This window comes from Peromyscus leucopus, chromosome 13, assembly GCF_004664715.2.
Source record: "Peromyscus leucopus breed LL Stock chromosome 13, UCI_PerLeu_2.1, whole genome shotgun sequence".
NCBI classification, from domain to species: domain Eukaryota; kingdom Metazoa; phylum Chordata; class Mammalia; order Rodentia; family Cricetidae; genus Peromyscus; species Peromyscus leucopus.
The window spans coordinates 7,970,215-8,245,516 of NC_051074.1; the positions used below are offsets into that span (position 1 = coordinate 7,970,215).

Here is a 275,302-nt window from a genome sequence, read left to right on the forward strand (position 1 = left end):
CAGAGTGAGTTCCAGGAAAGGTGCAAAGCTACACAGAGAAACCCTGTCAAGAAAGAAAGAAAGAAATTAATTTATTTTAGGGTCTACGGATGTAGCTCAGAGGTAGTGTGTTCTGCATGTGAGATTTTCTGGAATCCATTCCCCAACACCACAAAGAAAATAAATAAAAAACTTGACACTCTTTTTTTCTGCAGCAAATATCCTCTTTCCAAGGCTCCTCTTTAGGAGTCTTGCTTAACTCTCTCCCATAGTATGCTATCTCCAGTCCCACAAATTCGTACCCCACAGGATACAAGTAAGATGCTACACATGGAACCCCGGGGCCTCACATACGCTAAGCAAGTTCCCTACCATTGCCCTACATCCAGAGGCCTGAAGTAGATTTTTGTTTGTCTGAGGTAGGCTCTCTCTACATAGCCCTGGCTGTCCTGGAACTCACTATGTACACAAAGCCTTCCTCTTTCTCTGGAGGGCGGGGATTTAAAGTGTGCGCCACCATGCCCGGCCTGAAGCGTATTTTTAAAGTAACAAATAAGAGAAATTAAAAACCAAGGATCACGAAGAGTGCCTCTCCGCCCAGTAACCACGTGGTGTAATCTGTAATCTACACCAAAGCCCTAGTGCAGGCCGCAGGCAGCTCGGGTCATTTGCAGTCGGCCCCGGTGCCAGGCACAGGAACGCAGCTCCACCCGCAGGTACCGCACCAGCACTCCCAGGACCTCGAGCTGCCAAATGAATGGAAACAAGCCGGAAGGCCGCCTGCCGGACACTAGGACACAGACACGGGCACCGTGACCAATCAGAGAAGGCCTTGGCTCTCCCTTGGCCCGCCCCCAGGTCGTACCCTCCGCCAATGAGCGACGGCCGCCCCGTCGGGCCCACGCGCGCGGCTGTCTGCGCTTGTAGCTGCCAATAAAGTTCTCCGCAGCTTTGAATTTCCTTTTCTTTCTTTTTTTTTTTTTTTTAAAGCGCCCGCTGCGGTCACAGCGCAGTCCCCGCCCCGCCACTTCCGGTCCCGCCGCCGGGAGCCGGTGCGGCCGTGAGGGCTGTGGCGTCTTGCAGCCGTCGCTGGTCGGGCATGGTGTTGGATGCCGGCCCGCCTCGCCTGACTCGCGGTGCTCAGGTGAGCCGGTCGCGCGGGCTGAGGTGGCCCCCACCCCCACCCCGCGGCTCCTCTCGCCGGGCGCCGGGCGCCGGGGCCGCGAGGTCGGCGGCTGACGGGAAGCGCTGGGCGGGCAGCGAGCCCCCGCGGCTCTGAGGGCCGGGCCGAGGCGGACCCCGTGCCGCCGCCGCCGCCGCCAGCAAGGTCACGGTGCCGAGCTCGGGCCCGCCGGGAGACCGAGGCCGCGGCGAGGAGGCCGCTGCCCCCGGAGGGAGGCGGACGCGGCCCGCCACCGCGGCAGCGGGGAGGAGGGGAGGCCGGTCCCGCCTGGTCCGGTTCGGTCCCTGACCCGGTTCCGCGGCGGCGTGGTATCTCGGGTGTGGCCCTCCTCCCCGGCGGGCTCGGTGGCCTCGGTCTCGGGTGGGCATTGGGACCCGCCCCTCGGCGCCGCCGCCGGTGGGTTGGAGTGACCGAGAAGGCTTCGCGGAGGGGAGCTTGGCCTCTAGGTAGAGATCTGCTCTCCCCAAGTCCCTGCTAGGGCTAGATGGCGAAGGGAAGGAGGGCATCCCTGGACCTGGTTGTGAGAGTGGACAGAGGTTCCAGAAGTGAGCGGGATGGTGTGGACCGGTGAGGCTGCTGGTGGCCCTGGTGCAAGAGGCTTCCCGGCTGGTGGGGCAGGGAGCTCGGCTGTGGGAGTTAAGAGGGCTAATAGTGATGGAGGAGCTTCGGGAGCCCTACTTGGGCCGAACTACCTGGCATTCGGTCCCCGGAATCAAAGATGGGCTCCGGAGGTGGTCAGTCCGTAAACCTGGTGGGCGAGAGACCCCTGGGTACTGTCATGCTGTACGGTGCAGAGGTGTAGACGGTTTTCCTGTCCCGATCTGTTTCCTTAGGCTTGGGAGGCTAAGTAAGGGTCTCTAGTGACCTGTAGTTCTCACGTAAATGCTTGGATTCGAACGATCTGTGAGGAGTTAGCCTCACCTTGAGCTGCCTGGTCCCGCACAGGTGACGCGGGCCCCATTTCACCATGGCACAGAGGAATGCTGAGTAAGCAGGACCCGATGAGACTTGGTGGTAAATAACAAGCTGGGATCTTCTTGGGTGGATGGCCTAAAATTCGGTCCCACCCAGAGGAGGAACTAACTGGGCCAATTACAACTTGTGGAATTTAGAGACTGAGCGTGCTGTTCAGAATAGCTGATCTGTTCCCCAAATACTGCCTTAGTCACGGTGTGATTGTCGAGAAACGGGAAGTTTGGGTTAAAGTCCGGTTTTCCAGAGGTGGGCCGTGTTGAGGAGAGGAGGAGAATTCTGAGGCAGCTGCAGGTAGTCTGCTAGCCTTTGGATAGTTTGAGTAATTATTTTTGTTCCCTTTGTGTAGATTTAATTTTCTGATTATGGGAACATTTCCGAATTGGGACTGCTTTGTTCCTCCTGTGGCATGTGGAAGTGATACAGATGATAGAAGAATTAGTGGGTACTCCTTCCTGTCTTACATGCCGTAGAATATTAGAAAGTGCATGTTGTGTTTTCTCTGGAGACAGCACCAGTGTTTTCTACCCTGCAAGGCCTTTGCACAACATGTCTATTTAAAGTCTACAAACTTCCTGAGGATTACAAGCTAGAGTCTATGCCTTGCAGAGCTGAGCATACCCATCCTCTGCCTCGGAGAAGGCCTCGGGAGGGGAGGGGTATGAAAGCATTAAGCACCACAGCAGTGTGCTGGGAAGGCCTGGCTCTTGCCAGGTCCCTGAGCAGGGCAGCTCCTCAGGGTGTGGAGCAGTGTGTGCCCTGGCTTCATTTCCCATAAAGTTCTGTTATGGCCACTAGGGGACTGCCTACTAAACTATTGATCACTGTTTTTCTTTTTCACCTTTTCCTGTTCGCTTCACGGACACCAAAGGTGAATATCTATCTGCTGATCCTCCTGTGGAGCATCCCATATTCCTCCCTAATTCCCCAGTGGTAGATAGTCTTATTATCTACCTCTGCATTGTCAGGCTCCCTGGATGTCCCCAGGTCTGAGCACATAGTGGTGGGCTTGGACTTGGCCAGGGTGGCACACGCTACCTCAGGCTCCTGTTTGAGAAATTCCTGAAAAGATCATTCCAGGTGGGGCCAAGGCAGGAAAGCATTGCTCTGTTCTGTTTTGGTAACTTGTGGGCTGAAGCCTCCCGGGGGAAGTGACTTAGCAGTGGAACCATACTGTGCCTGAAGTGAAAACTGAAGGTCTGTGGTGTCCATAGTGGGCTCATCTCTTCACGTAGATGCCCCTGAGGAGAAGGAGTTGTAGAGTGGGACTGAAGAAACAGGTGCTAGTGTGCTTTCAGATGTTTGCCAACTGCACTGAGGTATGATTGAACTGCCCCATCACTTCATGATTGATCAGTGTAAACCTGACACCATGACCATGCTTACAACACACCTTCCAGAAGAAACTAGGTTTTTGTGGTGAGTGCTTCTTGTAGCCAAGTGTCTTGGACTCTTACCCTCCAGGCGTGTTGTTCCAAGGTCCACATTGAGCATGTGCGTGCGTGTGTGTGTGTGTGTGTGTGTGTGTGTGTGTGTGTGTGTGTGCGCGCGCGTGCACACGCGCGCATGCGTTGAGAATCTTTCCCAGATTTCAGTGCTATGAGTTTATGCATCCTAACATGCCATATAAGAATTGTTGGGGCCGGGCTGCGGCAGCGCACGCCTTTAATCGCAGCACTAGGAGGCAGAGCCAGGAGAATCTGTGTGAGTTCAAGGCCAGCCTGGTCCACAGAGTGAGCTCCAGGACAGGCACCAAAACTTCACAGAGAAACCCTGTCTCAAAAAAAAAAAAAAAAAAAAAAAAAAAAAAAAAAAGAATTGTTTGGTGCATTTAGACAAATATACTTTGTTTTGTTTTGGTATTTTTATTTATTTTGCTTGTTGGTGTATGATCCCCTTTGTAGCCCAGGCTAACCTCCAACTGACAATCTTCCTGCCTTAGCCTCCCAAATACTGATGTTACAAGTATGTGCCACTGTGCTCAGTGTGACCAGTTCTCAGTATGGCAGGGCCATGTACAGTTTGGAAGATCATATCCATTGTCTTGTTTTTGTGATATGTGTTACAAAATGAAATCTGACATCACTAAGGATACATAAAAGATGGCATGAGAAACTAGCGAAAGACCTGGGTTTGAGATGTTTTAAAATACCAGTGAAGAGAGGAATATCCTTGTTTCCAGGGTCTTAGCCTCAAGTTTGACCTCTTGGATAAAGCTTTTCATCTGGAAAATTGTAGATCCTTTTTGACTGAAAAAATTATCAAACCAGTATTGAAAGGAAGTAATTTTAAAACAAGAAAGGAAATTATGCAAATATTGAACTGTTCACTTACTCTTGCTAAAGTCCCTCTCTGGAAGTGTCAAGTATGAGGAGTGTCTGATTGATGGAAGTGTGTAGTAGAAACAGAAGGCAGATTCTGGAGGTAGGAATTGCTGACACCCTAATGTAAATTGTGCTCTGGGTGATAATACCTTCACACAGGTCCATCAGTTAGAACAAATAAAGCCTCTTGGAGGGAATGCTGATCATGGGAATGGAGAGAAGAGTGCATGGAAAGGGCCCGTACCTTCTGCCCAACAATTGTGTTGCTCTAATGCTGCTTTTAAAATAAACAATTGAAGGCTTAAGGAGTGGGTGGCAGTTTTTCATCCTTTATGCAGGCAGTCGGGAGCATTACCTCACCTACCTTTGGGTTTTGCTGTCCTTCCCAGGGAGTTTGCAGCAGGAAATCTGAAACTCATAGGGGCTGGAAGCAGCCAGTGGAGACAGTCCAGTTTGGGGTGTTATCATTTGCTCTCGGTGTTGACATTGCAAATCAGTAAATGCAGCAGTCCTTTGAAGGCTCTGTACACTTCCCTTGAAGGGAGAAGGAAAGCAAAGCATCAGCTGTCTCTTCTGCCCTAGAGACTTCTGCTCCCAGGCCGCACCTGGATCCCAGTGCTGCAGGGACACTTAATTCATTTGAAACCAGTGTGGGTAGCGCCTAAGTGCTGGCTGGGAAGCTTGGGGGTGGGTGGGCTAGATTGTGATTGAACTAGCACCCACTCTGTGCTTGGTGAATATGAAACTTTTGGCTCCCCAAATTTACAAAAAGTCACGTGGCTTCTTCATATCCATTGTGAAGGAATGCAGTTTTGTTAATATGTGTAGGAATTTCCTACACATGTAGAGAAAACCTGGAGGGAAAACACCTCTGTGTGTTTCCTGTCTAGTTGCTGTCTGGAGACGCGCTCCTTACTACTCTTGCCTGTCTTCCAGAAGAAAGGTGGCAGTAATGCTAACGCTGGCAAGCAAGCTGAAGCGGGATGACGGGCTCAAGGGGTCCCGGACATCAACCTCCACATCGGACTCTACTCGGAGGGTTTCTGTGAGAGACAAGCTGCTTGTTAAAGGTAACCGTCCTCCATGGAAGCTGTTTTTACACCCAGTAACAAAATAAAGCTTGCCCAGGGGCTCTTTGGAGATGGATGTCAAAAAGCCTGTTGAATAGAAATACTCCTTTGAAATGATTTGAACGGATGGTTATCAGCCAGGCATGCCTTTAATTCCAGGACTCTGGAGGAAGAGGCTGGTTCAAGGCCAGCCTCGTCTACACAGTGAGTTCCAGGACAGCCAGAGTTACATGTTTCAAAAAATTATACCCTGTTCCAAAAAAATAAAAATAGAATGAAATGTGATTGTCCCTTACAGTGGAATGATTTATACCAGGCAAAGGATGGGATTGTGATAGCAAGGAGATGATGGTGTTAGAACTGTGGTGTCTGACGCCCCAGGAATAGTCTTTGTTGGCTCTGCTATGCTGTGTTGTGGAAAGAATAAGGCAATAGGAGTTGGCAGGCCTGAGGCTCGTGGGTGCTGCTGTTATTCTCCTCTGTTATCCCTTTCCTGTGGGATGCACAGCAGTTTCCAGCCTGGAAAAGGTAATGTCTTAGAATCCTTTCCTGTTTCATGCAGGACACAGCCTAAGGAATCTTGTGATGACCTGGGTGTCTTCAAAGAATTATCATAGTACACAACACACACCATCTCACACAGATACTATATAAACTGTTAATAATGCATATTGTGGTTTTATTATTCGAATTCACAGAGTTATTATTAGAATTGTGTCTTAAGGGCATAGTCACTATTCATGTTTGTAAAAGAAAACTGTGTTTGATAAAGGGTTTCCTTTTGTGTTTGTGGGTGGTATATGTGTGGCTTGCATGTTCCTGTGTGCATGGGAAGGGCAAGGATGCACAGATGTCCACTTATGGAGGCATACACATGTGGAGGTGCAGAGGTTGAAGGCAGGGGGTTTGTACTGGCTTAGCAGAGTCTCTTTGTACTTTCCGGACTCAAATCTTGAATTAGCTTAAATCTTTCTGCCTGTCAAAAGACGAGAACATCCTCTATACACTGAATGATTAATATCTCTGGAAATTTAAACAGCATCGACTCAGCATTCCATGTCTGATCAAATTGTTCTTCACCAGAAGTTGGGCCCATTTAAACTTCCTCTTTTGATTGTCTAATAAATATTTGATTTTCATGATAGATAAACTAAAGGAACAGGATTCACAATTTTAAACTATATATTGAGTATGCTCTTGTTGTTGATCATTTCTGAGAATTTGGCTCTGCTCTTAAATTGCTTTCTAAAATTCTTGGTTAAATTCTATAGAAATGTAACACCTGATGCTGGAGAGTTCAGCCTCGTGTGGCAGGTTTGACTAACCCTAAAGCTGCCTAGGCCGAGAACCAGAGCTATGACTAGGTCCGTCCCAATATCCACTCCATCTATGATCTTATGGAGCATGTGAAGGGCAGGATCTCCACAACACGGGGTAACAACAGGATATCCAAGAGGGGTCCCAGACTGGGCCCAACATCAATAGTGAAACAGAAACTCAGAGGCATGGAACCAGACCAATGACTCTTTGCAATGAACACTTGCAAGTAATATATATGGACAAAGGGATTTCCTTCGTGACTCATTGGGTCACCCTGCAGCTTTTGATGAGATTCCTAGTTTTTTTCTTTTGTTGTTGTTTTTCTCTTAGATTTTTTTTTTTGGGGGGGGGGGGTATTGCAGGGGCAGGGGCAGAAGGCGGAAGTGAAGGAATGGGGGAAATGAATGGGATCAAGATGCATGATGTGAAAGACACATAGAATACATAAAAAGAAAATTAAAATTAAAAAAAAAAAAGAAATGTAACACCTGAAACAGATTGGGTTGTAAGCTTATTAAATAATATGATTGCTAGGGTAAAAACCCATAAAAAATAATCTCTTACTGATAAAGAGGTTGCAAATTATTTTTGTAACTAATTATTTTTCTACTAAATAAAGTACAGGTAAATTGTTTGATCCACATTGTTAATAATTGGTGAGTTGCATTAACATGTTACTTAGGATCTATAAAAAAGGATCCTCTTTTTAGGTTTTATAAAAATACTCCAAAGTATTACCTAAATTACCCCTTCAAATCCTATAGAGATATATTTAATGCTTTTATAGATGGCATATGTAAAAGGACCGTGGGAATAAAAGCTGATGATAAAATTGCTTAGTTAATTATTGCTTCTGTATCTTAAAGGCAAAATGATGCCTATCTGTGGAACTAGAGGCTTTGGGGGGAAAAAAGATGTCATGACAAACAATAATCAATGATGAATGGCCTCAACTAAAAGTAAATTTAAATGAGATTAAGATTAAAGGATTGCCCGGCGGCAGTGGCCCACGCCTTTAGTCCCAGCACTCGGGAGGCAAAGCCAGGCAGATCTACAGATTGAGATCCAGGACAGGCACCAAAACAACACAGAGAAACCTGTCTCAAAAAAACAAACAAAAAGAAAAGAAAAAAGATTAAAGGATTATTGGATTCTGGTGCTAAATGTATCTATAATTTCACAAGAATCCTGGGATCCCAACTGGCCTCTACAAGGCCACTCAATCTGTAGGCATTGGAATCTTTTCTAAAATAAAACAAAATATAATATGGATTAAATGTATAGAGCCTTAAAAAACAGATGAAAATGTTAAAGCCTCATATGGCTAATATAGCCATAAATTTATGGGCGAGAAATTTATTATAACAGTGGTGAGCTCAAATTAATATTCTTACAATTTCAGAAACAGCTCGTAAATTGATGTTTAAATTAGGTTATATTCCTGAAGTTGTAAGAATAGGTCACAGGCTATACAGGTTGTACAAAGACAAGATAAGACAGGAATTGGCTATCCAAATTTAAAGTAGGGGTCACTGTTGGTAGCCCAACTTTATGTCAATATTTTATAAATCAGCCACTGGAAATGACTCATAAACAATTTCCTTAGGTTGTTATTTATCATTATATGGATGATACTTTATTGGCTACTCTGATACAGATACCTTAGAAAAAATGTAATACAAAAAAATTTACTCTATTGGGGATTACAAATTTCTCCTTTAAAAAATATGCAAAGAGGAGATTCTCTTAACTATTTAGTCTATACATTAAATAAACTAAAAGTTCAGCCATAGAAGGTACAGATTAGAAAAGATCGACGGTATTCTCTTAATGATTTTCAAAAATTATTGGATGATATTGACTGGTTGCAGGCTACAATTAGATTGTCGACTCAAGAATTAACTAATTTGTTTCAAATTCTGCAAGATGACTCAGATTTAAACAGTCCTAGATAGTTAACAGCTGAGGCCAAAAAAAGAATTAGCCCTGATGAAACAAAAATTACAAAATACTTATGGATAGATTAGACCTTATAAAGAGATGCTTGTTAAACAGAAGGGGGATATGAGGGGCCCTAGAGATAGACTGCATAGTACCCTACTAAAAAAAAAATTATTTGTTTTGTTTTGTTTTTTGAGACAGGGTTTCTCTGTGTAGCTTTGCGCCTTTCCTGGAACTCACTCTGTAGCTCAGGTTGGCCTAGAGATCCACCTGCCTTTGCCTTCCAAATGCTGGGATTAAAGGTGTGTACCACCACCACCTGGTTGAAAATTTTTTTTAAATGCTAATGAAACAGGAGCAAAATTGATTTATGGAAAGGATTGCTGAATTGAGTCAGCCCATGTATTATAAATATTTTAACAGCAAATAATTCAGGGAAAGTGTTAAGTTAGGGCCGAGGTTATACTTATGTTTTCACAGGAGATAATAAATTGTGGATTCCATTGAAATTAATAAAAATTCACCAGGAGCAAAAGACATCTTGCAGATGCTTCAGATGCAGGGATGCCTCTGCCAAAGTCAATACACAGGAGACCTTTGCAACAACTAATCCTCCCACCTGGGGACAGCCTAAGAGTGTATATGACTCACAAGCCTCTGAATGCTACACCATGCTCTCTGTGGTAATGATGCAGGTAAAAGGAATGGATCATAATAAGTTTTATATACTTCATGCATCTGGTTTTAAAGGACAAGAGATTAATGCTACTAGTTGCATAAATCTACTGTTCTGTAAGATGAGGGTTACCAACAAGGAACCTGACTGGGTACATTGGCAACAATGTAAGAGTGAGAAACTCTTACATTGTTGCTGATTAATATCTCCAAAGGAGACATCATTGATTGGAGCCCTTATGGCTCCCCTCAAGGGAAATATCTCACTCAGAGTTGAGATGGAAACGGTATAATATAAATGAAACTATGGAAATCAGTGCTTCTGTTAATAAACCTATTCGGTGGCATGGAGTTGGAATGGCAAGTCCTCTCCTGCAATTTAGCAATTCAATTCAGACTAACTTGTGGAAATTGGCAAGTGCCTTCCACCCTCTTAAGGTGTAGGAAGGAAAATTAAACATTAAGGATGATAAGTACACTCTGTCTTTAGACTAAATCAAAGCCCTCCTTTTATGGCATATGTACCATTACCTTACCTGCTATTAAAGGGGCCTGTACATTGGCACTTGTGAATGGTGTACCCTTCATACTTATGTTAATTCTAGTATGTTTTAAAATTTGACCTTTGAAAGTTTATATATTCTTAGAGCAAGACCAGCAATCTGGATACCAGTAAAGTTGTTGAGGCCATGGTAAAACTCTCCTATGATGGTCCTGGTACAGAAGCCACCTACAAGAATATTTAGAGGAACACGTGGTATGGTTGGACTGATGGTTGCAGTTATTATGGGAGTCATTGTATTGACAGCTATGGGAACAACCGCTGGAGTGGCCCTTCATAAAGAAATCCAAACCGCTAAATTCATTAGAGACTGGCATAGACATTCAAAAATCCTTTGGACTGAACAAATAAAATTGATAATGAGATAGTGAATGAATTAGCTAAATTAAGGCAAGCTATTGTATTATTAGAGGATCAGTTAAAAATTTTGAAGAAGCAGATAAAATTAAAATACAATTGAAATGTTTCTTGTTATTGTATCACACCCTTAAGATTTAATGAAAACAAGTATGTTTGAAAAAAGGTTAAGATGCATTTGTTGGGTCACCCTAATTCTTCTCAAATGGTTTTTGATTTATAAAAAGAAATTTAAAAAACCTTTACAAAACAGTTACCTGATACAACAGGAACAAACATTATGAAAAATCTAGCAGATATCATAGCCTCATTCAATCCTATGAGTCACTTTAATAGATTTCTTATCCTAGCAGGTGTTGCTGTTGTTCTAGAAATAGTATTGGGTTTAAAATGTGTTTTGGTATACTTGTGTAAGATTGTAAGACAAATAGATTTTTTTTTTAAAAAAACAAGGCTATATTTGTTGTAAGCCTGCATAACTTACAAGATAATTGGTTTTTGTTTTTTGTTTAATAAAAAGGGGGATCTGTGGCTGCATTCCTGCTGAGCCACACCTGGCCTGGCTCCAGAAAATAGCACCTAGCCCTAGTCCATCCTTTGTTTAATTGATACCTTTTGTTTCTCTAGCTGCCCTATGTGATTCTTGTCTGAAAGTTTCCTAAGGATACAAAGCCTATGCAAAACTTGGTTCAGGAAACCCAGAAAACCATGGTACCGAATTGCACTTGGCATTGTATTATTGGGAGCTCCTTTCAGGTTGTTTTGAGCATATGGAAATTAACTGGCTAAACTGTAATAGAGAGAAATAAAAATGCCCTAGGTGAAGGGAAAGTGCTTCAATCCTTCAAGGTTGGACCCCCATGCAGCCATGAAAGGCTAGATTCATTCTTCAGATGCCTCGTTCTTAAGTTTCCACAGATCCGCGTGAACCCACACACCCATGTCGCAACAAACAGTGACAGGATCAGGCCCTGACTGTACTGCTGACACAAAATGTTATGTTCCTTGAAAATAGTAGTGTAGCATACAGAACATCCCACAGCACGATAGGAGCATCTTTCTCATGATCTAGAGTCTGGGAGGCTAAGGTTAAGAAAGCAGGATTGGGCTCAGTGATAAAGCCACTTGCCTTACATGTACCAGGCCCTGGGTTCCATCCCCACCATCACAGAAAAAAAACAAAGTGTCTGGTGAGAACTCTACTTTGCTTTCAATATGCAACCAGGTTGCTGAATCCTAGGAGGACACTGGTCCCTTGGGAAGGAAGAGACAAGAGTTTAAATGGCTCTAAATCATTCTTGTGAACAGAGCCCTCACAACTTAATCAGGATACCACTTCTTAATACTACCACATTGGCGATTAGGTTGTAATATGAATTTTGGGCACCTTCAGACCTGAGCAAGTATTGAGGGTCAAACCATAGCAAGCACTTTAGGGGTAATTGCAGGGATGATGCTTCCTTTTCCACCTGAAGAGCTGAGACTTCCTTTTCCACCTGAAGAGGCCTGCAGTAGTTGCAGGAGGATGGTCAGACTCACCTCTCAGGGGTGAGGCAGGCTCTAGGAGCACAGATTTTAAGCATTGCAGTTCAAAGAGCAGAGAGAGATGCAAGTTAACAGAAAAAAAAAAAAAGATTTGACAGAGTCTGCCCACCCTGTGCCTAGGGACTCATCTGGGAGTTTTCAGATAGCTCCAGGGTGTTCATGGTGAAAAATCTTTCTAGACAAAAATCCCTTTAGGGACTTTGAAGAGTCTGAGTTAGCAAGATTGCTTTAATTGAGATTATTGTCCTAGGTCATAAAGTGGGCTCCTGTGAAGATGTCTTTCATTGAGTATAGACAGGTTCTAGGACACTGATTATGTTTAGAACTTAATACTGCAGACTGCATTCCTAAAGGGGGAGGCAGGAACTTGTCATGCAGGGCAGCTAAAAAATATCTTGAGACTGTACAGTAGAGGAAGGTGAAGAAAGCAGGCTGAGGGATGATCACACTTGGAGGAGAATGTCCCATTATAGCTTTTGCTCAGTTCTTAAAGCTGTCACCAACCTGGCAAAAGGCTCAGGCCTTCCTGCTTTGCTTTTAGTCAGGTGGGGGCTGTCTTAGAAGGTGTCTAGCCTATGGTAGTAGTCCTAGAACAAAGGCCATGTGTCCCCAGCCCCAGTGAGAGGGCATCTGGACAGTGTACCACAGAAGACTGTCCTCTACACTGGCATCCCAAAGAGCCAAGGGAAAGACTGTAGACATTAACGGGCCCAAAATAGGTGCTTTTATATATAGGTAGGGGATGGGCTCATGGGGCCCTGCCACTTACTGGTGAACTCGCTGCTGGCTGGTGTCCACTCCTGTCCTTGAGCCCAGCCAGGCACCTTAGAGTGAGGAATAATGTGTCCATGTGTGCTTGGGCCCTCACAATCTACCAGAGCTGTGGTATCTACCATGCCCCTGTGCTAACGTGGCTCCTGAAGGTGAGAGAGGTCCCCAAGTCTGTTCCCAGTGCTAGACTCCCACACTACTCTCTGGGAGTGGGTCAGGGTACAGCTTTCCACATTGCCAAGGTTGTCACAGCATTTGACAGCATATGAATATGAGGGGTAGCTAACAGTCCAAGGAGTCCTGCTAACAGTCAAGTAGGAGGGCAGCCATCTGAGCACATACAGCCTTGTGTTCTGTTGAAGGTTAAACACCAGTGAGGCTGTTCAGGGAACCTGGATAGCCGCCATCAGTACATCAAACAGCATAAGGGGCAGGAGGGCCATGGAAGCCATAGGTGGGCAGCCAACTTGTTATTTTCTGCGCTCATGTCAAAAGTAGGTGGTATGCAGTCCAGGGCTACATTCGTAGCAATACTAGGCCTTTGTTAGAGGAAACTGCTTTCTCGGGGTTGCGATTTGCATTTTAGAGTGGCATTAGAACACTTTTGGTGAGTGAGTTTGCTCTATCAGTGCTGAGGCCAGTGTCCTGGGAATGAAGGGCTCAGCTCCTATACTGACGTCTGAAGTTGGAACTCAGTTCTGCTAAGCCCATGTGCATCTCTGACTGGACTGGCCATTTATCTTAGCTTACTCTGCTACAACAAACCTCTACAGATTGGGTAACATAAGCCACACATTTCTCATAGTTCCAGAAGCTGATTTGATGTTCCAGATCAAGTCCTAGTGAGGTCTTCTTGGTTTATAACAAATGGCTGTCTGCATGTGTCCTCAGCAAACAGAAGAAAGGAGGTCTTGAAAGGGAGGGTGGTTTTCTGCTGAGGACACAGAGCTTCAGTATGTGAAGGGAGAAGGGACACAAATTTAGGCCACATGAGGAGAGAAGGTCTCAATGTCTCCATATATTCACAGCAGGGGCCCTGCCACCTTGTAAGGCAAAAGTGTTTACGTGCCCCGCATTTGCCAAACATTTGTGCCCAACCTAGAGTAGGGCTGGGGCAGGCTGTGTGGCTCCCACCATGAAGGGTATGCAGATGGGTAGCAGATCTGGAGGACACAGCTAGAGCCCAGTGTTAGGAGCTGCCCAAAGCAAGAAGAGGTGAGTGCGGGAGGTGTGGGAGCCATTGTGAGAACTGCATGAACTTTGTAGTCTGGTTATACTCACACTCCAGTGGATTCTGGGGTGATTCTTACATAGAAAGGAAAATAATTTAATTTCTTAGAAGGAAGTTATGCAGCCACTGAGTTATGCAAGGTGTCAGGTGCCTCCCAGAAATGCTAAGCCACCTAGCAAAAGAGGTGTTAACTTGTGAAAGTACCGTGCAGATTTGACGAGGTGTTTTGTAGTCTGCACTGGGCTAGACAAAGTGCCAGGCATCTTTATTGAAATCCCATGTCCCAAGGATTCTATTCCCAGGCCTGCTCTGACAGGTGGAACAGAGGATTCCTGGTGTGGTCAGCAGGCTGTGTTTGGGCCTCCCCTCAGCACCCTCCTTTCCTTGGGTGAGTTACACTGAACATGATGAATACAGGCAAAACCTTAAATTTATTGATATCATGTAGAATTAGAACTTTTTATTAAGTTTATGTGTATAATGGCATTAGATCATCTTTTCACAGGTAGTGGTCTGAAGCAGTCTGAATGACATGTCCTCCAGATTTGTACATTCAAATCTTAACACTTGGGTGGTATTAATTAGGAGGTAATTCATGAGGGTGGAATTGCTATGAGTGGAATCAGTACTAATAAATCAATACTAGACAGTTTCCTTGCCTTTCCTACCATGTGAACACACAACAAGAATTTGCTATATATGAGGGCCCTGGGCCCTCACCAGATTCAGAATCTGCTGGTGCCTTGGTCTTGGCTAGCCATCCTTCAGAATTATAAAAAATAAGTGTCTGTTTGCAAACCACCTACATGTACGATATTTTTGTTGTAACAGGCCACACAGACCAAGAGTTAGAGAACAACACTAATTTAGGTGCCTGGGCCTACTTAGGATTTTTAATGATACTGGAGTGATTGAGGACTGGGGCATCCAGGGTTTTAGAATCCTTGTAGCTACTAGATTGTGGGGGATAATATACAGAACTCAAATTACTAAAAAATCAGTAAATCCTTTACACAATGTGGCTATATATACATGATAACTTTTTAAAATAAAGTTATTGAGTAGAATCACATTAGCAAAATACTCCCTAAGTACTGATGTGATGAAGGTCTTTATTTTTTTAATGATTTGTTAATTTTTTATTTTATGTGTACTGTTGTTGGCTGCATGTATGTCTATGTAGGGGTGTTGGAGGCCCTGGAGCTAGAGTTAACACAGACAGTTGTGAGCTGTCATGTGGGTGCTGAAAAGTGAAGCTAGATCCTCTGGAAAAACAGCCAGTACTCTTAACTGTTGAGCCGTTTCTCCCCCGCTGCCCCTTTTTCTTTTTGGTTTTTGAAAGGGTTTCTGTGTGTAGCCCTGGCTGTCCTGGAACTTACTCTGTAGACCAGGCTGACATTGAACTTGCTTGCCTCTGTTTCCTGAGTGTTAGGATAAAAGGTGTACACCACCACACCTGCCTTTAATGAGGGTCTTTAATCTCCATACATCCACACCATTTCCAGAAGAGAAGTGGAACATTGGTCAAGATATCTGCCCAGTTCCTTCCAATCCTCCCACCCATATTCTACCCTATAACCTTGCCTGTGCATGTGCCCAGATTTCACTTCTTCATCCTGTGGCACTGGACTAGCCTATTGAGCCTTTTGCTTCTACTGGTCATTATCTGTTTGATATGAAATTCATACCCAGTGGGCAGGGTTCCAGTTGTCACTAGGTGAATCTGGATGACAGAATAAAATATGCTAGTATTTGCTTCAAAAACAGTTTAGTTTCATGGATAGTACTTAAAAATGATGATTGTAAATGACTCATCTGTGGTCTTAGCTCTCTGCCAGTCTTCCCCAGGAAGGGCAAGAGCAGCATTTGACAAACACAACTCCAAGGTCACTGCAGTCAAACATAGTGGCAGTGCACCTTTCACAGATTTATTTTTGTTTGAGAAAGGGTCTCCCTGTATAACTCAGACTGATTTCAAGTTCAGGGTCCTTCTGCCTTAGCATCCTGAGTGCTGGTTTGTAGGCATGAGCCACCAACCCCAGTCTTTAAGTATTTTTTAAAAGTACCTGTGACTACCAAAAGGGTGGACTCAAGGCTTTTGGTCAGTGATGGAATTTATTGCCTTTCCAGCCCCAGCAGGAGGATTGATCTGCCGGTCCTCCTCTTCACCCCCTGACCTGTGGATTTTATATTTCCTTTTTCTCAACATGAGAATATCACTGTAGGAGCACATTGACTCTGGCACCCTGGAACGTGAAGGGATGTGGGCCCTTCCCTTGCCCTAGTTCTTCGTGCCCAATCACCTTTGCTGGCTAATTGTCTGATCTGGATTGCTGAACACTAAAGCAGAGGCTACCAGTCTCCAGCAAAAGGCTCTGCCTTCTCATTCACACTGCTAATACCTGTAAGCCTAAGGGTCTCCATACCTTGTGCCTCAGCTTGAATTCCCATTCATGTCGCAACATTCAGCATGCCTTCCCCACTTCTCCTGAAGGGCTCGTCTTGATGCTGGGCCTTTTGGCCAGTCACCTGTCTTCCCTTTCCTGCTCTATTTTGCATTTTTTCTCCTGAATTTCTGCCATTTACTTGACAGCAGGCAGGTCTGACCCTTGGTGACCACTGGCTGCTTCCCTGCTTTCACCTGGTGCTTGCCGCCCGATGCAGAGGCCACTTGCCCTCTCCTCTGCCCTTCTTGTGCTGTTGTTCCCTTGAGGAGAACTTCAGAACTTGTGTTGAGGGTTCTCCTCAGACTCTTTCGTGTTCCTGTCCCTATTTTTCCACCTCATTCCCCCTGACTTTGCTGTCATGTGGACTGTGCTTTGCCAGCACTTACACTGTCTGCCTTGTACCTGCTTGGAATGTGCTTTTACCCCATCTGTGTGGAACTAAAACTGTACATATTCTTCAAAGCAGCTTGGAGACTTCCTGCCTGTCTCCAGTCTCAGAATTTATTCAGCCATAGATCTAGACCACGCTGCTTTCTGTCCAAGGCATAGACAGCTCTACTGGCCTGTTTATTGCCTGCTGTGGGATGGTCTGTATGTCAAATTGCTCTGATTGGTCAATAAATAAAACACTGATTGGCCAGTGGCTAGGCAGGAAGTATAGGCGGGACTAACAGAGAGGAGAAAAGAAAGAACAGGAAGGCAGAAGGAGACACTGCCAGCTGCTGCCATGACAAGAAGCATGTGAAGACACCGGTAAGCCATGAGCCATATGGCAAGGCATAGATTTATGGAAATGGGTTAATTTAAGATATAAGAATAGTTAGTAAGAAGCCTGCCACGGCCATACAGTTTGTAAGCAATTTAAGTCTCTGTGTTTACTTGGTCTGAGCAGCTGTGGGACTGGCGGGAGATAGAGATCTGTCCTGACTGGGCAAGGCAGGAAAACTCTAGCTACAATTGCCAGGGTGTCATGTCCTGTGCCCCCTCCCAATAATATTTTCCTTGTGGTTGATTATGATTTTACAAACCTACATGGTGTATATGTAGTAAAACAATTACTAATCAAGTGAATTCATATATCCATTTTCTGTGTGGTCACATTAGCATTCTGAACTTACTCCTACCTAACCCTAACTTTGTACCTTTGCTAGTGACCTCCTCCCTTGTCACCATTATTCTGTTTCTCTGTATTCAACAGTTTGTTTCTTCTCTGTTGGCTTGTTTCACTTAGCATGATGGTCTTTGGTCCATCCACATTTTCACAAATGGCAGGATTGTCTTTGCTGATGCTGAGTAGTGTTCCTTACACATCCCATAGTTTCTTCGTTATTCAGTAAATTCTTGGGCTGATTCTGTATCTTGGCTACCATGAAAAATAACTGCAGTGAGCATGGTAGTGTTTGTCCCTCTAAAAGAGTGGTCTCAACCTTCCTAATGCTGTGACCCTTTAGTACAATTTCTCATGTTTTGGTGACCCCCAACCATAACATTATTTCCATTGCTACTTCATAACTAATTTTGCTAGTTATGAATGGTAATGTAAATACCTGATATGCACAGGTTGAGAACCACTCTTTTTTTTTTTTTTTTTTTTTTTTTTTGGTTTTTTGAGACAGGGTTTCTCTGTGTAGCTTTGCGCCTGTCCTGGAGCTCACTTGGTAGCCCAGGCTGGCCTCGAACTCACAGAGATCCGCCTGCCTCTGCCTCCCGAGTGCTGGGATTAAAGGTGTGCGCCACCACCGCCCGGCTAAGTGAGATCCAGAGAACCACTCTTAAAAGGTACTGATTCATTTATTTTAAGTATATATTCAGACGGTTGCTAGGTCATGTGGTATTTTTTTCCCTCTATTTTTAGAATGTTGAGGTGCTATGGATATCGTTCTGTATAAATAAAACACTGATTGGCCAGTGGCCAGGCAGGAAGTATAGGCGGGACAAGGAGAGAGGAGAATTCTGGGAAGTGGAAGGTGGAGTCAGGGAGTCACTGCCAGCCACCACCATGACAAGCAGCATGTGAAGACGCCAGTAAGCCACTAGCCACGTGGCAAGGTATAGATTTATAGAAATGGATTAATTTAAGCTGTAAGAACAGTTAGCAAGAAGCCTGCCACAGCCATACAGTTTGTAAGCAATATAAGTCTCTGTGCTTACTTGGTTGGGTCTGAACAGCTGTGGGACTGGCGGGTGACAAAGATTTGTCCTGACTGTGGGCAAGGCAGGAAAACTCTAGCTACATTGAGGGACCTCTGTTTTTTATAACTGTACTGATTCACGTTCCTGTGCAAATTGTGTGTAGGTTCCCTTTTCTTTGTATCCTCAGCAACTTTTTCTTTGTATCCTCAGTTGCTACCTCTTATCTTTCTGGTAGTAGCCAACCAGAAAGATGTGAGATAGCAGTCATGGTCTTGTTTTGATATATAATGACTGCTTGTATATTTTCATAAAACTGGTGGCCATTTTTATCTCTTTGGAGAAATGTCTGTTCAGGTCCTCTGCCTAATTTTTATTTTTTATTTTCTATTGTGTGTACTCCATATTTTTTTACATTAAATCCTTTTCAGCTACATGATTTGCAGACATTTCCTCTCAGCCTATCTATATAGACTACCTTTTCTTTGCTGTGCTGTAGTGTTTTAGCTTAATGTAGTCCCACGGTTTAATTTTTGCTTTTCTTGTTTGAGCTTTACAAAATTACAACAAAAAAGTCATTGCTAAAGCCAGGTTGGGGAACTTCCTCCACCACCACCCCTTATGTTTAAGCCTGTATTCATTTGGATAGTTTGTGTGAGGACACCTAGTTGTCCCCAGAAGAGCCCCTCATTTCCCCCTGTTGTCTTGGTGCTCTGGCATGTTAGTTGACTGTACATGCTTATTAGGTTGGCTCTAGCCTCCCCCTGGTGTTCTGTTGGCCTCTGTGTAACAGAATTTGAAGTCAAAAAGAGCAGTATTAACTTTGTCGTTCATCCTCAAGATTCTTTGGTCTTCATATGGTTCTAGAGGTTCTGGGAAGAATGCCACTGAAACTGATGGGGATTGCACAGTGTCTGTGAACTTGATTGGATGGTGGGTACCATTTGGTTGCTCATTGGTTTCTACTCACAGTATTTTACAGTTTGAGAGTACAGACCTTTCATCTCTAAATTTAGTCCTTGCCGGGCGGTGGTGGCGCACGCCTTTAAACCCAGCACTTGGGAGGCAGAGGCAGGCAGATCTTTCTGAGTTCGAGGCCAGGCTGGGCTACAAAGTGAGTTCCAGGAAAGGCGCAAAGCTACACAGAGAAAGCCTGTCTCAAAAAAAAAAAAAAAAAAAAAAAAAAAAAAAAAAAAAAATTAGTCCGGAATAATTCTGGTAAATGGGATTGCTTTCTCAATTTCTTTCTGTCTTTCTGTCCAGTGTTGGAGATTGAACCTAGGGACCCTCATATACAATATTCTACTCCTGAGTTACCTCCAGTCCTCTCTCCTCTCTCCTCCTTTTCCTCTCCTTCCCTTCTGTGTTCATACACTTTTTAATTTTTATTTTCTAAGGACAGGGTATGGTTCTGGAACTACTGGGTGGCCTTGAACTTCTAGAGAGCTTGTATTACAGGCGCATATCACCACACCTGACATTGTCTTTTTTTTTTTAATAGTTCATTATTAATGTAACAGATTGTTTTTTGGTTTGGTTTTGTGTGAGTGTGTGTGTGTGTTGATCTTGTGTTCTTTGATTTTATTTATTACGGCTTTTAAAAAATATTTATTTTTGGGTTTTTGAGACAGGGCTTCTCTGTGTAACAGCCCTGGCTGACCTCAAACTCAGATGACTTTGAACTCAGATTGCCTGCCTCTGCTGGGATTAAAGGTGTGCACCACCACACCCTGCATTAGTTTTAATGTTTAATGTTTGCTGTTGGAATCTAGGCCTCCTCTGTGTAATATGTCTTCCGTGAACAGCTCTGATGGTTCCATTTCTTTTCTTCTTGTGTTCTGTGGAATAGCGGAGAGAGTAGGCCTATTGTTTTCTGTCAACCAGATGGTAGAGAGTGAGACCTCGGCTCTTTTGATAGCAAGGTAGCTGTAGTTTTGACCTGTGGAAAGATGCTGGGCTTAAACACCAGTAAGTTACTGAAGATGTGAACTGAATAGTCCAAGGTCTCACGGGAGAGGACTGAGGTCAAGAAATGTAAGTTACAAGGAGGTAACTTGAAGAGACATATAATCACAGTTTAAAAAAAGTAGATATGTTGCTTGGGAGGAGTCATTTTTTTTAAAAACACTGTAATCACTGCTTACTTGTAGGCAATTGCTGTGTTTATGTGACATGACTTTTATTCTTATTAAAGTGAATTCTCTATTTTTTTTCTGCATTTATTGGTACTCTGCATGTCACCTTGTAAATGAGAAAACTAAATCGCTTAAAATATTAATTTTAGACCAGGTTTCAGTTCATCTAGCTTACTTCTTTTCTTCTGTAATCCTAGAAGAAATTGCTGATTTAAAGCTGATAATATGAAGATTCCTATTAACCACAGTCTCTTTATTTCTACAGAGGTTGCAGAACTCGAAGCTAATTTACCCTGTAAGTATAGCACGCTGGTCAAATTAGTACTATATAGTAATGACATGACGAAAACTTGCTTTAATAACTGAGTAGCTAAAAGCCTATTGTGTATGTTGCGAATGAATTTTAATTTTGTGCAAGAAGAATTTTTTGCAATATCTAGCTGGCATAGTGACACATGCCTTTAATCATAGCACTTGGGAGACGGAGGCAGGCTGATCTCTGAGTTCGAGGCCAGACAGGTCAACACAGTGAATTTCAGGATGGCTATGTAGAGGGTCCTTGTCTCAAAAAACAACAAAAAGAGGTTCTTTGGTCCTTCTGAATAGCACCTGTACAATACTGTCTCAGTGCTCCAGAGGCATGTTTGGTTAGTTGCCGTCCCTTCCTCCTACTCCCTGAGTGGGCAGGGGTGTAAGTCAGGAGCACACAGCCCTGCTTCCTAGGGAGTGCGCTCCCATTTGGTTCAGCAGGTGTTTACTGGTAATTGTTTTTGTGTTTGAGGAAAGGCAGCTTCCTGGCCATTCACCCCCAGACACATGGGCCTGGCTGTGTAGTTGTTCAGAAATGTACTTGGATAACATGTCAGATTCTATTTTTCTATCACTAATCTTCTCTCAGATCTTTTACATTTCAAATGTCTATGAAAGTTTGAAGGCTTTGATCATTTTACTGTTTTTTTTGTTAAAACTTTTTGTTGTGTTATTTGGTTTAAAAGTGCCGGGCGGTGGTGGCGCACGCCTTTAAACCCAGCACTCGGGAGGCAGAGGCAGGCGGATCTCTGTGAGTTCGAGGCCAGCCTGGGCTACCAAGTGAGTTCCAGGAAATGCGCAAAGCTACACAGAGAAACCCTGTCTCGAAAAACCAAAAAAAAAAAAAAAGAAAAAAAAAAAGTAATTCTAAGGATACCTGCTAATATGGGTAACCTATGTTGCGTGTGAGTTTTTTCTGTTTGTGTGAATATTGCAGAGGGCTTGGATTTTGATGTGGAGTCCCATTTCATATTTCTTGGAGAGGCCTCATTCCCACCGACACCTAAAGTTGGAAAGATAACGGTGGCGTGCAACCCTTGGGTGGTTGTGAAATTAGTTTGTGAGAACACAGATAAGTTGTTTGTTAAAGGGTTTTTGTTTTGTTTTGTGTATCCCTGACTAGCCTGACTTACTATGTAGACCAGGCTGGCCTCAAAAATCGGAGCTCTACTTGTCTCTGCCTCCTGGGATCAAAGGTGTATACCACCTGGCCAGGCTGAACAATTACTTTTGATGTCTAACATTTATGTGGGGAAGAGTAGGTTATCATAGAAAGTATATTTATTCTATGGGCCTCAGTGAAAACATCTTGAAATTTTGTGGATTGACTTCAAAGTTACTTCCATTTAGAACTGAAGGTATTGTCTGTGAATTTTATTGAAAGGTTAATTTTGAAGCTGGGGGATGATTCAGTAGCAGACTATTTGCCTAACATGTAAAATGCCCTGGTTTCAATCCCAGACGTGGGGGAGTGGGGAGAGTAATTCTACCTACTAAGGGAAAAGCAAAAGGGTATGCTTTAATACACCTTTAATCCTAGCACTTGGGAGGCAGAAGCTTGAGGCCAGCCTGATCTACAAGTGAGTTTCAGGACAACTAGTGCAATACAGAAAAAGAAACCCTGTCTGGAAAAACAAAAATAAAACAAACAAAATGCTTAGGAAAGTAAATGTGCATGGGTGTGCTAGACAAGCAGGCAAAGGTCTGGAGCCAGGTGATAAGTTTGTTTGCCTGTCTCCCTGCCTGTGTGTTGAGACACTTTCCTAGAAAAAAGTACCACACAGTGATTGATTTTTTTTTTTTTTTTAATTCTAGTCCAGTTAGTCTTTCCACTGTCTGTGACTCACACATCTATGTTCAAAGTGTCTTTTCGTTAGAGAACACAGAAAGTTTCCACTTAGAACTAGCTTGTGTGTTTGATGTGAGTCTTGCAGGGTTTGGAAAAGATGTGGTCAGTTTCCCATCTTGTGGCCAAGATAGCAGATAGCACACATTTTTTTGACGTTCTGCTTTTTACTCTTTCTTTCTGCTCTTTCCCCATGTTTTCCACAAACCTGCCACTCACCATCCTGAAGAGGCAACAAGCCACCTCAGACTAATTCTTTGCTGTGTTTAAAAACCTTTCTCAGATATTTCCAGAGCCATCAGGATAGCTAGCTAGCTAGTTTGCTTCCTTCCTTCCTTCCTTCCTTCCTTCCTTCCTTCCTTCCTTCCTTCCTTCCTTCCTCTCTTTCTCTTTCTCTCTTTCTCTCTTTCTCTTTCTCTCTTTCTTTCTTTCTTTCTCTCTCTCTCTCTCTCTCTCTCTCTCTCTCTCTCTCTCTCTCTCTCTCCCTCTCTCTCCCTCTCTCTCCCTCTCTCTCCCTCTCTCCCTCTTCTTTCTCTCTTTTTAACATAAAAACAGGTTATAATCCAAAAGTCCAGGGTTATTTGAAACTGGAAAATATTTTCTCTGTAGAAAATAGTAAAAATGATAACATTTCCCAATAAGCCCCTTTAAGCCAAATAATAGATGAATTATACATATAAATGTTGATTAAATTCTGGGATACAGAAGAAACCTATCTTCATCTGTTCAGAGAGCTATGTTTTACTTAAGTTGGGTGAGATTTCTATTCATCTTCCCCTTCACTGTTTGATTTACAACAGACTTTTTCTATAGGCTAATCCATAATCTAAAAAGATTTTAGCCTCCCCTCCTGAAAGTACAGCCAGCATTTTCTGTCATTAGCTTGATACGGTACAAATTCTTATCCTAATAGTGAAATGTTTCACTGAAGCTTGCCCAGTGATTGGATAAAATCAAAACTTATTATAAGCCACAGTCATCCTAGTGTCCTCCCTGCTAGGAAGCCTCCTTGGGTCTGTGGGTTGCAGTCTGATTATCCTTTGCTTTACATCTAGTATCCACTTATGAGTGAGTACATACCATGTTTGTCCTTTTGAGTCGGGATAGCTTTCTTTGCAGCAGTGTGATTAGAACTGCAGAATGACTTCGGAGCTCTATCTGTACAAGTGCATAGAGGCTTCTCTGAAAATGCACATCTTCTTAGATAGGTCCTGTTGTGTATAAAGAAAACTAAGTGTAGAGTTCTAAGCTCTGCTTTATACATATGCATACATTCATACATACATACATCTATAAACTTTTATTTAACTTTTCTTGAGCTTTAAAATTAGTTATTTGGTTTTGGTGGTTTCATTAATTTTTAAAACTCGTTTTACTAGTTTATGTATTCTTGGAAGGCTAATCCATTTCATAGATTCCACATTTAAACCCTCATTAAAAGAAAAAGGGTGCCAAATGGACACCACCAATCTGAAATAATGATTGAAGTGTTTACTAAGCCTTCCTCTTTTCTGACCTGTATTTCAAAGAATGCTGTTTCTATTTTCAAAATAAGCTCAAGATAAAACCCTTCAAGGTAATTGAGGACAGTGAATAAAGGCCCAGTACTTCCTTAACTAACCTAAAAGAAACAATTTTGAAAGATAAGGAAATAAAACCTGTTTTCAGTATACATAGCTCTAAATTGATTTTACTTTTTTTATAAAGATTTATTTTTAGTTTTTGTGTATTGGTGTCTCACCTGTTTGTGTGTCTATTTGAGGGTGTCAGATCCCCTGGAACTGGAGTTAAAGACAGTTGTGAGCTGCCATGTGGTTGCTGGGAATTGAATGTGGGTCTTCTGGAAGAGCAGTCAGTGCTCATAACCTCTGAGCCATCTCTCCAGCCTGAGTCTCCTCATTTCTAAAGTAAAGAATATGGTAATGTATATCTAAAACTGCTTCTTACCCCATAGGCTGAGGGTTTTTTCCCCCACTGTAAAAAAGAAAGTCCATCTTAGTCTTAAATTATTCTGTGTTTTATCTCAGTGTTTTATGTATGACACGCTTATTAAATACCAAAATGAAACAAGACCAATAGTAAACTTGTGAACCCATTACTACTTTGGGTCTAACCTTGCTTTTGTGAATAGCCTGTGATCTCAGACTAGTCACTGGACCCTTCTGAACCTTCTTGTCATCTGTCCAAGTCAACAACATTGGACTAGATGGTCTTTAATGTTATTTCTCACTATATTTGAATCATCCTATTTTTGTGGAAATTTTTATCAATATAGAACTGAACAAGTGGGACTTTTCTAAGCAATAACATTAGTAGGTACAATAAGGAATTTATACTTATATCTTCTGAGTTACATTAATATAGGAAAATTTCCTAAGTATTTTTTACAGATCTGTAAGGCACTTCATAAGCGATAGCTGTCCTTCTGTATCCTTTGTGAAGGAGGCAAACAGTGCAACAGACAACTTCCCTTGACTGTACCCTTGACTATGGTGGCTCTTCTTGCTAGAGAGCTTGTCCTGACTCAGGCCCTTCTTGCTTGGTGAGCAGTAGGCCCAGAACATTGCTACTGGACTTAGCAAAGCATTGTTTGACAGAGGAAGCTGAGTTACCAGTTAGAGTGTGAAGGTTTTGGTTTTTGGTTTCCTGAGACAGTGTCTCGGCTAGGTTGGCCTTGAACTCACAGAATTCTGTTTGCCTTTGCCTCCCAGGTGCTAGGATTAAAGATGAGTGTCCCCTGTACTCAAGAGGCAGAGGCAGGTGGATTTCTGAGATTTTTTTTTCCTCCAATGTTATGGTAAATGCTGGATGGCAGCCAGCTCTAAGACATCTCACTTCTTTCTAACGTCACTTCTGATGGGCATGCATATCTATGAATCTCCTAGGTACAGAGTTAAGTTGGACAGAAGTTTGACCTGGTTCTTTTCCTGGTTTTTCCATGTTTAGTTAGCTTTTACTCTCATATATTGATGTCTTTGAGGGATAGTTTCTTTCAGAGTAAATAGCACAATTCTCTAATTAATAAAAAGAACTCTTTGGTGACCTGTTAAAATTTGAAGTACATACCTTGATTTGGAATTCACTAGTAAGACTAGAATGGCAAAAACACCATCACCACCATTAGAGTGTAGGGACTCACTGGTTGCCTTGTGAATCAGCACCACTGGCTTCTGTGTGTTAAGGTTAGCTTTAGCTCAGCATGTGGACAGCTGCTCACGCCAGACCTTCCTAATGGCTATTTCTTTTGCAGGTACATGTAAAGTACATTTTCCTGATCCAAACAAGCTTCATTGCTTTCAGCTGACTGTAAGCCCAGGTAATAAATGCTCCTGCATACTTCAGTGTTTGTGTAATTTTCAAGTAGCAAGAGTAAAGGTCTACCCACATCTGTCTTTCTCTGGATACATCCTCTAGTATCTAAAAGTTAAGACTTGGTAAGATCCCCTATTCCCTATGACAAGGCCTATGCCTTGCAGCTAGATAAAGCGTAGCAAGTGAGTGTGAGGCACTCTGTCCTGATAACTCCGTAAAGCCAGACAGTGAATGCTGACTGCAGCCTACTGTTGAGTGTGGGCTTTGAGGTCATGAGTGGGCTCGGATAATACTCCAGAGGAGCCTGACCTGGCTGAAGTTGTTTAGCTGCTCAGCTGCGGCCCCCGTCTACAGAGTGGGGGTCAAATAGGACAACATCAGGATTAAATGGATACACCCCATTTGGGCCCAGGTTGTAGCAGACAGATTACCAGCTGTCCTCCGTAGGATTGATAAGTGCCTAGTCTCCATGGCAGCAGCATATCTCCTTGGTCAGACGTTCTAGTGAAGATGCTGGAACAGGAGTTGCCAATCACCAACCCATGTTGGCCTTCAGTAGCCAACCATTGGCAGCCAGTTCATGCTACTTCTGGGTAGGTGGGGTAGGAAGAGTAAGGGAATCAGCTCTTAGAGTTTCTCCATAAATGTTTGTAAAGAGACACTGGAGTGGGAGCTGCATCAGCTGCATCCCTTCTGCACTTGCTGTCCAAAGTGACAGTGTCCAGAGGAGGGTGTTATTCAAACGATGCTGTCAGCACTTCAGACGTGTGAAAACCATTCCAAGGATTCTGATGCAGAGAAAAGGGAAAGGGATGATTTGTCCTCAGGTCATGCTGACAAACTAATGTGACACTTGTTAAGACTGGAGTGGTCTGACCTTTGTGAGTTTGAGAGTAGGTGTCCAGAGCTGTTCTGGAGCAATTAGTCCACAGAGATTTCTGGCATCATTTGGCAACTGTAAAGTTCATATTGTTACTTGAACTGAGATGTACAGAAAAATAAGAAAAGAGGATGGAGAGTTTTGTTGTAGAAATAGAGGATGTTGTCTTATTTGGGAGAGGTGGGAAAAGGAGTGAGGAACTGAGAATAGCGAGTCATGAACTAATTAAAAAGTGAGAGGTACAGAATGTGGATATGTGATAATGAGTCCATGAATAAACCATGGCCTTGTCTCTGCGAGGCGAGTGATTATAATAATAAGGATCCTGTTTCAAAGTGCTCTTAATAATTTGTAATTTCATTTACATCTCACAGCTGTGGTACATGCTTATGATCCTAGCACTCAAGAGGTTGAGGCAGGAAGTTCACAAGTTCAAGGCCAGCTTGGGCTACCAAGCAAAACCCTATCTTAAACCTCTGTGAAGGAGCCAGGTGGTGGTGGTGCACACCTTTAATCCCAGCACTTGGGAAGCAGAGTCAGATGGATCTTTATGAGTTCCAGGCCAGCCTGGTCTACAGAATGAGTTCCTGGACACGCTCCAAAGCTACAGAGACACTGTCTGGAAAAAACAAAACCAGAAAAACCCAGAAACCTATGCGAAGGTTTTCCAGAGTGTAACTTTAGTGTGATGCCAGTAGTTTCCTCCATATTTAGATGTGGGGTGCTTTGCATGCCTGCTATCTTTGAGTGGGTGAGATGGTGAAGGCCCTGCCCATTCTGAAACATCTGTATTCTATGTTAAGGAGCACTGAATACACAGGTGCCTTCTGTCATCCCACGGTCACTGTGAAGGATGTTGTTCACTAGGTACTCCGGCTTTTGTATTGTGGTGAGCTAGGCTCTGTCAGCCAGTGGCTCCTGTAGTCTACTTCTTCAGTCCTTGGCTGCTTACAGACCCTTGTTTTTTCCACACTGATTAGTGTCCCGTGGTTGTGTTTCTGTGCTTTCCTCCGAGTGTTTCTCCTCTCCTCTCCTTGTTTTGCCTCTTCTTTTATTTTTACTAAATCCTATGAATATGATTACTGAGATAACATGACCACACCTTTATCCCCGAGTGTCTCTGACAGGGAAACAACTGTTTTACAGGGTCGGTGTTCACTATTCCAGCAGGAGATAAAAGATTTTTTAGTGCCTAGGAATACATTGAACTATATATTCAGCATGTTCTCTGCTCACTGAATGTAGGCTCTGATTGTGAAAATCAGAATCAAGAGCGGAAAGCTTTGCTTTTAATTGCATATGGCTATGGCAGAAATCTGCCCATTCTAAAAATGTGCCTAGAATTGTGATTTTGGGTGGGGGGGAGTACAGTCATGCTCCTCTTAATGTTGAAAAAAAGTGTAGATGCTGAACAGGGAAGTTGTAGCTCCATGCCTGAGTATGAAGGTGTGGTTCTGAAGCTGGCTTCTTTGCAGGCCATAGCCTTACAATTAGATCTAAAAACTGAATCATGCGTGTGACATAGACCCTAGATGATTATGGTGAAGGACTACACTATTTGCAGCATCTGTCCTCACTTTCCATCATTTTGTGTTGTAATGGTCCTTCATGCTTAGGAATAGATACAGGTTTCAGAGAATAAGAGGGAAAGTAATTGAATGGTGAGACAGAATAGTACTAGTAAGTGAACACAAGTAAAATGAAGCAAGACAGAAACCTAGAAACTGGCCCAGCTCCCAACAGTCGGGCCAGGGAATTTGCTTCAGCCCTTCTGACATGGTGTTGGAGGCTAAAGACTGACCGGGCCATAAACTTAAAAGTAACAGTGATTTGTTTCTCTAGAGACAGAGTTCGCATATAGCCCAGGCTGGCCAGGGGCTTGCTATATAGTTTGGACAGGCTTCAAATCAAGAACTCGCTGCCTCAGCCTCCAGCGTGTTAGGATTGTAGGCACGAGTCACCATTCTTTGTTTGTTTGTTTGTTTGTTTGTTTGTTTGTTTGTTTGTTTGTTTGAGACAGGGTTTCATTCACTGTGTAGCTCTGGCGGTCCTCTGCCTCCTGGTGCTGGGATTAAAGATATGTGCCACTATGAACTGCTTAACTTTTCCTTTTTAAAGCAGTTTTACTGAGGAATAAAATTACAAACAGTCAGATGTGCTGACCTGAGTTGCACAACTTAGAGTTTCAGAATCTTTATGTTGTATCATCTCCACAACCCTGACAAAGATGAGGAGCGTCGCCACCTCCTGGGGTTCCCTTTTGCCTCCTTGCCACCCCACCACTAGTCTTTCTGATTTTCCTACCGTAGTTTACTTGTATTTGTGTGAAAGCTTTTGTTAATGCATAGATCTTTCCCTTTATTTCTGTCTGAGTGGAATTTCTAAGTCATATGAGAGGTGTGCCTTCCACTTGAATTGTAGGTTTTTACTGAGGCAGAAGTTGTTAGGAATGGTTGTTTACCCTGCTGATGTCTAGGACATGTGGTGATCATGCAGAACCTTGCATGTGATTTACCCTTATGTGTCACAGTTTCAGACATGAGACTTAGTCTCATTCATACTTCCATCCCTGTTCTTTCTAGTGATTTCTGATTTTACTATGAGGTTAACCACTGTGAGAAAAGGATACTTTCTAAGAACAGATTTTCCTCCCTTGGTGACTCTTTCAAATAACCCTACAAACAGATGGCAGTTCCCTTCTATGTGTACTTAGGAATGTGGTGTTGAGCTGTCTGCCAGCAGTGTCTTCTGACTTTGAAGAAACACTCATGCTCTCTTCTTTGCTCCTTCCAAGAACTCTGTTGGGGTGATGTTACTTGTGATGGTACTCATCAGGCATGTCATCTGTTTCATGCTGATTTCTCCCCTTCCCTAACACACAGCTTCCAGCCATATTCTCCTGAGAATTCTCAGGCCATTCAGTACCATTGTTATAAATAGCTTCTGAGCTGAGTTGTAGCTCAGAAATAGGAGTGCTTGCCCAGCATTCCTAAGGACATTCTGGTGGTCACCTGTAGAGATAGGCAGTAAGAAGCTCGTTGGGGAAAGGTACCTGTTGACAACCTGAGTTCACTCCCTGGAGTTCATATTGTGGAAGGAGACCCCTCCAGGTTGACCTGACTTCCACATTCACATCTTTATGTGCATATGAGCATACTAACACTAAACACACAACGCACTAAAATAAGTAAAGAAATATAATAAAATTAATGTATTCAAGGCATGTTAAGTGTCCAAAATAGTATGGCATTTAAATGATAAGTTTTGGGGAATTTAAGAAATAACCAGCATTCAGTTTTTCAGTTCCATTCATATCTTTATGTAGCATAGATTTTTCCCCTGCTTTATGTTTCTCTATAATCATGTTTAGCTCTAAACCCTCACTGCTCTCTACCTCATCTCACCTTCTCTTAAGTCTTGCTCTCACCCAGAAACCTCTCTAAAATGCAGCCCCTCCTTGCTGTTGTGTTCATCTTACACTATATAGCTTATTTGTTCTCTTTTCCATCAGAATGTAAGCTTCCCAAAGGCAGACATTGTCCCTTATGTCCCCAGTGCTTAGAGCAGTGTCTGGCATGAGGTAGACACTTACTGAGTCTTGTTGGAGGAACTTATAGTTTAAGCAATATGTTACAGATTTTTATGCTATTAAACATGAGATAACATTTCATGTACAGTGATCTCTGGGAATGAAGATAGCTACTATTAGCATTTTCTCCAGTAGAGTTGATATTTGTGAATGAGTATTTATTTGGGGTTTTCGGGACAGGGTTTCTCTGTGTAACCTTGGTCAATTGGAACTCACTCTCTAGACCAGGCTGGCCTCGAACTCACAGAGATTCACGTGCCTCTTCCTCCCGAGTGCTGGGATTAAAGGCATGTGCTACCACTGCCTGGCCTTGTGAATGAATATTAATTAATTCAAGCCAGAAGCAGAAGTTCATTAATACCAGTCTCTTTCATTTGTCTTTATAGCTATAACTACTTTATTTATATAAATAAGCTGACATGTTATAGTTACATCTTTTTGTCTCTGTACTTCAAAGGTGTCAATCTGTTTTCTATTGCTGTGATAAAACATCATGGCCAAGGCAAATTTGTAAGAGGAAGGGTATCGAGGACTATGGGAGTCCAGCCCCTCGATAGTCCCCTCCCAGGGTCCGGGAAGAATCTACAACCAGCTGATAATTAATCTTTGATGAAAAATGAATCTATGTACACGAAACTCCTTAGTCCATATACTTTATTATTCTGTGACAGTTATAAGCTTATATTCTGCTCTCATATTTAGGTCATCTTTAGCCTGATTTCTCTCTACACTTGTCTATGATCCCCTCTAGATTCTATCTTAATTCCTTCATCTAGTTCTGCCCCTTCTAGGTTCTCATCCATTTTGTTCCTTCCCATATCATCTCCTCTCCCGTCTCCTCTCTCCTCTTCTCGTTCTACTTCATCTTGTTCTTCCCCATCTGGCTCTTTCTCATCTTCCATTTCGTTCCTCTAGTACTCTCCTGTAGCCCTTCAATCTACTTCTTCCCCATCTCAGTTTGTTCCTCTCAAGTTCTTACCCATCTAGTTCTTCCATTCTCTTCTCTCTTCTTTCTGCCTCCTGGAGGTCTCGGTATATAAAGGGAGGGTCCGAGCTAAATTGTGTAAAGCTATTACTTAATGTCCACCTCTCCTAGGTGGTGTCTCCTTGTGGAATTTACTGTAAGTCAGGAGACTTGCATGTGGGCTGTTATCATTGTTAGTCCACCTGGGACTAACAGTGGGCACCCACCTGGGTGGTGTTTCCTGTAGTCCTTGAAAGTGGCCAAGGGAGATAATCTGATTCCAGAGAAAGCCTTTCCTGAGGCTGTTCTCCAAATACCTGGAATGTGTATGTCCAGAGAGTGATCAGTCTACACTGTTAGCCCTTCTTAGGGAAAAGTCAATTGGGAAAACTATGAAGGCACACATGATTTTCATAACAGAAGACAGCTGATATGTAACAAGCCAAGTAACACCAAAAACTCCTTGGGATTTGGCTTCCTCTGGAGGAATTCCATGATCCCTCCAGGTAGTGACTTTGCCATAACCAGCTGAGTTCTTATGATGTATTCCTGCGGCCCGCAGCAGAAGGGGTTATTCGAGCTATGGTTTCAGAGGGAATAACAGTCTCAGGGAATAACACATCAGGGAAGCATGCGGCAGGCTGGCATAGTGGCAGGCATAGCTGAAGCTCACATCTTAACAGCAAGCAGGAAGCAGAGAGTGAACTGGGAATGATGCCAGACTTTGACATCCCAAAGCCCACCCCAGTGATGGACTTCCTCTAGCTAGGCCACACCTCTTAACACCCCCCCCCAACAGTACCACTAACTGGGGAGTGCTGTGGGATGTTCTGTATGTTAAATGTGTTGCTCTGATTGGTTAATAAATAAAATACTGATTGGCCAGTAGCCAGGCAGGAAGTAGAGGCGGGACAAGCAGAGAAGAGAATTCTGGGAAGTGAAAGACTGAGACAGAAAGACATTGCCATGAAAAGCGAGATGTAAGGTACTGGTAAGCCACGAGCCACATGGCAACATATAGACTAATAGAATGGGTTAATTTAAGATATAAGAACTAGATAACAAGAAGCCTGCCATGGCCATACAGTTTGTAAGCAATATAAGTGTGTTTACTTGTTTGGGTCTGAGTGGCTGTGGGACTGGCAGGTGAGAGAGATTTGTCCTGACCGTGGGCAAGGCAGGACTGGATAAAACTTTAGCTACAGGGGAACAAGTATTAAAATGACTGAGACTATGTGGGACATCTCATTCAAACTACCACATTCCACGGCCTCAGGACAAGACTCCCAACCCAATCAAGCTTCCAACTTGTGAAAGGAAAACTAAGCAATTTTCTACTCCTAGAAAAGAACAACCAAGTTGGTAGCCAAACTTGGCAGTGATGTCGATGGGGTGCTGGATTTAGAGTAATGAAGGATACAAGAATATTTAAAGGGGTTGTGGAATCTTCCTCCACGGTTTCAGAGGAGGCCCCTTGCATGAAGCTGTGAGAATGAAGCTTGAGTTGAGCATTGGTGACCCCAAGATGTTGAAGATGCCAGAGTCTTGGGATTTCTGCCAAGGATTGCTGCACACAGAAATTGGAACTAGTTCAGAAAGAGGTAGGCAGCACAGTCCACTGGGCAAACCCATCCACACCATCTAACACCAGCCGTGGAGCTGCAGGATTTGGAGTTTGCCCTGCTGGGTTTCAGTCTTGCTTTGCTCTGGTGTTAACTCACTGTAGCCAGATTCCTCCCTTTTGGAATGGAAATGTATATTCTCTGACATTGTATGTTGGAAGTATGTCATTGGTTTTTTATTTTATAAGGGGCTTACAATGAAGAGACTGCCTTTGAGTCTCAGAAGAGACTCTTGAAGTTGGACTTAATGCATTTTGCATTATAACCATGAGTCTGTGGGACATGGAAGTGGAATGTGGTGATTTTTTTTTTTTTGAAAGATTTATTTATTTATATGTATGTATACAGTGTTCCAACTGCATGCATGCCTGCACGCCAGAAGAGGGCACCAGATCTCATTACGGATGGCTGTGAGCCACCATGTGGTTGCTGGGAACTGAACTCAGGACCTCTGGAAGAGCAGCCAGTGCTCTTAACTGCTGAGCCATCCCTCCAGCCCGGAATGTGGTGATTTGAATGAGTGCCCTGTACAGGCTCAGTCATTTTAATTTGAGTACCCAGGTGCTTGGTACTGTTGGAGAGGCTTAGGAGGTGCAGCCTTGCTGGAAGAAGTACATCACTTGGGGGGGTGGGCTTTGAGGTTTCGTAGCCTCCCACCATTTTTATTTGTTCTCTGCTTCCTGCTTGTGGTTTAAGATGTCTTTTTTTTTTTTTTTTTTTTTTTTTTTTTTTTTTTTTTTTTTTTTTTTTAGGTTTTTTCGAGACAGGGTTTCTCTGTGTAGCTTTGCACCTTTCCTGGGACTCACTTGGTAGCCCAGGCTGGCCTCCAACTCACAGAGATCCGCCTGGCTCTGCCTCCCGAGCGCTGGGATTAAAGGCGTGCGCCACCAACGCCCGGCAGTTTAAGATGTCTTAAGCATGCCTGCTGACATGCTCCCTGCTATAATGGTGATGATCTCTCTTTTTCTTAATTAATTAATTAATTTATTTTTATTGTCAATTTGATACAGTATAAATTCTTATCCTAATAGTGAAATGTTTCACTGAAGCTTGCCCAGTAATTGAGTAAAACCAAAACTTATTATAAGCCACAGTCATCCTCGGGTCCCCCCTGCTATGTAGCCTCCATGGTTCTGTGGGTTGCAGTCTGATTGTCCTTTGCTTTATACCTAGTATCCACCTATGAGTGAGTACATACCATGTTTGTCCTTCTGAGTCTGGGTTACCTCTCTCAGGATGATATTTTCTAGTTCCATCCATTTTTGACTGGTCTCTTAACTTACTATGTAGCCAAGGATGTCGAACTTCTGATCATCCTGCCTATACTTTTTGAGTGGTGGGATTACAGGTTGTCCAGTTTGAGACTGGATTTTCTAAATGAAACTTTAATCATCTCTGCGTAGTTTCTGACCCAAAACAGTATATCCAGTGCCACTCTGCCTTGAAGAAGCACCTTAGATTTGGGGCAACACAACAGGTTCCTGCTGCTACTCCCAAACCTCTGAACCTGTTTAAACATCCGAATGGTGAACTGTGTGTGTGTGTGGCGGGGGTGGGGGTGTAAAGTAGGGAAAGGTGAAATTCGAGGAGCAAAGTGAAGTTGGTGTGACCTCTGGACTTTGAGAGCACATAGTAATTCTGGGGTAGGGCAGATGTGGAAGTTGGTTCTGTCCAAGTGTTAGTGTCCATGAAACCCTAGAAACTTTCTTCCCTGGAGTTACTCATCATCTGTGTGATTCCTTGAAGGCAAGAGGAAGCAGGTTGCAAAGCTTCAGTGGAAGGAAGGGTTAAGTCCTCTAACTGTAGCAGTGGGCAGGGAACCAGGAGCTTTCTCCTACTGTAGTTCAGAATTCAGTCCCAGTTGCCAAGAGTAAAATGTGTTTAGCTTCAGCAACTGTGGCTAGAAGCACGAGTTGGTACACTATGCTGGGCCGGGGTACACTCTACACTGTAGTCTTCTGCTTGTCCGCTCTAGAGGAGAGGAGGCCTCCTTCTCCTTGGGCTATCTGGGCTGTTGAGCCAGGTGTGGGAGGGTTGTCAGGGAGCTCACCAACTGTAGTCAGCCTCTGGAACCAGGGGGGGATGCGGGGGAGGCCACCCAGCTGAGCTCGGGCCTTCTGCAGTGTAACCCACTCCTTGGCTGCACGGTGTGCTGCAAATCCAGGAAAGAGAAGTGGGTCAGGTCTGGTGGCAGCTTTGAATAGGGAAGTGCTGACTGAGAAGCAGATAGCTTTCCTGAGAGGAGAGTTTGTTTAAAAAGAAAACAGGTGGATCTTAGTTACTTAAGACATTCTGATCGTTAAATAAAAACTTTCCTGGGCAGAAGGAGCATGATGGAAGAAGAAGAAGAACACTAGCTTCTTTGTGACGACAAAATCAGAGTAACTGCCATCAATGAACTAGAAGGCCAGCTAGAGAGAAAGGACAGTATGGCAGGAGGGTTGGCTGCAGCACACCTTCTTCTGGATCACTGTGGGTGAATTTAGAGTGGGCTGTGTGGTCTGCAGTAAAGAAGCCTGACACAGATTCTGTACCATGGTGATTGAAGTCAAGAGAATGAGGTCAGCCAAGCCTTGGGATCACATGGATGTGCTGTAGTGTATGTAAAGATGCCACCTACAGGAAAAGTCCTCACATTTGGAGCTAAAAGTACCAACAAGTGTCTTTTCCCAAGACTTGTTACTGTGTCACAAATCTAGGTATATTAACAAAGAGGAAATGACCTTACAGACATCTTAAAAAGAAGAGTGATTCGGTTTGCTCACCATTTTAGGGGTGGCAGTCCATTATGCAGGGATGGCATGGTAGATCTCACATCATGGCAAACAGGAAGAAAAGCAGTATAGGAAAAGGCAAGATGCAGCCCCAAGAGCCTCACACAGGGGCGTCGTCTCTACTGCAGCCAGCTCCCACTTCCATGGTCCTATCCTGAACTGAATGGCTCCTTAGGTCTGAGTCCTCAGGATTTGTTTCTGGAAAGGCCTCACAGACACTCCTAAAGCTGTGCCTTACTGTCTCCTAGGGTATTCTCAACTCAGTCAAACTGATAGCAGATTAATGTATCAAATAGAAAAGAGAATAGTTAAGCAGCCACTTGGGAGGAAAGAAAACAACAACAACAAAAAAAAAAACCATATTTTGTGAAATAAGTGAATTGTTTATTAAGACATTCATCTAATCTTGGTTGTGAAAGACCTTTTAAAAACACGACACCAGAGGCTGAATCCATGAAGTAGAACTGACTTCTTAGAAATGGAAACCTAGCTGGTGTGCTGGCCAAGCTGTGTGGTCTACAGAGTGAGTGCCAGCACAGCCATGGTATTCGGGGAAACCCTCTCTCAATACACATACACACACACACATCCCAAATACGTAAATGAAATGGCAAAGGTCTTCTGAATCAACAATTCAGTGGTAAGTAGTTCTTTCTGTTCTTCCAGATCACAGTACTCACTTAGGGCTCATACTGCATGTAACTTCAGCTGGGGCCGTGGCTCTTAAGACCCTCTGCAGGCGTCTGTGGACGCCCACATAAACATGCACATTAACTAAAATATTAACAAAAGTAAAAGCAAATCGAGGAGCTTTCCACATCATTGGCCCAAAGATGCTCCTCTTGCTAAGAACTGGGCATCAGTTCTTTGGGAAGAAGTGGAAATAACCAGTAATCCAAGCTATTTCAGCAATACTAACATTTAGCAAGGACTGTGAAATAAAGGACAAATAATATTTAATAAGATTTTTTAAGATTGCCAGAGTATGAATGCCAAGATCTGGTAATGCCTGCTTTAACTGTTGGATAACATAGTGTTGGCCTCAAAGTTGGCTTGTTTTTTAATTTAGTTTTGTGTGTCCATGTGCCATGGATCTTGGGTGGAGGTCAGAGGACAGCTCGCGGGAGTTGGTCTCTCCATCTTGTGGGTCCTGGGGATTGAACTCAGGTCTTCAGGTTTGGTAGCAAGCACCTTTGCTTGCTGAGCCATCTCACTAGCCTACAGCCTCAAAGTTCTTGAAGAAGCCTGCTTTTAGTATATTTATGCCACAGTTAGATAGACAGGCTGTGGCACCCTCTGCTGGCAGCAGCCCCTTCAGCCCCTTCTTGAAGCTAGGTTGGGTCCAACCAAATAGGCAAGAGGGACTGTGTGCTGTGGTACCTGTAGACATCCTCCTAGGTTCTTGCCAGTATTTACTTCCTAAGGGCTTGTTCTCTCCTGGAAGCCTCACCAAGTACTCACTGAAACAGTGGTTATAACTCTCCAATTCCTACTGTGCCCGAGTCCTGAGCCCTCTAGCAGGAAGGTGTACTGAGTACACATGTGCTGAGTGATTGGAAGCTGTGCACAGGTGCTGGGCAGACAGCAGTCAGGTCTCATCAGCCTCCCCATGAAAATGGTATCCTCATAAGGGATCTGGGAGCTGGCCAGTAAAGAGTAACTCACCAGGCAGGAGATGGGTTAAAAGGGGTCACACTAACTCTCTTTCTGAGGGATACCCTGCCCTTCTCTGGGGGCACCTTTGCCTGTGGAGCGGGTACTGCTGGTGGCCGTGTGGGGCAAGACAAGGCTGTGCAGTGTGCAGCTTTGCTGAAGGAACCTGGGGACTCTGGGGTCCTGTGTGAACCTCTTCGTTCTCGGTTTGCCATAGCCTAACTTCGTGTTTGCTTTTGTTCCCTTTTTTTTATTTAAAGATTTTTTTGTTTTGTTTTGTGTTTTTAATAGATGAGGGTTACTACCAGGGTGGAAAATTTCAGTTTGAAACTGAAGTTCCTGATGCCTACAACATGGTGGTGAGTATCCTGTACCTAAACTTCACTCCCCCCACACACCAGGGACAAGGCATGGAGACATGGGGGACAGTGAAGGGTTTCAGCACAGGAACTCATTGTCCAACAGGTATTCATCGTGCAGATGTTCTGCCTCTGTAGTTCATGTAAATTTTTAAAATGGGGGGCACATGTATTTAGACTGTGATTTTATTTATGGTATAATGACAAACCTCCAGGGGCCAATAATTTTAGAATTTCAGGTAATTAATAACCTATAGCTACATATTAGTCCCTTGAAGATCATATTATAAGCTGGGCGGTGGTAGCACACACCTTTAATCCCAGCACTCAGGAGGCAGAGACAGGCAGATCTCTGAGCTAGAGGTCAGCCTGGTCTACAGAGTGAGTTCCAGTACTGCCAGGGCTATACAGAAAAACCCTGTCTCAAAAAACTTAAAAAAAAAAAAAAAGGTCTGTTGATGTAACCAACCGTCTTATTAAATAAGAAACACAGAAACGATGTAAAAGAGAAAGTCGAGAGGTCAGAGCTCAGAGCTAAATCTCACCCTTCCTTCTGCTGTCCCAGCTTCGCGAAAAGAGACCTACTTCCTGTCGGTTTGTTTTTTTATAGTATGTCGTTCTGCCTTCTCATTTGTTGTAAACCCAAACACATGACTGCCTCGTCACTGTCTGAATGTACAGCCCCCTAGGTCTTAAAGGTATATGTCTCCAATGCTGACTGTATCCCTGAACACACAGAGATCTTATGGGATTAAAGGCGTGTGCCACCACCGCCACACTCTTGCTATGGCTCTAATAGCTCTGACCCTGAACACACAGAGATCTTATGGGATTAAAGGCGTGTGCCACCACCGCCACACTCTTGCTATGGCTCTAATAGCTCTGACCCCCAGACAACTTTATTTATTAACATACAATCAAAATAATATTTCAGTACAATTAGATTACCACCACATTTCCCCTTTTCTATTTTAATAAAAAGAAAAAAAGCAAAAGGTTATAACTAACAAAAGAAAAACTATATACAAAAGTACAATAACTATATACAATATATACAAGTAATAAATACCTAAACAGGTATTTGACAAATCAGAGAAAATAATTCCATTATCTATCCTATTTTGGTAAATCCAAGATGTATCTAATGCACTTTCTATCCTAATTAATTTTCAACTATAACTAACTAATCTTCAACCATAACTAACTAATCTTCAACTCCTCAGAGACCCAAGAAGGGAATAATATTAGCTAACAAAAATAAAAACAGGAAGTGCATGCAAGCAACTTCCAAAAAATTTTGTGAGTTGACAGAAACAGCCAGCTGCCTGGGCAGTCACCTGAGGTTTCTCCGCAGTGTTGGGGCATCATCTTCAGCCTATAGGCTTAGTGTATCTGACAGACTCATTTGTGAAGTAGGATGTACACAAGGTCAACAGTTCAACCTCACATTGGGTGAGAGCAGTCCACGTACCAGAAACACCTGAATTCCACTAGTGTCCTGTCATGATTCAGGATTTTAAATTCTGGAAATTGTTGACAGTTTTTTAATTCAGCTGTCCATTCTTCTTGGCTGTGTATATATGGCTTCATCTCAGCATCCCCTTCTTCTCCACATCCCTCTATTAAATGCCAGTCTACTTTCGAGAGGCATGAGCTTTCAGCTGCTGTTCCATTGTACAACAGAATCCATTGGCCCTCTGCCTGTTAAGCTGCTTTGAAGAAAAGGGCACAGTACCTTTTCCGGATGCGAAGGCCATTTCAGGGATGGGGCCGTATTGTCCTGGCCTCAGAAGATGCCTTTTGATAAAGCCATAACCACACTTGTTTTGGCAAGAATCAGTAGTCCCTTGTTTCGTGTTCTGTCTGTCCATTTTGTCCTGTTGATTCGAGGATACTTTGTTGTCCAGTGGCTAACTTTTGCCACAAGGAAAGTTGACTCCTTATGCAGTTTCTTCAATGCCCATATTTTCTCTGAAGTAGATTAGTACTGCCAGGAGCTGACATGTCTCAAAAAAGAAAAATTTTCTAAGTTATTAAAACATTTTAAATGCCATATTCTGTAGATCTCTGAAGGGTTTGAAGATGACCTGTCTAAAACATCTCTGCTTAATTTTTAAAACATATCTAATCTGACTACAAGTTCTATGATAATGTCTAACTACTAGCTTTCATTTCTTTATATCCTAATAGTTGATAATAATAACATTCAAGGATCAGAAATTTGCATTACATTGTTAAATGGATGGAATAAATACAATTAGAAATATACATATAGCATTTTCTAGCAATATCAGTTTCAAATTTGTATACAATATAAAACAATCCAATCCAATGTAAAGTATTTAAAATTAGTAATTGTCTTTTTCTTTTCTTTTTCTTTTTTTTTTTTTTTAAACAAGAACCTTAAATCTAATCTCCTTTGCTTAGCCTTTTTACTAACCCTTGACAATAACTTGTAACCAACCCCCCTAAATACTGAAAATTATCCCAGACCCAAAACCCATTAAAAAGACCAAAAAACCACCCGCCCCACACCACCTCTTTGGGAATGTGGGCGTCGTATTCTTAAAATTGCTTCCTGCTGGGTATGGGCGAAGTTTTCTTTATCCTGAAAGAAAAATTTTAGGTTAATTGTCAAATTCTAGGAGAGGTAACTATATCCTTCATTATCCAGTCTGTGTATAATGCCAAAGTTCAGGGTTTATCTCAAGTCCTTATTCAAGTAGTCTTTGAGACTGGATCATCTCAGCTAGTCATCTCAAATTTGCTCTGAGCACCTTGTAGTTCAAAGCTGATCTGTGGATGATGTTTGTCAGCTTAATGATATTATTATTGTCCACGTGGAATTTTGTTGTTGTGGGGCCCCATCTTCTTTCTGGAGACTTCAGTTGATGTTAGGCCTGGCCGTGATTTCCTGCAGAAAACTGATAAGAGACTCGAACACAAAAACATATATATGCAGCTAGCCTTTTTTCTAGAATTAGTTAGTACTCTATGTGACCATTCATATCTTAACAAGTTTAAAATGTATATATATATTAATCTTGTAAATTTTGATATAAAATTTATACTTTGAGAAAAGTTTAAAGAATCAGAATAGAATCAAAGAGTTGAGATTAGTAATAGAATAGTCCCTTAATTAATTTTGCTTTTGTCCTGTACCATAGCAGAAGATGGCTCTTATTCTGGCATGATACAGGGAGTTTGCATTTTCCTTTTAACAACATGCTTGAGTTTAAAGAAGGAGAGAGCCATTCTCCAACTCCAAAGTCAGCTTTAAATTTTAATTGAACTGGGACTATTAGAAAACCAATAGTGTTAAATCTTTAGAGAAAAGCAGAAACAAACATTTAGGAAGACATAAAATTTTTTAGATAATATATACCCATACACCGTTTCATTCTGTTTCTTGGGATAGATGATTTGTCCCTTTTCTTCAGTTGTCTCATTTGTCCAGTGTTCTTCAGATTCCTTAACCTTCATTTTCCTAAAAGACAAAAACAAAAACCTTTCCCCAAGACTAATTTTGGGGATGTTCCTTTTTCGCAAGTTATTATCTGATTAAATGAAAAGGCATGTTTTATTGATACAAGTTAGTTTAAATTGGATGTTCATGCTGGTTGATGAACTATCACCTCCTCAATTAAGAGGTCTCTCTTGTTCAAATCGAACCTTTATCAATTTTGATGGTACCCACAGCTTATCTTCTCCTGTGGAAACAAAAGCAAAACCACGTCCCCAATGTAATACATACCCTGGTTTCCATTCTGAGGTCAGCACATCCTTAAAGTATATAGGCTGATTTAATTCTGTAGTTTTTTCTATTATCCAATGTCTCTCTGCAGCTGTTGTTCCTTTCTCATTGGCATTCAGAAAATTCAAAGTTAGAAGAGCATTATGTAGTCTATTTCTGGGGGTTTTTGTTACCCATTTCTGTTTATTTAGCATATCCTTTAGAGTTCTGTTTGATCTTTCTATAACTGCTTGACCTGTAGGATTATGTGGTATGCCTGTAATATGCTTTATATTGTAATAAGCAAAAAACTGTTTCATTTTAACAGAGACATATGATGGAGCATTGTCAGTTTTGATTTGTGCAGGTATACCCATGATGGCCATAACTTCTAGCAAATGAGTGATTGCAGAATCAGCCTTTTCAGAACTCAAAGCAGTTGCCCATTGAAATCCTGAATAAGTATCGATAGTGTGGTGTACATATTTCAATTTTCCAAATTCTGCAAAGTGAAACACGTCCATCTGCCAGATTTCATTTCTCTGAGTACCCTTTGGGTTACATCCTGCTGGTAATGGCGTTTGATTGTAGACGGAACAAGTAGGACATTTCTTTACTATTTCTTTGGCTTGTTGCCAGGTTATGGAAAAATCCTTTTTTAAACCTTTACTATTGACGTGATGTTTTTTATGAAATTCTGAGGCTTCCAGCACATTTCCTATCAATAATTTATCAATCTCATCATTGCCTTGTGCTAGAGGGCCTGGCAGACCAGTATGGGATCGAATGTGAGTTATATATAAAGGATGATCCCTTTTCCTGATTGTATCTTGTAATTGAATAAATAGTGAAGTTAATTCTGAAGCATCAGGGATAAATTCTGCAGTCTCAATATGTAACACCACTCTTTCAGCATACTGAGAGTCAGTTACTATGTTGAGAGGTTCTGAAAAATCCATTAATACCAACAGAATAGCATACAATTCTGATTTTTGAACTGAATTATACGGACTTTGAACCACTTTACTTAAATTTTCTGATTTGTAACCAGCCTTTCCTTCTTTGTTGGCATCTGTATAAAATGTACGAACTCCAGATATGGGTTTTTGCCGTACAATTTGAGGCAAGATCCATTCAGCTCTCTTTATAAGATCAATTCTATTGCTTTTGGGATATTTGCTGTTAATTTCTTCCAAAAAATTACTGCAAGCTCTTTGCCAAGGTTCACTTTCTGTCCATAATTTTTCAATGTCCTCCTTAGTTAATGGTACGACAATTTCTGCTGGGTCTATGCCTGCTAATTGACGAAGTCTCAATTTTCCTTTGTAAATCAAGTCAGAGATTTTTTCCACATAAGTTTTTAATTTTTTATTTGGTTTATTTGGTAAAAATATCCATTCCAATATAATATCTTCCCTCTGCATTAATATTCCAGTAGGAGAACGCCTAGAAGGTAAGATAACTAAAATGCAATCCAGCGTTGGATCAATACGATTCACGTGTCCTTCATGCACTTTCTTTTCTACCAAGGCTAATTCTTTCTCAGCTTCAGGTGATAATTCTCTTGGACTATTTAAGTCCTTGTCACCTTCTAAGGTTTTGAACAAATTAGTCAGTTCATCATTTTTTACCCCAACAATAGTTCGTAGATGAGAAATGTCTCCAAATAATCTTTGAAAGTCATTAAGAGTCTGTAGTCTATCTCTCCGAATTTGCACCTTTTGGGGTCTAATTTTTTGTAGCTCTATTTTATATCCTAAATAATTAATAGAATCTCCTCTTTGTATCTTTTCAGGAGCAATTTGTAATCCCCAGCAAGGCAAAATTTTCTTTACTTCTTCAAATATTATTTCTAAAGTATCTGCATTTGAGTCAGCTAGTAAAATATCATCCATATAATGATAAATTACAGATTTAGGAAATTTTTTACGTATCACTTCCAATGGCTGTTGTACAAAATATTGGCACAGAGTTGGGCTATTCAACATTCCCTGTGGGAGGACCCTCCATTGAAATCTTTTAACCGGTTGAGAATTATTATAAGTAGGCACTGTAAAAGCAAATCTTTCTTTGTCTTTTTCTTGTAAGGGTATTGAAAAGAAACAGTCTTTTAAATCAATAACTATGAGAGGCCATCCTTTTGGTAACAGAGTAGGCAAAGGCATCCCAGATTGTAGAGAGCCCATTGGCTGAATTACTTTGTTAATTGCTCTAAGGTCTGTTACCATTCTCCATTTACCAGATTTCTTTTTAATAACAAATACAGGAGAATTCCAAGGGCTGGTTGATTCTTCAATATGCTGAGCATTTAACTGTTCTTCTACCAGCTCTTCTAAAGCCTGGAGTTTCTCTGTTGTTAAAGGCCATTGCTGGACCCATACAGGCTTGTCTGTTAACCATTTTAAAGGTAGAGCTGTTGGTGTCTTTGGAAGATCATCAGTTATTGTGCCCTGTTCTTGTATAATATGGATGGCTGGTGACCACTCATTAGAACAATATCTTCTAATATTTCTCTCAGTAATATGTGCTAGTTTATGATTTGTTTCTGAGATTGGAGGGATGTTAATCTGAGTATTCCATTGTTGCAACAAGTCTCGACCCCACAGGTTCATAGTTATGTTAGCCACATATGGTTTTAATTTTCCTCTCTGTCCTTCTGGACCTATACATTCGAGCCATCTTGCACTCTGTTTCACCTGAGATAATGTCCCAATTCCTAACAGTTGAACGTTTACCTCCTGAAGAGGCCAAGTTGGATGCCAAAATTCTGGTGCAATTATGGTAACGTCCGCACCTGTGTCTACCAGACCAGACAACAAAACACCATTTATTTTTATTGTTAATTTTGGTCTTTGTTCATTAATAGAAGTTTGCCAAAAAATTTTCTTTATGTTTTCTCCTGAATTTTCTATTCTCTCTGTTTCATCATCCTGACCAGCATGATTTATTCCAATAGGCATTTGGTTATTTAATTGCTCTCCAGAGCAGGCATTTCCTCTATGGCTGCAGGAAAGGTTTGAACTGGATTTGCACTGGGGCCTGCCTGAGGCCCCTCTGGGAGTTTCCCGAAGACTGAGGCAAAGGATTACCCTGTCTGTCCTTTGTTGATCTACATTCGTTGGTCCAGTGTTTTCCCTTACCACACCTTCTGCATACTCCAGAAGGAAGGGGCCTTCTGTTGCCATTGTTCCTTGAAGAAACATTGTTTCTGGGAATGACCTGTCTACAGTCCCTTTTCAAATGTCCTTGCTTTCCACATCCAAAACATCTAACACTCCTCAAACCTTTTGAAATTACTTCTCCTACCCATGTATCATCATGCTCATCAGCTTCAACATTAATTGTTTCTCTAATCCAATCTTCCATAGGTGCAGATCTTGCCCTTAATGGCCTGATTATTGTTTTGCATGCTGCATTCGCATTCTCAAAGGCCAAAGATTCAATTATTGCCTTACTAGCTTCTGAATCCGAGACCATTCTCTTTACTGCTGAAGCCAGTCTTTGTAAAAAATCTGTAAAAGACTCTTTTGGGCCTTGCTTCACCTTTGTAAATGACTCAGATTTTTTTCCTGGTTCCTCAACTTTGTCCCATGCATTCAAGGCTGCCGTTCGACATAAAATTAGGGTTTGGACATCATATAAACATTGTGTTTGTGCTGAAGCATATTGGCCTTCGCCCATAAGCTGATCCTGGCAAACTTGTATTCCTTTATCCCTCCATTGTTTTTCTATGTTTTTAGCCTCCTCCTTAAACCAAGTCAGAAATTGAAGTCTCTGGCTGGGTTCCAGAACACCTTGTGCGAGGTCCCGCCAGTCCTGTGGTACTATCCTATTATATGTTGACCAAGAGTTTAACATTTGCTTTACATATGGGGAATGCATGCCATAAGATACTATTGCCTCCTTAAACCTTTTTAAATCCAACATTTCAATTGGAGCCCAATTATTTTGTGTAGCCATTTGATCAGGCATCTGCTGTACGGTTACAGGATAAATTAAGGGTGACTGTGTGAAAACAGGCTTTCTTTCTGCAACCTTATGATCCCGACTTGAAACAACTTCACTGTTAATTTCTTCTGTCTGAATTTTTACAGGTTTAGCAAGTTCTTCTAAAGCTGTTATCCTGGCACTTAAATTGACTATCTTTTTAAATATTAAAATGTGGATTATTATAGTGATAAGGTGCATAATTCCACCAATACTAATATTATATAGTTGTTCCATTGCCAGACTGCCTAAAATTTCGAACAAAAACCAATTTTCTTCCAATGTACACATAAAACCCATTTTTTTTTTAAACGTGGAAAAAAATTCTCTTTTAGATAGTTTCCTTTAAAATATCTGATATATTATGACTTACCAAATCTGCGTAGAACAGTAGAAATCCGAGGGGATTTTCAAAACAGCCACCTAGTGTCCCAGGTGTAAATCCAAAGAGAAAGAGAGAGAGAGAGAGAGAGAGAGAGAGAGAGAGAGAGAGAGAGAGAGAGCGCAAGAAAGCGTAGCTGGCTAAAGTTTAAATGCAGCCACGTGTTCCCTCTTGTGCCGAATCAAGGCTTGGGTCTGGCTTCCTTAAGCTCCGACCACGTGCTTTGGCTTTACTGGCAGGGCCCTGTTCGGCAGGGCAACTCTGAGTTGTTTGTAGCACCGGCTTTAAGCAAGCAGGATTTAAGCAAGCAGCTCACCGATAGTCCAGCCTGAGGTCAAGCAGAACTAGACCCAGGCTCGGACTAAGAAGCCGATCGCCGCCGGCCGCCGCGGGCCACTGCCGCCGCGGGCCGCCTGCCGCCCTTGCGGGAAAGCGGACCTGCCGCCAAGCCAAGCAGTTTTTAATGGATTCTTGTCACGTTGGGCGCCAGATGTTGATGTAACCAACCGTCTTATTAAATAAGAAACACAGAAACGATGTAAAAGAGAAAGTCGAGAGGTCAGAGCTCAGAGCTAAATCTCACCCTTCCTTCTGCTGTCCCAGCTTCGCGAAAAGAGACCTACTTCCTGTCGGTTTGTTTTTTTATAGTATGTCGTTCTGCCTTCTCATTTGTTGTAAACCCAAACACATGACTGCCTCGTCACTGTCTGAATGTACAGCCCCCTAGGTCTTAAAGGTATATGTCTCCAATGCTGACTGTATCCCTGAACACACAGAGATCTTATGGGATTAAAGGCGTGTGCCACCACCGCCACACTCTTGCTATGGCTCTAATAGCTCTGACCCTGAACACACAGAGATCTTATGGGATTAAAGGCGTGTGCCACCACCGCCACACTCTTGCTATGGCTCTAATAGCTCTGACCCCCAGACAACTTTATTTATTAACATACAATCAAAATAATATTTCAGTACAATTAGATTACCACCACAAAGGTCATATTACGTACTGATTATACCAAAGACTGTCACATACGGCTTTGCTTTTGAGGGTAGATCAGTAGGGAAGTAAGGTGATATATAGAAAGTTGAAGTGATAAAAATGGTAAGTAGCTAGACAGATGGGTAAATGGTGGAGAGTGGATTTATAGGGATTCCAAAAAGAAGGCGAGAGCACCACCTTTGAGGGTGGGGATGGCAGAGAGGGTGCAGTTAGTCACCCCATTTGGTTCAGAGGCAGGGATTGGGTGCGATGGGCTGTGCAGACTGTGGTCAAAGGTGTGGAATGAGAGCACGTGCACCAGGAGCTCCAGCTCGGAGGGATCCTACACCACACTTGAACACAAATGTGCACATATATTCATATACGCATACAAATGTAAACAAAGAATAAAGTAGACTAACCTTGTCTAGGAAACTGTAGCACTAGTGTCTGCACATACATCTGACTGGAGCAGTAATGGTCAGCTGTGGGTCTGTGACTTAGGCATAGCAATTTGAGACCAAGGGGTGGAGTGGGTGTGCGCTCCTGTGTGTGAGTACACACATGCACATTGCAGGTATGTACTGGGGAGACTTGTGACCTCTCTCTGTGTTGCAGCCTCCCAAGGTAAAATGCTTGACTAAAATCTGGCACCCCAACATCACAGAAACAGGAGAAATATGTCTAAGGTAAGTCCCTTCCTCCCTTCTGCACATGTGTGAGCCTCTTCAAATTCACTCCTGTAAGGGGATCTCGCTTGGCTACAATTCAGAAATGCCTAGGCCAAACCGAAGTAGCTCTTACTGTTGCCAGGGCCCTGCTGGTCCTCACTGTGCAGTGTGGTGCTCTGTTTCCACCTCCTTTAATGAACAACCACAGTCCCAGTTTATGGCTGATGTTAACTAACAAGGAGGAAGGCGTGGGTAAGGAAAACAGCAGGAGCCCGGCTTCAATGACCTCAGACACTTGCACTGAAGATCCATTCCATAATGTCCTTTCTGAGTGGGTAGCTTCCCTGTGTCTCGTCAGCTGTAGACTGTCCTGCTCTCACAGTGGTATAAGGTCAAGGCCTAGCAGTTTCAACCTTCCCTGGGAGGTTCCTGGTCTCTGAAGAAAAGAACTGCAGAAGAGAAAGGGGAGCTTCTTTTCATAGTAGAGCATTTGAGCTTGCCTGTGTAGACCCTTTTCCTAATACTCCAGGGTATTAATGGTGGCTGTCTGGTCTAGACAACTACCGTTGATGCAGATCCTCTCTGACAGGAAGACTTGGGGAGGCTAACAAGGCACTGCCTCATGTTCAGCTACCCTGGGAAGCAGGCTTCTTACCTCCGTTGTAAAGGGTTGGGTCCTGAGGCTGTTCTTAGGGTGCCTCTCTTGTTTCTCCATTCTCCTCAGTAAGCACTGCGTAAGGAAGATAACCTGTGCCTGAATGCCTCTTGTCTGGTCTTTTTTTGTCTGAGAAATGTAGCCTGTGCCATCAACCCATGCAGAAGCTTTAAAAATACTGTCAGGTGTGGTGGTACATGCCTTTTGGATCTCTGAGTTCCAGGCCAGCCAGGGCACCATAATTGAGACCCTGTCTCAAAACGAAAACACGCCATACAACAAATAATAATAAACTATAAACACAAAACTGAAAGAGTATCCCTGAACTACTTGTTATCCTTGTATTTAAGTATTCAATTTGAAAGCATTAACACTGGACAAAGGGCTCAGGCTATAGGAGGACACCATTCATCAGCCTATGAGGTGCTCAGCCTCACTGGCCACCAGGAAACATGCAGGAGCACCATGAGGTTGTGGCTTGCTACTCCCAGACTGGGGAGTGTGGGAGAGAAGAGAGACCAGCCTCAGCATTGGAGGGTGTGGCTACTACACACTTTGGGCAAATGGTTCCTTCTTTCACAGATAAAATAGTTACCCCGTTGGAGGAATTATGTTTTGGGTTATGCCTGACAGATAAATTACAGACTAGTCCTCACTCATTCCCTCTATCATTTTTGTTGCCGTCACTGTTTCTGGGTCTTAAACAACTTTTTTCGTGTGTATGTTGTTCCAATGATGCTTTTTTGATGGGTGTTGTGGCACATGCCTGTAATCCAAGCACTCAGATGGCAGAGACAAGAGAATTGACACAGTTTCAGTTAGCCTGGAGTAATAGCGAGTTCCAGGCAAGCTAGGACTACACCTGAGACCCTTTCTCTAAAAAAAAGCTTTTCCTTTGCTTAGAATTCCATGTAAAGGATGAATAGTCCACACACAGTCAGTAGACAAAATAACAGGAGATACTGTAACTGAAATCCAACTTTGGAGGTGAAGGTTATCCTCAGTAGACTGAAGACTGACCAACCAAGAGGAGACAGGCTGCATGGGTGCAGTTCATTCCTTTATGGTGAATAGCCACGGCTCCTCACTAACATGTGTCTCTGTCTTGCAGTTTACTAAGAGAACATTCAATTGATGGCACTGGCTGGGCGCCCACTAGGACATTAAAGGTGAGAGGTAGCATTTGTTCCTTCTGTAGTCCTCAGGCAGGCAGCCTCCTGGAAGAATTGCACCCTTGTTCCCAACCACACACCTTCTGGGTCTGCTCCACCAAGTATTGCTTAGCCAGTTCTAACTGGATCAGAGTCCTTGTTGACCAGCCCTGTGGTATTCAAGAGTCAAACCACAAGAGAAAGCCTAGTGGTCTTGTTCATTCAATGGGCCTATCTTTAGTCTTTCTGGGTATCTGGAAGAGCTACAAAGTGTGTAGGTTACTTCCTGAGTCAGAAGGATTGTGAAGCGATGGGTAGATTATTACTGGATAGGCTCCACAAGGGAGAAAAGTACAGGGAAAAAATTTGACCCTGATCCCATGTCAGAATGTGTAGACTTAATACAATTATATCCTGTTCCTCCCAAACTGTTGTCTGACACATGGACCACCCAGCCTTTCCCCATGTCCTGTCCTTAGGATTGTCCCATTACCCAGAAAGAAGTCTCCTCCAGCCCTCCTCATGACATCTGTTCCTTCTGCAAGTCTCTGGGATGGCTGCCATTTCCTCTGCAGTGTCTCTGCTGCTTGGGGCAGTGGCCTGCTGTCAGCTCAGATGTCTAGCCCCTTTTTTCAGGCTTAATGCTTATCTTCACCTCCAGTGCCAGTCACTAGCCAACTCACACCAGAAGGTCAGATGTGCCAAAACAGATAGGTGGGAGAAAGCAGGGAACAGTAATATATATATATATTTAGCAGATACTATGGGAATCAATATCTGAGAATCAGCTTAAAAGAACAAGACTTTGGAGTTGAAGAATCAGGTAGAGAAGGAGTCTGTGATCGCCATGGTTCCCATCTGAAGATCAGATCTGTGAACACAGATAATGTTTTTAGTGCTATTGTAGTGGGAATTAGTGATCTCAGAAGTGCAAAGTCTCCCCTAATTCTTGAAGTAACTAGAGAAGATTAAGAAGATGTAGTGGAGTAGTTTATCACTGAACCCCCAGGGGCAGTACTGTTACAAAGCAGCAGGCTTTGTTTTGAAGGGAAATTCCAGAAGTCCAGTCTGTAACAGGAGATGGGACATGGCTCCACATGTGGCCCATGGCTCATGGTCCCTGCATCTGTCTTAACATGGAAGGCAGTTTCAAAGGTGGTCAGAGGTTAGACTCGAAGAAAGGGTTCCTGTTTTCTGTCTTGAGAAAAGCACTATGGTGCATATTTCTTGGTTACATGTTTAAAACACTTAGTGGATAGGAGCCTGATAATTGTTCTTGCTTCTTTCAGGATGTTGTTTGGGGATTAAACTCTTTATTTACTGTAAGTATATTACTCCTCCCTTTTCTTGGTTTTCTGGCTGCTGGTTTGAAACACAAGCTTAAAAAGCACGGGGTCTTAGAAGCCATCCTCCTTTCCATTTGATGACCAGATTTTGCACTGTGGCTGACGCAGGAACTTAGGGGGCCTTAGGGTGACGTATTTGGAGATTTTCTGCCTTATGAGCATATTTGCTCTCCTCCTGTCATCTGTGGTGTAACATGCTTGATTTTAATCATCAACAAAAGGAAAAACAGTAGAACTTCCACTAACCTGTGAGGCCCTGCCCAGGGTTGTGGTGTTTCTGGGCAGCACACACCTCCAGGGAAGCCAGCATTTGCAGACATTTCAGGTTCTCCTTGTCTCTTTGAAACCACAACCTTTGGGTCAGACCTGGATTCCACCACTCGGATGTTTTTTCCAGTGTGCTCAATCATTTTGATGTGGGCCTTGGCTTCTTCGGTGACATAACAGGATTCAACACCCTCTTTTGGCCTCTGTGGACACCAGACACACATGCAGTGCACAGACACAGACGGGCAAAACACCCCAACACATAAAGATAAATAAACCCTTTTAAGACAGTGAAAAACCCCACTGCTAGGGAGATTTTTAATTAGGCCAAGGCTCTGGGGTTACAACCACTTCGTGTGGGGATACATGTGGGGAATAGGTATGTCTAGAGGCCAGGGGTCAACCTCAGGTGTTACTTCTCAGGAGCCTTCCACCTTGCTTTTTTCAGATAGTTTCTCACTGGGACCTGGAACTCAATAATTAGGCTAAGAAAGAACCTGCCTGTGTGTGTTCACACACAAAGAATAGACCCTTCTGTTTGAAGAACCTCATTGTAAGAATGATTGTTCAAGGCTAGAGAGATGATTCATCGGTTAAAAACACTGGCTGCTCTTCCAGAGACCCAGGTTCTATTTCTAGCACCCTCACGGCAGCTCACAACTTTCTATAACTAGTTCCAGGGAATTCAGTGCCTTCCTCTGGCTTCCACAAGTGTATACACACACACACACACACACACACACACACACACATACACACACACACCTTCCTCTGGCTTCCACAAGTGTATACACACACACACACACACACACACACACACACGCACGCACGCACGCACGCATGCACACTTACACACTTCATCTTCATACATGCAGGCAAAATACTCATATACATAAAATTTTTTTAAAAAAAAGGTCTTTTAAAGAGAACAGTGGTCCTTTACCAGTTATCAGATAACATCAAATTAATGGGATTGGTATCTTCTCCAGTTTCCCCAGAGTGGGGATAGTCGTGTATAGGCATACCCTTGACTTTTACTCAGCTGTCATTCACCAGTTTGAAAGGCACCCCCTGCTCAGCACTCTGCAGTGAGGGACTTGGGAGTGCTTGGACGCTCTCTAGGCTGCTGTGCCAGTCACTGACTCCCTGAGGCTCGTTGTAGACTGAAGGGTTGCTACAGTGGGAAAGCAGCTTCTTCCCCACACTCATGAGTTGTTCTCTTCTTCAGGATCTTTTGAATTTTGATGATCCACTGAATATTGAAGCTGCAGAACATCATTTACGAGACAAGGTGAGCTGGCAAACGGGCTGCTTCTAGGTAGACACATAAGATCAAAAGAGTCTCAACTGGGTAAGTGAGAACTGAAGTGGTGGATGTGGGGCAGCCATTTAAAGCAGTTTATTTATGTCACAGTAAATGTGCGCTTTGCTCATAGTGAAAGTGGCTTTTATTGCAGATAAAACTGTAATAAAATATCAGTATGAGTAATAGAACAGGCTCATTACGTCATTAGCAGTAAGGTAGAGCTGGGGTAGAACTTTGTGGTAGAGGACTTGCAAAACAAAACAACAAACCCTGCCACAATGGTGAGGGATACAGAGGAAAGATACAGAAAGGTCACATCAGGCCACCTGCCTCTTGCCACACACGCGTTTGCCTTTACCCAAAATAATGGACTCTTGTCAGTTACACTTAATCTTCCTTATTTTTTTTTTTTCTCTGATCAGATCATAAACTCCTTCCTGGGCTCTTTTCCCCCACAGGATGTTTCCCTGCTGTAAGCAACAAGTCAGTAAACACATCCTGAAATATGCTGGTATTTGGTTCAGTCCTGTAGCCAGATGGCTGGATCAAAGATGCTGTGTGTGTGTGCTTAATTTGAATAGTGGGCTGCTTGTTTATCTTTGAGACTCAACAGGGCACAAGTCCATGCCTGTATAGGTTGGTGTACTTCACTGCACACTGCCTGAGAAGGCCGCTGCTGCCCTCGCCTTTCTAAGCTTCTTGGTAGATCACGGGTGGCAGTGCGCTTGCTTTGGACCTCTTTGAGCCGTTCTCAGATTGTATTTAAAATTTTTTTTCTGATGTGCCTGCTAAGGGCCTGGCTCTGTTGCTAGTTGTTTGCATATGTAAGGACAGAGCTTTGTTTTGTACATCAGACACTGTTTCTGTCTTAACTCCTTCAGATGGGTGTGAGGTGCTTCTAATAAAAAAGCCTGTTAATCAAATACCCGGGCCCCTAAGAAGGAAGGAGCCTGTATATGTGTACCAAGCTGATAGAGTTGCCGTCACCGCACAGTGGGTCGATGTATGGGTTCATGAATGGGAGCATCAAAACCTCAGGAAAGACAAGGGACAGAGCACTGTTAGGGAAAGGTTCCTGGAATGACTGCACAAAGGATTTCTACAGAGGACCAGAAACAGTCCTGTGTATCCTGAGCAGGAATGTACAGAAGCTTCTAGCGTGACCTAGGCTGAGGTAGCTTGAGTTGTCCGTCCTCAAGCAGCCTCTTAAGGCTCCCCCTATTTTTAATTTATTTAATTACTTGAGGTAGGGTCTCACTATGTAGCCCTGGCTGGCCCAGAACTCTCTGTAGACCAAGCTGGCCTCACACTCAAAGATCCACTGCCTCTGCCTCCTGAGTGCTGGGACTAAAGGCGTGTACCACCACACCTGACTGAATTCATTTTGTATTGTTAGGGGCTGAATCTGGGGACTTGTGCATTCTAGCCAAATATTCCTAAATCCCCATCTCCTTTTATTTGAAATGAGGTCTTGCCAGGATGGCCTTAAGTCCTAAACTGAAAATATCCACATTCTTCAACTTCTAAACTAGTTGAGACCATAGACACATGTTGCCATTCCTGGCTAGGAAGGCTATCTGATCCTTTGATGACCAGTGTGGCTATTTATTGTGTATCCTCACTTTATTACCTCCTCCAACTAGTTATACCTACTTTAATTTGTCAGTGGGGCTACAGTCTTAGGCTCCAGCATCCATGGTCTTCATTCTAAAGTCTTGTGTTCTTAAAAATGAAAGAGGAAGTTAGAGGCAGCAGGAACTACAGTAGGAAGCCTCCTGTGGGCCTGGCACTGGATTTGCCCCAAAATGAACAGAACAGAAGGGGCCAAGACGGAGGAAAAGTCTTGTCCTGAGTTAAGGATGGGCATGGTTAGGATGAACTCCCATTTCACATTCTAAGCCTCTGTGATAATTCCTGGTGAGCTCACAGTATTGCTCAGCTCTGGAAACTAGAAGTGATCTTGAAGACATTTTGGAGTTTCTGCACAGCCCTCCCCAAATCTTGAGTGAACGGCCAGTATGGGAACTTCTGCACAGCACAGATGTGGAGAGGCGGCAGCAGAGTCACCTAGAGTCAGATCACCACTTGACTGGAACTAAGTCCCTGACCTTACCAGAGTGTTCCAACTGAGAACATGCCTGGCCTTGAAAGAGTAACTTTGCCAGTCCAGCATTGAGCAGGGGGGCGTGACACAGCTGGTCAGGTGGGGCCCCATTGCAGAGAGGCAGTTGTAGGTAGGCACACATTGAAGAGAGCTCAGCAGCCCCTCAGCGTGTGCAAGCCTTCGCCTTTATCCTGCTCAGTGCTGTGGGGAACAAGCAGGGGAGCCCTCCCTGCCCCAGGACTTACTCGGGAACAAAGCTTATAGCTGTGCGGTGGGGACAGCAGTGGCCTATAGCTGAGTTGTCAGGGGAAGCTGACGGGAGCTTCGGGGCCGTGGGATTTGGCTTCTAACCTTGAGAGAGCAGACTAGTGAAACAGACTAGGTAGTGGCCCAGATCTCAGAAGGCTTTCCCACACAGACTGACCTGGGTGAGTGAGTCCTTGGGTCTTTGCTGTGTTTTGTCATCTGAGGAGCTCCAGGGGCCATGGTTTCTTGACACGAGAGAATGGCAAGCTCTGTGGCCCACTTGCCTTTCCTCCAGGTATGGTGGGTGGAGGGAGGGTGGGACTGTGAAGGTAAACACGTTTAGTGGACAGCAAGGCCCTGGGAAGTTACTCTGGGAAGATGGATCTAGAAGCAAAGGTCTGTCAAAGAGTGGGTCCCCTCCTCCCCCATGGTCCATTGGTCACTGGGCCATGGGGGCAAAGGAGGCAGTGGTGGCCAGCAGAGCCTTGTCCAGCCTGTGAGTACGACAGAGATAGCCCTCTGGAGGTGGCTTCAGTGAATCAGCGCACCTTTATTCCAGAGTGTAGGGCATATATAGGATTGGAGACAGTAGTTGGGAGTCCCCTAATTTGCATTAAACAGCATGCTCCTCTCAGAAGCACGGTCCTAGTGTGATGCTCCTAGCACAATGTCTAATTGACTTATGAGCAGGGAAGGCTTCTGCAGGGAATTGTATCCGTCCGGGGGTCACACTAGAGATAAGTCAGGCATCTGGGCCTAGAGACAGTCTCCAAATAAGGTCAGGTAGAGAACAGGGCGCCTTCTGCCAGTGGGAAGTAGTTGTCCATGGTGCCAGCTCAGAGAGCTGCCAGACCATGTTAGACCCAACCTCTGACCAGCAGGGACTCCCAGCAAGAGTAGCTGTGTAGCTCATACTACTGCAGAAGAGTGTTGGCATTGGGACCACGAACATGCTTTCCCAGACTTGATGGTCCTGTTGGCACAACTGAGGGTGTGGGGTGAGTTGCTCTTAGGATTTCCTCTCACCTGGCCTCTGCTGTGCTCTTCCCCGCCACACCCTCCCCTGCACAGTTTGCACTAGGATCATGGAGAGCTGGCATCATTGGTGACATGAAGCCAGGCTTCTCCACAGGGTCCTTCACTTTGGGGACATTTGCCGTGTTCCTGAAGTGTCCCTTAGCTCTCTTACTGTTCTCTGCTGTAACCTCTCCCCCACAGGAGGATTTTCGGGACAAAGTGGATGAATACATCAAACGCTATGCCAGATGATAAGAGGAGAGATTACAGGTCTGAGGACTCTGTCACAGTTGTCTCTGATGTGAAACAGCTCGAGGTAGCCCACCTCCCCATCCTCATACTCCCTGTCAGCCCCTTGGGATTGTCCCAGTCTTGCGGCCATGTTGTCCTGAAGAAGACCATCATCCTGACTACACAATACAGCAAGAAAGTGTGTCTGGGCCTCAAGAGCGTTGTCTGCTTCCCTTAACATGTTTACTGAAACTCTACTGTCTAGGCTGTGGGATTCCTCCGAAGTTGTAATGAACTCACCACTGAGGATAGCGCTTGCTTCCCCTCCCCCAACAAAACCGGTGTCCTGCACAAGTGATGTAATGGCACGTTCCGTGTGACTGGCAGATTGGCAATAAGAACCCGCTATAAACTGTGATTGGATGCACATTCTCTTAGCTTCTTCCACGAATGTTGGCCCTGCCTAGATGTGAAGCTTCCCAGAATGCATAGTCATTCACTGTAGATCTTACTGAAATGCGTATTTTATTTAATGTAAGTATATTTTGGAACAGATTTGTAATTTGTACAATTTGATGCTTTAATTATTTTTTCTATTCTCATTTAGTTTGTATTTTCATTGTATAGAGCAGACACAAAGATACTGGGTCAAGCAACTCTTGAAGAGAAATACAAAGAGACCATGAAAGGCACATTACTCATTTTCTCCAGATGCAGCAGGAATCAGGCTCCTAGACAGCAGCTCTTCCTGCTGTCCACATGTGGCAGGGATGTTTTGGAGACTTAGAACCTAGACCTGAATGATCAAAACCAAAGGCAGGAAGGCATCTCTCACATGCTACCCAGACACAGCAGGCTGGGCTTCCTAAGCAAGGGTGGTGGCTGATTCCGCAGTTGTCATAGCGTGAGCCGGGGCTTCCTTAACCGAGCTCTATCTTTGCGGTCCAGCAAGAGGAAATGCCTGGGGAATCAGCTCAGTCTCTGGTGCTGCCAAGACTGCACTGTGACTGTCTTCTGACTTGCCAGTGGTTCCAAGCCTGAATAGACTAGGCAGCAGCAGCAGATGCCATGCTCAGTCAGGGTAGAGCACTTCAGAGTCAGGCCTGCAGAGAGACTGGTGGGTTTAGTCCAACTTTAGACATTTAAACCAGTGCAATCTAATGCAAAATAAATGCATGTCTGGTTGCATTCACTGCCTGCCTAGCATCCACACTTAACTGCCAGTCTCCTGCCTGTCATACTCGGGGTTTAGTGTGCTTTGCAAGGTCAGGCTTGCTTCCCACTTGGTAGCAGGAAGTGGACTAGTTAGCCACAAGGGGTGACCTCATCTGAAAGGCCATATACCTGTATGAACAGGGCAGGAAGGATGGGGCCGACAGAGTGAATGGTGGGACCCCAGTAATCCAGGACTTGCCCAAGAGCCTGGAGACTTTATCCTCTGCCACTGTTGGTGTCACTGGGTACTCAGCAGCCAGGCACTCTTGGTGCCCAGCTGATCAAGGTGACTGACGGACAGTGCTAGCATCAAAGATAGGACTTCCTCACAAGATGTTTCAGTGGAAGAGCACATGTGTGCTCAGTGTGGGAAACCAGCCCGCCGGCTCAGGCTGTGCTGACAATGGTGCTACCTCAGGGCATTACACAGTAGCATTTCATTAGAGGCAGGTCCCTGTGACAGGGCCTTTCCTGTCAGATAGCCCATACTGTCTCGTTCTGTTAGTGGAGATCCTTTAGAAATAGTTCTCTCCCCAGCCCACAGACCCTTCGCCTCACCTCTCACAGTGAGCAGCACTGTGCCTGACCTGCCACAGACTGCTAGCTTCTTCATTTCCCCACCCTGGCCAAAGTAACATTCTAACTAGTCCTTGTGACCTCAACCAAGCTGGTAAGTTTAGTTCTGCCGAGAAGTGTAATCCCCAAGCTTGTGAAGAGGCTGGGTCAGCCTGCTATGGAAACTGGTAGGAGTGGTCTGACCTGGGGAAGGGAAGCTCTCGGGCAGCCTGAATACACTGTGGCTGTCAACCTCTTCCTCCTGGGTCTTGGCTCTGCTCTGGAGCCTCCTGCTTAGACTTGGGTGTCACTTATATGTTCTCCAGAGCTTGGAGAAGGAAACACTGTGGGTGGGCCTCTCACCCCACGCCAACAGGTCACTTCCTTTTGCAGTCTTTCTAGGAGCCGGGGCAGGAGCACCATTAGGCGAGTCCAGGTCTTGGTTGTACTCTGCTGTGCTCTTCCTCCCAGTCCTGCTCTTGCCCATTCGCTTGCTCTGCTTTCTGTTTGTTTTGTGTGGTCCAGGCTGGCCTTCTGCCTCGGTCTCCTAAGTTCTGGGATGGGGTGCCACAACACCCAGCTCATCTTGGTTTTTTACCCACTGTTTAGGGAGCGTGTGAGCAGATCCCAAGGTGCAGGGTCTTGAGTGGTGGGTGACCTCCTTTTTCACCATATTCAAGCACTGAGAACCTTACAGACACCGTGCAGTTGCTGCTGAACAGTCAGCAAGGTACACTCTGGCAAGAGCAGTCAGTGCTGTAGAGAAGCTCTGTGGACCTTCTTCCCAGGGTGCACCACCGTTGTACCCTGACTCCTCGCTTCTGTAAATGCACTGCCATGAAAGCTCTCAGAGTGACCTAAAGCCACACCTTGTATCTCCTCCCCTGTGAAATCTGATGGGTTATGTTCTGGTTAACCTTTAGTTGAACTTCAAAATCACTGCGGTTGCTGTGGACAGCAGGGTGGGGTTTGTTGGTATTTGTTTAGATTTATTTATTTATGTATTTTAAGTATTATGAGTGCTCTGTCTGCATAGATTCCTGCTTGCCAGAAGAAGGAATCAGATCCCATTGCAGATGGCTGTGAGCCACCATGAGTTTGCTGGGAATTGAACCCAGGACCTCTGGAAGAGCGGCCGTCTGTGCTTTTAACCCCTGCGCCATCTCTCCAGCCTGACATCAGGGTTTTTGCTGACAACCCAGCGATTTTTTTTTCTTTTTTTGGTTTTTCAAGACTGTTTTCCTGTGTAGTTTTGGTGCCTGTTCTGAATCTTGCTCTGTAGACCAGGCTGACCTCGAACTCACAAAGATCCGCCTGGCTCTGCCTCCTGAGTGCTGGGACTAAAGGTGTGCACCACCACCGCCCAGCCCAGCAGAATTTTTATTGTAAAAATACCACTAATGGGCTGGCAAGACAGTTCAGTGGTAAAGGTGCTTGTGCACAAGCCTGGTGACCTTAGTTTCATCCTCGGAACCCATGCAAAAGTGACTCCACAGAGTTGTCCTCTGATCTCCACATGTCTTGTGGCACATGCTCACACACATTAAGAAAGTTAAGTTTTAAAACAATAGAAGGCTATAAGCCAGCAGCCGCAGTCTCTAGTAGGCCCTTCCTCACTGTCTGTCTCGAGGTGATTGCCCCTTCACCTCCTTACAAATATCCCATTTCAGAGATTCCGGTTGCTACAGTTCCACTATTCTAAATGTGCTTAGTGTGGTAACATGGCTAGGAATACTTTTACCAAAGACGACTTTGCCAAGGAGAGCCTGTGGCCCCTCCTCCCATGCCCTGCATCACACACTGGGCAGCACAGGGGCTGATGCAGGAGGCCACACTGCCTGTCCGTGCTTCTTGAAAGAAGTACGCTTGGAAAGCACATGGTGGAGGCCTCTGTTACGAATATGTTTGTACATGTTGAGTGGCATAAAGACTTGAATCCTCTCAAATCTCAGCTTTGGACTCATTTGCTCTCATTTTCAAATTTCCTGAGCTAGAGTTTTTACAAAAACTCCCCTAGGTTTTTAGCTTGTCGAGACCATTGGGAACAGCAGTGCCTGCCCTGCACTTGCCAGGCAGGTACCTGTTCAGAAAGAGAGGAGGGGAGGTGAGTTGATCTTAAGGATTTGGCCTGTGGCTGACAGCCGATGCTGCATCGCTAAGCAGTGGACTCCGGCAGGCCTAGGCTTGGCCGGGTGCTGCAGTTGCCACTGAGTTTTAATGCCTTCTTTCCATCTTCGTTGTGCTTCCTTGCCACGCCTCACATGCAGCTCATGATGTTGGCAAATGTGGTATCAAGCCAGCCATTTGTGTTTGCAAACATTGCTCTTTAGAGAGAGAACCCCAGTTCTAATAATCCCATGCCCTTCCTTCCCAAACAATGGGAATTGAGGGTCCATGTTGGGCAGAACCGTGGTGAAAAGCCTGTTCCCTTTCCAGAAGCTTTGCCTCACACTAGCCGTGTCCCTGGAAGGACTGGTAAGGTGTGCTAGATGGACCAGGGACATAGGCCAAGGTCCAGTAATTCCATGGGTCCCGTTGCCCTCAGTGTGGGCATGTCAGACTGGTTATGGTGGTGTGTTGGTAGACTGAAAGAACAAGCCTGATGCCCAGGCCATGGCAAAACATTGGGTACTGGAACAGTCTTCCCACATTCTTTTCACCTTCTGTAGGAAAGGTTCTAAAACACCCTTGGCTGCCCCAAAGCTTCTGCTGCGCTGGCCTTCAAAATAAGGCCCCTGTACCTGGCATCCAGAGTCCATTGTAATTGGGCTTCTGTCCACTGTGCCAGCCTTACAGGGAACAGCCACTGAGGACCCTGGCCTCCAAATAGTACCTTCGTGTCCGGAGACGACACCTCCTCTATTAGTCAAGTCTCTGCTTTTCCTCTTGGGGCTCTGTTCAGATTCAGTTCACACGTTCTTAAGTGCTCTTGCTGCTCTCACATGCCACAAAGTTAGATACTTGTGGGGACCTCCATCTTTCCAGGCATCAGGGTGGGAATGCCACTTGACGTTGTGTGTGTTCCTGTCTCTCTAGGAGCAGGTGAGTGCTTGAGCCAACAGATCTTGGCCATTTGCAATAACTTGGGCAGGTTATAGTGTGGCTCTTCACTTTTGAGCAAAGTAGAGAATATGGAGTGTGTACCAGAGCAGTTGCCCCAGGAATTGTCCAGAAGCTGGGTTCCCTGGCTAACCAGGCAGGGAGCTAGTCTGGTCTATGCAGTTTGCTTTGCCTGAGTGAGGAGCCTAGGAAAAGAACAACAGAAAATCTCATCCCAGAGGCTCAGAGTTACCCATCAGTGTGAATAGAAGTGAAGTGTAGGGCTGAAAACATTTAAACCCCCAGCAAATAACATTGACTCAGACCAAAAATGTCAGGGGAAACTAGGCTAAAGTGAAAGACAGTGGAGAAGCAAGCTATAATGACGCCCACAATGTTAAGGGTGGGATCAGTGACGTGGAGACAAATCAGGCCCTCAGGATGGAGGTTGCAGAAAAGACAGGATGCCAGCCCAGTAGCTGGAGGAGAAACCGACTGGATGGACTGGATGGCCAAGCCAAGCACATACCTGACCATGACACACAAATTGCCAGACAGTGTGACAGTACAGTACCCTAAAGTGAGACTCAGTAGGTACTGAGTCTTAGGTTGTGGAACTCAGAGCAGAGCCCACACTATACAGACTTCAGAGGACAAGCCCAGCCCACCCAGAGGGCCATTTGGCCCAAGCTGTTTCTATCTCATCTGTCCCTGAGATCATTGAAGCTGGGAAAGAACTAGCCAGGAAGAGCAGAGAATAAGCCCCTGGAGTTCACACAGGCCCAGGAAAAGGCCATGTTTTCATGAGCTCATGGAGTAGAAAAGCCTTGCCATTGAGCACACTGGGCAGAGGTTAGTGGCCACTAACTTGCTCAGCAATGGGAAAATGAATCTAAATGCTATGCAGGCCTTGCCCAGAAATGTTGACAAGATGGATGAGCACGTGAAGGCACATGCCAAACCCGATGACCTCTTGGGAGGAGGGAATCATCTGGCTGGCAAGTGTGCCATGGTGCACATGCAAGCAAGTGCTCCAACAGCGTAATTTAAAAAACCAACATCCACACCATGCCACAAGCCACCAAGCCTGCTGATACAAGGCACCAGGCTGGCTACAAAACTGTCCTGTAAAAGAAATTTACTACTATGCCGGTGTTGGTGGCGCACGCCTTTAATCCCAGCACTTGGGAGGCAGAGCCAGATCTCTGTGAGTTCAAGGCCAGCCTGGTCTACAGAGCGAGATCCAGGACAGGCACCAAAACTACACAGAGAAACCCTGTCTCAAAAAGAAAAAAGAAAAGAAAAAGAAATTACTACTATCTTAAACAGCAGTCTCAAACAAATTCAGGTACTGCTGGAGAGGGATAGAGAGGAGCCCTCCAGAGTGACTTCCCAGCCAGGCATAGCGCTTTCTGCCCATCATGCAGACCTAAAGTTCCTCTCCCGGGAGAGACAGACCAGGCAGCCAGCCTGAGACTGGCCAGAGCCAACTCCAGCACTACCACGGCACCTGTGCTGCTGAGCTGAAACCCAAGTTTAAGGTCCCAGTCTCCTAAGACAACATATGTCCAAGAACCTCAAAAGCCTTCTGTCATAGTTAAGGTTTTTATTATTGTGGAGAGATACACCATCAGCACAGCAACTCTTAGAAAACATTTAATTGAGGTGGCTTGCTTACAGTTTCAGAGGTTCAGTCCATTATCATGACAGGGAGCATTATGCCATGCAGGCAAACATGCTGGAGTAGCTGAGAGTCCTACATCTTGCAGGTAACAGGAAGTCAACTGACAAACTGTGGTATCCTGAGCATAGGAAACCTAAAGCCCGCCCCCACAGTGACACATTTCCTCCATCAAGGCCATACCTACTCCAACAAAGCCACACCTCCTAATAGTGCCACTCCCTGTGAGCTTATGGGGGCCAGCAACTTCCAAACTGCCACATCCCATTCCCTGACTCCCAAAAGCTTGTAATAATATCATAGAGCCTGAGAGAAAATGGGCATTGCCTATAGGGGACACCAACTTGAGTAACAGCTGGTTTCTTCAGAAACCACACAGGCCAGAAGGAAGATGCATGATATTAAATGCTCAAAGGAACGTATGGCCAAGTGTATATTCAGCTAAATCTTGTTTCTGGAAACAAAATGCAAAGCCAGCTTGATTCTTCAGATGATATAAAACAGAATTAGTCACCTATTTGTAAAGGTTGACTAAAACCTTCAATACAGGTACAGTGGGGCACGCCTTCCATCCTAGCACTCAGGAGACAGGCAGGTGGATCTCTACAAGTCCTTAGACTGCCAGGGCTACATAATGAGCCTCAAGAACTAAGTAAAACCAAAGTTCTTGAAAAACAGGGAGCCTTTAGAAGTCATAGATGGTGGTTAAGTAGAAATTACCCATTTGGTACCCAAGCATAGAGATTCTGAAAGGCCGTGGGTGGGGGAACAGGAGGAGTAGGAGAAGACAAATGTGAATACTTGAGAATTAAAAAAGGGAGGAAGGGATGGGAATGCAGCACTCAACCTAGCATGTGTGAGGCACTAGGATTCATCTCTAGGACTCCCACCTGTGCCCCCCAAAAGGCAAAGGAAAGGAAATTTAGAAATGATTCCTTTACTCTATCAAAAATGGTAAAATGTTGGTGCTAGGGAACTAGAGAGAGTTGGCTCAGCAGCTAAGAACATGAACTGCTTCTGGAAGACCCAAGTTCAGTTCCTAGCACTTGTGGGTGACTCACAAACACCTGTAACTCCAGGGGATGCAAAGCCCTTCTCTGGAATACATCAACAACTGTACTCATGTATCCACACCTATGCACATATACACATAATTTAAAAAATAAATGTTTTTAATGTTGGTACTAGCAGACTTCATTCACATGTGTGTATTATAATACCCATAGCAGCCACATAAGAAGATACACTAAGGGGTTGGGGATTTAGCTCAGTGGTAGAGTGCTTGCCTAGCAAGGCCCTGGGTTCAGTCCTCAGCTGGGGGGCGGGGGAAGATACACTAAGTGACAACCAGAATAGATGTGACTACAACTACAGTTGCTTGCTACCACATCCAGCTAAGTAGGCATTTTAGCAGATAAGGAGATACCAATAAGCACCTGAAAGAATGCTCAACATTATTCATGGGCAAAGACCTTCTGAGACCACTCTCCACGAACATAACAAAACTGGCAAAAGAAAAAAGGAGAGGCAAAGGCTTTGGCAAACCTGAAGATGTCACAGACCTCAGTGAGAACAGAGGTGTGGCATCTCTCATTTAGAACAGCTGAAACGCCACAATATCGTTAGAAACATGCAGCTCACTTTTACAGCCACCAGAGAGGGCAGAACATGATGAATGCTCTTTGAAGCTTTCCTTCCCAAAGCAGTGTGCCGTTCCTTAACAGTTCTGCTCATTCCCTTGGTGAGTACATGTGCAAGACTCTTGTTGGCTTGAATCGGTCCGCTAAGGACAGTGATGCTTTCCCTGTGTTACGAGACGCATGACTGGCCAATATACAAAGCACCAAGCTGTCATGTACACTACACATAAACAAGTGAAATAATGACTATTCCAGAGCAATGTTAAAGAGTAGAACAGAGTAGTAGTCAATTTGATAAACACTAGGGCTTTCTTGGTACGTGCATTGCTAGCAGCACAAAAATAATCAAAAGATGCACAATTCTTGTGTCCTGAGGACTACAAAGCACTGCTGAAAGACAGCTCTAAATAAGTGGAAAGCCATCCTGTGTCCATGGCTCTGGGAATGGAGAGGTAATCCCCCCCATTAGCCATCCTGACTGCTCTGTCCCACCTCCTCAGCCTTTGTGGGGTGCACTTACCTCACCCACACTCTCCTGTAAGATCAGCGAGACAGGGAGAGCCACAGATCCAGGTCAAGCTCATCCTTGTAGGCAAGCACAGTGCTAGCTAGCCTCTGACCCTTCCTGGGGCAAGTCCCAGCTGCTGTGACACCCCGTGTGGCACTGTGCATCCCAGCACTTTCCTCCTACCAACTATAGAACAGGGGAAGCCTTGGCTGAGCAGGGAGTTCTAAAAGTTTGTAGACACTCTTAGGTCTCTAGGTGCTCAACAACAGCCCACCAACAGCTGTGCAGCGTGTGGGACACCACCAAACTGGAGGAGTCTGGAGCCTGAGGGATGGTTACCATATGCAAGCCCTTCGCACATGATGAAAAGGGGCTATGATGTGTGCCCTTGTAATATCTGATGTAACATCAAGACATACAAGAATGTCAAACTGGCACAGAGACTGGGTACAGTGTGAAAACATCAGTGTTGTGTGGTGAGCAATTGAATGTTAAGGATAGGCAGTGAAGGGAAGACCTGCCCAGGATGGTCCAGGTCATCCAGGATGAGGATGAGGATGACCACCTGAGAGGAAGGGAGAGCCGCATCTAGTCTAGTTTTATAGGGACTGCTCTGGGATGCCGTCAGCGCGTGCACCTCCTTAGCACTCAGCTAAGCAGACAGGTGTTCAGTTCTGAGGAGCTGACGCGGATGGATGGGTTTCAGAGTGAGTGTGAGACTTAAAAACAACCTTAGAGCGGGGAGGTAATGGCGCACACCATTAATCCCAGCACAGGAGGCAGAGGCAGGCACATCTCTGAGTTCCAGGCCAGCCTGGTTTACAAAGTGATTTCCAGGACAGCCAGGGCTGTTACACAGATAAACCCTATTTCAAAATCAACAACAACAAAAGAACCATACCTTCGGTTTGGGGCTTGTGTATCTAGCTCTTTGGAGCACTTGTTCCCTTCCTGGGTTTCAAAGATGAGTAACAGTAACTTGCAGATATTCACTGGTGATGTCCTGCTTGTTACTGTCATTCCACTCATTTTTTTAAAAAAAATTTAAATGTGTATGAGTGTTTTGTCTGCATGTATATAAGTGCACCATGTACATGTCCAGTGACTGTAAGGGTCAAAAGAGGCCATCAGATCCCCTGGAATTGGAGTTACAGATGGGAACTGAACCTGGTTCCTCTACCTTCATCTCCTTCCAGAAGTTTAACATTCCTCCACCCCTCGCTTAGCTAATGGCTTTCTAATTTCAATCAAATCACCCGGGAAGGCGGACCTGGGGAATTCGATGTCTCCGGGCACTCAGGTCTACAAGTACTGGCCACCAACTCTTCCGGGCGCACAGTCCCAGCTCCTGCAGCGCCCCTCTTTGCTCCGCGCATCCTAGCGCTTTTTGTTCCACCAACTTTGCGGCGACAGGTGAAGCTACAGGTCCTTCTGTCACCGGCTGACAGATCAGGGGAAGTGGGCTCCCGAGGCACGGTACCAGTAGCAGCAGCACCCGGACCCCACGTCCTGAGCAGCGCGCGCTTTTCGGAGGCCGGTTAGACACAACCCGCTGCTGGGTGTCCCCACCTGAAACTGTCCCCAGCTCCGCCTCACGGCCACCTGACCCTACACAGCCAATCAGCCGGTCAGGGGCGGAGGCCCCGTGCGGCTTGCGGATTGGCTAGAGCGCGGTGCACAGCCAATGCGGATACCCGGGGACTCGAGGCTCCGCCCCCTACGGAGACTTGGGGGCACTCAGGCTTGGGGTGACCGGACCCGCTGGCGATCAGGGGATGGACGCGGTGCGGAGAAGCGCGCGGGGCCGCGCAGAGAGCCCACCCGACAGGTGCGCTCCCTCCAGGGGGCCTTGGGGCCTGGGGACCTCAGTGAGGGGCTGGCGAGGCCGGGGGGCTGGAGTCCTAGGGACACGCAGATGAGTCGGGCCACGCGATCCGGGAGAGGACCGGCCACCGCCGAAGCTAGGAGAGAAGGGGGCCCGCGGGTGACAGCTGTGCCGAAGTGCCAGCCCCTTCCTCCCGGGTTTCGGCCTCCTTCCCACAGCGTGGGGTCTGGAGCGGACAGCGGAATCATGATTACCTACATTTTAAAGGAATCACTGCTGATTACAGAGTAGGCAGCGTGGGTGTGGGATAGGAAAGGACTTTGAGGATGATCTATAAGGGCCCAGATGACCGCCGCGAGGTGAAAAGTGAACCTTGGGGAGTGAGCCCTGGCGGCACCTGGACCGTGCAGGAGACTGTAGGCTCTGGCCGTCCACAGTGCTGTGGGGACCTCCTCCCCTGGCGCACAAGCAGCAGGGGTGCTGTGCAGGCTCTGGTTCAGTCTTCTCTCACTCAGGAATGTGTCGTGCCATAAGCCTCCTCTTTCACTCTCCCCACCTCATCTTTTTCCTCCTCTTCCTTTTCCTTTCCCTACCCCTGGACAAGGGCCTCGCTCTGTAGCCCAGGCTCTCCTGCGGCCTCCCGCTAGGATTACAGGCTTTCCTCTTATTTGTTCTCATCTTCTGTACCAATGCCTAGGATGTAAGACGTCTGTCTCTCCTTCAAAATTTGAGCCTCCTTGGATGTGGTGGAACATGCCTATAATCCCAGTACTGGGGACTGAGACAGGAGGATTGTGATTTGGAGGCCAGCCTGGATTACACAGTGAGAACCAGTCTCATAAAGGCCTAAGGCTGCATTAATTAAGGAGTTTCGCTTTCTCCAGGAAGCAGCCTCCTCCCTGGTGAAATACAAGCCATAAAGTAGTTCAGCCAAGCTACAGACGCGCGCGAAAGCCACAGTCACTCGGCAGACCAGTGGGGGTGCAGCACTTTGGGGTCTTATTTACAGGGAGGGACGGGCAAAGTCCTTGCCGCAGTGGGATGTCACTGATTCCAGCCCCGGGGTCAGTCACCAGTCACACTTCGCGAGGCCCCAAGCCTTGCAGGGTTAGGTGATTCTAGGGGCTTAAGGCAACGAGAGAGAATCAAAACTACCTGTTCTGCTGTCCCCTTTGGCTTAGTGGGCACGGTTAGTTACTGTGTTTGGGTTCATGAGCGCGTTGGCTCCAGCACCGTTTCGATATCTTAAATCATATGAAATAATGACTATTTTCAGGCCTGATAGCTTACCATAGAGATCTCTGAAGAGTTGTGTCTCTGATAAAAACACAAGCAGATAACTCTCCTTAGGGTCCCTGGGGCTTTGCACTCCGTGCCATCCTGTGAATGAAGGCCCCGCCCCCGCCCCCCGCCCGTTCCCCGTCTCTCCCACCCCCACCCCACCCCGGGTGGCAGCCTTACTAGGGCTCAGATGATAAAGCCTGCTTGTTCCTGGAGCTACTCTTCTCTTGGTCCCTAGAGATGACACTAAGCACGTGGCTCCTGAGTCAGATGATGAATGGGGCTTGGGGGAGAGGGGCGGCAGGACGGAGGGCCAAGCCGGGGCCCGCAGCTTCAAATAGAACAGTGGAGTCTCACCCCAGCAGATATGTTGAAGCAAAGACTTTAAAAAGTCTCGATGGGGTGGGGAGCGGGGCAAAGAGAACTAACTGAAAGTGCAAGCCTGCCCCAGGGAGAGGCTGCCTGGTGAAAGCCAGGAAGGAGGGGGGAGCCATAGGACGCGGACACCCAGGAGTAAGGACTGGAGCTGATGGCTAGAAGTCATCCGGAAGCCCCCAGGGGAATGTGTGGCTCCCTAGCCAGGGCCAGTTCCTTCCTGGAGGAGGGCTGCCGATTTGCAGCCTTGTACTGGGGAAATTATGCCCGTCTAGTGTGGGGCAGGTACCCGGTGACTGGAAACCGTGGCATCTCCCGCCAGGAGGGAGGACGTGGAGAACTGAAGCCTGATGCTCCACCTGAGCCTTCAGTCTGGAGGCAGAGGACCCTAGCTGTGAGCCCCCAGAGTGCGGCTGCCCACACCCTGCCTCCCTTCCCTTCACAGGCTGTTCTCTTTTCTTCCAGGAAGGTCTACATGGATTACAACGCCACCACACCTCTGGAGCCCGCAGTCATCCAGGCTGTGACCGAGGCCATGAGGGAAGCCTGGGGCAACCCCAGCAGCTCCTATGTGGCAGGTAATTCTAGAAGAATCCGCGACAATAAAGGGAGCCTGCGCTCTCTCAGACTTTCTTTTTCCTTTCAACTTTAGAGACCATATTTCCCCATATGTGGAGGGACATTATATAAAATCTAGTTGCTACAATGCCGACATTGCCTAACAAAATTCAAAAGAGTTTTGTTAAGGCACACTTTTAAAAAACAAGCAAAAGCCAGGCATGGTAGTACACACCTTTAATCCCAGCACTCGGGAGGCAGAGGCAGGCAGATCTCTGTGAGTTCAAGGCTAGCCTGGGCTACAGAGTGAGTTCCAGGACAGGCAGGGCTGTCCCACAGGAAAACCCTGTCTCAAACAAACAAACAAACAAACAAACAAAAATCTGAAGCAAAATAATTACATTATAATCTTTAAACAGGTCACTAAAGTCTCCATGATATCTTCTGTGTAAACCAGCACCATGTTACAATAATATACCTAATTGGATTATTGTTTGTATATTTGGTTTTATTTATTTATCCATTTATTTGTTTGGTTTTTATTTTATTTTTATTTTAATTTTTCCTTTTTTCTTTCTGAGACAGGGTTTCTCTGTAGACCAGGCTGGCCTTGAACTCACCAAGACCCGCCTGCCTCTGCCTCCCAAGTACTGGGATTAAATGTGTGTACCTCCACTGTCTGACTCTGATCTGATTCTTTTTTCCTGTATAATTCATTTTATTTTATGTTCATTGGTGTTTTGTCTGCATGTATGTCTATGTGAGGGTGTCAGAAGCTCTGGAACTGGAGTTATAGATAAATATAAACTGCCATGTGGGTTCTGGGAAATGAACCAGGGTCCTCTGGAAGAGCAGCCAGTGTTCTTAATAGCTGACATGTTAAGCTGAGATGTTCTTAATCATCTCTCCAGCCCCTCCTATCTGGTTCTGATTCTGATTCTTCTTCTCCTCCTCCTCCTTCTGTTTTTTGAGACAGGGTTTCTCTGTGTAGCCTTGGCTGTCCCGGAACTCACTCTGTAGCCCAGGCTGGTCTTGAACTCAGATCAGAGATCCACCTGCCTCTGCCTCCCGGGTGCTGGGATTAAAGGCGTGTACCACCACCGCCCAGCACCTATCTGATCCTTAAAGTCTGCTGTATAATATTCAGGCACGGAACCACACAACTGACAAGTATTTTACCTTCATTCATTCCTATGCGCATTCCACATTGCACATTCTGATGTCAGAGGACGAGTTGCATGAGTTGGTTCTCTCTTCCCAAGATGGGCCTATCCCGAGCAGGCATTTCTGGAATTTTTTCTGAAAAGTCCCTCATTGTATCTTGAACCCTGCTGTCCCCCAGATGCCGTAACCTCCAGGTTTTAGTGTGTCCCCTGCCACCCTTCCCCACATGAGGATCGCACTGAGATCTGTTTGTAAGCCTGTGCCCATCAAGGGCCTTTCACACAACTAACAGTCTATCCCTGTGCATTTCAGTAATGTGCATTTTAGCCATCTGGCTACGTATGTGTCTTGACCTTTTCCGAAGAGGAAAGCTGCAGCCTCAGGAGAGCTCCATGGATAAAGCACCCGCTGACCCGCCGCTGAACAAGCACGAAGGCCTGATTTTTTTTTTTTTTTTTACACAGAATCTGTGTGAAAACCAGGCAGGTGTGGCAGCATGTCTGTAGTCCCAGCACTCATGAGGCAGAGACAGGACAAGCTGACCAGCCAGATTAGCTGAGTCTGCAGGCTCCAGACCCTGCCTGAGCAGGAGACTCTAAGTCAAACAGAAAGCACCAAGGAAGGTACTTTACTCAACTTCCGGCTTCCACACTCACGTGCACCCATACACATGCACACACAGCACATACACATGCACACGCATGCAAAAGAAAGTAAAATAAATTTGAAAAAAAAGACAAAAAGGGAAAGTTTGAATCTGTTGCTTGGGTTATATAATTATATTTTTCCTTCTTGCTAGTTTGCCTTTGTAGTATAGAGTTTTAAATTTGAATTTTTGGAGGATACTCTGCTTCAAGTCAGTAGTTAGAAGACAGCATTGCACAATTTTTTACAGACTTGGAGACTAATGCCTTGCCGTCCTAGTTAATGTTTATCAGTGGGATGGCAATAACTCCAATAACCCTGCACCCGGCCCTGCCTGTGCTGTGCATTAGGGTGACTAAATGAACCACATTAATGGTGGTTTATTAGGAACTGAAGGCCATCAGGAGACTTAAGATGACCCACGCCACCTGACTCTGTCACACAGGTGGTCCAGCTCCGGGTCTTCCAGCGCTGTGTTCCTCCTAACTGGGGTTTGGTGGGTTCCATACCAATGCTTATTAAAAGCTTGATAGCAACTCAGTGACACAGACTCCCAGGTCAGATGCTAGCCAGTCATTAACTTGACTGTTGGCTCATTTCTGGACTAATGTCTCATGGGGTATAGTCAAACTTCTGATAGGATATGCTAGAGAAGGCCGAGAAGATTAAGGGGGGCTGGGCAAGCAGTTGGGAAAGTTCCTGGCCCGAGTGACATCCCAGCTGCTTTCTGTTGACATTTGAGTAGAAATGCCAAAAAGGGAAAGAAAAGAAAAGTCAAGTTCATGCAGATTTTTGTTTGTTTTCAAGACAGGGTTTCTCTGTGTAACAAACAGTCCTGGACGTCCTGGAACTCACTCTGTAGACCAGGCTGGCCTTAAACTCACAGAGATCAGCCTGCCTCTGCCTCGGAAGTGCTGGGATTAAAGGGATGTACCACCACAACCAGCTCATCACAGGTGTTTCAAAGTATTAGGTTTTACAATCTGGAGCAGCTTTCACTGAGGCTCTGTAGGAAGAGTTTGAGTGTTCTAGATGTGCCGTGAGTGTTCCAGATACACCACGAGTGCTCCAGATGTACCGTGGCCTTGCTTGTAACACCCAACAACAGCTGGAAGTGAGCTGGGGAAGTGGGGGAGTTTTGGCCAAGTGACTCTACAGCATGGGGAAGCTGGCATGGCCCCAGCATCAAATCTGGGGACCACTGGTGTGCCGGCTGAGAGTCCCATAGCGACACCTTTCTCCACACTGTCCAGTGGAGCTGAATGGCCCCTCGGTCACCTCACCGAAGCAGATGCCCTCAGCCTTCCTCTTGTGTCTCCCCAGGCTGGCCTGCGGTGTGAGGGAAGGCACTGACTGGCTTGCTGGGTGACGTCTTGAGTTCAGTTTTTCTTTTCTCTTGTTTTCCATTTCCTCTCCTGGCCCTTGAACGGGAAGGTGGGCAGGGAGCCATAGCCCAGTAAGAAAGCAAAGCTGTGCTGGGAGACCTCATAGCCCCTCACTGCCAGCCAGCCTGTCCCTGGCTCTCCGTGGTGGCCACTGACTCGCTAAGTGTCAGTGTGGCCCCTTTGCTGAGGCCCCGCCAGGTGGTAGGATAGTGTGCTCACTTAGACAGTTGTGTTTCCTTCTAGAATCATCGCAGTTCTCAGCTCTATGTGTGGTTGCCGGTTTCAACGTGTCATTGACAGTAATGAACTTGGGTTTTTTTGTTCTTTGTTTTTGTCTCTCAAGGTAGGAAGGCCAAGGACATTATAAACACAGCTCGGGCAAGCCTGGCCAAGATGATAGGAGGGAAGCCTCAGGACATCGTCTTCACTTCCGGGGGCACCGAGGTAAAGTTGCAGCCCAGTAATGCTGGGGTTTTCTCTCTCATTTGCTCTGGGACTCTTCTGTGATTCCCACTAAATTGTTTGTATTACTGAGTTTGAGGCTTCACCATCCCAAAGGAACTCATTGTTTTTTTGTTTGTTTGTTTTGTTTTTTTCGAGACAGGGTTTCTCTGTGTAACTTTAGTACTTTTCCTGGATCTTGCTCTGTAGACCAGGCTGGCCTCGAACTCACAGAGATCCGCCTGTCTCTGCCTCCCGGGTGCTGGGGCTAAAGACGTGTGCCACCACCGCCCAGCTAGGAGCTCATTTTTAAATGGATAGAACATACTCAATGAAACCTAGAAAGAAGACACTGCGAAGGACAGGGCTGTGGGTCACAATTTGCTTCAGCCTTAGCAGTTTTCAGATTAAAAGTGAATTGGCTTCTTTTGGATGCCAGTAATGGGCTTTTGCCAGGACATTAAAAAAATGTCCACTACTTGGGAAATAGATGGAGTAGACAAGAGCTGGTGAGGCCTCCCAGGGAGGTTAGAGGTGTGACCTGGAGCCTGTAAGACCTTCCGAGTAAAGGGCGGTGGGTCTTGTTTGCAGACTGGAGGACATGGGCTCTTTCCAACTCATCTGTAGACTCGGTACAGCCTCTGTCGAAATTCTGGCTTCCATCAATGGACTCCCCAGCTGTCTTCTGTGGAAGCTGAGTCCAGACTTCTGCAAGACCAAGAAGCCAGTGAGAAGGCTGCATAGTGTGCAAACCAAGTCTGTAAGAGCTCCCGCAACAGGACAGACAGGTGTCAGAAACAGTGTGCCAGTGTGGGCTGGCACTTGCCTTGTGACTAGAAGGCCACACACACTGCCTGCTCAGAACAGGCTCGGACAGCTGTTGTTGGCACGATGGCAGGGCGTAAGGTTGTCACGTGACTGAGTAGGCAGTGGGCAGGGTTAACGAAAGCGTGATCGCGGGGAACTCTGCTGGACTGCTCGGCCTCAGGGACCAGGCGCCGCCTCCTTCTGCTTCTCAGCCTGCAGAGACAGGATTGAGAAGTGACACTAGAGAGCTTCCAGCTGCTGCCTCAGCACCCCGCGGTATCTGACAATGAAGGGTTCCTCAGCGCAAATGTGGATAGCCCTTCCCTTAAAGGAGAACATCTGCTTGGGAAGCCACGGCAGGAGGATCACAAATTTGAGTCAAAACAAAACAGAAAGACACTGAATTCTGTCACAACAAAACTAACACATGAACTTGGAGTCCTCGAAGAACCCCGTGAGGGGAGTGAAAGAGCCGGGGAGGGCAGGTGTTTGTCACACAGCGATGACAAAGGACAAGTGCCCGGGACAGCTGGGGACTCACACGACTGAGTCAGAGACTTGAACACACACAGCACAGGGCTTTCTACTCCGCCAGCCGTCCAGGGCCTCAAGTGACCAGTGCAGAAGTGTGAACAGCAGACCGCTCCGGCAGCCGGCAGCCAGCACGCACCAGGGGCCGCTGTGCCAAGGCTCCAGCCACCGGCAGCCAGCACGCACCAGGGGCCGCTGTGCCAAGGCGTCAGCCACCGGCAGCCAGCACGCACCAGGGGCCGCTGTGCCAAATCCCCAGAGCATGCTGCCATCATGAGTGGAAGCTGGAAATGACTAGGAAAAATTAGCCCACTGAGGTCGATCTACACACTCAGTCAACCCACCATTCCACAAGGAGGTGAACGTCCTGGGAAACTGAGGCAGTGTATGGAGACATGGATTTAGAAAGCAGTCTTGGAAGTGGTGTTTATAATTCGTCCAAATCTGGGGAACCCCAACCTCCTTCAGAGCTACCCCCCCCCCAAATGCTAATCACTGGGACTAATGTACCCCAGGGCTGGGCAGGTGATGGATGAGAAAAGAAAGTCAGAGGGAGGCCGAGTGTGCTGCCAGACCCCTGGATTCCCTGCAGGTCACTGCCACCTCCCCCTGCCCTGCTGCCCAGCGGGGTCTCCTGGCCTTGATCTGGGGCCAGGTACTGTGGAATGACATGAGCTCAGAAGGCAGGGATGTATTTGAATTTTAATTTGGCTTTTGATTTTTAAATTATTTTCTTTCATCTTATTTATATTTGTGCCTGTGTGTCCTCCAGTTTGTATTCCTCTAACCAGGGGTGGAATTCTCCTTCCTGACAGGTTTGTGTAATATGAAAGTCCGCGCTTACTAACAAAACAGTGAGTTCTAGAGTATTCGGAGTCTGGAGGCTCTCCAAACTGCCTGTCGGGAGGTTGGTGCGCTGGCCTGTCCCTTTTGAAGCGTCAGGCACATAACAGGTGAGAGGCTCCTCGTCTCCACTGGGCGCTGTGGTGAAGGCTCTCTCTCCCTCTTGTGTCTCCACAGTCAAATAATCTGGTCATCCACTCCATGGTGAGATACTTCCATGAACAGCAGACCCTGCAGGGGCACGTGATTGACCAGCACAGCCCTGAGGAGGGGGCCAGGCCCCATTTTATCACTTGCACCGTGGAACATGACTCGGTCCGGCTGCCCCTGGAGCACCTGATGGAAGAACAAGCGGCAGGTCCGTGACCCTGGGGACTGGCCAGGACCCCAGTGGGGAGGACAGAGAGGCCACCCAGAGCCTAGCTCACTCGTCTGGTGCAGGAGGCATGTTCTGGTCTGGGCGTGAACCACATTTCATTGGCCCATTCAGAAGCGGATGGCCATTCACACGGTTCCTATTTTCAGCTAATGTGAATGATGGATGCTGCCATGAGCTGCTCCGTGTGAGCGTTTGTGTGGGCAGTTCCTATACTTGGACTTACGCTATACAGAAACCGAGTTTGACAGATTCTTGGGTGGACATGACCAGCCTTAGCCTTTGCTTTTGAGTCCAGTGTCACCGTCTGCCACCGCCATTAGCAGTCTCTCCCTGTCCGAGCTTCTTGCCTGGGTCTCTGCCATAGTCATTGTCGAGGACTGTGCCTCTGTGGTTATTCCGTGCCCGGCATCTTTTCATGTTGTCTGGCTAGCTGTAGATATCTCCTGTGTAGGAAAGTCTATGAGTGTCCTTGCCTTTCTTGGTTTTATTTTTGGTTTCTAGTGGTTACTGGAGATTCATCGCAGGGCCTCAAGTGCACTAGGTCAGTGCTCAGGCACTACCTGGTGCCTTCACCCCCCCTGCCCTAATTTTTATCGGAGTACTTAATCTTTGTATTGACTTACAGGAATTACACATACCTTTGATACAGGCCAACAAAGTTTTGATGAAGTCTAATTTTTTTTTGGGGGGGGGGGTTGGGTTTTTTTGTTTTTTTTGTCTGTTGTGTCATATCTAAGAAGACTTCATCCTGCGCCAGATCATGACGATTCAGTCCCATGTCAGCACCCCAGGAGGTCTTCAGCTTCGGCTCTTACAATTAAGTCTGTGGTGCACAGTGAGCTAGGAAGAAAGAATTCATTTCTTTGTACGAGATTGACTCTTTTTTGTTTTGTGAGACAGAATTTCTCTGTGTAGCCTTGGCTGTCCTGGAACTCACAGATCCACCCACCTCTGCCTCCCAAGCGCTGGGATTAAAGGCATGCATTTTCTTTTCTTTCTCTTTCTTGTTCATTCGTTCATTGGTTCTTTCTTTTTTTCTTTTTTTTTGGGGGGGGGGAGGCGCAGGGTTGGTCTCGTATCTTGCACTCAGCCGTCGCCACAGAGAAATCCATCCCAAGAGGCAGAGGTTATAAAGGGCTTGCTCGGGCTGACTGTCTTTGACAGACAGCTTTTGGACTCCACTGACTGTGGGCAGTCTGGCCGGTCCATTCCGGTTCTCCGTGGGTCTTTTGTCATACCCCTGGAAAGTCCACTCTCTGCTGTCTCTCCCCGGGTGTGGCTACTAATGTGTCACCGAAGGCTTTACCTGTTGCCATGGCACTTCCGGCCTCCTGTAGCCACTCACCACCCAAGCCCTGCAGCTGTGAGAATAGCCTGAGGCCCGAGTTTCTCAATGGACAGTACCTTAGATTCCTCTTCTAATGTTTTCTGAACTTTGATAACACATTCCTTTTTTAAAAAAGTGTAATTATGGAGTTATTTGCATGGTTGACCTTAGTATATATGTTTTGTGTCTCAGAGGTCACTTTTGTCCCGGTGTCCAAGGTGAACGGGCAGGCAGAGGTTGAGGATGTCCTGGCGGCTGTCCGCCCCACCACGTGCCTCGTGACCATCATGCTGGCCAATAACGAGACCGGCGTCATCATGGTGAGTCAGCCTTCCACTTTTCAAGGAGCCCCAGGGAAGAAGGGGCTTGGCATGGCTGTTTCCATGGGTCTCCACTCGGCCTGTTCTGTGTCTGTCCTTGAGCTCTGTGGCTTCGCTCTGCCCTCTGCGGCTCATGCCATTCCACCCCATCACATCAGAACCACACACTCACTCAGCCGCCTCCCTCTTCCCACTTCAGCCTGTCCCCGAGATCAGTCGGCGTATTAAGGCCCTGAACCAGAGCCGGGCTGCCTCCGGCCTGCCCCAGATCCTCGTGCACACAGACGCTGCCCAGGCACTGGGAAAGAGGCGGGTGGATGTAGAGGACCTGGGTGTGGACTTCCTGACCATCGTGGGACACAAGGTATGTGTGTAAGGGCCGCTTTCCCTCCTCCTTGACCTAACAGCCACAGCAGAGGGGGACCCTCAGCTCTGCTGTTCAGTACTGACTGTGACTGTCATCAGCTAGTGAGCTCCAGGTGCCTGTCAAGGACTAGGTCCTGAGATGCCGTGACAGCAAGTCAGGAAGGGCTTTGTCCTCGGGAGCTTTCAGGGCATGTGTGGGACGGGACCAGTCACAGCTAGGATGAGAACTGGTTAGCCATGACAGGGATGGCAGGTCACCCCCACCCCATGGAGCCTGGGGAGCACAGAGCGGGCCCTGGGGAGGACAGAGCGGGCTCTGGGGAGGACAGACGGCAGTAAGGACACAGAGATTGCTGGTTATGGGGAACCTCTGCACAGGCCTCATCTGCCCGTGAGGAGGACCCCATCAGCATAGAAGAGGTCCCAGAAACTGTTGCTTCCTCTAACTTGGTGAAACTGACTTCTCAGCAGGAAGGTTTGGTCTCAGTGATTCTTTAAGGTGCAGTGCAGGGACAGGTCTGGCAGCTGACTAAAACCAAAACATTCTGTGCTGTTTTGCAGCATAGTCCTTAGCTGGTCCCTAAAGGAGCCCCCAGGCTGGCCTGACGCCGTGACACTTAACCCTTTGCCTCCCATCGCCGGGAGGCGTAGAGTAATGTGGAAGAAACCCCTTGGCCACCTCTTGTTCTAGTCCCTTTCCTTCACAATTCTGTTGTACCTTGTGTGGGGCTTTCTCAGCACAGGGCTGGAACATGAGTTCGGTACCTGCCCTTCCTCAGGCTGGGGCTCTGCCCTGCACTCGAGGGTTCTTGAGACTCTCAGACACCAAAGTGGTAGCAGCCCGGGCCACACGGAAGTAGCAGGACGTCACTCCCCCGAACACTTCTGAGCCTCTAGCTCTCAGACACAAGCGGAAGAGGTCACCAGGCAGTTCCCAGCAAGTAAATGACTGGCTTTTCCTTCCAGTTCTACGGCCCCAGGATTGGTGCTCTGTATGTACGAGGGGTCGGTAAACTTACCCCCCTGTACCCCATGCTGTTTGGAGGTGGACAAGAGCGGAATTTCAGGCCAGGGTAAGGTTGAGAGCCTGCAAGCTTCTGCCCGGCTGGCCACACTGCTGTCCCGTTTCTTCTGTCTCTCAGAGGCACAGGCCACATCACCCCAAATCACAATCGCTGCTGATTGATTTCTACAGTGGGTCTCAGTCCTGCAGTCTCTTGGGGTGACTCAGAGCACGTGCCAGGAGTCCCCCTCCCTCATAAATACTCGAGGGTGTTGAGTTCTCTGTGTGTTGCAGTATTTTGCTGTTCGCTTTCGTGGGGGCTCAGCAGGCATAGAGGTGCCCTGTTTCCTTCTGTGAGAGCCCTGGGTCTCCATTGCACACATGGTGTTTGAACCCCAAATCAGTGCCAGCATTACCTTTGTTAGAACGCCAAAGAGGGGGAGACAGAAAGAAGCAAGCAGTGGCAGCTCCTTGGCAAGTGTTCCACACCAGAACCAGCCATCTGGAAACAGCGGTAAGGAAGGCAGGATCTGCCTCCATCTAAAGCCTGAGGCAGCCAGCCAATCAAGAAGAAGAAACACTAGGCAATGCCTGCTCCAGCCCATTCGCACAGGACAGTGTGCTGCCCCACACCAGCAATCACCAAGTGGACACTCAGGCTTCCACCCACATGGGCTGTATGGGGCGTCCACAGTCCCGCTGAGGTGTCAATGGAGACTGTGAAGGGACCTGGAGTCCCCACCCATCAGTATCAGAACACATCCTCTTTGGATATCAAGTGCGCACAGGCCAAGTGAGAGCCGTGGTTTCTGCATCCCACAGGCAGCATTGGGATACACCCCCTTTCCCTGCAGAGCAGAGTCGGAGCAAGCCACGAAGAGAGGAAAAGATAACCACGATGCAAATTCTCACGACATGTGCAAATGGCCAGGTTTCATGCCAAGGACTCGAAAGATCTTAAAGCAGAGGAAAATCGATGGATGCCAATCCCAAGAGAGCGATTTGAGACCGCAGACTCCACGAAATGCCACAGCAATGAGTCTTGGGCACACCTGAAATGCACGAACCTGAAATGCACGAACCAGATGGAAGTCACCCTGTAAGGATCCAAGTGGACATTTAAAAACTCAAAACTGCAGTAACCCGAGTGGATAAGTGGATAGACTCAGCAGCAGGATAGTGAGAAAAATGAAGGAAACATGAACTGAAAGAGAATAATAGAAATGAGACACCGGCATATAGAAAACTGGACAGAGCATCAAGGACCTCTGAGGCCATCAGAAACGGTGTGACACACGTGTCACTCGGCTCCCCGCAGGACAGAAGACAGACGACAGGGCTCACAGGGTCACTTGAGGAAAGAGCCAGCTGTGGTGGCGCATGCCTTTGATCCCAGCACTGGGAGGCAGAGGCATGCAGATCTTTGTGAGTCTGAGGCGAGCCTGGGCTCAGAGTGAGCTCCAGGACAGCCAGGGCTACAGAGTGAGACCCTGTCTCGGGGAAAAAAAAAAAACCCAAAATAATAATAATAGTGGGTGACCAGCCTCTCAAATTTAGAAGAAAACATAAGCACAGATTCAGAAAGTGAGGAGCATAAAACAGACAAACAAAAACCCAACAAAATGTATGCCAAGACCGTTAAAAGTGAAACAGTGGAAGATACAGTCTTGAGAGCAGAGAAAGACAACCTCTGGTGGACGAGAAAACACTTTGAATGGCATGGATTTCACATTGGAAGCCAAGGAGACCAGAGGAGGGCTGTGCCCAGTGCCCAGAGAAACCGGCAAGCTAGAACCCCACACCTGCTGAACAGGTCTTCGTGTCCAAAGAGGAGGTCAAGGTGTTGCCAGATGAGGAGAAACTAAGAGAAGCTGAGACCAAATACAGCAGGCAGCCCTTCTCTTCGTGGGCTTTGCTTGAAGCTTAAATATATATATACATTTGATAGCCTATGATAGATTAGAGCAGTGTCTGAAATGGTTATCAGTGTATATGAAGAAAACATTTAAAATGATTATATAAAGGCAAAGCTATAGAAAAAGAGATTCCTATATTTGTTTGGCATTTTTAGACAGGTCTAATGTAGCTCAGGCTAGCCTCGAACTTCTGACCCTACCTTTCAGGCACTGGTTCTACAGGGCATGTTCACCATGCCTGATGACCTCATTTCAGCTGGTAAAATGATAAAACCAATAGGCTGAAACATTTATTAACACATAGCCATATGTGTGTTTTAGTCAGGGTTACTATTAATGTGATGAAACACCATGACCAAAAGCAAATTGGGGAGAAGAAGGTTTATTTGGTTTACACTTCCACATCGTAGAAGTCAGGACAGGAAGTCAAAACAGGGCAGGAACCTAGAGACAGGAGCTGATGCAGAGGCCATGGAGGGGAGCTGATTACTGACTTGCTCCTCATGGCTTGCTCAGCCTGCTTTCTTATAGAACCCAGAACCACCAGCCCAGGGATGGCACCACCCACAATGGGCTGGGCCCTCCCTCATCGATCACTAATTAAGAAAATGCCCTACAGCTGGATCTTATGGAGGCCTTTTCTCAATTGAGCGTCCCTCCTTTCAGATAACTCTAGTGTATGTGTCAAATTGACATAAGACTAGCCAGCACAATATGATATATACATATAATATGATGTATACATATAATATAATACATATAGTTGATATCCAGAGCCTCTGGGGAAAAACAAATTTACAAAGAGACAAATAGGTATACCCCCAAATTAAAGTTTAAAAAAACATGCAGTACCCCACAAAAGCAGAGTTACAGGAGGGTCTGGAAGTCTAGCTCAATGGTAGAACACTTGTCTAGAATACGCAAGGCTGTGATTTTTGTTGGCACCACAGAAAGGTGGCAGAAAACAGGTTCAAGCCCCGCTGCCTTGGTTTATTTGCATGTGCTGTGATAAAATGCCGACAAAGCTGCTGAGGAAGGAAGGGTTCTGCTGGCTCACAGTCGAGGGTACACGCAGTCATCACGGTGGGAAGTCCAGGCAGCAGGAGCTTGGGGCAGCGCATCCTCCACAGTCAGGAAGCCCAGAGTGATGACCACGTGCTGCTGCTGCTGCTCAGCCCCCTTTCTCCACTTGCATAGTCCAGGATCCAGCCAAGGGAATGGCGCCGCCCACAGTGGGCGGGTCTTCTCACCTCAGTTAACGTAATCAAGATCATCTCTCCAGGTATGCCCAGAGCCCTATCTCCCAGGAGATTCTAGACCCAACCAAGGTGACAATTGACACTAACCATCCCAGTTGTCATTTCAATAATGATGTCAAATGTACACGGTTGAAATACGACACATAAAGGAAATTTCATGAGAGATGGCTCGTCTGTGAAGAGCATTTGCTGTTCTTGCAGGAGACCCAAGTTCTGATGCCAGCATTGCTCACATTGGCTGGATCACAGCCACCTCTAACTCCAGCTCCAGAAGATTGAGTGCTCTCTTCCGGCTTCTGAGGCACCTGTACTCATGTATGCAAACCCCACCCCCAGACACACATATACACAAAACTCAAAATAAATCCCTTTAAAAAGACACTTCAGATCTGTCAAGAGAGACTGGCTGAAAGTGGGGGGAACAGAGGGAAGCAGGGATGGCAATCTAATCCTGACTACAGTGGGCTCCAGAGCACAGACACAGAGAAAGACGATGAAGTGGGGGGAAGAAGGCTAAGTCCATCACGGAGGACGGGCAGGCACTGGGCAGCGCCGCAGCAGAACATGGTAGAAGTGAAAGAAGAAACCAAGAGCTCAGTGGTGGGCTTGCTGAGCATGCACAGAGTCCTGCTTATACTCTCCAGAGAGGAAGCAGGAGGGGGAGAAACCCATCCTAGCCGGAACCCTCGACACCCAGCTCTCAACAGTGATTTGATGGACTAGACAAGATCAAGGAGGTGGAAGTCTCCATAAGCACTTGGCCAGCAGGCTTCACAGCACAGGAGCTCTCCATCCAACTACAGCCCAGGGCGCTGAGGTAGACTGTGCCCCTTAAGCAGACCTCAGGGCAGTTAAGAATGGAAGCTTTACAGTGTTTGCTCACTGGCCACCAGTGCCAGAAGCAAATTCCAGAGAACAGGAAAATTCCCAAACAACTGCAAACAAGAAACAGTCTTCTAAATGACTGTGAGTTCCAGGAGGGAAGAGATTAGACAAGACAGGGAACTGCATGAAAGTGAACACACAATCTAGCTGGCGTGTGGGACCTTGCTGGGCTGGAAGGGCAATTGATATTCTAAAATGAGTGTTAGCAAAGAAGAAAAACATGAAGTCAGGGACCTAAGCTCCTGTGCAAAGAACTAGAGAGCAAAATGAGCCCTGGAAATGAAAGAAATTACAGCCTTGAAAACGGATCAATGAAGCCAAGAGGGTTCTTTAAAAACAAAATCCCTAATCCTAGCGCTTGGGAGGTCGTGGCACTAAAAGCAGGAATTCAAGGATAGCCTCAACTACATGGGCAGCTCAGGCTATCTTGTCCAAAACAAGAAAAACCTCAAATTGACAAACCTCTAGGAAGAGTGACAGAGAAGAAAGGAGAAATGCCCAAGTGAAGAGGTGAAGCCATCACTTCAGACCCCGCAGACATCAGAACCCAGTAAGGGATGCCATGCGCAACCCTGTGGCTGCCAGTCAATCACTAGAATGGCTTCATGACTCTTTGGAATTGGAATCGAGCTTTAAAACTTCCCTGAAAGAAATCTCCAGCCCTAGGTGGTTTTACTAGGAAATCCTTCCGAATGTCTAGGGAATGTCACATCTGCTCATTTTCTTCCAGACAAGAAGAGAGGAAGGGACATTTGGTTTTTCTAAAGCTCATATCGCCTGATGCCAACACCAGGGGGTGAAGCTGGTTCAGTATCAACGCCATCAATGTAATCCACCACATCAACAAGGCTCATGAATAAAGACAATCACACGATTGTTTCATTTGAGGCAGAAAAAGCGTTTGACAGAATCAACTCCAATTCCTGTTTAAAAACTCTCAAATGGTAGGATCAGAGGAAAGTTTCCCAGCTTGGGACTAGCTCCCCTCTCTCAACCCACAGCCACTGTCATGTGATGGAGAACGAGTCTGGAAAGAGGCGGTAACGTCCGTTGTCAACTTGCTGCTTCAGCAGTCAGGAGACAAGAAATGCTGGAAGGCATGAACTGGCCCAGATCAGAGCATGAGGCTGTGTGTAGCGCCTCCAAGGAAAGCAATTATACTGTAGACCAACGGTCACAGTATAAGATGAAGCTTCCAGAATATGTTACATGTGTGTATGCCATTAATGAATAGGTGGATATTTAAAAGGCCATTTATAATGAAAAATACTCAAGCATAAATCCACTAGAATCTTTAGGAATTGTATGCTAGAAGTGGACCCACAGGAAATATAAATAAACGACTTCTTGTGCTCATGAATGAGAAAATCTGATGTGGTAAAGACAGATGTACACAAGCCTCCCTCTGCTCTTGTTAAGCGGTGCCTGGATCGGTGACACCGTAGACATAGACGCACATGCGGTCAGTGGTGACAAGCCAGCTCTTGACAGAGCCATTTTGTTATAAAACATTGCTTCCAGCTCATTTTCTAATGTCAGTCTTAAGCTGGTGCCAAAGCCAAATGAAGTAAATCATAGCAACGTCGCCCATGAGTTTGAGAGAAAATAGTTACAGAAGGTTAGCAAAGAGAATCCTGCAAGACCAAAAAGGACATCATAGGCAAAAATGTGAGCCTTGCACCTGTGATACCAGGTGTTGACTCAAAATGGTTTAAATGTAGAACATAAAATATAAAACCTTTATTAGGGAAGAAAAAAGAAAAGCGGAAAACTGGCAAGGCCCGGGCAAGGCAGCAAGTTCTCAGGCTTCGTATCAAGTCACCTATTAAAGGAAATCTGGCTTAGTCGGGCTCTGTCATAAGCGAAGCCTTGTTGGTACTGAGGAGACAGCTCAGTCTGTCCAGTGCTTGCTACGGGACCCGAGTCCGTTCCCAGCCCGTGTGGAAGATCTGCGCATGGCATCCCATTTCTCTCCCTAGTGCTGGGTTGGGTGGAGATGGGTGGGTCCCCAGAGCTCACTGACTAGCTTGCCCCATCAAATCAGTGAACTCCAGGTTCAGCGAGACCTTGTCAACCACACAGGTGGAGGAGGGTGACTGAGGAAGACACCTGGCCCAACTCCTGGTCTCACGTGTGCGCGCACACACATACAGGCCTACATGCACTCCTGTACATGCATAGGAACACATCACACACGTTAAACTGTTGCTTTGTGATCAGCTTTATTACAAAAAGGCTGGCAGCCCACCGGGAAAATACGTTTAGTGACAGGTCCGGTGACATCTTGTCCTTGTTTCATTTCTAAGACCGTGACAAAAAAAAAAAAAAACAATCCAGGGGAGAAAGGGTTCATTGGAACTCAGGGTTCCAGGTTCCAGTCCAGCGTGGCAGGGAAGTCCAAGCCACAGGAACTTTAAGCAGCTGGTCACGGCACACCCACAGGAGCAGAGAGGATGCGGGCACACTGGGGCTCAGCAAGTTTCCCCACTCCTTTTTGTTATTGTTTTCAAGACAGGGTTTCTCCTGTGTAACAGTCCTGCCTATCCTGGAACTTGCTCTGTAGACCAGGCTGGCCTCGAACTCACAGAGATCCTAGTGCTGGGATCAAAGGTGTGCGCCACCACTGCCTCCACTCTTACACAGCCAGGACCCAAATCCAGGGAATGGCGCCGCCCACAGCGGACTGAGTTTTCCCACATCAACAAGCATGATGAAGACAGTCTCTCCCACAGACGTGCCCATGGGCCAACCTGCTCTGGATAATTCCTCATTAAGATTCTCTACCCAGATCATTTCAGATAATGTCAAGTTGACAATTTAACCATCACCAGAATAAATAAAGAACTCCCCAAACTCAAAAGAAAATGGGCCAGAGACATAATGGACAATCTCCCCAAGAGGTTAGTCAGCTAAGCATGCAACCACGCATTCAGATGCTAGGTTTAGGGAAATGCAGATTAAAAGCCCTTGAGATGCCCCTGTGTCCCTTGTCTGTCAGAATGGCTAGGATAAAAAGTGACATGGAATACTGGTAAGGATGTAACAGAATGTTCTCTGGTGATAAATAGCCACAGACAATGGTTTTAAAACATAATTGTAAAAGTTTAAGGAAATTTTATTCAGCCAAAACTTTAACAAAATTATTAAGTTGACTGGTTTTCCCCCACATACTGAGAAGTTAGACTTTCAGTTTGGCAGATCAGCTAGTGAGAGCATAAGCATTGTTCCCTCATGCCTGTCTATGTGTGTGTCTACACACCCCTTTCTCTGTCGGTCCCTAAGCTCTCTAAGATAAAGGATAATCCCCACCCCACATTATACCTGAAGCCTGGAGAAGGTGGGTTGTGCTCTCTCGGTTGGAAAAGGGTCCAGGTGGAATTGTCACTGTGGACAGCCAGCATGTGGTGCCTACAGTGGACCATGGCTGTCCAGGCTCTGGGTATGTGTGTGTGTGTGCGTGTGTGTGCATTCACTGGGGTCCAAGGCTGCTCCTGAGCACCTAGAGGCACATGTTTAGGAAGAACAATGTGAGACACTTCAGGACAATGACTCATATCCCTCTTAGGACATTCACTTACATATTCTATGCCTTGTCTCCTGCAGGACTGAGAACACGCCCATGATTGCTGGCCTGGGAAAGGTAATGCTTGGACGGGTATCATGACCCCTGGAGTGCACTGATTAATAAAAACCCAGAATTTCTAGAGCCAGGTGTGATGCACCCATGTACTTGGGAAGTCGAGGCAGGAGGATTAGGAGTTCAAGAGACCTTTGTTCTTTGTATTAGGGTAAATTGCTCCTGCTTAGCAGTTAAAAGGGAAAAAGCTAGGCCAGTAAGATGGCTCTGTGGTTAAGGCATCCAGCCTGATGACTTAAGTTTGATCCCTGAAGCCCTTTTGTCCTCGACCTCTACATGCACTGTGCCGTGTGCAAATGCACACGTGTGCCTGCATACACACATACACACACACACACACACACACACACACACACACACACACACACACACACACACACACCATAGAATAGGTTTCTTTTTTTTTGTTGTTGTTGTTGTTTGAGACAAGGTTTCTCTGTGTAGTTTTGGTGCCTGTCCTGGATCTCGCTCTGTAGACCAGGCTGGCCTTGAACTCACAGAGACCCGCCTGCCTCTGTCTCCCGAGTGCTGGGACTAAAGGCGTGTGCCACCGCCACCGCCCGGCCATAGAATAGTTTACAGGAAAAACTCTGAGTCTCTTCTAGAATGAGAGCTGCAGGGCTGCCCTCACTGCTGACAGTCAGGCTGGTGCCTGTTGAAGTGTGGGGTGTGAGGACCCGGGTCAGGTTTGGGACTGTCTCCTCAGGAGCCTGAGCTCTGCTGACTTCAGAAACTGGGCTCTGCAAAGGTGGTCACCTGACATCCACCGGAGGGAAGCAGAGAGATGGACACGGGTGCTCAGGCCACTTTCTTCTTTTCATTCCTCCCCATGGGAGGACGCTGCCCACATTCTGGGTGGGTCTTCCCTCCGAAGTCCTGGAAATCCCCCCGCCGACCACCCACAGTTTGTTGCCATAGTGATTCTAATGCCAGTCTAGTTGACAATGAAAAATAGCCACCGTACTTAGGATCCCAAACTACACAGGCCCCCTGCTTTCTCCGTCATCCTGAGGTGTCTCCCACTTTCCAGGTCCTCGCTCTCAAGGCTGGGAGGCCCCTCGGGGCTCCTGGTCCTCCTTCATGCACCTAAGGCAGCGCCTGTGACTGTTTCCTCCAGCGTGCCGAGGTCTCTCTTGTCCACTTTCATGGCCCACAGCACTGGACGAGGTGGCCCTTGTCCCTTGGGCGTCTGCCGTGGTTTCTGTGGACCTCTTGTACAGCAGTTAGCATGACCCTTCCCTGTCACGGCAGGTCATCTCAGCCCTCACTAGATCCAATGACATTTACACTTACATTCTTGTGCCCAGGACCTGTGGGCGTCACCTTCACCAAGGAAGGCAGCTATCCAAGACAGCGCTGTCTTCTCCCTGCAGGTGGAAACACCCTTCCTATTCCTTGGTGACTGTCTCCTCGGGGGCCTGGGGGCCTGTCGTGGTCCCTTCTTAGGAGTGATCCTGCTGTCCCAGCTTTGACCCTCTGTGGAATGACACTCCTTAGGGCCTGAGAGTCCCTCGGGGCCTACTTGCTGTGTTGTCTGTGACACCTGGAGCCTGCAGCGGGGCACCTGGTGACCCCGCTGAGCACGTGGGGTAGCTTGTCCGCACACCGTGCAGAGGCACAGCAGTGGCCGGGTGAGGATCTTTGCAACCGTCTGATCTCTTGACTCTCGCACGTCTGTGTCCCCAGGCTGCTGAGCTGGTGACTGAAAACTGTGAGGCGTATGAGGCCCACATGAGAGACATCCGAGACTACCTGGAGGAGAGACTGGAGGTGAGAGGGAGGAGAGGCCAGCCCTGCAGGCTCACCTGCCCACGTGGGAGGTGTCCTAGTGTGGGCAGGATAGCTGGGACCGGACACTGTCCCCCTGTGAAGGAAACTCAGTCTGGGGACCTGGGAAACAGTAGGTCCTGGGGAACACAGGGGGCAGAACTGGGTGCTGGAAGTGAGCTGGCATCAGAAATCCCAAAGAGGGACCCTGGACCAAGCAGGAGCGTATCTTTCTCACAGACACACGGTTGTGTGGGAAGGGTGAGTGTGTTTGGTGTGTCCACTGGTCCTAGCTCTGTGGTCCATAGCCTGTCCCCCTGGCTGTTACAACAGATAAACCACATGTTGAGATCTGTTTCCAAAAAAGTCTAGATAGCAAACAGTTGCTGAGAGAGGGTGACTTTGAAGTGATCCCTGACTGTTTCATGGTGTGTGTGTGTGTGTGTGTGTGTGTGTGTGTGTGTGTGTGTGGTTTTTTTTTCAGGCTGAATTTGGGAAGAGAATCCATCTGAACAGCCGGTTTCCAGGGGTGGAGAGACTTCCCAACACCTGCAACTTTTCCATCCAGGGGTCCAAGCTCCAAGGTGACTACCGGTCTTACCCTGGCCCCTGACTGTGTTGGGGTCTGAGCGCTCCAGTCTTACCCTGGCCCCTGGCTGTGTTGGGGTCTGAGCGCTCCAGCGCTCCCGGCACAGTGCGGCTGATGTGGTCGGCAGGGCGTTTCCCAGGGTGACTGGTAGCTCAGCTAGGGCTGAGAGCAGACTGTGCCCGGGCCAGCCTGTCCTAGAAACGAGAGGAAATCAGTCCAGGATAGAGAAGCTCTTCTGCTAAGGATTACAGGAGAAGAGAATGTAGAGACCACTGTGGCAGCTGCCTGCCGGCAAGATGCAGGAGTCCGAGTTCAGGTGCCGTCTTCCCCCAGAGCAGACAGGAGCTCCTCGGTTGGGGTATCCCTCCTCAGTTCCCTGAGAGCCTCAGGCTGGGGCCCCAGACCTCTGTTTCCCTCAGGAGCTCCTGGTGGAGCCACATGCGCAGGAAGCTTTTGACTTCTTTCTTTTTTGGTTTTTTGAGACAGGGTTTCTTTACAGCCCTACCTGTGCCCTGGCTGCCCTGGAACTCACCCTGTAGTCCAGGCTGGCCTCTAAATCAGAGATCCACCTGCCTCTGCTTCTGCCTCTCAAGGATTTGTTTGTTTGTTTGTTTATGTGTATCTGAGGGCTCTGTGTGCATGCTGCCTGCAGGTCAGAAGAGGGCATCTGATCCCATTATATGTGGTTGTGAGACACCATGTGGGTGCTGGGAATTGAACCCGGGTCATCTGGAAGAGCAGCCAGTGCTCTTGTCTGCTGAGCCATCTCTCCGCCCTTGGTTTTTGACTTCTTGGAAGAAGATGTCACTGCTCATCTCCCAGGGTCACAGAGGAGCCTGCTGTCCCGATGGGACACGGTGGCAGCTGGAGCTGGAGCACATCCTTGTGGAGCGGAAGCAGACATGCTTGCCCTCCTCACAGACCCCTTGTGGAGGAAGCTGTCGTCCCCGCCCCCAACTTTTACAGGGGCAGCTGTGCCCACTGATGACCTGTGTTGATTCAAGTGGGACAGAGGGTCTTAGTTTAACCACACTAGCAGCCCTGGAGTTTTAGGGTTTAATCCCAGGCCTGTGAGAAGGGGGTAGTGTGCCCCGAGTGAACACAGCAGTAGGGAGCTGACCTCAATGCACCCGGCACCAAACCTGTGAGCAAGGCAGCCTGGCAGCGTCCCCGTGAGGTGGGTGGTTAGAATGCCGTTTTCAACCCCGGTCTTAGGAGGCAGAAGAGTGTTGGCATTTCTGAAGCTGGAGGAAAAAGGAAGTCGTTTTCCTGGAGTTCTGCCTGCACTGGGATTCAGTGGGTGGTGGCAGGGAATCGGACTCAGAAGGCTGGGAGGGAGGGGAGATGGCCCACGACCTGCATCTAGGGACACATGCTATCTTCACAGGGTACATGGTGCTTGCACAGTGCCAGACATTGCTGGCCAGTGTGGGAGCTTCATGCCACTCAGATCATGAAGACCGGTGAGTACTCTTAGCTACACCCGGCTCTCAAGGGGAGGGGTGGCTGAGCCGCAGACTCACACAGGGGAGAAGGGTCCCGCCCCTAGCTGGGAGCAGGTATGGGTGCCTGTGGCTGGGAGTGGAACGTGGTGAGTGAGCTTGGCTCTGGGACAGCAGCCAGCAATCAATACTGGGTCCAGAGCTGGTGGGATGGCACGTGGACATGTGAAGGAAGAATACAGAGGGGCCCCATGCCCGCCAGCAGAGGAAGACAAAGACCAGGGAATCAGCGCTTCACAGAAGAGAGAAAGGACCTATGGAGGCCGACAATGCCTGGAGTCCAGCATCTGGGGGCCGAGGCTCCGTCAGGAGCAGGGAGACTGGGGCCAGCTGGGGAGCAGGGGCGAGTGGGAGGTACAGATGGGAAGGGCACAGGGGCTGCCCCAGTGAAGCACTAGATGGCATTGTTTAAGGAACATTCACCATGACCCCGGTATAGGAAAGCTCCAGGAGCCAGGGCTCGGGGCAGAGCTGAACACAGGTGGCGGATGCATGGGAGGAAGGTATTAGGGTTAGGAAGCGGCGTCGTTCCCCATCTGGAGCGCAAATGGGTACCAGAGAGAGTGGGAGAATTTGGGGGGCCTTACCTTTGAGTAGGCTTGGAGGAATGTTTGGGGACAGGAGGGCTCTAAGAGGCCAGTGTCAGCAGGTCATGTAGGTAGGCACTGAGAGGACACAGAACACCCTGCGCTTGAGGATCTGGCTGAGAGGTGTGAGCACAAAGCGGGCCAAGTCCTCAGCAGCAGCTGACCCTGTCCCTCCCCCGCAGGCCGTCCCCCGTGCTGCTGAGCTGCGGCATCCCCGTGGACGTGGCCCGGAATGCGCTCCGGCTCAGTGTGGGCCGCGGTACCACCAGGGCCGACGTGGACGTCATCGTGCAGGACCTGAAGCAGGCCGTGGCCCAGCTGGAGGGCTAGGGCTAGCTGGGGCTAGCTGGGGCTAGCTGGGGCTAGCCGCCACTCTTTCTCTCGGTGGCCGGCTGAACTTTGGCCACTCACTGATCCATAGGAAACCCCCTGTGAAAGTACCCGGCCCCTAAGCTGTCCCCGCTGAGACGACTGTCTTACTCTGGGGTACAGAGGGATGAGGGCTGCCTGTCACACAGAATCCCACTCAGCCCCATCCTTACAGGCTCAGGGCACCAGTGCCACATAGGACTTCCCCGGTCACCTTCTGCCAAAGGCTGTGTGGGAATGGGAGTGTTGCAGGTATGGGCCAGCCTGTCAGGAGCACCTGATAAATGAAGACAAAACCCAGTCTTTGTCCCCTGTCACCTAGCTGCTACTGTGAAAATAGGAAACAAGGTTTTGTCTTCACCCCTGGCCTCCCATGTGCCCCTGCAGAGCCTCCCCCCGCCGAATGCAGCCCTGCCTCCCTCTGCTGACCTCAGCGTCCCACTGCCCTCCTGTCCCCCTGGCCCGATGGTCCCTCAGATGAGGCCTCAGGCCTGGCAGGCCCTTCCTTCTTCCTGGAGGTCAGAGTTCACCCTGCCATGTGTCTTCTCCCTCCCTTCTACTCAGGGATTCAACTCCAGTGTGGCTGACGGGAGGCTGCTGTCTGTCCTTAGTCTTTGCCAAAGTGGGAAACCTGATCACTTCTCACACGGCTTTAATTTTAATTTTCTTTGCAAAGGTTTCTGTGATCTTGAGGATGTGTGGCACACGTCCCAATATTTATATAGGCATGCCTTCTTGAAGAATGTGTTCAGTGTCTGGGTCTATGGGCCAAAGGATGACAGGACATGTGGAAACAATTATCAGAAATTAAATGAACTAATAAAAGATTCTGCAGTTGCTGAGATGTCTTGGCTTTTTCTGGTGGTGGTGGGAGATTCTCTGTTTTGCTGCGCACAAGGCTGGTGTATGCCTGTCTGTCTGTCTGTCTGAGCTAAAGGGAAGGAGGTTCCTGGTATATCACTGTGAAATGAAGGAAGGGACTTTGGTGGACTGAGAGAGGCCATGGTTGTCCTCACTTCCCCAACAAGGACCATGGATGGTCCGGATCCCAAGAATGCTGTGGCCAGAGAGAGCAATATGGGGCTGTGAGGACGTCCTCACCTTCAGTGTGGGGCTGTGAGGACGTCCTCACCTACAGTGTGGGGCTGTGAGGACGTCCTCACCTTCAGTGTGGGGCTGTGAGGACATCCTCACCTTCAGTGTGGGGCTGTGAGGACGTCCTCACCTACAGTGTGGGGCTGTGAGGACGTCCTCACCTTCAGTGTGGGGCTGTGAGGACGTCCTCACCTTCAGTGTGGGGCTGTGATGTCACCCTCATCTTAAAGGCCTTACCACCCAGCAGCCATTGGAAGCTCACCTAGTGTCCTTGCTGAGAACAGCCTAGGACCAGAGTTCAAATAAGGAGTCCAGCCAGGCATAGTGGTGCACACCTTTAATTCCAGCCCTCGTGAGGTAGAGGCAGGTGGAACTCTGTTCTGTGTGGATTCCAGACCCCTAGTGAAACCCTGTCTCAGGTAAACACACACACACACACACACACACACACACACACAGAGAGAGAGAGAGAGAGAGAGAGAGAGAGAGAGAGAGAGAGAGAGAGAGAGAGAGACCTAGGGGCCTCCGGTGATGGTATTTAGACCCTAAAGGCTGCCACAGTGGGTCTACTCTTCAAGGAGAATTGAGAAGCCTCCTGGGTGGCCGGCTAGTCTCTCACTGAAATATTTGCTGGCACAGGTATTTCTGAGCTGACTGTAGCTGTGAACACCCTCCGGGCGCTGGAGACCCATGCCAAGCCAAGAGCCTGGCTGAGGCGTCCTCTGGCTTCCCTCTGTAGGTGATAGGGCTCCAGCTGATGAGTGGCACCTGCTGGCCCGACTTGTGTATTCCTTCCTCCAAGGCTGCACTCTCCATGCTCAGAAGCTCCAGGCACTGAGCCCAAGTTGCTTGGGCCAGGCTTTGAGGGCCAGTCCCCCAGGGCCTGCCCCCCTGTTGCTGCCTCCCATCTGCCCAGTGAGCTGCTTATCAGGTAACCAGAGCCCTCAGCAGCGTCCACGCCTGAAACAGGAAGCCCTGCTGGGCCTGTATACAAGCTGCCGCCACTGAGAACGGACTTGAGGATGGAGGAGCAGCAGGCACTGGTGGCCTCCCAGGACGGGGATGTGGCTACCTTGGAGCGGCTGCTAGAGGCGGGTACCCTGAGCCCAGGCATCACTGATGAGTTGGGGGCTGGCCTGGTGCACCATGCCACCCGGGCTGGCCACCTGGAGTGTGTCAAGTTCCTGGTGCAGAGGGCCAAGCTGCCCGGCAACCAGCGGGCACACAACGGGGCCACGCCAGTCCACGATGCAGCAGCCACTGGCAACCTGGCAGAGCTGTGCTGGCTGGTCCGTGACGGGGGCTGCGGCCTGCAGGTAAGCTAGAATAGGGTGGCTCTGTGCCTGTGGTCCAGGAATCTGGCTGGGACAAGTCCAGAAGCTCTGATCCCTGGAGGGTCCTAAGCTCTGTCTCAGTCAGAGATGCATGCCTCTTTCCCCCACTCCACCCCCCACCGGAAAAAAAAAAAAAACCCAGCAGAAACCCTTGAACACCAAGGCCACATCAGTCACCCTCATATGTATCCAGAAAAGTCACCTGGGCTTTTCTACCCCTCCCCCAACAAGGAGAACCTCGGACCACCAATGATAGCCTTGCCTATGTTCAGGATCTCATCTCTGATCAGACCTGATCAATAGAACCTGCTCCCCAAAGGGTCAAGAAGCGGATTTGTAAAGAGGTACCTTGGGCTCTCAGGATTTTGGAGCCCTGGGGACACAGGCTGACAGCCGCCCTAGTGAGAAGGCTCTCGAGTCGGGTGATCATCCTGCTGGAACGTGTCTATAGAGCTACCAGCCTCCTACCCGCTCACATGCCTAGACCTGCTTGGCATGGGACTCGAGGGTTGTCGGCCATGCTGCGTTCTTGCGAGCACAGGAAAGCCGTCAGAGTTGGATGGAGACTGAGACACCAGCACATGGCTGCTCCAGCCTCCATGCCCCTCCTCACAGACTCTTCCAATGACCCCCGAGGGCAGAGGGCAGGTGCTCGCCCATTCCCAGACTCACTTTGGATTATAGCACCCTCAGGGAATGCCCAGGTCTGCCAGATGCTTAACACCTTCAGGAGAAATTCCTTGGGGACCATCCTGGGGAGGAATGAGGGACAGAGGTCTAGAGGGCACTGTCCTGGGACACCTATGGTGAGAATCATTGTGCTGGCTGAAGCCTTTCTGAGCATGTGCAGAATGTGCAGGGACTCAACTGATCAGAAAGGCAGGCAGCTGGGGTGGGGAGGGACCCCAGGGGCCTAGCCCAGCTTCTTCCTCAGTCAAGGTACTTCAGTCTCGGTGGGGGATGGAGGAAGCAGGGAAGGAGCCAGCTTCAGGCGTTATAGGGTCCTCCAAGAGGCCAGCCTCAGGCAGCTGTCTCTGGCCATGCTGGTGCTGCCCAGACAGGCTGCACTGGGGCCTGCAGAGGCTCAGTGTCCTGCTCGTGTCCCCGCAGGACCAAGATGCCACAGGGGTCTCCCCGTTGCACCTGGCTGCCCGGTTTGGACATCCGGCCCTGGTGGAGTGGTTGCTACGCGAGGGCCACGCGGCCACACTGGAGACGCTGGAGGGGGCCTTGCCGCTGCACCACGCTGCTGTCAGTGGTGACCTGACCTGTCTGAAGCTCCTGACGGCTGCCCACGGCAGGTGAGAGCCCAGGGCCTTGCCCGTAGTGGCTGGCCCCCAGGGGAGCCCGCCCAGGGGAGAGGCAAAGAAGACAGGGTGGTGGCCCGCAGAGGCGGGCCCTGTGACTCCAGAGCCAGAGGAGAAGCAGGGGGAGAAGGCATGGATGCAGGCTCTGCATGGGAAGGGAGGGCCTTCACACACAGGTGCAGCATTGCACCGGGGGTGGGGTGGGGTGGGGTGGGGGGGGGCGGGCTGCAAGAACTGCACCCAAATGGTGTTTGGGAAAAGCCTTTAGTCGTTCTCCACACTGGAATCACCTTGACCGGACCAGCCTCAAATCCAAGGCCTTGTGCCCCACCCTCTAGAGTTGGGGGATGAGAGAAGACAGGGCCAGACCCACTGAGGCACGCAGCCTCCAATTTTTTCTCCCCTCCTTCATTATGTTCCGGTCTGAGCCCTATACAAAGCTCACCTGGCTAGAACTAAGGGGGCAGAGGGACTTTGTAAGGAAAGAGACCCAAACCCTTACCTCTTGAGAAAATCATTCAGCTCCCAGCCTCAGTTTCCCCTTCTGCCAGCTGAAGCTTGTAATGGCCTCTCCACGATGGAGTAGAGGCGCCCCTCTGGAGCGGATCCAAAGTCCCTCAGTGAGTTGCAGCGTGTCTGGGAAAGCATGTCGTTACTCCCCTGCCTCCCCTGCCTGAGTGGCCCCCTGGTTCAAGGGTCCCACAGTTCAGAGCCTTAGAAGACAGAGGTGCCTGAGCCCGGAGCAGTGAAGAGCCAAGCCTTACTGCCAAGGGAGGCCACTTTACCCAGCCCCAGTGAGCGCAGCAAAGACTCTGCTAGGTGGCGGCAGCAGAAGCTGCCGGTCACAGTAGCACAGAGGCGGTGGTGGGTGGGGGTGGGGGTTGGGAGTTAGGGGTCAGCTCTGTGTCTAGACTGTGACCCTCCTCCATCTAAAATGACTGATATGAGTAAGCTTGACCCAGGCAAGGGAAGAGGAAAAGAAAACACAGTTTTCTTACAGGGGGGTTGGGGGGTGGGGTACAGAGCCCATGGAGACAGAAGCCGGAAGGAATTAGGGAAACTCGGACTATATGGTCAGGGGTCGGGGATCAAGGACAAGTCTATGTCACCCGAGGATGATGTCAGCTTGGGGTAGGACACTGCCCCCCCCAACCCACCCCGCAACCGGTCACTGGGAACCAAGGATTCACCCGGCCCCGAGAGTGACCTGCCGAAAATCCCCCGAATGCCGAATGCCGCCCCAGCTCAGCCTCCGTGGGGCGGTTCTGACCACAGGCCTCACGAGCCTCCCTCCATCACAGTGGTGTGAACCAGCAGACCCGCAGCGGTGCCTCGCCACTCTACCTGGCCTGCCAAGAGGGCCACCTGCACCTGGCCCAGTTCCTGGTGAAAGACTGTGGGGCCGACGTGCGCCTGCGTGCCCTGGACGGCATGAGCTCACTGCATGCTGCGGCTGCCCGCGGCCACTACTCTCTGGTTGTCTGGCTGGTAAGGGGGCACTGTGGGGAACAGGGCATCCAGGGAGTCCAGGCCCTAGAGCCATCTGGGCCTGGAATGGGGTCTCTGAGGCACTGGGGTCGCACAGGTCACCAGAGTATGAGGTGGAACTCTGCAGTGCCCGAGGAACTATAGGAAACATAGCACCCCCTAGAGTTCTCAGGGCCCCTTCCTAGGGACTGGGTCCCTCTCTGGAGTTCATTTGGTGTTGATGATTGTGCCCAGTCACAGATGCCAGCGCCTGGCCTGAAACACTCAACCACATTCAAGGCCCAGAGCTCTGGGCCAGCCCCTTACCTTTCCCGGGAAGAAAATCCGGAACTCCAGAGTGGCTGGAGTCGGGACAGGGTGGGTCAGGGACTTCTCACCTTCACAACAAAACACCAGCCACCCCCGGAGGAGGTAGGCAACTTCAAGAGTCCACTAGAGATGCCATAGTGTCCAAGAGTTGGGGAGACCCCCACTGGAGGAGGAGGCGGAGGAGGAAGAAGCGCTAGAGATGAGCAGGAAGTAGCCTGAAGTGTATTGTGGTGGGAAACATGACTCAAGGCCATTCCTCAGAAGAGGATGCATCACACTCAAAGGCAGGAAAGCCTGGCCTTTGGGCCTGGGGTGGCAAAGACAGAGGGGGCCCTTGGTGGCTCTATGCCAAAATTTTCCATGTAGGATAGAAAGTCATCCTGGCTGCCAGCGAAGGAGGCAGGGGCGGTCCTTGATTCACTCCATCCAGCCTCCTCTCTGGGCCTCCAAACACGCTGTGCCTTGCGCCTTTCTGAGATCCCTGGGTGTCTCTGGTACTAGTACCTGACCATCAGCACATCTGGCTGGCACCACAGCGGTTGTCTCCTCCCACCATCTGGAGGTTGGGTTCTGCCTGTCATCTGGATTCCCTGAGCCTGGCAGTTAGTGTGAGGAGACACAGGAAGAGCAATGTCCGCCCACCCTTGCTTTGACTCCCAACCTCCCAGAGGTCCCTGAGGTTGTGTCCTTTGCCTTCAGCTTCCTCGGTAGCACCTGCCCAGCCACTGGTGTGTCACCTGTGTGTGCTGCCCCCCCCCACGACCCCAGCTCCCCCAGGAGAAAGCCTGGGCTCCGGGCTGCCCCATTCCCCAATCCCTTCTGTGCCCGAGGCCTTGCCCATGGCCTTGCTTGCAGATCTAACTCAGTCACTTGAGACCGCGACCCTCACCTGGGCGGTGCCCCAGGTCTGGGGCTTGGGCTGGCTCTCCTGTCTCCTGGATGGGAGCCAGCGGAATGAGATTGGAGGAGTAGTAGCCATGGTGATGGCTTGTGCCCAGGCATAGGTGATTTGTCCCCTGAGACCTTTGGATTGTGCTAAGGTGGGCACATGCTAGCCTGACAGACACAGTGGGCTGTGGGTCTTCAGGGACAGGACAGCTCAGTGGTAAGGCTCCTTTCCACAGCAGTGGATCCCCACCTTTGTGGAAGATGCTGGCCCCATTACCGGCAGCAGAGAAAGCAGAAACACCACAGTCCTTAGTCCTTCCTCTAAGGAGGTTCCTGCAGACCCCACAGAACACAGACAAAGGCAATCCTAGAAGTCCACATCTCAGCAGGCAAGCCCACGGGAGAGTGGGCACGGCTTTTGTCTGGACAGCCTAAGGGGACCCCAGCTGGTACTGTGGAGCCGACCCCATGGTGCCTTCACAGGGCAGATGAAGCCAGAGACAAAGGCAGACCTCAAGGCCCCAGCCGACAGAACAGGCCGGAGGCCATGTGGCCAGCTCTGGGCTAGGGCTGTGGGGGAAGGTGCCATAGTGCCCAGGCCTCTAGCAGCACCCTCCCAGATGAGCGGAGACACCCAAGGGCTGCATGTGCCTGTGTCCTCTCTGTCTCTCCTATTGCTGGGTGCCCATGCACTGTTCCTCTCTGGCTGTGGAGTTCGGCTTGTGGGCTTCCAAAGATCAAATCCTGTGCTCATATAACCTGCCCTGGCCTGGGATGCCACGTGGGTCACAGGGCATGTGGGACGAGCCAGCTCTGCCTCAAGGTTTCCCGGGGGTATCTCCACTGCCCACTGAGAATCACAGCTGGGGAGTCCCACCTCTGCTCTGAGCGCCCCTGTCCCTCCTCCCCGGGGATGGCTACCCCAGGTCCTTCCTCCGCTGACAGCTGTCTGCTTCGATTCTCTTACCAGGTCACGTTCACAGACATTGGCCTGACAGCGCAGGATAACGAAGGAGCCACTGCCCTGCACTTTGCAGCTCGGGGTGGCCACACACCTATTCTCGACCGGCTTCTGCTCATGGGTGCCCCCATCATGAGAGACTCCTGGGGAGGGACTCCCCTGCATGATGCAGCCGAGAATGGACACATGGAGGTATATCGCAATGCGGGGCCGGGGGAGGGGGGGACTAGGACTCTGAGCTGGCACTTTGTCAATGTGCCACCGAGTCTTCCCAGATGTCCTTTGAAACAGGTGCCAGCCCTACCCTTCTATTGGGGTAAAATGGGTACAGCAGGCAGAGCACATGCCCTAGGTCACGAGATGACTTGGAAAAAACCCCTGTTCCCTGCTCCAGGCCAGGCACCGTGATGCATGGCTAAAGGCTAACGATGAATGCATAACTTAGACCTGCCTGCCCAGGTAGCCCAGTTTCCAGGAATGAACCTCCAGAACCCACTATACGAGGGTGAAAGTGTCACAGGTCAGGAGGTGCCAAGCTCTGAGGGCTGAGGCAGCTGGTGGCCTGTCTGGGTCTGGTCCCATGCAGGTTCCTTTTCCCCCATCCTTCCTGCCCTGAGAATCTTCAGCTCCCCTGATCCCCTCCCACTTCCTGGATGCCTCAGGAGTTTCTGATTTTTGCCAAGGTTACCCTGCACCTCTCCAGGCAGACTGGACTCCTCTATGGGGGTTGTAATTGGAAACGTGTGTCCAGTGGCCCAGTGGCCCAGCAGCATGGGTCAGATTTTGAGTAGCCCATCCCAGTGGGAACCCAAATGTTCAGGGAGCCACTTCCTCCATGCCAAGCAAGAGAATGCCACACAGCGCAGCCACAGAGTCCCTGAAGGCAACCCAGGCAGCTGGTGACAGATACTCTGAGCTCTGTCACTGGTCATCGGGCCCTGAGCACACCCCAGCTCCTTTTTAGGAAAGGTGATGCAGGGCTGTGGAGGCCAGGGGTCTTCCTGAAGAGCTAGATATTATTTTCCTATGTAAGACCATGCGGAAGCCCATGGATGCCAAGGAGCCCTCAGAGGAGAGCGTCCTCCCTTTAAGTCTTACGGAATCCAGGGCTCATAAGAGTGCATGTCCTCAGCAGCTCACGGCTGGACCCCTGCCTTCCTGCCCCCCCCCCGGGGGTATATGAGAACAAACCAAAGGTTGGGGTGGCACCAGACACACTTGAGGTGCACACACCTGTATGCTGGCAAGGTACTCATACACATATAATAAATGTAATGCATCTGGTCCAGCCTTCCCTCTAATTACCCTGAGCTGGACCCCTGTTTCACAGCTGTTCAAATGAGTACTTCCTGTTTCCGTTTTTAACCGTCTCTGTCCCATGACAGGGGCCACGGGTTGAGGTCAGGCTTCCTAATGCCTGTGTGGCCTGCAGCACTTGACCTGAATGGTGCTTCTTCTGCTTAGCTTCACCTCCAGAGAACTTCAAAATGTGCCAGCAGCCCACTCCACCCCCCCAATTCTGGTTTTAACCGGTCCTGGGTGGGGCCTGAGGAAGACTATTGCAGACTCCCCAGGGGGTGCTCGCCTGTGCCTGATGGGAGGACCATGTATGAACAGTATCAGCAAACCCCATCTACAAAGAGCCACAAAGACAAGGGCACACATGGGAAGGAGCGAGAGGGCTGGGTGAGGTCAGCAGGGCAGGGGGAGGCTGGGAAGAGGGCGGCTGAAGCAAGGCTCGTGAGGAAGAGAACTCATGGGTGGAAGGGCATGTATGTGGTGTAGGAGGCCATCTCAGGCTGTGGAGGAAGACAGGACAGATGTGCATGAGGCTGCCTCAGGCCAGATGTGTGGCTACGACTGACTGTTAGCTCTCTACCCAACTAACTCCAGAAAGAACATTTAGAAAGCCCCGGGGTACCCACTAAAGCCCCATCCTTGGAGGTTCAGCCAACTACTGGGTCTCGTGCCCTGTAGTGGGTGCCCACACCCTCCCTTGGTCACAGTCATTCTCTCAACAGACACAGAACTAGGTATGCTTGTCAGTGCAGGTGGGTTCTGTGGGGGTCATCCCTCTGTGGGTCCCGGAAACTTGGGGCTGGCCTCGGTGGTTATAGTGACTGGGGTGCACTTAGGGGACAGGAATGTTGGCTCTGCCAGAAGGGCCCGCTCAGTGAAGAACACACTTGCACCTGGTGAGCCTCCTCGGGGTTCCGGGCTCAGTATGTAGGCGTGAAAACCCGGTCTGTGATCATCCAAGCCAGGGCTCTCCTTAAATGCCTCACTCCCTCAGTTAGAACTGAGTGTGAATGCACACATCTGACCCGCTCTGACCCGACTGCACTTCAGATTCCTCTCTAGAATTGACTCCACAGTATGCATTGAGGGGACAGACACTTTGTTTCATCCCAGCTTTAAAAATGATGCCACTCACTGACAGCGTTTGCTGGGCCTGATGTTGACACACTTCACTGGTCTGCCTTTTTTTTTTTTAAATTGGTTTTGCCTTTTGGTTTTGGCACTGCTCCTGTTCTCAGCCAAAATGCTAAGAAGGTATGCTGGCTTTGTTTTTTTATTTTTATTATTTATTTATTATTTATTTATTTATAGGCAGGGTTTCTCTGTGGAGCCCTGGCTGTCCTGGAACTCACTTTTTAGACCAGGGTGGCCTCGAACTCACAGAGATCCGCCTGCCTCTGCTGGGATTAAAGGTATGTGCCACCATAGCCAGGCATGCTGTCTTTGTTTTTAAAACAGAGTCTTGTGTGGTCTAAAACTCACTTTGTAGCCGAGGGTGGCCTTGGTCTTCTAATCCTCCTGCCTTTGTCTCCTGGGTGCTGGAACCTTGGGCATGCATTCCCACACCTGGTTTGTGTGCTATTTTGGGGATTGAACCCAGAGCTTCATGCATGCTAGACAAGAACTCTACCAACTGAGCTACATCCCCGGCCACAGCAGCCTGACTTTCTGACTGTTCCATCTGTCACCATTCTGCCTACAGGTAAATCAAACTGTCACCTGCAACCTGGGCGTGGTGGTGCATCCCTACCATCCCAGCACCTGGGGGGCAGAAACAAGGGAATGGCAAGTTTGGGGCCATCCTCACAGGGAGACCCTGTCTCAAAGAAGAAAAACTAAACAAACAAAACAACAACCACAAAACCCGATGACAACATCAACAAAACTTTCGTGTAATCTTGACACAACTATGAAGAGAGCCTGGGGTGAAGATTACTATTTAGCTTATTAATTGATGAGGAATCCGTAATTCCAAGTGACCCCGTGTGCACAGATAAGCGATGTTGAGAGCCTTCACAGCTGGGCAGAGCTGGCCACTAGTCATCTCCACCTGCTCCCTTGCCTTCCCGTGGTCAGGAGTCCTGTGCAGGACAGCAGAGCTGGAGGTCAGAGTCCTGGACATCCTGGACAGAGCAGGGAACCCCGGTACAAAGCCCAACAGGACCTTCATCCCTTTCTCTACCTTTCTTCCGCTGCGTCCGACTCGGCCATCTGGCCCTCCCGGTTTCCAGTGCAGGATTTTAATTATTTAGAAACGACGTGTACAGGTCGATGCTATCGCACAGAGTGTTTGTGTTAGAATAGTGAGTGAGGTATTAAGAAAGGCTGGAACAGACGGCTCAGGGTGTGCTGGGGCCGAGGATTCAGGACAGTTGCCCTCAGTGACCCAGAGCTCCCCTTTGTCCATAGGGCAGCCGTGGAGCAACCCGGGTGGATGGAGGCTATGGGGTCCTCACCATGACCTTGGAAGAACTCTTTAGCTTCCTCATTCCCCTTCTGCAAACCTGGGGAAGCTGAGTCTCGCACAGTGGCTGGGAGACAGGGCTGGAGCCTGATACACCTGGGGCTCATAGGAAGGACTTGTATGCTCTCTGCTCAGCTCAGACTTGGGCCTCCAGCTGGGGACACGGTGGCATCAGCTTTTCAGACAGGGTGTGGAGACCAGTGTGAGAAGCTGGGAGAGTGAGAGAAAGCAGGTCGTGGGGGACATGGGGAGGGCCATCTTCAACAGGTCTGTTTCTTCAGCTCTTAAAACGCCCCAGGCTTTCTCTTTTTAAATAAAAGAAACCCACAAATCTATGTCTTCCCCCCTTGCAGATCAAGCTCCCATGTGGAATCGCAGTCCTGTGGTCTGGTGTGTCTGTTGGGGGCTCCCTTCCTGAGGCTGTGTGGCTGGGAATAATCTGTTCTTTCTGTGTGTTTGCCTCCAGATGTCTTTATGTCCTCGGCAGCAGCGAGGGATGTCTTTGCCAGAAATAAACTGGTGGCTGGGAGACAGCTGTGGTGTGATGTGGTGCAGTGCGGTGCCCACCTGCAATCCCAGGATTTGGGAGGTGGAGGCAGGAAGAGTTCAGGAGTTCAAAGGCAGACTCGGCTACATAACAAAGTTGAAGTCAGCCGGGGCTCTGGGAGACCTTGTGTGGGGGAAGGAGAAAACAAAACAAAACAAAACCAAAAAAAGCTTTTACTTTGTGGTGTCCAACCTTTCTTTTCTGTGTGCTTTTGCATCCCAGTCCCTGTCTGTTAGATGGCCAGGGGCCCGTGTCCTGAAGTCGTCCTGTCCCTCACTTGTACTTTCTGCAGTCTACCTACACCGAGGGGACAGCAGGCAGGTGGGCCTCTGTGGACCCCCCTGGGATTTGCTGGCATTCCTGCATTTGTGCGCTGGCATTTGCCATTGGTTCACAAGAGCCTCAGCCATGCTCTCTCGGACAGCATCTCTGCCCCAGTCGGTCTCTCCTTCTGGGGTCCATAGCACACATACGCTGGCCTTGGCTGTCCTGCGTGAGTCAGCCTTCAGCCGCCTCAAACTTAAGAGTCTCTTGTTTCTGCCCCCCGGGTGCTGGGATGGTAGGGATGCACCACCACGCCCAGGTTGCAGGTGACAGTTTGATTTACCTGTATTCAGGATCGTGACAGATGGAACAGTCAGGAGGTCAGGCTGCACAGCCGATGAGGAGGAAATGTTTGTTTGGCTCACAGCCTCAGGGTTTTCGCCCACGGTCACCCTGTCTTGTGGCTGTGGGCCTGGGACCACACAGAACATCATGGCGGGAACACGGGATGGATAGGGCTCAGCTCTGTGGACCTCACCTCTGTGAGACGGAGAGAGGGAGGGGGTAGGGATTAGGGGCCCAGTATCGCCACTGGCCTAACATTTTTCTGCTAGACCCAATCTCCTCGAGGTCCCACTGTATCTCAATAGCGCCACAGACTGGAGACTAAGACAGTCCTCTAAAGGATGTCTGTCCTAAATATGGCGCACACCTGCTGGGTTTTCTGTTTGCTTTTGGGGTCTGTCTGCAGTATCTCAGGGACGTTTTTTTTAAAGTCACATTTTGAACTTAGCTTACTAACCGGTGGGTTTCCATGAGGCATTTTTGTGCATCTTAGCTTTGACTCCCCCCCCCCCAGTTCTTCCCCACCCTCACTCACTCCTGTAACTCCCAGAATCCCCCTCTTCTTGCATGCCACATGTATTCTGCTGTCCCTGGGATTGCATTTTCACCTGGGTTGTGAGGTGGCTCCGACGTGGCTTTCCACACACTGTCCCTCAGGGTTAGCCTTCCACGGCTTCCCTCCTCCCCCAACAGACCTCCCTGCTGGCCTCTCAACTCCCAGGGTTCCAATGCCCTGCTTTGGTTTTGTCCTAGCCCAGTCCTCTTCCACTAATGTGGCCCTCCCGGGGTGCTTCAAGTTAGACACACACAAGATTTGACGCTGGGTCTGTGTCTAAGAGAGCGTGTGGCATTTGTCTTCCTGGGCCTTGGCGACCTCATTCGGTATAGTTTTTCCCTTGGATTCGTCCTGACCTGTGCTGCAGGTTATCCAGCCTCCATCCTTCGTCTTTTTTTCTGCCTGTCGTTTTCAATCTACTGTATCAGGTTTTTTGGTTTTGGTTCTGGCTTTTTAAATTTTGAGACAAGGTCTCATGTAGCCCAGGCTGGCCTGGTGCTTCCTGTGTAGCTGAGGATGACCTTGAACCTCTGACCTTCCTGCCTCCACCTCCGCGTCTTGGTGTTGCAGGTGTGCACCACCACGCCTGTTTATGAGGTGCCAGAGGTGGAACCCAGGGCTGGGTGCATTCTAGGCAAGTGATCTGCCCACTGAGTCACACCCCACATCACTTTTATTGGCTATGATACCTTGTCTAAATATTCACACTCCGGCTTTGTTTCTCTGAAAGTCATGGCCATGGTGGGCTTTCTGGACCCATTTGTTGGAGTCAATCATTTCTCATCTTTCCCCGAATCCTTCACTTCTGTTGACTGTACTGGACATTTCCATTGGGGAATCGTCTACAGGTGTAATTGGAGTGATTTATCACATTTGCCGGGCAAGAGCGAGCGGTACAAGCCCGGTCCATTTTAATCTTTATTCCATGCTGGAGGTTCCTGGGCCTCCTTGAAGCATGAGGCCGTCAACCGGCTCATAGATGCCCTTAGCCTCCATGGCCCTTCTGCAGCTCCTGTCCCCTTGGTCCCTAGTTCTTTAGGCCACTGGGAGAACAGTCCTGTGTCATCGCACCTTTGTGGGGTGAGGTGGATCTGAGTGTTAGGCTAGCCCCGCCTTAGGCCTCCCTCCTCTCCTGGGCTTGACCTCATCAGCTCCTACTTCTTTGTTCTTTGATGTTTAGGAAGACATGCTGTGTGTGTCACCCTTGGGTTGGGGCACTTGCTTTTCCCCTCCCTGGAGTGGACCCATCTGCTCACCTGCTCCTGCTGTGGCCTCCTGGGATGCCCAGACTTGCACGTTGGCTGTCTCTCACCAGCCACCTTCTGCTCACAAGTACCAGCACCCAGGGCATCCTTTACTCGGGCCAAGTTCTTCCGCCGCCGTTGCTGTCCCGGTCCAGGCCGCACCTGCTCTGTCCAGAACTACCCGGGGGCCAGGCTTGGTGCTCTGTGCCCTCCTGCACTGTCTCTGCTCTGCAGATCCTACGACTCCTCTCCAGGGCACCTCAGCCCCTCTTACCACCCAGGAGTCTCCCACAGCTTAGACAGCTTAGACGGCTTGGGCCTGTGCCTCAGCTTGCCTTGCTCCAGCCCTGAGCTCTGGAGGAGCCGGCTCACTGACCTGAGAAAGATGCCTCACTCACCTCTGGAAGGAGTCTATGAGGGAAAGACAGTCACTGGCAGGTTGCTGAGTGACCAAGCCTGCAGCCAGGGAAGTGGCCTGAACGTTCCCACGGATACCCAGGGAGCCATGTGTGTTATGGAATATTCTGTTCTCCACAGTGCTGCCAGACCCTGCTCTCCCACCGTGCAGACCCCTTCCTGCGGGATGAAGATGGGTACACAGCGATGGATCTGGCCGACTATCACGGACACCAGGATTGTGCCCAGTACCTGCGGGAAATGTCTCGGCCGGTAAAACCTCGGGAGCCCTGTCTGTTCTGGAGGACCGGGGAGGTGGGCTTGGCAGCTGGCTACAATGCTCCTTTCACATACCTCTCTCACCTTAAACACTTGCCAGGGACAAAGGCTTTGAAAGAACCCAGCCAGGGTTGGGGATTTAGCTCAGTGGTAGAGTGCTTGCCTAGCAAGCGCAAGGCCCTGGGTTCGGTCCTTAGCTCCAGAAAAAAGGAAAAAAAAAAAAAAAGGAACCCAGCCAACCACGCAGTAAACCAGAGGAAGCAGAGACCAGGCTGCAACCCTGGCCAGGGCAGGAGCTGTCATGGGAAGGTCCTGTGACTGGGGTCAGGCAGTGATGGGGGCTGAGGCAGGACTGGACAAGCCAGGCCTGTCATGTGGACCACAGAAATTGTGTCTGTGTCTTGGAGATGTTACTTCAGGCTGAGCATGCTCAGGGGTGGAAGCAAGACCCTACCCTGGCTGAGATAACTCTCCCGAAGCCCATCATTCTCCAGAGGTAGGAGGCTCTCTCTTCTCCATGTGTGGCTCTCCATCTCCCCACCCCTTGGAGCCAGGATCCTTTACTATTCCAACGGGTCCCTGTTCCCAGCACAGGACGGAGTCCAACAGTTTGCTGATTGAACAAATAAGGGAATTCACAGAGGAGTGGTTTGATGTGAGCAGACGGCCAGAGGGAGAGGACAGGGAAGTGGAGCATGTCGGAGGGTGTTCCTGTGGGTGTAGTTTGATGACTTGGATCCAACTCTTCCCAGTGCATCCCTCTACCCCAACCCTCTCTCCCCATCCAGCCCAAGGTAGTGACCATGATGAATTCTGTCAGTTCTCAATGGTGCCACCCCTTCAGGAGGGTGACCTGTCCCACCCATGTTCAGGTGAGGGCACTGAGGCCCAGGAGGCGAGGCCCTCTTGGGGCTCACTTGAGGGGATGCCATGTTTCTCCTTTATGGGGATGTCCCCTCAGAATGTCAGGAGCCAGCTGAAGCAGAACTGTCCTTGGTCCCTTGGCCTGTGCTAGGTACTTCACAGGGTCATAGTCAAATTTTACTGCTAGAAACCAGCAGTTCAAGTGGTCCACAAGGACTCAGGGGGGACTCCTCCCGGGGTGGAAATCTCAAAACCTGGGATTCAACTGTTTTGGAAATGGACCAATGACTAAACACCAGGATGCGGCTGTCAGAGCAAGGTCCCTGCTCTGGCTGGGCTGAGCCAAGCGGTGACATGGCCATTTTCTAGAATGTGAGCATGACTGCACATTCTGGACCCAGGGATACCTCAGCCACTGAAATGCCAGGCTCTTTTCCTCCTGAGATCTGCCCTGTCCTGGGTCAGGGGTGGGAAGGGTGGCTGTCCCCGTGTCCCCGTTGCAGGAATACCCACTCCCACGGACCAGGTCCCATCCAGCTTCCAAAAGTCCCTGACTAGCCCTTACCTCAGGTATGATGTGAATTCCAAGGCCAGAATTCTGTCCACGCCAGCTCTCAGCCTTCCATCTCTACAGCCTGGCAAAGCCAGCCTCCTCCCCCCTCCCCCCAACCTTGCCCCACCTCAGGGACAGGGTCTCTGCATGTTCCCTTATTCCCCTGGGCTAAGGGAAACAAACCCACCTTGCCTTCCTGGGGTTGATCTGGTTCTAGCTGTGTCTGTGAAGTTATATAGGACCCAAGGCGACGCCACACCGCTTTGCCTGGCGACTATGGGACCTGGTACTCCTGAGTCTGCATGGAATCCCCATGGGCCTAACATCCACTTCCTGTACCCCAATAGCTTCCTTCTTGCTCATATGTGGGCACCCACCCAGGCCCTGCAAGCCTGCCCCTTGACCTTGTGTGGGCTCAGCGGTATATATCCCAGGAACCATTTAGAACTTCATAGTTAGGGTTAGAGCCTGGTCACCATGGTGTCTTCTTAATGATGCCTGGTGACAGCTAGGGGAGCCTGACTCCACCACTGCTAGAATCGTCCTCTAGGCCTCCCACCTCATACGGCAGGACAGGCTGTCAGCTGCAGGCCGGCAGCAATGGGGGGGGGGGGGAGGCATGCCTGATACAATATTGATGGAAACGCAATATGCAGAGGTCGTCTGCCCTGGCTCTCTCATGTGGGCCTGAGGAGATGTGAAATCCATTCCCCCCGGACACCACTGTCCTGAGCTGCTCCCAGGGGAATTGCGGGCCCAGGAGAGGCAACCCGAGTGCTAGGCCGTCATTATTAAGAGCGGGGGGGCCCCCCCGAAGGGCACACCCTCAATGACCACTTTACATCAGGGGTCTGCGGAACCTTGGCACACCCTCTGCTGAGTGTGGGGCCTGCATGGAGCACTGAGGAAACTCAGGCCTTGCTTCTCCCTGGACCTCGGTGTCCCTCTGCACAGGGAGAGAGAGGTTGGGCCTCCTTTCCTAGGTGGGACAGAGGCCATGTGGCCATTGAGGCAGCAGCCTGCTGCCCACCCCTCTCTCAGTTGGCTGACAGCCTGACTCCCTGATGTGGGAGTCTGGAGGCGGTTTCAGAGGTGTTGGCCATCCACAGCAGTCCTGGGTGATATGTGGACAGATCTCTAAGCCCGAGGAATGCAGCCCTCACCCCTCAGGGTCTGGGTTGCCTTGCTTGCCTACCTCACACACACTCCCACCAGGGTGGTGCTGGATCCTCTTGGGCACGTGACACCAACCTTGACTTCCTCATCCTCAAAGCAGGCCTGAAGACCTCGTTTGGGGGCAGAAGCAATATTCCTCCCCTGCTCTGCCGTGATGGCCTCAGCTCAGTCCCCTCTTCTCACTGCGGAAGGCCCCAGGGCCCCTTCATAGACATGCGGGAAAACTGGGGCTAGAGAGGGCTGGGGACTTCCCCGGGCAGAATCTCTCCCTGGGGCAAAGTGGAGGCGGCTGCCCACGGTAATGGAATCTCAGCTGTGGTGAATGGTGTCCAGCTCCGTCTGAGGTCATGATTTTCTCAGCCCGGGTGGCATTACAGGCCTGTAACCCAGCTCGCCACAGCTGCCCTCCATGATTAATGCATGGCAGGCTCAGCAATGCTCAAATCTCACCAAAAACAAGGAAATAGATGGCAGGCAATGGAGCCGGAGGGACTGCTACCCTCAGAACTGCTGTCTGGGACATGATATGCCCGGCCATTAGGACTCAAGGATGGAGCCTGGCATCTATCCCTCCTCCTACACCAAGGATGCCCTTGGGGGCCATGGCCAAGACTGAGAGGCAAGGATGTGGGGATTCCCGCTGCCTGGAGGGCACCATAGTTGGGCTCCCTCCTGCCCAGGTTCAGAGGGGTCAGTACCAGAGGCTTCCTGTATAGGTCCAACCAGATGCTCCCATGATGCCTCACCTTCAACAGCCCACTTGTAGCCACCACATGGGGCTCACACTGGCTTCCCTTTCTTGTCAGTGGTCCAGGGGCCAGGGCCCAGTCAGTCCCAAGGTCCTCAAGCTGTGGGGCTGCTCTGACGCTGGAGTCTATGCTCCCAGGCCAGGACAACACCCCACCTGTTCTGTCCTCCTAGTCTGAGGAGGCTGCTGCCAGCCTCACTCGGCTCCCCATCTGTCCTGGGTGAGGCGGGCAAGGACGCTTTGTGCCCATCTTCTTGACAGTAGATTGAATGGCGGAGATGGAAGCTGAGGCTCCCGGGTGGGGGTTCCCTTGTCCCCAGGTCCCACCCCAGTTGATAGGCTGAAGGTCTAGATGGCTGCCATGTCCACAGTGGGCTTGTGTTTCAGCCAAGGAAGGCTGAGCCTGAGCAGCTCCATGTCAAAGCGAGCAGCATTCAGATTGCCCCTGTCCCTACGGGGTCACCCCTGCAACGGCCCTCAAGGGTCAAGCTCAGCATCCGTAGAGAGACTTGTCAGGCCCAGAAGCTATCCTCAGAGCATCTGCTAGCCCTCTCCCAAAGGTGTGCTGCAGCTGTGAGCCGTTGGAAAGCTCTGTTTCCCCCACTGCATGCTGGGAGAGGCATTTGCAAGTAGAGCTGCTGTGAGTAATCTCAGGTCCTCCACCTCCCAGAGGTCCACTCCTAGACCTCTGCTGTGGAGCACAGGGTTCCGTGGTAAGGGATCCCACACCTGGCCCCAGCCTGCGGGCCACCTGACACCTGGGCCTTCAAATATTAATGCGATACCTCCTGCTCTGGGGGGTACAGCTTCAACAGCCCCCGACAGCCGGGACTGGGACAACCACAGCGGCTCCCTGTGCTCGGCCACCCGACATTTGCTGCTGAGAACCTCCCAGGCTGAAGCAGGCAGATGTTCCAGCCCTGCAGCCCCACGTGCGGGCTCCCGGGCTTTGCAGATTCCCGGGATAAATGAGGTGCACAAGGGGGTGCATGGGGTTTCGTGTTGCTCTGTTTTCCCTGTGACCTGATGAGCTGAGGGTCTTGGGTGGTGTGGGGCTGAAGGGCAGGGCAGATCCACCTTGCCCATGGGTGAGGAGCGGCTTAAAGAGGCCGAGAGTTTGTTTGTCTGGGCAGTGCAGGCTGCCACACCATGAGGTGTGTGAACAGAAGGGCACCTCTGCAGATAGGGTAGAATTTGAAGGCAGGTAGAACACAGCAGTAGTCCAAGCTACAGCAGGGGTCCCAGGTTCCTGACACAGACCCTGGCTGCAGGCCATATGTTCTGAATCAGGGCTGGTTCAAAGGCAGAGCCCTTGTTCTGCTGGGGGTGGAGGGGTGGGAGGGTGGGGGACAGATCTCACCAGCACCATCTTAAGGGCCCGACAGTTATGTTGGCTTCCTCTGTCCCCTGGAAGGAAGTGCCAGGGCTTAGGTGTGGCTGTGAGGTGGATGCTCAGGGGGATGCTGTGTGTACCCTTTAACTGCAGGCAGGAGCTAGGCATCTGCATGCCAGAGGGGCATGGATGCAATGCCGGCCCACAGAGCTGAGGTACCCGCCTTCGTAGAGACAAGGTCAAGAAGCCTTCCACATCAGCTCTTAGCCAAAAGGCAGCAAGCCAAGCTTGGAGGGCTTGGGAGGACATGGGGGAGGCGGACCGCACTCCGAGGGCCTCACATCTCTTTCCCCGAGCCAGTACCATCAGGAACAAGAACCCCCAGCTTCTCTGGGTCAGATGCTACAGCTGAGACTGAGCAGGGCTGCGCTGGGTAGCACATTCAGGTCAATGGCTCACCCAGCGGTCAGTATCTGAGGACAATTGGCTACCCAACCTAAACGTGGAGGGGCTGGCTCTCCAGTTTTTGATGGTCCTGTTTTGGCGTGATTTGGTCACTGAGTGCAGGTCCTAGCTTGCACCTCTGCCTGAGGTATATGGTTCTAGTCACTCCGACTCCACTTAGGGACTGAGAAAAATTTCACATATCCCATCTTGCCTCTCTGCCCACCCAGCATGTCTGTCCTCTTAGGGCCTGTGCAAGCCAACCAATGGTGCAGTATTTTGGGGAAGGTTGGTCAGCTTGATTCTCCAAAGCCAGGCTCCCTGAGACAGCAGATCAGCCTTGGACACAACTTAGGGGTCAGGCTCCCTGGGTGCTATGTGGCCTAAACTCAAGCACTGACGTCATCACTCAAAAAAGAGCTGATGGGTTTCCAGGGACAGGCCACTGCCCGCCTCCTCCTTGCCAGTTCTCATGGAATCCCCTACCCCAAGTCATCCTCAGGCCCATGCCAAGAGGGAGACAGATGAGTCTCAGGAATCAGATGAGTCTCGGTCACAGGGAGGCATGTGTGCCTACATGTGGACATGCTCCCGTCTGTGTGGGGCTGAGAGAGGTGAGCATGACTAACCTGGCCTCTAGCCCTGGAGTAAGGCTGCTCTAGGGGACTGGAAATGGGGGGGGAGGGGTGCAGATTGTTAGGAAACCCAGGCACCCAGCATGGGTGGGCAAGGAGACACAAGAGGGACAGGTCTTGCATACTCCTTTTCAGGCCGTCTCTGAGCTGCACATACCCCAGGAGGCTCTCCATGCTTACCCAGCAGAGCTGGGAGAGACCCGAGTCCAGACTCACCTGAATCTCCACTGACAGGCCTGTCTCCACCCAGGTGCCACCAGTCTTGATGACACCCCCGCCCCCGCCATTTCCACCCCCTCCACTGCTGGCTGAAAGGCTCTCCATGGAAGATGGGAGAAGGGGGGACTCGGGACGCGGGAGTCCCCCGGGTGAGTGTGGGCCTCAGAACTGGTCTAGGCAAGGTGTGCAGGGCACCAGGACCCAACTGGGGAGACCTTCTCAGAGGAGCTGAGCACATAGGGTCACGCCCTCCCCAGAACTCCCTCTCCCAGGCTTCCTTTGAAGTCTCTGAGGTTGGCATTTTCTATCTCGGGTACCATGGCCACAGTGACCTGAGCAGAAGTGAAAGCAGGTGGTCTCGGTGGGAGTCAGGCCAGAGACCTCAGCAGGCCCGTGAGCATCCTTGGGCATCAGGAGATGGGGAGGGCCTGCCAACTACAGGTCAGCACCCTCAGAGGACTGTGATCAACCCTTGTCAAAATGACAGGGTGCCATGAAAATGTCAGCAGGTGCCACATGCAGTGAGGCTACATGCTCACATGTAGGAGTTTGTGTCTGCCTGTGTGGGCAAGTGTGTCTGTGTTGTCTATGTGTCTGTGTCTGAGTGCATGTCTCTACATGAGTGTGCATGTATGTCTCGGTGTATGTCTATGTATGCACTTGTGTATCTGCACCTGAGCGTCTAAGCATGTCTGTCTGTGTGTGCATGCATGTGCCCATCTGTTTCTCTGTGTGTGAGCATGTATGTGTCTGTGTGTGTCTCTCTGTGAGCATGCATGTGTCTCTGTGTGTATCTATCTGTGTGTTTGTCTCTCTGTTAGCATGCATGTGTCTCTGTCTGTGTGTGTCTACCTGTGAGTGAATGGTTCTGTGTGCCTGCTGGAGTGTGACACAGAGGTTTCTTACTCAGAGTTGTAGCACAGGGTACGTTTATAATGCATCGGGGGCATGGGGTAGTAAAAGGACAGGTTTGGGGATCTGAGAAGGCTGGTCTAGGTCCCTGGACCTTCAGATCTTGTGGGCTCCTAGCTCTGCCCAGGCTGCTGAGAAGCTGGGAGGGGTTGTGGTAGACAGAATCAGGTAACATACAAGCTTTCCAGGAGGCCAGGTTGGGGCAAGCCTTCTTAAGGCCTCTATGAGAATCCTCCTAGTGGTGAGCGTTTCGCTGACCCCAGTGGGATTTGGGGGGCAGGACTGCAGGGTCTTGAGTTCCAAGCCTCGCAGTGTTCTTAGAAGGGCAGGGCTGTCCTGGGTCCAGGAGCTGCAGGCTTGGAATCTGCTCTCCCCTACTCCTGCCCTGCGGAAGCCCCTCTGACTCCAGCTGATGTCTTCAGCAGCTGTGACCCTCAGCCCAGCCTGGCCTGCTCAGCCTGTCCCAAGGGAGCCAATGGCCTGTGCAGCCCCTCTGAGGGTCACCACCAGCATCCCGGCTACCCTTAAGGTGAGTGTCTGCCCTTCACTCCCTATCTCTCTACCTCAAGGCGAACACACCCCCACGTTCTTTCCGCCCACACAGCTCCGAACACCCCAAGTTTTGGAGAGTTGAGAATCTTAGGGCAGCAGCAGCCAGGCCCTAGGACAAGAAACACAGAGCCATTCTCTGTCATCCCAGAGTCCCAACCTCTGGACTCAGGGTTGGAAGCTACAGTCACAGGAGGCAACCAGTGGCATGCAGGAAGGTTCTGGAGTCTGCTCCTTCTGGCTAGTCCTCCCCACCCACCCCAATTTCTCCCTGGGTCCCAGAGGACTCTGAAAACTGCCAGGTGGTGCTGGTCCTCTCAGAGCACACAGTTCAGGAAAGGCTCTGATAAGTTTTGCACTACAGAACTGGTGGCCAGGTCTTGTCAGCACAGATTTTTGTTTGTTTGTTTTTTAAGCACTGTTGTTTTTACCCTTCCGAATGATGTGCCTTGGTAACCTCATCTAGGCCTTGTAAGACCACGCCTGCTCCCTGCCCCCCCCCAACCTCCAGGGAGGGAGGTGGGGAGAATATCCTCACCCTCAGGGCCTCACTTTTCTTTTCTTTTTTCTTTTCTTTTTTTTTTAATTTTATTTATTTTATTTTACAATACCATTCAGTTCTACATAACAGCCACGGGTTCCCCTATTCTCCCCCTCCCACCCCTCCCTTACCCCAGCCCACTCCACATTCCACCTCCTCCAGGGCAAATCCTCCCCCAGGACTGCGATCAACCTGGTAGACTCAGTCCAGGCAGGTCCAGTCCCCTCCTCCCAGACTGAGCCAAGTGTACCTGCATAAGCTCCAGGTTTCAAACAGAGGGCCTCACTTTTATTAGGCTAGAGACTGGAGGGTTTGGGGGAATCTCAGGACGTGACCTACTTGTCTCTAGGGGCCTGAGATGGAAGCCCGGGACTCCCATGATGGCCTGGCCACTCTGCAGCTGGACGGGCTGCCTTCAGGAGACCTTGACGTGCTGGTACCCACACAGGACGAGCGTGGCCGGCCCATCCCCGAGTGGAAGCGGCAGGTGATGGTTCGGAAGCTGCAGGCACGCCTGGGTGCAGACCACCTTCCAGAAGATCAGGTGGGGCAAGAAGAGGAAGGGGCGGAGCCAGAGGAGGAGCGCCAGGCCAAAAGGAGGGGCGGAGCCTTAAGGAGGAGGGGGCGCGGCTCCAGGAAGAGGGTGGGGCGCACCAGAGGGAGGTAGGGAGTTGAGCTGGGGATTAGGGGGTAGGGTGGGGGATAGAGTAGAGTGGGGTAGAGGTATGGTGTGGGAGGGGGAGGGGAGAGAGATGGGGGTGAGGAGTAGGGTGAGGAGGTTGGGACATGGCCACTGAGTAAGTTCCAAGCAGGAGTGGAAGTTGCCTGTGGAAGGCTGGGATGCTCCAGCCAGACCTGAAATCCCAAACAGATGTCCTCCTCCTGATACTGTACGGTCCCAGCTTCCTCTTCGACCATACTGTGGTGCGAAGCTGGATCGCAGGGCTCCCAACAATTTATGGCTTCAGAGGGGTAGTCCCCATGGGTTCTGTCACCTATTAGAAGGGGCCAGCCTTACCTTCCTGGCACTTAGATTGTTGCAGAGATTCCAATGGGAAAGTCCAGTCAGTGAGGGCGGGGTGGGGGTAAACCCTCAGGGAAGAGCACAGCAGTGTGAAGTGGGAGCTGTAGGGGATGCTCAAGCCAGGTCCTGCTTGAACCGGGGTTAGCAGGGAATGAGGAGGAGCCCTTGCATTCTAGGCAGAGGGGGAAACAGAGTGCAGAGGTCCTGAGGTGTGGTGGGCAGGCACCTGGGCCGAACCCAGAGAGTGGAGTGAGTGGGTGCTGTGAGGGGAGGGGGCCCTGAGGAGATTGCAGTTGTCTAGAAAGCATCTGGGAGTGAGCGGAGAAGGGGCTGTGATTTGGCCTGGACTTTCATAGGCTCCTGGATACCGACTGGACAAGCAGAAATAGAATCTCATCCTAAAGGCGTGTGGATTGCACTGTGTCCCGGATTAGAGCTGAACTGTCCGCACAGCCAGCAGGGACAACTGGGCGGAGGTTTAAAGTCAGTCGAAGCAGGAACACTCCGCTGCACCAATCAGATCTCTTCCAGCCACAGGGGCTAAGGATTCCCGCCTGCTGCAGCCTGTCTCCAACAAATGTGTCTACCTCCTGCCCATCTTCAGGGATTGGAGGACACAGCAGGGCAGTGGTGGGAGGGGCTTCGGGCCAGGAAATCCCTTGGCATCCAAGGGTGGGATCAAGGTTCTGCAGAGACAGAGACAAGAGGCTCTGAGATATGGAGAAGGGTTGCTAAGGGGTTTGGGGTGATATCTTTCACAAGGCAGAGGCCTCTGTGCTGGCCTCTTGCAAACTAGACATGCTTAGAACAATGGTGTCCATCCCGAGGCTTGTGAGGAGGCAGGCAGGGCTGCTCAGGGTTAAGTGGAGGGCCTGGGCATCCTGACAGCCAGCCCTAGGAGGTGTTAGGAGGCCACAGGAGCAGGGCTGCTCAGGGTTAAGTGGAGGGCCTGGGCATCCTGACAGCCAGCCCTAGGGGGTGTTAGGAGGCCATGGGAGCAGGCTGTTCTCCATCCACTCTGGGGTAATCTTCCCCTAGGCTCCCATTCTGGATTGGGCTGGCCAGACACTGGATTCACTTTGTAAAGCCAGGGGAGGGCCAGCTGGTGTCCAAGGGGTAGGCTGTGGGGGAAGCAGGCAAAGCACTAATGAATGTGAGCTGGGGTGACTTCTGACCCAGCCTTCCTATGCCCAGGACCAGAGTCAGAGCCGAAACTCAGGCCCCACCCCGACAGAACAGGCGACTTGGAGGTATTCGCAGACACACCAGGCCATCCTGGGCCCTTTTGGGGAGCTGCTAACGGAAGACGACCTGGTCTACCTGGAGAAGCAGATCAACGACCTGCAGCTTCGGCGCCGCTGCCAGGAGTACGAGAGCGAGCTGGGCCGCCTGGCAGCCCAGCTGCAGGCCCTCCTGCCTGAGCCCCTGGTCAGCATCACTGTCAACAGTCACTTTCTACCCCGGACTCCAGGCCTGGAAGACGAGGAAGCCAAGGTCCTGGCACCTGAACTCGAAGCCTCGGCGGAGCCCGGGAAGACCGAGCCCAGCGGGCTGCCCTTCTGGTGCAGCCACATCGGTCGCCTGGTGCGCAGCATGTCCCTGCTGCTGAAGGGCATGAACGGGCTAGCGCAGGGAGAGGAGAAGCCGCCGGCCCCGGGCCCGCAGGACCCGGGCAAGGAGCCCGTGGCCAGCCCACCTCGAAGCGAGGCTCAGCGCGAGATCCAGGAGTGCGGGGTGTCGGTGCGGACGCTGCGGGGGAACTTCGAGTCTGCCCCGGATCTGCCCTGTGCCTCGAACTCCGGTCCCTGTGAGATGGGGGCGCGGCCCGGCCAGTGTCTGCGTGGCTGCTGGTCGGCACCGCCACAGCCCCGAGGCGACCCGATGGGTGGGGAGCCCCGGCCGGGCGACACGGAGGAAGCCAGCGATTCCGGCATCAGCTGCGAGGAGGCCCCGTCCGAGGCTGGCGCGGGGCCGGGGCTGGACCTGGCTAGCCTGCGCAAGGAGCGCATCGTCATGCTGTTCCTCGGCCACTGGAAGAAGTCCGCCTACACGCCCGCGCTCAGGACGGCCGCCTGCAGGACCTTGGAGGCCCAGCGTGCTCGATCCAGGGGTGCCGAGGCCAGCGGTAGCCCCCGGCCGCCCTCCCCGCCGCCCAGCGACGGTCCCCGGCTCGGCCACCTGTGGCAGCAGCGAGGCATCATCACCCATCTGCTGGGTACCTGGAAGGCCATCATGGCACACGTGCCGGCCCGGCAACTGCGGAGGCTGAGCCGCAGGGCGCGCGGGCCCCTGTCCCCCGAGCAGTTCTTGCCGCACGTCGACGGGGCCCCGGTGCCCTACAACAGCCTCTCGCTGGACCTCTTCATGCTCGGCTACTTCCAGCTCCTGGAATGCGACCTGCCCGCCGAGGAGCGCAAGATGCGCCACCTGCTGTGCTTCGAGGTCTTCGAGAACCTGGGCGCGCATGGTTGGGAGGCGGTGCGCGCCTTCCACAAGGCGGTGACCGATGAGGTGGCCGCGGGTCGTCGTGCCTGGACTGACGGCTTCGAGGACATCAAAGCCCGCTTCTTCGGCTCCAGCCAGGGTCCCGCCTGGGATATGGAGCCTGGCCGCAAGCTGGGCCTGACACCACTGGGGTCCTTGCCTCACGCTGCCCTCCCTGGCAGCGGCCCCGAACCTGCGGCTTCTAGGCTAGGGTCCGACTCCCAGAGGGGCAGCTTCAACAACGGGGACATCTGTGGCTACATCGACCGCAGCTTTGCCTTCTGGAAGGAAAAAGAGGCTGAAATGTTTAACTTTGGAGAATGACAGTTCTCCTGGTGAATGGGACTGTCGGGGTGGGGGTGGGGGAGGACAGAAGTTGGAGTTCCTCTTTTTCATTATCTGCGCACCCTGAGGGTCAGGTGAAGTGGGCATGGTGTTGGCTGACTCCAGTCTGTCTTCACGGAGATCAGACATCTCTTAAGCCATGGGTGTCCATCTCTTCTGAGCAGTGACTTCTGGTCAAAGTCCTTGACATTTGTGAGCAGAGGCTTCAGGCCCCCAGGTGATCATGTGAGTCCCACGGTCTTGCAGCCAAGGAGCTGGCATCCCAGCACAATGCCCCCCCCCCCCGCCGGTCTTGTTTCCAGCAGTCTCCTGGATGTCCCTTGCTTGTTTCCGTAGTGCTGGTGGTCTCAGCCACAGCAACAGCCTCTATACACCGCCCTCTGGGCCTCAGCCCTGGGCCTGCCTCTGCTTCTGCCTTTTTTTAAAAATGGCAACCCTCATCTGTAAAACCGGAGGGGAGCTGGGTCTAGAGTGAACAGTCTTCCTGGCAGGAGGGAGGAGGGCAGGAAGAATTATGGAGGAGACCCCAAAGCCCCAAGGCAGACAAGTGGCCTTGCCCTGATTCTCCTGCTGGTCAGTCATGGCTGCTGGTACTGCCTGATCCCTGAGGGAAGGCTCCCCTTAGCCCTTTGTCTTCCAGCTGACCAGCCCCTCCCAGACCCATAGCTGGAGGCAGTGGCAGGGCCACTTAGGGCCACAGGAGGGCCCTAAGAGGAGGGACACCAAGAATATCCACCAAGAGGTGAGGAGTCCTCTGAGCAGAAAGGTTGGCACCCTCTGAAGGTGAACCGAGTTTCTGGGAATAGCATACAGCAAGGGTGGGCATACCAGGGGTGTTCATGTGGGCATTTGGGTGTCTCCCACATAATAGCCCTTCCCGCTCAGATACAGAGGAAGGAGCCAAACACCCTTGGGGATTCCAGGTACTGTAGAGAGCCACAGCAGCCAGTTGCTGGAGAGGGAGCCTCCACACCACTGTAGGAATGGTTTGTCTTCAGCTTCTGGGGACATGAAGAAGGATGAGCCACCACCCAGCTCGTGGGGCCCAGGAGAACTGGGCTGGAGCCCATGGGGACTTTGGGATAGGAGTTTTGGGAGGAGACTACAGTAGGCCACGGGAAGAGGATCTGCACCCAAGCCCCTCAAACCAAGACGTGCACAATGAGGACACACCATCTCCAAGAGTCTCCTGCAGTGTCCCCACATCACCACTGGGGGGAGCAGGGAACCCTAACCTTTGGGCTGTCAGATGACAGTAGATAGGCTGTTGGGGGGAGCAGAGCCTGCGCAGACTCAAGACTAGGTAGGGGTCCCACAGAAAGAAACCTCCAGGGAGATAACGTTGGCATGGGTAATGGGCGTTGGTGCTGGAAGAGCCGCAAAGGCCAGTAGCACAGATCCTGGCTACAAGTTGCCTCCAGCCCTGGGACCTGCTCTGGGGGTGACTGGGTGAACCCCACCACCCTGCCCTTGGCTTCCTCTGCTTCTAGAGCCTCACAGGGAGCTGAATCTGGACGTGTGTTTGCTAAATAAAGTTCCTGTTCCTGGCTGGTACACACTTGCTCATCACTCCAGCCCCTGGCAAAGCTACCTGTGTCCACAGAGCCTGGCCACTGAGTGGGCACTCAGACCCCAGCTCGCTCACTGCAGCTACAGCATCAGGTCAAGATGTCAGCCCCCAGAGGATCCAGACTCCTCCCTACATCATAGGATCAGGGATGTGGTGCTGATGCTGGCTTGCCCATCCCTGGTCCCGGTGGGATTGAAGGGTGAGGGATCCTGCCCAGAGGTTCCCCACAAGCTCAGATGCTCACTAGCCTGTGGTACTTCCACAAGCAGACACTAGTGGGTGTGACACCTGTAGGTAGTTACTGTCATTTCTTTTAGAGAGCAACAGTGAAGGAGGCTGGGTTGTGGCTTGGGAGGGCATCAGCCTTGCATCTCCTAGTCAAGAAGTGGGCACACCCGGTCCTCACAGCCTTTGGATTTCAGTTTCTCAGCTGAAAGGCCAGACTCAGACTCTCAGGGACACCCAAGAAGACCCAAGGGACCTGGGGCTAGATGGGATGCCAGGCATGGGAGGCAGTGGGGACTCAAACCTAGGCTTGTAGCCCAAATGGAAGGCAACTTCTTCTGCAGACACATCGCTTCTACAGGAAGCTACCTAGAGATTCTGTTTCTCTGGCCTGGGTGAGGACAGGTAGCTGATTTTCAAAGACATTCTGGATAGTTCTGATGACCTATCCAGCAGGCTAGGAGACCCTGGCCCTCTAACAGCTCACCTGTGGGGAGCAGATGCCCACATAGGCAGAGGTTGGCCCCTCAAGGCCACACTCACAGTTGGACACATAAGTCTGTTGTCCTGCTGGCAAAACTCCACTGAGGACCCAGAATCCCTTCATATACGCCCTGGAGGTTGAGGCCACAGAACAAGGCTTTCAGGTGAGTCAGGACTCTTTTGTCAGTATGTAAATGTGTGCAGAATGAATATACAGAAATAGAAACCATGCCAAGTTGAATAAAGGAATGGTACCCTCCTTGGTGACCAGAGCAAGCATAGTAAGATGTCAGTTCTCCAGATCAATGAGGGCTTAATGCAAAGTTGAGCTTTTTTTTTTTTTTTTTTTTTTTTTTTTTTTTAGACAGGGTTTCTCTGTGTAACAGTCCTAGCTGTCCTGGAACTCACTTTGTAGACCAGGCTGGCCTTGAACTCACTGATATCTGCCTGCCTCTGCCTCTTGAGTGCTGGGATTAAAGGCGTGCACTCCCACCACCCAACACAAGGTTGAGCTTTTAAAATACAACTGCAAAGTTCATTTCAAAGAAGCAGAGACAAAGTCTTGCACATAAGCTCATGTGTTTGAACTCTTGGTCCCCAGTTGATGGTCCTGTTTTGGTAGAATGTGGAACCATTGGAGGTAGACCAGTTGGTGATCCTGTTTTGGTAGAATGTGGAACCATTGGAGGTAGACCAGTTGGTGATCCTGTTTTGGTAGAATGTGGAACCATTGGAGGTAGACCAGTTGGTGATCCTGTTTTGGTAGAATGTGGAACCATTGGAGGTAGACCAGTTGGTGATCCTGTTTTGGTAGGATATGGAACCCATTGGAAGTAGGTCAGTTAGTGGTCCTGTTTTGGTATGATGTGGAACCCACTGAAGGTAGAAACTGACCAGAGGAAATAGATCACTGGGGAAGGACCTTGAGGTTTCAAAGCCCAGGGCGAGTGTCTGTCTGCTTTCTGTTTCCTGATTCTGACACAGTATGACCACTGTCTGATGCTCCAGCTGCCATGCTTACCCTGCCTTGATGGGCTGTGTCCCCTCAAACTGTGAGCCAAAGTAAGCTCTTATCCTTTAAGTTGCTTCACCACAACATGAGAAGCAACTGATACTGAAGCTGTGAGGCCTCTAAGAAGGTTCTAAGTGACCTTGTCCCCTGATAGTCACAGCTCTTACCCCCAGAATATGGCAGATACTGGGGGCGTCGTTTCTGATTAGACTATGGAAGACACTGTGACTCCAATTCTGTGGCTACTTCTCTCTACACCTCAGGGAAGCCAGTAGCCAGGTGAGGAAAGACCCTAGGGAGACCCGGGAGGTATGTGTAGGGAGGGATCCAGTCTTCCTCCACATAGCCCAGCAGGTCCCCACCCCAAAACAGCCTTTAGGTGACCAAAGCTTGAAGACCCCTTACTGAAGCCTGATGGGACATTCTGAAAGGACCACCCCCGGATGGCACTTGTGGGGCATTGCTCTTTTGAGACACTAGATTCGGGGACAAATTGTTCCACAGCAATAGCTGACAGATGTAACAGGAGAGCATAGAGAAGGAGCTTGATTCTGACCTGGGGTGTCATTATTATAGAGCAGTGTCAATTCAGCAAGGTGGTTCTGACCCAAGAACAGAGAAGCCTGACTGTTCACACATGGAAAGCATGGCCTGAGGTAAAACAAAACAACCAGTACTGCAGCCACACCACAGGGACTGAAGAAGAGTCAGTAACGGTGTGGAGAGCAGTGGCTAACTGCTGGAAGAGAATGTGTTTACAGCAAGCCCCTCCCCAAATCAATCTCACATGCACCCAGAGACTCTGCGCACCAGCCGGAACATAAAACCTGAACTGTGCGAGGCAGTCTAACCTGTGGGCCCCATCCTGGGTTGGCCTCATGGCCACAGGAACATCCACGCACCAGCAAAAGCAGGTGTGCCTCCTCCAGGCCTGGTCCCTCTGGTGTGAGCCGAACCTTTAAAAGATTTTAGTTGCACATTTTAGTTTGGTGAATTCACACTGGGAGTCTGTTCCGGGGAAGTAACTGTATAGCTGATACTCTTCATCATAGTGTCCAAAACGGAAAATGAGCCGAAAGCCGGTGAATAGGAGCTGTGCCTGGAGTCACATTCAGCCTTGGGGAGGAAGACATCTTCCTGTCAAGATGACACTTAAAGTCATATTTTCAAACCAGTCTCCTCAAAACTCATGATTCAGCATCAAGTGATCAAGGCAGTGACATGCACGTGTCCAGCCGGCCAGCCAGCCACCCAGCCATGTGTACATGTCCAGACTCAGAGTTGACAGTCTCGGAGAGGGGTACTGTCATTTACTATAGGAGAGCTCTGCTACATATCTTTATATTTCAAAAACATGTCTGACTTTTATCATCACGGGCCTACTTTAAAGTCCCAGCTCTTGGAAGCAACCTGTCATGTTGAGTCCCTGGTGTTGTGTGTCCTAGCAGGTCTCTCATCCAATAATACACCGGGCCTCTAATGTCCCCACGGTCTGCTGGGTTACAGTCCCTGTCCTTCATTCCCCCCCTCCCCCAACAGCAGAAGCACTGGCCCTGCGAACGGGGCAGTAAGCAAAACCTTTACCTTGCCCCTTCCTCGGATCGCCTCCTCTGGTCCCTGACCCAACCTGACCTTGGCTGACATAAGCATCCTAGAGTCTGTCTGCGAAGTGTGTCCCCACGAACCAAGCACTTCATGGAAGGTTGCAAACCTTGGCCACTTTCTTTTTGGATGACCCCCATTTCTCAGCTGCCTGAGCATTCCGGATGGAGGGGAACACCGGGGCAGCCCAAGGCCAAGGCTTTGTTTCTTGTGTGGGGACAAGCCCAGTCTCTCCCACCGTGCACGCAGGAGTCAGGGAGTCTCCCCATCACTACCCATCACTACCCTGAGAACTACCTTTACTGTTGAAGCCTCCCCCACCGCCACTGTGGACCTCAAGCTTGTCCAGCCTGTGCTTATTCATGACGCGACCGTCCCACCCCACAGAGGGGCTGTGGCTACCTGAGTCCTCATCAGCACAGTGGCGAAGCGGTACCAGAAGGTTCTTAGTGTCGGCCCTGAGCAGTGTTCTATGGGCCCCACAGGCCCCAGCACAGGCTCCTGCTGTCTCCACCCTGCTGTGTCTCCATGTCACATTCTCAGCTCCCCCAGCTCAGCCTGACGGCCTGGGATATGAATCAAAACACCGGCTTGCCCAAGAAACTCCCCACTGTCCATTCTAGTACTCTGGGTACCCAGAAGTCTCCTGTGTGACTTTAGACAGTGTGGGCTTTCAAAGGAGACAGTCTTCGAAGAGCTGGGACCTTCCTCCCTCCCCCTCCACTCCCCCCCCTCCCATACAGAGTCTAAAAATACCCCTAAGTTCCCACGTGGCCTGCCCAGCCCAGCCCAGCCCAGTTCAGCCCAGCAGGCCTCCTTTGTGGCCCACACTTCAGCCTAGTCTTGCCCTTTGGTCTATGGTCTCAGCAAGGGGCCCTAAGGAGGCCTACTAACAGGTAAGATCAAGGGATCTACGAGGAGGTGAGTGCCAGCTAGTCCTCTACAGGCAAGGGGCTCCTGGGGGCCATATGGGTTCAGAGAGGGGAGCTGGGCCAGAGGAATGCAGCCACATTAGCCAGGTTGAAGCCAATGCCATCCTGCTAAGACTCTAAAGACCCATGAGCACCTTGCTAAGACCCCAAACTCCCCCTTTGCCCTCCGGCCTCTGTGGCACTGCAGCAGCAGGGGTCAGCAGGTATCTCTGAGGCCCCTTGGAGAGGCGCTGAGCACACAGGCCTGGTTGTACCACTGCAGCTACAGTCCATAGCCAAAGAGCCCAGCGATGATTGGAATGCAAGGACTGTGGGCGCTGGCTTGGGCACAGCCCTTCCTACACCGGCCCCAGCTAACACGTCATAATCCCAGTCAGAGGCCTCCCCAAGAGGGTAGGCAGGAGAGATTCCTGGTGGGTATGAGGGCCTTGAAGTCAACGGTCTCCTGAGCTTCCCTTTGCGGGCCTGAGCCAAGGCTGTCCCTTGAAAATCTTCCTGATAGGTCCTCAGGTAGGTCCCCATGTGTAGGAAGGAGATTGCATCAGGGATTGGGGCATGGGGTTCAAGCTCCCAGCCCACCCCAGCCCCAGGCCCTGTGGTTTGCCAGCTCCCTGGCTAGGACTCGTCCTCTGATTTCCTCATTTTCCAGGCGTCCACCAGACTTACTAATCCCCCAGCACTGTGGTGGCTGTGTGAGGTAACCCCCACTCCCAGGAGGGGGCAATATACTACTACCATTGTGCAGCTTTTAGCTGTGAGGGACTCAGGATGGGTGCCTCCACATAGATGCTCCCCTCTTTCCTTTGCCCCCCTTTCTCCTCCCTCCCTCCCTTTTCTTCCCCCCACTTCTTTCTTTCTAAAAGAATTTTTTTGGCAAGGTCTCACTATGTAACCCAAGCAGGCCTTGAAACCTCGGGCCTCAGCTTTCTGAGTGTCGGGGTCGCAGGTGTGCCCCACTGTGACCAGTGACTGTTTCTCTGGTGGTTTCCTTGGGGTAAAATACCAGACACACATGTAGTTAAGTCTAGAAGTGGGTCTGCTGACAGGCCACGCACGCTACGCCATGGGAAAGCCGCTGTAGTTAAAACTGAGTTCCCAGTTGCGAGCCTGACCCTGAATTCAATTGCTGGCTCCCCCCACTTCCTAGCCCTGTGGTCTTGGGTAGATGACTCAAACCCTCTGTGTCAGTTTCTCTGGAAAATAACAGCACTTACCTGGCAGTGTGATCTCGGGGCCACAGGAAGTGGCTGGGAAGTGGCTGTGCATATGAACTGCCTGGGACGGTGACTCCAAGCCTTAGTCTCTCCATCCGAAGCTGAGGAAACAGGACCAGCAATGGCGTGGCTCAACCAAGTCACCCAGCAAGGTCATGCAGACAGGCGGTGAAAACCAGTAGTGCAGAGCAAAACCTAAAACACCTCCAGTGGACTGCCTGCCCAGCAGCGTGGAGCTTGAGAGAGGAAGCCTCTTGGGTGCTTGGAGCAGGGAGGTTCCCTAACCTTGGAGGTCTATGATGTGGAAGATAGGAGGACCCGGGCTTGTGTTCTCTAGGTGATCCAATATTATCCTAACTAGTTGGCCATAAGTAGTAGATCTAGCCCTCAGTTTCCTCTCTATAACGTAGAAGCAACTGTTGGCTTGCCCACAGGGCTGAGAACCTGGGATAGAGCAGGATATGGGATGCCCAAAGTGGCCCCCACACTGGCAACATGCAGTAGGTGGGTGCTTGCCAGGGGTGGCAATGGCGGATGCCCAGACAGTCATACTGAATCATAGGTGGATGAGGCCGTAGCTCTCACGGCTGACCCTGTTTTCCTACTCAGGTGCTCAGGCGAGCCCCGGGTACTACTTCCGGGAAAGAGGGTGGACCAGAAGGGTCTCTGGTGGGCATACCATCATGGTGAGGAATCTAGACAATCTGGACTTCCATCTGCCTTCACATGCCCAAGACATGCTGGATGGCCTGCAGCGTCTGCGCTCCCTGCCCAAGCTGGCCGATGTCACCCTGCTGGTTGGTGACCAGGAGCTGCCCTGTCACCGCAGCCTCCTGGCTCTGAGCAGCCCCTACTTCCACGCCATGTTTGCCGGAGACTTTGCTGAGAGCTTTTCGGCCCGTGTGGAGCTTCGAGATGTAGATCCGGCTGCGGTGGGTCAGCTGGTGGACTTTGTGTACACTGGCCGCCTGACCATCACTCAGACCAACGTGGAGGCGCTGACCCGCACCGCATCGCGCCTCCACTTCCCCACTGTGCAGAAGGTCTGTGGCCGATACCTCCAGCAGCAGCTGGACGCCACCAACTGCTTGGGCATCTGTGAATTTGGGGAGCAGCAGGGACTCTTGGGCGTGGCTGCCAAAGCCTGGGCCTTCCTGCGGGAGAACTTCGAGGCCGTGGCCCAAGAGGATGAGTTCTTGCAGCTGCCTAGAGACCGACTGGCCACCTGTCTGGCCAGTGACCTGCTGCAGGTGCAACCGGAGCAGAGTCGGCTCGAAGCCCTGCTGCGCTGGGTGCGCCATGACCCCCAGGAGCGGTCTGCCCACCTGCCCGAGCTCCTCAGCCTGGTGCACCTGGATGCGGTGCCACGGCCCTGTGTGCAGCAGTTGCTGGCCACAGAGCCGCTGATCCAGGAGTCAGAGGCATGCCAGGAGGCCCTGTCCCAGGGCCACAGTGCGGTGAGTGAGGGGCAGGGGACTTGCACCTAAGGCGTGGAGGAGGATCCCCGGAGTTCCCACCGCAGGGAGAGAAAAGAGTGGGCACCCTCAAAGTGCCCAATCGAGTATGGCTCCCTGCTGCAGGCTGGTCCCCTGAGAGAGCATCACCATTGACCTTTCAAGTGTGCCATGCTCTGAATACCAAGGGAAGAAACTAGAAGTGTCTCTGTCTTTAAGAAGCCTACCGCTGGGTGAGGATGAGTCTGAATACAGAGTTAAAGCGTAGTGGAAAGGCCAGCACTGGGAGTGTACTAGGGGCATCTTGGCAAGGGCTGGCAGTCAAGAAGGACTCCCTGGAGGAGGCAGCACTGGAGCAAGACCTGAGAGGAGGCATAGGAGTGGGACGGGAGGAAGATTTGGGCAAAGCATCCAGGACAGTGGTACAGCTGCACTGTGGGACCTGGAAACCGTCACCAGGGGCTCCTGAGGGGGCCCCGACTGAACCTGTGTGGAGTTCCGGCCCTGTTCATGCTGGCAGCGGGCAGGTCCTGACAAGTGACAGGCCTTGCTGTGGCTGTCCCAAGGGTAATCACCCCAAGGGTAATCACCCCAAGGGTAATCACCCCAAGGGTAATCCGCAGCACCTGGGAAAGCCCTTTGTGACCAGTGAGAGACACAGCTCTTCACCGTGTGAGAGTGTGCATGGGGCGCGGGTGTTCATGGGGTGGTGGCATTCACAGGGCGGGGGTGTGCACCACCATGTCCAGCCCATGCACACATGCATGCACAGGTGCTCACAGATGCATACACACGTGCATGTGTGCACACATACCAGGGCCCACCTAACCTCAAGCCCAGGCACTAACGGAACAGCACCCATGGAGCCCTGTGCTGGGCAGACAGTGGCTGGCCACTCTGACCTGGCTCCCCTTCCCCCCCACAGGAGCTTCCTGGCCTCCCACAGACGATGCAGGAGGTGCTGGTGGTCGTGGGGGGGCGGGCCCTGGAGGAAGACGAGGAGGGTGGTGAAGAGCCCAGCCCCCACACTGGGAACTTCGCCTTCTACAACACCAAGGCCAGTAAGTACCTGCCATGCTTGTCCTGGGCATGAACCATGCACCACCTTGGGGTAGAGCCAGTGAGGTGTCCAGAGAATGGGGAACCTGCCCAGGCTCTGCCTCCAGAAGGTTGAGTGTCAGGCTGTTCCAGGCTTGTAGAGGAGCCTGGTGGCCATGGGGAGGGGGTGTCAGAGAAGAACTGGATAATGCTTCCAGTCCATTCTCCCTCCGGTAGAAGCCTTACCTCTGGTTTTTATTAGGCCCTGGTGGTTGGGATTAAAGGCCCCACAACCCAAACAGTGCTACTCAGGGTGGATGTGCCAGCCCATCAATTGCTCTAGGCTCCCCTGTCCTGAGCACCCAGTGTGGGAACCAAGGCTCTGGGGGCGGGGCAGAAATGGGAGCTAACAGCCCAGGAGTTAAAGTTCACTTCTGGGTCAGCCCAAACTGGGATCCAATCTGACCCTAGAACAGCTCATTTTTACCTCCCTGGATGTGTCTTGATTTTTCTCATCTGTGAAATGGGTTCCCAGTGTCTTCTCCTATAGTTGTAAAAAAAAGAGTCTTGGGAGAGGGTAGTAAGGGCACCCCACAGGCTGTCTGCCCAGGAGAGCTCTTGGGAAAGTGCTGATGTGGGCTAGTTGGCTCCAGGACTGAGGCAGGTTGCCAGTGCCCACTGCATCAGCTCTGGCGGGCTGGAGGAAGTCCACAGCCAGCCGTCCAGGTCAGAGGCTGACGAGTGGGGATTTGGGGTTGACGTCAGGAGACAGCAGCTGGCTGGCAGCAACCGTCTGCGATTGCTGGGCCATCCTCACCCTGGGGTGACACAGACATGAATCAGGGGACACTCCGTTCCTGTCCAGGGTCCAGGCTCGGCTCACCATGAGTTCTAGAATTCTACATGTTCCCAAACTGTCATAAACAGTCAACAGTATTCCAGGGGACTTCCCCAAGGCCTGGTCTCCCACAAACACTTGCAACAAGCCCATTCATAGGATTCGACTTTCCCACGCCTATGATCTCATTCATGATGGCTTCTTTCAAAGTACTACTCATCACTTTGTCCCTCACAACAGGGACAACAGCCTATCAACCTCCATGTGTCTCACATCTCATACCACATCTTTTTAAATTTATTTATTTATTTATTTATTTATTTATTTATTTATTTATTTATGTGTGTGTGTGTGTCTCTCTCTCTCTGTGTGTGTGTGTGTGTCCCCTCCTTCATGTCAGCACCACGGTTAACAGGTGGAAGCAGCTTGTGGGAGTTAGTTACCTCCTTCTGTCATGTGGCATCTAGGGATCAAATTCAAATCATCAGTCTTGATGACAAGAGCCTTCGCTGGCTGGGCCATCTCTCAGGCCCAGTTCACCCCCATTCTATAGACAGGGAAGCTGAGGCTGGGCCTTGTCTAAGTCCACACAACTGGTGCATGCAAGTCGGGGTTTGGACTTCACTCTACCTGCTGCAAGACTGGTATCTCATTCTCTGCTTATCTTGTCTGCCTCGTAAATGGAGAGTGGCTTGGGATGGATGGATAAATAGATGAGTAACTGAATGAGCGATGCCCACACACAGCTGATAGCCTCTATGACTGAGGTAGACTAGGTCCATTTAGGAGGGTCAGCTTCAGGCCAGGGTGCCAACAGCGGGCAGATCTTGGGCTGTCTTTTATACCCTTGTGCCATACTTGTCCAGTCTGGGCCCAGGCTCTAAGGGGTGCTGTGGGGAATGTGATGAGCTGAGACACCCCAGACTCTCTGACCCCATTTTCTTCATCACTAGTGTGTGTGTGTGGGGCATTTCTGCAGTCACTTTCTATAAAAGGAACCAGGGCAGGTGCAGTAGCAGCGGCGGGGTGGGGAAGTGGGGGGGGGAGAGGGGGGGTGCGGCCAGAGGGCCTGCAGGAGCTCTACCACTCTGACCCTCTGTCTCTCTCCCCACCAGGGCAGTGGATGGCACTCCCGGACTTCCCGGACTATCACAAGTGGGGCTTCTCTCTGGCAGCACTCAACAGTGATGTCTATGTCACAGGTGGGTGACTCAGAGCTCCTCGGGACACCCTGATCAACTTGGCACAGCACCGGCCTCTCAAACCAACTCTCCTACCCAACAGGACCCTGGAAGGTGAAGACCTTCCAGACCTTTCTATACATCTGGAAGGGAGGAATTTCCAGAGGTAGAGATGGGGAGGGCCAGAAACTCAAGGTCATCCTTGGCTATACAGCAAGCTTGAGGCCAGTCTGACCCAAACAAGCAAAACCCAAAATGATTGTAAAGCAAATGAATACAAATTCAGAGTCCACTGACAGGTGCTAGGAGACATCACTGGGTATACTGAACCTCTCTCTCTCTCTCTGGCAGGTGGCTCACGGGGCACCAAAACAGACACCTGGTCGACCACCCAAGCCTGGTGCTTCCCGCTGAAGGAAGCTGTCTGGAAGCCTGTGGCGCCCATGCTGAAGGCTCGCACAAACCACGCCAGCACAGCGCTGAACGGAGAGATCTACGCCATTGGTGGTGAGGCCTCCCGCCCCATCACCAGGCCCCTCATTCCTAGAGCCCCAGGTCCCCACCCCACACCCCTCTGGGGATGCTGCTGGGGAGAGCTCTTCGCCTTCTGGGGTCAGTGAGCCCCATGCAGACAGTCCCCAGAACCCCTGTCTGGGGCATCTTGGGTACCCAGGAACCAGCCAGCCCCTGTTTTCCTATCCTGGAGGACTCAGCGCCCCAGGGCCAGCAGGATGATCACACACACCCCGGAAACAGGGACTCAGACCTCAGCCGGGTCACTGGGAAGTGAATGACTCCCAGTGACCCCCGTGTTATATCAGCCTGACATGGGGACCACCTTATCACCCAGACCCCCCAGTGCCATAGCAAAGAGCTTCTCTGTGGAGTATACTGCTCAGATGAATACTAAAATAAGACTCAGAAGTGGCCCCAAAGAGCCACAGATAGGTCTGACCCTGAAGCCATTTCTAATGCCTAACTGCCCCCCGGAGGCTCCCCTTTTTCTAATAATTTCCAGCTGTACTCTTGGCTGGAAAGCAGAGGGTACGTAGGCCCTGAGTAACCAGGCACCTTGGGGGTTCCCAGATTCTCACAGAGGCTTAGACTAGGAGGCATGTATCCCATAATAAGTTATTGCAATTAGCACATCGATCCCACTGGGGGCTATTACCATAGTTGTATGCCTTACAACCTGTTCTCCCAGGACTTGCCCTAGGGACCAGTGCCCACCATCCCACCCACATACCACTTCCTGGTGTGGCCTTGGGAAGGCCCTGCCTAGGAAGGGGACCCAGCTCAGTACCTCCCTCAGGACATACCTCCTTCATCCATCTTCCCTTTCTGGGGCTCTGGGGCCATCCCTGACACCTTTAAAAGTCCAGACCCCACGTTTGCAGGACTGTCTCCTATTCCTAGACCCCACTGCCCAGCTCCTGCCCAGCTAAGGACATCCTTCCGTAGGCACTGCCCTGGACGCCGTAGAGGTGGAGCGTTATGACCCCTACACAGACAGCTGGAGTCCCGTCAGCCCGGCCCTCAAGTATGTCAGCAACTTCTCGGCCGCCAGCTGCCAGGGCCGTCTCTACCTGGTGGGCTCCAGCGCCTGCAAGTACAACATGCTGGCCCTGCAGTGCTACAGCCCTGTGACAGGTGGGAGGGCCTCCCTGACGGCCTGTGTTCCCAAGGTGACGGGGTCCAGATGGGGCGTATGGCTTCTGGACCTGGCGTGTGGGGAAGTGTGGGTTGGATAGATGCAGAGGCCCGGGGACTCGCAGAAGCCTGTGGGAATGAGGTGGGAGGGTGACCAGGTCAAAGCCCCTCCTGCCTCTCCTGCCCCCCCACCACCACATGGCCCAGTGAGAGGCAGGTAAGGCAGAGGCCTCACAGTTCACTGCTCCAGGCTTACTCCATTGGCAGTGAGTGTGCTGGGGCTCTGGAGCCCTCAGAGTGGAGCCCTTCGTGACCGTCCCCAGGGAGGAACTGCCCCCTCCTCCTGCTGAAGTTAGCCATCCATGTGCCCTGCAGACGCGTGGAGCGTGATCGCCTCACCCTTCCTGCCCAAGTACCTATCCTCCCCACGCTGCGCTGCTCTGAACGGAGCCCTCTATCTCATTGGCGACAACACGAAGAAGGTCTACGTGTATGACCCGGGGGCCAACCTGTGGCAGAAGGTGAGTCTCCCCATGCCTCCCCCTGCCCACCCCCTGGTGCAGCCTTGCTGGACTCCTGGCACCCTCAAGGTACCACAGAACGGAGGTGTGGAGGAGTGTCCGAGGCCAACAGAGAAGCTGGGCAGGCCTTCAGGCTCTCGCTAGAAGACAGGGTGGCCACAGTGCCAGGGATGACGGGGACGCAATGGCCGCTGGTCATTGTCAGGTCTCTTTCCCTGGAGTTCTCGTCTCCCTTCTCAGGGATCGAATCCACGTTCAGGGACGAGTGCCTCTGGGGCCGCCATGGGTAGAAAGGAAGAAGTGTTTGTTAGCTGTGGGGTGGTGAGCGTCCCACCCTGTGGGAGATGAAGCCAAGCAGGTGGATCCTGAGCTAAGAGTGTGAGGAGCAGCCATCTCCCCAGTATCATCTCACCTTGCCTCTCTTCTTCAGCCACCAGGCCCAGGAAGGGGTGGGAGGGAGGTGGGCGTGTCCAGGCACCATCACCGTCACCAGAGCCCTGGCCTTTCTCCTCAGTCCCAGGCTGGATGCCCTGGGCTAGTCCACCTACCTCTCCATTCTCAGTCCCAGGAGCCTGATGAAATGATGCCTCCCTCCAGCCCCCTGTCAGCCTGGCGACAGGGGGCCCACTGTGTCCTGCTGCTCACGGCTGACCTCTAGCTTCAGCGTTCCACTGACTGGGGGTCCCACGACGGCAGTGAAGCAGGCGCAGAGCAAGCCCTTGTCAGGGGGCTGCTCCCCTGAGCCTCCCCGCTGAGCCACAGCACGGGCTGGGCTCCCAGTAGCAGTGAGCTCTACTTTGACCTCGTTGGGCCTGCAGGCAGAGGCAACTCAGGCCTTTTCTGACACATCTGTCCTCTCCAAGAGGGCTACAGTGAAGCCAAGGCTCAACCTAGACCCCCTGGAGGCAGCTCTGGGCTCAGACCTCAGCACTCCACTTGGATCCTGTGACTCCCAGAGCCTGAAGGGGCTGTCCTGTTAGATGTAGGTTGGAGAGAGACCAGGGCGTCCCTGGTAAAACGTCCGATATAACCACAGCGGGCAGTGGAAGAGCTCTGGGATTCAGGGCCAGGCAGCTGGCCCCAGCCCCACCAAGGGCATCCTTGTGTCCACTCTCCGGGTGCTCACCGGCCCCTGACAGCTGCCATCCACAGGTGCAGTCTCAGCACAGCCTGCACGAGAACGGTGCACTGGTGTCTCTGGGTGACGCGCTGTACGTGACAGGTGGCCGCTGGCAGGGCATGGATGGCGACTACCACGTGGAGATGGAGGCCTATGACACCGTGAGGGATGCCTGGGCCCGCCACGGCTCCCTACCCCGTCTCTGGCTCTACCACGGGGCCTCTACCATCTTCCTGGACGTCTCTAAGTGGACACAGCCCTTCAGCCCAAGTGCCGCTCAGGAACACTAGGAAGGAAGGAGTTCCTGGGTCAGCTCTTCCTGGCCCTGCAGAATGGCTCCTGTCACGCCTGTCTTCCGTTACTGGGAGCTGCTGCCCACTCCAGGGCTTGGACTGGCCTCACTATCAGATGTCACCGCTGAGGACACAGCTCTAGTCTCTGGTGCTACCAAACTTTGTGACCAGTGGTAAGAGTGAGACCCTGGTACCCACGTGGTGGGGGAGAGAGGGCTCTGCTGTCCCTGTAGACCTCAGAGAAGGAAGCCGAGGGGTCCTGGACCGCACCCGCCAAGGAAACAGGCTCTGTACCGTTTGCTCTTCTGGCTCTACCCACCCGTGGTTTTGGTGGAAGCATCAAAAATGAGGGGTTAAGTGGGGTACCCAGAACACTGAGCCAGGACCTCACGCTTGGGTGCCCACCTCAGCTCTTTGGCTATGTCCACGACTTCTCTCTCCCCTCTTTCCTCAGATTCCACACCCACCCCACGTGGGATGGCTGGATGAGGGCCAGGCTCTCCGTCCTTAGCCTCTGCATGTTGGTACTGTGTTTACAGATCTGCTTCTGGGATGACGGTGGCCCCTGCCCCACCGTGGGGACCTCTGACACCAGGAAGGCAGCCCCTGAGGAGACACTAGGAAGGCAGGGGGTGTGGTGCAGGGCAGGAGAGTGAGGCAGGGGAGGATCCCCTTGGAGAGCGGCTCTCAGCCTTCCTAAAGCCGCGGCCCTTAAATACAGTTCCTCGTGTGTGGTGAACCCCAACCATAGAATTATTTCATTGCTACTTCATAACTGTAATTTTGCTACTGTTATGAATCATAATGTAAATATCTGACACGTGACCCCTCACCCTGGTCTGCAGGGACTTCTGGGGATGACCTCTGGGTGTGTCAGAAGCTTGCTTCCAGTGGTGGGCTGGGATGGGGTGGGGCTACAACCTGATGGGCTCCACTGTCTGTCGTGATATGATTTGGAGGGATTCAGACCTTAGTCTCATTGCGGTTGTGTATGGCTCAGTCTCCACATGTTTTCTGTGTGTCTCTTTCTCTCCTTCCCTCCCTCCCATCTTTACTTCCTCTGATCCTTCTCCTCCTTCCTCTCCTCCAGAACAAGGCACTAGGATTTGTAACCAAACAATAAAGGACTCTCACTGTGTGTGAGTGGCGTGATCTGTCTGTCATAGACTGGTGAGGACCTAGACTGCAGGTTAGGAACTGGTCAGACCAGCATCAGCTACTAGCCCACTGAGGCCTTGAGTGGCCTCCAGCTCCCACTGCACATGGACTTCTTCTCCAGGACCAGCCCAGGGGATCAGAGTGGTCCTGACACCCCTGGGTTCTGAGGACAGGACTCAATGCCATCCTGCTTTTGCAAGTCAGGATTCACTTTGCTCCTAGACCTGACTCAGAGATCAAATAGGGCAGGGGGTACAGGACAGAAGCCAGACTTGGGTTCTGAGTGCTCCCAGGGTGTGGTGGCTTGAATAAGAATGGCCCCCATAGGCTCCCATACTTGAATGCTTAGTCACCAGGGAGTGGCACTGTTGGAAAGGATTAGAAGGATTAGGAGGTGTGGCCTTATTAGAAGAAGTGTGTTGGGGGTGAGGGGAGGTAGGGGGTAGCTTTCAGGTTTAAAAGCCCATGCCAGGTCCAGTCTCTCCCCCTCTGCAGATCAGGATGTAGCTCTCATCCTGTGGTTGATGGTGAAGACAGCATGAAGTCTCTGCCCTACAGTGTTTCCTAAGCATGCCATCCCAGGGCTGTTCAAAGGTGAAGGCTGAAAGAGGGAAGCTGACCTCAACCAGAAATGGGGAGTTGGAAGGCCATGCATCCCTGGGCAAGTGTGAGTGGGGGAGGTCCTGGAGCGGGGACACATGCCTTCCAGGGAGGGCATGGTCCTCAGCTTTGCTGAATTGTGCCTCATCTGGCCTGTCTGGATCAGTGGCACGCTCAGTGTTCCAAGAGGAAAGGTCTTCCAGCTAGGGAGCTGAGAGTCTAAATAAGGGGGGGGGGAGGTGTGTCTCCAACTGGGGGCCAGCTTCCAGGGAGTCCAGGCAGGGCATTGGAAATGTCAGGAGCTGGCAGCAATGGGGAATCCTGACCACCACCAGCTTCTGGGGACCAGGGAGGCAGCAGATGCACACCCAAGATGGTGCTGAGAACCGCCAGGAGCTGGAGTAGCCACAGTGCCTGCTGTGCAGGGGGATGTCTCTGACTCTCCTGCCCACATCTCCTGCCAGTGCCACCCACTGGCCAAACCAACCAGAGCCTAGGGAGGGGAGACAGGGTACCAGTACAATCCACCAAAGCCACCCTAAAGACACAGAGTGTGTGGGAAAGGAGACAGCCTCTGATGCAGCACACAGAAACCTGGGCACACTGGACGCTCACAAGATCTTCCTGTAGATAGACCCACGTGTAAGGCAGGGGAAGCCCACAAGGCAGCCCCCAGGGAAACAAGGACTCAGACGTTTGAAGCCAATGTGGGCTTCTAGTGAGAATACAAAGTGCTCAGGAGCACATGGAGTCCATAGGAGCCCTCAGAACCCTCAGCAACTCTTGGAGACCCTGTACCTCAGTCACTGTTCTATTGCTGTGAAGAGACACCATGACCAAGGCAACGGGGCTGGCCTACAGTTTCAGAGGTTTAGTCCATGATCATCGTGGAAGTGAGCATAGGGACATCCATGGTGCTGGAGCGGTAGCTGAGAGATAGATACAGTGTAATCTGCAGGCTGAGAGAGACTGGGCCGGGCATGGGCTTTTGGAACCTCAAAGCCCACCCCCCAGTAACACACTTCCTCTAATAAGGTCACATCTCCCAGTCCTTCTAATCCTTTCCAACAGTTCCACTCCCTGGTGACTAAGCCTTCAAATATGTGAGTCTATAGGGGCCATTCTTATTCAAACCATGCCATCCTGGGAGCACTCCGAGCCCAAAGGAGCACTCCGAGACTATAGAGCCACTGACCGCAAGACATGGCAGCTGGGCCTGGACATGCTTCCAGGCTCCTTGACACTCCCAAGTGATGGGGACAGTCACGTGACCTGAGCACTGAGGGTCCATCCCTGTGGCAGGCAGGCCAGGTGACACCACAGCTGTCTGCATGTGCACTAGAGGCCACACAGCGAGGCAGCCTCGGGCCGGCTCCCACTGTCTTTGGGTAAAGGGGGATTTCATCCTCATGACCTCATCAGCCAATGGCCTTCCTTTGGAGGAAGTGGGACACTGGGAAAACTTGGCTCATCCCACTGCCAGGGAGCCGGGACTAGGCCATGACATGAGGGCCCAAGAATGAGGATTAGATTTCTGCCAGGCAAGAAGGCACATGGGGAGGTCACTCTTAGCTCTGCCTGCCCTGTCCCAAGGCCACTCATTTAACACTTCCACTCAGATGCAGGCACCACCCTCAAGGGCCCCACTTCTGAATAAGGGGTGCTGTTCCTTCAGGGTCGCGGGTTAGCGCCTGGTGAGCTTTGCTCTGCACTCCTGTCCTCCAGGGGGCCTTGTTTTCAAATGGGACCCTGCAAGCATACGGGAGCCTTTCCTGAAAGCCCGGAGTTTTGGGGCCACGGGCTGGACTGGGCTGCGTCATTACCTTGAGCTAGGGTCCAGGAAGCCATGCCAGCACCAGAACCGATTGGATCTGGGCCCTCTGGAAGAACCCATGACATCACTAGGGCAGTCCACTGGAAAAATAACTTCTTTCACATGGCAACAGATCCTGACGTCAGCCCTACAGCTGGGGCCCTCAGTGTGAAAGGGAGGAGGGTCCCTTGACATTCTAGAGTCATGCCCCCTAAATCACGTTCCCTCACCAGATTCAAGTCTTTAAAGACACCTACACACAAATACACATAAAAAAAATTAAGATTAAAACAAAACAAAAAATAAAACCCCAAGAAAGCCAGGTGTGCTGGTTTATCTCAAGCCAATGCAATGAGAGCAGCCCAAGGCAGACCCGGCCTGCCTATTTGGAGGAGAGCGACACATAGATGACCTTCTCCCAGATCAGGCCTTCAGGGTTTGCCACATCTGTCCTGGTTGGATGTCCTGTGGGCAGCCTGGGCTCCATCTGCCCCTACACCTGGCTTAGGGCACCAGAGGGGTCTGTCCTTCCTGCCAGACTAGATGGGGTCTAAGGGGCTCCAGCACTGAAGATACATCCAGCGGCGGGAAGAGCAGGAACACCTCGCAAGAGCTCTGGGTTCCCCGGCTTGAAAGGGAGAAGCCACGAGGGCCTCCATACTCCAAGGTATCCATGTCATCAAGGCCTGGGACTCGCAGGGCACCAGGAGAAATGGAAGAGAGCCTGGGGCGCTCAGAGGACACGCAGAATGGTGGAGTTGGGGGTTCTTGGGTGTCCTTGGAGAAAAGGGGGCCTTAGAGGGCCGAGGGTGCAGGGCTAGGAGATGAACCGTTGGCCCTGAGCTGCAGCAGAGCAGACGCTAGCCGCAAGTGGAGGCGTGCCCGAACTGGGTCGGGCGTCGGCTTCCTTTCGGGGTCCCCTGTGCCTGCTGCGCGCGCCCTAGCCGCGAGGGGGCGACGGCAAGCGAGGGCGGCGCGCGCGAGGCGGGGTATTCAAGCGCGTTATAAGGCGCGGAGCCGACCCACTGCGCTTGCTGCCGCCGCCGCCGGCATGGCCTCTGCCCGCAGCCCCGCCGGAGCGCTCCTGCTGCTCACCTGCGCCAGCCTGGTCGCCGCCATGGGCCTGGGTGTCCCGGAGCCCGCCGCGCCGGCGGGGAACCATGCACATCCGCGGTTGCCCGGGACCGAGCTGCCTGCCCCGCCGGAAGACAGCCCACCGGTAAGACGGGGCTGCACCCCAGACTTCCCTGTCCCAGGGGGTCAGAGACGGCAGGAAGGTGGCACTCCTGGTTGCTCAGTGTCCAGCACCTCAAACGCCGGGTTCAGGGGCTCAGGGAGACCCAGGGTTTGTGTGGATGCGTCCTCTGCACTGCGGCTTTGGCGGGAGAATTCTACTAGGCCAGTAGAAGTTGGGAAAGGTGTGAAATGCAGATAACTTGCTCCTCGCGAAACTGGAAGACTAGTATAAGAACCGGGGCTCTCAGACCCAGTTCCTTATTGTTAGGCGACTTTCTGATAGGTGACTGCTAGGGAAAAAGCAATGATGTAACCAGGTTCTGCCCTTCCCTCCCAGGATCTCCACCTGAAATGCTGGGGGTGGGGGTTGGGAAGATGCAGGCTGGGGAGGGTGTGGCCAGAGACCTGGGGAACATGGATTGGCAGCCGTCACTGGAGCGGCTCAGCCCTGGAGGGGAGGGCTCATGGAAGGGTCTGTGTGGGCGGGGCACAAAAAGACCCCAGGCTAGAGTTCGCCTGTTCTCAGCACCCCAGAGGCCAACAAAACATCCACTAAGACAGCTGGAGATGGTTACAACCCGGGGGGAGGGGGGGCTCCCTCTGCAAGGTAGCCCAAGGTCCTTCCACCATTCCATTCCTGCCTCACCCAGCTACCTCACTTGGTCAGGCGTCCCCCCCCCCAACACACACACATCCGCCCCAGCCATCAGCCATCAAAACTTTCATGAGATGAAGATATAATCAACAGGAAGCAGGGAAGTGAGCTGGAACTTCCCAGTGGGGTTTTGGTCTTGGACCCTCTTTGGAATGTCAAGGTGTCACTAGCTTCCTGATAGCTGGAACTTGACTGGCCAGGGCAGCTTGCCCAGCCCCCACTCCAACTCCCGGGGCCTCAGCTCACCATGGCTAACAGTGGTCTGAGTCCATGTGCAGGTCGCTGGTCCCCCTGGAAGGGTCAGTACACCTGTGGTGGGAAGCACTGCACCCCACATTTCCACTCAGATCATCCACAGCAAGAAGCATGGGAGCCTCCATCTTGCCAGCATAACAGCCTGGCCTGTGACCCACAGGCACCGGTTTGGGTTGTTCTGAGATCCCGGGTCTTTGTATCAGACACTGGAGTCTGTGCCCATGACTTCTTCTAAGGTCCCTTGAGCTGTTGCCTTCCAGCTGGCAGCCCTGCATGGCAACCAGACTGCTCGAGAGGCCTACGACTGTGCCATTGGCCAAAGGCCTCTGCCAGGAATCACGGCTCCTCTCAGAGCTGGGTTACTCGGGCCGGTGTTTTAGAAGTGCTGAGAGAGATAAAGGTCCCCTGCAGTGACCTGGAGTCATGACATCTCACCTGGGCCCTCTGCTCACCATGGCCTGTGATCACAGAGGCCCCGAGGCTGGTCTCCTTGGCATTTCTGACTGGGGGGGGGGAAGAGGACTCGCTGTCAGCCAGGATTCACATATCCAGTCACCTCCTGAGCACCTGCGGGTGCCAGTGGCGATCCAGGATGGTGAGACTGTCCTGGCACATCTCAAGGAAGGACAGGAAGATGTGTCCTAGGGCACCTGCTGCAGAGTCCCACCTCCCATCTTCCCGCAGCCTGGGCTCTCCCAAAGTACACTGAGGTCTCATCCTCCATGGGCTGGGAGTGTGTGTGTGTGTGTGGGGTGTTCTGCCACACCACCTCTGAGAACACAGGTGACGAGGTCCCGGGTGCTGCCAAGCAACGCCACAGAGCAAACCAACCAACCGTGGCCATCTGTGTCCCAGGAGCCCACCACGGCGCATGCACACAGTGTGGATCCCCGGGATGCCTGGATGCTGTTTGTTAGGCAGAGTGATAAGGGCGTCAACAGTAAGAGGAGGAACAGGACCAAGGCCAGGCGGCTGAAGGTGAGCAGCTACTGCCCTCACCAGCCCCCCAGCACCCTTGTCTCCAACCTCAGAGGCCACGCAAAGAACCAAATGCGAAGCCGGGGTCCAGTTAGGAGCCCAGTTCCAATCCTTCACACTGTACCCTTAGGATGCCAGGCTCTCCCTAGGTTTTCCCTCATGCCCAGAGACAGAAGCTGACCCAACATGCGTTTGGGAGTCAGGGTACCTTCAGGCTGATGGATTGATACAGGGAGGCCCTCTCAGTATGGCCCTGGCCTGGGACCAGATGGATGCCTCCTGCATTGAACTCCTCAAAGTGGCATTGGATCGAGGCTGGGCCTTACTGTGTGTCAGCCTTCTCTATTGAGGTCAGCCTTGGCTGCCCAGGATCTGACCCATTGGGCCAGAGAGGTGGTGGGTTGGCCCTGCACCCTGGGCCACCTGACCTTGCCCAGGCTTCACTATCCAGGAGCTCGCCTCCCTCCTCTTAGGTCCTGACGCAAACCAGTATAAACTCTTTCAGGGGCCCCAGAACCAAGTACAGTGGAGACTTGCTGGTGCGTCCCATGTCAGAATGAGATGCGAGTCCCCAGAAATGGCCTGGAGTGGCCCTTTCTCTGAGATCCACAGCAGGAGAGGCAGTTACAATGTTCTGTGTGCAGAGCCTGCCCTGCCCTGCGCCACCCCCAGTGAACTTCATCCCTGAACAATTAATTCCATCCTCACACTCTCTGGGTCTGTGGCTCTCACTCCCTGCCTGATGACAGATGGACACGAGAGCCCAAAGGACCTCCATCAAGAAGGGAAGAGTCCACGTCGCATGAGCGCTCTCCCGCCTGCCCCTCTCTAGCAGGACCTGGCAGAGGGTCACCCATGCCCATGCCCTCCCCTCCAATGTTCCCATCACCTACCTTCCCTTCCAGCTTGGCCTGCCAGGACCCCCAGGGCCACCGGGTCCTCAGGGCCCCCCAGGCCCCTTTATCCCATCTGAAGTTCTGCTGAAGGAGTTCCAGCTCTTGCTGAAAGGTAAGGCTACCACCCACCCTGTGGGCACATGCTCCAGGGTAAGCCAACAGGGCAACTCTCAAGGGCAGACGTCAGCACCCCGCAAACACCTGCAAGGTTGCTCTCCAGTGGGCAGCCCTACCTGCCATGGGGCGGGGTTGGGGTGGGAGAAAGGTGGCAGAGGCCTCATGGAGGAAGAAAGACTGCCTTCCTTTCACTGTTCTTTACTGGGGACCAGCACTCACCCCCATCTCCAAGTTAGGAGACCAGTCAGTCCAGAGCTAGGGAGTTACTGTCTCTATCTTCTGGAGCTGACTGGACCAGGGAGAACTGTTAGGAGTCCTTTTTTTCCTGCTTCCATACTATGGCTTGTTTGGTTTTAAATAAGCCTCCAGCAGTGAAGAGCCTTTGTGTTACCTCCAGTGTGGCCACAATGAGAATTCATACACAACTTGCCCCAAATACGGGTGTGACAGAGAGGTGAGACTAGAGGGCAAAGGTACTGGGTACCGGATATGCACCCGCTGGAGCTTGTGGCAAACAGCAGCTGTAGGGCCAGGCAGGAGTGTCCCCAGGACCTCACCGGGGCTGCCAGCCTCAGTCCCCACGCTCCAGGGCCACGGGCAGGAGAGCAGAGTGGTCCACTGACTGCCCTGTGTCAGGCGCAGTGCTGCAGCGGGAAAGCACCGAGCCCAAGCACTGCACCAGCGATTTCACCACACCAGCCTCGGGCAGCCCCTCCCGGGTCCCGGCCGCCCAGGAGCGTGACAACGACCAGGACCGAGGGGCTGTGTTGGCGCTGCTGGCTGCGACCCTGGCCCAGGGCCCACGGGCGCCACGCGTGGAGGCTGCGTTCCACTGTCGTCTGCGCCGGGATGCGCAGGTGGAGCGGCGCGCACTTCACGAGCTAGGGGTCTACTACCTGGTGAGTGGGGCGCGGCTAGCCGGGTGGAGCAGGGCGGGACCCCCGGTGACCTTGTCTGTGTGCTCCTTAGCCCGACATGGAGGGAGCCTTCCGCCGGGGCCCAGGCTTGAACCTGACTAGCGGCCAGTACACCGCACCAGTGGCTGGCTTCTATGCTCTCGCCGCCACTCTGCACGTGGGTGAGGCCCGGGGCGTGGTGGTGGGGCGCCCGCCACCCTGGCCTTGCCAGCACACACGTGACCACGTCGACTTGTCCTCTCTGCAGCACTCACAGAGCAGCCGAGGAGAGGACCACCACGACCTCGGGACCGGCTACGCCTGCTGATCTGCATCCAGTCTCTCTGCCAGCACAATGCGTGAGTGGCCGCTGCAGCCTGGCCCCTGACAGTATAGAGCACCTCCTCCATGCCCACTACCACTAGGGCGTGGGGGACCCCCGACTCCATCATGCCCAAGCAGGACCTTCTCTGTTCTGTCTCTTTTCTGAGCCTTCCTGACACCAGGACTCTCATTCAGAGGACAGAGGGAGTCATATCTGGAGGGGCTCTTGGGAGAATTCCACAAGCCCTCTCTTGGCACTCTCCCATGCCCCACCTGTGAATTTTCCCCTTGATGACTTAAGTTGCTCATTGCTGGTGGTGTCCACCCTGTGTGCCTCATTTGGTCCATAAAAACAGGGACTGTGGACCTCTCTGCCTGGCGCCTGGAATGGAGGCCAGCCAGGGCAGGTGTTCTGCACAGCTGGAGGACGTGTGAATGAACAGGGAAAGTCTCAGATCTAATCCGGCTTTGGACTTCCTGGATCTGCTGGCTTTCTGTATCACCTGCTGCCTCCCATCTCAGCCGGTCCTTGTTTCTCCTGGGAGAACCAGGACTTTGTGCCCTTGGCATGGCTCCAGCCTTTCTTGTCTTTCCTTCCTGAGGACCCAGTTCAAACACCCCCTCCTAGGGATGAAGGCTTTGGACCTAGCACTTTGCTGATCGTTGAACTGACTGCTGCTCAGCGCACTCTGAGTGGAGGTGGTGAGGCCTGGGGACAGGCTGACCATCTTTCTGTCTTGGGTGCAGCTCCCTGGAGACTGTTGTGGGGCTGGAGAACAGCAGCGAGCTCTTCACCATCTCAGTAAACGGTGTCCTGTATCTGCAGGTGTGTGGGGCTGTGCCGACCATGCACGAGGCGTGGGGGTGTGTTGGTAGGTGTTCAGGGCCACTGGGCACAGCACCCTTAGACACACTCAAGTGCTGGCGCTGGCTTGAGAAGAGCCAGGCTTCAGGTCCCATTCTCCCTCCAGCTCTTGCTCCCCAACCTGTGTTGAGGGACAATGGTCTCACTTTCAGACCTTCCAAGAATCTGATAATGTGAGTGGTGCTTCCAGCCACCTAGGCCCTCCCATGGGGCAGGGAGGAGGGTGGCCGATGGTTGATGCCTGAGCCCTCTGGACCACAGGAGGCGCACCACAGTTATTTTCCACACAGAACTCAGTGACAGTCTTGCCACTGTGGATCTGCCTAGCGGCAGCGATGTGGATGTCAAAGTGGATTTACTAAAAAGGAAAGTGAAGAGAGATGTGTGGAATGATGGAGTGCTCACGTAGTTCTCTACTGAGCTCCAGGGTGGGTGGTTTGGCTCAAGCCAGCTGTTAGCGCTGGAAGTGTGAATTCCACTGAATTCTAAGGGTGCGTGTACCACGTGGGTCCTCAGGAGCAACTATCCCAGGTGGCTCTCAGTCTTTCTTATGGCAATGTCCAGGGAAAGTTGGGCCACTGATATGTGGACCACACTGGGGCAGCAAGGTCAGGGCAGTGCTCATGATGGCTGTGCAAGCCATGGCAGGCCTGTGAGACAAGCTGTGTGGCAGAGGAAGCTGCTAGCCTCCTAACCCCCACCTGAGCCCTGAGTAGGAGCCTTCTCCCATACACTGAGATATGAAACATTGGAGAGCAATAGAATAAGGGCCGGATGTACTGGTTTTGAGCACAAGACTAGTCAACGTTGACTCTGGACTTAGGTCTGTCCCTTCTCTCATGTGGGGCAGAGTCGGCCACAGTGTGGACAGTAATCCATGCTGAGCTCTGCAGGCTGCCCAGGGCTTCTGCTGCATGGGCAGCCTGACACCTGACATGTGCCCTTCCCTGCAGACAGGACACTACACCTCCGTCTTCTTGGACAATGCCAGCGGCTCTTCCCTCATGGTACGCAGTGGTTCCCACTTCAGTGCTATCCTCCTGGGCCTGTGAATGGCTGCTGGGGGCTCTTCTGCTCACCAAGCAGAGTGATCTAATGTCTACAGCGTCAATGGACAGCAGCTCTGTGCAGGAGGAAGCCCAGTGGACCTCTACATACACGGGCCACAGCATTACCTCTTAGCACAGCCACCCTAGACATTCCTGAAGAGGTCATGGAAGGAAGCAGCCTCTCCCAGAACCAACAGCAATCTGTGGGTATCTTAAGTCCTTCTTGGCTCTTCAGGGACCATCCAGCATACTTGCTAGCACTTGTATATCCCCAGCCGCAGAGCTGGCAGCCTTGTGTCTCCATACAGCCTCAGATTCCTTCCTGTGGCCCAGCATCCTCAGTACCTTGTAGGGAGCTCTAGCCAGGCCACTACCTGGAACAGCTCATTCTGTACAGGGCAGGGCTATGGGGACTCTGATTGTGGGTCCTTAGTGTTTAAAAGGGGAGCCCAGGCCTTCTTGGACCACACATCCTGTCTACCTAAGGTTCCTGGGTCCATATATAGCCACATTCACCATGCCTCTGCCTGGAGTGTAGCATCAAGGACCTAAGGACTCAGGGGCCAGTGAGCCTGGGCCTGGCAGCAGTTTCTGCTTCTGGGGTAAGCAAGATGAACCACAGGCCCTTTGGTGGGCACCCTAACGAAAGGGGCATCCCGTTCACAGAGAAGTCATCTTCACCCTCTACAAAGGTTACCCTTTCCCAGCCTCTCTGAAGCTCACTCTGGCTCACCCACCAAGCAAAAGTTTGAGTGCAGTTATGCACACGCTGCCTCTTCCCAAGCTTCCGGGGTGAGACCTGCTCCTGCTGTGAAGGTGGTCTGGCTGCGTGGGTGGCCGGGCAGTGAAGCAGCTGGCTGAGGGCTCTTCCCATGAGAAGGAGCAGGACTGCCAGCATGCAGCTTGTCTCAATGCCGTCTCCCCATTTTTAACAAAATGTGGGACTGGCCCCACACAGGCAGTGGAGAGGACTGGGACCTCCAAGGTCCCCTGCTGATGAAGAACTGACACATCCATCCCCACTGGCTGCTTTGGGATCTCTTGGCCTAGCAGGAGTGCTCAAGCCTGGAATGGGGGGAGGTAGGCGCCAGCTGCTTCACCTTTCAGCTGACCTCAGGAAGAGGTTACCACAGCAAGCCTGAATGCCTTCTTATAATCAAACTTCTCCCCAAAGCAGGCTGCCAACACAGCAACAGGGAAATGGAGGGCTCTGTCCATGAGCTGGCCTGGCCCGATTCTCAGTAGGGATGGTACCCACCCTACCAGGAAGCACTGTATTGGCCTGGGTCCTAACTCCCTGGCACTTTGATAAGGACATGGGGTAGACACACCCTTCTCTGGATTTCACTTTGTATCCAGTGGGCACAGACCTGTTAGCGAAGTTATCTTCTACCCTTGAGAAAGCCACATAAGCACCTATCTCAACAACTGTGCTCACAGCAACTTCAAAGCATTGTGTCACATGCCCGAAGAATGTGTTTATGTGATGGATCACACAAAGCCGATGAAGGGCAGACTCCAGGCTCATGACCTTCTCTTCCCAGTCCACCTCACAAAGGACCATGAGGGGTGAGCTCTGGAAAGCGAGGGGGAGATGCCTCTAGTCTTGGGGCTCCCCCTGAAGGTGGCAGGGGAGGCTCTTACTAACTAGGAAGGCCATAGTGCCAAGTGTCTCCCAGACAGACAGTGGCACTTAGGGACATGGGTCATAGCCTCTGAGGCACTGAATGACTCCTGGGTTACTACAGGAATTTGCTGAATTAAACTGCTCTGCTTTCTGACAAGGTGGCATTTTGTTCCGTATGCCAGGCTGTCCAGGTCCCAGTTTCCGAGCAGGGGGATGGTTGTCTCATTCCCTGGGGAAAGGTAGCGCCCATGTTCTTCAACTGCATTTGTTTGGAGGGTGCAGTGGGCATACCGTGATTAGACATGGAAGGCAGGTGACAGCTTACAGCAGCAGGTCTCTCCTTCCACTGTGTGGAGATTGACCTTAGGTCCTGGGCCTTGACAGGAAGCACCTTCACCAGCGAGCCAGCCCACTGGGCCCACATTCAGGTATTTTAAAAATTCCTTTTTGTACGTAGTATGTGCAGGCATGTATTCATGTGTGAGCATGTGAATGTGGAGGCCAGAGGTCAATCTAGAGTCTTGTTTCTGAGGAGCCAAGCACCTTGTTTTATGCAGAAAGTAGCTCATTAGGTCCCAGATGCAAGCCCCAAGGACCTACCTGTTCCCAACTCTGCTGGCTGTCCTGGAACTCACTCTGTAGCCCAGGCTGGCCTCGAACTCACAGAGACCTGCTTGCCTCTGCCTCCCGAGTGCTGGGATTAAAGGTGTGCCACCACCACTCCCTGGGCTTTTTATGTGGATACTGGGGATCACTTTCACTCAATGAGCTGTCTCCAGCTCCACTCCACCCTACTCCCCGGCCCTGGCAGGGAGTTTTGTTTGGGAAACAGTCTCATGTGTCCCACTTGTTACAGCTGAAGGTGGCCTTCCACATCTGACCCTCTTGCCTCTACCTCTCAAGTGCTGGGTCACAGGAATGCACCACCACGCCTGGTTTATGTGGTGCTGGGGAAAGAAACCAGGATTCCATGTATGCTAGGAAAGCCCTCTACCAACTAAGACACATCTTCAGCCCTCAGTGGGTTTTAGAAACAGGGTCTTACTACATAACCCAGGCCGGCCTCCTGAGTGTCCCTGCATTTGATGTCTATTTATGGCTTTTCCATGACAGACCTGAGAAGTCATTTATGGTTTGTATAAGATATCTTGAGGTCCTTATAGATCCACATCCACAGCCGACTGGCCAAGGGGTGGTATGGTTGGGAGGAGAAGGGCAGTAGTTGTCACAAAAACAGGTCTGGAGAGGCAGTTGTGCAACCCTAACAGCCCCAGGCCAGGTGTTTACACGAGAAGCTGCAAGAGCTCTTCACTAGTGACCCCAGCACTGACTTCCTACACAGGCAGGTTAAAAGGTTCTTCAGGGGGACAAATCGTGCTCTTGCCCAGAGGTTCCCTGACATGTCTACCTCAGGCAGCAAAAACCAAGCACTCCACTGATGCTGTGGTGGCTGGTGACATCAGGGTGAAAGTCAGGACAACAGTCCTTCAAAGGAGCAGTGAGCTGAATGTAGCTGTTTAGGAGGCGTGATGGGACTGGCGCTCCATGTGGCAATCTCATCTATGGCCCCATTCCAGCCACACCTGGGTTCCTGCTGGAAATGCCCAACATGTGTTCTATACAGAAAACTGAACAAAGCCTGACTGCCCCTCCATCATCCCACTGCAGGGTCCCACTTCCCCAAAGCAGCCATGTGAGGGTGAGAGCATGTGAACGACATAACAGGTCACTGTGGGCCTGTCCAAGATGCCCAGGATGATTCAGACAAGGATAGACCCAGAGCAAACAGTTAACTCAGGACCAGTCACTCAAAGCGAATTAAAGGAACTTCAATGACTAGGAAAAAAGAAACCTTTATTTACAGCCATCGAGTCCCACAGGAGCACACACAAATGAGCCTGCCCGTCAGAGCGCACGTGCAGCCTCAGTGTCCTATCCTCACCACCATCACTGTCACGTTGTCTGCTGAGCCCCGCTGCACTGCCTTGTTAGCCAGCCTGTTGCATGCAGCTTCATAGCGGGCATCAACAGCAGGCTTCCCTTCTCGGGTCTGGATCTTTTCATCCTACCAAAGGGACGGAAGCTGAGTGACTAGGACATCAGCCTTTGTCATTATCCCAAGACACTACAGCCAGGGAAGTGCCTGCTCTGTCCCTAACAAAGGCTGGCAGGACAGAGTGACTGGTGAGCCCCCAACAGGGTTGTGTTGAGAAGACTTCAAGAATTACTCCTGGCACAGGGGTATGGAAGTAAAGAGCAGTTGAGACAAGTGGCACACCCTCTAAGATGTCTCACCTCAAGGCAGGACAAGATGAAGTTCACAGCTTCCTCTGGGGTAAAGACCTTGAAGAGCCCATCACAGGCCAGCAGAATGAACCTACAATATAGGGAAGAAACAAGGGGGTTTCAGGCACAAGCTCTTTAACAGGAGGTGATCTGAGGGACAGTTCAGTGAAGAGTAGTTAGCTGCTTAATGCAAGGAAGGCCCTGGTTCCATACTCAGTACCCCAAAAACAAAAATAAAAGGATAGTGGCATACACATACGAAATCTCAGTCCTCTAGAGGTAGAGAAGGGGTCACTCTGGCTACAGAGCAAGTCTGAGACCAGACAGGCTACAGGAGACCTTGTTTCAAAAGACCAAAACCAACTGAGCTTGCTAGCACGTGCCTTTAAACCCGGCACTCAGGAGGTAAAGGCAGGTAGATTTTGAGGCCAGCTTGGTCTAAATAGTGAGACCCTGTCTCAAAAAACAAACAAAAAACCCCAAAACCAAACAAGTAACTTTGTGTCTGTCCAACAACTCAGTGGCTAAAAATTTTTTTTAAGCAATAGAAACAAGAAGGCTAAAGCTCCTTTGAGTTGTGGGTGGGATGCTGCATACCACAAGAGGGACTACATTTTCCCCACCCACCAATAGAGATGCTGCAACCTGGCACCTCAGGGACAACCACGACAACAGCAGGGGGTAGTGAACACACCCTGGGATCTACCACCACAGGCCCAAGAATGGAGAGCTACGGGCAAGCTAAATGAGGCATCCTTGGGTAGTGCTTCACTCCTGAGGGCCCCAGATTCCAAAGTGAATCCCCCCATTTTCTGGTCTGAACATAGCTCACTCTCCCCGAGATGACCAGAGGAAGCTTCTGAGCATCCATGTCTCACTGAGGCAGCCACTGCTGGCCTGGCCTGGCTTTAAGGTAGTTAGCTGCCTTTGCTTCCTATCCTGTCCACAGTTTCTCTCTTCTGACAGGGCACGTGCCCAGCCACATTTTCTGAGCACACAGCCTGAGGTTGAGACATGGTAGGGACAAGTCTAAGCAGGTTATTCTTTCTAGTATTGTTAGTCAGATGTGTGCTTAGACCGCAGTCAGGGCAGCTAGCTAGCTTGGCCTCATCCAGGGCAGAGAAAGTGATCAAGAAACCCTACAAAGGGCTCCCAAGACTCTAGGATGGCTAACGACATGGCACAGGCAGGCAGGTGTCAGAGCTATGCCAGGAGGCTGCCATGTGGCTACTATTCTCTGCCACCCACCCCGCTTTGGCTCAGTCCTATTTTCCTGAGTTCACCTTCACCATCCTGCTAGGGTCAGGAGAGCCCCCTGCTCTGTAGCCTGGCCCTTGGCCATCCTTGCTAGGCTCCCTATGCTACCCTCACAAGCCCATGCCTGGTCTTGATCTACCTGCAACAGATGATGCCTGAACAGGAAGTCTTTCTCAGCCTCTGCTCCTGTAACTACATATATGAGCTAAAACCCAAATGCCTCAGTAAAACCCAAGATCCTGCTCCATCTGTCCCCAGAACTTTTCTCACTTCCTCCTCCATCCATCATTTCCCAGTCACCATTATTAGCACAGTCCTGGCTGCTTCACACTGTTACCTGAATGAGCTGACATGGGTTGGGATGGTCCCTCTGGAAGGGATGCCCTCCTCCACTGCTAAAGCCTCCTAGGACAAGTTCTACACTCCCGTGATAAACCAAGTATCCACCTCATTTGTTCCCTGACCACTGTGGACCCCATGAAACCAGAAACCATGGTCTGTCTCCACACCCCAGGGCCAGGCAATGTCCCCAGCAAAGATGGAACACAGACTGGAACAAAGTCAGAAAGAGAAACAAGCCCCTGTGCATGTACACCAACACTTGTGGTGACCACGTGCTTTTACCTGTCATTGGGGGTCAGCTGACAACGTCTGATATCAGGCACAGATGTGACCCCACAGCGCTTGTACTGCCCATCTCCAATGGAACGAGATACCTCCAGCACGCCCAAGACACGCCCATCTCTAAAATGAGAAGAACAAGGTCAAACTCTCACTTGACAGGTCAAAGGTCCCCAAAAACAGAAACTGAGAGATCATGGTAGCTGGGCCTGACATTTCTTTTTGTTTTGTTTTTCAAGACAGTTTCTCTGTGTAGTCCTGGCTGTACTAGAACCTGTTGTGTAGACCAGGCTGGGAGGCACTTGGCTGGTGTAACGTTTGTCTCAGGTGAGGTGCAGACATAAACCTAGGTCATTCTGGTCCTGTTCCCCTAGGGCCTGGGAACTCACACAGCTGTACACGGTGACAAGAACTGGCATCATCCAACCTAACTGCGGGTGAGCTCAACAGCGAGTCTCACTACAACGCTGACACTCCTTCCCCAATTCCCCATGCCCAGTTCTCTGGACAGGATGGGGTGGGTCCTAGGCCCCTGATGGCTGAGCATGCAGCCCGTGTTAAGGTGGCCAGGAAAGAGCATGGTCTGCATTCGAACTGACGAGGCCAGGCTCAAAGGACCGCCGCCTGGATGCCGAAGTGCTTTCTTCACATCGGCAGTGTGACCATCACACTCATCATATCCTCATCATAACCTCACCCATACTTTCTGCTGAGGGGCAGGGAAGAAACAGGAGATGGATGGCCTGCAAACAGGAAGAGGCACCTAATACAGACACCACGACTCAAGAGAACCTGTGTGGAGTCCCACTGCCCCCAAGAATCAACCTATCCCAGGCTCTCACTGACCACATGGGCCCTCAGGCCATCATTTGAAGACTTAGTAAACGACAAAGCAGTGTGGTAGGTTCAAGAGCACGGAAGTTCCTAAGTCACAAATGAGATGCTGTGCAGGCAGACAGGTGGGACAGGAAGTTCTTCCTTTCGAGTGTAGCTAATGCTAGTCCTGGAGACAGCATTGAGCCCAGCCTTGACCCCTCAGGGTTCTAGTCACCCACAGTGGCTCACTTCAGCCATCCTGAATGAATATGTTTTTTTAATCCCTAAAGACTTCTGCTGGCACCTGGGAAAAGCAGAGCATTCTAGAACACATATTACTAGATAGAAATGGAACAAAGTGAGTCCCCAGGAGCAATGCTGAACAGTGTGGGTGCTCAGCTTGGGAGCACCCATGAAGGAAGCAGCCCCACACTCAGAGCACCTCCTCTGCAGCCTTTAGACCTTCCTACTCTAGTTCCCCCAAGCTACTCCTTCCTGCTCTTTAGGGATTTGGGGCTCTGCTGGCTGCTGAAGAAAGGAGGAGACTGCTGACTTCTGAAGCTATCTACACTGCTGTGTGCAGCTAGGCTGGAGGAGGGAGCTCTATCCCCAAGAGCAGATGTCCAAAGGCAGCGAATGACCATGAGCCCGACATAAGCTCTGGTCCCTGAGGACACGAGACTAGCACTCAGCCCAGGCCCAGGTGCACGGCGCTGACGGACTGCAATGTCAGTGTCTCCAGAAAGCCTCTCCCTGTCTGGCTAGATCCTTCCCTGTAAAATAAAAATAACCTCTTTTCGTGCTCTCAGAGGAATCCTTGCTGCACACTGCCCTCATTGTAATGATCACAAAGTTGCTTTTTTTTTTTTTTAGGAAATGCCAGAAAAGTATTAGTAAACAGAGATGAAAACATGCCCTCTCCAAACGCCCTTCACTCAATTTGTGTTTTGAACTATGTGGTAAGGGAGTAAGAGTCACACAACATAAACCGCATTAACTATTTTAAGCTGTTTGGTGGCGTTATAGACATTCATGTGGGCACACAGCCATCACCACGGTCCATCCCTAGACTGTTCTCTCTGCCCGTTTAAGCTAAATAAACCTCTGTTCCCAGTTAAGCACTAGCTCATCCCCTTTCCACCCAGAAGACTCATCCTAATCCTAAGCTCTAGGAGTCTGGGTCCTCAACAGGGAGTCATAGCGTTTGTTTTTTGTGATTGGCTTATTCACTCCACACAATGTCCTTAAGATTCATCCATGTGGCCTCTATGAGGCCTTCGTGCCTCCTGAAGGCTAGTTAACACTCTGTCCTCCAGTCATCTGTCAATGGATACCACACTGCTGCCCTCTTGTGGCTACCGAGAACATGGTGTAGCAGCGGTTCTCAAACTTTTCATACAGTTCCTCATGTTGTGGTGACCCCCAGCCATAAAAAAATTTTGTTGCTACTTCTAACTGTAATTTTGATACTGTTATAAAATGTAATGTAAATATGTGATATGCAACCCCTGAGGGGGTGGTGACCCACAGGTTGAGAACCACTGGTGTACAGGGCTTGCTGCTGTGTCCTGTGTGACCCCATGTAACCTGGACAAACTGTAGTCTCCACAGCGGCTGCATCACTCTCCATGCCCAACAATGCAGAAAGATGCCAATCTTTCATGCAACTCATAGAGGAAAAAAGCCTTGAAACTGAAAGCTGAAATAATGGTCTTAATGACCGAGGCAGTGACAAGAACAGTGAGAACAGTCCCTTCACCTGCACACAGTACTGATGGGATCCCTGGACACAGCATGGGACAGGCCTGCATCCAGCACTGTGACAGTACATACACACACAGTGAATAACATTCCAAGTCAGCCAAACACCAAGGCATATGGGAAGTATCAAACAGCGGTAACTTTGTGACTATCATTGAAGCTATTTGGACAAAAAAATATACATTTATTATAAACCAGGTTTTCAATAGGAAAGAACTACAAATATTAAATCAAAGAAGAGAAAAAGGCTATAATGAGAAACTGGGTTAAGAAATAGCTATCTAAGGGCTGGAGAGATGGCTCAGAAGTTAAGAGCATCGGTTGTTCTTCCAGAGGTCCTGAGTTCAATTCCCAGCAACCACATCGTGGCTCACAGCCATCTGTAATGAGATCTGGTGCCCTCTTCTGGCCTGAAGGGATATATGCAAGTAGAACACTGTATACATAATAAATAAATTTAAAAAAAAAAAAAAAGAAATAGCTATCTAGCCTATGATTTTATGTGTATAGTGTTTAACTCTGCCCTTGAACCAACTCCAAAAGAATTAACACCCTGAATAAATGAGCACTCAGCACAGGATCTGGGTCTTCAAGCTGGTGGCAAATGTGAACAGGATAGCGAAGGCACCCAAAGGAGCTTCCAGCAGCTGTGCCTGGACAGCTGTCACACCAATAAAAGCACAATTCATACAGCAGCTCAGGCAGGACACAGCAGGGAGCAGAACAAGACAAAAAGAACCCTTACCCCACCCGAGGTCAGGACATCTTTCAGACTCTGAACAAAGCCTTAGACATTTCCCTACTTTTCAGGAGGAATTCTCCCACTGTCCCCGTGAGGAGGGCTCAGAGAGCACCTTCAAATACAGAGGGAGGACGGCTGCCGACAAGAAGCAGTACTTCTCAGGAAGCACACCGTCCGTCCTCTGCAGACCATCTGCTGATTACCAGGGAGGCACAATGCAGTGCTGTGAGCACACAGCTGAGTACGGAGACTCAGCACAGACAGCAGTCTCCTGCAGGACAGGGCAGCCCCATAATTTTATTTTCAGTGCTGTCAATCAAACCCAGGGCCGTTCACGGTAGCAGGGTGGCTATTAAACTACATGCCAGGCCATAATAAATATCATTGAAAAAATTCTGAATCTAAACATGACTTTTATTAATGTGTATGCACTTGTGTGTTTGTGTGCATGCACATGTCTATGGAGGCCAGAAGAGGACGTTGTATTCCCTGGAACTGAAGTTACAGTGTTTTTTAGTGTACAGGTGCTAGGAACTGAACCAAGTCCTCAGTAAGAGCAGTAAGCACTCTTAACCTTGAGCCCACCTTTCCAGCTCCAACAACCTGAATCAAAAGGCTTTAACTCTAACTTCCAGTTTGTGGGGAATATTTGGAAAGATACAGGGAAGAAATGGGTAATTCAGAATGTAGGTGACTTCAATAACTACTAGATTAGACTAATATAGTTCAAAGCCTAATATGAAATTCAATTTTGAAAAAAAAAAAAGGGTGGGGGGAGGACACATGCAATTTGGAGAGGACATATTAAAGAGGGTCCAATGGGAGATGGAGGGTGTGTACAATCAAAATACACAGTACAATGTATGAAATTCTCAGTTATGATAGGCATGGACGTCAGAGTATCCACAGATCCATAGCAAATGTCTACTGCAGCCATACACTCACAGAAAGGAACATGGCAATTGCTAACCAGAGTCCAGTGGGAAATCATGAAATCTGCTTTACTATTTTTAAGTTATTTTTCTGTATGTTGGAAATTTTTAATATGACCTGGAAGAAGGAAAGAACCAATCCTAGCTTTGGGCAAGAGAGTAGACCACTACTCAGGACAAAGGCTCTGCCAGCCTCTGGCCTCACATCCCATTTTTTTTCAAAGGAACAGCTTGTTCAAGCCCATCCACAGAGGCCCCTCAACATGGCTCTGACTGAAGCGGAGACCGGGACATTAACCCAACACAGCCAGGCTCTCAGCCACAGGACTTTCAATTTCAAAACATCCCAGCAGCACAACTAAAATCAGACTTTAGAACATTTATCTTCAACAGAAAAAAAATTAAATTAAATTAAATTAAAGGACAAATTGTAGAAAGAATCAGAACCCATTTATGGCCACATTCCAAAGGCATTGTCCTTGTGGCAGAATTCCCCCACAGCAAGACTGCAGTTCTCCTTTAGGCTCCGGGGACACAGTGACCAACTGGAGCAGTTCCACGGCCTTCAATGACAGTGGCGAGTGAACTGACGAGGACACAGCAGGCAAGCATAGTCCTCTGTGCCAGAGTGTCCCACGTCAGCAACAACACACTCCAAAGACACCCCCTCATTAAAGAAGTTTTGGAGCAGTGTCCACCACATTGCCCAGATTGGCCTTGAACTTCTGAACTCAAATAATCTTCCTGTCTCAGTCTCCCAAGTACCTGAGACTACAGGTATTACCACATCTAGCTCTGAATCTGTCCTACTAACCACCTAAGATTTTCTCTCTGGTGGAAACTCTAATTTATTCAGTGCAACAAAGGGCAGTATTTAAGCTGGGCACAGTAAAGCAGGCCAGTAATTCCAGCAGTGAGGAGTTGGAGACAGGAAGGTCAGGAGTTCAAGGCTAGCCTGGGCTATGTGAGACCCGATATCAAAAACCAAGAGCAACCAAACAAACAAGGACAGTATTTAAGCAGCTTCTCAGATACACTGAAAATAGTAAGTGGTCAGTAGCTGCCTGAGACAGGTTTTGTCTTTCTGCTGAGTCAGGGAGACATTTCTTGCTCACTCTCTGCCTCTCCTAAGACATAAATGAACTCCCACGAGTTAGCCATCTGCACTGCCAGACCTGAGAGCAGGAGTCAAAAATCTGACTTCTGTGTACCATGCATGTTTAATCCTCAAGCGGGTTGAGGCCTCAGTTCCCAGGGCCCCATAAACTCCCTGGGTACCTGACATTCCCTCCAGCCTTCTGTATCCTCATCCGTTCTTCATACTGAGTTGGGTTGTGCTCTTTGCTGAGACTTAAGGCTGCATGTTTTTGACTTTCCTCGTTGTATCGACACAGGATTGCCTGGGAAAGTAGAGATCACAAGCCAGGAAATTCAGTGAGCAGATCTAGGAACCAGCTGAAGGGAGACTAACAGTGACTTCACACTTAGCACCTGCTGACATACAGAAGTTCAGAGAATCTGACAGCAAATAGGAAAGCTTCGGAAACACATTCAAGGTGAGAAATCCCATTTTGGTGTCAATTCTGGCATAAGCCTTGCTGGTTGACCGTAGCCAATCATTCACATGGTCACTGTCACATCAGTGACACGGAAGAAACCACGGTCAAAGTCAGAAGTCTGTGAGTCTATGAGAGATGAGGGTAGGGCCAGCAAGCGCTGCTCCTACATGTCACACAAAGAACCAGGGTTCAGACTGGGTCTGGGTTTGAAGAATTTGAAGGAGGGCACACTTTTCCTCCTGCTCTGTTGGAGTCATTTGCTCTAAACACTTACGTACTAGAACTAGTCTACAGAGGCCCCTAAGAATATAAGCTCCATGAAGACAGGAACCTGAGGTTCACAGCTGCCCTCCTAGTGATGAGGAACCAACTGTAAGCAGCAGAGGAGAGGGGGTTGTAGAGGCTGCTCAAGTGTGAGTGGTCCTGACAACTGAGGGGCCCCAGGGCTGGACGGAAAAGCGGCATGCCATCAATCAAGGCCATTCCTGCACTCCCCTGGACTTGGTCCCTGGGCTCTGCAGATGGGCTTGGCCTTGTGCTTTCCCACTCACAGTGTTCAAATTACTCTGCAGTCACAATGGTTTGGAAAGACAGTGTTAATTCTTTCATTCAATACCAACTAAGGTCAGAAAAATGAGGATCTAAGCTGCTTGTGTACTGATTTCATTCCAAACCACAGCATCACTTAATAGTATGCATAGAAAGGAAACCACTGTGGGGAGAGACAGAGGATCTGGGTGTTAAAAGAGATAGCTCAGGGTCTTCTGGGAGAACTGACTGGCCTCCAGCTCAGCTGCTGAGTCCTTCCCAGGTGCACACGGGAATACTCCTTGTAGCAACCGCACTAGAAGGCCCAACCAGCCACCAACACTCGCTGAGGTTCTCTCAAGACATGTTGTCACTAAGCAAGTGGCTAAGAGCCACATACCCGACTATCTCCAAGGTTGGCGATATACAGGATGTTGTCAACAGCCAGGACACATGTGGCAGTGGACCCATCTTTCCAGGCAGGCTTCCTGGGGAAACACATCAGAAATGCAGTTACTACTACTGGCGAGTGCCCAGAAACTAACTTCTAGAGCCAAGCAGCAAGTCTGCCAGTCTAAAACAGACTATATCCTCTAAATTACTTCATGGTTTGAACAGGGGTAGGGTCCTTAAATGCCCGTGTCAAAGACTGGGATCCCACAGTGATATGGACTTCTAGAGGATGGGGCCTTATAAGAGGTCATAGGTCACTGTGAAAGCCCTTATACAGAATGTGGGATCTTACTGTATGTATGACTTTGAAGGGGACTGTGGGGACTCTGGCCCATTTTCCTTGTCTCTTGCTTTCTGGCTAAGATATAGGCATTCATTCTGATACGCCCACCATGATACGCCACTTCAGTCAAAGGGCTAAATTAACTGGGTTGCCCTATGCTGTGCCTGAAATCCAGAATGGCAAGCTAAAACAAAACTCTTTATTTTGGGCTTGGAGCGGTCACTCACACCTTTGATTCCAGCGCTCAGGAGGCAGAGGCAGGCAGAGTTCCAGGCCAGCCAGGGATACACAGTGAAACCCTCTCTTGAAAATGAAGACTATGCCCAACAGTTCTTTCTAACATAGCCTGAGTCAGATCTTTCCTTATTACAGATAATGCAGAGATACATACAACCTTTCTTAAAATTATTTTTATTTTGTATGTATGAGTGTCTTGCCTACATGTATGTAAGTGCACACCTAGTGCTCGTAGAGACCAGAAAAGGGCACTGGATCTCTTGGAACTGGAGTTACAGAATTGTGAGCCACCATGTGGGTGCTGGAAACTGAACCTAGGCCCTCTGGAAGAGCAGTCAGTGCTTTAACCCCTGAGCCATCTTTGCAGCCCCCACAACACATCTCTTAAAAAGCATTTTTGCTTTTTCTGTTTGTTTGGTTTTTTTTATTTAAAAGATTATTATCGTATTTATGTGAATGGTGTGCATGTGCATTTGTGGGTACATGTGCCACATGTACAAGGCCAACTTTTAGCAGTGTCTCCTTTTCTCATGAGGGTTCCAGGGATTAAACTCAGGTCATGAGGGGTAGTGGCAAGCACCCTGACTCACTGAGCCACCTCACTGGCCCCACCTCCTTTTGTAGCTAACAGTTTTAAGAGCATACACGGTAGTGGGTACTTTTGAGACAGGAAGCACTGTGCTAAACAGCATCACAAGACCTGGAAGGTGTTCAGGAAACACCCCACATTAGCATTCTGCATGGAGTTATACTCACTGGCTTGAAGCCTGTTTCAGGAACTCTTCGTCGGTGTGCTTAAAAGTATCTAGTAGGCATCTCTTTACAGTCTTCTCCACACTGATTACATCTCCTGGTAGAGAAGGTCAGAGAACCTGTCAAGAGGAAGCCTGTGCCCACTCTGGCAGTGGCTCTGCTGGTCAACTGACACATGAACTTATTTCTAGCACGTCCTGACTAACAATGTCTGTTTCCTTACCTGTAGGAGCGCCATGGGAATTTGGTTGTACTGGTTTTCCCACTGTGGAGGCAGACAAGACACTAACTAACCACACCCTAGACACTTGACCAGAGGCCAAGATACTATGTTCTATCCACATAGCCCCTTACTCCTGACCCCTAAGTTCACCCCTTTAAAAAAAAGTGACTTTTTTTTGGAGACAGATTCTCACGTTAGCCCAGGCTGGTCACATTGTGTGGCTGAGAATGACCTTTAATTTGTGATCTCTTGCCTCATAAACAGCACACCAGTATATGTGGTCCTCGGGACGTAGTCCTCATGTATGCTATGCAAGTGAACAAACCACTGTGCTATACCCAGGCCCATCAGCGACTCTGCTGAAATACAACAAGCTACCTGAAAGACTCTGCCATGCAAACAGCAGAGACAAGTCAAATGTTCACTCAGCTCTCAGTCTCACCTTTAGGAAATTTCCTGATTAAATTCTGGTGCAAATTCTGTGCAGCAAATTTTGAGGCCCGGATTCCTCCATGTCCATCAAAAACAGCAAAGTATGAAACCCTAGTACTGGAAGAATTAATTAACAATCAATTACATCCTTAAAGCATATCAACCTCTTCACTGAAGCTTGTTTTGTTTAATTCTGAGACGGGGCTCCATATTTAGCCCACTCTGGCCTCCAGTTACAGACCTGTGCCCCTGCCGCAGAGTGCTGGGATCACATGCAGGCATCACCACATCAAACAATGAACACCAAGACAGAGCAAGTCACATTGCTGAGATACCAGTCATACTAACATGTAATGGGGGAAAAGGTAGTAATGTTTAAGAGATAAATATTCAAATAACTTTCATGCATTTTAATTGTTAGAACCATAATCCTAAAACACAGGAGGCTAGAGCAGGAGAACAGCTCAGAGTCTGAAACCGGCCTAGGCTACACTGTGAGGTTCAAGACCAGCCTGGCCTACAGAGTGAGACCCTGTCTCAAGACATAAAACAAAACTACCTTTGTTTCAGAAACCAAGCTGTAGGCTGGAGAGATGGCTCAACAGTTAAGAGCACTTGTTGCTCTTGCAGAAGACCCAGGTTCAGTTCTCAGCACCACATGGTAGTTCACAAACCATCTATAACTCAAGCTCCAGTGGATCCAAAGCCCTTTTCTGGCCTCTGTGGGCAATGGGCATGCATGTGGTGCATAAACATACATGCAGGCAAATACTTATACACATAAATAAAAATTTAAAAACTAAGCGATATGATTTTTCAGACAGTGAAATTAGAATTCAGAACTTTTATCCCATTTAAATCAGACTTTAACAAACAAAAAAGTTACTCATCCAAGACTCTGGTCAAAAATGTCCTTAAGAACAAGAAGTTCCAGGATTGTTACTTAAATGTTGACTAATGTTCAACTTCAAAGCTTATAGTGATAGTCTTACTCCTATTTCCTATTCAACTTTTGTCAAAAAACCCACCTACATGGTAAAAGCCATAAAAACAAACAAACAAACAAACCCTACATAGGAGCCAGGTGTAGTGGCGCACGCCTTTAATCATGGCACTAGGGAGGCAGAGGCAGGCAGATTTCTGTGAGTTCAAGTTCAGCCTGGTCTATATATACTGAGCCAGCCAAGGTTACATAGTATGACCATGTCTCCATGGCTCACTGGGTAAAGAGCTTGCCTCGAGAGGATGACAACCTGAGTTCAATTCCTGAAACCAATGTAATGGTGGATGAAGAAAATCAACCCCACAGAGTTGTCCACTGACCTCCACACAGGCACCATGTCATGTATGGACCCTCTGCCCATGTCCTAAACATACACAATAATAAAAGTTAATTTAAAGAACTACACTAGAAAGAAAACTGCCTATGAGAAATGACATTTAATGTTCAGATTGGCTTTTCTTTCAAACTCTAATTCCTCTGCAATAAGACACTATGCACCATGTTGAAATAAGCCTCATCTGCCTTACAACTTGCAACCTGTCTTTGTTCACCTGGGTATTTATTATCTGGGGAGACTTTCCCAGAGCCCTTTCCTGGCTTTGGAACCACTATGTTCCCATCTCTGTCATCACCACTGCAGCAATGGTTGCCTGCCATAATGAGGAGGTAGACAACAGCTGTTAGCACACTTCATGCTAATGATCAACTAGTGTCAGGGGAAACCCAGTGTGCACATTGTGTAATTCTCCATTACAGAAATTACAGATGAGCCGGGCGGTGGTGGCGCACGCCTTTAATCCCAGCACTTCCGAGGCAGAGGCAGGCAGATCTCTGTAAGTTCAAGGCCAGTCTGCTCTACAGAGTGAGTTCCAGGACAGCCAGGGCTGTTTGTTACACAGAGAAACCCTGTCTTGAAAACAAACAAAAATCTGCATGAACTTGACTTTTCTTTCCCTTTTCGGCATTTCTACTCAAATGTCAACAGAAAGCAGCTGGGATGTCACTCGGGCCAGGAACTTTCCCAACTGCTTGCCCAGCCCCCCTTAATCTGGCCTTCTCTAGCATATCCTATCAGAAGTTTGACTATACCCCATGAGACATTAGTCCAGAAATGAGCCAACAGTCAAGTTAATGACTGGCTAGCATCTGACCTGGGAGTCTGTGTCACTGAGTTGCTATCAAGCTTTTTTTTTTTTTTTTTTTTTTTTTTTTTTTTTTTGGTTTTTCGAGACAGGGTTTCTCTGTGTAGCTTTGTGCCTTTCCTGGAACTCGCTTTGGAGACCAGGCTGGCCTCAAACTCACAGAGATCCGCCTGCCTCTGCCTCCCGAGTGCTGGGATTAAGGCGTGCACCACCACTGCCTGGCTGCTATCAAGCTTTTAATAAGCATTGGTATGGAACCTGCCAAACCAGGTTAGGAGGAACACAGCGCTGGAAGACCTGGAGCTGGACCACCTGTGTGAACACAGGCAGGTAGCATGGGTCATCTTAGGAAATTACAAATGAAATGTGTAATGATTCAATTATTCAATTATATACATATGATACTATGTATATAACAGAATGTTAAGAGTCATGCAATGTGCTGCATCTGCTTGTTTTTTCCAGATCTGAGAACTGATCAGAGGCTTTAGTTCCACGTGTGCAGCTGCAAAAAAACATTGCTTTCTCTCTTCTGGGCCATTGTGTCTTTTTTGGTCTTTCTGGGCCCTTATTACCTGTCTGGATAGCCTCTCCCAGTGCCATCAGACTCTGTTGTGTTTGTTTTCTTGTTGTTTTGGAGGCAGAGCCTCAGTTTGTAGTTCTAGGCTTGCCAGGAACTCGACACCCACTGAGTGCTGGGATTGAAGGATAGGATGACAAGCATGTACCACCACACTCACATTTCCTGTAGACCTTACTCAGTGACTTCCAATCTGTCCATTCTCTAGGACACAGAGTAAGAGCACTCTGCCAGAAGCTGATCAGTCACTGTGAGAGTACAACACCAGAGAGTCCACAGCAGGGGAACTTCCCACTTAGCACGCAGGTGCAGCCCTACTCAAAGTTCAGGCTGGGCAAATCTTTGTTGAGAGGCAGTCCCATACTTAGCAACGGTCTCTACCCACCAAATTCCAATAGCAACTGCCTGCTCCACTGTGACAACAAAAATATCCTCCCTCAGATATTAACAAAAGTCTCCCATCTATGATCCACTGATGCAAAAAGCAGGCCACTCATTACATCAGTCTTTCTTGGAGAACCACCCTCACACAGTCCAAAGCCTAGTAGAACAGAGGTGAAACATACGTCAACCAGGCTTGATGGAATCAAAGTACTCACATGAGGGATGACGGAGGCTTACACTCCTCAGTGATGTCATTCAGGATGACATGGGCATCCTGCATCTCCTCCCTCTCACCCTTCCGCTCTGCCACATAGCCCTTCAGACCAAAGATCACCGAAGAGGCTGAGGAAAGAAAACAAAAAGCCAATACAAAACTGTGCCTCACCCTTGAGAAGCCCTAGCCCCAGAGCAAGTAAGAGGTACTATGGTGGCCTTACTGAGCAACATCAAGTGGTTCAAACAAGCAGTATCCCTCAAGGCATCTCCCTAGCTATATGTCAGAAGCCACAATCAGGGTTCGGCCAGAAAGCTTGGAGCTGTGGCAGCCTGTGAAATCAGTGGTGAGCACAGACGAGCTCACCTAAGACGGTGAGGGTCAAGGTGGTGCTGCCTCACGCAGAGGCGGGACCGGACCTGGGAGAGAGATCCCTAGGTATAAATGTAATCTGGGGACAATCTAATCAGGACAAAAAGCTCCCATTTCTAAGAAATTCAGATCAGTGGAGTTGCCAAATACTCTGCTAGAGACCCTGAAAAATGTATATTTGTATGTTCCAGGCTGCCAACAGTGGTAACAGTCGCTTTTATTCCAGCTGAGGAAGCGAAGGAGCAAGGAGTCTGCTGTAGTGTGGAATGGGGTCAGTTTTAGATTCTGGCTAGTTTAAGTTCTCTGCTGACACCTGGAGCACTCACTTCCAGGAGAGATGCCTTTGGCCTTGTCCCAGCAGTACTGTCATCACCGCTACAGCTCTCACTGGGGTGACTTGTGGTAAATGACAGTGAAGGAAGTGGAAGTGCACAGCCACCTCTCAGTCAGTACAGGAAGTGGAAGTCCACAGCCATCTCTCAGTCAGTACAGAAATGGAAGTGCACAGCCATCTCTCAGTCAGTAACAGAAAGTGGAAGTGCACAGCCATCTCTCAGTCAGTACAGAAATGGAAGTCCACAGCCATCTCTCAGTCAGTACAGAAATGGAAGTCCACAGCCATCTCTCAGTCAGTACAGAAATGGAAGTCCACAGCCATCTCTCAGTCAGTAACAGAAAGTGGAAGTGCACAGCCATCTCTCAGTCAGTACAGAAATGGAAGTCCACAGCCATCTCTCAGTCAGTACAGGAAGTGGAAGTCCACAGCCATCTCTCAGTCAGTACAGGAAGTGGAAGTCCACAGCCATCTCTCAGTCAGTACAGGAAGTGGAAGTCCACAGCCATCTCTCAGTCAGTACAGAAAGTGGAATCCACAGCCATCTCTCAGTCAGTACAGAAAGTGGAAGTCCACAGCCATCTCTCAGTCAGTACAGGAAGTGGAAGTCCACAGCCATCTCTCAGTCAGTACAGAAAGTGGAAGTCCACAGCCATCTCTCAGTCAGTACAGGAAGTGGAAGTCCACAGCCATCTCTCAGTCAGTACAGAAAGTGGAAGTGCACAGCCATCTCTCAGTCAGTACAGAAAGTGGAAGTCCAGCCATTTCTCTCAGTCAGTACAGAAAGTGGAAGTCCACAGCCATCTCTCAGTCAGTACAGAAAGTGGAAGTCCACAGCCATCTCTCAGTCAGTACAGAAATGGAAGTCCACAGCCATCTCTCAGTCAGTACAGAAATGGAAGTCCACAGCCATCTCTCAGTCAGTACAGAAAGTGGAAGTCCACAGCCATCTCTCAGTCAGTAACAGAAAGTGGAAGTCCACAGCCATCTCTCAGTCAGTACAGAAAGTGGAAGTCCACAGCCATCTCTCAGTCAGTACAGAAAGTGGAAGTCCACAGCCATCTCTCAGTCAGTAACAGAAAGTGGAAGTCCACAGCCATCTCTCAGTCAGTACAGAAAGTGGAAGTCCACAGCCATCTCTCAGTCAGTATAGAAAGTTTAAGTACAGCCATTTCTCTCAGTCAAAGCTAATCAAGAGTTTTAAAACAAAGACTGGTAGTCAGAAAGAATGGATAGTCAAAAGTCAGCCATTTCTGAAAAGACTAAAGAAAAAAAGCATGGGGCCTTCTCAACTCAGAGGAACAATGTGGTCGGTTTCCTGTCAGGTGAGACAAGTACATGAAAAGCAAGGGCAGTCTTAGAAACCATTTGCAAAAGGGGGGTCAAGCCCACTTCTTAAACTCAGAGAAGTACTACAGTTAGGAGGCCGAGGCTGGTTTTGCTCTGGGATGTTTAAGGTGTGAAATCTAATACATTTGTTTTCAAACTGTCTGAAAACCTTTACAAACTTTCTTTTCCACAAGCTCTTCACCGCCATTCTTCTCTTCCTCAGTTTTCCTCTTTGCTCCTTTCCCTTCGTTCTTCACTGCCTGGGAAACTGATGTGGCAAGAGAACCTAGAAATGAAGTAAAAGCCAGACAGAAACAGCTTTAGACTGCAGAAAGAGTCACCAGTGGACCAGGCGCCACCCAGTCAAGACCTAGAGACACCAAGGCATTTTAGGTAAGAACCAGCACATACAGGGCCTAGGGCTAGGACTTATGGCTGGGGAGGTGGAAGACAGGGTACATCCAGGCTGAATGGAGAACCTGAGTGTCTCTGTCCCAGAGACTTCTCACTAGCAAAACTTTGTTTACAAACTTAAGCTTTTAGCCTGTAGCATATTCATGATGTGTTACATTCACAGACCCTTATGATCAATAGGAAAATTTCCAAAAGCTGTAAGCAAATTCATATGTTCCTGAACAAGTCCAAACAAGTAGCAGGTTCCTAAAAGGCTCAATTCAAGTTAAAAGGCAGGCTCTACCCAAAAGACACAGAGTACTGCTGGAAATGCCCCTACCTCTGTACTCAAGCCATACCTAACTGCACCAGCAGTGCTCATGTGTTTGGAATGCATAAAGTTCAGCCAGAGTTTCTTCATCCATAACATGGTGAGAGCATACCATCTCTAGGAACTGTGTGAATGTCGATAGGGACAAGATACATAAACCATCTATTGTGGTGTCTGTTATGTCAAATATCTGTAAGTGTTCCCTGCGGCCATTCTCTCAACCTACTCTTTCCCAAAAAGAAGACTCAACTACTTGCAAAAGGGTGTATTTTCACAATGGTATTACAAAATACATGACACCCTGCATAAAAGAGCAACTTAATGAGAGGATGTTACAGGTGTTTACAAGAGTCTCCTCAATGTCTCTCCAACAGCATCATGCTCTTACTTTTTGAGTCCCAGTTTTCCTTTCTATATCCTTTCTAATTTCAAAATAAAGTATACTGCTGTTACTGACCTCCAGGTGAATTCCACCTCATCACAGGATATGGTCTGTATATGAAAGACTCTTCACTAGGACTTACCTTACAGGCTAGCACAGGGTCAACTCCCACACATAGTTTCTGCCCACTTGAGAAGAATGAGCAGTCTTCCAAGAAATCCAAAATATTGGGCACCAGAGCGCCCCATATGTAAATCAAGAGTGCTGTGTAGTCATTACTGTTTTCTGCCCCATGAATAACTAAGAAATTAGTTATTCTTAAATTATCTTTAAATCTATAAAAACATTTGTTTTGCATACTAACCCTCATATAATTAAGAGCACTGAGTTCATTAGGGAAATTTTCAAGGCTGACTGATTTGAGCATGCTGTAATTTTTTGGTATGAATCCACAGCCCTGAAAACTTTGTGATTCTTATATAAGACAATTAAATGCTTTTTCTGAGTAAGCCTATTGATTTCCCAGGGATAAACCTGTGAAACAAAAAATCTATTTGGAAAAGTAGCAAGTGTTCTTTCTATTTGGTAACAAATGGAACTTTTAACTACAAAACCCAAGACTATCCGCAGCCTCTCCCCAGTCCCCATCACAGCAACTCCAAGCAAGAGGCTGCCAACTAGTTGGAATAAGAAGTCTTTGGCTGTAACCGAACAGTATACTCATCATTCTTCCCTCTTCCCTAACAGGATACAAAAAGAATAGAACACCGTCATGTATCTGTGTCTGTGGGGAACATGAGGCAAATCATGAGGCAGATTGAAATTTTTTTAAAAGGTTAATATCGAAGTTCAGAGTGAGTTTCTGACCTTTTAAATTATTACTATTTTGAGACATGGGCTCACTATGTAACCCAGGCTAGTGTGGAACTCAGGTTCCCTCTGCTTCAGCCTTCTGAATGATTATGGGCAGGCGTCTCCATGCCTGGATCTTAATTCTTAAAAGTCAGCCTAGCAGGTGAAGGCAAAGAAAGAAACAAAATGGTGATGTAGTACTTATTGAGGTCTCTAATCTCTGCCTCCACCTGAGGGTGTCTGTTCAGTTTTAATAGACCTTGTCTGTACTGCATTTCAATGAACCCGTGGATACAGTTTACACAGTAGCAAAGGAAAGATTATCTCCATCCACACCTTGGAATCTGTTTGCCTACCTGGATCACCACTGCCAGCAGGTGGGAGATCATCAAAGAGTAAAGGTCCCCCAGATCCTGAAACACAGAAGAACCCAGACTGAGTCCAAAATGAACAACCAGGCTTCAGTTTCCGAATCCATCCCACCAGGACACCTATGCAACAGGTCATTGAGACAAACTCAACACTTGTGTCAATCCAGTGCAACTCATTCTGCAAGGAATAATATCCGGAACCTATTTCAAAGTCCTACGATTTCAAAGAAAACAGAAATTCTGTCTTAAAGAGCTGAGTTTTACGTCAACTAGTAAAACACGGACTTGAACCAGAGAGAACTGCTCATCGTGTTTATGCAGCACTTCTCAGTTAGCCACCGCAGGTCTTTCTGCCTTACCTGAGGCCATGGGTTCAAAACTTAAAGACAGCCAACACCTAAAACATCTGTGTGTTAAAAATGGGGGAAAGGGAGAAAGATTGAGACAACTACAACAATCCCAGGATGAGTAGACGTTGACACACACCTGGGAAAGCCTGAAGACTGTACCTGAATCAGTACTGCTGGCTGGGGGCAGGTCCTCCAAGAGCATGGGTCCTTCCTGTGCTTCTATCCCTAAAACAGAAAACCTGTTAGAGAGAGATAGTCACCCAGGGAACACCGTGCCCTCCCCTGCTTAGAGTCAGCTTGCTACGAGTCAGACTTTCTCCTGTTAAACAGACATATCTCTTAAAATCTCTTCTGGACAGCTCTTTACTATGGAAGAGCCCGTTTCCAACCATCACAGTCAACATAAAAACAATGAAATGACACCCTGGCAAGTGCCAAATTTAAAAGGTACTTTTTTCCTTTTGGGGGGTGGGGGTGGGGTGGTGGGAGAGGGAGACAGGGTCTTACTATAAAGCGCTGGCCTGAAATTCTCAATGTAGATCAAGCTAACTTCAAACCCATAAAGATTCTCCTGCCTCTGCATCCTGAGTACTGGGGTTAAAGGTGCGCATATGCTACCACGCCAGCCTCTTCTTCCCTTTCCCTGCCCCCCAGTACTAAGGATGGAATGCATGCTAAGTGTGTGCCCTACCACTAAACTACACATGATGTACCCATGTTCCTCAAATCTTCCCTTCAAAGAGAATCACTGAAAGCGGAAAGATGACTTTTGGACCTCAAGGTGGAGTTGAGAAGTAGAGGAAGCCTCCAAAGGTCCCTGAGTACTACTGAATGCTATATTGGTATGCAATGGCAGAGAACCTACCATAACTTAGTGTCACCAGCAATGTCAATCAATGGAGAAAAGAGGAGTTCCAGGATGGACAGGCCTCAGAAAAAAGCTAAGGAATATTTGTTTTGTTTTGTTTTTCAATCTAAGAATCTGAAGATAAATGTCTTATGTCTCATCATTTTTCACATAAAATGTAACCACTATTCCTGACTCCCCAGCTTCCAAAATTCTACTTAAACTATTAAACATATGAATTAACACACAAGAATCTGGAGAAATCATCTTGTTGGAGTGGGGTAAACAGATCCCTTACCTACACTTTGCAGCTTTGGTCAGTCAGTATCAACTGCGGTCCAACTGTATTAAATGGGAAACTTCCAAAGTCAGTCTTGTTTTCAACTGCACACTATTCTAAGTCAGCATAATGAAACCTTGTGCTACCCTCAGCCCTGACCCACTGTGCATCCCTTCATCCAGGGAATCCTTGCTCTCCATGCTGCCCGTCACTTATCACTTGGAAGCTACTAGTAGCCATTTTGGTTATCAGACTGACAGCCATAGGATTACAACATTTATGTTCAAGTAACTTTTATTTTACTTAAGAATATCCCCAAAGCACACAGTTGTTGCTGTTTTTTAAGACAGGGTTTCTCTGTGTAGCTTTGGAGCCTATCCTGGAACTCACTCTGTAGACCAGGCTGTCCTCAAACTCACAGAGATCTACCTGCCTCTGCCTCCTAAATGCTGGAATTAAAGGTGTGTGCCAGCACAGCCCAGCTTTATATTTTACGTTTATTTAATTTTATGCATACAAGTGTTTTGTCTGTATGTATGTCTGTGTACCATGTTCATGCCTGGTACCCAGAAACCAAAAGAGGGCATTGGATCCTCTGCAACTGGAGCTGCAGATGATTACAAGCCATCATGTAGGTGCTAGGAATGGAACCTGCATCCTCTGCAAGATCAAGAAGTGCTCTTAGTCACTGAGCCAATCTCTCCAGCTCTTAAAACACACACTTCTTATGATATATTCTAAGTATTTTATTATTAGTTACTGTCAACCTCTTCCCAGGCTTAATTTAAAAATTCAACTTTATCACAATACCACGCACAGGGAACATAAGAGTTTACATTTTTAGTATCTACATGGGTTCTCGGAATGTATGGCTGGGTATAGATGACCACTAGACAGCATGCTTACCTCCTACAGTATCTTTTCAACTCCTAGCACTATGAACTTAATATTCAGATCTTTGTTCTGCTGCTTGTTTCTTCGACCACATGCAAAAATACCCTCATGTAAATCAGTTCACTTAGATAAATTTATATTTCAGAGATTCATGGGTATCATGATTTGGTCTCCATATAAACATGAGATGTGTGGGGGTTTGAAAGAAAATGGCTCCAAAGAGCATGGCACTATTAGGAGGTGTGGCCTTGTTGGAGTAGGTGTGGTCTTGCTGGAGGAAGTGTTACTATGGAGGTGGACTTTGAGGTTTCATATATACTCAAGCCATGCCCAGTGAAACAGACCACTTCCTCTTGCCTGCAAGCCAAGATATAGGACACGTGGCTCCTTCTCCAGCACCATGTCTGCCTGCAAGCCACCATGTTGGACTACAACTAACCCTAACTCTGAAAACGTAAGCCACTTCAATTAAATGTTTTTCCTTTATAAGAGTTGTCATGGTCATGGTGTCTTTTCACAGCAACAGAAACCCTAAGACAGATGGGTATCAATTCTCCTTTTTACCCTTTGTGGTGTACATGTGTGTCTACATGTGGGTATGTGTGTGCTCAAGTGCCATTGTGTATATGGAGGCCAGAGGGATGCTGGCTGTCTTCTCTGATCTCTCTCTCTACAGGATCTTTTCAACCTAGAGCTTGCTTATTCAGCTCATTAGCTAGCACTTGGCTTCAGAAAGCCTTCTCTGCCCCCTACATGTACCCAGGCAGTGGGGATCTGAACCCATCTTCATATCTGCATGGCAAGCTCTCCACCACGCAGCCATCTTCTCCCTAGCCCAATTCTCCTCTTTTAAAACAAAAAGTAGAATTGACCAATCCCAAGGAAGGGATATCTTGGGGATATTTAGGTCAGAAGTACCTCAATATATACAAAAACCCTAAAGTTAACAAAATCTCTTTTGCTTTATTCCTGTAACACATGTGAGAAAATATGCTCTGTCAAGATTCCCCCAACTGAGGAATCACAAATGATTTCATTTTCTCAAGAGACACAAAATGTATGGAAACAGGAGGCAAAGCTGCCCCTTGCTTCTGGGACCACTCCAATACCCAAATCCAGGGATGGTCACTATCTTACACAGATGTCACCTTACCCAAACAACCCACCAACATTGTCCTGCATACTCCAAACTGTCTCTAGACTACCTGAGTGCCCAATACACGGTAAATACTGCAAAAAACGACTCCTAGCCTGTATCGTTTAAGTAAGGATAACTAGAAACCAGTCTGCACATGCTCAGTACAGCTTTAAAAATCTTACAATTTGAGGTACATTGAATTGACAACTATGGAACTCAGAGACACAAAGAACTACTCTAGCCTAAGAAGTAGAACACTAAAGAGTACTTAGTCTATGTATTAATTCCTCTACCAAACTCCTAATATTCTATCAGCTCACTTCCAAAGGCCTAACAATCAAAATATCCATTCCGCTGACACTCAAAACTGTATTGGGTTGAGGACTGGAGAGATGGCTCAGCAGGTAGAGCCCTTGCTCTTGCAGAGGACCTGGGTTCAATTCCTAGCACTCACAAGGTGACTCACAACAATTCATAACTCCAGCTCCAGGGGATCTAACACCGTCCTCTGATGTCTGGGGAAACCAGACATACCTGGTGCACACATATACAGGCAAAACACCCACACACACACCCATCTTTTAAAAATGAGATAATCTAGGACAACCACACTCCATTCAGTAGGCTAGGATACCAGGAAGCCAAGCCTCTTAAGGAGAGAAGCATGTATATTACAGCACAGAGGCCAACCTAACAACCAATCCTTCTCCCCTAAGCATGATCTTTTCACTACCACTGTCCAATCGAGAAAGCTGTCTTTGCAGAAGTAATGTGTATTTTCAGTTCTTTCAGGCACTCCTCACAGATTTCCTGCTTCATGCCAGCCTGGTCCCCCTCTTCAGCCCTAACACTGAGAGTGTTCAAACTGCACCCTTAAAGAACAGTATGTTGTTCTGTCTCACTCTAGAATACCATCAAAGGTACTTCAATTAAACACAGTGAGATTACCTCACATTTTATTGCCCATAACTGAGATCAGCTGTAAAACACTCATTGCTTGTAAGGCACTAAGGGTTCTAAATATTTTAAATCAACTGATTACTATAATAGATCTATAAGATACTGTTACTACTCAATGAAGAGGAAGCTGAGACACCAAGGCCAAATACCTGCCCCAAGTGAGAGGGCTGTGAGGAGTGGAATGAATATTCAAACCCAGCTGGCTGATTCCCCAGTGTGGACTCTTGCTGGGCACCTGCCTTGGACTTTACAAAGACCCATCATACCTTACAGTTCTCCTACAACATAACCCCAGGCTAATGAGGATCTCTTTGGCCACCCTTCATATACTCAAACACATGTGTAGTTGGATCCTTTAAAATATACTGTAGCTATAAACACCACATCTGAGCTTAGACAAAAGGCCAGGAAGAGATGTGGAACACTACACTATGGAACTTTTCATTAGCCAAAACCTTGCACTGTTTTGAATAAGTAGAAATCAAAGTATGTGAGCTGCTGTTGTCAGCTTCCACCAGACAACATGCAACTCTGATCCATAACACTAATAGAAAATAAACTATGCACCCTTCCGATTACAGCTAATATCACTCCCCCCCATTATCTATATCCAGGAACTATGTTTACTGGATATTATATATTATGATCAGACTTTTTTGTTTTGTTTTTGATACGTACGGCATCTCACTATGTACTCAGACTGTCCTGGAATTTGCTATGCAGTCCTATACCAGCCTGGCCTTGAATTCACAGAGGTGTGCCTACCTCTGCCTTCCAAGTGCTGGGATTAAAGGTGTGCACTAAGGGGTTGTCTCATTAATTCTGTGAATTTTTCAATCATTAGATATTAATATATTAATCCTTTATAATATATATTGTATTATTTTCTCACTCTAACTTTCTATGACTTGCATTTTATATTGCTTATACATTAAGTTTTAGAGTAATATGTCTTCTGATATTTCAACCTTTATTTTATATTTGTATTTCCAATACTTTTCAAATAAATACCCATGGAGATGGGTACTGTACATGTCTGTGGGTGTGTGCACATGTGTGCATGCATTATGTATACAAGTGTGTGTGAAGACTACAAGTCGATGTCCAGGCTCTTCCTCAATTGCTTTTATTATTATTATTATTATTATTATTATTATTACCATCACTATTATTATAGGGTTTCTCTGTGCTGCCCTGGCTATCTTGGAACTCACTCTATAGACCAGGCTGGTCCCAAAGTCATAGAGATCTGCCTGCCTCTGCCTCCGAGTGCTGAGATTACAGACATGTGTCTTCACACTAGTCCCTAAAATACACACTTTTAAGTTAGTCTGTCAAATATTCCTTAACAATTAAACATCAGTTTTATTTGAAGTGCTGGGGATTGAACTCAAGACTTCTCATGCTAAATATGTGCTCTACCACTGAGCAATAGCCCCAGGCAATTGGGTATTTTTGCTTTTTGGTACCAGATCTGAACCCAGGGCCTCACACATACTAGGTAAGTGCTCTACCTTTATGCTCTAGCTCCACATTGACCAGGAGTTTTAAATATACAGGTGTTAACCAAACAAGTGAACCCCACTCTACTTACTAAACAACCCGTAAGCATTTTATGGATCTAAGAGAAAAGTTCCACTACTTATATAAATAAGCATAGATCTTTTTTCTTTTAATTGATATGCTCAACTATCAAAATCTTTTAAGTCCTAGGATAAAGCCTGTTAATTTAGTGCAATATCTGAAAACATATAACACATACTTACAGGCCATAAAAATTTAAGTCTTGTGGGTGTTAACATAAGATTTGATACTAAAAAACCAAACCAAAAGAATTCAACAAAACATGCCTGTTGTGCTGAGTGGTGGCATCATCTTCCTCCATACACTCCAAAATCATTACAACTGGTTTTGAAGTGCTGTTACAGTGCACATCTCACAGATGTTAACTAGCCAACATCTGCAAAGCCCTGAGTATGTGGTCCATAACATAAACCTGGGCCATGTGTTCCATTAAACATACTGGTACTTTTTAATCCATACAATATCTGCAGGAGTCATCACCTATTATACATACAAGCCAATAGTTCCTGAAGGCAAAAGGGTAGTGCAAAGCCAGAGTTGAAGACACAATTATGTTCCACTTTCCACACACTACATGTAAATGGCTAGATTTTTTTTTTATTGATCCCAGTATTATTTTGGAAAATCTGTTACACTGATCCATCATGTATGAGGGTCAGTATGCAATTTAGTCTTGTCCTTCTGACTACTTAGCAACCCTTGATTTACTGAAACAAAGTATGATGTTGGAACAAGTCTCAGAATGGAGTCCTGTGAGGAGAATTCTGAGTGCTTGTCAGAAAACACAAAGAAAACAAGACATGAGTCTTGTGACCTCAGTTCCTTCAAAACACAGAATTGTTCTTGGAATTGTTTTCGTGCTCCTCCCAGGTGTAGTGAATAGGAATGATTTTACTTAAGAATTCTCATTATTGTTTGCTGCTATTATCCAATTAAATGTTTCTATGCCTTTATGGAAAACATATTTTTGCCAAGTGCAGCTTGTCCTTGTGATTGTACACTTACTCATGTGACTCTTCTTAACCCTCAGAGTATAAATTGTTTGATGCTCTAAATAAAGTTGGCTATTCCATGAGACTTTAGTCTGCCTCATTTATTGGCTCCATTTCCTCCCAGGTCCCACCACCAGCTAGACTGGTAAATAGTATGGTATGCAAATCAATTTTTAAAGCATAAATCATATTAAACCATTTAAATCATATTAATGATGATTTAAGTCATCACCGTGGAGCTAGAGATGATGACTCACCAGTTAAGAGCACTGGCTGCTCCTTCAGAGGACCTAGGTTCAACTCCCAGCACAGAAATGGCAGCTCACGCCTGTAACTCTATTCCAAGGGCTCCTACTCCCTTCTGGGCCTCTGCAGGTACTAGGCACACAGGTGATGTAAATATACATGCAGGCAAAAACACTTATACACATTAAAACAAAACAAAATTTCCTCTTGTTAGGATGTTTTGTAGCTATTTTATGGGTACTATTGCTGTTTTTTGAAACAAAGTCTCATTATGTGGTCCAGACTGGCCTGAACTCAGGATCCTCCTGTCTGGGCCTCTGTCAGGGCTGAGGTTACAGATGTGTTACCAGGGCTAGGCTCATCTAGTCTGTTTTAACTGCTTGCTACAGTAACTTTGAATCTCAATTCTGCCAATCTCATCAAGATTTAGCCCTCAGCTTCCTGTCCTCCACAAATTCTGAAAGCCTGTCTTGTTTTAAAACGTGAAGAATACACTGTAACAGTGTCAGCGTCCTCCTGGAAGCAGAAAGCACTTCCCAAATGCACTCCTAGGGAGTAAAGGATCTTAAATACCCCACTGCCTCTATACAAGCAGGTCAGCCTGGGCCCTCTACATTCCATCTGCTAAATCCCAAGTTTTAATAAAGAGTTGTAAGGTTTTATGTCATGTCAAAAGAGCCTTGACCTCGGAGAAGATTCAAATTAACTTTGGATAAAAAGCAATAGGAACTACAATGATGATAGATTTCCAGGCACACCTGGTAATCCAAACTCTGCCCAAAGCACATTCAGATACAGGTTATACTCCTGTGAAAGACGTAAGACTACCCGTATAAAGTCAGCTTTATTCAAAACTCTAACGGTGGTTATCTTAAAAAAGAATGGCTGGGTCAAATTCACAGCCTCAAGGCGTAGTTATTTAGAAGCTCCTGTTACTATCAGTGGTTGGTGGGAAGCAAGTAACGGTACCATTACCAGAAGCAACTGCAAAAAGATGACACTACAAAGCATCTCAATAAAGTCTGGAGGTGCGCAGGTGAGAAGCCAATACACAGGCCCTGAAGAAGACAGAACAATACCTCCTCATAACCCCAAACTCCAGCACTCTGCCATGCTAGCCGCCACGCTCCGGCAAGCTGGAGATCTGAGCCCTGGCCCCTTCTGAACATACTGTTTCCTTGTCTAGAATGTCTGCAACCCTCTCGGGAAGCCCTCACTAAAAGCCGCCTTTCCCCAGTCTCTCTCACTAGACTTCAGGTACTGTTCCACTGGGTACTTAGCGTTTCCCACGGTTTACAATCTCTTCACTTAAGATCAGAACTGAACGCTCTGAAGACACCTTCCTATTCCCTGCCAAAGACGTTCCCCAAACGTGGTGGCATACGCCTCCCGAGCTGGTCTGCCACACCGCCCTGCATGGACCGTGCAAGTCCCGCACCGAGGGGACGGGAGTCGAAACTTGTTCTCTAAGTTCTCGGGGTTCCCAGCACGCATTTAGGCCCGGGACCAGAGCACCCGGCTGGGAGTCTTGCTGTGGCCAAATTAAACCCAGGGTGTCCCGACCTCTCGGCGCGGGGCTTCGTGCGTGGGCCACGAGAGGCCGGGACCCAGACCGCGCGGTCGCTGCGGCCCCGGGAGGCACAGGCCGAGGCTGAGGCGGCAGTGGCGCGAAGATGGCGGAGGCCGCGCACCCCGGCGCCGCCCTCTTCCCCGCGCCGCTTACCGGCAGGCGGGCGCGGCGCGCGCTCGGGCTCCGGCAGGTCCCCGAACAGGTCCATGGCGGCGGGCGGTGGAGCGGAGGCTCCGCGCTACCCTGGGCGGCGGCGGCGCCGTCAGTCACCGCGCGAGACCCTGCCAATCGCGCGCCGCGCAGCCGCCGACCCAGAGTGCTAAGCGCGGGGGCGGGGTTGGGCTGCGCAAGCGCACAAGCGCTCCTGGCCTGGGCACCCGATCCCGTGACTTGTTGATATGGCGTTTCCCGGGAGGAGCGGAGTAGTGGGGCCGAGCCTGACGTCCAGACCGGCTTTTGGTCCCAAAGATGACGGTGGCAGTCATCTTTGCACTCGCACGGTCTCGTGTGCTGTGACCAGGGCGTCAGGAGCGGAACCCTGGAGGATGCCGGACGAGGGGAGGCAGGTCCGCACCTGTCCGCTCTTCCCAGTGTGATTGAGCAGGCAAAGCAGCCACTGACCGACCGGGAGCAGGATGAAGCTCCGACATTCCACTGGGATAGAGACCAGAGAAGACAGTCCAAGCCACAAAAATATCAAACATCCCTCATCTCAGCCACCAAAACTGCTGCTGCTTTACCAATTACAAGTTTGTCCTCTGTGTTTTCTGTTTCAGAAAAGATCCAGCCATAGAATTACCACCTCTCCCTGACATACAACTCACAAAAGACCTCACACTTTCTTAAACATACCCTCAAATCAATTGTCTACACATCCGGATCCTACCAGTCTTTTTCCAACAACCCCTTACCTGTGTTCCCGTCTTGTGTGGACTCCCTGGGTGCAGCAGGCAACATGTCATTGCTCCACTGCAAACCTGTTCCGGCTATTGTCTGGCTGTAATAGGTGGATCTGCCCAGCAGCCTCCAGGCCACTGTTTGAAGTCTTCACTGCTCTCAGACAGAACCACCTCCTCCACGACAGCTGCAGGATTTTGAAGTAACAGCACTTTGTCTCTTGTCCTCACCTCTCACCCACTTCTTAGCCCACCCCAACTTGACATCACCCACCATCTCTGCAAAGCAGCTCTGGCTAAGCTTGCTGGTGACTTCCCACTCCTGCGAATGGTCATCATCCCACATGAATTCTGGCAGAATTGCCACTTGGCCTGTCTTTCCCTTATATGTATAGACGTCTCTCCAGGTTTTATTCCTATTCACTGCTCCATCTCTCTTTGTTTACAGGCTCAACTTCTATCTCGCTGTTATTTGATGGAATTATCTTCTTTTGTGGAGACAAGAACTTGCTCGGTAGACCAGACTGGTCTTGAACTCCCAATGCCTTTGCCTCCCCAGTGGTAGGATTATAGGTCTGTGTCACCACTCCTGGCAATTGGAAGTCTGACTTGATCTTAAGTTCTCTTTTCTCTTTCCCTTCATAATCTCATCCACACCAGGCTTGAATTGCTACCCTTTTGGACATGACTTGTTCGTTTTCCTACTATCTTTAGATCTCTGGGCTCCAGTAATCCCTAGAATAGTTTATGGGTGATCAGAACACCTCAAGTCCCTGGTTGATTCTATTTTCTCTACGCCATCTTTCCTTTAGTCTGTTGCTTGGTCCAATATGCTTGGGCAGAAGAAAGGCATGCCAATGCGAGTATGTGGTAGAGGAGGTTTTCACTTCACAGTGAACAAGAGGAGCGGAACATCAACAGGATAGAACCGGGGAAAGATATAATCCCAAAGGACAAGCCCCCAGTGACCTATTCTTTCCAGTTTCCATTTTCCACCACGCCACTCCCTGCCAACGATCTCTTAAAATGTTAAACCTGCCACAGGTTAAACCATTCACTAGGTCAGAGCCTCATGATCTAATTGCTTCAGAACACGATGTGTTTTACTATTTTTGTGGACATCCCTTAATCCAGTCAAATTGACCCTCAGTGTCAACCATCACAATGTCCATGTCCAGATATTTGTGTGCACTCAAGTTTTCTGCTTCTTTGACCAGACAACAAGAGTGCATTTGTTGGATTATATAGTGCAAGTCTATCTAGTTTGGGGAGGAGTTATCAGTGCATTCCAACATGGCTGTTGCATTTTACATTCCCACCATCAGGGAATGGGAATGCCTGCTGCCCATAGCCGTGCCATCATTTGTTCTCAGAATTCTGGATTTTAACCATTCGAACAGGTGTGTGGTTAGTGAACTTTGAGTTAGTCAAACTCTAATTACAGAAAAGTGCATGAATCATAATTATAAAGCTGAGTGACTTTCACAGGCCAAACACAGCCATATAACAAAGATTCAGAAAATTCAGAGTACTTTGTACACATAGAAGCCATTTTAGTCATGACCTCGGAAGGAGATCATGGTTAGATCTACCATGGAATTTGCCTGGCCTTGAACCGAATGGGTGGAATAATATGAATTTGAGACCAGCCTGGTTACAAAGCGAGTTTTAGGATGGCCAGAGCTGTTACATAGAGGAACCCTGTCTTGCACACCACCACCAAATTACAAGTTCAACCATATTTAATGTGCAATCATGATGCTAAGCACAATCATGTCTCAAACCATCACTGTAGAAACACGGTCAAAGGATGGAGTCCTTCTAGAAAACCCCAAGTAAACAAGAGCCTTGTGAGCTCAGTTTCTTCAAAACAGAACTGTTCTTGGAATATAGTTTCATGCTCCTCCTAGGTGTAGTGGATAGGAATGAGTTTACTTCAGATTTCTCATTATTGCTTGCTGCTGTCATTCAATTAGATGCTTCTATGCCTCTATGGAAAAAACATGTTTGCCAAGTGCAGCTTGTTCTTGTGATTGTATACTTTACACATTTTTTTTTTTTTTGGTTTTTCGAGACAGGGTTTCTCTGTGTAGCTTTGAGCCTTTCCTGGAACTCACTTGGTAGCCCAGGCTGGCCTCGAACTCACAGAGATCCACCTGGCTCTGCCTCCCGAGTGCTGGGATTAAAGGTGTGTGCCACCACCGCCCGGCAACTTTACACATTCTTAATCCTCAGAATTGTCTGATGCTCTGAATAAAGTTGGCTACTGCATGGGACTTTAGTCTGCCTCATTTATTGTCTCTACACTCCTGGGCCTTGGCTCCCACTGCCTTTAGTTCCAAAACTGTCTTCATATTTTTCCTTTTAATGCTTTTGAGAATTTCAGATATGCATAGAATGTATTTTAGTTATATTCACACCCCACTCCCTACAACCGCTCTGGATTACCTCCATTTATTTGAGACAGTTTTCCTATTCCTCTGCCTCTGTGAGTTTGCCTTTGGGGCACTTCATGTAAGTGGAATCCTACACTATTCTGCATTTCATTTAGTGGTTTTTTTCCCCAAGAGTCATTCATGTGTACTTATGTCTGAGCTTCATTCTCCTCCATGGATGAATAATGTCCCATTGTAATTGACTAGTCATGTTGGCTTGTATCTTTTTATTTTGAGGGTTCACCTGTTGAGAGTTCACACTCAAGTTGCTCCCACCTTTGGGATGCTGTCAGTTCTGCTTGTGGACACAGCTGTTGCATTGCTACAGCTCTCATATGCCTAGGATTGCCACACAGGTCACATGGTAATTCTGTGTACTGAGAAACCGCTGAATTCCCCACAATAGCTGTTCTATTTTACACTTCTACTGTGTTTTCCAGTGCTCAGGTTGACCTATGTGGAGTGGCGAGGCCTTGCACAGAATGGTACATTCTGTATACATACAGGTAATGTCAACTTTGTTGTACGCATGCGGAACAAAGACAGTTCCATTGTCATCTTCACATGCTGGCCTATTGGGGAGCTGGCCAGGTCCCACGTGAGTCTATGGATGGCCAGAGTGATTCTGGTTCAAATATTCAGAAGAGCAGGGGGACAAAGGCAGAAAGGAATTTTACACTGAGCAAGAGGAGGTACAGAAGGTCTTATGCTCCAGTTTTTCATTTTAGCAAGCACAGGGCAAGGTGGGAGCTGAGATTCACTATAGAGATATCAGCCCAGGGTAGCGGTGTAACCAGGTGACAGTGGATACTGTTTCTCATTTGTAACAACCCAGGTTCCATCCCAGTACAAACAGTCCTTCATAGATTGAGGTTTATTACTTATATAGGCAAACAGCCAAGGGTGCCAGCTCTGTATGAACCTGGAGGCGGGAAACATCAGAGATTGCCATGGTATGTTGGAACACCGTGCTGCAGAACCGATGGCTCATCAAAGTCTTAGAGAACCTTGAGGGACCACAGGGAGGTGAGAGTACCTGACCTTGTCTAGGAGGGCTGAAAGGTGCTCTACCCAGATATGGGCTCTGCTGTGCTCAAGCCTTATCTGTATGGCCCCTGTGGATACAGACAAGGGCACCAAGGCTGACTTCTCCCCATGCTCATCCGTCATTTCTCCCAGTCTATTCCTAAAGGACCTCTGAAGTATCAACTGAGGGCCCAAGCTTCTTCCTTGAGGGACAGCCTAGCAACCCAACTTTAGAAGCTCTATGTCACCCAGACAGGGAAATTCAAGGAAATTAGCTGCCCTGGTAAAGGGTCAACAGAGAGCAGAGACGGCTCTAACAAGCATGTGCCTGCTTCCATATGCATATACCAGGATGTAACAGGACTTTGTTTAAAAGGTCAGACACGAGTACACAGGATACTGAACACAGTATTGTGTCCAAGACAGTTGAGGACACTATAAGAGTTGTGGAGATGAACCATGAGGTGGCCCTCAACGTCTCCCTTCCTGGTATATGTACCCCAGTATAGACCTGCTCCCTTTTTAAATATGAGCTTGAACTCCTACAAAGAGCAAAATATCCCAGAATTTCCTTTATGAAGTCAGATGGATGATAAAGAGGAAACTTCCTCATTTGCTCCCTCGTGCTTTGGTCAGGTGGGAGGCACCTCTCACACTGGGAGGTGCACTGTGGATAGGCCCATGCTAAGAGCTAAGTGAGACCTCCAGCCAAAAAGCAGAAAATGAGGCCCTTTGGCATTCATTTTGTTAGAGAGGAACTGAATCTTGCCAACTGTACCATATGTGACAGCATCTCCTCTCGGCTGGGCTTTCACATGAGACCACAGCCTGAGCACACACAGCTGTGGCCTGTGAGACACTACCAGGCAGAGAGAGATACCACTAACCACTTGGATTCCTAAACCACTGAACCTGTAATATGCTTAAGCTGCTAAATTGTGGGGTAGTTTGTTACACAGCAACAGACATTGCTGGCCGATTTTCTTACACAGAGTGAACCCCTGAGGGGATACAAGCACCACACCCCACCTTTGCTTTGGTACTGCCCCTGGCACCCCCACCAAGAGACAGCAGGGAGTATGGCTGGATGGGATGGAGTCTGCCTACCCCTCCAGTTCTGAGGAAGCTGCTACCAGGAAGCCTTACAGGATCAAGGTGCAGCATGCACAGTCTCTGCACCCAGCGGGAAAGGAGGAGAGGCAAGCCAGTGGGACCACAGAAGACATCTTAGCTGAGCCCTACTGGTACAGCCCAACATCCTCCAAGGAGAAGCTTTATGCTACCCTTCCCACATCCCCATTTCCCTCCCATGTTGGGGGATCTCAGAGATCCAATTACTATAGGAATTTTCTGTGGAAATCAGACCACTGGGTTCTGAAAGGCAAACCCCAGTCCTCAGTCCTCCATGTCCTGCAGGGTTCCTGGGCTACCTCCTTCAGGCAGCCTTCCCCAGGGCCTGCCTGTTGGAGGACATCTCAGCTTTTTCTCCACTCTCACCATGCTTATTAACTCTCTGTCCTGGCCTTGTGTCTGACACACTGATGCTTGGGAAGTATCATCCCCTTTGAAATTACATTCATCAGGCAGAGGCTGTGGCCCCCAGGGCGAGGCTGAATTTCCTGCTGAAACTCCTTCCTGGTAATAAGGGGACACAGGCTATCTCCAGTGATTTGTTCACAGCATCTCTGAGTAGGATATACAGACTCCAGTCTTCTCCTCCCGGGTCAGGACTGACCGGGGCCCAACAAGACCCACATCTTGTCTGCTCTTGCAGAGCCCAGGGACAGCCAGGCCTCCAAAAGAGCTCCCAGGGACCAGGGTTCTGGTGCAGATGGGTCTTGAGCCATCTCCTGAGCAAAGCTACAGGAGAAAGAGCAAAGGTCCGGTGCTGGCAGGACCTGCGGGGGTTTCTGTGCGAGGTACCAGCTGGTGGCTAGGATCTTCTGGAAGTCTCAGATTTCAAGTGCCCACCACATCCTTAGCTAGAAAACAAACAGGAGTTTGGGCTCAAGGCCAGCCCCGAAGCTTTTACATTCCATCCCACAGGCAATGAGTGGTATTTCTCTCTCCCTCCTTTGTCCGGCATCCTCCATGTCCCTCTGTAGTAAGAGCGCTGCCCAGGGCTGGCTCTCAGCTCTGTGAACTAGGTGGCTCCTCCTCAACTACCAGTTAGGACCAGCAGAAACTGTCCGGGAGCCATGGGGGTGTAGGGGGTGTGTTTGTGGGGCAGAAGAGGAAGGAAGGGCATTTGGCCTCCCATTCCCAGGTTTTTTAGCCTGGACCTCCTCTCACAGAGCACTCACCTTGGTGGGGGTGGGCACGCTCCTGTGGGGGTCCTGCTTCTCTGGGCAGGATGTCCACCGCCTCCCTCCATATGGTGAATACAGCAGCTAAGGCGCTGCCCAGTGAGTGGCAGCTCAGATCCTGCAATGTTAGGACAAGGGCAAGTTACCTGCACTAAGCTTCTGGTTCCCCCACTACGGTGGGGGAGTGTTGGGGGAGGGGGAGGAAGGTAGTGGGGGCTGGCTTGCTCTGGAGGGGGGCTAGAGTTGGGGAGGCTTGAGAATAAACTTCCTAGGTAGGGGGATAGGGAAAGAAAGCTGGAGCTTCCGGTGTGGCAGTCCACGGGAAGGTTCACCGTGTGGCTACAAACCTAGGCAGCTACAGGGCCCGCTAGGGTGGTTGGAGGTCAAGGGGGTTGAACCTGGAGAGGAGAGGCACTCACCAAGGGTAAACCACTGCTACGGTGGCCAGGGGACGCGGTGCTGCGTGTCCCGCCTCGGGGCTAGCCTGATCCCTCGGCGGTTCAGCAGGACACGGGCCGCTCCCTCGGCACCGTTGGCGTCGTTGGCACCGTTGGCACCTGCTCGCGCACAGGCCTCTGGGAGCACGCGTGGGAATTGCATCTCCCAGGAGGCGCTGCGGCAGCCCTAGGGTGGGGTCTCCAGCCTAGTGAGTCTGAAGGCGGGGTTCAGCTCTCCTTGGCCATGGTGCTGCACCCCCTGAAGTCCCCAGTTCCTCCTGGTTCCCAAAGGAAAACTTTGAACTCACAGAAATCCTCCTGCCTCTGCCTTCCAAGGGCTGGGATTAAAGGGGTGCGCCACCACCGCCTGCCTGATTTTTATTTTAACTTAAAAATTTTAAGTTAAATAATATTTAACTTTAAAATATAAAATTAAAAATTAAAATTAAAAATATTTTATTATACATGAGTGTTTTGCCTGCATGTTTGTGCACCATGTGCATGCCTAGTGCATGCCTGGTGCTGACAGAACCCATAAGAACCTCGAGTTAAAGATGTTTGTGAGCAGCTTTGTAGGTACTAGGAACCGAATTGGGGTCCTTTGCAAGAGCAGCCTGTGTTCTTAACCACTGAACTATCTCTCCAGCTTCTTAAGATTTTTTTTTGTTTATTTATTTGTTTTGTTTTTTGAGACAGGGTCCCTCTATTTAGTCCAGGATGTCCTAGAACTCTGTGTAGAACAAGCTGGCCTTGAACTCACAGAATCTCTTTGCCTCTCCCTCTCCAGTGCTGGGATTAAAGACATGTGCCACATTACCAGGGTGCTAGATACTCAATGGTCACCAAGGTTAGAGCCAAGCCAGAGGCAGAAGACCTTTGTGGGAGGCTTGGTCACTAGAAGGGTCCCTTGTTGCTTGCATACGTGGCTTGTAATTGTTGAGGTATGTTGGAGACCATCCTTTGCTGAGCTGCCTAGAGCCTGGGATTAAGGACCCTTCTGAGGCTTGTTTTGTCCCTGCAAACTTTTTGGCCCCTGCTCCTCCTGATTGGTGGAAGCTGCCTGTTCCCAGGGTGTTGCTGGTCACATCCAGGTGCGGGTCTGCTTTCAGCACGTCCTGATGTCAGGTGTCTGAGCAGAAGTGTCTCCATCTTGTGAACCACTCCATTTTATGTTCCTATTTTTATTCTAAGTGTTCACCACAGACAGCTGCTATGGAAACAGCCTCCTCTGGGGATCTCGACAGTACCGTCAGTGAAGGAGTGGGACAGTCTTTGCTTCAGAAATACGGTGACAGATGCAGAAGAGACACATTCAGGGAAGCTTGCTTCTCTGAGGCCAGAGAAGCCAAGGCCAGCAAGGGACATTGTGTCTAGGAATTTTTATTTACTCTTCTTCCAGGTGGCAGTAGGAGGAACAATCCAGAGGGGAAACGATGCTGTGCAGAGAGCCCATATAAGAGGGGACAAGACCCTGTGTCCCTGTGAGAAGTCAGTACCACAGTTCTTCGGGTGTGGAAGGAAGAGTACTTGAACCAAGATGTAGGTGGATGTGGTAGGCAGAGTATGCCCCCGCCCTCATCCCCAGAACTCATGAATCTGTTACTTTACTGTGCAAAGCCTGGGGCTGTGGCCTGACTGTAGAGCACTCACCCGGCATGCCCAGGGTCCAGGGTTCCAGCTCTGGCTGTAGCCTGATCATACAGCACTCACTTGACATGCCCAAGTCCCAGGGTTCCATCTCTATCATTGGGAACAAAAAAGAAAACGCAACTGTGTAGATGTGACTACTGAAAGGACTCTGGACAGCCTGAGCGAGGCTAACACAGACGGAAGCTTGGCAAGCATGGCTCTGGCAGACCTTGCCCTTCTCTCCCATTCCCTCGGCCTTGCTACATTCCAAAAGCTAGCCCCCAAGGTCTAGTCCCTTATTTGGCCACTTCCTCCTCCTAAGGCTGACCACCAAAGTCCAGTTATCAGCGTATTGGAATCCATCATTCAGAAGCCACCTTTTGGCCACCTTAATTAACATGCCCAATTAAAATTAACCAACTCATCCTAACACTGGTTTCCCCTTTTACTGTGTTTGTTTGTTGGTTTTTTGTTTTTGTTTTTTGTTTGTTTGTTTGTTTTGGTTTTAGTTTTTTTTTTTACTCTGTGTAGCTTTGCGCCTGTCCTGGAACTCACTCGATAGCCCAGGCTGGCCTCGAACTCACAGAGATCCACCCGGCTCTGCCTCCCAAGTGCTGGGATTAAAGGTGTGTGCCACCACTGCCTGGCCCCTTTTACCTTTATAAGCCACCAATTGCCTGTGTGTTGAGTCTGTCCCCTCTCTACCCTGAGGCATCCTTTGTCTTCCAGGACAAACACTCCTGCCCCTCTCCTTTGTTCCCTTCCCCTTCTCTCCTGTCCTCCTCTTCCTCCTACTTCCCCTCCGTCTCCTGTCTTTGTCTCTTATTCCCTGCCCCTGTCCCTCTGGGGCAAATAATTCTTTGTGTTGAGAACTTGGTCTTGGGAGGTCCCTACAATTATGGATTGTTAAATATTAAAAATTAGGGAGATTATCCAGATGGTCCCAAGGCATTTACAAGAGTTCTTGAAAAGTAGAAAGAAGTGAAGAATCAGAAGGGTCAATGATGAAGGTCAGATAGTGTCATGAAGTATCCACCAGAGAAACCAGTCAGATGCAGGTTTAAGCCAATAAAGTCTTTATTGGGTTGAGAGATGGCTCAGAGGTTAAGAGCACTGGGCACTCTTCCGGAGGACCTGGGTTCAATTCCCAGCATACACAAGGCAGTCTGTAATTCCAATTCCAGGGGTTCTGACACCCTCACACACACAAATGTGCACATTAAATAAATAAATAGAAGAAAGTCTTAATTAGCTGGCTGGTGACTACACTGGGATCCCCAACACTTAGTGGGGTTTTTCCTCAGAGAGAACTTTTTTTTTTTTTTTAATGTACGTTGGGGTCTTGCCTGCATTTATGTCTGTGTGATGACGCCACACCCCCTGGAACTGGAGTTACAGACTGCCATGTGAGTACTGGGAATTGAACCCTGGTCTTTTGGAAGAACAGGCAGAGTGGCCAGTCTCTTAACTGCTTGAGCCATCTCTCCAGCCTGGTCAGAGAGAGCTTTTAACTGCAAAATCTTTCTCACCTCTATTGTGGAGAAGCAGTCCAATTTTCTCTTGGTGATCTAGATCAATCAGTCCTCCTAACAGTCATTCCTTTCTTAGCCTGTTAGCGTTAGGGCATCAGAAGCCCAAAGCAGCTGAGGGAGGTCTGAGCTTCCAGTTCAATGAAATGTTTGGTGCGGCTTCTGGAAGAACTTCTAGGCCAGTAGAATGTAAGATTGTGGGCACAGGAAGCATACATTTTCTGAGTGGATGACTAGAGTGATATCACTGAGAGTGATAGTGAGTGGACCCGTGGATCCCGGCTATGGGAGAAAGTGTACCATATATTGGACAATGATTCAAAGCATACACTGCCTTCTGGAGAACCCTGCCCAGGTCCTCCAGGCTGCTGCCACCTAACTGGTGCTGAAACTGTGCCTTCAAAAGGCCATTCTATCCTTCTATCGGGCCAGCTGCTTCACGAAGGTGGGGAACATGGTAAGACCAGTGGACTCTATGATCATGGGCCCACTGACACACTTCTCTGGTCAGAAGCAATACTGTGTGGAATACCACGATGGTGGATAAGACATTCTGTAAGCCCACGGGTAGAAGTATTGGTAGGAGCATTGTGTGTAGGAAAAGCAAATCAATAACCAGAATAACTATCTACTCCATAAGAACACAGTGTTGTCCTTTCCACGGAGAAAGTGGTCCAAGGTAGTCAATTTGCCGCCAGGTCACTGGCAGGTAATCCCAGGGAATGATGACATATCTGGGGTTCAGCATTGGTCTCTGCTGTTGGAAGATCTGGCACTCGGTGGCAGCTTTAGACAGGTCAGCCTTGGTGAGTGGCAGTCCATGTTGTCAGGTCGATGCATAACCTCCATCTCTGCCACCATGGCCACTTTGTTCATGGGCCCATTAGGCAATGACAAGAATGGCTGGGGAAAGGAGCTGGCTGTCCAAAGATCATCCTATCTACTTGATTATTGAAATCTGCCACTTCTAACTAAGATATAACACAGGGCTGGAGAGCTAATATATCCTTGATATAAACTGTAAAGGCATATTGCTGTCCTTGCCAACTGAAAGCAAATGGCTTCTAGTGGTCCTTTTAAAAAAATTTATTCAACTTTATTTTATGTGCATTGGTGTAAAGGTGTTAGATCCCCTGGAACTGGAGTTACAGACAGTTGTGAGCTGCCATGTGGGTGCTGGGAATTGAACCCGGGTCCTCCGGAAGAGCAGCCAGTGCTCCTAAGCCCTGAGCATCTCTCCAGCCCCTCTAGTGGTCCTTATACACAGGTACCAAGGAAAAGGCTTTTTCTAGATTAGTAGATATATACCATGTACCAGGAGGTGTGTTATTCTGCTCAAGTAGGGACACATCTTGTACAGCAGCTGGAATGGAAATCGCTACTTGATTGAGTTTTTGATGGTCAGCTGTCATTCTTCATGATCCATCTGTCTTCTGCACTGGCCAGAAAGGAGAGTTAAAGGGTTAAAGAGAGATGGTGGAAACCACCACCCCTGCATCTCTTTTCTTTGGTTTGGTTTGTTGGTTTGTTTTTGTTTTCAAGACAGGGTTTCTCTGTGTAGCCCTGGCTGTCCTGGACTTCAATCTGTAGACCAGACTGGTCTTGAACTCAGAGATCCACCTGCCTCTGCCTCCTGAGTGCTGGGACTAAAGGCCTGTGCCACCACTGCCTGGCTTACCCCTGCATCTTTCAAGTTCTTGATGGTAGCATTAATTTCTGCAGTTCCTCCAGGGAAGCAATACTATTTTTGATTCTTCATTTTCCTTGGCAACTCCATTTGGGCCTTTCCAACCATAATAGCCCTTACTCCACAGGTCAGAGAACCAATGTGAGAATTCTGCCAACTTCTATTTATATCTATCCCAATTGTACATTCTGGTTTTTGGGAAATAACCACAAGATTAGTTCGGGGACCCACTGGACCTACTGTGAGTCAGATTTCAGCCAAAATGCCTTTAGTCACCTGACATAAGCCCCTTCTTAACTGGAGGGCCACAATGTTCCTTGGGATCTCCCAGAATCAGTGTCAATTTAGTACCTACTGGTAGCACCAATAGACCCCAGAAAGGCTGGTTGTTTTCTTTCCCCTCATGTACAGTTAGCCTTGTAAAAAAGCGGTAGGTCCCTCTGGGGAAGGACTGGAGAAAGGCCAACAGTAAAACTTTTTAGGTCCTTCTTCAGGGGAACCTGGCCATCCCTTCATTCGAGGGGTTCTGGGTCTGCAAACAAGCTCAAGTCTGGAAATGGGTTCACGGGCTGAGATTGCCTTTTGTTATGATCCAATGGAGCCTTTCTTTCATTTGTTCGAAAACTTTTATAGATCAAACAAAATACAGCAGGCTTCTTATCCATTTCATGCCTGGAAACACCATGGTTGATTAGCCAGTACCAAAGGTCCATATGAATCATGCCACCATAAAAATCACTTTGCCTGTGCTGACCAGGTCAGGCTATTATGGACATTGCTTTGTCTGTTTAGCCCATTATGATAACTACAATGACCTTGTCTTCGGCGTTCAGTGCTGCCACCTGGCCCCTGCTGCTTCGGGGCCCAGTTAAACCCAGGGCATTTAGTCCATCCAGCTAGCAGCAGCATCTCCAACCCTAAGGCCTGGCACAAGGAAGAGGATGACAACAAAGATCTTCACGTGTGCGGGTGCCCCTCTCCCCGTTTTGTGTTTTATGTGATTAATGAAGGGCAGGTCTTCTGGGCCTTCCCATTGTGGGGGATCAGGTCTTACACAGTGCACCTGCTCTAGCATTGCAATTTCCCTGAGCCTTAAAATCAGGCTGGAGAGATGGCTCAATGGTTAAGAGCACTGGCTGCTCTTCCATAGGTCCCAGGTTCAATTCCCAGCACCCCCATGACAGCTCACAACTATCTCTAACTCCAGTTCCAGGGGATCTGACACCTTCACATCAACACACATAAAAATAGTTAAAAAAAAATCATTTTATCAACACCAAGCCAAGAGATAGCAGGCATCTTCAACTTCTTTTCAGTAGGCCATCTTTTGACAAATGTTGACACCTTTTTTAACTGGGCAAAATTCCATTACTAGACATAGGATCGCCATTCAGTGGGTTCATGTCAATAAGCTCAGCTTGATCTAGTTTTTAATGTTCTCTCTCCCATTATCCCACACCCTTAAAATCCATTTGTTGTGGAATATTACTTTAACTAGGCAAAGATGTGTTACATCTGTTTAGACTGCAGAATTTTACTTTTTTTTTTTTTTTTTTGGTTTTTCGAGACAGGGTTTCTCTGTGTAGCTTTGCGCCTTTCCTGGAGCTCACTTGGTAGCCCAGGCTGGCCTCGAACTCACAGAGATCCGCCTGGCTCTGCCTCCCGAGTGCTGGGATTAAAGGCGTTCGCCACCACGCCCGGCCTCAGAATATTACTTTAACTCTGTGTTACATTTGTTTCTGCTGCCTTTGTTAAGGATATAAAGGTGTTACTTTAGTTTATGCTGCATTTGTTTAACTATGTAAAGATGTGTTACATTTGTTTCACCTTGCCTGCCTAAGGCACCTGATTGGTCCCATGGAGAGCTGGATGGTCAACAGCTAGGCAGGAGATGCTAGAAGTTGGTTAATCTTATCACAGAACTCATTCCTTTCCTTGGTTGATTTACCCAAAGATGCTAGGAGCAACCAACCAGCATCACCATTTTCCTTATTTTTCCACAAATTGTCAACATTTTGTGTACAGACTCACCAAATCTCTCATAATTGGTCAGTCAAGATAACCAAATACATTTGTCTTTTTAAGTTTGTAAAATAGTTTACACCATGGGCTGCTAAGAGAGGTGTCAGTGGCTAGAGAGGCTTCAGTAGCTATAGGTGTTGGCAAATTGGAAAGCCTGTTCCAGGCACTTAAAGAATTCATCCTTATACTTCTGCTGCTCTAAAACCACTTCTGCTACCAAAATCTGTATTAATCAGGGCTCTCTAGAGGATCAGAACTTACAGGATGAATCTATAGTTATATAAATTGATAGCTATATAAAGGGGATTTTTTTTTTTTTTAGAATGGCTTACGGGCTGTGGTCTAGCTAGTCCAACAGTGGCTGTCTACCAATGGAAGGTCCAAGAGTCCAGTTGTTCATTCCATGAGGCTGGATGTCTCAAGCGGTCTTCAGTATACACTGGAGTCCTGAAGAAGTAGCTCTAATGCCAGTGAAGGAACGGACTTGCAAGTGAGGAGAGAGCAAACAGGCAAAGAGAGCAAGCTTCCTTCTTCCACACCCTTTATTTAGGCCACCAGCTGGAAGTGTGGCTCAGATTAAAGGTGGATCTTCCTACCCCCAAAATCTGGATGAGGGGCTGGTGAAGTGGCTCAGAGGTTGAGAGCACTGGCTGCTTTTCCAGAGGTCCTGAGTTCAATTCCCAGCAACCACATGGTGGCTCACAACCATTGATAATGAGATCTGGTGTCCTCTTCTGGCATGCAGGCAAAATGCAGGAGGAATATTGTATACATAATAAATAAATTTTAAAAAAAGATCTGGATGAAAAGTGGATCTTGCACTTCAAATGATATAAGAAAAAAATGCCAGGGGCCTGGAGAGATAGCTCAGTGGCTAAGAGTACTGGCCACTCTTCCAGAGGTCCTGAGTTCAATTCCCAGCAACCACATGTTGGCTCACACCCATCTATAATGAGATCTGATGCCCTCTTCTGTCAAGCAAGCATACATGCAGACAGAGCACTCATCTAAAAAACATACATAAATAAAATTTAAAAACAGTTATAAAAGAGGAGAAAAGAAAAAAGATCCCTCACAGGTGTACCTAGCCACTTGGGTCTTAGTTAATTACAGATGTAGTCAAGTTGACAATCAAGAATAGCCATCACATGGCACACAACCCTGCCTGTTGAAACATTGACTTGAGCTCCGTGAATCTTGCTTTGGACTCCCAACCTATGGAAATGCTTGGTAATGTGTGCTCTTTCAAGCCACCAACTTTGTGGTCTCTTGCTGTGGCTATTATAGAAACTAAAGAATCAGAGATCTGGGGTGAGGTGGCAATTTTCAGAGAAGGGGAAATTAGGCCATCAAATGCCTTAGCGGTGGGCCTGTGAGGAAACCTAGGGACTGTGGGGAGAGGAGGCAGGGTGCAATAGTGATGTGGCTGAAAGGGAAACGTGTGGTCGCTGACTGTGCCAGCCGCTTGTCACTGCTGAGAGAGAGACTGTACCCGAGGATTACAAAGAGGTTGGCTGGGGGTGGGAGGAGCATAGGGCTGGAGCTTCCAGTCGGTGGCTTCTGACCTTGCGCATGTCCCAGGTTTAGTGGCACATTTATTCCAAGTCACTTTGCGAAAGGCATAAGGCCTCTCCCTTGTCCAGGGGCCTGTGGAAAGATGCCGGAGCTGCTGGCAGAACAGAGATGCTCCTCGAGCAATCCCTAGCTGGCGCTCTCGACAGTGGCATCAGTGCTTTGACCTCTAGATAGTGACAGAGGCCATGCAAGGGGACCCATTATCTGTGCCCCTGGGGAACTCTACACCAGTCTGAGGTGATGAAAAATAGCCCCAGGGATAACATTTCCATTCCTCCAGCTCCCCACAGAACAGCCCCAATGCTAAGATTAAGTTGCATGGATTCTAACCTGGCATAGAGATGAACCCCAAATGCTGAAACACTCTGGGGACCAGAAGCTGCTATCCAGCTTTTGAGAAAGATGCTCTTAAAGGTACATGACCTAAGAAGAGACCCAGATGACAACCTAAACCCTCACATGTCAACCTGCCTGCCTGCAGCCCATTGAAAACCATCTACTTGGGGGTCCCGGAGAGGAAGAGGCTCTCTATCAGTGCCAGTGACTGCTGCTAACTGACTATGGAGATCGGTAGACTAGTGACCCATTCCATCAACTTCCTCCTCCCTGAGGATTCTGACCTCCAGGGTCTGGCCTAACCTCAGACACAAGTTGCCTGGAGCCATGGCACTTTTTCTTCAACGAAACTGGATGGCACTCCATGTCTCTGCAGTGGCACCAGGGGAAACTTCTACAATTAAGAAAAGTGGCAAGCCGAGTCCATCATATGGTTCAGAAAAGGCTTCCCCCAAAAGCCTGAAGACCCAAATTTGAAAACTACAGGGGAAGGACAAGACTCCCCAAAGTCATCCTCTGATGTGGGAGACCAGCTCCCACATTTATTTACCCCAGGGACTCTTGAGGAGTGAGGGGTAAGAGACTTAGGTAGAAATAAAGAGGGAGGAGAAACACATAGAAATGCAGGATTGCCTCAGGTGGGCCTGGATCCTTATCCATCAGCCCAGAACTTTATTCCGAAGGGCTTTTTATAACAAAGCCAAGGGGCAGGGCAAAAGACCTCCTCGGACTAGATACAGCCAAGTGTAGACCCTTCCAAACACCTGGTACTCAGGCCTGTGGTCCAATCAACCTCTCATGCAGTCCTGCTGGGTAAAGCCACTAGGAAATCTAGATGGGCTCCAACATTGACTTCCTCATGCATGGCTAGAATACAGACACACACACTTTTTTCTTTTTTCCGAGACAGGGTTTCTCTGAGTAGCCCTGGCTGTCCTGGGACTTAGAGATCTACCTTCTGCCTCCCAAGTGCTGGGAGTAAAGGTGCGCACCACCACTGCCTGGCACAAATAACATTTTTTTTTTTTTTGGTTTTTCGAGACAGGGTTTCTCTGTGTAGCTTTGCGCCTTTCCTGGAACTCACTTGGTAGCCCAGGCTGGCCTCGAACTCACAAAGATCCACCTGCCTCTGCCTCCCGAGTGCTGGGATTAAAGGCGTGCGCCACCATCGCCCGGCAACATTTTTTTTTTCAAGACAGGGTTTCTCTGTGTAGCTTTGTGCCCCTCCTGGGTCTCGCTCTGTAGACCAGGCTGGCCTTGAACTCACAAAGATCCGCCTGCTTCTGCCTCCGAGTGCTGGGATTAAAGGCATGCGCCACCACCACCCGGCACAAATAACATTTAAAAAAAAAGTACAACCTAAGGAAGATTAACATCTACACCATACTCATGAACCTTCTTTGAAAGACACGTCCAAGGCAAAGGACTAGCAACAAGTCACTAGTGTCGTCCCTGGAACTCAGGAGAGAACTGTATAGGGACAGGTCATTTCCCTATGGCTTGACTATCCTGGAGACAAAACCCATGCTAGTGGAGTCTTCTCAGACACATACTCCTAGGAAAGTAGGACAGCCTAGAGGATCTGCCCAGCAATGGGGGCGTCTCTACCAGAACCATGGATGGATGCCCTTTGCTGACAAAGGGTGAATGCTGTAAACGGACGTTCACTAGTGCTAGATGCAGGAAATGCATGCTTAGTTGAGCATTCACACATCTGACATGTCAATAACCATACACCAGGGGCAACTAACTCCAAAGTTCTTTATTTAATTCAATCGGAGCATGTGATGGCAACCAAATCCACACGCTCAAGTGTCTTACAAACAGGAACAGCTCTCAGTGACCCTGTGGAAGGCGCCTGCCTCCCCTGGTCTCCGGGCTGAAGCAGCAGATCTGAACTATTCAGGTCAGGGCTGCTATGGCCTGGGTGTCCCTACCTAGGACACTAACACTTAGCCTCAGGATTAGCGGCTTCTGCCCTAGGTCCCTCAGAATGCCTGAAAGGCAGGGACAGGTGAACATGTGGGGAGCCCTGTCAGCTCTTACAGGACTCTCCCCCTCTTCTGTAGCCTCCCTCCCCCTCATCCAGAACTATAGGGTCCATGAAATCGATTCCCTCAAACAGGGGTAGGGGCCTGCAGGGGCTGGCCATCAAGGGTTGCCATCCAAGTCATCCATTGAAAGGGTGGGAAAGGTATACCTGGACTGTTTCCACCTCATCATATATCTGGGGGGAGGAGGGGTAGACTTAAGGATGGCAGCCCACCCTCCACAGGTCCCTGATTAGTGTTGTTGGTCACCAAGGCCTCCATACACTCTGGGCCAGGCGAGCTGCGGTCAGGCTGCCTAAGGATGTAGGTATCAAATCCGGCCCCTCAGCAGACACCCGATTTAGTTCAGCCTCTGGGACCTCCTCTAGGTCAGAACACAGGTCGTCCCCGGGACCTGGGGGACTGGACAATGGGGACCCTGGGGACCCTCCTGGAGGCCAGCCGCTCCTCCCAGGGCCTCCAGGCAGCCCAGCTAGGGAGTCCCCCAGCAGATCCCGGAAGCTGCTACCCTCACGCAGTGGCATGGACTCTAGCAGGTGGTTCAGGAGTTCAGCTGAGACGGTGGCATCGATGGCTTGGCACGTGGACACGAACGTGTGCACCTCATGCATGCACTGGATGTAGCCAGCAGCGAAGCGCTCGCTTGCTTCGGCCTGCAGCTGCTCTCGCTCTGTGCAGCAGGGTGAGAAGAGAGCAGCGTCCCGCACCGTGAGCAGTGACTACTATAGCTCGAACAATCCGCTCTGCGCTTTCGGGACTCACCCAGGAGACACACTGGTGTGTCCTGCTCTGGGCGGGGAGCCCTCGCCGTGGACAGGACCCGGCCCCCGGGAGCCATCGCGTCCCGCTCCTGGAGAGCAGGCGTGCCCGGTCAGAGCCCCCGCCCTCGATTCCCGCTGCCACTCACCGCGCGCCCGTCCCCGCAGAGCGCCCTGCACGCGCCGCACCGTCAGTTCCAGCACTTCGGCGTTCTCTAGCTTGGCCTGCACCTGCGCGGAGGGGAAGGGGATTGAGTCGGGCCGTGAGCTCCGGCTCGCACTCTGCAACCTCCCGCGCCCTTCCCGTCGCACCTCCGTGCCGGCCAGCAGCAGCCGCAGCTCCTGCAGACTCTCGTTGATCCGCGCGCGCCGCTTCTTCTCCACTAGGGGCTTCCGGGCCTGTGGGAAGCGGGCCACTGAGCCCCGGGCCCGCGCAGCCTCCCGCAAGCCCATCCGCCCGGGGTCCCTGCCCGCACCTTGCGGTCCCCCCGTCTTTCCCAGCGGTCCTCATCCTCGTGGCCTGCACGGTCCCGGCTGGGCGCCAGGGGCGGAGACATGGTCCGCAGCGCCCGCAGTCGGGCGCCGGGCGCCAGGAGCTGAGTGCAAACCTCACTGCCAGGCGGGTGGCAGCCCAGAGGCCTCAATAACTCTTCCAGAGTCTTCCGGCCCCCGCTGCCCCGCCCCTTTTATAGCAACTTATTTGCATGTCAATGCGCCGATTGGCTGTGCGTGGCCGGAGCTGCCAGCCGCGAGGCTGCCTGCATCCAATGAGAGTGGCGCGCTTTGTCAGGCCCCCCGGGCCTCTGGCAGCTGGCGAGGCGGAGCCCACAGCCGGACCTCCTGCCACTCCCGCAGGGGCGGGACTCCGGGACAGTGACCTCGGGCTTCTGCCTTGCTTGTGTACTTGTAGCTCCCTCTACTGAGTTATGAGCCTAGATCTGCCAGCCTGTGAGCCGGGACTCAGCTATCCACTCTTCTGGCCGTGCATCCATCCATCCATCCATTCCATCCACCCCTTCATCCACCCCTACAGCGCATTCGCTTCCTTTGGTTCATCGAAGGTGCCTCCTGAGAATAGCGGTCCAGTCCGGGGTGGGGGTGGGGGACCACAGTGGGCTTCAGGCGGGGCAGTGCCAAAGTCAAATCTGTGCTCTCGGGACCTGGAAGAGGCTTCTGGTCACGGGTGGCGAGAGTGCAAAGTCCAGGGAAAGTGGGGGCCAATTTAGCTGCAGGAATGGGGACAGCCCCGGCCCCTTGAGGTTTTTGTGGACTCGTGAGGACACTTGTAACCTTAGACCAAGGTCCTCAGTCGTCCTCACCGCAACCTCTCTTTCTCTGCGCTCTTTCTAAGTCACCTGCCCAACCACTTACCTTGTCTTTCTCTATTCCCACCCCCCGCGTCAAGCCTCTCCTTCCTTGTTCACCACCCGGTACCTGCCTAAGCTCTCCTCACCTCCTAGTCCCTCCGCAGCCCCATCTGATGCTGTCACATCTCCCTGCCCCCACCCCTTTCCACGCCCACCCCCACCCCCGCGAGTCCCCTTCGTGTCCCCCTACCCTACCCCCACGCCTCCACCCCGCGCTCAGTCCCTCTCGGCTCCTCCCCCTTCCATCTTTGGGCCCTGCAGGCGGAGGCTGCCGTCTGGCCCCGGTAACTTGATGCCCGTGACAGTTGGCAGCTGCAGCCGCTTCGGCAGAGAAAAGCGGCAGCCCGGCCAGGAGCGACAGGTGTTGGCCGCGCCTTTGTCTCGCTGGCTTTGTCCGGCTGGCAGCGACAGGCACGCCTGCGTCGGCCAGACGCCCAAGCCCCGCGTCGTCGTCGTCGGTCCATCTGCCAGCCCTGCCTCGCCGCAGGAGGGGGGTGGTGTGCGGGGGTGGGAGGGGCGAGACCGCGCCCCCAGGCAGCACCCTAGGAACCCCTGGCTCTGCTCCAGTGTTCTTGGTTTCTGCTGCTGCTTCAGAGCTGGGACAGGGAGCTGGCTCTCACCGGGCCTTTAGGTACTGGCCCCGGGCGGGCACCACCAAGCACCACTGCACTGATGCCTATTTAACATTCAGGTCTTGGTTCTTGGTGCTTCCTCAGCCTGGCTGGAAGGCCTCTGACCAAGGGAAGACCAGGCCGGAACTGGTGCAGTTGGGCAGGGAAACCCTCTACCCTCCTAAAGACGAGCCTGGCAGACTCTTTGTGGCTCAGCTACAGAGGGTCCTCCAAAGCCGTCAGGTAGGGTGAGTTGAGTGAGAGTTTTGAAATTTGAAGGTCTCCAGAGTCGCCTTACTAGTGACCCACTTTTGCCTCTGAATTGTTCCCCTGTGTTCTGGTCCTGACACCCCCCCCCCCAGCCTATTACCACTCATTTGGGTATTCCCAACTTGCTAAAAAGCTTGGTTCTCTTCCACCACCCTCCAGGCAGGGGCTGCTGAAGGTCCTCCGTACCCAGTGGTAAGACTCCTAGGTGGGCGTGGAAATGACCCCAGGGGAGCCAGTCAGTCATACCTGGTTTGTGACTGTACTGTTGAGCTATCAGCTTCCAGTAAAGGAAATTCTAAAATGACTACTTTGAAGTTCCCACTACTTTGAGGTAGGCAAAAATAACCTTTGGTAGGTTTGTGTGTGTGTGTGTGTGTGTGTGTGTGTGTGTGTGTGGTTTTTGTTTATTTGTTTTAGTTTGGTTTTGGTTTTGTTGTGCTCCCTAGTTCACAAACTGTTTTGTATCTCTTCCTGTATCCAAATGAGCAAGGCCAAAAGATAGCGCCCCTTGGTACAGCAGGAAGGCTCCGAGGAAAGGCTCTTCCAAACATCGGTGGAACACCTGATTGGAGAGTTAGAAGTATGGACCGAATAAGGACACCAAAAAGACAAACCACACAAAGAATTAAAAGCAACTAAGAACTCCAGGGAAAACAAAGCTACCCTGGAAGAGAAATGTTAACCTTAGCCCATTCCTATGTTTGGGAATCAATCATGGACCACAAAGCTTTGCCCAAGGCTGTGTGAGTTGGGGGTTTGTTGCAGAATGCTGTCCAGACCTGAGGGAAAGAGAAATTAAGTACTTGGGATATGCCTCGGTGTGGTGAGGCATTCTTGGAAGAGAAGAGGGTAGAGACAGGGCAGGGTATGAACCAGGAAATGCTTTTTGGTTGGGGTGGGGGTGGAGTGTTGCTTGAGGTCCCACTTGTGAAGCTGGCTTCAATTGATTTTAGTGAGTTCACTGGCCAGGTGGCTTAGACTTTCTGTCCTAGAGGCTTGACAACCCCATCTTGAGGCCACGAAACCCTCCGTGTCCTGTCCACCTCCCTCAGCTGACCTATTACTTCCTGCCATTTGTCCCCTGGATCATACCCTGCCTTCAAAGTGTGCCTGCATGCAGACTTCTTGTGCATTAGGGCCTTTTGATCCCCCTAGAGCCAAGAACAGAGGCCAGCAGAGGATGGGCAGGGCCAGAGTGGTCGCAGGGCAACAAGTTAGCAGCAGAAATAACAGGCCATAAATCCCCAGAGGGACAAAGGCAGCAGCCGGCCGGCCCGCAGGCTCCCAGCACTTTGTGGGCAGTCTGCCCAGGAGACTCAGAGAATTTCCTTTGGTGTGAAAAGAAAGGAGAGAGCGCCCTTTGGGTTCCACAGCAAAGCACAATTAGAGCCCTCCAAAGGCTCGGTCCATCAAACAGTCATACCTGCCAGGAAATCTTTGTTTCAGACCACTACATCAGCACTGACAGTCAGGTGGCATGTTCAGAGCTCCCGGAAGCTGATCCTGAGGCCCAGTGTCACGCTGTCCCTCTGCTTGGGTCCCTGGGACCCTAGTTTGGAGAGAGGAAAAGGGAAGCCAGGCCTCTTCAGAGTAGTTCTCGCAAGGCTGTCAGTCAGGAAGGTCAGGGCAGGAAGCCTGTGCCCCCAGGCATGCAGGTCTGTACAGGATGTCTATGTACAGACCCAAAGGGTATCCAAGTCTTTTCTAGCCTGGTACCCAGCCATGCTCCGAGCTCCGAGGCCAGCACATAAGAAACCAGCCAACGGTGGGATTAAAGGGGGATTGGTTCCGGGGGTCATGCTAAGTGGAGGGTCAGCTCAGTGGATCTGCCAAGCAGCCGTGTGCAGGTGGGAAGATATCAGGAGAGAGGGATCAGGGAATGCGTGGCTACATCTGCATTATGGGAAATTCTTGAAGGGCTGGAATGAGTCAGGGAGGCTGTGCATGAGAGAGACACAGATAAGAACTGGCCCACCCAAGAACATGTGCAGGAAGTGATGAGCTAGCTTTGGGGACTGAAGATTTCCTAATGTACCATTTTTGAAGTTCTTTAACATAGTCTTTGACAATGTCATTCTGTTTGGTTTATTGGTCTATGTTATGTTAAAAATATATACAGTGCTAGGGTATAGGTCTGTGGTAGAGCATATGCTTAATCTGCATGAGGTCCTGGGGTGAATCCCCACCACCACCACCACCACCACCACAAACAAAGCATAAAATTGAAAATAAAAATATACTTGCTTTATTTAACAATTCTCTAAAAGGCAAAAAAGTCATAAAAAGACACAAGCAGTCACACAAATATATTGCACTGGGTGAAGGTACGTTTGGTTTGCACATGAACAAACCATTTGTCCGGCAAGGCTCACGAATCGTCACACAAACTCCGAGAGCTTATTTACATTAAAAAGGAGGCTCAGTTTAAAATAGAGAAAGTCTCATGACACCCGTGTAAGCACACATCTAAAGAAAACAGGACTGGATGCTTGGCATCTTGTAAACAGATTCACAAAATTATCCTAGGAAGTCAACTTCTTAGCAGTTAACAATCAAGGAATATATATTAAATAATCATAAAATAATGCTGATGGTAAACATTCACGACAGTAGAGAGAAGATTTGGCAGTTTTGTGTTTAAGTAACAAGCGTAGGCTTAGACCACCATCTATCTACCCTTACGATCCGACGGGTGAGGGAGGCAGCTGTCTGTAACAAAGAATTTCCATTAAAACATGGCTACTACCTTATCGCAGTCAAAGGTGGTGTTGCTTTAATAAAAAAAAAAAAAAATAGAGTTCTTGTCTTTATGAAAAATAGGGTTAATATTCAGGCATCAAATGGCTTTACTATGAAAAGCAACTGCAGTAAGACAACTTTCTAGTAGCCGCTTCAGACTCAAGAGACGCTGCTTTATCTGTTGCAGACTCTGCATTTGTAACTCACATAATTCCTCAGTGGTGACTTCTCATTCACACCAGGGGTCACCAGGAAGTCTGTCCGAATAATCTTTGGATGTCTGGTGCAGCATAAGGTTTTGTAGAACTGGGCAGAGAGGTCCCCTTCTCCCAGGGTTCCAGTGATCTGAGAGTCAGCAGCACAGACAGGTGTGGTGACAGAGACCTGAAGCCACAGGAGCTAGGGGGCCAGCCAGGAGTACAGCGGGGAGGACACGGAAGGTGGCGCCCCCTGCCCCTTCCCTGTGTTCAGTGGCTGCTCTCTGCTGGGATCTGATGTCTAGGAGATTCCAAACAAAGAACCCATATGAGCATGTCCCCACGGCTGCAAAGCCGGGTTTGCAGAGGCCACCATGCGGTTAGGGTGACATGACAGATACCATACCTCTCCACAAACCGGCCATGATGATCTAAAAAGGATGCGAGAACGTCGGAGAAATGTACAATGTGGGGGTGCTAGTCTGATGGCATTGGTCACAGAAACCACTAAGCTCCATTAGTCCAGAGCAGGCATTTCAACTTTGTTTACAGACAGAAGCACGTCAGACTGGAATGTTGGCCACTACAGGACCGGAAGCCAAAGCTGCCACGCCATGCTCCAAACCATGTAACGGAACACACTGAGAGGACGCCAGCAGAGATGTTCCCTCCACTTGGTAGGTGAACAAACACTCGGCAGGACTGCATGATAATCTAGATTAAAAAGCAACCCTCCATCCGATACAATCACACTGTGGGAAAGTTCTAGAAAGCCAGGCCCTTGGCTGAGCGCCTCACGTACTTCCCTGCTATGGGTCACAGCACGGTGTGATGTCTCAGTATAACCCATAGGGGCCAGTGGACACTGGAACACTGGACAGGGGTCTCACTGAGGTCAAGGAACTTCTGGGGGCCTTGAGGCAAACTCCATGATACACAGATCATCTCAGTCTCCCCCAAGTTCAATGTCAAGTTCAGTGACAAATCTCACCCCATCCCCCAAATTCCGTATTTATATTTCAATACAAAAACCTATTTCTTCCTACACCTCCTCACAGTTTTGTTCCACCTTCAGAAAACTAGGGTGGTTTGTTTTTTTTTTAAAACAAAAAAGCAATGTGAGTACACGTCCATTTCATTAGAAACAATGAGAAGACCTCCCGCCTCTTCCGAGCACCATCTAATGTAGATCACTGGCCGGGGGACAGGGTTACGTCTGGGTCTCTTTCCTGGGACTTGTCAGCTGTCCATTCTCCTCCTCTTTGGCTTCTGAGGCGTCACTGAGTCCCAGGGCAGGACTGTCTTCCTCATATGGCAGGCCAAAGTTGTCTTTCCCCTCACTTCCACAGTAAGCGCACTCCTTCGAAGAAAAAAGGTGACGTCAGTAAGAGAGCAGCTGAAATCTTTGCTGTCACCCCCACTCAGCAAGACAGGGCAGAACATGAGCCATGCGCCTGGAGGCTGCTGGCCATGGAGGTACTCCCTGCCCCAGGAAGCTGACTCTGGGTCATGAGTCCTTTACCAGTGACTTCCATCAAAAGTGTTCCAGGGTATATGCTCAAGCGGAAGAGGTATTCGAGTGTATGTGAAGGACAAACATGGGTAGTCAAATGACCACACATCTTTGTCAAGACCACTCTCCCCTCAGCAGGGAGAATCCCACTTCTCTGTCCTTACGAGAACTTAGACCGGGCACGTGTGCCTTCTGAGATGGGGCCTTCAGGGCACGACAGGCTCCTCCTGTCCTCCTGCAGACGTCTAAGCGCCCACAGTGAGACATGGGGGCCTGCTGCAGTCGTCATCAACAGGCCTGTGAGGGAGCCTCCCCAGAGGCAGGTCCTCCTGCCTTCAGACTCCAGGAGCCTCAGCCCAACCTTGCCTTCAGCTTCACAAACTGTGCGTGTGGCTTCTGCTTGTAATCCCAGCACCTGGGAAGCTGAAGCAGGAGGACCGCTTTGAGTTCCAGGCCAGCTCGGCTACAGTGTGCGAACCTGTTTTAAAGGAGCTCAGGCAGCCCAGCTGGAGAAGTGCTTGCCTGGCAAGCCTCGGGACCCGAGTTCATTCCCTAGCACCCATGTGAAAAAAAGCTGGTAACCCCAGTGCTGGGGAGCAGACGGGCGGACTGACTGGCCAGCTAGACTAGCTCTCTTGTCAAGCTCTAGGCTAACAGAAGACAGCCTGCCCCTGCACCCCCCCCCCCATTTTAAGTTGACTTGAGGTCGTCCCTTAGTCTCCACAATGTATGCCAACATCAAAAATCCCTCCCAAGAGATCCTGAGCCAGAACCAACCAGCCAGCTGAACTGCTCGCAAGTTCCTGAGCTAAGACAGCAAAACTAAGAAAGGCGCCTTTGAGCAAAGACGATTCCCACACAGGGAAGAGCAAGTGTGAAGGTCCCAGGGCAGAGGCCTGTCTGCTTGGCCCAGAACAGCCAAGAGAGGGCAGGGAAATGGGAAGTGAGGTAGGAGGAGGTGGGTCTGTGTGACTGTGAGGCCGTTTATTCTGGCTAAGAATGGGGCATGGCTAGAAAGGATTCAAGTGGAGACTGTCTTAGTCACGGCTCTCTTGCTGTGAAGAGGCACCATGACCCAGGCAACTCTTATTGAAGAAAGTATGTAATTGGAGGCTTGCTTATAGTTTCGGAGGTTAGTCCATTAGCATAAGGCAGGAAGCGCCGTGGCGGGCAGACATGGAGAAGGAGCTGAGACCTACATCTGAAGGCTAAGAGAGAGACGGGGACTTGGCCTGGCATGGGCTTTTTGAAACCTCAAAGCCAATCCCCAGTAACACACTTCCTCCAACATGGCCACAGGTACTCCATCCAACAAGGTCACACTTCCTAATCCTTCTCAAATGGTACCACTCCAATGGCTAAGCATTCAATACAGGGGGCGGGCATTCTCATTCAAACCCCTCCAGAGACATAATATGATCTGACTCTGGAGTACAAGGGGGAGCACAATGTGAGGTTAGCCTGCCTGTGGGTGGGGATATGGTGGAGGTGATGAGAAGTGGCTTCTGTCTACCTCTGAAAGTTGAATGATGTGATCTGCTAACGACCAGACAGAGTAGGAGAGGTGGGTTGGACAGCCCCACAGTTAGCAGTCTGGAAAGGTGGGCCTCCATCCAGTGAGCTGGGAAGGGCAGGGTACAGCTAGTGTCCCCTGGCTGTGGTCAGTGGTGGGGGGACACCATCAGCACGGGAGCTCACACCAAGCTGAGCACTGGGAACCTGGAGGCCAGGGAAGACTCCCGGTGCCCAGGACCTGGAGCTGCTAGCATCTGTAGACTGACAGCCCCGACCTGGTGATGAAGGTGGCTGCCCTCAGGCCACTGTCTGCAGTGGGGACACTCTACCTGAGAGTCAGCAGGTGGCAGCAGAGGTCTGGGGAGCACGTATGGTTCTGGAATTCTAAGGACCAGGGGGCCGTGGCAGAAGAGCAGGGTGGGCAGAGAGATGTTTGTATTGCTCAACAGAAATCAAAACGGTAGGAAGGGAAGCCATTCCCTTCAGGGAGCCGTTCAGGCTAGCCATTCAAACCTCTGGAAGGGCTCACACATAAGGCTCCTAAAACTTTCCTTCCTTCCTTTTTTTTTTTTTTTTTTTGGTGATGGGATCTCCCTGTGCAGCAGGATAAACTCAGGGACTCAGGGTTGCAATTCTCCTGCCTCAGCCTCCCAAGTGCTGGCCACAGATGCATTCTATATCACATCCGATTCTTTTTTTTTTTTTTTCAAATAATTTCAAATTCAGATGAGTGATATTTACAGACGAACCAGGAAGACAGTCCGGGGTCCTCTTCAGTGAACCTCTGTTGTTTGTTTCTTGAGACAAGCTCTTGCTATGGGTAAGCCAGCTTTGGCTTCCCATCCTCCTGCCTCAGTTTCCCAAGTGCTGGGATGACAGGTGTGTGCCACCATGCTTAGCTCCAGCTGTACCCTTGGAGTGCTATGTGGGAAGGAAGGCCCTGACAACTTACTGTCACATCAATGGCCGCAGGCAGACCCCCAGTCTGGACCCAGGGATGGACGTCTCGCAGCTCTCGCCTCTGGTCCTCTGTGAACCGGGGCTGGGATCTCTGCAGCAGCCTCAGCTTCTCCCGGTCCTCTTTCAAGACCGACTGGAGATCCCTTCATGAAGAGTTAGGTGCAGGTGAGTGCCACAGGCTGAAGGGACAGTATGCTCATTTTCTGTCAATGTTTTCAGTATCAATAATGTAGCAGTAGAGGACTATCATTGCGAGAAATTATTTTGTTTTAAGGTAACTGGATCTTTCTAGTAAGTATTCTCTAGTCTTTCTCTTAATGATAACCAAGGTCACAATTTCAGTTTTTCTTGAAACTAGTTGTGGGAGCCTGGCTCCTTCAGGTGCAGTCTGGAGTCCTGGGCTGGGCTCTCATTGCGTGGTCAGCCTAGGAGACTTAACCACCCAGATTCTGGGACCACACTGTCTCCTTCCTGGGCCAGCGCTGGCCTGGACCACAGCTGTCTCCAACCTGAGGCCTGAGGATCCCCACCAGTTCCTCTGTTTCTCTGTTTTAATGACCAGGGGCCTGCAGCCTGTAGGAACCTCAGGGGTTCCCCTTCCTTTCTTTTAGCCCCATGTCCGGGACTGCTCTGCAAAGGCCGTGACCTCACTAGGGAAGCCTGACCTGCGCTCAGAACCTGCACAGACCCAGAGTTACCACAGACATGGGCTGATCACCCACCTGGAGCCTTGGTTTCTCCAGCTTAGACAGACACATCCCATTTACCCCAGAGGTGGGGGAGGTAACACAGCTCAAAGGGCAGCCTGCACCAATGTATGGCCAAAGCCTCGTTTCTCTCTACTGTCGCTGCTGAGGCTAGACAGTGTTCCAAGGGACATCCTGCCTGCCTGGATGACCTTGGTGTAGGAAACTCCCACCCAGCCCTCCAGGCTTCCCAGGAGGTGGGACAGTTACCGGGAGGGCAGCTGGTAAGTCATCATGATGCTGTCGTCTGTGTTGGCCATCAGCAGCCAAATGGGGTCCTGCAAGACGTACTTGATGAACTGCTCGCTTTCCTCGGTGTCGGTGATCATTTTTGCTTTGTGATTGTTCTCTGAAGAGTCAATGCTTCCAAAGTACTTGCTGGTGTGACTTGTGTCACTACTGCCTTCAGAGACACGAAATGCACGTCATTATAACCTTGACACAAGAAAGCAACTCTTGCGAAATGTGCTTGCGTGAAGCATGCAGCTCTGGAGAGCAGGGTTCCTTGGGTAAAGACAGCCTGTGCTGGCCCACTTCCCCTTTGCTTTCCAATCTTAACGATCTGAGTGATTTGAACACAGGATACCCGCCAGCACCATGGAGGTGGTTCTCGCCTGGGGCAGAGCTGAGCTCAGGCAGGGCCTTGTCTTGGAGCCCTGACCTCTGTCCCAAGTTCTCACTGTCTGTGGACTAAATAGATCTATCTTCAGACTCATAGAAGTGTCCCAAGAGGGGAGCTGCTGGTCCATTCATGTGCAGCTGTTGCCCCTGGGCAAAGAAGCCTGTAAGCAGGTTAGGGAATGTTCACTTTAGGGCAGAAAAGGTGTCAGGATTTTGAGGTGGCCATGTGCAGGTTTACCCTGGAGGCTTGAGGGCCATGTGTGGACGATCCCTGTGTCTGCACACGTGTACCCAACTCAGGAGGTTGAACCAATGCCCAGGGAACCCACCAACTGGCCCAATAAGGGCTGGCATGGATATAATGTCTTCATTGACACAGGAATTGGAAGCTAACAGATAGAACCCTGAATTCTGATGGCTAGGGCCTGCTGTGCTAAGGAGGGCAGGCGGAGCTGCATCCATGTTGAATGGCCAGGGACAGAACATTCTGTGAGAATCTTCTAGACAGAACCCAAACGCACACTGGTTAACGCACACCGGTGCTCTCAGCACAAACATACCTGCCCCACTTCGGGACGCGTCACAGCCCAGTGAGCTGGAGCCCAGAGAGTCGGAGGTGGCAGAGGCCCCGCTCCTGGACAGTGCTGAGCCAGTGGCTGAGCAGAGGTCCTCACCCAGCAGGAGGTTGAGCAGGTCACTGGATGTGGAGATGGCGTCACTGTTGTGGGTGTCGGAGGGCTCATTGCACTTTAGGGACAGGAAAAAGACACCAATGGTCATAGGGGCTTGGGGACAACATGGCACACAACGTACGATATGGCGGGGTGGAGCCAAGGAAGGGCGCTGGGTGGCTTTTGTGCAAAGGTCAGCCATGGGGCACAAGCCTTTCCTTTACCTATCAGGCGAGCAGATTTTGCAGCTATGGGACTGTGGGGAGAGGGTCGCTGACACTCTATGAATACCACCCAATATAATGTGCCTTCGAGAGAGTCACAGCAGACAGCAGGGCTTGGACTCAGTGGAAATATGCCACAATGCTCCTCAGCCTCCTGGGTAGCAAGCCACCCCATGACGGGGGCTCTGAGCCCCAGTGGGGCTGCCTGGCTTAGGAAACATCTTGGGTCCTAGTATCCTAAGAGGGCAGAGAGGCTCTGGGAGAACCACTGCCCACTTACATGGCCCCACTTTCTGAACGGCAGCATCAGCACCTTGCAAAGGCAGCACCTCCCCTAACCCCCGAACCCCGAGAGTGCACGGGGCTGACTCAGCCTGCTGCTACTGCGAAGCTAGCTCTTTTGAAACCATACTGGAAAAGAGCCCTTACCACACCAGGGAACACTGGCTTCTGAGCCAAGAGCAGAAACACCGACACACACACACACACACACACACACACACACACACACACACCGTCATCTTTGTGAGCCTCCAGGGGCCTGCACTCTACCAGGCAGGCTCCTGGCCACTCAGGCTGGAGCTTGTCCCCTTTCCCCATGCTGGGCTTCATTAAACTTTGATGCCTAGCCAAACAAGAACACGCCTTTAACCCCAGTACTCAGAGCAGAAGTAGACAGATCTCTGAGTTTGAGGACAACCTGGTCTACATAGCAAGTTCCAGGCCAGCCAGGGCTAGAGTAAGACTGTCTCAAGGGAAAAAACAAAACAGAACAAAAAACCCCGCCCCACCCCCCCAAAAAAAACCCACAGTTTTAAGACTCATTAGAAATGTGAGGTCCAAAAATGCTCCCCAAAGTCCCACACTATTCCTGGTCCCCTCATCTGCATTATCTGTCATCCTCAGGTGCTCTCTACTGAGCTCCAAATGACGTTTCATGGTAGGACCTCATAACCACGAATCACACGTTCCAGAAAAGCAGAAAGGACACTGTAGCCTGAACCCAGGCCTTGAGGCTGGCAGGAAGCACTCAGTCAAGAACCCCTCTGACATGAGGGTGTGCCTGACCACCATGTGGTACAGCCGAGCGCCTGGAAGGAAGGAGGCCCCTCACGCAATCCTTACTGTTGGCGGTGTCTTTGGCTGCCGATCCCGAGACGTGCCAGCTGTGCAGTCCAGACCAGAAGCGGCTGTCCCTGGGGTCCCCAAGGTCCCTGTGGCTCCAATGCTGCTCTCAGGGGCCTCCTCTAGCTGAAGCAGGTTAAGCTGTAGGGGACTGCTGCCTCGGGACTGGAAGAGCGGTGGGGAGGCCCTGCCTGAGGCCACTGTGCCTGCTGGAGGGGTGACTGGACAGGTGCATGGCTGTCTGAGCATCGAGGTCCGACCAGGGAACTCAGCCTGGGAGGCAGGAGCCATTTCAGAGGCAAGTGTGGGGTGGGCTGGAAAGTGAGGCTGGCTGGGGAAGAAGGCCTGAGGCAGGCTTGGGGTTGCTGGTGGGAAGGGGTAGCTGGGTAGCATGAAGGCCATGACTGGAGCCAAGGGGGCCGCAAACGGCAGGGGCTGCACTGTGAAGTCAGGGTGGGCGCCCACGGGCACAACGGGCATGGTGAAGCCGGAGTGGGCAGCTGCGGGCGGGGCCACCAAAGTCCCTGGTGTGGGCACGATGCCAGGTGCCTGGAACACAGGCAGAGGGTAAGCTGGCACTGAGGCGGGGAAGGGGGCAGAGGGGCAGCTGGACTGGGATGTGTCAGAGGGTGACCAGGCGGTGGCGTTCAGGCCCACGAGGGGAGGACGGTGGGACACGGGTCCTCCAGACCCTGTGCTCTCAGAAGAATCCTGAGTCTTGACGCGCTTGGACTTCAGTTTCCTGTTCTTTCCAGTCTTTTTCCAAGAGGACTCCACTCCGGAAGTATTTCTTAGTCCTGGGGCAGCTAAAATGTGGAACAATAACAGGGTAAAAATTGAAAAGTGGCTGCCCAAGAGTATCAACCCACAGAGAGTGTAGAATGCCAGACACCTGACGGCCCCTCTCAATCCACAGCCCTGGAAACAACACTCGGCTTTTCTCAGTCCATAGCCGGTGAGAGGAACTGAGGTAAATAAATGATAGGTTTTTCATAAAACCAAGTTCCATCAACTTGAAGGTGCATCTTTACTTACAAGTCCATATTCCCCTCTTTCTCCTCAAAGTCCCAGGCCCTCTCTTGTGTAAGTACCTTCAAGGTCCTTTGTCCATGGAGAAATCAAGTTGAGACGGACCAGGAAGTTTCCTCCTCACTGCCTAGTTTTTATAATACTAGAAGGTGTTATGTAGGCTGTTGTGTGTGGGGGGGGGAGTTCCCACAGTCTAACCTAGCTGTGAACTACAATAGTCAGGGTGGCAAGAAATGCCCTGGGGTGTAATACTGGCGTGAATGTTATGGGGGCAACCAACATCACTTTCTGATTCGCTCAAGGTCCCCTACACAGGAGGAAAGGCATGCCTGACACTGCAAATCTGGCCGAGAACCCAGGCTGGTGAGACCGTAGGTCCCAGGAGTCAACCTACTATTAATGTTTTACTAAATATATATAGTAGCAAACTGACCCCCAAGTTCATCTCTGTACCCAGAGATTAGCTCAGCTCTCAGAGCCCACCAGAAGTTTCTCTGTCCTGTGCTTGGCAGTTAACACAGAAACTCACTACTGAGTGTGCCAGTGGAGCGCTCAGCCACAAATGGGCATAAACCTGACCCCGGGCTCAGGGACCGACATCACAGAGCGGGTGGGAAGACTGTAAGAGCCAGAGGGTGGGCAGGACTGGACCAAAATAGGTCTTCTGGATATGACAGGGCCACTCTACTCACAGACTTACAGTAGCTGTGCTTGCCTGCACAAGATCGAACCAGTCAACGTTCTATCAGGGAGGCAGACGGGGTTCCTGGGCCTCCCTACCTGAGGAGCTATGGACAGCTGGTTGCTTTTGGGGAGGGAGAGCATGTTTTCTTTAAGGATGTGGCCCACAGTAGGCCACCACTCTCACACAGACAGCCCCACACCCAGGAGTACATGGGTAGTACAAATTGGACTCAAGGAGAGAATACAAAGTGGGGGGTGAATATAAACAAAACATATTTTATGGAATTCTCAAAAATTAGTAATTAAAAACAAAAGATTTTTTGTCCAAAACAAAATAGAAAAACAAAAACCTGCTATTCTCTGCTAGTTCCTGATACTTAGGAAAAAATACGTATTGGTGTAGGCACCCTAAATGGCAGAATGGCCAGTTTCACTTAAACTACCACTACTGTTCCCTAAAGATATGCTGCATGTTCCACCGGCCACAAGAGAGCTGGGGGGCAGCTGTAGCCTGGTCTACAGCACCCCTGAAAGTCCATGCCGAAGGCTCAGTGGCTGGCCCTGGGGGAGGGAGGGAGATGGAAGCTTTAGAAGGTGGGGCCCAGTTGGGGGGAAGCTAGGCTGCTGGGCACGCCCCTAAGACACTGGACCCCCTTCCTGGCCTCTGTGAGGCGGGCAGCTCTCCAGTCACTGTCTCCTCCACGGAGACTACTCTCACCCATGGGGCTCAGCAAGCGTGGCCGCAAACGGCTGGGACTGTGACCAAGTCAACATTTCCTCCCTCTCAGCTGGTCCTCCTAGACACTGTCACGGTGATGAAAAGCTGACCAACAGCCACATATGCCCACATTCCTCCTCACCAGTGACAGGTGCTGCCGCCGAGGCTTTCTGTGGTGAGGATGAGGGATGCGACTGTGACAGGAGAACCTTGCAGATTCCCAGTGCCTTCCTTGTGGGGCGGCCCAGGAACCTGTTTTCTTCCCACTTCAGCAGAATAACAGGCCTAAGGTATGCAGGGGGCGTCTGTGAGCTGTGGCAGGGGATCCCACACCTTTACTGCATGTTGAGACAAACAGCCCAGTCCAAGCACACTTCCCTGCAAGGGAAGGTTTTATGATTCGGTCTCTTTTTGTTGTTTTGCCTACTGGACATTTTTCCCTCAGAGAAGACAGTGGTAAAAATGCTAAGCTCCAACGGTGCCAGGACTGCCTGGAATGTGGGGCGATCCATGTACTGTACAAACTGCTGGGTCTAGGGGTATGTGGGAACTGGAACTATGTATATTGGGGCTGCTCAGGATTGGGGTGGGCGTCCTTCTGGCATTTCCAGTGAGGTTCCTGTATGTGGCAGTACTGTGTGTCAGAGAAAGAGAGTGAGGAAGAATCGTGGAAAAGCAAGGCTGGCTGGGTTTGTCGCTCAGAAACAGGGCAGCATGCTCACTGAAGACCCTGGCTCAATCTCTACCTTCAAAAGGAAGTAAGAACGAGCCACGTTGCAAGGTATAGATTCATAGAAATGGGTTAATTTTAGAAACAAGAACTAGATAGCAAGAAGCCTGAGCCATTAGGCCAAACAGTTTAAATAATATAAGCGTCTGTGTGTTTATTTGAGTCTGAGTGGCTGCCAGCCCAGGCGGGACTGGAGATAACTCCGGGTATACACAGGAGCCAGGGGGGATTGTGGACTGAGCCTGATCCCATCGTGAGTTTGTGGACAGGTAGCTAGACTCAAGAACCAGGTTCCTGAAACAAAGCCCTCAAGCAACCACCCAGGGATTATGGCCCTGAACTGGAGTGTAGTTCTATGCTAGCGGCCTTGGCTGAGGTTGGCTGTTCACAGGGCAGCCCCCGGCCAGGAGGGTGAGAGTCTACTGGAAGGGACAGTCATCCCGCCATTCCTAAGAGCTGCCTGCTTATTCTTTGCAGGTTGAACTTAACTTTTTACCCTAGAGTACGGACAAAAGCCCCAACCCACTATTTGCTGAAGCTAGCCTAGGGCTCTGCCACTGTTTCCGGTGTTGTTCCCGTGGGAACATGAGGCTGCATCCTTGAAAGTGCTCCCAGGCTGCACCTCGAGCAAAATGGCCGTGGCTACTCCACAGGAACACCTCCGACCTGGGCACAGCTCAGTATGAAGCCAGCACTGGATGCAGAGCACTGTTGAGCCGGGCCAGGAGGCCCACACCTGTAATCGTAGCACTAGGGAGGCCTGTTGTAACCGGCTAGCATGATCCCTCCCGTCTTAAAAAGAAGGAAGTGTTTAGAAAGTGCACGCTCAGGTCAGGTCAGCACTCACCTCGCTCACTCGCCTGGGCTCGGGACCTCTCCTGGAGATAGTTCTGGCAGTGGGCCTGCAGTGCGCCCAGCCTGCTCACCTCCCTGAACCTCTGCAGGAAGCCCTGCTCCTCTCTCTGTGTATGCGCAGCCAGAACTTCCTTGGTCAGGCCCAGCTTCTGCAGAGGCCCCTTTTCCTGGCTGAGGCCACCGGCTGCGCCATCCAGGGACTCGGGCCCGCTGGCCACATCTTCCACTGTCTCTGCAAGAAGAAGCAGGCTCTGATCAGCATGCGTTTGTCAGTGCAACCGACGGGACAGACCCCTCACACCCAGGTGGCTCATGCTGCCCGCAGTCGGGGGCCACATTCCCCACTTCAGCTTTCCAAGGCAGACAGCAGCAAGCAGAGACCTGATGATCCACTGGGTCAGGCCTCAGGCCTGTGAACAACAGGAAAACTGGGAGCTGTGGACTTCCGCTCTGGGCCTGAAGACATCCCAAAGCTGCCCTCAGCTTTGGTACACAGAGGACAGGGCCAAAGTGCTGCATCTTCCAAGGCTCAGGACCCTGCCTGGTGGCCACTGTGACTGTGTGGCCTATGGAGCAGGGCTGGTTGAGCACGTGGGGTTGACTCTCACAGGTACGTGGGTGACTAGTTCCTTCTTTAAGAACAAACTTGTAATCCACTCCGTGTGTGTGTGTGTGTGTGTGTGTGTGTGTGTCTACGCGCACTCACCACAAGTACATATGTGTGCATATGTACATGTGCACAGGAGGAGATAAGAGGTCCACTTTGGGTGTCTTCCTCGATGGTTTTCCGTTTTGTTTTTTGAGATTCAGTCTCTCATGTAACCTGGAACCCGCCAACTTAGTTAAACTGACTAACCAGTGAGCCCCAGGAATCCCCCTGTCTCTGCCTCCCCAATGCTAGAATTACAGGTGGTGGCCACCGTGCTTGGGTTTTACGTGGGTACCAGGAACTCAGGTCCTCATGCCTGCTCAGCAGGCACATGACCGCCTGACCCGTCTCCCCAGTCCCAAAGACTCATTTTATTAAGAGAACTGAGCCCTGGTCAGTCTTCTTACAATGTGTTCTGGCTCTTTTCCCTACACAGGAATGGCTGCTAGCCTCACCTTTTGCTGGGGGCAGAGAAAAGGCCCCAAGCCTAGTTAAGGAAGTGGGGCCTGCACCTTATGGACAGACGCTAGGGCCTACACCTGCCACCAGGTGGCACCAGAGCACAGCAGGGACTTGTACTTGGGCCTTAGCTGGCCACATGCCACCTCTGAATTTTAAGTACCCAAATATCTTTTACTGGGCCTCTTCTGGTAAGTTTGAATAAACATAAAAATTCAAAATGGTAGTTAGCATTCTAATTTTTTAAGTCAATTTTTCTGTGTATGTGTGTTATATACATACATATGTGTGTGTGTGTGTGTGTGTGTGTGTGTGTGTGTGTGTGTGTGTGAGAGAGAGAGAGAGAGAGAGAGAGAGAGAAAGGAGAGGCTGTGCAAGCAAGCCAGAAGAGGACGTCAGGTGTTCTGCTCTATTACTTTCCACCTCATTCCTTTGAGAGACAAAGTTGCTCGTTGCACCGGGAGCCAGGCTGGGGGCCAGCAAGCTCTAGCAACCCTCTTGTTCTGGAGTTACAGGCATGCTCTTGACCACAGCCCACTTTTTATGTGGGTGCTGGGGATGTGAGCCAGGTTCTCACACTTGTACAGCTCTCACCCACGGAACCATCTCCCCAGCCTCCAAAGTTCCTTTCTAAAATTCAGATTGCTGTTGATTAACAATCCCCAAGGAGCTCTGGCATACCCAACTCCGGCTGTGGCTTCTTGTCGCCCACGTGGACGATGGTACTGCTGTAGCTGCACTGGCTGGTGAGGGACACCACACTCTCCGCCTTGCCTGGCAACGTCAGGGAGCTCAAGTGAGCGCTGACCTCCGGGTGGCTGGTCACCTTGGAGTGCCGGGCTGCCTCTTGATGAGAGAAAAACAGAAGCAAGCACATGCAGGATGAAAGCCACTGTCCGGTTAAGGAGCTGGAGGTTCAAGGGACCTATGGGGCCGGTGCGGGCTACACCCCCACCCCACAGATACGGTTTGTCCTCAGAGCCCAGGACCTCCGCGAGGGAAGCATCTAGATGCCTGTGGTCATGCTGAGCCAAGGTCCTCTGCTGTGTGGCAATGGTTTTTCCAATAAGCAGGAGGTGGATGGTCACTCTGTTCCACACATGACCTTCCGCTCTCTTGTGCTTCATTTAATAAATGGGACACCCTATTTATTCTTTAAAATGTATTATTATTATTATTATTATTATTATTATTATTATTATTACTGTGTGTGGACTCATGTGCCACTGTCTCCTGGAGGCCAGGAGACAGCTTTGCAGGGTCAGTTCTTCTGCACGGATTCTGGGGACTGAACTCAGGTTGGCACGGCAACCGCCTTGATGGACTGGGCCATCCTGCCAGCCCTGCTCCTCTTTCTTTTTGTATTTTTTGAGACAAAGTCTTCTTGTATCGCCCAAACTGGCCTCCAGCTCAGCATCCTCCTCGCTCCACCGAGTCCTGAGACTGCAAGCATGTGCCACTACATCCAGTGGGATTCCCTTCTGACTCTGGTCATCACTCACAGCAGCCCGAGCTTTCAAATGGCCACGGGGCATGCTAGTGTTCACAGGCAGGGAGCCTCTCGACAGTCAAGGCAGGTGCCTGCCCCACAATGGCAGAGGCTCCACCTCCATAGGAGGGAATGGGGCTCAGAGCTGTCCCCTGGCCACCCACGGACTTTCCAGGACCCTGTTCTCGAAGCTTAGTGCTCTACGTCTAGACATCACCTTCGTCTATAAGAAGGGCGTTGACTCTCCAGCTACTTGGTCATCTAGAAACTTGCTGATATATGTACAATGCATGAAAAATTCATTCACGAGGGGAAAGGGGACACGTGAGGGCTTATGAAGACTTCTGACTCCATATGGGAGATTTAAGGAGTCACAGGTTAGACAGCCCGGAATGGAAAGCATACCTGCTGAGTGCAGCCCGGGGCTGACTGTGGCCTTCCGGGACGGGATGTTGGCTGGGAACTCGCACTTTCTCTTCAGGGTGGCCGCTTCATTGCAGCTCTCCAGGTACCTGTGTGAGGGTTGGAAGGCACCGTGTGGGTGGGAAGGGGTGGGTGGAGATGATGCCAACGGCAGGGAAGGTCACAAGTGCCCTGTGTACCTGATGACACTGTCCAGACAGCTGATCTGCTGGTAGGAGCAGGGAGGCTGGTTCTTATAGGCTAGCTCCTCGGGGAAGCCGGCCTTGGGGAAGCTGGCCCCTGAGCTGTCCCTTTCTATGGTAGTGACAGCTTTCACCTGAGCTGGAGGGCTGCTTTGCATTTCTGAAACAAAACAAAACAAAATTTTATCCATTTAATACCTTTTATCTGCCAAAAGAAACCACTCCATATTTATAAAGACTTTTATTCTGCTCAAAGGCAGGGTAAAGGATTCATAATGTAGCAAGACAGGACCCCAGTGACAGTTGTGACACAGCTACACAAGCAGGGGCTAGGAGTAATCTGTCACCCAGGCAGAGCTTGTTTCCCTCTGGGCTTAACAGCACATGCCAGGGCCACTCTCAGGGCTCAGAGCTTAGGGGGAGGAGGATGGTCTTAATATCTTGAATTTGGTGACCAATCAGACCCTGTCTCTTATCCTCCTGAGCAGGGCAGGTGAGACAGAACATACGGTCTTTCATTTGCGGCCCAAGTAATCTATCATAAATAGCTCTGTGGCCTATTCACCATTAGATAGGTGCTTATTTATATGGAGACAAATTTTCACTCTGCAATCCTGACTGGCCTGGAACTTGTTATGTAGACCATACTGGCCTCGAACTCACAGAGATCTGTCTACTTCTGCTTCCGAAGTGCTGGAATTAAAGGTGTGTGGCATCACATCTGGCTTTTGTTTGTTTTTGGAGATAGGGTCTCACTAAGTCACCCACCAGGCAGGCTGACCTTAAACTATGGAACCAGCCTTGCCTTGAATTTGTATCTTTCTGCTTTAGTATCTAGGGAAGAAAGGTAGCAAGACTCAAACCACTGAACCACAGGGCCGATTTTCAAACATGACTTAGTGAAAATGAGCCGTACAGCAATTGCTGCCCAGGCACCAGGCTGTGGATTCTGTTTGTGCTCACCATAGGAACCCCATGCTTGCCATCCCGAGGGATCCTGAGCAATGAGCTGTATCTCACTCACTGGTGTATCCCCAACACCCAGCACCTTACTGTTCATAGTCTTGTTTTGAGAGCTGCAAGCACCTGGGCACTGCGCACAGATGTGCGTGCAGGTGCTAGGTGTATGAAATGTGAGCACGTGGTCACACAGCTACTCTGCAGAGTGAAGAAATAAGGCACCCCACTCCCTGTGGCCACAGCTCCCAGTGCAGTCAGTAGGCAGGTCATGGGAACGGGAAACATGCACTCCACGTCCTAGGGGTCCACAGGGTAACAAGGGCGTCCTGGACAGTCGGATCTGCACTTGTTGGTCAAACACAGTGGGGCTGCCCTTATTTCTTTGCTGAGCAAGGATGGGGTAAAGCACACCCAGGAGGTGACCTTCCAGCCCTCACACAGAGCAATAAGCCAGCACCCCAGGTCCTTTCCTCTGCCATTCTAAGACACAAGCAAAGGAACGTGGGGTTTCTTTTGTTTCCTTTCTAAAAATCAGAATAAATGTAGATTTACTACGGAAAAGTGAGAAAGAACTCCTGAGAGGGAGGGAGGAGCCAGAGGACATCTTTTTTACCTGCAACAGATGGTTCCTTAGGTTCTCCAGACTCATGAGAAAAGTGACTTTTGGTCTGAATCTTGCCACTATTTTTAAAAATTCCCTTGAAGAAAAACAATAAGGAACACGTTATTCATTCTAGGAGACCCTCTTCTCTCCATCCCCCACAGTGAGGAACAGCCAACATCAGCCGAGCAGTATGGACAATTATAACTCAGGGAACCTTCGTGTCTCTGGGCTAGAACCAGGGAACATGCACATGCTGGACACGTGATCACCAGAGACGGTACTCACTACACTCCAACCCAGATTCGGAAATCCTGTAGGAGCCAGATGGAGCTGGCGCCAGCTCTCGTGATGGACCCCCAAGGGTAGCACAGAGCAGAGGAAATGCTGACGCTTCTTCACCACCCTCCAGCTAAGCTGTTAATTCCCCTGCTCTGCCCACCGAAGTCATTTTCCTTTACATGTTCAACTACACGGTAGCTGCTTCCACTTGAAATATGAAGTGAATCTCAGGAGAATCGAGCCAGAGGAGAAGGCGACTGAGCCACTGGCTTCAGCCACTGCCTGGCTATTTCCCATCATGCTTTCTCTCTTAGGACATGCATTGCTGAGCTTGCATTCTCGGGGGAAGAACAGAGAGGGACGTACGGATCTCTTCCGGTGGGACTCCTCATGACCATTGCTGTCGCTGGAGGATGTCTGGCTCATCAGGTGTTCGTGGGACCCATTACTGCCCAGACTCCCATAGCCACTGGAGCCGCTATGGGGGACAGGCTGCGGGAAGAGCAAACAGATTGCTGTGGACACGGTGGAAAGGTACAGAGGAGGTCACCACAGGCCACACTGGTCTCAGCTTGCCCAAGGTCACAGAGAGAAGATAAATGGAGGGGAGCTTAAACCCTGGATGTCTGGCCTTCATCTATAGACATGCAGCCACCAAGGAGACCCCCTTAAAAGGAATGTGTTCAACTAGCTGATCATTGCACAGCTGAGGTCTTTTGAAGCCTATCCAAGTTTTAAAAACATAGAACTGATTCAACTACAGTTACACTTTGTATTCTATAACCAAGAAGGGACATTGACTCAGTTGTGGGACTGCCTGTAGTTAAACTGATTCTGCTGGAGTGTGACGACACTAAGTCCCGGTGCCGGTGATAGTATTTTGGGAGAGAGTGAGCCTTACACCAATGGAAATCACATTGGAACTGTATGACAAGCTGTGGGGTCTGGACAGCCTTCAACTGCTCGTTCAAGGTCATGGCTCACACGTGGAAGAAAGGCTAGGAAAACCTGAGGGTACTTGGTGGCTCTCAGGCCAACCACACTATCCAAACTTGGCCCACCTAGGCAGACAAATGGGGGCAGAACAGAACACACCTAGGGTGGCACCCACCTGCATCAGCAGCCGATGGATTTGCTCTGTGAGCTCCTGAACGCTGGGGTGCGGAGTCTTCTCCTCAGGGCATGGAGAGGCTGCAAACACGTCCTCATTCAAAGGGCCCCTGTGTGAATTTAATTCGACTCATCAGAAGGGCCTGTCTGGCCTGAATGTGGCACCCACACTGCCACTCAGGCTGGAATCTCTATCTCCACCCCACAGACCCCCAGCTGCCACATGGGCCTGGATGAGTTCCTCCCACCCGGGGAAGGTCACCCCTTGCCTATGTGCGTGGCCATCGGCTTCCAACAGGGAGAGGACCCCATCTTTGCCCTCTGCTGGTGGGAAGTGAGAAAAGGCCAGGACCCCTCAAAACCCAGAGAGGAACCCTGGGAGCACTCACACCCTGACTTTGTGCCTCCCGATGATGAAGGATATCTTGCGGCTCCAGGGGTTGATGAAGCTGGACCAGCTGGTGTCCAGTGTGATGTACTCCCCATTGCGGGTGCGGAATCGGATGGGAGAATAGTCGAAAGGCTGTCCGCCGGCCTGCAGGACTAGGGGGTAAGAAACAGGTCTCAGGGCTGGTGTGGGAGGTAGAAAACAGACACGCACCGGCAGGCCAAGGTCACCTCCTCAAAGCCACTGCTTTCAACTCCCATGTCTGCTTCAAATCATACCTGGGGTGGTTCCCAACAGAGGAAACCACCTACTTCAGGACATGAATCTCTCCGTGTTACCCACTGAGAGGATTGGTTTGGAGAGATCCTGTGCAGTCTACTCCCGAGGATGGTCAGAACCTTCCTGCCCCACAGCTCTGCTGGTCTCCCCATATCCATGGACACCAATACTATCAATGAGTTGCCAAGGGCCCTTTACGGGCTGTCTTCTCCCTTGCCCACCTAGGGCTGATGACCCCAGGGCTCAGCATCCCCAGTGGTTCTGACCCCTGCCAGCACCATAGCACACAGTCTCAGGGCTGAAAGAAGACGACCTACTCTTCTTGTGGATGGCGAGCATCAAGGGCCGGTCGCTGGGGTGGAGCTGCACGAGCAGAGGTGTCTCGATCAGGTCCTGAGGTAGATAGCCCAGGAGGGGGACTGCCCTGCAAGGCAAGGGGACATGGCAGTCAGCATATGGAATACAGGTGTCGGGCAGAGACAGCAGACTCTCGGGGACGGCCATCTCAGGGAACCTCCTCCTTCAGAGACAGACACGGCTCCAAAGCCCCCCAAACGGAAACACAGCAGAGGCAGCGTGTCTTTCAGCTCTGCAGCAGCTGGGGTCTCCAGCATCTCTGCGGGTCTGACAGTAAGGAGGCTGTCAGCGACGGCATGGTGTTTGACCTCCCCAAAGAATACATCATGACGGCATGTTGATTTTCCTTTTTCTAATACCTTTCTAATACTGATCAGCTTGCTGTGAGTCTCAGCTGAACAGGTGTTGTCTGGAAGCTGTCCTTTCTAAGTCAGAAGATATTCCTTCTGTCACTTTGACCCCTGGGTCACGTCATTTCCTGTGGCTCCCCTGGGAGTCCCCATGACTGGCTGGGACCCTTGCTCAGTGCTGGCCTGTGCTTCTGTAAAGTGGAGGTCCCTTGGTGGTTTGGGCTGGTCCTTGGTCACTGTAGGGGTGGAACCGAAGCAGCCCTCTATGACTGTTCGCATCTAGCTCAGCAGCCTCACTTTCCCCCAAGCATCTCTGCATTCCTCAAACTGCCCTCTGCTCCAGCGGAAGGCCCTTCTACACAAAACCTAAGACTAGAACCTTCTCGGGCTACGGAGTGACTCTGACTTTATCCTCAGTGTCTGAGGCATACTCTCAGCCTCCTGTTTCCTTTCAGACAGAGTGTACAGAATGTCCTTGGCGCCCTCCCAATACAAGCCTGGCTGAAGGAACTGGGGGAGGGGAGGAAGAAGGGGGAAAGAGGAAGAGGATGAGGAGCCGGGGAGGAGGAGGAGGAGAGGAAAGGAGGAACAAAGCTAAGGAGGAAGGGCCCTATGCCTGCCCCTGACCGCAGGGTTCCGTGAAGGGGCCCTGGCGTAGGTTCCACTCACGAGGCAGAACTCTGCAGACTGCTTCCCACAGGCACTAGCCTGTCTACTTGCCTCACAGCTGGGGCAAAACATGTGGCAGTGTGCACACAGTCCTTAGACCTATGCAGTAATGGTAGCCTCTTAGGTGGCTTTGTGCACTCAGCCCGGGATTCTGCATCTGATAGTGTCCCTCTGGTACCTGGGCCACAGGGGATCTGCACGACATACCCAGCAACCTAGGCCAGGGGTGGCAGGTCTTTGGCTGCCTACAGAGCAGAACCTCCCAGCAGGCAGTGCGGCATGACTCTGAAAAGGGGATTTGTGACCCTGGCCAGGTAGACAAAGGAGGAGGACCCAATCCTCCAGAATCTAGGGGGTGACTTGATCTGGCTCTCCGTCCACTTCCTGTGGGTTTTTTGAGGACACGTTTCTCCAAACAGCTCCCGACAGCCAGTTGATTCCCATCTCTGCATCTGTCAAAGAGCTGGGGGAAGGCACACGGTGGACCACAACCTGCTCAGAACCAAGTACTTTTGAGTCCACCAGGCCTGCTCACACCAGCTATGGTACCCTCCACCGCAGGTTCAGAGAGACAACCCGAGGAGCTGAGAAAAGGTGTGGAGGGACCCTGGAAGACAGGTTCCTGCTGAGGTCCTGCCAATGGCATCTGCCCGTCATTAGCCCTTGGCACCCCATCCCTGAGGGTACCATCACCCACTAGGCAGAGTTTAAACAGGGTGATAAAGGCAGGCACAACTGAAATCATCTCCAGTTCTCCAGAAAGCCCCATTTACAATGTTCATTTCTTATAAACTGTGGTGTTTCTTTTCCTGCTTTCATGTTTTTGAAGTAGGATCTTGAACTCCCGATTATTCCTGTCTCAGCCTCCTAAGGGCTGAGATCAATCTGTGCCACCACAGCTGCATCTTAGGAACTCTGAGTGTAATTTCATTGCCTGTATGGTCACGTGTCCTGTAACAGTGGGGCAGAATCTGAAAAAAGCATCATAAGGCAATTCTGTTGTCATAGGCAGTGTCAGGAAACAAAGCCGAACCCGCCCAGCACAGGTTGGTCACCAGGTGTGACTGCTGATGCAATCAAGAAACCCAGGGCCCACGGAAGTGTAGGCTGCTACAGGGCACCCCAGGGGAACACCTGCTAAAGCGACAAGGCGTAAATACATAAGCCAGAAGCACGGTGCTGTACCGTGCACAGCGAGGCCACTCTAACTGCCACAGGATGGCATGATGACAGCCTTGTCACTAGGTAACAGAATCACAACAGTGTCTGTGGTCTCACTGAGACATCACTGGGTCGCAGAACAGTGCAGTCATACATTTTTGTTGATTACTGTGTAGACAAAAATAACATGAAACCTTGTCTTCAGCGACGATGTCAAAAGCAAAAAAGTTCAGCTGTACACCTTTAATTCCAGCACTCGGGAGGTGGAGGCAGGCGGATCTCTGAGTTTGATGCCAGCCTGGTCTACCGAGTGAGTTCTAGGACAACCAGGGAGGTTACACAGAGAAACCTCATCTTGAAAAACAAACAGACAAAAAAAACCACACACACACACACCAAAAAACTAAAACAACAACAGCAAAAAAGCCAAAAAGTTCATTTTTATCTCTCTGGTAATTACTGAGACAGTGAGGAGACACTGAGCATGTGTCCCAGCATTGACATGACAATGGCCCCTAGCTCCAGACAAGTGACAGTGGGAGGCAGGTGTGAGCAGCGGGACACGACTCACCTTTCATCCACATCCTGGAACAAGCAGTTTGGTGTGTGCGTTGTTGTAAAAATTCTCTTCTCGGGAGGAATCCTAGGGGCTGAAAGAACAGAATTCCCACTTGTAAGAAACACGCAGTTCCATTTTGACCAGGGAAAAAACCATAAGGACTGAGAGTACGGGGCAGCCAAGGAGAAAATGAGAAGACAGATTCAACAACTGAGCCACCATGCTGAAATCAGGGCGGGGCCCCATCCAGCCCGACACTAGCAGCCTCCTGACCTCTCTGGGGTGGCCAATGGGAGCTGCCATGCTACCTGAGACCTGTGGACCCAGGACAGAAGACCACCTTCATGGTGCATAGGATGAAACTACAATGACCTTTAGAAAAATGAGTCACAAGTTACAAGTTTGGACTTATAGTTTGCCAAGGCCATTGCCCTGAAGAACTTGACAGTTTCCAGGGTGGCCAAAGACAGAACATTCCACACAGGAAGTCATATATCCAGTGTTTTCCTCAACCACCAATTCTAAAATCTTTGGTTCTTGGAGGACACTCATAATTTGGGATTACAACTTGTTCCTCCTGTCTACATTCTTAATGAGCATTTGGAAGAGAATGTTCTGGATGCAGAGATACACCACAGTGCTAGAGAAAAATCACATTAGAACACACTATCACTTTTAGGAGGTGCTTTGTAAAAACAAAACAAAAACCTTGTGCGTAATCAAAGATGGCAATTCCAGGGAAAGCAGTCTAAACGTTCCTGGGGTAGGGTGGGGCTACCCCTCAGGGGATCTGAAGTCCTGTGACTCCAGAGTTGATACACAGAAAACAAACAGCTTCACTAGAGTTGATACACAGAAAACAAACAGCTTCGGGCTAGACAACTGGAGTAGCCACAAGACGGTGGTATCAGAAAACAGTTGCTTAAGAGGGATCCCAAGAAGGCAATCGGGATGGCACAGCTTCCCTTGGGCTCCATGATTGTCAGGAGGCAGGGTGGCCTACGGAGCCCTTCGTGGTGGGACAGCATTAGGACAGCTGGATGGCCATAGGCTGAGCTGCCGTGAAAGCCAGGCAGAGGGAAGGCGGTACAGACGGAAGTCAGGATGGGCCAAGGCAGGAATGAAGATGGCCCAGCACTGGAGGCTGAAGGAGTAATGTGGGGTCCTGGGGGTGCTGAGATGTCACGAGGCAGAGGCCAGGATGAGGGACAAAGACGGGAGGGATATGGGGCCTCGGATCTGTCAGGGCTGGTGACACTTTGTAGATCAAAGGCAGCAGGGCTAGGGGAGGGGAGAGGGGACATGGGTAGGGACACAAGTGCCTTGGTGACTGTGGGGAGAGCCAGATCACAAAGAGAACTGTGCTGAATTTAGGGGAGATGGAGGCGGACAAGGTGAGGGAGACGCCAAGGCGGATGAGCAGCTAGGTACTTTTTAGACATCGTGTGTGGACCACAGGCAAGGATGGGCTAACACGGGTGCTCCCTGGTCAGGCATGGCTGTACCTTCATAGCCCGAGTGTACCCTCTCTGCCAGCAGCAGGCAGCAGAGCTGGCTCTCGGTCCCCTGCTGCTCTTGCACCTTGACCAGGTAGGGTGTCATGCGGAAGGGCTGGTAGCGAATCTCATTCTCGTGGTGTTTCCCAACACTGGAGAGAGAGGGGTGGAGAGGGGTGAGGGTCCAGGCTCTGAGCCGTGACAAAGAAAAGCCTTTCCTGCTGGTAGCCCCACCCCTGGCTGTTTGTGAGGGCTACGCAATCGTTCCATTTATTGTACCAGATGCCAAGGGTGTCGAGCCAGGCCGCCACAGCAAAGTCTCTGGTGGGAACCTAGGCCAGGCCGGAGGCAGCACACAGCTGTACCCACTGGAGAAGCTGGCCCGTGCTCACCCTTAGCCTCCTCCATTAGACCCCCATTGAAGGGTCAATGGTCAGAGTCCACACAACGGGCGGCGGGAGGCCTTCCATCCTTCCTCCTCAGCAATTTGCAGTTAGATTAGGACAAAGCAACTAGAAAATGGAAGTTGCTTCCTTAGAGGCGCTCTGGGCCCAACTCTCCTTGGGGTCATGGCTGACCTTGTCCCGGATGCTCAGGTGGTCACCAAGAGCCTGCAAGGAACACTGTGACTCTAATCAAAGAAATGCAGGTGCGCATTCAGGGCTAGTGCAGTGCCTGGCCCACGGCCCTAGAGAATGTCTTCCTCAGCAGCAGAGGGCCAGTGGGGGGACTCGGGGAGGGGGAGGGGGGAAGAGCAGGTTGATTTACCCACTTTGCACTCCCTTTCCACAGGTATCTTGTAACTCATTCAAGTGAGTTTCACCCAGGCTCCGCAGACACTGTGTCTGGTCTCACTCTCAGTGTGTGTGTGTGTGTGTGTGTGTGTGTGTGTGTGTGTGTGTGTGTGTATGTGTGTACACATACAATACATATTGCTTTCTGAGTTAGGAAGACTGAACTTACCTAACACGGCAGAAGAAAGATTTCTCCTCCATGCACTCTTGAGTGAAAGAATCTACAAGAAAAACCCAGAGTCATTCACCCAAGTCAACAAACACAGAGTCAAATGGAGGTGTACATTGTGAGCTGGGCCAAGTACAAAGTGAGTCCTTCATAGAGATTTTAGATTCAATTCAATTCCAAGGTGTGCTGTACACCAAATTACACTGTCCTACAAGTTTACAGCCACGGCTTTAGGAGTTTTGTTTTTTCTTTTTGAAACAGGGTTCTGCTAAGTAGCCCTGGTGGGCCTGGAACTCGAGACAATCCGTCACCTTCTGCCTCTCTAGTGCTAGGATTACTGGCAAGAGCTAACAAACGTGTGACCGACACACTGGCAGTTCAGTTGCCGAAGACACACTACTGCGTGTACTTATGGACAAATCCCTGAGCATTCACACCGCCACTTCTGAAATACTTGCTTCTAATAGAAGGGACACAAGGCATTTGAAAATATCAACACTTGGTAAAATATCAACTTACTTTTATATTTACAATGTCTTGGGAAACGTGAGTTCGCTGGACCTCACGTCAGGGAAGGGAAGCAGGTGTCTCTATAACAGTTTGAAGGTTACAAAGACCTTAGACTTCAGCTTACATACAGCATTTCTTTCATTCAAAAGAAATGAAGAAACACAGGAAATGACCAGTTACAGAAAACGATACAGAATTAGCAGCCTGCAAAGCCCCCTGTGAGGTGGCCAGACTCTCTTTCCTATTTAGACCGTACTTTGGCTGTCCATCCACATGCCAAGCCATTTCCTTTCCACAATCCTGAACCATGCCCCCATAACTCACACTGCGAACGTTTAACAGTCAGCCCTGTCTCTGGGTTTAGGAGAAAGTAGACAACCTCCTTCAGAGGAACCCTCAAACAAATGGTGCGTCTACCCCAGGCTGCCTGCTGCAGGGGTACATTTGTCACGGTGGAGGACAGAGTGGCAGTGTCCAGCTCTGATGCTGACAGAACAGGGATGGGGAGGAGGGGAACTCCTCACACTGGCCAGATTCCAGTGGTGATGTGACGACAAGGGTCGAGAGGCCGTTGTGTGAGCAGAGATCAGTGACCTGCCGGCCCCAGACAAAGACAGCAGGTAGTTCCTGGTCACAAGGCCACAGCAATCTGAGTTCCATCCTCGCTCCTCAGAAGCTACAACAGTCTTCAGTTCAGCTCCAGCTCTGGACATTAAAAGCCCATAAGGGGCTGTGATCGTCCGTCAGCCATGTGTGGACAGGCACCAAGGAACTCTTTTGCTGGCTAGCCTTGTCTATGATGGTGGAGGCTAGCTTCCCCTCAACCCCCACTGCCAGTGGCAGTGCTGTGACCCTGGAAGCATGGCAGCCCCCCCACCCCAGGGTCAGAGTCTTCACAGTAAGTTGGCAGAACAGAACAAAGCTTTGCAAAGTTCAGCCACAAGGGCAGGTGAGAGGGGCTGCCAGTGTGGTGGGACCCAGTGGTCACGGTAATCCAGTCTCCTCCGAGGGACTCAGTCACCCCTTAAAGACCAGTCACTCAGCGTTTCACAAGTGACCCTACAGTTCAGCATGAGTTTGAGAGGGGCAGCCCATGTCTAGGCCACAGGTGGTGGCTCAGCTGGCTTGCCACAGCTCATGCTCTTCTCACAATGCAAACGATAATCAATTCCATCCCATAGTCTCTAGTGCCGACCTGAAAGTCCCAAGTCCAACTGTGAGCTCAGACTAACCATCTGCTTTAAGGGAAGAGGGTTTTGGATAGGCATGCTGTTCCAGAGGAAGGCCGGCCAGGAGGAGGGGTGATAGGCCTCAGGCAAGTCTGAAATCGGGGTCCACAGACCTTGTCCTAAAGCTGTAGGGTCCATCATGTTTCCCCAGAGACCACCTCCTGCACACTGGATACGAGTGGGTAAGACTGGGTTCCCAAAGAACCAAGCAGCCCGGACCCATGGTTTGCTGGGCTCAGTCCAGCTTGGGCTGTTAGGGTTGCCTATGGCTTTCCTGGGATGTGTGGCTTGCCCCTCTCTGGTAGCTCTGATAGCTGCTCTGGCTTCCCAGGGTGGCAGCCCCTGCCAGCGCTGCCTGGCACAGCCTTGGTCATATTCTCTGCATCATCTCTGCCCTGTGGCCCAGGAAGCCATCATCTTCCTGTCTGCAGAAAGGACCCTGCCAAGGCCTAGGCTCACAGCCCCTGGAGCAGAGGCAGGGCCACGGCCAGAGCTGGAGAGAGCCAAGTGTGGCTGCAGGGAGCAGAAGCATCCTTGAAGATCTCTGATGTGCCGTCAGGGCTTTTCCTGGGGTGAGGAGGTCTTCTCCTGTTCATCTCCTACCCATGGAAACCTTTAGCAATCTGCTTGGCTGCGGCCTGCATTCCTTTCCTCTCTGTCTGTGGCCAGACTGCGATAACTCCCTCCACACTTCCATCAGCAGGCCGGCCTCAGCCCCGTATGCAAATCAGAGCTTTTCCCCAGCAGTCCTGTCTGCCCCGCCCCCACACCAGAACTGCTCTCAACACTCAGGCCTTTTCTGGTCTTCACTTGGAAACCCTTCAGCTGCTCCCCACTCCCAAGTTCCAAGTTGGTCACTGCTTTTTCAGGTACCTCTGCAGCAGCACCCAGCTCCTGGCCCTCGGACTGTTTCAGTCTGTTTTCCGTTGCTATGACAATCGGTCACAGATGACTTAGGAGGAAGCTCATGGTTCTAGAGGCCGGAAAGTCCGACAGCACAGTGTAAGGATTGGCTGAGCTGCTGGGAAGGTCCACACACTGCTTCCAGTCACGAAGGGAAACAGTGTGGAGGACACTAGGGACAACCTTGCTTTAGAGTGACCCACCCCTCGGTGCCAGGTGAGACTCTGACCCAGGAGAAAGGCATTAGTCCCTCTTCACGACCTCATCACCTCAAGGTCCCACCTCAGTACTGTGACATCAGCAAAATTCAGCACAAGTTTTGGAGGGGACAAACCACACTCAAACTACAGCTGACTGATGGGGGTGGGAGGGCAGTGGAGCCGGAAGGGCACAAGGAGAATGCCTGGATCCAGGGAGAGAAGGCATAGAGTGGCCTGGATGCCAGATAAGAAGGGCTGGGCCAGGGCAAGGAGCCTGGACATGGGTGGAGCACACAGGAGGCATACACACTTGCTAGTGAGCAGGGAGAGCGCCGTGCAAGCCCAGAGAGCTTATAACCTACACTTCTGGACCTGCCTCCAGCCAAGGTGAAGAGCCCCGAGAAGTCACCCTGACAAATGTCACACCTGTCCAATGTGGCAGCTGAGGCCACAAGGGGATTAACTGCCTGCAGGAGGCTGGCGCGCCACTTACCATTCCTCAGCCTTGCAGGATGCACCCCATCTCCCCACATTGTAGTTATGTCAGGGTTCCTGACATACTCAGCATAACTTCATTTAACAATGCCTGATTTTGAAATCTCTCTGGCGTTTACCACGAGTTGGCTATTTATTCTGGAGACAAACGACTGTTTGCCTCTTACCCTAGACAGATCAGTGAACGGCCGGCCGCCCATCAGGAGGGCTCCGCGGGCCATTTTGACATAGCTGAGATGGGGGCCAGCTCCCAACCTCCCGCCATGCCACCAGCCTTCTCCATGCTCCTACTCAGAGGAGACAAGGCACTGCGGCCAGGACCTCACCTAATCCACTGCACACACTCCAGGGCGGAAGTTTGTAAGGGGTGGTGTAGCTGTGGAACACACTGACATCATGAGGAGCCAGGAACTCCACAAACTTGGCATCACTGAAGGCATCCTTCTTACAGTGAAAAATGGAGGCAACTTGATTAGAGATGTACAGGATCTTCCCAGACACCAGGGACACAGCCACAGCAAACATATCCTGGAAATGGAGAACATGATCAGGTGATTATCGTCAGTAGAGACTGACCAGCTATAAGGCTAGTGGGAGCACCCCAACATGAGGATTGGGGGCGGGGGGTGTCTGAGCCTCCTCAAACCTGGCCACATTGACTTTCCTGTTCCAGTGCAGACATCCATCATAACACCATCAGGAATGACACATTAGGCCAGCCTTCCCCCGCTCCTCTGCTAGCTCCCCTGGCATGGCAGAATGACCTGCTCCAGCTAGTCTCTTTCAGGTTCTGGGGGTGGCCTGCAGAGCTGCCTGCCCCTCTGATCACAGGAAGGCTCAAGGAGCTAGGCCATCTCCCAGGAGAGAGCAGAAGTCTAGAACATGACTTCACCTCAGAATCGCCAACTCTGTGATTTTGTTTTATCGAGAGGAGTGGACCCGCTTCCTGACAGTGGACCAGCTGGCTCACCCAAGGGAGGACTCATGCCCTGTCAAAACACTCACAGCATTCTTCACGATGTACTCCGAGGTAACGCCCTCAACCTGCTCCATGGTGTAGGAGGGCACATCACAACTGCAGGGCTGGCTCTCACTGGACATCAGCAGCTGGTAGTACTCCTCGTTAGCTAGAGGAGAAACGGGACCGTGGTCAGCAGGTGGGACCAACGCGACAGCGCACTGTTCCCGGCCCCTGCAGGCGCGGTCCATGTTCCTCAAATGAACAAGTGGGATGGGGTAGAATATTTTGGATCCAGGGAGTGTAGACATAAGTGACCAGCACTCAAGAGCAGACCGGAGACTTTCTCTGGCACGCCAGGCCTGTGTCACAAATTTAAAAACTGATAAATAAATTACTTTAAGTCATAAGGGTCCATAGGGCCCCAAAGTATGATGCAACCACAATGGTCTCACTCAGGACCACAGCAGTAGCCCCTGCACTGGAGCCTTGGTGGTCCCTTTTGGGATTTCCACACAGGCAGAATCCACGGCTTGAAAGAGGAACAGGTCCCAGAAGCCACACTGGAAAGTGCCGTGAGCAGCTCCTGCAAATGTGGCCGTGATATGAGTTCCTGTCTGTGGGGGACTGGGGGAGGCCAGCCACAGCAGCTCTCGCTGGACGTGAAACAGTCACTCCTGTGTCTACAGTTCCACATGCCCGGGCAGATGGAACCCAGGGTGGCTGTGTCCTGGAGTTTGACCTTGGGATCCAGCCAAGCGTGTGTTCCCTGCAGTGTGGTGGCAAGGTCTTTGGACCCATGGCTGGGTCTTATCTGATGTTGATTACTCCACCTTCACAGGCTGGTAGGTTTCTGAGCATGCTCTCTGCTGGAAAGCTTAGGAAAGTTCTTGATCTGGCAGAGCTCCCAAGTTCTGGAGTTACTGCGGAGGCCAAGCATGAAGCGTGGAAACCAACAGTCCCCAGAGAGCGAGCTGCCTCCAAGCTCGGGCTGACTCACTGAGCTGCTCTTTCCACAGAGCCGGGTTTTCCTTAGGCACAGGCGCCAGAGCCACGGTCTCCACCGTGGGGTTCGGCCTTGGAGCACTAGGTTCCCAAACGTGTTTAGCCTAACCAGCACTGGCTGGCAGACAGCACTCTTCAGACCACATCCATCTTCCAAAAGGGACAGCAGCTGAAGGAGGAGCCCACCGAGGCTTCAGGCTGAAGAGACCACCCAAACATGCAGAGGCCAGCACACCGCAGAATAGCGCCTCTACAGCTAGCTCCAAGGACCCAAGATCAACACCAGCAACCTGCCCACGACTGACAAAAAGCTGTCCAGATACTTAGAAATAGAAGACTGAAGTACAAGTTCAACCCTAGACTACTGGACACAAGCCTGGCCTACATGCTTGATGGCTACAGGACAAGCTGGGAACGCTGACTGTAAAGCCTAGATCACAGCTCTTTGGCTTGGTCTATTTTAATGTGTGTTTGTAACATGCAGTACTCAGCCTTCAGCACATGTGTGTGACTGTGACCAAAGGTTCACACAGGTGCCACACATGGGTGAAGGGGTGCTGGGGGCTTGATTTTCCCATCACCTGCCCGTGGCCCCTGCCCTCTCTGCCCCAGTGGGATGCTCGCCTCTACCTGTTCACTGCAAAGGATCACATAGCCAGCGACATCCCCTACCATCCGTGGATGGAAAGACAAGGGACTAAAAAGCCAGGGCGGTGGTGGCGCACGCCTTTAATCCCAGCACTCGGGAGGCAGAGCCAGGTGGATCTCTGTGAGTTTGAGGCCAGCCTGGGCTACCAAGTGAGTTCCAGGAAAGGCGCAAAGCTACACAGAGAAACCCTGTCTCGAAAAACAAAAAAAAAAACAAAAAAAAAAAAAGAAAAGAAAAGAAAAGGGACTAAAAAAAGGGCCTAAGCACTCAGCACTGAGTCAGGGCTGTAGAAAGATGTTTTCTCCACAGCAGAGCACCCACAAAGCTCACGTCCCTGTGCCCAGTAACTGACTAAAAGTTTCTGGGCCTTTCTTCCAATGGCCTCCTTCAGCGAGGCCTTCCAGTATGACCATCCAGGGGACTGAGGCCTGAACCTCAGGATGGGCTGCCTGCTTTCCACCTGGTTAGTGTTCCCGGTGTCTGGGAGTCAAGGGCAAGTGCAATGGCCCGAGGACATGGGGAGCCGACCCACGCAGGTCCTGGGCAGGGGCAACTGAAGGAGTCTGCTGGGTGCTGGAGACCCACGGGCTCCCTGCACAGGAAAGCACCACAGCTCTTTTCCAGGTCCGTCTTTAGACGCCTCAGTCTCCTTCCTCACGGGCCTGTCAAAATGTTCTGCCATATTCTGTCTCCTAAAAGTCAAACACACAAACAGCAGCAGATTCTGCTATATGAAGGACCCAAAATAGGAACTGTTAATGGCTAGAGTTGCCCCTGACTGTGCACGCATGATAGCGAGAGGTGTCCTGAGACAGAACCCGGTGACGGGTGGCGTTGATGTGCCCTGTCTCTTTCCTTCTTGGTTGAAATTACTACCAGGACAGAAAAGGTTCTGTAGGTAAACATTTTTAGATGAACAGGAAATGAGTCACCTGGGTTGAATTCATGAATTAAGAAGTACCTTAGTGGAAGGGGCTGGAGAGATGCTTGGTGCTTAAGAGGACCAGGGTTCAATTCTCAGCACCTACATGGCGGCTCACAACTGCTTGTAACTCCAGTTCCAGAGGATCTGATGCCCTCTTCTGCTCTCCACTGGCACTGCACACATTCGGTGCATATACATATATTCAGGTACACACACACACACACACACACACACACACACACACACACACACACTGCCTGGGATTTAGCTCAGTTGGTAGAATGCTTGCCAAGATTGCACAAAGCCTTAAGTTAGATCCCTAACATCACATCAAACCAGATACGGTGGTGCACACCTAATCCTAGCAATTGAAAGGTGGAGGCAAAGACTCTAGAAGTCCAAGGTCAGCCTCAGTTACACAGCAAGCACAGTGAGTTTGTGGCCAGCCTGGGCTACATGAGGTCCTGCCTTCAGAAAAGCTAGTGCGAAGAGCTGGCAACCCCCTCTGTCTCTTTTTTCAGGCTACAGGATAAAGGTGGACAAGACCTCAGGAATGTTGTATTTCAATTCCATTCTGACCCATGCAGCTCATAGTTCCATGTGACCATCATTAGCTCATGTGACCATCATTCTGAACTCACAGTCATTGTCCCAAACAAATGCCAGAGCCAAGAACACGCTAGACTTCTGCATATGACCCGATCTTACCACAAGAAGCTTACGAGGTACATAGACTTTTCCTATCCACTGGGTTTTCTGCCTATTTTTGGTTTTGCCTCTGAAAGTCCAGTTCAGTAGAAAACAGTGAGGAACCATGGTTCTTAACCGACTTTAACGCCATTGTATTTGTATTGCTTCCTTCTGCCATTTCAGGGATGAGTCTTAGAAAGCTGAGACTATTTACACTACAGTTGAGACATTTAACACGTTTCGAGGGCTGGAAGGATGGATCAGAGGGTAAGGGCTCCTGCTGTGCAAACCTAGAGACCTGAGTTCAATCTCTGGAACTACATAAAGATGGAAGAAGATAGCTCACTCCACACACAAGTGCAACACACACACTACCCACCACCACACACAGAGACGCACGGGCACATATGCACAAAGAAGCAAACAAACAAATCAACAAAACCCCACTTGTTTCACCGGGTGTGAACAGACGTGCAAAGTGCACATACCCTTCACCTGCTTCACGCTCCGCAGGGCATACTTCAAGGTTGCCAGCGTGCTGGCCTTCCCCTTGGCCTTCTTGTCTGCGGGGAGGTGGACCTTCAGCTCCCTCAGTGTCCTTATCAGCTCTTTGTGTGCGTCAGCTTTGGCAGACTGCTCACTACTGTGGAATTCAAGAAAAAAGGCCATCGAATGTGAGTCTTTTGAAGAGAGTGGCTGGGGCAGGGACAGCCATATTCTTCACCCCTGGCCTCCCTCACCTCGGACCAGCAACACCTTCTCAGTTGTGGCCAGGAATGAGGTCTAGAGACATGGCTAAACACCTCCTTCCAGGAGACCACAGACTGATAAGAATCCCTGTTCTCACCCAGAGAGGAGTCCTTTCAACAAGATCCTTGTCCCGGGGTCAGGCTGGGCCTCGTTTAGGAGGGACACTGGTCAACCCTTGGTATAGTGGTGTAGGCTTTGCCACTGGGTTATCTCATTCCCTACCCCATGCAGAGGGACAAGGACTGTATGAAGGACAGCAGAATAGCTCCTGGAGACACGAGCATGGACCATGAGAACAGAAGAGAGGAAGGGGGACCTTTAAGAAAGGGGCTCCAACTAGGCGTGGTGGCGCACGCCTTTAAATCCCAACACTCAGGAGGCAGAGCCAGGCGGATCTCTGTGAGTTTGAGGCCAGCCTGGTCTACAGAGTGAGTTCTAGGACAGGCTCCAAAGCTACACAGAGAAAGCCTGTCTCAAAAAAACAAAAAACCAAAAAAACAAAACAAAAAAAAAAGGGGGGGGGGTTTCCAAGGAGAAAAGAGCGAGCAGGAGACAGGAAAGATAGATAGCAAGGAATTGCTGCTGGAAATGGCTTATGTTGAGGAGAAGGTATCCAAAGAGTGATGGGTCAGGTCCCTGAGACTTCAGTGGCCAAGGGCCCACAGGCCTTGGAGAGGGGACTTCTGCCCCAGTGATAAGAAAATGTCTGTGAACACACAGATAACTTGTTGCAAAAGGGTGAAGAAGTTCCTGCTGGACACACAGGCCTGAGGCAAGGATGCTTAGAGGGAGCTGGGAGGAAACCTGATGCCCAAGGACAACCAGCTCAGAGAGGAACGGGGGGCCTGTGGCTGGGTGACAGGCAGGTGTCACCTGTCACACTGACTGGTGTGTTGGTCAGGCCAACAGATTTATCCAAGCTTAAGAGTCACGTTACCTTCAAACCTGGCCTAAGAGGAAGTCCTGAAACTTGTTGAAAGAGCATGATGTGGGAGCTATGGTGGGTCCCACCTCCCTTGAGAGAGCATGAGGGAGAAGCTGTGGTGGGATCCACGCCACTGAAAGGGCATGAGGTGGGCAGTATGGTGGGTCTCACCTGCAGCCGCTTGTGGAGGGGTTGTGTTCTGGCTCCGTCATCATCAGTCTGAAGGCATCAGGGCTGCGAGAACAGATAGTGACAGTCTCAGTGACAGATCTCTATACGCCTCTTCCCCCCCATCCAGCCAGCACAACAGACTGGGGACATCACACCAGAGACTTAAAGAGAATAGTGGGGTGTGCTGGGTGATGGCTTTGGGGTAAAGAACCTGCCTGGCATGCCTGAGGCCCCCCACGGCTTCTCACAAAATAAGAGTCGGGGCTGGAGAATCATCTCGGTGAAGAGCACTTCCAGAGGACCTAGGTTCAATTCCCAGCACCCACACGGCTGTTTACAGCCACCTGTAACTCCAGTTCCAGGGGATTTGATGCTCTCTTATATCCTCCGTGATCACCAAGCACACAAGTGGTGCACAGACATCCATAAAGGCAAAGCACCCATACACATTAAAATTAAAATTTTAAAAAGGAAAAATTATGTTAAGACTGGAGCATAACATCTTCAGATATCAGGAGCGTTGAGCATGGAGAGATGGAAATGCAAACAGAGCAATCATTTTCTGTGACCTGCCTTGTAGGTGTGTGAGCAGCCACCTCCAAGATCTCACCGGACTGTCAAGTGGCATCAGACACAAAAATGCAAAGATGACTGTATTATCATTATTCGGAAGGACAGACCCCAATAAATATTATCTACAGAATTAAGTAGTGCAGCAATCCTGCAAGTTCTGGCACTTGCTGCTGGAAGACGGACAACAGAAAACATGGAGGAAGCCACAGGTGTCCTGTGTGTGGGGGTCCCGCCTGAGGCTGAACCTACCTCGGGTGAGTGTTGGAAGGTTCCACCAGCATCCGCAGCTCCTTCCCGCTGTCATCACAGTCACTGCCCTGAGAGTCCCGCCCTGTGGAGCAGTTCTCATTGGTTTCATTTCCGCTGGAGCCACTGCTCATGTCCACGTCTTCCTGAAGCGCAGCCTGGCTGGGCTGAGGCTCCCCTGGCTCCTTGGAGGGGCTGGTGGAACCATGGGAAAAGTCCACGTAGCCATTCATGTCGGGCTCTGGAAAGAAGCTGGTGAAGGAGAGAAGATTGTGGTCAAATGTTAAAAGACTCCAGTGAGGCTGGGAATGAAGCTCCATAGTATAGAGCCTGCGTCTAGTGTGGGCGAGGCCCTGGGTGTGATTCCCATGATCAATGGCACAACTGTCATTTACTTGTGTGCGCATGTGGTCCTGATTCCTTAGCTCCTATTGGTCCTGGATCAGGAAGACAGCTGACCTGAGCGCCTCGGCTGGGCCATGGAGGTGCTGACACCTTGTCAGCAGACAGACAAGGACACTGGCAGCCACCTAGGTAGTGGGGGAATACAGTCACACTACATGGTGAGCAGGGCCTGAGAATCTCTATCCCACTGTCTCCCTAGGTGACATTAAGCAGCAGGGTCCAGCAACAACTTCCGCACAGCACAGCATGAGTCACAGAGAAGCTGCAGGCAGCAGGGCCTGCTGGAGAGGTGATGCTGTTGGGTGAGGGGTGAAGAGGCCTCCGTGAGGCTGGTCCAGTGGGTATGCCATGGCACGCTCCAGATGCTGGGGGCTCTGTCACTGCAGTAGCCTGGCCTTGGCATAAGGTGGTGTGAGCAGGAAGGAGATCCACGCTTACCCAGGACAGTTAGGGGCCACTGAACTGCCTAAGCATCACAGCCGTGGGACTTGGTTTACATTTGGCAGGATCCCACGGCCACACTAGATGGAAACTTGAACTTGTGTGCTTAGGGCTAGGTGTGGAGAAGGGGCTAAAACTCCATCACTAACAAGGCTTTCATAGAAAGCTGAACTCCCTGAAGGGTTACAGACTTAGTGACTGGGAAAGGTGGGCATAACACCAGACAGGAGGTCACAGCTCAGGGATAGGAGACTGTTAAATGTCACTGGGAGAAAAGAGGGAGGGCCAGGGATAATGTTTCTAGCAGGACCCTGGCAGAAAGCAGACATCATTTAGGCTGGGTCACATCAGGTTTCTGCAAACAGCTAAAAGCAGTTAAGGGCTGGGTGCTGGGCTTGAGAGAGGTAGTTATCACCACTCAAGTGGGTAGGGGAGAAGAAAGAGCTAAAGACATCCAGATCACTGCAGGCTGAGGAACAAATGCCTGACCACTCTCTCCTGATCTCTCCTCTACCAAGCACGGGAGGAAGCCAGAGAACTAGGGACTTGATGACTCTTGCTAGCAGGCCAAGTGAAGCAGCAGGTTCCCCTGGAAGGTACAACATCTCCACTGGCTTCCTGGCAGTCAGGAAAACACAGGTTGCCAATGAAAGGTGGACACAGCCCAGGTCACACGAGTCACTGCATGCAAGATTCCATGCCACAGGTGAACTGACGGGGCAGGACACTCAGCCAGGGCTGCATAATATCAGGCAGCTTCCAGCTCCCGACTGGCCTGACCCAGGATGCTCTGGTCCTGTACCCACCCTAAGCTTAGAGGTTTCTCTGTGCTGACTAAGCCCACCCTGGCACTGCCTGTCCACAGCATGAGCTCACCCTGTCTAGGATGGAACAAAGACAGGAATACGTTCTAGATTCACCTCCCACCCATTTCCCCCCGTAATTCATGTAAAATGACCACACATTTAAAGCTGCCGGAGGAACAGCATGGTTTTCAGGAGCTCGGGGGATCCCAAAAGGGCCCCACTGTTCGCCACCAAGCAAGGGCATACACGGGTGTAGCGGTGACGGGAGCAGGGGGGTGGGGGTTGGGGGGGGGTGGCACTGGAGTCTCATGCCCTGCTGGATTGCCCCAGGCCCCAAGGAAGATGGCCAGCACTGCAGATCCCCCCTCCTCCCCCTTGCCACAGTGGGACAAATGGACAGTGGAACCACCGGGAAGATGCTCACAGACAAACTGTGGGGCGCCACAGCCTGAGGTCCCCTGCAGGGCCACACCAAGAAGGTGGCCATGTATGCAGGAGACAAAGCAGGTGGCATCCAGTCAACACCCTGGTGATGGCATCCCAAGGCCCAACACGACCCTTCACCCACTGAAGGGCTGACTCCAGGGAGATGGGAGCCACACAGAATCGAGCGAGGTTGCTTCTAGGAACCAGCTGAGTGACAAGACCTTGTTTGTCCACAAGTAACAAAGGCCAAAGTAGGGCTTTCGAGAAGTCTCTGACGGAGAAACACAGCCCCTAGCAGACAGGGAGGGCAGCTCAGGACAGCCAGCGCCCACTCCTCCTGATGCACAAAAGTCCTACAGTCGACAGGTCTGACGAAACAAGCAACCCAAACGGAGATGACGCCACAGGCCAAGGCGAAACCACCACCTCAGAACTGATGAAAAAGGACACAGGCCGGTCAAGAAGGGAGAGATGTCTGTGGTGACGGGGATGCTGGAGAAAGTCATTTTGTGGTTGATGCTGCTCCTTCTGGTAAAATAAAGTCTTTCTGAGTAGATCAGGATGGTCTTGAACTTGTAATCCTCCTGCCTCAGCCTGCCCTATGCCGGGGTTACAGAGATGATGGGTGTGCGTTGTCTAAGAAGGGAAAGGTGATGTTACCTAGCAGAAGGACAGACAGACTGAGGGGAAAGTGGCCATTTTCACCCAGGGAGAATTGTTTTCTAGAAAAGCCTCAGAACACCGAGATAAAGACAGGTTTGAATCTGCCAATCTGCAGACGCCCTGGGTACCAGCAATATTATGTAACAGAAGTCTAGCAACCCTACAGAAAGTTATGTTTTCAAGAGCAAAGAAAGGGATGTCAGTATCCAAGGAGGAAAAACAAACACCTGACTCACAAAGCAGGAAGGGGGGCACCAGGCTGGGGCACCAGGCTGAGGAGGCACCAGGCTGAGGAGGCACCAGGCTGGGGCACTGTTTATACCCAACCGTGTAAAGAAGAGCTGTGCAGGGAAGGGAGAGTGCCCCAGACAGGGCCTTGCTTGCTCTGTCACAGAGAGAGGGAGTTTGCCAGTATCCCAAGTCACAGGAAACCTAAACACAGAGATTGCCCCAGCTGAAGTCAGAACCAAATGAGCAAGTCCTCGCCTTTTTTTTTTTTTTTTTTTTTTTTTTTTTTTTAAACGGGAGGAGCCTTTTGGAGCGTGCCTAAGCACAGCCTTCACAGAGGGGACCTTCCCACAGAGATGTAGGATTGATGGGGAGATCGCCAGCACCAGGAGAACGCAAGGAAGAAGCTGTTTGGCCCGCTGGTCACCGAACATTATTAGGACCCACTGCATGGTGATGAAGGTGGAGAAGAGCTGGCCACAGGAGCTTGGAAATGTAATCACTGAGACTCTCTGGAAGGAGGTGTGGCCTTTTCTCCTTCTAGGAACTGAGACACAGAAATGCCTACCCGCGCCCCCCACCACTGCAGTCAACAACACAACAGGAGAAGTGATTCGGGCCAGTGGATGTTACTTATAGGCCTGTGAGGGGACCCTTACTCAGAGGACAGACTTTGTCTATGAAGGGGACTTAAGGCTCTTTGAGGTCCAGCTGTCCCTGGGCATCTCCGCTATCTATCCACCCCTCCCCCAGTCTAGCCTGTGGGTACATTCTCACTCCAGAGAATCTGCAGTGCTGTTCCCTCCGGCCCACAGCACTCTCCTCAGACACCCGGATAACATCATCACTTTCTCCCCACGGAGGCGCGGGGGGGGGGGGGGGGGGGGGAGAGAAGTATCAGCATGATGTTTCCATTCTCTGCTAGGAGCAAGGTGTATGAGTGTGAGAGTTCTGAGTGCTTCCTGCTGGACTCCTGGGGCATTACACATACTATGCAAAGGCACACTGCCCGGGACTCTGCACCACAGAGCACTGTGCACCTGCCAGGAGGAGGAGGAGGCCAGGAGAGCCTGGGACTGCCCCACAGAGCACTGTGCATCTGCCAGGTCTCCACACCACAGAGCACTATGCACCCACTGGGAGAAGCAGGCTAGCGCAGCCCAGGGCTGGGTACCAGAGTTCTGCGCCCACACTATGAAAGTGCTGTAGGAGTCCGGGACCACGCGGGTAATCACACTAAAAGCACGGGGCCACACATGCAGGCCCTGCTGCCCAGTGACCCCTAGGGCAGCCTTTGCACACACTAGAGCACAGGTGCTATCCTGCTCTCCCAGGGCTCACCCCGAACACAGTGATCAACAGGGAACCAGAACACACCGGATATGAACATTTTCTGGGGGGCCATAAAGGAGCAGTAGGTCAGCGCATGCGAGTGGGGACTGGGAGAGAGGTGCCGGCATGATGACGACTTGTCACGTGAGCTCCTGGGTTCAGGGTGGGCGCACAGTACCCCTGAAGCCACGGGATTTGCTCTCTCTTGACCTCTAACACTAGGCCACATCCATCTCCTCCCCCAGGCCTCCCCTCGGATGAGCGGCCCATCTTTTTTGCCTTAGGTTATGAAGGTGGCAGGGCAGTGGGACAAGCAGTCCAAGAGGGGCCAAGCCTTCTGCCATGCTCCACTCTTCTCGGCTAGGTGATCTGGACAAGCTCCTTAGTCTCTGTGCCATGTTTCCCACCTTTATGACGGGAATAAAAAGTCCCCCCCCCACCCCCGTACTGGCACTTGGGAGGATTAAATGGGTTGATATATATCTGGAATGTGATAAATGACCTATGAATACCAGCTTTCCACCTTGGGGCTAAATCCCGACAGGAAGATAGACAGCCAGGTCACCCGGTAACTGGGGTAGGGTGAGGGCGTTCACTGTGGAGCCAGCTGGTAGCACCTCTGGCTTACACACAAAGGACTAAGACCTCCCCCATTCCACCCAACCCCACCCCTGGTGCGCCCTCGGTGTTCTGTGTTGGGCTCAGTTCCTGGGACTCCCCGTCTGTGCCTGGCAGTTCCAATTCCTGGGGTAGGGGAGGTCTATGTGAACAGGGTCACGATTGCCACCAGGTTACCGTAGAGAGGAAGATAAACTTTTACCAAAAGAAGGCCAGGCAAGAATGGCAGAAGTGTAAGGCAACAGACTAAGCTAAGTCTTCCAAAACCTCATTATTCCAGAAAATGCACTGCTCAGCATGAAAGGCTCTGATAGACTGACATCAAGTTGCCAAGTTGGCAGAACCAGTTGCTGGTCCAAGCAGACTTTGCCTCCTGGTCAAGCACTCTGTCCTAGCCCTGCTGGGTGGGCAGGAGCCCCTGGGAAAGAGAGTCCAAGTCTCGGGGAGGGTTGTGGAGGGAGAAGGAGAACTTGGCCGAGACCCTCTTGGCCTGAGCCCACACCCTCCCATATCCACCCAGTAGCCTCGCCCACGGACAGCAGTCAGCCTGAGAGCGAGCGGGAGTTAAGCTGCGCCTGTTGACCCGGTCACTCGGCCATGGTCACTCTCCTCAGCCAGACAGAGGCACGTTAGGAAAGGGCAGTGTCATGAGTCTGGGGTGGGAGCGGGTACCCCAGGCCAGCTGCTGGGACGTCACAGTACGACAGCTCGCCACACTTTCCATAATAAATAGTTAGAAACAACAAACAAGCACGACAGAACACAGCCTAGAAGCAAAGCCCGGACAAAGGGCCAGCCTCCAGGAACTTAACACATCCACCTCACTGCCCCCTGCTTAAGGGGAAAATAAATACATTTTCTGAGGGAAATGAAAACCAGTAAAGAACCTACTTCCTTGTTAGCACAGACGCATACATCATAAGGCCCCAGCTTGGTATGTGTCCCTGACCTGAACACGCCCCTCTGACCAGCCTGCAAGAACAGCTTGAGCCTGGCTAATCACAGCCGAGCAAACTCTGCTTTCCAACTTTATGTAACAGGGACCTGACAGCCTGGACCTGGAGCCTGCAAGCTTCATGGTATTTTACAACCTCAAGTATTATAACATGTTTTCTACTTCCTGGTAGAAGCCAATTCCCTGGGGCCTGCCTGCTGTAATCCGGAGAAAATGTTTGTCCTGTTAAATAAACAGCCACACTCTCCATGGTGACGGTTGGGTAACGGAGGAAAATGTGGCCAGGGCTGTCCAAATAAGGAGGGGAAGGAGGTGGCCAGGGCGCTGCCTTGCTAGGACTCCCCCACATGCTTTTCGGTCCTTACCTACGTTGAGGCACCAAGCTGTAGAACAATAATGGACCAAGAAGGCAGCTCCTGGTGGTGGCTGAGGTGGGAGGAGCTGATGGAACGCTTGTGGGGTCTAGGGAGCCCAGCCTTTGCCCTTGGGGACTTATACTGATCCTATTTGACCAGGTGCTGTATGAGTAGACCCCGTCTTTTCACAGAGCCAAGATAATTATGTGGGCCTGGGAGACAGCTGAGTGGGTAAAGACACTGCGGAGACTGAGGACCTGAGTTCGACCCCCGTCACCGACTCCTTCAAGTCGTCCTCTGACCTCCACACGCACACAATACACAAACACACAACAACCTCATTTTGAAAGAAGTCAGTTGTGTGGCCTCTCTCCCTGCTTCTGTCTTGCTCTAGACTCTGGAGTTGCCTACAGTGACCGGCTTTGTTGATTACACTTCACATGAGGGCCAGATCCCCAGAGGGGCGTACTGCGGCTTGGGAACAGGCCAGCAGAGGCTCTCCACTTGCTTATTCTCCAGAAGTCTGCGGGTAGGCAGCTTCCCGCAAGGGTTAGATGAAGAGGGGCCCCACAGGGCTGGGGGCTATTGTGTTTCTAGTCACCTAATGCAGTTGTTTGCAAAGGCAACACCAATATCCACTGTGGCTCTTTCCTCTGCCTCTACACTCCAGGTCCATTGTGGACTTCCCAGCACTGGAGCTGAGGGTCCACTGAGATCGGGTGAAATGATACCATTGTAATAGGCCCCCACACCTCCCAGGGTTTTCTAGAAGGTTCGGTGTTTGAGAGAAGCCATATAATAACAGGAACCTTTCCTACTTCCTTTAAGCACAGCAGATATGTCTCACACGGTGACGCTAAGTGACACCAGGCAGAGCTTCAGAAACTTATCTCTTGGACAGGTGCCCGAGAAAACAGTCCACAGGTACAGAACTCCAAACCCTTGAACTGAATCAGATTTCAGAGACTGCCTCGGGGTAACTGAGGCCCAGGGTAAGCCAAGGTACCCAGTAGCTGCCAGCTGGCTGATGCAGGGCTCTCCCACTGCTGAGCACTCCAGCCTCCTCAGAAAAGATGAGCTCTGTACCAGTGAATCACACCAAGATGCCAGTGACAGATAACTGCAACCACCCACAGTGCCATTCCATGCTGGCACACTGTGCAGCTACCGCTAAAATAAAGGAGTCTCTGGTTTCATTAGATTCCAACAACTCACAAAAAGCGATTGCGTGATTTAAGAACCCGATTTATAATTCAAGACTTCAGGCAGACTCTGCTTCCATTATCAGCCAAACCCGACCTAAGCCCTGTAGAGTAAGGCAGAGTGGACACATCCTCTTCAGGCTTGTACCTCTGGTAAGCATGTGGACCAAGGAGGAGAAACAGATCCCAGACAGTCAGGCCTGGTTTTTACAGTGGTACAGCCTGCCAGCCTGCGTCTGTGCCTCTTTGAGCTAGGGGTTACCCTGGACGATTTCCAGGGAGCCTTCTGGCTCCCTTGTTCTGTATGAATCACCTTTCCAAACTGGTTCCTTGTGTGTACGTTACAGAAACCCTGGCAACCAGGGTTCTTGCAGGGGAAGCAGGCCACCGCCCACCTCTTGGTCCATGTCTGTGCTTGGCAGCCAAGGTATGTCCCAAAGGATGACGTGACTGCTTCAACTCAGAGTGGACACCCCCCCCCCACACACACACACACGCCCAGTCCATCTGGAGACAGGGATACTGGCAAGAATGCCACAGAGGACAAAATAGGTGGACAAGGTGGTCTCCCTGACCTCGCCCCCCCCCCCGGCATGGCTTGGTACTGGGGGCTTTCTCCTCTCTGCTTAACCCCTCCCCCACCTCGGGGAAGCGGGGGTCAGCGCCTATCAGTGGTCCTTCCCCAGGGCCAGACTTGACGCTCGGGACTCATAACAGGAAGCCGGCTTCTCAAGAGACCCTCTGTGTCCCAGGGACAGTTTGCACTGACCCTGGCCCCCTTGGACATCATCACGGGCGTGGGGGCGTGGGGCGGATAAGGAAAATCATTTAAAGAAACGCAGTCTGGTGTGGTGATCACTCAACGGCTCTGCGCCCTCCGACAAGATGCCTAACTAACCTCCCCGACCTCTGTGCCTAGACCTGCGAAACGGGGGCAGCCCTGTGCGCCTGGGAGAGGGTCAGCGCGCGGTCCCGCCCGCATTCTGCCGAGTTGCACCCATTCTCACGGTCGGCTACTTCTGGCGCAGGACCCCAGCTTCAAGCTGTCCCAGCCGCCAGTTACGTAAGCCGCCCGCGGTCGTCCCGGTTCGCGCCACCGCCCGGCGCCGCGCCACTCACCGCTCCGCCGCGTCCGCCCGCGCGTCCGTCCCTCTCTCGGCCCGTCCCTCGGTGCGCCCGGCCTGCGCCGCAGCCGCCCGGAGCCGCTAGTCCTTGTCGCGCTGCCGCCGCCGCCGCCGCCGCCGCCCGGTCGCCCTCCGCTGTCACATAGTGGAAAACGTGACCGCGCGCGCTGCGCCCGCCCCTGCGCGCGCCATTGGTCGCGGCGCCGCCTCATCTGCATACTGGCGGGGCGGAACCTGAGGGCGCCGCGCGTCGATTGGTTGAGACGCCCGTCGCTCTCTTTACATAAGACGCACATGGAACTCCATGTTCACCGCCCCGGTTCCTCAATGAAGACGCGGAGTGCTCGTGCGCCCCCCGCGTCCTGGAGAGTGGGCTCGTCCACTTCCGGCCCGCGGGCCTTCCATTCACCTGGCACGGCTGCTGCCGGCTCGTGCAGAGCGGAGTGGCGCGTACCACTGCGGCGCGGGGGGGAACGATGCCTGGCAGCTACGCAATTCGTGCCCCGCGGAGTCCCCGGGCCGCGGGCGTACCACCTGCAGCTACACGACCGGCCTGGGCGCCCCGCAGGACCGAGAAAACTCTCTGCTGGCACACTTCGCTCACCCAGCCCAGTTCATTCATTTCTTTTCTCATTCATTCATGGCGAGGCGCCCGAAGACAGACAGGGCAGCCCCTCTGGATCTCTTGCTGCACACCCACCCAGGTCATCACCCTGTGCCCCAGGTTGACGGTCGTCCCAGATGGACCAGAGCACACCGCTTCCACGCAGCCTTTCTTGTTTTTGAAACCGTGTGTTGCAAGTGTTGATTCAGGAAATAAGGTCATGAGTACTGTGCAGAGATACAAAAGAAAGAAGTGATTCCTCCCTGCCCTCAATCTCGTAGAGAGAAAAGACTGACGTTCTAAAGGGGAACTTAACCAAATGAGATGGTGTAGTTTATTAACCTTACAGGGTCTATGGAGGCGCGGCACTTGAGGATGGGTAAATGGGGTATGCATCTGGAAAAGCAGGGCTTTTCCTAGGTGGAAGCTGCAGACACTCGCTAGTCAGGGTAAAGAACTCCCCAGGGATAGAGCAGCAGTGCCCCTGTGGCACCCTGGCTGAGGCTATTCTTTCAAGAGCAGTGTCTGGAAGCACATGAAGCAATCAGGCTCCTGTCCAAAGGGTCAAAGGAGGGAGTGGAACTTCCCCTGAGACTGGTTTGAGGCCCCAGATTTACCTGTATGACAGAACAACTTAAGGGCTCTGAAAGTGTAGGGTGTGATGGGGCAGACGAGGTTGTCTTGTCTTTGACGGGTGAAAGGATCACGTGGCACACTGTCCAGGAGTTGAAGCCTAGCAGCATCCACTACTCTGGATCTTCTTCCCCTGCTGTGTCCTAGGAACCAGGGATGGAAACCGAAACAAACAAAAACAAGTCTGTGAGCAAGCTGAGCCGCTGGTCTACACAGCCAGCTAACCCACATTCAGGAATTCCTGTGTGGGAGCCGCTTCTTTCTCTCTGCCCGGCAGGACAGGCTGCAGATGGGGCAGATACTAAGTTCACCTCAGCAGTCTGCCCCCAAGGAGCCCTGGAAAGCCAGATGGTGACTCACTGCAGGGGCCAGGGCAGCACCTCTAGTTCCTCTGACATTGACACCTCACCACACTCCCCCAACACGCACAAACACAGAGCAGAGCTGGGCCAAGCTGCACCCTGCACACACCCAAAGAGCCTTTTGTTTCCTCTCTTACATTGACGTCAATGGTGGCTGCATTGTTCTGGAAACAAGAGCACACAACTCATCCACCTGGCAGAGTCTTCTTCAGGCTCAGCTTTTTCTTGTCTTGCTCCATATTTGGCCTGCAAGGTAATGTCACAGTTCCTCCTAAATTTAGCATTTTTTATTTCCACCAGGAAATCTTCTAGAAAGACATAGAAATCGATTCTTTTGGAAATTCAATACTGTGGGACTCTAGAACTCTTTGGAGTCTAATTTGTCTTCGGTGTCTCACTCGGTTGGATTCTACTTTCTTGTCACTGGAAACTTTAATTCACTTCACAAGTATTTGCTAACACCTGAATCTGGAGAGAAATGCAAAAATGCACCTCCTTAGTCTTTTGTTGTTGTTCTTAAGACAGTGTCTTGCCTTATATCCCAGGCTGGCCTGAGTTATAGATTGTTGTGAGGTGCCAAATGGGTGCTGGGAAGCTGGGTCCTCTGTAAGAGCAACAAGTGCTCTCAACTGCTAAGCAACCTCTCCAGCCATGAAGACACAGTTTTAATAGAAGCCTCCTCCTCTGCTAAAACAACTATTTGCTACCATGCCATGTAAGAAAAGATTAAAGCATCAACCTTCCCGGCTAAAAGGACATTCAAAGAAAAACCAATGGCTTGATTGAGATGAGAGCGGTGAGGTGATGGGTATGTGATGTGTTGATGTGGTGAGGGATGGGTAGCCATGGTGGTTGACAGCCTTTTGGCTCTCAGGGTTTGCACTGTAGATCAAGCCTGTGCCTTGAAAACTGAGTAGTGGATCAAGGTTTTCTGATCTCTCGAGGTTTGAGACTCTTTCCAGGGTTTGGGGGCCACTCACATCCCTCACAGTTTTGAAGGAACCCACAGAGAGGCAGCCTGTCAACAAGAAAACTGTGTCCAGGGTGATACACTACCTATGAGGTACTCCCCAAGTCTGAAGTGCTCCTTATGTCTAAGATAACACCCAGTGGGGCTGGAGAGATGGCTCAAGGGTTCAATTCCCAGCACCCACATGACAGCTCACAGCTGTCTGTAACTCCTGTTCCAGGGGATTTGATAAAAATAAATAAATTCAAAAACCGATAACACCCAGTGTCCACGGCAATGTCCTGTATCAGTTACTTTTCATTTCCTACAATTTTTATTTATTTTGTGTGTCTGTGTATTTTGACCACATGTATATCTGTACTCCATGTATGTGCTTGGTGCCTTCAGAGGTTCTGCCACCTCCAAAAATAGCCCCAACAGCCAAGGACTAAGTGCTCAGACACCAGGCCAGTGGGAGACATTTCCACTTTCTAGCTATAAAAATGTCCCATGCCTGAGATGATTGATCCCTGTGTCTGGAGTGGTCTCCACGTCAGAGGTGATCTCCCATACTCAAGGTGAAGCCCTGCTATAATTTGGATCTGGAATGTCCTCAAATGCCCATATGTTAAAGAGTAGGTCACTAAGGTGGTATTGTTGGGAAGCGGTGAAACCTTGAAGGGGTGGAGCCTAGTGGGAGGTGTTAGGTCATTGGAGAAATGCCCTTAAAGGGACCGTGGAACACCTGCCTCTTAGTCTTCCTTTTATCAGCCATGACGTCAACCATTTCCCACATGCTGGTGCAGTGATCACTTTTCCCTTGCAATAAGGCCAAAAATCAATGGTGATAATTAATTATGAACTGAAACCTTCAAAACTCTGAGCCCAAATGAACTTTTTATAAACTGACTATTTGTATTTGTCACAGTGATGGAGCTAGCATACATTCTGTGTCCAAAGTGACACCACATATCTAAGGTGAACGGCATACCAGAGACAACCTGCATGTCTGAGGTCATCTTGCATGTCTGAGGTGATCATATCTGAAGTGACCCTCCATATCTGAGGTGATCTTCTATATCTGAGGTGATCATATCTGAGGCAACCCTCCATATCTGAAGTGATCCTCCATGTCAGAGGTGATCATATCTGAGGTGACCCTCCATATCTGAGGTGATCTTCTATATCTGAGGTGATCATATCTGAGGCAACCCTCCATATCTGAAGTGATCCTCCATGTCAGAGGTGATCATATCTGAGGTGACCCTCCATATCTGAGGTGACCCTCCATGTCCGAACGGATCCTCCATGTTTGAGGTCATCTCATTGTCTGGTCCTAGCCTCAAGTTTGATGTGATGAGGATCTTCATCCTTCACAAAGAGAAAGGCTCTCGTATTAGTCAAGGGCTGATCTCTCTGTTCTTCTGAGCATTAGGTTTCTCCCAGCAGGCCCTGCAGCAGTCCCTCTCACTCTATCTTCCTCTGCTCATGTGTCCCCAGCAGCCTCATCTCCTTCCAACACTGTCAGTGGCACTGAGTGACAGCCTCTCTGCTTCCCTCCCCTGCCCCTAATGCTGTCCTGGAGTAGCATCAGGAAATGAGGCACAAGAAGAAAGCCGGAGTCTGAGGCTGGAGAGAGGTGTGGCCGTTAGGGCCCCACCTTGACTTCACAAGCTGTGACTGCCCCGTGTTCACAGGAGTCATACCTGGCACTAATGCCTTCTCTTATTTAGTCCCCAAGCTGCATAAGGTGTATGCCGGTCTCCATTGCTCCTCTGCACAAGGCATTCACAGGAGTCATACCTGGCACTAATGCCTTCTCTTATTTAGTCCCCAAGCTGCATAAGGTGTATGCCGGTCTCCATTGCTCCTCTGCACAAGGCATTCCCAGCTCCCAATGTGATAGGCATCATACCTTTGATAACCCTGTCTACAGTAGGAGCTCATGGTCACCCTCACCGCTCCACCCTACAGAGCCTGGGAGAGGGAAGGGCATAAGTTATGAATGACCAAAGTCCAGGCTCCAACGGTCTCTCAGCCTCTGGAATATTCTCCCCAGCAGGAAGCTCCATTGCGGTGTGGCTGGCAAAGTGTTCCCTGAATTCTTCGGATTTCCTTCTAAACCTATAAAGGCTGGAGTAAAGGTTCTCATGGATTACCCCATACTAGTCACCCCTCTAGCCATGTCTGTTCTTTGCCTACCCTTTAGTGAGTTTGTTCCAAGCCTGCTGAGGACTGTGTGGTTTGGGGGTTTGTCGTCTCCCGCTAACTTCTTAAAGCCTAACATGGAAAAACACCACCAACTGTTCCCAGACCAAGATTGGTAGGAAATGACAAATGGACCTGACTGAGCCACCTTCCGAAGAACTCCAGCTGAAACACTAGAGACTAGAAAAGGTTCTGTAAATACCCCCCTTAACCAAGATTTCAGTTTGGAATTGAACTACTGACCACGACTGATCTGTTTTCAATACTGTGATGTCATATTTGAGGCAGGCTGCTTCATAAAGAAAGGAAGCTTATTTAACCCACAGACCTGGAGGCCGAAAGTCCAAGATTGGGTGGCCCTGCATTGTGTCTCTGGTGAGAGCCCGTATTGGATGGCTTCGTGGCAAAGCACATTGGAGAAGGAGATTTCATCACCAGAAATGAAGACAGGGAGAAGGGAAATTCTTCCATGGCTGTTCCTTTTCACCCTGACTTCAGAACTATGTGTCCCAGGCACTCAATCCCCAGCAGCCTCAATGATCCAAGGACCTCTCACTTGCCCCACCTCTTCTTAAAACGTGCACAGCCCCTCCAGTACCACCGCTGAGGACCAAGCAGATACATGTATCCATAGGAATACATGGAACTTTGAGGGACAAATCACATTGTAACACGCAAAACACACCTGTCCCTGTGTCTAGTGGGATTGTAATGGCCAGGGATCATTAAACCACGCCTTGTCAGTCAAATCTGGCCCAAGACCAGCTTTGTATAGCCTGTGAGCTAAAGGGGAAAGGGAGAGGAAAGAAAGCCCAGGCTGCTACTGCAACCCCACAAAGGAAGCTCATAAGCCAAAACTGTCTACTATCCAGCTCTTTGCAGAAAAGGTTCGCTGCGTCCTGCGAATAACCTAGTGTTTGGTAGCCCTACAGTTACTAGACTCTTGACCTCCTGGAGGTGGGGCAAGGAGGAAATTAGACATCTGCTAGATGTGGTACTTGCTGAGTGGAGGGCAGTGACGATGACTGTGGAGAAAGGTGACTTGTGACGTTGGACCTGGATACCCGGGAAAGGAAAAGGAATAGGCTTAGGACAATTTCCCATTTAAGACAAATTTTGAAAGCCTCGGGGCCTCTAAGGCAGGTTGGGAATTTTTCAGCTCCCATAGAACTGGTTAGATTATTGAAAATCAGACCTAGAACCGGATGACAAGGGTCAGAGACCCGCATCCCAGCCCTGACAGGCATTCGATGTTCATATCAGTCAGTGAGGGCATGACCCTGACCCTGTGATGTGGCTTGTTGGGTAGGTGGGCTAAGCATCTAACCCCTTCAAGCCTCCAGAAGCCTCCATCAAGCAGGAGCAATTACTTCCCCAGAGGACACTGCGCTTGCCTGATCCCTCACGTGGGGCAGGTGCCTGTAGGATGGTATTTGGCTTAAGCCCCTAAACTTCCCACACCTCTCAGGTTACAGGCCTCCAGCCAGGAGCAGTTCAGAGCTTGCCAGAGCCTAAGCTCTGCTCTGGCAGGAGCCTGTCCACTAGCCATGGCCCTGCAGAGCTGGCTGACCTGTGCTGGGGCCTCCACAGGCACATACAGTATAATGGGTCTTCACTGAGCCACAGGGATGGAGGACAGGCCTCAAACGACATTCAGCTCTCCTCTGTAATGTGGAGCGTGGTGTCTGCAGTCTCTGGGGGAGGCACCAGGAACTAGTTCTACTCCAACAGAGTGAGAGTAAATGTTTAACAGCTGGCTCTCTAAAGAAAAAAAAAAAAATGAAAGAAAGCCAAAGGTTTACAGCATGTGCCCATTTCTTTGGTTAAAAAAAAAAAAATAGTTCCACTGTGGCCAAATCTAAGTTGTCACTGTGACCCCATTAGCAAAGTGGCAAAAACCAGTCAAGGCCACGTACACGGAGAGACACTCAGTCCCCAGCCCTGGCTCAGATCAGCATGGGCACCAGAGCACGTTCTTAGAAAAAGAGTTGTCTCTGCTCAGCTGCAAGGAGGAATCACCTTTCTGGAATTCGTTAGCTAGGGAGCAATCTTCCAGGCTCTGTTAGGAGTGAAAGTGGAGCCATGGTCACCAAGTGCCCTCAATCAAGTGTTCCTCACCAGTCACCTCTCAAGGCCACGGAGACCTCAAGCTCCTTAAATGGGGACTTTGCTGGAAGACAGCCACACAACAAAATGATAGCTGCGGATTTGTCGCAGTGGCAGGGACTGGAAACCACTCCTGTTCTTGGTGGACACAAGATGTCCTCTCAAGGCATCGAGGGCTGATGGAACCCCTGTCCCAGGGCAGCGGTATGCCCAGGTGTTAAGGTTTCGATGGAAGTCACTGAGTGTTTCCTTTATCTGGTCCCTACACTTCTGATGCACTAGCTAAGTACTCAGAGTCACAAGCCTGCTTCAACCTGGCCTTTCTGGCCTCCAATGGATGACCTTGGGGTCAAAGGTCTGGAAGTCTTGGAATATCTTGTTCTGATTCTAGATGCTAAAGGGGGCAAGGCTTATGGAATGACTCCACCTGAAACACTTACCTTGAAGCCAAATATTGGGCCGAGAAACTCAGGTTTGTGAACTATTCTTTTAAAATGAATTCACCTTACAGCGAGATATGTATGTCACCTGTCTCTGTGTGAGTATATACAAAACAAACAAACAAACAAACAAACAAACAAACAACAACAACAAAACCAAACCAGGTATCTTAGGGTTTCTATTGCTGCAGCGAAACACCAAGACCAAAAGGCAAGTTGGGGAGGAAAGGGTTTATCTGGCTTACATTTCAGCATTGCTGTTCATCACTGAAGGAAGTCAGGACAGGAACTCAAACAGGGCAGGATCCTGGAGGCAGGAACTGATGCAGAGAACATGGAGGGTGCTGCTTACTGGCTTGCTTCCCATGGCTTGCTCAGCTTGCATTCTTATAGAACCCAAGACCACCAGCCTAGGGATGGCACCACTCACCAAGGGCTGGACCCCCCTCCCCCGCCCCCGTGATCACTAAATGAGAACATGACTTCACTGGATCTCATGGAGGCATTTCCTCAACTGAGGCTCTTCCTCTGATGACTCTAGCGTGTGTCAAGTTGACACACAGAACCAGCCAGTGCACCAGGCGAGACTTCCAGGGGAGGGATTGGGACACCCACCCAGCCACGAGCTCTCCAACCTGCCCTACCTACACATGCTGGGTGAAGACGGCACAGACATTGTGGGAGTGGCCTCCCGATGACTGGCCCAGTTTCAGACCCACACCGTGAGAGGGAGTTCACCCTGAGGGCCAGGACCCAGAGGAGGCGGGATACCCCAGAGACCTAGGACAGAACCCACCACAACTGACAAACAAAAAGTCAATGAAATGACTCCTAATGGCAATCTGCTATACTCATAGATTGGTGCCGAACCCAATGTCATCAGAGAGGCTTTACCCAGTAACTGATGGAAACATATGCAGAAACTCACAGCCTAACGTTAGACAGAGCTTGGAAAATCCTGCAGAAGATGGAAAGGAAGGTTTGTAGGAGCCACAGAAACCCACAGGTTTTTAGCTCGTTCCAGAGATGCCCCCAAATTCCAGTTGTCTCTCCCAGTACTCGCTCCCTCCATCCTCCTACCTGATCCTTTCTTCCTCCCCATCCCGGCCCCTCTCCCTATCCACTGGCAATGTCTATTTTATTTCTCATTCACAGGGAGATTCACGCATTCCCCCCTTGAGCCCTCCTTGTTACTTATCTTCTCTGAGTCTGTGGATTGTATCGTAGTTATCCTTTACTTTATGGCTAATATCCACTTATGATTGAATATATACCATGTTTGTCTTTGGGTTTGGTGACCTCATTCAGGATCATCTTTTCTAGTTCCATCCATTTGCCAGCAAATTTCATGATGTCATTGTTTTTAATAGCTGAGTAATACTCCACTGTGTAAATGTACCACATTTAAAAAAAAAAAATCCATTCTTTGGTGAGGGACATCTAGGTTGTTTCTAGTTTCTGGCTATTATGAATAAAGCTGCTGTGCACATAGTTAAGCAAGTGTCCTTGCGGTATGGTGGAGCGTCTTTGGGTATATGCCCAGGAGTGATATAGCTGGGTCTTGAGGCAGATCAATTCTCAATTTTCCGAGAAACATTAGTTTCCAAAGTTTGCATTCCCACTAGAGGTGGAGGAGTGTTCCCCTTGCTCCAGTCCTCACCAGCATGAGCTGTCACTTGTGGTTTTGATCCTAGCCATTCTGACAGGTGTAAGATAGAATCTCAGTGTTGTTTTGATTTGCATTTCCCTGATGATTTGATTTCCCTGACGAAGGATACTGAACATTTCTTTAAGTGATTTTTCAACCTTTTGAGATTCCTCTGTTAAAAATTCTCTATTTAGATCTGTACTCCATTTTTTAATTGGATTATTTTGTTTTTTGATGTCTAGTTTCTTGAGTTCTTTGTATATTTTGGCGATCAGCCCTCTGTCAGATGTGGGGTTGATGAAGACCTTTTCCCATTCTGTAGGCTGCCATTTTGTCCTTTTGATAGTGTCCTTTGCCCTACAGGAGATTTTCAGCTTCGTGAGGTCCCATTGTTAATTGTCAGTTTGGTGTCTTCACCATTGGTGTTCTGTTCAGGAAGTTGTCTCCTGTGCCAGTGCATTCAGGGCTAGTCCCCATGTATTTTCTTCTATCAGGTTCAGTGGATCTGGTTTTATGTTGAGGTCTTTGATCCTCTTGGACTTGAGTTTTGTGCATGGTGACAGATATGGATCTTCTACATGCCAACATCCAGTTAGACCAGCACCATTTGTTGAAGATGCTTTCTTTTTTCCATATAATTTTAACTTCTTTTGTCAAAAAATCAAGTGTCTATAGGTGTGTGGTCTTCGATTTTATTCCATTGACTAACCTGTGTTGCTGGAGGGCTTCTCTCCAGGTTCCCCAAGCCCCGCAGTCCCACAATCCACTTATAAAATAATCACTCAGACGCTTATATCATTTATAAACTGTATGGCCGTGGCAGGCTTCTTGTTAACTGTTCTTTTATCTTAAATTAACCCATTTTTATAAATCTATACCTTGCCACATGGCTGGTGGCTTACCAGCGTCTTTACATGCTGCTTGTCCTCGTGGTGGTTGTAGTGTCTCTCCCTCCTTCTTCCTGTTTCCCCAATTCTCCTCTTTCCTTGTCCCGCCTATACTTCCTGTCTGGTCACTGGCCATCAGTGTTTTATTTATATAGATCGATATCCACAGCAAACCTGTCTGTTTTTATGCCAATACCATGCAGTTTTTAATACTATCATGCAACTCTTTTTAAAGACAATTTTTGATGGCATCTTACCCTAGGAATTAAGTTGTATCATCACCTTGTTGCCAGTGGTCTTGTTGGGAGTGGGCCAACTGTTTCTAGGTACTTAGTGTCTTATTCAGAGAATTAAAAAAAGGACACAGTAAGATAGCAAGAAGTTATGCTTAAAGAGACAGTACAAAGCACACTCATTACAAGGGAACTAGAGTATCCAAGAGCAGCGGTTATCTTCCCAGACTTCTTTTATGGGTCTAAGAGGAGGAGGACAATAAAGAGGAGGAAGACGGAGAGAAGGAGGAGTTGGTTTCTAAGGTTGTAGTGTGGGTGGTTCTCTGTTTTGAATGACAGGTTTAGGTTATGTAAGTCTTTATTATGCATGTCCTTTCTTACAGTGTGTGTGGTTTTAATCATATGCACACCCGTTTATACAGGCAGAAAATAATAGCCCCCTAAAAGTTCATTCAGAAGATACATTTTGCTTTACTGTACACACACCCAAAACTAGTTCATGCTGGATCATCCCCTGTCTCTAGTTCCCATATGTGTCCTCAGTCATGCGTGAAAGGAAAGTAACCATGAAAGGGGAGTTATCAAGAGGTTACCAGGGGAGGAGAGACCTGCTGTATAGTTTGGAGTAGTGTGTGTGTGCAGTTTGGTGCTGGTGGGGAGGCTCCAGGGTGGCCGTGGACTCTCTAAAAAGGGTGCAGGTGCAGTTCAAGCCAAGTAGATCCCTGGGTTGCTAAGATCCCCTACACTTTCCTGCCTCAACCTTAGGTAACCTGTAGTTTTCAGAGTTCTCCTCAATTTGGAGTTCACTTAAAATAAGAGTTATTTCCCTGTCTTAGTTTGGGTTTTTATTGCTGTGAAGAGACACCATTTTTGGTTTTTTGAGACAGGGTTTCTCTGTGTAGTTTTGGAGCCTGTCCTGGAACTCGCTCTGTAGACCAGGTTGGCCTTGAACTCATAGAGATCCACCTGCCTCGCCTCCCCATTGCTGAGATTAAAGGTGTGTACCACCACTGCCTGGCTGACCACAGCAACTCATATAAAGAAAACCTTTAGTTGAGATGGCTCACTTACAGTTTCAGAGGTTCAGTCCATTATCATCATGGAGGGGAGCATGGCAGCGTGCAGGCAGATGGAGTGCTGGAGCTGAGAGTCCTTACACATTGACTCAGAAGCAACAGGAAGTCAACTGATTGTCACACTGAGGGAAGCTTGAGCAAAAGAGACCTCACAGCCCACCCCCACAGTGACACTTCCTCCAACCAGCCACACCTCCTAATAGGGCCACTCCCTTCGGGAGTCATTTTCTTTCAAACCACCACATCCTCCCTTGTCTTTGTTCCATCGCAGAGCACACAGATTTGGTGTGTGAAGGTCCTGCTGGTTGTGGAAAGGCCTCCCTGGCTGTGCTGTGTCATGGTGGACGGTGTTATGGCAGGAACACGTGAGGAAGAGGATCACATGGTGAGACAGGAAGCTAGACGAGGTAGAGGGGCCAGTGGAACTCTTTAAAAGAACTTCCTCTAGAGACTAACTTGGGGTTCCTTGAGAACAACTTTAACTCCTTTCAAAGATGGAACCCCCAGTGGCTTAAGGGCCTACCACTAGGTCTCAGCTTTAGTTTTTTTTAGGTTTTGTGTGTGTGTGTGTGTATGTGTGTGTGTGTGTGTGTATGTGTGTGTATGTGTGTGTGTGTGAGTGTGTGTGTGTGTATGTGTGTGTGTATGTGTGTATGTGTGTGTGTGTGTGTGTGTGTATGTGTGTGTGTGTGTGTGTGTGCCTGTTATGTGTTTCTGTGCACCATGTGCATGCAGTGACCTTGGAGGCTTGGGATCCACTGGGATTGGAGTTACAGATAGTTGTAGGCTGCCATGTGGGTACCTGGAATTGAACCTGGGTCCTCTACAAGAGCAGCCAGTGCTCTTAACCATTAAGCCATCTCTCCACCTTGTAGGCCCCACCTCTTAAGCATCCACCTCTCCTCGGTGCCGTCTTACAGAGAACCAGCTTCTGACCCATGAGCCATTAGGGGACATGCTCAAACTACAGCCAAACCACAGAACCGTTCTGTTCAGTTCCTCATCTCCATTCTTTCTCTATTCTTTCTCCCTAGGGTTCCTTCTGCTCCTCAGTGTTGAGGTCAAATACCAAGTCATATTTGCACAAACTCAGTGGTGAACTCTCCTTTAAAACATCCTGAGGCAGGGGATCTCTGTGAGTTCGAGGCCAGCCTGGGCTGCAGTGTGAGTTCCAGGACAGGCTCCAAAGTTACACAGAGAAACCCTGTCTCGGGAAAAAAAAAAAAAAAAAAAAAAAAAAATTCTGTGTGCCAGGCAGTGGTGGTGCACGCCTTTAAATTCCAGCACTCGGGAGGCAGAGGCAGGTGGATCTCTGTGAGTTCAAGGCCAGCCTGGTCTACAGAGTGAATTCCAGGACAGGCTCTTAAGCTACACAGAGAAACCCTATCTGGAAAAAGAAAAACAAACAAACAAACAAACAAAAAACAACAACAAAACAAAAAACCCCATTCTGTGCTGGCGAGGATGGAGCTTAGCATCAGTTGGTGCCCACTGTGGGCCAGAAAGTCTGGCTTCTCTTGTATCCCTCTCTGGTTGGAGTTTCTCTAGGCAGTTACCTGAGTGATACCTACAAGAGTCATGTCTGTCTATTCCTAGATACCCTAGCCCTTCAGATGTATTGCCCAATGTGTGTGTGTGTGTGTGTGTGTGTGAGTGTGGCCAGGGACCCCCATCTCCACCACCATGAAAAGACTGACCCACTTTCTGTAACAATGTTTTTTGTAGCAGTCCAGCTCTTTGTTTGGTTTGTATAGGAGCCCTGCGGCTGGTCTCAGGTTGTACTGGGCGTGTTTTAGCTGCATGGGGGAGAGTCTTTGCCTGTAGGAAGAAAGCTTTGGTGTGGCTCTCCCCTGACATCTCACCTTTTTTCTTTCCGGAAAATTTTGAAGACTGTGGTTTCCTTTTTCAGATTTCCACTTCTCTGCAGACACAAAGCCAATAGTGAACAATGGGAGTACTCTGAATGCATAGCCCCCAGCTGCTAATGGGTTCATTCTGGCCAGATGGGAACCAGCTCCTGTCCCTGCCCTATCCCCAATGCAATCACCTTGCAGACAGCAGGCTCACACTCAAGCCCAGCATAGCCCACATTAACTATAAGAGGACAAATCAGGGTAGACTGAGCATTTGTGGAGAACTTTCTAAGGCCCGGCAAGTTGAATGCTTTTTTGTTTGTTTGTTTGTTTATAACATTTTATTACACTCAATAAAAACAGCCACTCCATGCTCCTCCTGTATGAGGACCCCTGAGAGTCCCCAGAATGAGCCTGGCCTCATTCAGCAGCTTCTTGGAGTGGTGCAGACCTGATTCTTTTTTCCCCTCAATGCCAGCATTATGCCCAGTATCATCTGTCCTAAATTTATAACAATTGCAAAGCACATATAAAATTTATCCATTTAGACTGAACAAAGAAAGTGGCCTATATTGCTAAACAAATATTGAGAAAACATGCCTAGATCTCTGTCTCAGGAAAGACCAGTTATGGGCATGTCTTCCCTATCATGGACTCACCTCAGGAGTAATGTTTCAACTGGCCAAGTGTCAATAACTTCTGGAAAGCCTAGGTCCTGTGGCCATACCTATCCAGTCCTGGGCTAGATCTGCCATTAGCTAGCCACAAAATGCTGATAAACTCCTTGGGCCTCAGTGTTCTCCTCCACAAAATGGATCCTGGCTGCTCCTTGGAGGGTTTGTGTGTGTGTATGTATTTGTGTGTTTGCAAGAATGCAGGTGGACGTGTATATACGTGTGTATACATATTGAGAGCAGAAGTTGACACCACGTGTCTCTCTCAATCACTCTTTTTGTCTGTCTAGGCAGGGTCTCTCAATGAACCTGAGTTTGGAGCGTGTGGAGCCGGCTGGTTTGCTCAGGGGACCACCTAAGGAGGACCACCACCCCTGCTTGGCTTTTGTGTGGGTGCTTAGGATGCAACTCTGGTCCTCACATCTGTGCAGCAGGAGTTTCATCCACTGAGCCATCTCTCCAACCTTGATATATGTATTTAATTCATATATATTTAATTCACATATACATTTTATATATATAAATTAAAAAGCCACTGTGATAAAGCACATAGCACGGAACTGAACAGCTCTTCTACTTAATTTTTTTTTTTCCCCCGAGACAGGGTTTCTCTGTGTAGCTTTGCGCCTTTCCCTGGAACTCACTTGGTAGCCCAGGCTGGCCTCGAACTCACAGAGATCCACCTGGCTCTGCCTCCTGAGTGCTGGGATTAAAGGTGTGCACCACCACCGCCCAGCTAAAAATTTTTTTAAATTACTTATTTATTCTTATTTTACATGCATTGGTGTTTTGCTTGCATATATGTCTGTGTGAGGGTGTCAGATCCCATGGAACAGGAGTTACAGACAGTTGTGAGCTGCCACGTGGTTGCTGGGAATTGCTGAGTCATCTCTTCAGCTCCAAGCTTTTCTGCTTTTAAGCACACATCATTTTGCACAACTTTGGTTCGGTGCCACCAGCTCGGAACCAAACACTAATAGCATCAGCCTGTCGGGACAGCCCACATTCAAAGGGCACCGTTATCCCAAGGGATGAGACGTGGCGTCTCATCGTGGTTTGATTTGCATTTCTTTGACAAGGTTATGCTTATGTGTATGTGCGGGTGAGTACTTGCCACGGGGCACGTGTGGAGGTCAGAGGGCAACTTTTGAGAGTCAAGTTTCTCCTTCCTTGCCGGCCCTTGCTGAGGCAGGGTCTGTCTGCCTTGTTTCTTGCTGCTGTGCTGTGTACTCCAGACTAGCTGACCAATGAGGCTCTGGGAGATCCTCCTGCCTCCACTTCCCATCTAGTCCTAGGAGTGTTGGGATGCATGCGACCACCTCTGGCTTTTTATGTCGGTCCCTGGGAATCAAACTCAGATGGTCAGGTTTATGCATGGTTTACCTGCCGAGTCATCTCTCGGCCACTTGACTTGCATCTCCCCAGGTACTGACGCTGGCCCTCTGTCCTTCCACGGGCTTGGTCACTTGCCTGTTGTCGGCTGGGGTCTTGTCTTGTCTTATCCAGTTCTGAGGATTAAATGAGACAGTTCCTTAAACGTTCACAGCGTGGCTTCTGGAGCATGGTGCCAACTGATAGCTGGCAGCAGTAAGATCTAAAACTGCCTTGATGGGAAACATCACTTGACAGAAAACAGAAGGCCGACGTGACCAGCGGGCTCCTGCCCTTGCTCACTTCGGACCTTCCCAGGCCTCGAGGGGCCACACACTACTACTCACTTCACATTTCCTACTTCTCAGGGTTCCGGCTAGCACTGCCGAGCTTGGACTCTGCACATTGCTGGGTCCTACAGGGGAGCATGTAATGTCAGCTTAGGGTCTGATTTACCAGAATCAAAACAGATAGGAGGAACTCTTGGAAACATGGTAAAACTTTGTAAATAGTCTGAGAATACTTCAGCCTAGTCCTCTGCTCAGCACAGTGTATACAATACACTTGATTTTGTTTTAATAGGAAAAAAAAAAATGAACGCAAACTGAAGGACTCCTGAGCTGCTTATCCAGGGATGCTCATGATGACTCCCACGTCATCTGGTCCTGGAAGACTACTTACCCAGGAAGGATTTTGATGACTCCTTTTAGATGGGGGCTGTCATCCTCACCCCCTGCTCCCCGAGGCTGCCCAAGCATCCCTGGCCTCACTGCTCTGGCCCACCTACCCAACTAATTTTCCTGTCCTTTTGCCCATGGGCTAGGCTCTGAGCCTACCAAACAAGCCTGTTCATCACCCCTGAAGCATGCTCAAAATTCCCTTTCTCTAATGCGATATTCTTGAAATCAAATCAGTATCACTGCAGAATGGAAACAACATTGGCGAAGATACAGGAAATGATCCCGGCAATCTTCAGTGTTGACACGAACAGGGAGCTCTACCTAGGAAAGGAGCTAATGCTCCATCTAAACGGCTGGTAGCCATTTGAGAATGCTCTGCCACCGTGGTCAAGATTTATCCCTGTTTTCAGGTCTGAAATTCTAATGGAAAGGCTCCTGCTTGGGTCAGCCCTCACATCCAGTTGTCTGATCCATTCCCCTCTGGATCCTGTGGGTCCTAGATGTAGTTCTCTGTCTCTGTCTCTGTCTTTCTCTCTCTGTCTATGTCTCTCTCTGTCTGTGTGTGTGTGTGTGTGTGTGTGTGTGGAACTCCACTACCTGGGAATTAATTTTGGATTTGATTCTCAGCCAGTTCTGTTTGGGGGCTGCAAGTCTCTGGGCTGTCATGAAGGTCCCCAGCCTCTGTAGTGGAGATGGTGCCCCCTGCTGGTACGCTGCCTAACCTCACCACAGTGTAGACTGCCCCTCTGGGATCTATCCTAACAGCGGTGGGGACTGTCAGTTTTCAGTCTCTGAACCCTTGGTAGTAGTTCACCTCTGAAGCCTCATTTTAGATTCTGCTTCCTGAGACCTCTTCTTGTAGAAAATTCTGGAAACTGGGCTTTCATTCCACCAATTTCTTGAATATAGGCTGCCTGGGGCTGTGGGACTGAGAAAAATAACTTTGGCCAGGACTCCCCAGAGAGAAGCAAGGGCTGTGATCTGAGGGGGCACCTGGTGACATGCCATAGCATCCACCAGGCCACTGTTCAAGACTTCCTCCACCCATCCATCCATCCATCCATCCATCCATCGATATGTCTAGGGTGTCCTGAGGAGACATCTAGGGTCCCAGCTGCCTTCTGGGAGCTTGCATTCTGGCCAGAAGAGGCAGTACAGGCCTAGAGACAGCCAACACGAATAGAGCAGGGCTGAATCATAGGTTTATGGGTGTGGCAGGTAGAGATATAACTCCCTGTGAGCCTGGGTAGCCGAGATTCAGGTAACTGTGTGGAGTACATGAGAGACAGGAACGCCAGGGACTCCCCATTGTGTCAGAGGCACCTCAGGTCTTGGTATTGGCCTGGGATGCATCTTCTGATTCTTGCCTGCCAAGATTTCTCATGCCAGCAGAAATCTCTAAGTTATCTGTGCCCTGCAAATAGCGCTTAGTTAACCTGACTTTGGACACTAGTCAATTAGATTTTTATGGTGTTTGCTTAAGACTTAAGCAGAAGGAGAATTTTTTTTAAATAAAGATTTCTTTATGTATGAGTGCTCTATCTGCATGTAAACCTTTATGTCATAAGAGGGCATCAGATCTCACTATAGATGGTTGTGAGTCACCATGTGGTTGCTGGGAATTGAACTCAAGACCTCTGGAAGAGCAGCCAGTACTCTTAACCACTGAGCCATCTCTCTAGCCCCCAGAAGGAGATTTTTTTTTACCCTTTATTTGAGAAATAGGATACATGTCTTTGTTCCTCTCTCCGGCAAAGTGCCATGTGATCATTAGTTTTAACTGTTATCTGACACAATCTAGAATTACCTGGGAAGAGAGCATCAGTGCAGAATTATCTAAATTGGTTGGTCTATGGACATGTCTGTGGGGAATTTTCTGGATTACATTAATTGATATAGGAAGACCCAGCCCACTGTGGGTGGCACCATTCCATACTCAGGGTATGCTGAAGTGTATGAAGGTGGAGAAATGAGTTGAGCAGGAGCTTGTGTGTACTGATCCTTGCTTTTGGCACTCGACTGTGGATGAGTTGTAACCAGTTCTTTCATGCTCCTGTCATGGTGACGGCCCTGCCATGATAGACTCTAATGCGGAACTGTGGGCCAGATTAAACCAAGGCATGTGCCTAAACAAATGATTCTGTATGTGTCTCCATGGGTTTAAACCTACTTAAACCTACTCGAAGAGCAGACTTGTCTGCTGCACAGCTGAAGGCAAAGGTTCCTCTCCAGTGCTGGGTAAACTTCAGTCCCAGAGGTGATTGAGAGAGAAGACAGTCACCCCAAAATGAGAAATCAGAGGGTATGTAGATGTGTTTCCCACAAAGGCATCCCAATTTCATTCCTACCTCTGACAATTTCAAACTTAAAAAAAAGTAATAGTTACTACTTATTGAGAGATAGATCTAGATTATAATGAAGTATAAGGAATTAGAAAAACTCTCCTACAAACCACAACACCTGGAAATATTTCCCAGAGCCTGAAACTACTGGACGTTTTCAAAGTCACACACACACACACACTACTGCCACATTGTATAAGGAACATTGTAACGTTCTCTTTTTATTAAAACCATGGTAGACTTTTAAATTACAGCCAGATTATTAAGAACCCTTTGAAAGAACATCTCTAATCACAATTTAGTCACTATTCAACAAATAGTTACCAGGTGCCCGTGAGGGTTAATGTTATCACTGAGTTGGCTTTTGTGGGATTGTATTGTTCGTTTTTGTCAACTTGACACAAACTAGAGTCAGCTAGGAAGAGGGACCCTTAACTGAGAAAAAAATGTCTCCATCAGATTGGCCTGTAGGCAAATCTGTGAGGGCATGTTCTTGACTAATGAAAGTGCCACCCCCCGGCAGGTAGTGTAAGAAAGGTAACTGAGCCAGCCACAGGGAGCAAGGCAGTCAGCAGCATTCCTCCATAGCTCTGCTTCAGTTCCTGCCTCCAGGTTCTTGTCTTGAGCTCCTGCCTGGCTTTCCTCAAGGATGGACTTCCTCCCCGGGTTGCTTTTGGCCATGGCCTTTATCACAGCAGGAGATAGCTAGCTAGGACAAGCTCTAAAGCCACCTAGGAGACAAAATTGTGGGCATGCCCAAGAGGGAGTTTCTAGGTTGGGTGTCCTGAATGTGGGCAGTGTCATCCCCCGGCCTGAGGTCCTGGACTGAATAGGAAGGAACGCAGCAGCAAAGCAGCAGCGTACACCTCTCCCTGCATCCTGACTGTGGACACCGTGGTCCAGTTGCCTCTGGCTCCATGCCATCCTTGTCAGGAGGGACTGTACTCTGCAAAAGCAAGCCAAAACAGATCCTTGCTTGCTTATGTCGCTCTTGTCAGATCTCTTATGGCAACAATGAAAGAGAGAGTGCCTGTGTGTGTCTGAAGTGTTGAAGGGAGAAGGGACTGGGGGCTGACAGAGCAATTGGGCCACTAGGGAAGACAAAAAGCAAGGGTCATGAGTCTTATCTTGCATTATTTTAATAAAACTAATACTTTGATGAAAATGATGTACAACAACAGGTTGGAGAGTTCAAATGTGGTCTACTTTTAAACAATATTTATCTTTATTATTTTAAATTTTGGTGGCTGTGCGTGTCTTCAGGTGGGTATGTATACATGAGTGCAGGTGCTTGTGGAGGCCAGAGGCATTTGATCCTCCAGATCTGGAATTACAGACAATTATGAGCTACCTAACATGGGAACTGGGAACTAAACTCAGGTCCCCTGGAAATGCAGCAAATGATCTTAACCCATGAGCCGTCTCTCTAGTCCAAACATGGTCTACTTGTGATGCTCAAAAGATGGCAAGGATGTATCTATATGAAGATCAGGGATACAAAAAGCCTGGGCTCATGCTGGCCAATGTTGGCTCATGACCAAAGAGTCCAGTGAAGGTACGATCACAGCCTGGGTTGCTATGCCAACAGACCTGTGTCTCCCAGGCTGCAGATAGAATTTGTTTACTTTTGTTGATCACCCCATGAACAGTTTATTTGCCATCCATCTCCCCATCTGGTTTCTACAATGAACATGTGAACAGAGACAGCCACTGTGACCTTGGAACATGATCTGGAAAGTGAAAAGAATGATCCCTCCACTGGCAGGTTTGGACAAGTCTCAGAGACCAAGTATGCATGGACCCTGACACACAGCAAGGGCCAAATAAACAGTGAATATTTATTATGCGGTACTCATTCATGTGTGAAGCATGCCACAAATATTTGCTGAGTTCCCAAATGCACTGGCAATGTGTCCTGTCCTAAGCTCTGAGTTCCTTAAGGGCTTGCTAAAGTTCTGCCATTGGCAAAGTCTCACTCTGTCCTGGAGCAGGTAGGTTTTACTTTGCTGAACATGTTGCTTTTCCACTGTCTACCCTGGGCTGTAGCTGGAGTTTTCTCCAGTCTTGCCCAGCCCCACGGACCCCACAACCACTTATAAAATAATCACTCAGAAGCTCATATTAATTAGACTGCTCAGCCATTAGCTCAGGTCTACCACTGTCTAGCTCTTACACTTAAACTCAGCCCATTTCTGTTCATCTATACCTTGCCACGTGGCTCATGGCTTACTGGCAACTTACATCTTGCTACTTATGGCGGTGGCTGGCAGCATCTCCTCCCTCAGCCTTCTTCTACCCAGCCTTCTCCTCTCTCCTTGTCCTGCCTACACTATCCTTCCTGCCTGGCTACTGGCCAATCAGCATTTTTATTTATCAATCAATCATAGAAACATATATTCACACCATCAGGACACCCCAAACACAGGACAAGTGAGTCCCATAGGCTGGCTGTAGACCAAAGACCACGGGCCACACAGAACCTATTGGGATGCTCTAGCCTAAACAGGGTGTGACAACCTGCACCACATGTTTGGGGGCTCAATTTTGTATGATAGATATCTAAAGTCAAAGTGTTGATGGGGTTGGTATTGTTCCGTGTTGTTGTTGGTATTTTAGTCTTTTTTGAGGGGCTCACTACCCAGCTCCCAAAAAAAGCACACATAGAGGCTTATTCTTAATTATGAATGCCCAGTGTTAGCTTAGCTTAGTTTCTTTATTAGACCATCAGATGTTTTAGACAGACACAGTAACACAGTTTCACAGAGTTAAACAAATGCAGCATAAAAGTAACACACCTTCAAATACTCTACTACAGTTCTGAGGATCTTCTCCTTGGCTTGTATATGTCCACCTTATCCTTGTGACCTTACATGCTCATCACTCTCTGAGTGTGTGTGTGTGTGTGTGTGTGTGTGTGTGTGTGTGTGTGTCTGTCTGTCTGTCTGTCTGTCTGTCTGTCTGTTTGCCTGTGTCCTAATCTCTTCATAAGAGGACACCAGTCAAATTGGATTTGGATTCAGTGACCATTTAATTATAATCAACTCTTTAAAGTTCCTGTTTCCAAACCGAGTTGCCTTCCAAGGTACTAGGGATTTGAGCACAGGATTTTAGGAGGACATGATTCAGCCCATAAGACAAAGGTTTCATTGTGATGGAAAGCAACTGAAGATTATGTCACCAAAAAGGGATGATGAGAGACTGGAAAGAGGGGTCAGTGGTTAAAGAGCACTGGCTGCTCTTCCAGAGGACCCAGTTTTGATTCTCAGTACCCATATGGTGGATCACAACTGTCTGTAACTCCAGTTCCAGGGGACCCCAAGCCCTCTTCTGGCCTCCATGAGCACTGTACACACATGGTGCACAGACAAACATACACAGTAATCAGAGGTTTCTGTCCCACCAGCAACTCCCAAATACTAGTCAGCTGTTTCCCAGATTATTGACTTGGAGGCTTAATATAAATTATAAATGCTCGGCCAGTAGCTCAGGCTTATTACTAACTAGCTCTTATACTTAATTTAACTCACAATTGTTATCTATATAGCTTTTCTCAGCACAGCATTCTCGTCTTGCTTCCTCTGTGTCTGGCTGGTGACTACTGCCTCCACACTTCCTCTTCCTAGCGTTCTTAGTTTGGTCACCCCACCTATGCTTCCTGCCTGGCTACTTGCCAATCAGAGTTTTATTAAACCAATTCAAGTGACAAATCTTTACAGTGTACAAGATATTCCACAGCAGATGCATACATAAATAAATAATAAGTTAAAACAATGTATAATTGTCCTACTTTCCTTTCTGTCCCTGTGACAAACACACCAACCCAACGCAACTTTGGACAGAAAGGTTTTATTTGGCTCACAATTCTGGGTCACAGTCCATTATCAAAGGAAGTCAAGGGAAGTCAAGGCAGGAGCCTGAAGGCAGCTGCCCGTTAGTCTATAAAGTCCTACTTCTGAGCAGGGAAGTCACAGCCAAAGAAAGGTGGCAGCCATCACAAAAGATACTGCTGGCTCATGCTCAGCCTTTTCTTTCTTTTTCTGTTGTTTTTTGAGGGTCTCTCTATGTAGTCCTGGATGTCCTGGAGCTCACTATATAACCAGGCTGGCCTCGAACTCACAGGAATCCTCCTGCTTCTGCCTTCCAAGTACTGGGATCAAAGGTGTACGCTACCACATCTGACTCAGCTAGCTTTCCTATACAGCCTAGGATGGTTCTGCCTACAGTGGGTTGGTCTGTCCTTCATCAATCAACCATCAAGAGAATCCCCCACACACAGACCCACAGGCCAATCTGATCTAAGGAATTCCTCAACTGAGATCCCCTTTCTAATTATTGTAGGTTATATCAAGTTTACCATTAAAACTAACCAGTGCAGTAATCAATCTAAGTAGCTATTGATAGATGAATGGATAAGCAAAATGTGATATACACAGAGGAATATTCTGCCATAAAACAAAGAAATCAACAATAATTATGGACCCAGAGGACATTGTGTTAAGTGAAATAAGCCAGGCATAGAAGACAAATGCCACATGGTCTCACTTCCATGTAGAATTTAAAGTTGAATTCATAGAATGAGAGCATAAAAGGGTACTGGTAGAGGCTGTAGGAGGAGTCTGACTTTCAGTTACATAGGGTGAAAAGAGACTTCATGTTTATTTTATAGTATAGTGGCTATGGATCATATCAACACATTGCATACCAAATTATTCCTGAGAGACTAGATCTTAAATAGTCTCATCATAAAGTGATACGTATGGGGGGCATGTTAATTGTCTGAATTTAAACATTTTACCATTTATACAAATATCAAAATGTCATATTGTGATTTATTTTACTACAAAGCTATATAACTTTTATTTGTGACATATACTCTAGAAAAGGACAGAAAGTAAAATAAATGCATAAATGACATAGTAAAAAATAAAACAAATATACAAAATATGACTTGCTTTAAGAGGAGGGTGGGGAGTGGGAATATAAGTAAGCGTTTCCTGAGTCACCTGAAAAGCCCCCTGTTCCCCTTGCCCTGCAGAGCTGACCATGGAACCTGGAGCCTCATACATGCTAGGCAAGTGCTCTACTGCGGAGCTGCTCCCACCTGCATACTTTAGCACTCCTAGGAAGGCTGGAAGCTTGCCCCTACCTGACTCCTCCCCTCAGAAGTGGGCAGGGCTTGTGACACCCCTAGATTCACTTTCCTAGTGGGGCTCTTGACCTTGACTCTGTGTGCCCAGAGAGGAGAGCTTTTCCCCTCACTGAAGGGAAGTGTGGTCAGCAGAGAGCAGCTGAGAGGCCTTTGGGGGTGATGGGACCCGGACCCCAACCTTGCCAAAGTCCTGAAAACCTCCAGGTAGAACCTTGTGAGAGGGACAGTGCCTCTCTCTGGCTCCCTCTCTCACTGTGCCCCCTCCAGCTTCCACAAGACTGACATGAAGCTCAGCAATGGAGGTGTCAACATCTGGAGCTGGACGCAAGTAGTGGGGACCTTGCTTTGTACCCCCAGCTGGGGAAGTAGAAGCAGCAACGACAGGCGAGGGTCCCCACTTGTGGGAGATGCCTGCTTCTGCTCTGTGCTCTGCTCCATGGATGGGGCTTGAAGGCTTAGAGAACACTAAGTGCGGGTTATTCAGTCTTGAATTTCAAATAAAAGCATGAAAAAACCTCTGCCATAAATTTATGGTAAATATTGTTTTATCTGAAATTCAGATGGTGTAGACAGCCTGTCTTGTATCTGTAGGCGAGGCTTGTCTGTGCTCTGCATGATTCCTGCTCCCGACCCTGGTACCCAAATCCAGGCCCTTCCCCAAGCCTGACCCACATCCTGGGCTCTTGGCAGATGTGAAGCTCAGCATCCTCAGGTCTTTGTCTCAGGGAATGTTTGCTACCCAGCTGGGGGAGGTAGGGCCTGGAAGCCACTTTGCTTTGTGGTTCTGTTTCCTGGGGTGAGTCACAGCCATGGTAATCTCATTCATTCACTCGGAAACTGCTCACTTTGAAAGCCTCCCCTGCCAGTCTTTTGTGTGAGAAACCCATTCTTTGCTGTTCCTTCCCCATACTTAATCAGTTACCTTTTCCATGAATGACTCTTCACTGTTCTCTGCCTCATCTCGGGGTTGGGGGGGGGTGATTTAGGCTAGGGGCCCTACTCCGCTGACCCCTTAAGACTTGCTGGCTCCAGGCTGGCCTCTGCATCCTTTCCCTGGGGAGGCTCTGGTTCCAGTTATCTTTCCTGAAGTCAGGAATCGTTGGTTACATCTTCTGGGATCTGCTTTCTCTGTGACTAGGATGTTGTCCACTCTCTCTTCAGTATGGAGGGGTGGGCTGGACCAGCGGCAGGGGTGAGGCTCTGGAAGATGGAATTATACTCTTCAAAGGCTGCCACGTGGTTGCCTTCCCTAGGTCAGTCAGTCCTCAGAGGGGCTGGGTGACAATACTTCCTGTCCTGGATCCTCTCAGAGACTTTGACACCTAGGTGGCTAGCACTCCCAAAGAGCAGTCAAATCCTATACTCTGGACCTCCATGGGGCCTCTGGGGTCCATTTTCTGTCCTGCTATCTACAGGCTGTGAGGGGATCAGGAATCACCTTCCCTTTGCATGGCCTAGGACCCAGGTCCTCAGTAAACTCCCAAGGTCAGAGGTATCTCCAAGTCTCATCTACGTTCCCATCACCCAGTCTAGCACCACAGACAAGCCAGTTGCTGGTCATAACTCTCAGCCCATACTCCTAATTGGATTCTGCCCAGAGTGAACTACCCAGGGTAGTAGCTATGTGGGTCTGTTCTCTTGGACAGTGTTGAGAGATAGGACCTCTGCTCTCTGGATTCTGCCCACCCAGAGACCAACTCCAGCTGGGATTCAGAAGTGAGAGGGCTCTTAAAGGAGTTTCTAGCTCCCCGGTGTGGCCATGGTAGGCAGATCAAGGGCAACGTCCTAGCTGAGTTGCCTTCAGTTTGGGAGGAAGGAGCTCCAGATCTCAGGCACAGCAGCAGCACCTGATCCTCGAGTGGCATCCAGGAGGATCACAAACCCGTGAGAACAGGTTTCTCTCCTACATCGCCCTGGGGCGGAAGGCTGCAGCCTCCTCCTACTCTAAGGGCCTTCACAGTTTGGGGCCAGTCCTGGTGAACTAAGAGCACAGAAAATGTGGAAGGACACAGTCTCCCCGCGTCCCTCCCTTTGGCAACATTTTCCAGATTACCCAAGGCAGAGGGTGCTGGACTGAACAGGGAATCGGAATGAAGGGATGAAAAGAGCCAATTCGGCTCTCCAAGTTAATGTGAAGTGTTATTTTCCTGGTGGGTGTTACTTTAAACTTGTCTCTTCGTACGCTTTCTTTAGAAACGATCGCTCCTTTTTCATACAGAACCGCCTGGTCTCTGGTTAGCGCCGTGCAGAGCCGGGCGGTGCGTGGGGCGGGCGGAGCAGGCTCAGGTTCAAGCAGCCATCGAGGTCGCGCGCGCGTGTCCTCCTGCGCAGCTAGAGAGGCCGAAGTGGGCTGAGCCGGGCGGGGCGCGCGTCCGTTGCCAAGGCCGCGCGGCCCTAGAGACCGGGCGCGAGAGGCGCGCGCAGGCGCAGTGGCGAGCTGCGGTGCACTGTGGGATGGGAAACCGGCGCGCCTGGACGGCGGGCATCTCGGGGCACCGGGCGGAGGCGCGGCGCGCGAGGAGGGGTGCGGGCGGCCGCGGGCGCCAGCGCCATGAACGCGGCAGTGGTGCGGCGGACGCAGGAGGCTCTGGGCAAAGTGATCCGGAGGCCGCCGCTTACCGAGAAGCTGCTGAACAAGCCGCCGTTCCGCTACCTGCACGACATCATCACTGAGGTGGGCGCGGGCTGGGTGCGGGTCAGGTCAGGTTCCGGTCGAGGCGAGGTGAGGGTAGGGTAGGTGCGGGACGGGTTGAGAGGGTCGGGGTGAAGGTTAGGTAGGGTAGGTGCGGGACGGGTTGAGGGTCGGGGTGAAGGTCTGAGTAGGGTGGGGGTCGGGTTAGGATGCGGGTCTGAATAGGGTGCGGGTTGGGGTGAGGGTCAGAATAAGGGTCGGGTCAAAGTGAGTATTCAGGTAGAGAGGGTCGGGTTGAGGGACCCAGTAGTGTGAGGGTCGGGGAAGGTGCCAGTCAGGGTTCAGGTCCAAGTGAGGATTAGTCAGTCCCGTGGTGAGGTGAGTGAGGGTCGGTGTGAGGGTCAGGCCCCAGGTGCTGGTTGGAGTGAGAGTGAGGTGAGGGTGGAGGTGCAGGCCCTGGTCAGGTCAGGATCTGGGTTGGGCTTCAGTTGGAGTCAGGGTAGAGTAGAGGGTGCTGGTCAGTGAGAGGGTCAGGATGGGTTGCAGGTTGGGGTTAGGTTGGAGGGTGGGTCATGGCCAGATGCAGGTCTGGGGCCTGGGTCTGAAGTCTAAGGTCAACCTGTGGATTGGAGGGCCAGGCTGATAGGGGTGGGTGCTGGTCAGGGTCCGCATTCAGGGTCTGGGGTTGGTTGTAGGTTTGGCGGACTGGGATTGGCTGGCCAGGGACAGGCCAGGTTGTGGGCCGGGACCAGGGTAAGGGTCCAGGCTAGAGGTTGGATCAAGTGGTTTGGGTGGAGATGTAAAGGTCAGGGTCCAGGTCTGGAGTCCGGAGTCAGGCTGTAGGTTAGGGGCTGGGAGCTGAGGCTGGGGTTGAGGTGGAGGCCTGGGTTGAGCCCTGGGACAGGGTGTGAGGCCCAGGGTCAGGGTGCTGTTAGGAGCTGGAGTGTACGTTGGAGGCCTAGAATTGGGTTCTGCTTATAGTTGAGGCCTGGGTAGGGTGGAGGTCCTTGTCTGGGGCCTGACTAAGAGCTTGGCTAGGGCCAAGGTGCCTTTCATGTTGGGAACCCAGGCCTACAAGGTCTTGGGACCTGCCTTACTTTACCACCTCTTACAAAGGAGGCTTCTGGGCTCTCCCCAAAAACACTCCCCCCACCCCAACTTTCTGTTGTATCTCTTTAGAGCATATCTTCCGTTGTTAACAAAGCTCCAGGGAGGTACACTGGATAAGGTACACAGCATTGTACAACAGTCACAACTGTGTAGAGTGTGTCAGGGCTCCTGGTAAATCCAGAGTGTCACTGCAGGGGGTGAGCACAGTTGGCATGCCACTCCAGAGGGTACTGTAGAACTTTCGGTGTTGTGGGGACTTAGTAGTCAGTCTCCAGAGTCCAAGGTGCTGCCCTGGTTTTGTCCCCGAGACTTCCTCTCAGCAGGTTGAGCACCTTAGTCTACCTATCCATTGCTTGACTCATTTGGGCCTGCCTACCTTAGCTTGTCATGGGTGCTGTTTAGGAACATGGCCCTGCCTGTTAGCTGTCTTAGGTGTGTCTAGAAACGCTCTGGAGTCCACCCGACTCCCAAGGGGGCTCCACCGACTTGTAGTCCCTCCTCCCAGACTGTGAGGCACTTGTAGCATATCCTGGGAGGTTGGAGGAAGGGACTGGTGTGTGGAGAGCCCCGGGCGGGCAGGCAGGCAGTTGCCGCCTTCCAAAATGAAGGAGTCCAGAAGAGTTAGCCAGCGTGGTGGCGGCCTGTCACGGTGGAGACTGCCAGGCCTGTGCTTTTCTTCTGTACCATGGCTTGCTGGGAGTGGACCTCATCCTGAAGGTGCTTGGGAATGGAGCAGGGCTTGTGGGAAGGAGGAGGACCATTGAAGTGGAAGTGGACAGGGAGTGAGGTCTGCTTTTCTTCTGGATCGTTCTTGGATCCAGTGGTGAGGCCTGTACGTTCTGGTAGAAAGGCAAGTACACTAGCTGTCACCTCCTTGTCAGAGTTGACTTGCAAGAAATTTCAGATCACAGGTAGATAGCCTCCTGGAAGGTTCTTTCCTCTCCCTGAATATTGCATTCAAGTCACCTTTGTGGGTTAGCCACAGCTAACTGACTGTTTCTTCATTAAGTAAGCCTCTGTTCTATGACATGAATGTCTCTTGTCACATTTGCTGCTCACCATTTAAACTGCCAGTGTCCTGGGAAAACCTGAGCAAAGGTAGTTTCAGGAATGTTAGATTGAGATGCACTAATGGTCTACATGCTAGCTATCTTCTCTTATCTTAGATCAGGATGCTCTGGTGGTCCATGTACCAGCTATCTTCTCAAAATGACCCAGCACAAGCCCGCCCAGCTGAATAGTGTAGCTCTCCTGTAGTTTGCTGTGAGATGGACTCTTCTAGATTAATTAATAACTGGCACGATGCAGCCAGGGTAGCTGTAGCCCCATCCCAGAGGAGAGGTGGCATTCACAAGGGGCTGTCTTGCTGCCTATGTTTTTAAAGCCTGCCTCTTGGTAACGTGTTACTATGTATCATATTCCTGGTCATATGTGTCCTCACTGAGCACTGCATTCACATTCGTGATATCTTTTTTTTTTTTTAATTTAATTTTAAGTGCTGTTGTTACCTGTCTTACTGATTTCCTAGTAACTTACACCTCTGAGAACCCAGGAAGGACCCTGGCCAAATGTAGGGGCATGGAGAACAGAAAATCATTGTCCTTCTTTATAGGTAACTAGGGCTACAGGTTACTTGTGGGGAGGGGCATGATAGGGAGAGAACAAATGAGGTTGGGTTGGGGAACACTCCATTATGGTAAGAAATGAGAGACCGTTCTGGAACTTGTGGTTTTAGATACCCAGGCTAAGTAGCTCCTATTCTTTCTGGAGGGCATTTCCCCCATTTGGTTTGAGTGTGCTGGTGAAGGGCGTGTGGTCAGGTCCTCTGCTATAGAAAAGCTGTTTGTGTCTCCTTGGAGTGCTTTGGTTTATGGTCTCAAGTTGCTGCAAAGGATCTGGAGTCAGGCCTGGTGTGACTGTGGCCTTGGCTCCAGCCACCCCATATAACTTTGGTCCCTCTGATGGAACCTGTCAGTCTGGACTAGTTGGTTGTTTTCTTTTGTTGAGTGTGTGCTTCCCAGCTTTTCCCTGTCAGTCTCTGGCCTCAGTGGGAAGCTGTCCCGGGCACCTATTGGTCCTCCCTGCCCTACTGTGAACTTGCCAGCACCTGCTCAGTGCTGGTGGTCTTTGCCATCTTCATAACTGTTCTCTGAAGCCTGGCCCTGCATTTAGTAGGCATCAAACCTTTGTTGAGGAAGGGGATGAGGCAGTTAGAGCTGCAGGTGTGGCTGCGTTCTGACCTCTCCTGAGGGGCTCAGTGGATGAGGTCAGTGAAGGGGCTGTCCAGTGAGGTGTGTATGATGGTTCCCCTGTCTGTCTTCTGCAGGTGATTAGGATAACTGGCTTCATGAAGGGCCTCTACACAGATACTGAGATGAAGTCAGACAACGTCAAGGTAGGTCTGCTGGGAGTTCCTTTTCTGCACACCCTTGCCTTCAAGAATACAGCATGTTTTACAGGCTGCACACTATTGTGTGTATCCTGCCTATGCTGACAGATGGGCCGAATGCAAGGCTGGTTGATTTTGAGTTGTGTACCCTCTCTTACTTCATTTTCTCATTTGTGGTAATTGCATGCCATGCTAAATTTATCTACTGAAAAGCAGAATTCAGGGTCGGAGTGAGCTCAGCTGGTAAAGTGCTTGCCACACAAACATGCAGACTGAGTTATATTCCCCAGCACTTGCGTGGAAAGCTGGGTGTGACAGTGTATACTGGTATTTCCAGAGCTGGAGAGATGCTTGGTGACCAGGTAGCGCTTTAGGACCCAGAGATCTTATCTCAAAACACCAAGTAGATCTATTCTGAGGAATGGATGATACCTGAGGTTGTTCCCTGGCCTCCATATGCACACACATGTGCATGCGCACATACACATACATAAAGAAAAAGAAGCAGAGTTACAACCAAATGTGGTGGTGCATAGCTGTGATCCCAGCACTTGGGTGCCTAAGTCAGGAGGACTGCTGCAAGTTCAAGGCCAGTGCAGATTGCACAGTGAGGACCCAGCCAGTCAAGGCTACAACAAGACCCTATCCCAAAAAGCAAACGTAGCTGGGCATGGTGGGGTACACCTGTATTCCTAGCCCTTGGGAGGCTGAGACATGAGAATCATGAGTTTGAAGCCAGGGCCACATAGACCTATAGGCTGAGTTTTTTGTCAGGACTGCCTGCTCCCAAATAACCACACAGAGACTTACTATTAATTATAAATGCTCAGCTGCTGTGGGATGTTCTGTAAGTCCTGTGGGAGCCCTTCTTGGGTTCTTTGTGGCATTACCCAGCAGGTCCGTATAGAGGATGATTAGGACCATGGGCCTGAGTGCAGGTGTTTGAGATGGTCTGCACTTGGCTGTGCTGGGGGATGGTCTGTATGTCAAGTTGTTCTGATTGATCAATAAATAAAACCTGATCGGCCGTGGCTAGGCAGGAAGGATAGGCGGGACTAACAGAGAGGAGAAATAAAAGGACAGGAAGGCAGAAGGACTGGCTGCAGCCGCCGCCATGAAGAGAGACACTGCAGCCGCCATGACCAGCAGCATGTGAAGTCACCGGTAAGCCACCAGCCACGTGGCAAGGAATAGATTTATGGAAATGGTTAATTTAAGATAAAAGGAAATGGTTAATTTAAGATAAAAGGAAATGGTTAATTTAAGATAAAAGGAAATGGTTAATTTAAGATAAAAGAACAGTTAGCAAGAAGCCTGCCACGGCCATACAGTTTGCAAGCAAAATAAGTCTCTGTGTTTACTTGGTTGGGTCTGAGCGGCTGTGGGACTGGTGGGTGACAAAGATTTGTCCTGACTGTGGGCAAGGCCGGAAAACTCAAGCTACACTCAGCTGCTGGCTTAGGCTTGTTACTAGCCAGCTCTTTTTTTTTTTTTTTTTTTTTTTTTTGGTTTTTCGAGACAGGGTTTCTCTGTGTAGCTTTGCGCCTTTCCTGGAGCTCACTTGGTAGCCCAGGCTGGCCTCGAACTCACAGAGATCCGCCTGGCTCTGCCTCCCGAGTGCTGGGATTAAAGGCGTGCGCCACCACCGCCCGGCCTAGCCAGCTCTTACAACTTACACTAACCCATATTTCTTATCTGTGCTCTGTCACGTGGTTTGGTACCTTTTCTCAATATGGCAAATTCATCTCCTGCTTCATCTGTGTCTCCTGATGACCCTTCTGGCTTTGCCCTTCTTCTTCTTAGCATCGTCTTAGTCTGGTTCTCCTGTCTAACCTTATCCTGTCTAGCTATTGGTCAATCAGCTTCTTTATTAAACCAATCACAGTGACATGTATCCACACAGTGTAAAGGAATATTCCACATAGACCATATCTCAAAAACAAACAAAAAGCCCAAAACAGATTGTTTTGTAGGTTAATGCTATCCCATTAATGGCATTGAAAACTTGAATGAGTAGATTTTGTTGTAAACAATGAAAGTTCATAAAAGGTTATGAAAAGTCAGAAATTCTGAATTTGTTATACATCTAAAAATAATTTTCCATATAAAGAGAGCCATTCTGTGCCTATTGAATATACTGAGGATAGTACAAACTCCTCAAAGTATTTATATAAAAATCAAAATTTTATTTTAAAATACTTTTATTTTTTGAAAATTTCATACGTTTATGCAGAGTATTTTGATCATATCACCACTGCCTCCCTCCAACTCCCCTGGTGCTCCCTACGCTATCTCCCTTCCAAGGTCAGGGCTTCCTTTTTAAGAAAAAAAAACCAAAACCAAAAAACTGTGCTCTGGGTGTGTATGTTAATGTGTGAGTGCGGTGCCTGTGGAGTCCAGAATAGGATGTCAGATCCTCTGGAGCTAGGGTGCAGTGAGTTAGGAGCCACCTGATTCGGGTGCTGGGAACCGAAACTCAGGCCCTCTGTAAAAGCACCATACACTTTTAATTACTAAGCCATTTTCCCAGCCCTAAAGTATTTATTTTAATATTTGTCTCTTATATGGAAATATTTCAGGATAAAGATGCAAAAATTAGCTTCCTACAGAAGGCCATAGATGTGGTCATGATGGTCTCAGGAGAACCCTTGTCAGCAAAACCAGCAAGAATTGTGGCTGGGCACGAACCTGAAAAAACCAATGAGCTGCTTCAGCTGATTGGCAAGTGCTGCCTCAACAAGGTAGGTGGGAGCCCGCCTTTTGGACCCCTTCCTGGTAGGCAACTTGTCCTAGACAGGTAGAGCTGGTGTGGAACGCTTTCCTGGTTCATGCTTGTGGAGCAGGTATGGGAGTGGGCAGTTCCTGTGCTGATCTCTGTGCTTATTTGGGAATTGGCTGGTGGGACAGAAAAGTCCATCTGCAGAGACCTGTGCAGTACCCTGTGATGGCTGTGCGGGATGCAGGAGCCAGACTCTGCTTTTGATGGGACTTAGTAGTTTTCTGTTGTGTTAAATTCAAGTGACAACCATCCTAGCTGGCATATAGTTTCATAGTTTGATACATTAATGACATGTGGTCATCACTGTCATCCACTCTTCATTGGCAAAACTGACCTCCTTACCCATCCCGGTAACAACCTGCCCCTCTCTGTCACTGTGAGTGTGACTGTCCACATACCTCATGTATTTGTCCTTTACTAGCATGGTGTCCTCAGAGTTCATCCACGGTGTATCAGGGTCAGTTTTCTTCCCTCTTAGTTAGCAATACTCTGCTATGTAGATCGACTACATTGTTGGTCCCCTCATCTGTTAAGGGACACTGTGCTGCTTCCACATGCTAGCTGTCACAAACAGTGTCTCTGAGTCCAGAGTGGAACTTTCTCTTCAGACCGGTTTTCAGTTCTCTTACTGTAAACCCAGGAGGGTGGTAGCTGGGTCATCTTGATTGTTCTGTGTCTGATATTGTGAGGGGCCGCCATGCTGTGTTCCAGAGGACGGCAGCACTCTGCATTCCCAGTGACTCACAGGCTACACTTTTTCCTCATCATACTTAGAATTTTAAAATTGCTTTTGTAATAGCTGTATTAATGGATGTGTGGGGATTAGATCCAGGGATTCTGTTTGAAGACATTTGTAGTGCTATGTGGGTTACTGGAGCCACACACGTCCACACTGACAGTTTGGGTAGAGGTGGTGGCAGGATCATTAGTAATGGCTGTCAAATGCGGTGTTTGTCACTAAAATTTTATATTTTATCTTCCAAATGTCCTTTACAGTAGGGAGAAAGTCTGTTTAGTGGACTGTCCTTGAACGCTGCATTTTCACTGGTTGCATGTGCTAACATCATTTCTCCCTCCCTGGCATGGCCAACAAGCTCTCCAGCGATGAGGCAGTGAAGAGAGTCTTAGCTGGGGAGAAGGCGGACTCGAGAGGACGGGCCTTACGGACCTCCAAAACCCATGAGGCTGACAATAAGAATGTGAAGGAAGAAGAGTCCAGAACTCATAAAGAGGTGAGTTGTAGGCTGCACATCTTTGAAATAGCAAGTCTTTCTAATTTCAGTAAAATGTGAAAAATGATGCACATGTGCATATATTTTTCTTCAGGATAAAAGAAACTCTGAGGTAAAGGAGAGAAGCACCAGTGCAGAGCACAGACAGAAGGAGGAATTGAAAGAAGAGAACAAGCCACGGGAGAAGGAGAGGGACAAGGAGAAGGCAAAGGAGCCCGACAGAGACCGCCACAGAGACCCTGACAAGGACAGAAGCAGAGAGGGAGAGCGAGAGAAAGCCAGAAGTCGGGCTAAGCAGGACAAGGACAGAAGCAACAAAGACCGGGACAGAGAGGCTGAAAGGGACAAGGATCGGGAGAGAAGGAGCGAGGGCGGGAAAGAAAAGGAGAGGCTGAAGGACCGAGACCGCGACCGGGGAAAAGACCGGGAACGGCGGAAAGCGAAGAATGGAGAACATTCCCGGGACCCTGACCGGGAGAAAAGCAGAGATCCAGACAAGCCAGAGAAAAAGGCATGGTCATGATCAACTTATTTATTTAGTGTTTTTATGTTTATGTGTGTGTTTGAATGAGTTTATGTGGACCGTGTATGTGCAGGAGGCCCTGGGGCCCGAAGAGGGCATCACGTCCCCTGGTCTGGAGTTATGGGAGGTTCTGAGCAGCTGTGCGGATGCTGGGAACTGAACTCAGGTCCTCTGCAGGAGCAGCCAGCACTGTAATCCCTCCAGCCCTGAGGCCTGCTCAGCCCTGCTCAGGGAGACCTTGGTGTGCTCACTAACACAGCATCCGCCCTACTTTTACACTTTTAAAGACTTAGCTTTTATTTTTAGTTTTTTACAATTTGTGTGAATGTCTGCGTGTATGTCACGTATGCTGGAGGCACGGGTGGTTGTGAGCTGCCTGATGTGTGGGTGCTGAGAATCGAGCTCTGCATCTCTGTAAGAGTTAGCAGGGACTCTTAACCACTGAGCCATCTCTCCTGCACGTGAGCCTGTCATCCTGGAAAGTTTGTAACTGAATTGTGGCTGTCTTTGATTCCTTGTAGTTATCCAAAGAGATACCAGTTTCTTACCAGCTATCTTTAAAATTTTTTCATTTATTTATATTTTATATATTGTTTTGTATGGCTGCATGAAGTGTGTGTAAATGTGGGTGTGTGCATGCCACAGTGTGGTGGCCAGAGGACAACTTTTCGGAGTTGGTTAGGTCTGGAGATCTAACTCAAGGTGCTGGGTTTGCATGAAAAATGCTTTTACACACTGAACTGTCTTACTGGCTTAGTTTTTAAAAACTTTGAATGTTTTTGTAACTTATTAATAGTAGTTCAGCCATTTGACTTAGCATTATTCAGGAAGCTTTCAAACATTTAAAATATCCTTAAGCACATACTCCGGATGTTACTTATGTCCATTGTTGAATCCCTAGTTTAATAGAGTCACCACATAGTAGGTGTACAGTA

At 49.8% G+C, this 275,302-nt stretch overlaps 9 protein-coding genes and 1 long non-coding RNA gene across 21 annotated transcripts in view; 6 read left to right on the forward strand and 4 right to left on the reverse strand.

Annotated features, from left to right (window-relative positions):
* The first annotated feature begins 995 nt into the window (after positions 1-995).
* Positions 996-56,630, forward strand: Ube2f (ubiquitin conjugating enzyme E2 F (putative)). 6 transcript variants are annotated; one of them, XM_028880361.2, is made up of 10 exons: positions 996-1,123; positions 5,395-5,528; positions 20,908-20,937; positions 26,048-26,113; positions 37,883-37,950; positions 47,653-47,723; positions 49,472-49,529; positions 50,801-50,833; positions 52,353-52,415; positions 55,999-56,630. In XM_028880361.2, exons 2-10 carry the CDS (start codon positions 5,411-5,413, stop codon positions 56,047-56,049), a joined length of 558 nt encoding a protein of 185 aa, XP_028736194.1. In that variant the 5' UTR covers positions 996-1,123; positions 5,395-5,410; the 3' UTR covers positions 56,050-56,630. The 6 variants fall into 6 exon arrangements, with proteins under 6 accessions (XP_028736194.1, XP_028736196.1, XP_028736197.1 ...); XM_028880363.2 differs by having other exon boundaries at positions 5,398-5,528; XM_028880364.2 differs by lacking the exon at positions 996-1,123 and adding an exon at positions 1,526-1,608.
* Positions 56,631-66,359: 9,729 nt separating this feature from the next.
* On the forward strand, positions 66,360-91,271 carry Scly (selenocysteine lyase). Its single transcript, XM_028880360.2, has 12 exons — positions 66,360-66,494; positions 68,613-68,725; positions 72,243-72,343; positions 74,699-74,879; positions 76,420-76,547; positions 76,747-76,911; positions 77,880-77,986; positions 85,580-85,616; positions 87,300-87,383; positions 87,865-87,964; positions 89,357-89,432; positions 90,241-91,271. Exons 1-12 carry the CDS (start codon positions 66,442-66,444, stop codon positions 90,386-90,388), a joined length of 1,293 nt encoding a protein of 430 aa, XP_028736193.1. The 5' UTR covers positions 66,360-66,441; the 3' UTR covers positions 90,389-91,271.
* Positions 91,272-92,544: 1,273 nt separating this feature from the next.
* Espnl (espin like) lies at positions 92,545-117,050 on the forward strand. The gene is made up of 9 exons (XM_028880341.2): positions 92,545-92,838; positions 93,967-94,157; positions 95,465-95,651; positions 97,819-98,001; positions 105,066-105,197; positions 111,207-111,324; positions 112,513-112,616; positions 113,527-113,721; positions 115,402-117,050. Exons 1-9 carry the CDS (start codon positions 92,545-92,547, stop codon positions 117,007-117,009), a joined length of 3,012 nt encoding a protein of 1,003 aa, XP_028736174.1. The 3' UTR covers positions 117,010-117,050.
* A 5,656-nt stretch (positions 117,051-122,706) lies between these two features.
* Klhl30 (kelch like family member 30) lies at positions 122,707-133,301 on the forward strand. Of its 2 annotated transcripts, none has more exons than XM_028880358.2 (8): positions 122,707-122,843; positions 124,678-125,525; positions 126,448-126,583; positions 128,514-128,600; positions 128,931-129,086; positions 130,041-130,229; positions 130,605-130,750; positions 131,903-133,301. In XM_028880358.2, exons 2-8 carry the CDS (start codon positions 124,752-124,754, stop codon positions 132,158-132,160), a joined length of 1,746 nt encoding a protein of 581 aa, XP_028736191.1. In that variant the 5' UTR covers positions 122,707-122,843; positions 124,678-124,751; the 3' UTR covers positions 132,161-133,301. The 2 variants fall into 2 exon arrangements, with proteins under 2 accessions (XP_028736191.1, XP_028736190.1); XM_028880357.2 differs by having other exon boundaries at positions 122,707-122,818.
* A 3,484-nt stretch (positions 133,302-136,785) lies between these two features.
* On the forward strand, positions 136,786-144,786 carry Erfe (erythroferrone). The gene is made up of 8 exons (XM_028880356.2): positions 136,786-136,953; positions 138,736-138,858; positions 139,764-139,866; positions 140,508-140,770; positions 140,841-140,949; positions 141,036-141,126; positions 141,839-141,917; positions 142,910-144,786. The coding sequence occupies exons 1-8, from the start codon at positions 136,786-136,788 to the stop codon at positions 143,006-143,008; spliced, it is 1,035 nt and encodes a 344-aa protein (XP_028736189.1). The 3' UTR covers positions 143,009-144,786.
* Positions 144,787-146,465: 1,679 nt separating this feature from the next.
* Positions 146,466-175,035, reverse strand: LOC114700682 (ILK associated serine/threonine phosphatase). 2 transcript variants are annotated; one of them, XM_028880355.2, is made up of 12 exons: positions 174,975-175,035; positions 165,712-165,777; positions 165,188-165,244; positions 163,043-163,159; positions 160,840-160,966; positions 157,526-157,632; positions 156,864-156,957; positions 155,535-155,622; positions 154,326-154,447; positions 148,800-148,919; positions 146,928-147,009; positions 146,466-146,697 (listed from the first exon to the last, which is right to left on the reverse strand). In XM_028880355.2, exons 1-12 carry the CDS (start codon positions 175,018-175,020, stop codon positions 146,557-146,559), a joined length of 1,167 nt encoding a protein of 388 aa, XP_028736188.1. In that variant the 5' UTR covers positions 175,021-175,035; the 3' UTR covers positions 146,466-146,556. The 2 variants fall into 2 exon arrangements, with proteins under 2 accessions (XP_028736188.1, XP_028736187.1); XM_028880354.1 differs by lacking the exon at positions 174,975-175,035 and adding an exon at positions 174,217-174,374.
* Positions 175,036-177,603: 2,568 nt separating this feature from the next.
* On the reverse strand, positions 177,604-181,377 carry LOC114700670. Its single transcript, XR_003735728.2, has 3 exons — positions 181,146-181,377; positions 180,724-180,844; positions 177,604-180,402 (listed from the first exon to the last, which is right to left on the reverse strand). It is a non-coding gene; the product is annotated as an uncharacterized LOC114700670 (long non-coding RNA).
* Positions 181,378-191,683: 10,306 nt separating this feature from the next.
* Hes6 (hes family bHLH transcription factor 6) lies at positions 191,684-194,224 on the reverse strand. Of its 2 annotated transcripts, none has more exons than XM_028880351.2 (4): positions 193,227-193,427; positions 193,063-193,149; positions 192,900-192,981; positions 191,684-192,662 (listed from the first exon to the last, which is right to left on the reverse strand). In XM_028880351.2, exons 1-4 carry the CDS (start codon positions 193,305-193,307, stop codon positions 192,238-192,240), a joined length of 675 nt encoding a protein of 224 aa, XP_028736184.1. In that variant the 5' UTR covers positions 193,308-193,427; the 3' UTR covers positions 191,684-192,237. The 2 variants fall into 2 exon arrangements, with proteins under 2 accessions (XP_028736184.1, XP_028736185.1); XM_028880352.2 differs by having other exon boundaries at positions 192,534-192,662; positions 192,940-192,981; positions 193,227-194,224.
* Positions 194,225-197,220: 2,996 nt separating this feature from the next.
* Per2 (period circadian regulator 2) lies at positions 197,221-240,609 on the reverse strand. The gene is made up of 23 exons (XM_028880350.2): positions 240,483-240,609; positions 231,935-232,183; positions 231,113-231,175; positions 229,755-229,909; positions 226,045-226,166; positions 225,366-225,567; positions 221,703-221,754; positions 220,749-220,891; positions 219,256-219,334; positions 216,465-216,571; positions 215,870-216,023; positions 215,482-215,590; positions 214,737-214,862; positions 214,101-214,185; positions 212,525-212,687; positions 212,328-212,434; positions 211,115-211,279; positions 209,318-209,557; positions 205,310-206,115; positions 203,850-204,036; positions 202,879-203,071; positions 201,915-202,065; positions 197,221-199,294 (listed from the first exon to the last, which is right to left on the reverse strand). The coding sequence occupies exons 2-23, from the start codon at positions 232,162-232,164 to the stop codon at positions 199,145-199,147; spliced, it is 3,789 nt and encodes a 1,262-aa protein (XP_028736183.1). The 5' UTR covers positions 232,165-232,183; positions 240,483-240,609; the 3' UTR covers positions 197,221-199,144.
* A 25,559-nt stretch (positions 240,610-266,168) lies between these two features.
* Positions 266,169-275,302, forward strand: part of Traf3ip1 (TRAF3 interacting protein 1) — a 44,056-nt gene continuing 34,922 nt past the window's right edge. Inside the window, exons 1-5 of one of the 4 annotated variants that reach the window (XM_037210123.1) lie at positions 266,169-266,376; positions 269,771-269,839; positions 272,413-272,574; positions 273,707-273,844; positions 273,939-274,355. In XM_037210123.1, coding sequence (XP_037066018.1) covers positions 266,254-266,376; positions 269,771-269,839; positions 272,413-272,574; positions 273,707-273,844; positions 273,939-274,355 — 909 coding nt within the window. In that variant the 5' untranslated portion in view covers positions 266,169-266,253. The remainder of the gene's footprint in view (positions 266,377-269,770; positions 269,840-272,412; positions 272,575-273,706; positions 273,845-273,938; positions 274,356-275,302) is intronic. The other 3 variants (XM_037210124.1, XM_037210125.1, XM_028880348.2) reach the window with 3 other exon arrangements.

Bases quoted from the DNA above. Each gene is read 5' to 3' on its own strand.
- Hes6 (XM_028880351.2), bottom strand. From the start codon at position 193,307: ATGTCTCCGCCCCTGGCGCCCAGCCGGGACCGTGCAGGCCACGAGGAT. The intron at 192,982-193,062 runs GTGCGACGGGAA...CCCTCCGCGCAG, and splicing joins TGCTGCTGGCCGGCACGGAG to GTGCAGGCCAAGCTAGAGAA. The intron at 192,663-192,899 runs GTGAGTGGCAGC...CCTGCTGCACAG, and splicing joins TCTGCGGGGACGGGCGCGCG to AGCGAGAGCAGCTGCAGGCC.
- Scly (XM_028880360.2), top strand. From the start codon at position 66,442: ATGGACGCGGTGCGGAGAAGCGCGCGGGGCCGCGCAGAGAGCCCACCC. The intron at 72,344-74,698 runs GTAAAGTTGCAG...GTGTCTCCACAG, and splicing joins TCACTTCCGGGGGCACCGAG to TCAAATAATCTGGTCATCCA. The intron at 77,987-85,579 runs GTAAGGTTGAGA...TGTCTCCTGCAG, and splicing joins GAGCGGAATTTCAGGCCAGG to GACTGAGAACACGCCCATGA.
- LOC114700682 (XM_028880354.1), bottom strand. From the start codon at position 174,271: ATGGACCTGTTCGGGGACCTGCCGGAGCCCGAGCGCGCGCCGCGCCCG. The intron at 165,778-174,216 runs GTAAGCGGCGCG...TTTCTGTTTTAG, and splicing joins CGCGCCGCGCCCGCCTGCCG to GGATAGAAGCACAGGAAGGA. The intron at 146,698-146,927 runs GTGAGACATCTT...TCCCTTTGGTAG, and splicing joins TCATCTTGTCCTGCCTTGAG to GATGAAAAGATCCAGACCCG.
- Espnl (XM_028880341.2), top strand. From the start codon at position 92,545: ATGGAGGAGCAGCAGGCACTGGTGGCCTCCCAGGACGGGGATGTGGCT. The intron at 112,617-113,526 runs GTGAGTGTCTGC...ACTTGTCTCTAG, and splicing joins GCATCCCGGCTACCCTTAAG to GGGCCTGAGATGGAAGCCCG. The intron at 113,722-115,401 runs GTGGGGCAAGAA...GCCCAGGACCAG, and splicing joins ACCACCTTCCAGAAGATCAG to AGTCAGAGCCGAAACTCAGG.
- Klhl30 (XM_028880358.2), top strand. From the start codon at position 124,752: ATGGTGAGGAATCTAGACAATCTGGACTTCCATCTGCCTTCACATGCC. The intron at 125,526-126,447 runs GTGAGTGAGGGG...TCCCCCCCACAG, and splicing joins TGTCCCAGGGCCACAGTGCG to GAGCTTCCTGGCCTCCCACA. The intron at 128,601-128,930 runs GTGGGTGACTCA...TCTCTCTGGCAG, and splicing joins CAGTGATGTCTATGTCACAG to GTGGCTCACGGGGCACCAAA.
- Ube2f (XM_028880361.2), top strand. From the start codon at position 5,411: ATGCTAACGCTGGCAAGCAAGCTGAAGCGGGATGACGGGCTCAAGGGG. The intron at 47,724-49,471 runs GTAAGTCCCTTC...TCTGTCTTGCAG, and splicing joins ACAGGAGAAATATGTCTAAG to TTTACTAAGAGAACATTCAA. The intron at 49,530-50,800 runs GTGAGAGGTAGC...TGCTTCTTTCAG, and splicing joins CGCCCACTAGGACATTAAAG to GATGTTGTTTGGGGATTAAA.
- Per2 (XM_028880350.2), bottom strand. From the start codon at position 232,164: ATGAATGGCTACGTGGACTTTTCCCATGGTTCCACCAGCCCCTCCAAG. The intron at 225,568-226,044 runs GTGAGTGTTTTG...CTCCATTTCCAG, and splicing joins AGTACATCGTGAAGAATGCT to GATATGTTTGCTGTGGCTGT. The intron at 215,591-215,869 runs GTGAGTGCTCCC...AAATTCACACAG, and splicing joins GGGAGGCACAAAGTCAGGGT to GGGCCCTTTGAATGAGGACG.
- Erfe (XM_028880356.2), top strand. From the start codon at position 136,786: ATGGCCTCTGCCCGCAGCCCCGCCGGAGCGCTCCTGCTGCTCACCTGC. The intron at 140,771-140,840 runs GTGAGTGGGGCG...TGTGCTCCTTAG, and splicing joins AGCTAGGGGTCTACTACCTG to CCCGACATGGAGGGAGCCTT. The intron at 141,918-142,909 runs GTGTGTGGGGCT...CCTTCCCTGCAG, and splicing joins ACGGTGTCCTGTATCTGCAG to ACAGGACACTACACCTCCGT.